The 273,289-nt window shown below is 39.8% G+C and overlaps 6 protein-coding genes and 1 long non-coding RNA gene across 15 annotated transcripts; all 7 read right to left on the reverse strand.

The window, feature by feature from the left end:
• Positions 1-64,558: 64,558 nt before the first annotated feature.
• On the reverse strand, positions 64,559-68,480 carry LOC119120958 (glycine-N-acyltransferase-like protein 3). 2 transcript variants are annotated; one of them, XM_037248247.1, is made up of 5 exons: positions 68,389-68,480; positions 68,136-68,243; positions 67,929-68,049; positions 66,365-66,485; positions 64,559-66,293 (listed from the first exon to the last, which is right to left on the reverse strand). In XM_037248247.1, the coding sequence occupies exons 1-5, from the start codon at positions 68,464-68,466 to the stop codon at positions 65,894-65,896; spliced, it is 828 nt and encodes a 275-aa protein (XP_037104142.1). In that variant the 5' UTR covers positions 68,467-68,480; the 3' UTR covers positions 64,559-65,893. The 2 variants fall into 2 exon arrangements, with proteins under 2 accessions (XP_037104142.1, XP_037104143.1); XM_037248248.1 differs by having other exon boundaries at positions 68,384-68,466.
• A 384-nt stretch (positions 68,481-68,864) lies between these two features.
• Positions 68,865-72,639, reverse strand: LOC119120957 (glycine N-acyltransferase-like). Of its 2 annotated transcripts, none has more exons than XM_037248246.1 (5): positions 72,532-72,639; positions 72,279-72,386; positions 72,066-72,192; positions 71,462-71,582; positions 68,865-69,298 (listed from the first exon to the last, which is right to left on the reverse strand). In XM_037248246.1, exons 1-5 carry the CDS (start codon positions 72,607-72,609, stop codon positions 68,896-68,898), a joined length of 837 nt encoding a protein of 278 aa, XP_037104141.1. In that variant the 5' UTR covers positions 72,610-72,639; the 3' UTR covers positions 68,865-68,895. The 2 variants fall into 2 exon arrangements, with proteins under 2 accessions (XP_037104141.1, XP_037104140.1); XM_037248245.1 differs by lacking the exon at positions 68,865-69,298 and adding an exon at positions 70,909-71,390.
• A 373-nt stretch (positions 72,640-73,012) lies between these two features.
• LOC119120818 (glycine N-acyltransferase-like) lies at positions 73,013-74,375 on the reverse strand. Its single transcript, XM_037248034.1, has 3 exons — positions 74,234-74,375; positions 73,523-73,643; positions 73,013-73,451 (listed from the first exon to the last, which is right to left on the reverse strand). Exons 1-3 carry the CDS (start codon positions 74,373-74,375, stop codon positions 73,046-73,048), a joined length of 669 nt encoding a protein of 222 aa, XP_037103929.1. The 3' UTR covers positions 73,013-73,045.
• Positions 74,376-77,685: 3,310 nt separating this feature from the next.
• On the reverse strand, positions 77,686-81,293 carry LOC119120821 (glycine N-acyltransferase-like). Its single transcript, XM_037248037.1, has 5 exons — positions 81,252-81,293; positions 80,973-81,080; positions 79,026-79,152; positions 78,250-78,370; positions 77,686-78,178 (listed from the first exon to the last, which is right to left on the reverse strand). The coding sequence occupies exons 1-5, from the start codon at positions 81,291-81,293 to the stop codon at positions 77,773-77,775; spliced, it is 804 nt and encodes a 267-aa protein (XP_037103932.1). The 3' UTR covers positions 77,686-77,772.
• A 3,790-nt stretch (positions 81,294-85,083) lies between these two features.
• LOC119120956 (glycine-N-acyltransferase-like protein 3) lies at positions 85,084-86,562 on the reverse strand. The gene is made up of 5 exons (XM_037248244.1): positions 86,373-86,562; positions 86,098-86,205; positions 85,886-86,018; positions 85,591-85,711; positions 85,084-85,522 (listed from the first exon to the last, which is right to left on the reverse strand). Exons 1-5 carry the CDS (start codon positions 86,448-86,450, stop codon positions 85,117-85,119), a joined length of 846 nt encoding a protein of 281 aa, XP_037104139.1. The 5' UTR covers positions 86,451-86,562; the 3' UTR covers positions 85,084-85,116.
• A 14,865-nt stretch (positions 86,563-101,427) lies between these two features.
• Positions 101,428-207,617, reverse strand: LOC119121061 (protocadherin-9). 7 transcript variants are annotated; one of them, XM_037248439.1, is made up of 5 exons: positions 207,156-207,616; positions 203,232-206,349; positions 170,553-170,654; positions 125,803-125,878; positions 101,428-103,311 (listed from the first exon to the last, which is right to left on the reverse strand). In XM_037248439.1, exons 2-5 carry the CDS (start codon positions 206,265-206,267, stop codon positions 102,944-102,946), a joined length of 3,582 nt encoding a protein of 1,193 aa, XP_037104334.1. In that variant the 5' UTR covers positions 206,268-206,349; positions 207,156-207,616; the 3' UTR covers positions 101,428-102,943. The 7 variants fall into 7 exon arrangements, with proteins under 7 accessions (XP_037104334.1, XP_037104331.1, XP_037104335.1 ...); XM_037248436.1 differs by having other exon boundaries at positions 125,803-126,004; XM_037248440.1 differs by lacking the exon at positions 170,553-170,654.
• A 41,622-nt stretch (positions 207,618-249,239) lies between these two features.
• Positions 249,240-251,428, reverse strand: LOC119120742. The gene is made up of 2 exons (XR_005097571.1): positions 251,164-251,428; positions 249,240-249,359 (listed from the first exon to the last, which is right to left on the reverse strand). It is a non-coding gene; the product is annotated as an uncharacterized LOC119120742 (long non-coding RNA).
• Between the last annotated feature and the right edge of the window lie 21,861 nt (positions 251,429-273,289).

Here is a 273,289-nt window from a genome sequence, read left to right on the forward strand (position 1 = left end):
CTATATAACAGTCAATAATTTTTTGCACGAATAATTTCTTTGTTCAAACTTACTTTGACATGTTTTACTAATTAAATATAATATAATATAATTAATATAATATAATATAACATAATAATGATAAATAATAATATATAAATATATATAATATATGTTGATTCGTGTGCTGCAAGTGCAAGTTGTTTTACTGGATTCTCTTTTTCACAGCTAAAGTTGGTATATGGTGTCACATTTAAGGTTACACACCGTGAGCTCAAGTCCGAAAAAGCACACAGCTGGAAACTTCTCTGACTGTGCACATTCTCCCGCCCACTCAAATGTGTCACAACTACACATCAGATCTGCCAGTTGTCAAAATATGAGAGCGACTCGTCCGGTGTGTGGCACCACAGCTGCAGAGACAGCTCTTCTTCAAAATGTTTTGGAGCTGAGCATGCTCACATCCCAAATTGGAATGACACAAATGCTGCTTATTTCATAATTAAAGTGCGCTACATTTTTCAAACAGATTTGACGGCATTCACAAGTGTCAGGAAAACCCCATGCTCCAAGATTTGCAGCCAGTCCGTCAGACTTCAATGGAACAAGCCTCTTTGGTGGTTGGCACAATTCTAGACTGTGCCTCGATAAAAATCACATTTGTCAGCTGATATTTTTGTCAAAACAAAGTGCATAAACATTTCACTGGAGTACCAGAAGTATGAGGACTTAAGCCTTTCGTTTAGACAAACTTAGCACCAGAAATGTAAATTATATAGTTCTTCCGATGTGATGAGCATTATTTGCAAGGGGAAAATAGTTTCTTCATGAATGATGTATTCAACTTGTCCTTGGATATCTGGTCAATGTTGATACTTGACAATGGAGACTTAATAGATGTAATGAAAGTGATACTTTTTTATTGGACAACACCAATGAAATTTTGTGAGACGATTCAACGATGTATTTTACATTCTCCCAACGAGAAATCAATGATTAGGGGTCTCTAGATTCTTGGTGTAACAACTTCAGGGTCTCCACTGAGACTGTGTTATTGTTGTTTTCACACTCGGGGGGTGTCAGAGACATTGAACTATTGTTTTTTTCAATCTTGCTTTATGCCCTATCAAAATGCCCAAAGCCTGATTTGGTACAGTTCACCATCAAGAAAGAGAATCCTCAAGCTGTCTGTCAGATAACGAAACCAAGAAACCAGTGGTTGAAGAGAGTGCGAGGGTCAGGTTCTCCCTCAGGAACTCTGCATCCTCCCCCACCCCCTGATCAACGTTGTGGGTTTTCTTGCCTGACAAAGAGTTTCATCAAGCTCCGTGTTGTCTCTCATGAAACGTCTGGTCTTGCACACTCTAATGGTTGCTCCTCAGGGTGTTATATACTACATCGTATCAAGGCCTAGTAGTTGTAAAGGCTGTCTTTGCTCTTGCAAACACAATATGGCAGACATAGTTTGTAGTTTCACTACAAGTGTAGTCTTTGACTACTATTAGTCATCAGACCAGTTTGTATGACAGTTTTAGAATACAGTCGACCCTTGCATAGTGACGATTCATTCCGTTTCAATACTTTTAAAATATTGGTGGTTAATTGGTCCGGTGGAGGTTTACTGTATTGGGAAACTCTACGATCCAGATTTCTCCAGGATTATTGCATTATTGTATGAAAACATGCATAAATCAAATAGATAATGAAGCAATTAGAATCTAAATTTGAATTAAGAGTTGATGAAGGTATCCCATCCTTTGCTTTGTTATTACAAGTACCCAACGACCTTTACTTTAAGAAGAACACAACCAGTTGTATTATTTCTCCTCTGCTTTGCTCAACATTGAACTGAAAGCACACCGGCTTTCCATTTCATAAACGCTCTTGTGTTTTTACGTTAAAATAGGAATAACCACAAGCCATAAAATAGGTAAGAGTGGCGATTTCACTCAGCGTTTGGCAGCCGGTTCCATAGATCAGCTCAAGGCATCATCAGGTCAAACTTCTCTTCTGTATAGCCCCAGTGAAAAGACTTTTCTAATGAATAACACATACAGTCCAACTGGAGGAAGTCCAGAACGCTGCCATCCAACAGAAAGCGAACTATTGACTTGCTGTGCAGGGCAACCTAAAAGAATCAACAAGGAAAGCCTGAGGGGAGTTTTGATCTACTACTTTAATCTGTGGTCCAAGTCAGCGCTCAACTAACATCTCAATTTTATGTGTAAACTTCAGTCATAGGATATTAAGATAAGATGGCATAAATATAAGATTATTAGTCCTACGATCGAGAAATTTGCATCATTTCAGCACCAGTAGCTGATACAAAAAAGAAACATGCCGGGAGGAAAAACTCTGATCTTAGTGCTGTTAGCCATGACTGCGTAAACAGCAGCAGGCCTGCCTCCTGGAAGTCCCTGTCATGCTAGGTTAGCATCGCGACTCTTATTGGGGATAGTTCTAACGTTGCCATGATAACAGATGGGAGGATGGGCTGACATCGTCTCCTCCTTGCTCGCCGCCCCATCCCGGCCCGACACTCCCGTCTCCTTCCTCCTCAGCTCAGAGGGTATATGGAGTCTCCCCCCCGGGAAGCCATCGGAGAGCTAGCATGGAGCGCCAGCAGTTGATCCCGCCTGCAAACACGGGAGACTTGGCTCCAAGCCAACACAGTGTGCATTCATGTTTAAAAAGTAAAAGCAATACACTGAGGTCCAAAAACACAAACAAAATAAACTAAAGATGAGAAAAGAAAAAGAAAGCTCAAGAGTGAGCTGGAGCTGCCAGGAACAGGCTGCTGTTCTCACAGCGCCGTTGATCAAAGACCATTTATGATATTATTATTTTAAATTATTGATCGTGCTACTGTCTTGTTTTTAACAGATGCTGAAGTTTAGCACCATAATAGTTGATATTGTGTAAAATGTGAGTGATGTTGGATTCAGTGTTTTTAAGAAGCAGGAGCAAATCACTTAATCATCAAATTTATGCACTAATCAGACAAAAAAGGCGGAGCGGGGGAAGAAAAAGAGGCTAAAAGTAATGTTCTTAGGAAACAAGCAAACAAATCAAGCTTTCATGCATTTTCACTTGACAGAGCTTCCATTTCCCCCCTTATTTAGAGTGAAGTGCTGCCAAGTGGACTGTTGCACACAGATTTTTCTCTGATAGAGAGATCTCCTGTGGAAAGACCTCCACAGCAATAAAGAAATAAGGCAACAGACGTAGGAAAATCCTGCTGGGAATTGCGGCAGAAATATGGACATAAAGTATCTAGCAATTCACACAATTCATCATAGTCCTTCATTTATTTTTAACACAGCTTCAACTTTAAAAGATGACATGATAAAGATATTCATATGAATTTGTTATGATTACAAACACTGCACTATGTAACAATAAATAATAACCATATCACTAAATATGTAGATGATTGGCAGTGTCAATCAAACTAGAGCTTTGTTGTCTATTTTTCAAAAGACATAACCTTCCACTGACTCGTAAACGAATGCCCTAGTTAGCGTAGGCAGAAGGGCCATGCAGTGTGCAAACTGCACTACTACGTTTTGCATATAATTATAGATAAGATTTGTATTTTACAGTTACTCAGGAGCAAAATCCTATCAGTGTCTAATAGAGAATTCTGCTCATGTAGAAACAATACAAAGCAATGACCAGACCATAATCAGCTCCTACTTGGTTGTTGCTGTACTTATTCATTCAACAACTCAATCCCAAATCCATTTGGGTGTCACATGACAGGGCTTAACCAATCGTGAAACAGCAAAATAAAACCACCTGTTGACTAAAACGATTAGCATCAGACCACAAAAAAATGATCATGTATGTTTTTTGATGACATGGACAATACTGCAGGCTTGAAGCCGGCTCCGATATTTAATGTGGAAATCGTATTGTTTATAAATCCCAAGTGAGGTGAAGTACCTAGCCCACAGTAATTGTTGTCAAGCATTCATACGACCTAAACAGATAATATACCCTAATGGATGCACATACAGCTGTCAAAACAATGTAGCGGTAGCCAATATAGCATTCGGAGCTTGTAGTATTTTCACCTGTGTGATCTTTATTTTAGTGCTAACATACCGGCATCAGGAATTTTTCTGCCCCGGGGCCTTCATTATTTAGGTAGATGATAATGAGGTTTTTCACAATATGCTCGTGTCTATCAAAAGTCTTCTAAGTATCGTCATGAGGCTTGCCGGGTTGTATTTTAACCATTAAAAGTGAAGCCACGGCGTATGAAGCGAGTGGATGAGGGCGGCTTCGGCTTGCCTTACTTGATCCCCAGACAATTACAATTTCATTGTGAAAAGAACACCACCTACGGCATCATTAAGACGTTGTTTATTCAGCCGATTTGTCGCTAATTCCCATGACAGCCCGAATTAATATTGCATATAGCACGTCCCCACATCATTAACTAGCTTCAGACTTTAATGGGTTGCGTGCAAAATATATGCTAACAAACACCATATAATTAATTACCGGTTATATTTGTTGCAATTTTACCAAGTGCCATACCGTAACAGTAAAACTCCACTTAAACGCAGGAATGGATTTAAATGGCGCCTGTTGTGATGAAAAAGCAACAGAGGCTGGACTGTGCCAAGCGAGGCCCATTCGGTGGTGAGTCGTGCCGTTCCCGAAACCTGTAATGTAAAAGCGGCAATAGTTGGCATTCATCTGTGAAATGCAAACCGTGAAACATGGGAAGCTTGCTTCATTTGGCCTTTTGCTGCAGAGCTCAACCTGTCCATACAATACCAATAGTGGGAAAATGAATGATGGGGGTGAGGAAGTAAGTAATAGCGGTACGGAGGCAGAGAGCAGATGTTTTGGGACGTCTTCTCAGCCAAGTGACTGTTTAGGGTCTCTGCCACTTTGTTCTACTCCACAACATCAATCTCTGTTTTGCCATCTGTGCATTACTCCTTCACAAAGCTATTAATTGTATTTTTCTTCCCCGGGTGTTTGATTTAATTCTTGCCTTTGCCTATCTAATGCCTCTTTATTTCTTAACGGCTGAGTCTATCCTTGACCACCTGTGGGGCATTACAATACGCTTTAACTAGCTTTTCTCCCTCCTCCTAGAAAATGTTAATTGTTATCAAATTCTACAACAAAGGCTCCATTTCCTAAGGTCACAGTTGGCTGAGTATTTTTTTTTTGACAATGTTGACGTGAATTAAAACCAAAGTGACTCTGTGTTTGTAGCCTTGCTTTCGGCGATTAAGAAGATTCCATAATGCGTAGGAAACCAGCTGGCAAAAAAAAAAAAAAATGCTTCTGGGTGGCTTTCTGCCGCCCTTCTCATCTTGCGTGAGGCATTAGTCTCAATATGCAGCACATACTGTCCTCTCAAGCACAACAACACAACAAGCCTCGCAGGCTGAAGGCAGCAAAACAGTGCACGAGGGCGCTAACTGTTTGTTTCACTTGGTAGATATACAGCCAAATGTATAGCATTTAGTCTTATAAATGTATTTCCCGCTTATGCCGATTCACGCTCCATCAATTTGCAATGTTTGCAGACTATTAAAAGTTGCCTCATTTTTCTTAGTTGCGGCATACAATATGAACATGTACTTTATATCCTGAACCTGAAGTATTTACTCCGAGTTTGGTTTACGACGCACTACGCTCGAGTGCCCGTTAAATGTTTCATTGAATGCTGGGACAAGATGTAAATAGTGTAAGTACGTATATTGCCGCATTTTAGCACGCAAGTCTGTTTGTTTTAGGTGTAGGTGTACAATTGATTGACAGACTTTCTGTTAAGTTATGCTCGCAATTATATATTGTTTCTATTTTATGTTTTGATTAATTGTATTCAGTATTTCTTGGTTCTCGTCTTTGGCTACATCGGCTACACAACAAACTGATGAATAACTAGTTTTGAAATCAGAGACTAGTAAAAACTATTTAATTATTTTAAAAAAAGATGAATGCTAAACATTTCTAGAATTTTTTTCTATTTTTTAAAAGTGACGACAATTTCTAATTTTACTATTGACACATGAAGTCGATGCACAATTTGTCTTCGTGGGCCACATAAAATGATTTGATGGGCCGTATCTGGCCCTCGGGCCTCGGGTTTGACACCATGGTCCAAGTGAAAACACCTGTGTTAATTAAGTGGGCGTGTTTAATAAAGACCCTTGTGCACACAGAAGTAGTAATAGTTGTTGCAATGAGTTGTGTGCTAACAAAGCTGAACTTCCTCCCTGGCTTTCTTTTTTTTCTTTTTTTTTTTATCCACCGAGTTCGATGCAATTGCAAGGTTTCACACAAGTACCTGCTGCTGCATGGCTGCTCTGGCAACACTTTACTTCCTAATATTGATCTTCCTTTGAGCGCAGTAAAATGAATAAACAGCAGAAACTATGGAATGCTAGCTCAGGTGGAGTTTTTGAAGATGGGTCATCGGCTCTTTCAGCGTTTTAAGGTCAGTTTCACCCAATCATATTATATCAGATGTAAAGACCTCATAGCAGGACACATAAAAAAGGAGACTCCTTGGGTTAGATGTTTATTATTCGTGCAAATGTCATCTGCCGTTTTCCTCGACACCCCACTTGGTACAACCAGCGTGTGTGACCATTCAATTTCTTCTAAATTCTGATTTAAAAATATCCAACATATTAAAGCAAAAAGATGCAAGATTGTATGTAAATAAAAAAAAATACTCATCGCAAAATGCGTTTTGTTATCTGCTGTAGTCTGGGAAGACTGTAACGATGAAACAGTGACAGAAGCTCACCTGGAAAACAACCCTTTGAGCTGACGCCCGGATGCTTCCTTCTTGCAAAGGCTTCAAACATTTATAAAACTAAGCTAAAGGATGTGCTGCTGCAAAATCGACTACCTAATTATTTAAGAGTTAGTAGCAAAGAGGGGAAGTGTCATACAGTAGTATACCTTCTATCTGACATAGCATCAGTATAAAACTGTGAACAGGGAAAGATGTACAGTCCATGATCAAATATGAATAATTTATGAAGAGCCATCATATTGAAAGCCTAAGAAACACACTGGTAATATTTTTGTGAACCCCGGCGACCAGTATATATATATATATATATATATAATTTGTCCCTAGATTCCTCCTGCACCCAAAAACTGAACATAGAGGTAAGCTGGCCACCATGAACACTCCACTGGTGCTGAGTGCCCAGAAAAGGAGAGTCCTGAATGTGTCGTTAATTATTAAAATGTTGAAGTACCCATCAAAGCTTTATTTCCATTCATCTGAATATACAGATTACGCATTGTCATCTAATTAGTACGGTGAATGAGCCTGTCAACTGTACAAAGGCAGAGGCAGCCCAGAGTATCTTCAGGCCTTCCTTTGTTAGACTTATCTCATTCCAAGTACGTGTGAGTGTGACTCTGCGTGCACACGTGTGTGTGTGGTCTTGTCTCATACATATCCTGCCCACTTTATTCTCACTTACCATATTTTCCGGACTATAAATCACTTCAGAGTACAAGTCGCACCAGCCATAAAATGCATAATAAAAAAGATATATATATATAGGTCGCACTGGAGTATAAGTCGCATTTTTGGGGGAAATTTATTTGATAAAATCCAACAGCAAGAGCATGAAGATTGGATGAATTGAAGGCAAAAGGGCAGTTGGACCAAAACACAGGGAATTTGTGAGATTGAGCAGGAGGGGGGCATTTATTTTCCAACAAAGGTAGCAGGATCAGAAAGCATAATTAACAGCCCAAATCCTTTGCAATCTCTAGTTACAAAATGTCCAATTACATATTCAACGCCAAAAAGTTCGCTTTCTGAATGAATACTTGAGTTTCAGTGAGCATGACATAAATTCTTAACTTTCATGTCTTATGAGAGTCAGGTGGGAGCCTCTTAACTCCTCTTGGAGGTTACTGCAGCTGAAGTCTGCCACACATTCAAACACAACGTCAGCTACAGCACTGCTGACTGTGCTTAATCAAAAGCTCCTACCACATTCAAAAAGTTCTTTCAAAAATATCACGACAGGCAGAACAAAGGCAGCTGCAGTGGTTAAAGATGTCCTTGCTCCAAAAGCAGTGGGTGATGTTCTCGAGACCCTGAAATTAGATCAAATCCAACCTGCCTTTCTGCTTACACACTGATAGCTCAAATAAAGGCAACAGAAACAGGAAGATGTTTCCCCTTTGCGGTTCCAAATGCAGACTCACAAATAAAATGTGAAGGTCAAAAGTGCTTCTTTTGAATGTTTTGCGATGATGATGATAAACACAAATAAAAATGAACAGAGTAGACATTATATGAAAAAAGAGTCGACATATGAAAAAAGTGTTTTATGCATCATTGTCGACAGGGAAATTTCCATCCTGACTTTTAACATTCCAATTACTATTTTTAAAAAGTACTGTATTTTCCGCAGTATAAGGCACGCCTAAAAACCTCCAATTTTCTCAAAAGCCGACAGTGCACCTTATAACCAGGTGCGCCTTATATATGGACCAATATTGAGCCACTACAGCAGGCGTGTCCAAAGTTCGGCCCGCGGGCCAAATGTATATATCTTGTATATGGACAAAGTTTTAAAATGGGCCATTCATTGAAGGTGCGCCTTATAATCCGGTGCGCCTTATATATGGACAAAGTTTTAAATGGGCCATTCATTGAAGGTGCGCCTTATAATCCGGTGCGCCTTATAGTGCGGAAAATACGGTAGCCTTCTTTTTAATTATGTGCCCTGTATTTTGTTCGACAGGCTTAATTGGCTCCCACCTAGGCTCCCATGTTTTCTGCTTTACTAAAAACAGACTCCTGTGAAATTCATCCCGCAGCCAAAACCGGCTAATAGACGCTCAAACAAAACTGAGAGCATCACAGTCTGCTGCACTGATTGATTGGTGAACATTAAAAGTCACCTGCCTTTTATCCTTATGCGACTATTCCATCAAAGCGAGGTCGATGTGCCCGGCTGACATCGGTGATCGTGGAAACGGCCCGTCACTACTTTTCACTGCTCTCGTGTGAAGTGACGCAGCCTGTCTGTTTCTCTTTGTGTGTCAAGGTACTTTCCATCTGGCCACATGCACGCTGCAACAGCGCTGTGGGGTTTTCATCAATCTGAAAACAGAACCTGTCAACAAAGATTGAACTAAAAAAATGGTAAGCTTTTTATTGTACGTTTTACATCTATAGCATTTATGCTTTCTTCAATGCCCTGGCAAAGCTAGAGGGGGGCTGCAGGGGGCATTGGTCTCCCTAAAATATGCTTGCACCCCTCAGGAATCAGGCCAAATAATTGACTTTTGAGTATTTTCCAAGAATTATTTGCAACATTATCCACCTTTTCCTATTATCGGAACCTATAATGAATCTTTCTCAGGTTTTTCCAAACAATTTTTTGAGTTTAAAAAATACTTGTAAAAAAAGTCCTGGCTCTGCCAGTGCTTATGAATATTGTAAGAACTTACAAATTTGTTGTATATGCAAATGTGAATGTGTGAGTCATCAGTTGAACTCTGTGGTATCACAAACGAGTAGGTCTTTTTACTTTGGAATAAATAGATACATTTATGAGAATTTTGTTAGATGAATAAGGAAGGAACAAGGCAAGGGTTAGTGGATGAAACACAAAATCAGTACGGTTGGAATGCAACTGCAGCTGAAAAGGGATATTCATAGTTCTTCAAATGACTTAGAAAACACGACAGAAAGGCTTCAAGACTCAGGAAAGGATGAAATAACATCGATTGCGACTTTTCTTATAAATATTCAAAGTTCTGTATGATTTGTAGTCTTCACATATTGAACGGTTGGTATTGAAGGCCATTCAAACAGTTTTTCGCACATGAAATGAGGCTCAGTATTGTGAATACTGCATAGGCCTTGAATACACCATCTATGTGCGTGAAGGTTATGAGAGCTGAAGTAGAACTATGTATCCCTGAGGATGTGTTTGGCTCTTTGCCTAATACCACACAACTGTTTTGAACAATCGTTTTTACAGCACGGACCAGAGCAACGCATTAACCTCTGCTCTTCGTGGGCTGCTGATGCTCTAATACATATAATTATGTCAATGTTTTCCTCTTTCTAACTAAGAAGCATTGACTTTCTCTTTCCAAGGGGGGTTTAGGTTGGTAATACATGATGTACCCAAAAAACAACAACAAAAACAAAAAGGCGGTGCTCTGTTTTTCTTTTGTGTTAATGACAGCCCTGGAATGAATACAAGGCTACAGTGGGAGTCTGAAATTATGATGGATGTATGCATGGTGTTGTGTGGCAGGCGTGCAATCCAATGCCATCACGTCTTGTAACAATATTGTGTAAACTTCACCACCAGGAGTCATATTTTATCATATCATGGTGCCATTATTACTTGTCAATGGAGAAGCACAAATGAGGTGAGTAGCCTATTTATTTATTTGTGTATTTATTTATTTTGTGTATTTATTTATTTTTATTTATTTGGTTATTTTTATTTATTTATTTATTTACTTTTACTGGTAGTAGTCGTAGTATTTATTTAGTTTACAAAAAGTTGGGCCTTGTTTCTTTCAATATACACCTGAGGACAGAAAAAATATACCTTGCAACCTGGTATTTGTTTTCTATGATTTGTCCAACTGCATCCATTTCAGTGTATTTATAGAAAAACAATTAGCCGAACATAAAGACCACGTGCAACAGGTTTGACGAGAGGAGAGCACGGTGAGTAGAGACGAAGGCCAGCTCGAGCAGTGGGATTCATGTATTCATGAAGTGCCTGTATGCATGTCCCGCAGGGCGCCTTGTGTAGTCTGCTCTCTTTAAAGACAACAGAATATTCTATTGAAAGGATATCAATTTTTAATCCTAAATGGCATTCCCTGCCTGTTTCCTATTGTTTTTTCAAGTGAGTGAGTTGATATGGCTTTATTGTTCCCATGTAGCTTTTATTATCTGGGGGCATGGTGTTATGATGCCTCCCGTGTGCCGACTTTGCCTTTTCTGCCTCTCTTCTCCGCTCCTTTCCTTCTCTACGCTTTGCCGCCTTCTGACTTGTTCTTTTCAGGCACTTGCTCGTGTTATTCATACATTCGCAGTTTGAATATAACCAGATTATACTCAGGAGATTTTGAAGTTGATTCAAAGGAAATACAACAGTTGGTTACTGAAGAAAATGCCAAATGTCAGTAATTCATTTTTTGGGGGCGAATTGGCTTGCCTCGCTGAATCACACAATTGCCAGTTTATTTTTGAAAGACGACGCGCTGCGGCACCTCTGCGGCACGAAGCTTTTTTTTTTTCCCCCACACTGTGATGAGAAAATCATCCTTTTTCTCCTTGGCCCAGGATGATGTTAATTCATTGACTTAATGAGATATGATTCCAGCAGTCGCAGGTGTGGGCAAAAAGCAGGTGCTGCTGTGCGATACTGTCAGAAAATGCATGTCCCTCATCTGTCCGCAAGAACCTTGTCTACCTGCTGCTTGCGAAGTAAGAACTCTGATGTTTTAATTAGGAGTGAGTGTGTCATTAATTACATATATCGTTTACACTCGTATCAATGTCTTACTGAGATTAGCCTGTCCTTTTTTGGCTCCTCCCCTTCTCCTTCCTCTTCAGGTCAGTGCAGTTTTAAAATACCAGATAATTTAAGTCTATTGCCTTCTGGGGGGGAAGAAAAGGAATCAAATTTGTTAATTTAATGGATCATGTTAAGTTCCATTCATGGAAGTATATATCGCTGCAGGAAGCATTACGCGGTCCAATGAGGAGGTACGCTTGAAAAGGGAGACCCCTGAGAGCTCATCCAAACGGACATCATTTAAGTGAAAGCGGGATTGCATGCAGCGCCGATGAGTCTCTTCAGTGACTTGGGGAACAATGAAGAGAGCGATTTCATATGAAATGCATCTTGCTTCATTACGCCACCTAATTTAATTTGTCCCTTTTGTACACGTGAGATGATGAGGTCAGAAGGCTGTGCAGAAACCTGAGACGGAGGTTGTTGCTGCCAAGAAAATGATGAAGCTGTACCATGAGAAGAGGTGTATTCTTTGGAATATATCTTGATATTTCAGACCGGGAGCCGAGAGTTGTACGGTCGGACTCGAAACTGCGAGGCGGAACTGTCGACTACTCTGCTGCTCATATTCTAATCAGATTTTATGATCAAAACAGAGTAGCATATTTTCCATTAAATTAGCTGCCAAACTTAAAAAATATATCTATTATTATTTTAGGCATTGCGATTTAAAAGGCTAGCTGTTAAATTCTAAGTGTTGCTCAAAGAAATGTATTTTCATTCAGGCCTGCACCAAAATACCCTGTTCACAATTTTATTATAATGGTCAATTACTGTTGTGCCCTCGGTGAGAATAAAAAACTACAATACAATAACTAGATAGCTTTTGTTGGCAGTATTTTCAAACGTGTGTTCTTGATATGTTTTTAAGCGTACACCTGCTGACTTTTTGAATTGCAAAACAGGCTGAGTAAACGTGGGCGCAGCAGTCGGTGATGACGGCGCCAGTGTTATTTCTGATGAGATCACTTAAATAATGGAATGTCTGTGTGCATCAGCTCTTACACTGCCACTGCTGTCTACTTCCAAATAGCTTTATGATTACTGCACCACACGCCACAGTTAGTTAGACTGTAATGGTAGTCAATTTGTTTGAAGAATAGGCCATAACCGCAACAATTCTTGCTTTATGGTTCTCATTTGTGTGCGCACCGTATCAGATTTCTTTTCTCCAGAATCATTCAAATTGAGAGGCAGGTCGAGATTGTATTTTGTTTTTGTTTTTAGAGCTTAAATTGATGTAAGATAGACAAAATGTATTTTTTTTTAGTACTCATCACCTGGAATATTCTCAGTGGGCTCAATGGAAGGGACAAGATTGATGACCTCCTGCCACTATTTTCTGTGTCTCTTCTAGTCATTGTTTTTTTTTTTGACAACCTGCTCATGACACTCTGACACGCGTCTCAGTGCTGTCGAGCAAACGTCAAGTGTCTTGATGTCAAAATATGAAGAGGACTGTTTAGATAACCATTCTAATTGGCTTTGACGATTAGCTAGGTTTTCTGAATTGGGAGATACTGAAGAACAACGACCAGGTTTTGATTTCCACAAATCATACATCTAGGATATTTCACAGTCCATTCTATCACCATGTAGATTCCAACCATGGTGTTAAATATAAGGGACATCCCAATTTTGTCAGAGGACAGACAACTCATAAAAATCACTTTAGAGCATGGCCTTGTATGACAATTAGTTTGAGATAGCAGAGTAATTAAGTTAGTATGCAAAGTAAAATAGGGCCTGTCGGGCATATAATCCATATCCATTGTGCCGCAAGAACATTTTGTATTGTTAGTGATTAGAACGCAGAGTCATTAACAAGCCCGGCAATCAACTCCCTCTGCAAATAATAGAACAGAATGCGAGAGAATGTGGAGGCAAATACAGCTCGAGCATTCTCGAAGGATATATGCAGGGGACATGGGCTCAAAGGTTGCTGCCTGATACTATCACAATCTTAGATGTGCTCCTGTCCACACATAGGCGGAAAGGTCAATGTATGGAGGTGGCATCAGCAAAGAAAGTAGCACTGCCCTTGAGCTAAAGAAAAGAAAATGGAGTTTGCGTGGTAACGGTACTACTTGGTCAATACATGACTTGAGCTTCAGTACTGAAGAGGGATTAAAATCTTAAAGCTGCAACTCTTACTTTCAGCCTGGAAATATTTTAGTAGCATTCCAATCTATCAAAATCAGATATTATTAATGTTATAATGAGAAGGTTTGTTAGTCGGGGAAGTACCTGCTTTTTGACAAACGGTGACTATTTCTGCTTTTAAACTGTATTCTGGGACAAATCAATATCATTTTAATGGAAGCAAGGGGGCCTTAGGTAAAATCTCACTCCAAAATATAGAGAGGGATTCAATATTTTTTTTCGTTGAGCATAGCATCTGTATTCTTCTAGTCTTGAAGGTCAGACAGCCCGTCAGAGTGGAGATACAGATGTACAATAGTTTGGCTTCCTCATTGTGTTTTTACCTCCAAGCAAAAATCAATCAGATCTTCATAACAGTTCAATGTTTACGTTTTCAAGTCGCCAAGGGCTAGTAAAATGATGTAAAAATGAGGTCAAGTTGGTATATGTCTGTGAGCATGTTACCAACTGCAATAATTAATCAGTTTTACTGCTCAATCCCTTGGACCACCACGCCCTGGGTGCGTCTCAGGGGCTCCATGTTCGAACTGCAGCTGCGCTCCAGTGTAAAAACTGGCCCATCTTGATTGTCGAGCTGTTGCAAGCCTTGTTAATTTGGGGAATTTGGCTCTGTACCACGGTGGGCGTTCCAGTGTGCGTCCGCTGCATTGGACTATTTGATGGCTTCAAGCTGATGAAACCGTGCTCGAATCATGTGCAAATATTTGTGCTAGCGTGATTTGAGTAAATCTGAGGTGCAGGAAGGCAGATGGACGTGCTCTGAGGAAAATGTGAGGTGGATATCATAAGTATTTTGTTCATAAATATGCCAAGAGCCGTTATCGGGGTTGGAGGCGTTCTTCTTTGTGCAAGCCTGTCTCGTGTTAAAAACTGCTCCCGGGATGCAACCACTCCACAATCTCCACAATCACAACTGTATGGCTGCAAGCACAATACAAGCTAACAGGATCACAAGCCTCTGTGGATCCTGAGCTGCCATCTGCGAGGACTCAGTTAGCCCAAAAAGAGAACGGCATCTAAAAAACAAGACATGGAGTATACAATATATTGGGTCGCCAAACCAGGACTGCAGGTGGGCACGTAAATAATTGTCAGAGTTCATATTGTTTATTCACGCCGCTCACTTGCATTGCCCAGTTTCCTGCGTTCGCCCGGTGGTTCTACAAGCGACGGTGGTTCTTTCCAACATATCGTGGCCGAATTCGTACCAGGGCTGAGTCGGCTTTTTGTCAGTGCGGCCGAACATACCGTTTCCTCCAGCCTGGTTCGATATGCAAATGAACAGATTCAATTCCTGATGTCACTCGAGAGCCAACTGACAACCATGCATGATTTCTCTCTCAAATACTGATTCCTCAGGTTTTACGCCTGATCATCTGTACTCACATGCGGTTGCGTGCAGCAGATTTCCAAGCTGTCACTTACGTGAGTCATAAGGGGATTTAGTCCATTAACATCCAGGTGATTTGTGATGTGAACTGCCTGGTGACACGTGTATGCCAATTTTCCTGGATCTGCACATGATTCTTTCATTCTGGCCAGTACTGTCGGTCCCTCAAGGGAACATCTTGAATGGGTGGCTGCTAGATAACAACGGCTACCAATTATAACCGTGGCTCATGACACACTGCATTACAGCTGTGCACTTTGGAATACCCAAAACGTAGCCTAGGAAAAATATACGAGATGCCAGACAGAAATATTTGAGCTAACATTGGAAGCCAGCGCCTTTGAGGCAGATGTGCTAACTCCATGTAGGTGCGTGTTTTACACACTTTCTTTTTCTTTGTCTAATATCCTTGGGGCTGCAGGGGCCATTCTGCTGTCCTCGCAGCATATTCTAATGAAAATACCTCAGGAGGCTCTTTTCTTACTGGCACTGCCAACACTCCTATCATCAGTCCCTCGAGCGTTCGTCACTGAGCTTGTACCTGCCTTGGAAGGTGGAAGGCACTAGTTGTGCGATAATGTGATTGTTTGGTGATCCCTTTGAGAAAGTATGACTTCAACGGGGAAATTATACCTTGCGTATAAAACGGACCAGAGAAATGTGAAAATGGCAAAATACATCATATAAAAGTACTGATTATTACGATCACTGAAAAGGGAACGTAGGAACATCGATGAAAGCGCTGCTCGTTTAATATCGATGGGAAATTTGTTGTGATGCTGTTTGAGGTTCCTTCACAGCCTGGCAACAAGATATAATTTCACACACTACAATAAGTCCACACACCTAAATATCAAATTTAATTACATTGATTTTGAATTAATTTAAAAGCCACAATGAGATCAGTCAATGGAGTTGACTACGGAAGAATATTCAATTTCAATTTGTGTTAAAACAAAAGGAATGGACCTGAGTGACATATACTATATATATTCCATAACCGCATAAACCTCTTTAAACACTTTAATTACTGACTTAAATAATATTTAACAGCATGTCAATGATGGAAAGAAAAAGGCAATTAAAGCTTGTTTTTTTATTGTTTCACACCTTGGTAGATTTTCATACACAGCGTGCGTGTGCTTGGGCATAAAACCAGGCACAGCTTTTGACCACAAAGGATCCCCTTGTGTTATTTATTAATTATACTGCAGAAGAAAGAAAATCGGTGAGCCAAGGACTGATATTTGTCACCTTTGCAATAATGAACGCACAGATTGAAGTTTTTTTTTTCTTCTATTGAATTTTGTTTCATTTGGCACAATCGTAATACTCTTCTGTGCTCTGTAGTGTGTGATTTATTAGTGCAGTACAGATGTTAACTACCAATTCATATATCCGACAAGATAATAAGGCAGTGAGCCTGGGGGAGCAGACAACAAAGGACACGTAGCCAATTATTTCTCTCCCAACTCTGATTCTAGAAGAGGGAGTTTTGTTTTGTCCTGTGCAACACATTACTTCTTACATACTAAGCCGCATTTTGAGTGTGACTGGAGACAACTGGCGATCGAGTTGTAGTTAGTTTCGAATTACTGCTTGAATACCAACTTGATGCAAATAAAAAAAATCATTGTACTAAGATGGTGAGCGGTGTGCTTGTTAGAATATGATGGCAGTTGATTTCTTTCTTAAAATTCACAAGATGAATATAGCAATTGACTATCCTGTTGATCGTATTTCATTTACTATCTGACAGCCATACAGTCGTATTTTATGAAAAAGTACAACTTACAAAAGGCAATCAAGCATCAATTTGAGTTACTATCTACTAGTATTATATATACAGTACCAGTAGTGATGGGAAAATGAAGCTTCAAATTTGCTTCATGAACAAGGAGTTGTATTGTTTGACTATCGATGGCACTTTTTTCGATATTGTATTGAAAGCTACTGACTTGTCATTTCTCAAACCCCTGTATTCCAAGAAAGTGCCATCTACAAGAATCGGTTCTAAATTCGAAATAAATGTCTTTCATAAGGTATTAGTTTGCTGAAATGTTCATTAGTTAGGAGCATAAAATCAAACTAAGGCATTAATAGCTGCATTCAAAATGGTTTTCTCTCTTGTAACTGTGCTGCTTCAAAGATGATTAATGCCGCAAAAAAATGCATTTACAGCAGCATAAAAATGAACTAACGCAGTAACAGCTGTATGAGAAAAGTTTCTCTCTGTCTTGGAAATGCGATGGTTCAAAAATGCTTTAAAAAAAAAAAACTTACTTTTCTACTAATTGAGATTCACCTTCACATTCCCCTAAAATACAAGTGCATATTACCGGAATCGTATTAAACCGTTCAGAAACAAAATTGTAGGTGTGTGTGTGTGTGTGTGCATGCCCAGAAAGGCTCAAGTCTGTGCACGTCGTACGATAGGCCAATCCTGCTGCGATGGGGCTTAATGTCACTCCTGCATTTGGACAGGGGGGGGGGGAAGTCCCAGGCATGATTATGAAAAACGAGATTGGTTTTTCAGCATGTTTAGCACATTTGCAATCCCCTGGACACCAGCAAGAGATTCTTAGAGAAAGTAGTTTGTCGATCACTTTGCTAGTGTGCAGTTATACATTGTCAGGGAAATTACTTTTGGATATGTGCAGTTCACAGTCAGCTTCATGTTTGATACAATCTGACAGTGATCCTTAAACATAAAGTACAGCCCAGATTTGAAACCAGCTGAGCTGTCTTCTCAAAGTTTGAATAGCGCAGATCAGGAATGGGCAACTTTGTTGAGGGACACAATTGTTTTATTAGAGAGTGTGAACAGACAGAAAAAAGAAAATCACAGACATCAATGTTATCATGTATGGCAGAGCTAGGATTTTTTTTCCTTGGGGGGGGGGGGCTTGGTGTGGCTGAGGCTATCTCAGGGGATTGGCAAAATAAAATATTTCCCAAATAGTTCTGAAAATGCTGATAAGCATTCATTAAATGTTCCCTACTGGGGACAGGGGTAAATTTGTAAAAAGAAAAATTCCCGGAAAACTAATGCCTGCTGACGTTACTCCTGGGAAAACTCACTGAGTTGGTGAGACGGCAAACCCGTGTACAAAGAAATGTGCAAAAAAATAATTTCTGGAAAATTGTTAAATGCCTGCTGACGTTACTGCTAGCCTAAACAAGGGGAATGGACTGTACCAAAAATAAAGCAAAAGAAAACAGTTGGCTAAAACGTCTTCTCTTGACCTGGCAGTCAGTGTTTGCAATTTGTAACAGTGCCCTTAGGCTGGAAGCAAAACCTGTAGTTGTGCTTCTTGCGATTGTCGCATGCATAAATAAACAAACTCCTGATTTATATTTGAATCAACACTTCTGTTTGGCTCCGACAAAATCTTTGGGACACCGCACACTCGATAGTCTTGGGGCATTTTTGTTTGTTTGTGGGTGTGGCTCCCCTCCGGCAATCTTCATTGCTGATTCACTGCAGCGACTCAGTATGCCTGGCAGGCATCAATCAACTCTGCAGCCCGGCAGTTCCACAACCTGAGTACATGATTTGCTCTGTCCGGCTAATGCTTTGCTTCTCTCTCAACCTTTTCTTTTACCGCAGTATGCCAATCTATTTGTCCACATTTTTTTTTTCCTGTGAGGTCTCTTCACCTTCTTGTTTGTTTGCGCATCGCAATCTATCTGTTTGCTTTCCTTCAGTCTTCCACCTAACTTGTCGAAATAACTTTTGTCACACTTTTTTGCACATTTATATAGAAACCATTGGTTGATGGGATACAATGGTGTTGTTTTCACAGCTCTTGATAACGGGATATGCAAACAAATGCCATCCCGTATTGGATTGAAACCATCTGGACTGCTTTTGGGAATGAGGCTTATGATTGGATTTCCTCCCTGCATTAAGACTCTCAGTTTATGCTTTATTAAATTGTAAAATTGCCCAACATCCTGGCTCCCCTACTTCCTGTATGTCACTTGTGTTCCGGTGAGGAATACAAATTATCGGAGTGCTCAAACATGTGTCAATAAGCACACACACACACACACACACACACACACACACACACACACACACACACACACACACACACACACATGACAGAGCCACAGCTGTTTCACCAGAGTTATTGGTACAATCATCTGACATTTAAGCAATTGGCCATCTCCCAAATTCACTGGGCAAACCAATCACCTCATACCCTTGCACCTTTTTTTTTTTTTTTGGATCACCAGGAGCCGCAACATCCCCCCCAACGTCTTCACCCAAACTCAGGCTGTCACTCAAAGCCACACACACACAGGCCAAATAGTCACGCTGAGTTGATTCACCCTTTTCGACTGAATGCAATTCAATTATGAAAATAAAAATGTTGAATAATCACAATTTAGTGAATGGAAATGAAATGAGATGCAAATAAGCATGCTCCTATGCATTTGAGGCATTTTGTCACACATAATGGTATAATGTTGATAAGGGAAGTGAGGCCAAAATAAATGCCTAAAATAAGCTAGTGCAAGTCTGAGAAGCAGAATGAAATATAAGCATCCAGAAATGTTTGGGAATTTGAATGTTCTTAATTTAACGTCTTCTTGCTTGATGTGGTTTCAGAATTAGCTTTATTGGTGAAATATGTAAAAACATCTCTGGTAGTTTGATCCACAAGCAAAATGAAGTGACCAGTCATGCAATAATCATGATAGCCTACAAATGACATTTACGCAGATGATGCAGAGAACGGTCACACAATTTCAAGTGACCAATAGTGTCGTTATAACGATACAGAGATGATTGTGCAAATTATGCAGAGAGCTCTGTCAAGTGTCTCGTGGTGTGGCATGACGGTCAATGGTGGTTATGCAAATTTACAGAGTGGCAAAGGTACAATAATACTGTCACACAGGGGGATGTGAAACTTTGGCAAATGTGTGTCAGATGCTACGTTGCAGCTATGAATAAAAGGATATGCTAGTTTTTGGCGAGCATAGATTAATAGCACCTACCTGAGGGAAGGAGGTTAAAGAGGACAGTTTTAAAATATATGACATAAAGTTTTCATGTTGTTTTTAAATTGCAAAATAAATCATTAGAGTCGTGCTTTGCCTCCCTGCTTTGCTGCGCTTGGGTACTTCACCTTCTGTGACCTCCACCACCATGAGAATGTAAACCCTTGACACCAATTAAAAATGTGTATTTTTTTTTTGTAAATATAAAACTCAGCACATTTTAAAATGAAAGCTTTCAACATTGGAGGGAAATGTGATGTATTTAATCATTTTCCATTGCACACTTTTTTGATGCTGCAATAGGGAATTATTTTATTTCCAAATATATACGTAAATACATGTTTTGGATTGAATTTGATTTTTTTATCATATCCACCATTAAAATGTGGTGTTGTTAAATTAGGCCGTTTGACTGACATATATATATATATTTTTTTATCTAAACAAGAATATACTTTGGATAGTGTGCAAATCATCAGCATTATGCAGCATGTAAAAGCATAGCAAAAAGTGTAAAATTGCTCTCAGCTAAATTACAAGCTTTTTTTTTTCCATGACAGTGAGGCGTGTCCAAGAGCCCAAAGTAATTTTGCACACCACTAAGACGTAACACGGTGTTGCACTTTCACACAAAATTAGTGCCAGGAAAATTGGATTATATAAAATTCATTTTAATCTTATTTGTCAACAGATTGAAATAGCACGTTGAAAGAAGACAATTACATGTAGAACTCCACAAAGAAAAAGCAGATTATTAGATCACATGGATTTTACTATGCAAGAGTGTGTTACTGTTGTATGTTATATCTCGGGCACGTTCGAAAAGTACTATTGCTTGATTTCTAATTTGAACTAAAAATAATAAAAACATCTTCTGCTCGACTAATAGGCACCAACAAATTAAATCTATTTTTAAAAAGGTGTTAACTATGCCGTGTAAACTGTTGGAGATGCGATGTTCGATGACACGCTGGCTGACATTTTTTGCAACAACACACACACACCAAATAACTTTTATGGTGTCCAGTTTGTTCCATGTGTTGGAGTGTCTGTCCTCTCAAGTGGACCATCTGCTCGCTCCTGTTTATTTCCTCTATCCCCAGTTGTGCTCTATCCTTCTGGTGGTCTTCTGCCCTCATGCCAAAGAAGACGCCAATTAGAGAGCTTTGCAGGAGAGTTTTCACTTCTTCTCGCCTCTGATGATGTCATAGTCAGTTATCTTGCCTTACTTCATTTCTACTCCTCCCGGAGCTTTGATCACGCATTCGTGTCGAGTGAGTTTGAATGGGGAGTTTCAAAGTGTTTTCATTTACAATTTCAGTAATAGTTCATCTGCGTAATGAATATGGAGTTATTGCTCAATCATTCTATAATTTGATTGCAGTTTCCACTGATCACTGTGTAATAGCGATGTGATTGCAAACCTCATCCGTACTGTGATCAGATATGAGAGATGCCGTGGAGTTTTGGTTTCAGAGATGCTTTTATGATTCAGTTTAGTTTCAGGCTGAATCGTTGGCTTTTTCGGTCAAGGTTTTGCTTTTTTTGAGTTCATTCCCATAACATGACAGACTAATGATTACAGTTTGGTTGAGTTCGAAACGATGACAGGCTGACATTGATGGAAGGGTGACGCATCCGCTGACGAATGACGGAGCGGTGAAATTGGGGCCCGGTTAATTGCCGGTAATTTTATTTGGTTTGCCCGAGTAAAATTCTATCCGCTGCTCAATGTGACTGTTGAGATACATTTCTGTAAGATTTGATTAGTTTGATTTGATTGGGGACACTCGAGGGTTAACTGGTAGTTATTTGCAAGATGAGCAAGAGTCACTTGAGTAATCTACGTGAAGTTGTGACCTCTTTCCAGGAAGAAGCAGCAGCTGTCTCTCTAATATCGTAAATGCCTGTGTGCAAACAAACCATCCGGCCGTTTCCTTCTTATGAGCACATCAAGAGCTGCCATGGCTGAAAATCATCTTCCTCCCAACAATGCAATTAAAGCATTGGTGCTGCATCTAACCTTCTATTTACTATCCAAGGAGACCAATAAATTGGCCTCATATTTGTCACAATAAAAGAGCCATCATACTCACAGATGTGGCTATGTGTAGATGAATGTTAATGTCGAGCATCTGTCCAATTAAAGTTGTCGGGTGGATGTGCACCCGGGGTACAGGCATGTCACAGTCTCTTGGTGACACCCAGACCATCTAGGAGCATACATACTAATTGCCTGCGAAGCTTTTACTGTCCACTCGTGAATCGTGCTCTCCTTTAAAATCATCTTCTCCTATTCCAATAAGGTTGGTCTGGACTTTCAATTAAAATGATGAAACAAATCAATTACCAGAGTTATTTTGGCCTTCTGCTAACGGAATGAGCTAGCATAAAACTCATTTTTATATGTGATTACATTACATACGCAATGTGCCATATTTGTCTACCATATCTGACTAACCCATAAACTAAAATCCAGCTGGATGTAAATGTAAATTCATGGCAATGTAATCATTTTAATCACTGGTGAGGTGCATATTTTCTAAATTGCTTTCACTTGTGAGATTTGCAAATGTGTGATATTTATCTGTGTGGACTTCTACATAATGTATCAAAATATTTTGAATTAGGTGTGGCTCGGTGGCCAAAATTCAAGAGGGGCCCGAGGGGCAGCAAAACCCTTGCAATTCTACAAATTAAAACTTTTTTTTAAGCCGGGCATTTTGTTACAGCTCTCTTGAAGTCAAACTTATTAATTTATGGTACACGTAAGAAAGTCGGCCATCCGGGAGGAGCTCAGAGTAGAGCTGTTGCTTTTGCAGCCGTGTTGAGAGAGCTAGATGAGGTGACTGAGACATCTGCTTCGGATGCCTCTTGGACGCCTCCCTGGTGAGGTGTTGCGGGCACTTCCCGCCGGGACGAGTCTCCAGGGACGACCCAGGACACGCCAGAGATGCCGCGGGCTCTATTTTAGTGCCCTGTGTAAGCCCGGCGTGACATTCAATGTAAATCGGCGCAGGGGAGGGCTAGACTGCGTTTTGTACTTTTGCAAAGTAATGCAAGCCGGTACAGCGTGCTGGGTTTCTAAGTTGAGGAGTTCCACTCACATTGTAGCTATCCATGCGTTTCTTTTTTTTTTTTAATATTTATATATTTATATTTTATTATTTATTTATTATTTTATTTATTATGTGCAGTATTCTTATGCCATTTGTGTATTGTAGTTAAAATAATAAATAAATAAATAATAAATTTAAGCAAATTTGGAAGACATGTTTGTTGGACATACATTTTGCAAAAACAGTAACGATGGTGGCCATGTTTAGTGTTGCTGTCCGACATCCTCATTGTTATTATCGACTTTTATCTACTATCTGATCTTAATATGGAAAATGTAATCCAATTAAATAGTATTAAGTAATATAAGTCATAAAATTTACATGGAAGATTTCTTTATGCTTTTTTTCTGTTGAGCTTTTGATGACTTGTCACAATTATGTTATTTGGCTTCAAGTGAAATAAACCCAGTTGCTCAGCAAAAATACAAGTTTTTTTCTAGTTAGGTTTGTCGAAAAATGTAAAGTTTTTTTTCTAAATGAAGTTGTCTCGATGCCAATGAGCAGAATGTTCCAATCTGCTGTGAGACTGAAACAAAACTAGACCAGGTAGCCTCAGGAGGAGGATAGATTGGGGTGCTGACCTTACTGTGATGTCATGTTGACAAGCGTGATGGCATTTTGAAATAGATAATATGGAAAGGTTACACAGCTGCACTCGCAAAATTTTAAAAGGAAGTTCTGGAAAAATATGAGCGGCTATAGGTGGAGTTCTTTTCACAAGCTTTATCACTGTCAGATAAAAATGTGTGTCCACAAATTCTTCTTTATTAGCTGCTTTTAGTGAGCTTTAATCCATTTTTGTATTGCAAATCTAAATAAAAAAACTTGATGACATCACTGATTTAATTTGTATTTAAATGGCTGCCAAAAGTGTAAATCAAAACAATGCCAACTCTAATTTGAGGAAGCACTATAAAAAGCTCAAAACTGTTCATGTTGGAGTCACTTGCTCAAATTTAATTATTGCCACCAGAAACATGTTTTCACATTATTTTGTACTAATTTTCCAAGTGCCTAATTATTCTTACAGACTTACATAAGTATTAAGAATATTTTTGACCTTCCATATTTCTCTTCCATGTTCACACAGATTATTAATAGCACAGAGAGGCAGCAGTAGTGAACTATTCTCAAACAATTTTTCTACCAAAGTAGGGAAAAATATACAAAGGATCATCACTCTTGAGTACATGTAGGTTAAGGTCTAGACTTGCCCGTCAATGTGATTTATGAGAGGTTGAACATTTACACCTTGGCTTTCCCTTACTGTCTGACCAAGTCATTCATCAGGTTCCAAATAATGAATGGACTTGTTCTTTGTGCTGTGGCTAACAAGACGGTAGGGTCCTGAGAGTTCAGTAAAACGAGATTACAAGCATTGGTTAACTCAGGAAAAAGGAAACAACTCGTCCTGGCTTTGGAGCAAGGCACGCGGGTCCTCTGGGTTAAAGAACCTGATGGACATAAAGGTAACATTTGTTCTTAAATGTGACCTTACATCATTATTCACCAAGCTGTTTCATGCATAGTATATCAAAATGAATACATGACCCAATTTAAGCAGTTTGTGGATTGGCTTTAACAGCAAACAAAAAGGCTTGCAAAACGGATGGATTTGAATTTGGCACCATTGTGATGTAGGAGTCATTATCTAAGTACGTACCCGCTTCGTGGTTGCTACATGACCACCCGACTCGAAATATTGCCCTGTGGCACGATTCCGTCGACGGTCCGAAAAATGTTAATGCATCAATCCAATTTTAAGACATCCGTTATGTTAAGTAATTAGTAGGCAACTATAAAGCTCAAATACTGAAAGTACCACACGGTTGGTAATATAGCGTGAATGTTGGCTTACGGCTCAACTTGGCTTATATGTGCATTAAACGTGGTCCAGGTGTGAAGAAATTGTGGCTGCAGGCTCGATGCATATTCCTCTCAAAGTTGCAAATGCACTGCTGACCAGGCAGCCAGTACACTGTGCACTGTGTACATGGTGACATACTGTAGCTTTAATTGACAGGCTGCTGCCTCCTATATAGCTGCAAGCTGCCAATGAGAAGTGATAGCAGAACAGTATTGCTACATGGGCTGCTTGTTAAGCCCCTTGCGTGTTTATAACCATGGCAAATGTCTTCACCTGTGCATTTTGGAGCATGATACCAACCATTCGGCCACTTTTAATGAAATATACAGCAGTGATAAACATTTTGATTTCACACAAAAAAAAACAAGGCAAATCAATGGTACTGGAACACAATAGCAAACTGATCATTTTAAGTCCATACCATAACTGAGACAAGAGGAGAAGCTAATACAATATTTTCAAATATATGAAGCACAAAAAAATGAAATATGTTGTAAAGTTTTGCAGTGAATTAGTATAATTAATAATGATGGAATAAATTGCATTAACGCTGATTTTAAATTTCCTACATTCGATTAGACTACAAGGATGTCTTTCAGCTGCATTTTCCGTCATCTATTATGTGACTAATGGAATGTCTGCACTAGGGGCACTCATTTAATTTTTACATTTCCATTTTTTTCTTTCTTAACCAGACAGCGTCAGAAGACTGCGAATTTAATATTTATCTATTTCTCTCAATTTTCTCTAAAAGGAGCAGGTGCCTCAGTTGGTGCACTCTGGACTGACTCACCAGTTAATCACTCAGTGGACACTTATCAAAGGAAACAAAAATTCACAACGACCAGTTAAGTCTTCAAACAGCCTAATGCTCAGTATGTTTTTTGGACGGTCAATTTATGCCCCGATTCTTTTTTTTTTTTTTTCCAGGCTACCACGAATGCTAACAAAGTACAAATTTGTATTGGGTCTCATAGTCAAATACATTTCCGTACTTTGCTACTTTTCAGACCAAAATGATTATCTAGTCCACCTCGTTAGATAAAGTTTTTGGTTTTCTAATTTTATCAACACCCTGACAGGATTTGCTCAACTGTGCTGTTTTCTTTTTATAGTGTACGCAGGGCAACATACATACGAGTTCCTGCAAATGTAAAATGACAGACCTAGCCAAAAGGATGACCCACTGGCAGCTCGCTGTCATTTGTTTTCCCACGTGGATTAATTTGTCACCAACATTAGGGGTATCATCCTTCAAGTCAGCCAATGAAAGTCACGGGATTGGCAGATAAAGGGCACGGGGGATTTTGTGGGGGTAGACTCACAGGGCTTTGTATATATTAGAGTGTGACATCAAGCCTGAAGCTAGAGCTTAGCGCTCGGCTTCAAGGTAATGGATACCTGTCTTCTTAATCGTGTCCCCATAGAGTAGGAGCATGTTATGTACGTGGTTTAAAAGAATGCCGTGAATGGGAACAATGCATCGGTGTAATCATTTAAATGGTCTTTGTAAAGGTAGAATCTTTGATACAGCTTTTTTTGCTGCCATCTTTAATGTTTTGATCGGTCGCGTCAGCCCAACACAAAGTAGTTTGTGGTCAACCAATCAGGCAGCGGTTCGAATGCCAATGCTCTGTGGCAAATACAATTTGTACGTACCATTTTTAATTATTATTCATTGTTATTATTATTATTATTGTGGTGCACTGGGTAGCACGTCCGCCTGACAGTTAGGAGGGTGCGGGTTCGATTCCACCTCCGGCCCTCCCTGTGTGGAGTTTGCATGTTCTCCCCGGGCCCGCGTGGGTTTTCTCCGGGCACTCCGGTTTCCTCCCACATCCTAAAAACATGCTTGGTAGACCGATTGAGCACTCCAAATTGTCCCTAGGTGTGAGTGCGAGTGCAAATGGTTGTTTGTCTCTGTGTGCCCTGCGATTGGCTGGCAACCGGTTCAGGGTGTCCCCCGCCTACTGCCCGATGACGGCTGGAATAGGCTCCAGCACACCCGCGACCCCCGTGGGGACTAAGCGGTGCAGAAAATGGATGGATTATTATTATTATTACTATTATTATCATTATTATTATTATAGCTATTATATAATAATATATAATAATTAATTTTCTTTTTATATTTTATTATCTTTGGATAGGTCAAACTTTAGGAATGTCACACATTTTCTATATGTTACAATTTGTGTGACAGATGAAATTCTTTGAAATCCTGCATGCAAATCCTCCGCTAATCCAGGCACATTTAATGTGCCTATGGTTAAAATCTGGCTGCCCACTCAATGAAAAGTAACTACAAGCATAGATTGATTTTGCACTTAGCTTTCACAATTAATTATTCAGTGCATTTTTGAGGGACCTCAGACTGCTTCTCCTTTTGCAAAAATAATCGCTTTGCCAAAACGTGTTACAAGTCTATTTTTAATCGTCAAGGTTGTCGGAATACTCGAGCAGTGTTGCAAACAGTAACGGCGCAAAGGAGATAGCTGACCCGCAGATTTTTAAATAGCCAAGATCGAAATGTTAACAAACCTTCAAAAATAAATCCGGACTTGGGGACACCTCATAGAAAATATTTAAATGGGTCTTTAAAAAAAAAATGCAATTCACAACTGTTAGTGGCAGAGAGCAAGATGGCAGGTTGAAAAAGAAAAAAAGCTCTCTTCAAGGAGGTCTTTCAAAGTCTAAGAATGGCATGCATACAATAAATAACTCGCTGGCACAGCTAGCTAGATTAATATTACTTAGTGTGTTGAACATGGAAAAATAAATACTGAAGAATTAATTTAAAAAATGCTGCACTTGTGGGTATATTATAAGAGATGGTGCCACAGAATTATGCTTTCACTAAGCCTTTTTAATTCTGCCAATCCATCCATTTTCTATATGGTTTATCCTCAGCCAGGGTCATATGTGAGCTGGAGCCTATTCCAGCTGGTGTTGAGTCTAGGGCTGAGCCCCCCAGCTGAGGCCACATATCGACTGTATGTCTCTATATAACCCGAACCATTTCCACTCCGTTCCGTCTTCAATGAATCTAACTTGCATATTTCATGCTGAAGGAACACATATATTTAAGCCACCAGAGGATTTAGGCAGCTATATAAAAAAAAAAAGTGAGGCAAATTAGCATCTATGTATAAGGTCAAAGTTGAGGTATTTAATTGACGATAGTCATGTAATTTCGGCACGTCGCATTTCGGTCAAAGGTAGAATCCTGGTCGGTTATTGAGCATATTTTAGTTATATGAGACGCATTGGTTGCTATGACAACAACTACTTATTTTTCTTCTCTCATTTCTTCTTCAATTTTCCTTTGGCCATGAAGTAATTCTTGAAGACTTTCCTTATACTAGCACAGATAAATTCCTTCTTCTTATCAAGTAAATGCAAAGAAAGAAATTAGCGTTTTTAGGTTTTGAAAGCAACATTTCGAAAGCAATTATTTGATTTCAGACTAAAAGGAAAAAAGAAATAGTAAGCTTTGTGTTGGTCTTAACTACTTCTGTAGTCTCCTGATGGAAAGTCTTAAGTGTTTGCTTTCACATGTGAGAAATGCAGTGCCTTTATTATATTGGCTGACTCTGACTGCACAGATGAATCACGTAGTACTGCAACAAAACGTACCGTGGGACTCGTGTTAACGAGGAGTGCGAGGCCAACATGGAACATAAGTAACCTAACCTTATGCTTACTATTAACAATTGAATAACCATGCCATGGGGACATGCTATTGTGCCTCCTCTACAGCAGTAAGCAAAAAAGCAAAAAGAGTTTTATAAAATGGTTTTAGTATCATTGTTTGGTTCATTCAAAATAATTTTTCGGTGTCAATTATCTGAGCTCATTCAGTTTGGCTGTTTCTGGTACCTTTACAAACGTGAGGTGTTTAGATGCCATACAAGCATGGGTGTTTTTAATCTTGATTTGTTCTTACAAAATTGAAAACACTCCCATAAAAAAATAGCTTGTGAATAATCAAACGTTAAAAAAAAAAATAATAATAAATACTCAAACGTTAAAAAAAGCTATTCTGACTTTTTTAGGATCATTAACGTTGTGTCGTCAAAAAAGCCATTCTCAACACTTTTGAGTGCTCAATAATTTATAAATATTAATAAATAAACAAACGCATTTATGTGGAGCCACCAATATTTTAGATTTGTGGGAGAAAAAAATGACAGGAGGTATCTGCCTGACCTCAGCATAATGAGTTTATTTATTCAATTCTTTCATATTTGACCTACAATAGGTCAATAAAAAAACAAAACAATAATGTAATCAGTGACTATGTTTGTGGCTAATATGCTTACAAGATATTAACATGTATTTACATACTAACCCAGTCTTTTGCAACATGCACAAGGCAATCCTATTTGATGGCCAGCTTTCCTACCCCCATGTGTGTAAAACAAATGTTCCATAACCATGAATCCCTTCGTCTTGTTCCAGCATTTAGTTAACTGACATTAATAAGCGCTCTGCTTCCAACATTTAGCCACAAGGTGAATAACATTCTTCATCACCCTCCTCTGAATTCTGATACTCCCGCCCAGATGGTGTAATCTTACAACCCCCCTCCTCCACATGCTAAAGACTCCGATGGAGTGTCACCCATGGGCATGTACGGTGCATACAGAAGCCAGGAATATCTGCATTCCTATTATAATATACGCACATTTTCATGACATAAAAAAAATAGTACATGAACATCTGGCTTATCATCATCATGACAGGACACTCAAAGCACAGCTTACTTTTGGTATTACTGCCATGCCACGTTTTGCTAAATAGCATTAACCAACATGTAGTACTTGGGTTTAAATGTAATTTAGGGAGCCGTATGGCATTTGCAAAAATCTTGGCACTCTGTGAATTCACGTAATAAGTCAGGTATTTTATTTTTCTTCAAAAAACAACTCAAGGCAATTGTGTCTGAACGACAGCAGGATTTCTTTGTGTGTTCCAATTATACATGTGTTAAACACAACCAAAACAAATTTGTGTAATAATCAACTCATCTACTACATTTCTCATAATGAGACACATTGTATGGGCTATTGTGCTATTAATTGCTTTTATACAAATAGATATTTCTCTGGTGTATGTTTGGCGACCAACAATGTATGAAATGTATGTACTAAATTAGCCACTCGCATGAGTGTACGGCTCATTTGCAGACTGGACACAGAAGGTAGAACATGGCAAGTTGCTTTTTTGAGCAGTACTTTCTAGAATAGAAGGGTCGGAAATGCTGATAAATAAAACTTGGTTTGACACGTTAGCCACACCCCTGTTGAAATAATAAAGCCACTCTAAAGAATGTTGGATTTTTTTATTAACACATTGCAACTTCTATAGACATAAATCAAATACTATTTTTGATAATTACAAGAATCAGGATGCAACATTTGTAGCGTTCAATTCAAGGTCAAGTACATTTACAGTGAGACTGTTCGTAATAGGCTTTATGACATAAGACAAGCACTTTTCAACTGCAGCCAAATCTCCCACCTGCGCCCGTAAAACATGTATAAGCTATCCTTTCCTGGGTTTTGTATTAAAACTGTCTCAGTATTAAATCCCAGACACCTAATTCCAAGCCTTACCTTTGTAATATTGCTAATGAGCCTTTAAGCTGCGAGATCCCCTCTTTCCGCTGTGTTCCACGTTGCCTTTGATCCTGGCGATCCGTTTCCCAGCATCCTCACGGGCTCCGTGCATACTGTGATACTTTGTGCATGGTGCTAATGCTACAAATACTTATTCACGTCATTGTGTTTTTTCAAATTCCCCAGAGGGAAAGTTACTTGCATGCCAAGACGGTCTTTATTTAATAGACTTTTATATCTTTAAGATACTTATGTTAAGTCAGATTTTGCTGAAAATATTTCTCTTTGGTGTTGTTATCTGTTACAATTTTTTTTAAATTATTTCAACTGCGCAGTCCAACCAATAGTTGTGTAAATGTTTGTTTTTGGTAAATAACAGCAAATGAGCAATATCTATAACTGTGCTCACGCTGCAATTGTTTACATTGGTGTTTACAACTTATTTTTGTAATTTGGCAAAAAAGTTGAATGTTTATTGCATCAGTTTGATATCATACTCCAACGTGAGAGAGCTGAATAACAAGAAACAACACAACAGAGAGAAATATTTGTGAATTCTGTGCAAAGAGCCCCATGCTGAGTTAGGGACTCGTATTAATTAGCAAGTGCATGCGCTATCGTGCAACCACATATAAACATTTGAGTTGGATACAGATCAAAAGATCAGAAACAGAAATAAGAAAACCAAAATAAACTATAAATAGATTTTTCTTTCTTCATTGAACTCTCGGTGGCTTCTCAGATTTTTCTTTGTGCATTTTTCAACTTGTGTAGCTTTTTTGAAGTGACAAGATTGGATTCATAGAAAGAATTTTGACAACGGTTTGTCTTAATTGAAAACAATGCGAGTAACGCGATACACTCGTGGAACTTGCTCAATAAGCTTCTCTCCAAATGAGTTCAATATCACAGCGCCATGCGAAACGAGGCTGTGCTCGGAAAGCTGTTTTGTCTGCGCTGAACGTGCACTTGTGCAGTGTGAGGCGATTCGCTCTCCCCTGCCTCTATCCGCCACCCCTCCCCCTCCCCTTTCCTCATCGCTAACGAACTCGCTCTGCCAGGCCTTACCTCGGGCGGCCTTCTGTAATTATTCCCCAATGCCACAAGCCGGTGAGATGGGCGTCTGTTACACACTGTGTGCCGAGCTAAGAAAAAATACAACTGCGGGGCCATTATTTGTCAATCAAACCCAGGGCCAAAACAAAATGCAGTCTGCTATAAGCCGACTTGTTCGTAACATCATTGAAAACTGTCAAGGCCAAAGAACATTTGTATTGATTTCTGTACTTACTGATTTATTTTTATCTTCCCTTGATCGCTCTGCAGCAAAAGCCTTTTATTGTTCAAAGTTAAAAGCTACTTCTGTATTTATATATGATAAAGGCACAAGTGGAAGTGTAAATGACCTAACATCAGAAATCAAAACAATTTATTAGTGTGCATGATTTAGGAATTAATTAAGGAATTGTGATTGTGAAGATAACTTAATAGTCTTCAATTAAAATGCAGTAGGACCACAGGCCTTGGATTAAATAGCATTTGAAATCAATCTTGTTTAATTGCAGCCTTTACTACCACAGATTTCAAAGATGAATCAAACATCAACATATGCGGGCATCGCCATGTTTAATGTAAGGATGTTATTGATCAGGTGATAAGCTGCGCCTGGGTTTCTCCAAACATGCATTGCACTCAGGCTAAAGACTTCAATGTTTGTTTTATCAGAGCAAAGATTCTTCTTTCAGCTGCATTTTGACAAACAGAAAGGCTGCCAAGTTCCTTGTAGTAGTAAAATAAAAAATAGAAACTCTTATGTAAGCAAAACAATGGCCACTTTGAATGTATGCCACACTTACTGGTTGAAATAGATATCTGGGTTGTGTATGCAGACATGCCAGCGATCCTAAAAGCGTTTCAAGTAGATTTATATCTAGATTTGCACTCTGATGAGGCACAGACTCTCTTTTGTCATCATTTGCAAAGTTGGCAGATGTGCGGGTGATACCCACACAGCAGGGAGGGCATCCAAAGTGGCTGCCGGCAGTCTGTTCAAAGTTTGACTAATGTTAAAACCGCTGAGTGTTCTCCTTTTTCGGTTTAAGGTAGACATCTGGAGGTGATAATACAATAATTGTCTTGGATTTATCCTGGTGCCGTCTATTTTAAAGTAAAGGGGTCATACACTTCAACCTGTGTCATTTTTTTGTTCACTTCAAAAGCAGCCAAGTACTGCAAAGGCCACTGACAAAACTCCAGCTAACACCGTAATGCAAAAAAAAAAAAAAAGTAAATAATGCTAATCACATTTTTCCTCTTTAAACAAACCATACACAATGAGCTTGTTTACTAGTGTATCCTCAATCCATAACACACATTATCACATCAGAGAGATAGCTTGTGGGACACGCAACTAATTAGAGCGACCCACAAACATGATCAGCCCAGACTTAGAACTTAGAAAAGACTACACATGCTTGAAGAAGCTTTGGAAAGCAAGCAACCCAACGCTTATTAGTGGAGAAAAAAATAGAGGCCAACCCACTGAGTGTGTGAGTGCTATCTGTCTTATCTCTCATTATTTTTTTTATACATTTAAATATCCTAAAACACAGGAAGCAAATTTTCAAGGATTTTATCTAATGCCTACTCTGCATACCCCCCACCTCCCTTCATGTAGTCTCAGTATAAAACAACAAATTCACACATTAATAGAATGAAACCTTGTGTCGGAACAACCAAGCTCTTTGTTTGCGTCAGTGCTATGCAGTGCATTTTCTTTTTTTTCTTTCTGGCTGCAATCTTCCAGATTTGTTGTGTCTGGTGATTTACGCTTAGCAGCCATAACATTAGGTAAATCAGCTCAATCTCATACGTGAGGAGGGTGGCCTGACTATCATCAGAGTGGTGGAAAATGAATGCTACTCTGGACAGAAATAAATTTGAAATTGCATCCATCCATCCATCTTCTGTAGTGCTTATCTTCACTAGGGGTCACGTACTTGCAAGAGGTGGGGTTGGGGTAGGAGCCTGAGGTGAAATTAAAGGGTGCATTTGATCAATGTATGAATGAAGACAGTGGCAACTGGCATTTAAATTTGTAACTCTTGTCAAAAGAAGACTTGCATGAATAGTTGCCATGGAAACAAACAAACAAAATACAGACATCCACTTATGTATTCAGCAGCACCTTGGCTTGATTATTAAAACATGTGTATGGCAATAGTGTGCTTCTCTCACTTCGATTCAATCAGGGGAGCGTTACTCTCTGACCACCTGTAATATTTTATAACTAGAAAAAGAAATCTAACAAACTCCTACCTGATAAGAGTAAGAAAACATGAGGCCAGGTGTTGTTAGTGAGTGCTAGACTCACTTGCCAGTTGCGAGATCTTTCAATACAGTAAAACCCAGGTCAACAATGGTACCCCAACTTTCATCCCGGGTTCTTACAGGTGTATTGTAAAACAAACACAGCACATTTGAGTCTTGGGGACTTAAGTGCATTTACCGGAGAAATATAATAATAAAATGAAATAATAAAATAATAAAATAATAAAATAATAAAATAAAATAATATGTGCTTAGCAAGTGATGTAGCATAAATGGTGTGTTAGTGTCAGAATACATTAGATGAGTATGTAGCCGTGCAAATAGAGGTCTATAGGCTAATCCAATGATGAGATGGAACTGAGGTTTCAACTAATACTCCTGCATGAAGACTATTTGGTCTTGTAAAAAACGTCATTGCAATGTGTTTGTTTTCCCAATGAAAGGCAGAAATAATAATAGAATACCAAACAATAATAATAGAATATTCAAACATTTTTGAATGTCCAGAGCTAACTCGAGTCCCTGACCAGTTTGCCCAGCAGTGTGACTAGAGCACAATGTTATTGCAGGGGACTTGTTTATGATGGCTAGCGGACCAAACCATCAAATGAAACAGATCACAGAGGGGATATAGCTGCAGGCTCGCTATGTGGTAAACATTCCTTTAATTTATTGCACGTAATATTATTCTTGTCACAATCTCGGGCTTGTATTTCCCACGTCAGCGATTACTTAAAAAATAATAAGAAAAAAAAGGTTTTGAGTGTGGCATCAAAGATGATGCTGACTGAGCTGGATTTTTCTGGCAACTTATCTTTCAGAACATTTGGAAGTTATAAAGAAAAATGCTCGAAAAAAATGTCATACTATATGCACAAATAATATGCGCTAACAAAACACTATATACAAGAAGCAATAACAACCAGGAAAGTAACAATACTCTATTCACCACCAATATTAGCATAGTAAAGAATAGACTCAGGGCTGCTGTAAAATGCTGCCACATGCACGAAAGAAAGGACACACAATGCCTATTATCCTACACACTTGCTGTTTGTTTACTGTACTCCACTCCTATGGTTGTTGTTAAACTCATTGTTGTGGTTAAGAAAAGTTAGAATCTGTGCATAGCAGATTCAAGCACGGCGCGACCTACACAATCAGTGGTGGACATGGAATGTAGGAATCCATCACCAGCATTGACGCTTAAAAAATAATCTTGCAGGTAGCAATGCAAAAACACTCTTAATAATGTTTATAGAAATATAAATAATATTTATTTAGGACACACTATCTATCTATCTATCTATCTATCTATCTATCTATCTATCTATCTATCTATCTATCTATCTATCTATCTATCTATCTATCTATCTATCTATCTATCTATCTATATATATATACGTATATATTTTGTCATTCACAAAGTTTCAGTAAAACTTGCCTTTGCAAAGAAATTATTCGTGAAGTTGATTCAAACTTGTGGCATTAAAGCACTCTGTTGCAGAGCAGATGGAAATGTTGTCACTGTTGTCATTTGCAAACAGATTATAACAGAGCACAGCAAAGGACGGCCCTAATTATTCTTCACCACATAAAGCTTTTGATGTCTGCGGCTACAAACAGGATATTAAAGGAGGCATCAAGCGGGGGCATATCAGAGGCTAATAGGTGAATTCGTACACGGACTCATGGTTAGAAATGCAAAATAAGCAAAAGATCAATGGAGTGCATCTTCTAGGGCCTAGACTTTATGATCAAAAAATAAACGTACATTAAAAGAGGTCCACTGAAATAAAATACTTTCCATTGTATTGAAAAACAACAACATTGCAGCGTTTATGATGTTGCAAATTAGTGTACTAAATAGTTTTGGTTACATCTGGAAATCGTAAAATGTTGCCCAATAATGACTGTGTTCATCAAATTGTTTACTATAGCAAAGTTTTGTCAACCTTGTCAAACATCTTTTGGATGAACACTGAACTATTTATTTATTTCAGATGCACCCAATCCATGTATCTCAATACTTTTGTACATTTGAACCACAGCGTAGTTAAAAGTTTTATAGAAAATAATATGACGTATAGATGTGCATTGCTCTTCCGTGGAAGCAGCTGCTTAACTTTATGGCACATTCAATATCGTTCCTTCTTCTTCTTGTTAAAAAGAAGCGCTTAATCATGGGACATTTATTAGGTATCTTTAAAAATATAAAAGGACTGTGGTTCTCGCATAGCCCCATTATGGTGAGAGATGTTGTAAAGTATCATTGTTAAATGCATTTAAAATCATAATTAAAACAATATTAAACATGCTAACCCATAATTTGTCACTCATTGTGTGCTGTAATTATTTAAATAGAATGGGAATGTGCTCCAAAGTTCTTTTCATAATGGCAAAATCAAATATTATAAAATGGGTGCATTAGTGAGAATAGTTGTCCTTTTTAATGTTCCATCAACACATTAAGCCACATTCAATTATATTAAAAAAAAAACAAAACTAATTTACAAGGCTTTTTCTTTTACCCCCATTGGAGCTGTTTTTAGTACTATTAGTATTTGCAAAAAGCATATTTGAAGACCAGCGTGAATTACAAAAATAAACACAACGACCAAAACTACCTTTCACGATTCAAGATTCAAAGAGTTTTTATTCGCCATGTTTGAGCGTGCCAAAAAAGGAATTTGACTTCGGTAAATCACAGCCTCTGTTCAACATTTAGTTGACTAACAACACTCAGGACATGTGAAAAATGGCAAATATTCTCAAACAACCCCTGATCTTAAACTCCCAAGCTCGTCATTAAGCTCATCATTAAAGCTACCAGGACATCTTTGAAAAATTAACGCTCACACTTAAAGCGCCACACAATTCATAATTGATGATTTGATTGCGGTATTAAAAAATAAAGAAAGCCTGCTCTCATCTGATAATGTTTTGAGTTGGCTGTTAATACATTTCGTTTTATCTTCATCACAATGAATTCCTGCGTGCAATTCTAACCTAGCGAGCAACAATTGTGGTTTTAGATGGACCTATCAACCTTTCTGCTTGTTAAAGCTCACAAAATTGTCTCGTAAGTGTGTGCCAAACCGTTGTTGTCTCACACGATCTCTTTTAGCAGCAGAACATGGAAAACACAAGTACTCTGATGTCAGGTCAACGGTCGCGCCTTTCCCAACTGTTTATTTTTGTGCCATTGCAATCTTTTGAATTATTAACAGCGAGTGGTGGCCATTTTATATTCCACGTGCTACTTCCTTCAGGGCTTTGCTAGACTTGCTTAAAACATGTTTTTCATTTGTTTGTTTTTTGTCCAGTTTTGTCACGTGAGGTCAGCACTTGGTCGAATCCTCTTGAAATGTGATATTTTCGCTTACAAGCTCACCATTTGCGCCTCAACTAGAGACACCTTCTGTCTTCACAGTTGTCTAGCTCAATTACGCTGACAGGTTGGTGGCAGAAGATGCTGCTTGATTTATTAGGTGCTCAAGGTTCTAGTGGAGCATGTCTGACTGCCATCGTCTTAGAAAGACATTTAGCTCCTATCTCATCTCCCCGGGATTTCATCTGGAGGCAAATGACAGACGCTAACGCAGTAATCAATGACATTTAATACCTTTTAACAGCACAGGTTCATGCATATGTAAATGAAGAGCCATGACGCACAACAGGAAACAAAATGAAGAAAAATATTTTCAAGCAAATTGGATTTTCAACTCGCTTGTTTTCTATGACGCAATTAAACAACATCACATTTAACAGGCGTAGAGTGACTGAACTAAAATGTAATTCCTTGGTCCATGCATCTTGATTAAGAATTTTGATTTCTTCTTTTCAAAAATAAAGCAAAAATCATAAAAACATGACCTCCTTGGTAACAAAAAAATGAAGAGACAATTAATACAAAAGAGGCAAAGACTGCAAATTACTCAAGCTCATGCACTTTGTCGTTTCTCGTCAAACTTCCCTGTTTGGAACCGCGATTCAAAGTCAATTGTGTCTTTTTGGACAGAAAACTGACATTGTGGTAAGCTTTAAGTGCTGCTCTGCGTTTTTCAGTTTTCATGCAGAATAATTCCTTAGGGCCCCCGCACTAAAAGCCATTAGCGCTCCCAGCTCGGTGTAAAACTTGCATGACTCTATAAATCTTTCAAAGCAGTGGATTGAATTTGTACTTTGATAAAGGATAAGATTTGGATGAACAGTACTTCTGTCGAGTCAAAATGCCACCGTACTGACGCCGATGTTTATCCAAGCTGTAGGAGAACATGAAAACGTCCTTCTCTAAGGGCGTGTCATTGCAAAACGCCATTTTCATAAGGACAGATGGTTATCAGGGAAAGCTATATAGCCATTGTATCCTCTAAATTATTAAGGCAATCATTTCATTTGCGTGGAACAATGACATCTTTTGTTCACACAGATGCTGGATTTCAAAATGGAACAGAATAGACAGCACGGTGGGTAAAATAAAAAGAATGAAATGACTCCATAAGTAATTTCAATTCACACTGGAAAGAACATTTAGCAAGGTCTATTACTTTCCTAGGTTTCACTGTTAAGGTTACCTCTAGAGTCAAAAAGAGGAGGAGCGGGAGGGAGTATGTCATGCAATGCCAAAAAAGTGAAAGGCAGGAGGAGGGGGCAGGCAAATAGGGATGTGGGAATCCAATCGCCCCGTGCAAGGACAAATTATCTGAGCAAGGTGCTCAGAGTCGGGTGTTTTCAGCCACTAATTGATAAGAGCCTTCTATCTTTAGCAGACGGCAGCGTTGGGCTCAGGACATCAAAACCTTGGCTGTGGCTGAAAGGCGTGCCGCGCCCCCACTCCCTCCTCATCCCGGGCCATCCAGGGAGGCTAAAAGTCACAATGTTACCTTGCCAGCAGGGTCACCTCTTTACTTTCCGGCTCCCAAAAAATTCCAAGTGGGTTTCAGTCCTGTGCATCAATGTGTCTGCTGTCCCCTTCTTTCTCTTTAATTGCATTACAGATCTGTTTTGAAAAATCCATGTGCCGCGAGACAGGATTGGTCAATGTAGTATCGTATTTCTAAAAGTGTAATTTTCTGTTCGTTGCAAGTTAATGGGAAAGTTACAGTCACACACATCCACGCACACTCGAGTTCCGAATGCAAAGACGACAAGCCGACTTGTTTTGAGGTCACGGTATTGATTCGCCAAAGAAGCCCTGGAGCCCAGAAGTCAGGCATCTTGCAAACTGACCTGAATTAGACTGTTAAGTCGACATCTGAGTCCGTTTAATGAGCAAACTGTAATCCACACTGATTACTCCTTCTGGACTTGGCTTAATTACTTCCTTCTTGAATGACAAACACAAATAATTTACCATGAGCATCCCCATCTTGGAAAATGAATTCAAACTTAGTCCTTCACTTGTTGATCGGATTGACCTTTATTATGAAATAGAATACAATGCAAAACAACTTTATAGAGTGCATTCCACATCAGCTGCAGCTGTTAATAAAGTGGGTGCCGTTGAACTGGACTGCCCTTACACCTGTCTATGGACCCCGTGGAGGCTATTTTGTGTGTTTTGGGGTGTTCTCCTGTATTGAAGGGTGCTGTTTGGCCGCTGTTACTTTTTTTCCTTTGTCTTTTAGCTGTGATTTGCTTTGATGGCTTTTATCTTGTGCACTTTCTGGCTTTCTTTGTGGCGCCGTTGTGTGGCAGCCTTATGAGAGCCTATTGAGTTGCGCTCATGCCATCTGTGTGTCTTTGTATCCCCACTCTGTGGTATGGGTACTGCTGGGGCCTGAATTTCCCCACCCCTGGGGATCAATAAATATTCAATCAATCAATCAATCAATCAATATATAGGGATGCATGGAGGGAGGGAGGGACGGACGGACAGATGGATGGAAAACCCTATAGAATTGACAAATACTATGTGAGTGAGGAATTGATAATTGAAAGCAAAAATGGACCAACATTGGTGAAGAGGTTCAGTAAATATTATACTAGAGATACCATTAAAATGTATATTTATGTTGCACTATTTATCCAATTTAGAGTATCATAACAAGACAATGACTTATTTTGTGCCCTTCTGGGATAGTTTCCCATAGAACGCGAATTGCCCAGCCTTGTAAGTGGTTCTTAGACCTCCATAAATTCGCCCCCCTTGCGAAAAAAAAAAAAAAGTCTCAACAGCACATAGCAATCTCCAGAAATGACATATTTCAGTCCTGGTGCATGCGCTGCGACTCTGTGATTAATAGGTCGACATCAACATAATTCACTCCAAGTTACATATCATATGCAAAAACACTCAATGGCCTTTCTTGGGTGGGTTTGTGGGCCAGATTGAGTTAAAGACCGCCCATCACCACAAATCATCTCAGTGTCCTTCAGACTCTACAGGATGCGTTTAAATCATAGGCTTAATAGAACCACAGGCTCCAGACTCTTTAATATTCAACTATTGATGGTCCTGTTCCAAACTTTGCAATTCACAAAGACAAGTCAGAGTGCAAAAAATGTCATCCAAAAGTAAAGCTGTCCTCTAATCCTTTTTGGTTGTTTCGATCAAAACTTCACATGACACATTCACACAAATACATTGACAAAGTTGTCAAATGCTTGCATTAGTATTCTGTCGGGACACATCGCCTTGCCTTGTAATACATTAAAGTCACCAGGGGGTACCCCCCCTCCCCCTGCAAAGTAGACAGCAAAATTGGCAGGTTTCAGGATACAGTGTACTTTAGATCTGAAAAACTTTTTGGGGAGGTATAATTCGCATACCATGTGCGACGCCAGACTGCATTAAAAAAAAAAACTAGTGATAAGGTAAATATATTCCTAACACCTACCAACTCACAGCAAAATATCCCACATCAGGGTCATAGTTTTTCATCGTGGGCTGATTGTGAAATGTGGTATGAAGGAGTTTTGCAAAATGTGTGTGCGTGTATTATGTGTTTAGGGACAGGTACGTTACCACCTTGAATATTGAGCCAGGCAAAGAAGCCGGGATGCCCTTGACTCACCTTGCAGGTGCTGCTGAGCTTTTATGAGGGCTATAAATCATGCTGAAGCTTCTATATTTTTTTTTTTTATGTTTTTGTTTTGCAATGTATTGACGGATCAAGAAAGCAAATGTAGGGTACATACTGTGCGCTGTAAACAAGCTAATGAAATTGAACAAAACTCAACAGGATGAATGGCTGTTTGGTTGTCACGTGTCAGTCAGGGGAAAAACAATTGCACATTTCCATTTGAGAGATTTTAAAGATTTATGCATGACTGCTCTATTGGATGGTGAATATCAAACAGACTATTATACTGATTGTTTTTTTTTTTGCTTCCTCAAGGAAGACATTTTGATCTTTATTTCATCAAGAGACGACGTGCAATCAAGTTTTTGTTGCGAGGTTTCATCGGCACCTTCCGTAACCGACGTGCAGTTTTCTCAGTAATGTAAATACCAAAGTCCCGCTTCTCTCCACTCAAACAACACTTTAGCTTCCTGCAGGCAGCGCTCGCTCATATATTCATGTATTCATGTGTTTATCACAACTTGGCGGACTGCATCGCCATTTTCTCTGTATAATGATGAGTGAATGCACTTCTGCGCTGCAATAGAAATAATGACGAATCCCATGAAAATGCAGATATATTTGATTTTTTTTTTCTGCACCAGAAAAGAAGTAGAGGAATTGATTGAATTGCAGAAATAAACCTCCAAATTGGGGCTGTTTGCCAAAACTGTCAGCAATACCCTGCAGGCAAACGCAGACCCAAGTTTAATTAAGATGCTGAGAAAAGGTCTTCTTCCAAAAGTCTGTGAATTTTCCTTGCCATTCTTTCTGTGTCCATACGCTGAGCTCACATGTTCGAATGCGAAAATGTATGTCGACGTGACACGATTAACATTTGAGGCACGCGTTTGATGTCAATTTATCAACCCTTGTGGGCAGTCACATTTCACTACGATACCATCATGAGAATACAACGTGGAATATTTTTTCGTCTCCCACCTGCTGTGTCTTTGTGTTCTCCATCGACTCATTAGCTGCAAAGTAAAATAGCGCCGGCTCAACGCTGCCAAGCAGAGAGATAAGCACAATGGTTGAGGGGGAAAAATGTCTCGACTGAGAGTATGCGTATAAATGACTGCTTGATTTGCCTTCTATCTTAATTCTTGTTGAGAAAAAAAAAGATTCCTTAAAGTGGCATTCAAATGACGGTAAATGTCCACTCAAAGTAATCATGGCGTTATTGGATATAATGCATGACAAGGAGTAGGAATTAGAGAAATGTAAAGATGAAATGGAAGCGGAAGAGTTGAATCTGGAGATTGACGATATAGATACCGAAGATATCAACGATGCACACAAAATTACTGTGATAGCCCGAAGAAAGAATTCTTGGCCTACAAAAATCAAAGCCATTCAAGGGAAAATCTTGGAGCATTAAGCCACGATTGAAAATGTGAAAGCTGAATCACAGCCTACCTTGGCAGAAATTGGAAAGTAAACACCGCTGACCGCAGTGCAATGTTGCTATTGTTGATCACACGGCATTGGTTGGCAAGTCAGAGCAAATAATTTTAGAAGCCTTTCCATCCTTGGTTTTTCTTTTTGAACAAGATCAATACTAGTTTGGAGATTTGCAGCAAGACAAACACATTTGCAGCTTAAACCGAATTTAATGGATGCAGTGGGTTTGAGTACAGAATGGCTTTTTTCCTCAGCAACATTGTGCTACAGATGTCGCAAAAGCTAGCAACCTGGGAGTGCTTCAGGGCTGAAATGTTTGTTTGGGGAAGCATACTTTATGACCATTTGGGAGCTTATAGAAAAAATAATCAGCATGCCCCGAGAAGACCACCAGACCTTGCGCAAGATCCACTGCCGACCATTATATAATAAATGACATGATGTTTCCGGATGTGCATAAATAACATTTTGTCCATTCAGTGTTACAATACATAGGCTTGATGAACATATGTTGCCTTTGGGCCCTTTTGCCATCATTCTTTTTTTTTTTTCCTGGGATTATTGTGCTTCTGCTAATGTACTGTCACTAATGCGACAGGACCCACTCCCCCGGTGTGTTTTTTTTTTTTTTTTTTTCTCGTAGAGTTTGAGTCACCCTCTTAAGTCTGGGGTGGAGAAAAGGCAACATCATATTCTCCAGTGCAGTGAGCATTTGGCTGAAATACATTCTGAAAGGTTAGCTAAAGGGAAGTGTCAGCACGTGCGTTTGTTTGGAATGCCGTATTATTTTGTGGTACGCATCAATGCTTATTACAGTAGCTTGAATTAGGCTACATCATTTTTTTATGTTACGTGGTATCATTACTAACAAGTATCTAATAAGTAAAGTAAGTAGAACTTTTAGGTTTTTATGAACTTTTAATGTTATTTAGCTAGCAAATTTTAATATTTTATCAATTCAACGTCAAATCACATACAGTAAAATGCAGAAATTCTAAAAGAAATAACATTTTAATTGAATGTTATTATTTAGCTAGCAAATTATTATATTTTTATCAATTATAGGTCAAATTAATTGTACAGTTAAATGCAGACATTCTAAAAATATTTTTTCTTATTCTCTATATTGAAGTTTTGTTGTTCTTGCTACAAGACGAGGAAAAACAGAACAGGAGCACTACGGTCTGCCAAACAGGTCGGCCATGCCCACTTGGGAATGTAAATACAAAATTAGTTTCTACTGTTTGGGTTGCCAAAAGAACATTTTGTGAGCACATTAAAGAGAGACATTAAAGAACAGAAATGCTTTTGGGCATGAATTGGGCACAGAAGTTCATTTATCCATTGTGTAGCTAGCTGTAATACGAACATTGACTCACTCCAAATGGATGCTTTGAGATGTAAAATGGGGGAAATCAAATTATTTTATGTTGTACTTAATGGTTGGCTGGGATATTAGTCTCTTTGCTTGAACATAAACGTTAGTCTGTAAAGTTCCCCACATGTCTCTGAACATGCATGAATTCATGAAACAGCAAGTCAGATCAAAATATCACGAATAAATTGTGTGCTATTTTTTACTTTCTATAGGAAATGGTTTGGTTAGTATCGGTATCTTAAATAAGTATAACTCTTTGCCACCAGTGTTAACACAAGTAATATCTTGAGTCCCATAATCATCTCCAAATTCATTGTTTGATGTTCGGAGCCCCCAATTAATTTTCAAGTGCTCAAAAGTGAGTCCGATTTTGCTCACTGCAAAAGCATTGGCCTAATCTTCAAGTATAATATCGAAAGTGATTTGGACAGCTGAAGACTGATTAGGTTGCAAGCTGTGTGAGTGAGGACCAACCCAGCCTGTCACCAGCGATGAGTCTCAGCAACAAAGTGTGGCAACATCAAGATTTTTCCATCTTAATCAGCCCTTCATCTGTCAGCTCCTCCCTTTGGGGGAACGCTGGTGTCATTTGCAAATGCAAAAGCGGCCTCTTTAGCTAATGAATGTGTAAAAATTCTGTTTTACATGAATGTGGTTTTGTTTGTTCTTCCTGCCGCCATTCCAACAATAACAAAATCTGCTATGACAGTCGAAAACTATTCAACTTTTCTTTGCTGTGTTGCCCCTAACAACAAAGACAGTTGAAGTCAGAATTATTTTAGGGACTATTTTATGGGGAGATGATTAAGTCTTTAAAATTCTTTTCAACCAGAATTGTGTTTTCGAATTTTTGCTCTATTATTGAAACATGTTTGTTTCGTGTGTGTTTTACGAACAGTTTTCAAAGGAAAAATTAGACTCTTTTTTTTTTTTGACACAAAAAGAAGTCTGGACAATCCAAATTGTATAAAGTATCAAATTTTGCCAGCTCAGCAAAATAGCAAATGTCCACACTAAAGCACTTGATGATTCTTGATAGTCTTTGAGACAACTTGTCTTTGTAGTCTAAAACATTTGTTAACACACTATATTAACCCTAAAATTGCAATCATCTGCTTTGTAATTTCTTGTATGCAAGTAATTTAACTGCATAAAATTAGTTTAATTAATTGTCAATTTTATTTTATCGTTTAGTTGAAATGGGAATACTATCTGTTTAATGAAGTTCAGTCAATGGAGCCTAACGTATGATCGGCTCTATTACCCCCATCTTTTGGAATTTAGGGTCATAAATTGGTTTAATTTTCTTGTTCATCATTTAACAAAAAATTGCTTCATTAGTGGACACAACTAATATGACACAAAAATAAGCTCTAGTCACTGACCACTTTGGGGAGCTCAAATAAAAGTTAAACAAACAAGGAGAAATCTGACTAAGATGCATTCAGTGTTTGAAAAACACGACAGAAAAATAAATGAACCGTTGTTGTCTGCTAAATGGGTTCAAATGTGTGTCGCAGTTAACAATTACAAGGTCACTGATAAATTTAAATGCTCCAGAAAAAAAAAAGGATTGATTGAATAGATTCAATGTCCCGCTCTGCTCATTAGACTCATTTTTCAGCTGCCTGAGGTTAATTACCACACAAACACACACAGACGCACGGACACACACACACACACCTCATGCTGTTGTTCCACTTACATCATAATTACTGTGGTGAGATTGGGAACAATCTAAAGATCTTAATAGGAGGCCTTCTTCTATCAACCAGCCATATGAGAACAGACACACACGAAGACTTGCTCAAATCACCACAACATCCCCATCAATATTTTCTACCTTCTGGTGTATTCCCAAATCCCGCCCCCCCTCCTCTTTCCCAAGGTGGCAGCTGTTTTTCTGGATTGATTTCACTTATTTAATGGTAGCTGTGCTAATGACCCCTTACACAAGGCTGATGGTGTCAAAGAAACATCTCAAGAATGAGGATTGGATGGGGGGGCCATGAGATTGAGCAGGGGATGATATTGAAGAGGGCAGAAAGAAATGAGACCGGCGCACCGCTGAGGCACGAGTAAAAGGGGAGACGACACGTACGAGGGCCTGTCTTTGCCTTTCTCAACCAAACAAGGGCACTGGATACAGGATGGAAATGAATAATTATTCCATGGACTAATTCTTCCAGCGTGGCACAGAGAGCAATCTCACTCTCATTAGCGTCTGGGGGGGCGAGTTTGAATGAAGATCAAGAGGGTATTTATTTGTTTTGAGACTAAGGTTTGGTAATAATACGGAGCAGGATCAATTGCAGTTCACATTTTCAATTTTTGTTGTCGCAGATTTAAATGTATCATTTTTGGGGATGTCTAGTCGGGCTGAATGGATTAATTGACGAGACGAGTCGACTTTCCAACTACACGAGGTTAAAAGCTTGAAGTATACAAACCGCATTTAAGGTGAGGTCGTGCCAGAGGGGAGGACAGGCAACAGAAAAGGCTTAATACATTGGTGTCAAACCCAAGGCCTGGGGGCCAGATACGGCCCTCCAAATCATTTCATGTGGCCCCCGAAGACAAATTGTGCATCAACTTCATCTGTCAATACTAAAGTTAAAAATTGTTAAAAAATACTGATATTCCTAGCAATTTTTGTTACCTTTGATTTTTTTTAAATATTTGAACAGTTTTTACTAGTGTCCGGTTTCAAACTTAGTTATTCATCAGTTTGTTGACGGTCGTAATGGCCCTCCGATGGAAACTATGACTATGATGCGGCCCGCGACAAAAATTTGTTTGACACCCCTGCATACGTGGGCAACACCTGTGAGATGATGAAAAGTCAGAATGTTGGAGGAGATTCTGCCTAATGGCAGCGATTATATAAATAACATTTGATACATTCGGCCTGATGGAACGAGTCCAATAGCCATAGCCCGACTTCCTAATAACAACTGTTACACACCAAATGAGTTGAGTTAATGTCGTGACAGTCTTACAGATAATCCTGCAAACTGAAAGCAGTAGTGCATAACATGCTGTCATTGGCTTGTCGCTCTTCAACGCCTACGACAATGCGCAGCCAACCGTGCATTAGATCTCACACTGCAAATAGATGGAGCTTGTAAATCCCAGTCATGCACACATCAAGACATGAGAGCATCACTGGCTGCAAGTGGAGTACAAATAACATATTTGCGCTCAAAATAATACAGTGGCACTGATTGTTACGTTGCAATGGTAATTTTATTTTTGAAAATATGGCATGTGTTTTCAAAAATAAAACAACACAAGAATGATTTCCCACTCAAATATAAAAATAACTCGATTCACACATATTGTCTTTTTACAGTACAAAAGCAGACAGTCAGTCATCATTAAAATGTATCGAGAAGGTATAATGGCAGTAAATATAAACAGAAGCTGAAGGATATGTTGAAGTGAAAAGCAGAGAAATAACCGGGGGGGGTAAAAAAGCAACTTAATGTCAGAAAATGCCAATCATTGCCATTGCAAAATTTCTCACTTGTTTTTAAAGTTACAAAAGGAAATCTAGCTGTGTTCAGAAATGTCCATTTTGGTTATAATTTAAAGGAGGAATAAGACAATTATTAACACAGCCACTAGCATCGATTTATGAGGTTGTATTAAGGTCGTGGCATTGATGAAGATACGTGCAAATTTAATCATTCATCCCCTCGTGTATTTCATCAATATGTCCCAACACCTTTGTCTTTAACAACTGCCCATTTGTATTTACTTATTTATTTTTCCCTTGGCCCGATAGCGAGACTACTTGATGTTTTGACAGTAATTACTGGCAACTATGCAGGCTTACTCGCTGCAATAAATGCACACAGTGGCATTTTTAAGCAGCATTGTGGCCTAAAGCAACTTTCATGCCACAGGGGATTTGTCCAGTCAATACTGGGCTGACATTTTGAAGTCAACAGTCTTGCTGAACACACAGCTGACAGAAAGTATTCAGCTCAGAACCAATTATCTTATGCTCAATAATTTACATTCATCTGGTTTTAATATTCAATATACTCTAATATATATATATAATATGTTCAAAAATCTATAAAAATAATAATTAATTAGAGGAGCGAGTGAGTAAGGGTAGCTAAATTGACTTATTTCCTTAAAGGTCTTCATCATAGGCCTCAGCCCACATTCAAACTACCAAACTCAGAACTGCGACACAAATTATTTATCATTAAATCGACGAACTAATCCTAAATCTACTCAACCAAGTGTTTTGCTTAAGTGTATATACGTGCAACAACAACAACTTTGCTGACAACTCCTCTCTATGATTCATATTGTTTCCTCAGTCTAAAATAATTGCTTGGCCACAGCATGGAGTCAATGATTTTGCAGTAAGCTTCCCATTAAACTTGCATGATGGTGAGACGAGAAGCATGACAGGCACGGCGGTGTAACGGCTTCTCATCACTGACAAATATAAATTACTTTGTGATACGTCATTATACAAGCAGAGATGTCAGACTTTAGAGCCAAATCATCGTGCATCAATGCCCGGCAGACACATTAAATGCAAACGTGTCTTTACTATATTGCAAGCGTGCAGACAATATAACTCACTAAACAATTGTTAAAGTCTCAAATGAGTTGTTTTAAGTGCAGTCCAGTCCTAACAGGAACATTGAAGAGTACTAAAGACAATAACACGGCTGACTTTGTTTGGCATTTGCATATCTTTTGCGTTCCCAGGATTAATTCTTGCTTAACAATATCCTGAATGGATTAAAGAGTGAAAAGGATTTGTGACATTTACATTATGCAGAGGAGCCACTTTGAGGACGGCAAAGTCCATTTAGTAAGTTAAATTAGGAAAAACTAGCCAAAAAATGAAGCTTACATTAAAGCTGATTTAGAGTTTTCATCGTCATTCTAAGCTTTTTCTTGCTGCTTAAAGGGTGAAACTTAAAGGGGGGTCGCTATCAGTCATAATTAGATGCAACGCCTCCCATCCGTTTATTCTTGTCTTCTCTCCAAGGTGAGCTAAATCAACACGTGTGTAAGCAGTGAATTAATCGGTTAGTTGTGTGCGAGCTGGAACCCAGCTGAAGGTCACTCGTCTTGTTTGGTTTCTTTGCTTTGTGCTTTCCTCAGACAGAGGTCATCACGCCACATTGTTTTCTCAAAGGCTTCCATCAAAGTAATCTCTCCTGGCATTGATTACCTTGGCTCATTAACAAACCCTCTCAAGACACACACACACACACACACACGCATGTCTGTCTATCTATCTATCTATCTATCTATCTATCTATCTATCTATCTATCTATCTATCTATCTATCTATCTATCTATCTATCTATCTATCTATCTATCTATCTATCTATCTATCTATCTATCTATCTATCTATCCCTATCTATCCCTATCTATCTCCATCTATCCAGTCTGTCTTTCTAGTATCTATCTATCCGTCCGTCTGTCCGTCCGTCCATCACATCTTTCACGTTGCGAACATAAATGACACACGCATGTTCATCCAAATTGGTACTTCTTCTCAAATCAATAGTGCCCATGATTGCTGATTGCATTGTGTGTGAAATGCAATTGAAGGCAACTCAAATCAATTCTATTTGTCGATTCAGGAAATTACAAGTGTCATGAAAACCCACTACCGTAACAAGATAGGGACAACGTGCTACATAGGTTTGTTTAAAAGGAGATTGTTTATATTTTCACGCCCCCTGCTTTGCAAGTCGGACCTGTGCAATACATTATATGGCCAGCAGGCTACAATCCACCCGTCTGCAGTCCCGTATGAGGACACTCCAGGATATGCGACGTGTTGGGGATTGGAGTTTTTGCCAGCATTGCTCGTTTGGCTGCTACTGTCATTTATTGTAGACACGGTGTACTAGTCAAAGCCCTGTCTAATGACAAAATGTAAAAAAAAAAAAAACTATTCTATAGACTTTGATGCTTCTTCGGAAGGTGTGGGTCATAAGAGTCTTGTTAAATTCTGGAACAGCCCGATAAGCATGACATAGCTCAAGGAGAAATAAATGGAGCTGGGTGAAGATGATCCAGAAATGTAGGCCCAAATAGAACAGGTAGGAGAGGCTCAAATATGCACCAGCATTGTCTAGGGGCAGATATTTTTAGGCCTGTGAGCCACAGTTCATTGGCACTTCCAAGAAGGATTGTTGGGCCACAGGATAGGACAGTGAGACAACGGGGGAGGAAAGCAAGAGTGAAAGAAGACAAGTGAAGGGAGAGAAAGCAATAATACATTGTCATTGAGGAAACCTTCAGTGTCAGATAACCACCGGCACAGACTGGTGCATGACACAAACCCACTGGGGGTTTGACACACACTTCTTAATTCTGTAATGATGCTACCGCTCTTTTGTGCGATGGAGACCGAACCCACTTATTTCCCTTGGCCACTATCATCAAGTGTTTAACTCTTGGGACGAGCCACAGAGATATGTGTCTCAACATTTGAAACACCGTCACTGAGGAATAATTGCAAGGACCGCATTGGCCAATGCGAGCTTGATGTCTGTCTGCCTCCTTCGTATCATTGTTTGACTGTTTTACAACATTGGGCAACCCTATCTTTTTATTTCAACAACAGCATCCAGTTAAAAATACAATTTTGCTCATTCACAAAAAAAAAAAATCGATGCTACACATCTCAGGAATTTATTTAGTTATTTATTTAGTTATTTATTTATTTGTTGTTACAGGACTGACCAAGGCTGAAATAGATTCTTATAACATATCCAGTGCAAGAGCTCTATCAGAATTTGGGCAAAACTTTAAGATTATTACATTATGGAGGGATTTTATTTAAATGATCAATTTGTAAAAACTCAACTTTATGTTAGTCTTAGTCTTGATGCCACGTGGAGCAAGGAAATAGCAGCTACGTCATTTTCAGATTGGCCGTTGATTGGGGTTCCAAAGCATTGTGGAAGATTTAAGGACCTTTCCACATCCTGAATTCAATAGCAACCGTGTCGGGAAAATCAATTGCTTCCACATCTGTCATCCCAAAGTGACAGGAACAGCTATGTTAGTGTTAAGGAGGCAGCTGGCAAGGTATGAAGCCCTGCTCATTAAACTCACCCTCATGTCATAGCTACGGTGGTACCTGCCATATACCGGGATCATGTGAGACAGTCTTATTTTAACTTTCCCACTTGTTAGCTTGTTCAACATATCCTGACTATTCCCCCCCGGCTCTTGAACTGCTCATCATATTGGCAGTATAAAAATTAGCAATCCAAAGTATCAACCTGAAAAGTGAATGGAAATTCCAGAACGGTCAACTTTAGCACAACTGCAATTAAATGGAGGTAAATGCGTGGCAAACGGTATCTCCCTAGAATGTTCATTACTCTGAAATCGACAAAATGACACATCTGCTTTAATAGTTGTTAAATGTGGGTCGGCATAACACACACTTGTGGGTCAATCTATCGGTCTGGTCAGACCATCTGCTTTATTCCCACAAACTTTAAACACCCTTGTTCCACCATGTTCTCATCACAACAGACCAGGTGACAGGCAATGACGTGGGGCAATTAATCAAACAGTCATGCACCATTAGAGCGGCGCAAGTCTGGCCGTGGTCAGATCTCTGTGGGCGGCCGATCCTATTTTTGGCCTGTCGGGTGAAAAAAGGTAGTCGCCGGTGCTGTGCCAAAGCAGAACCTTCGTACGACTATCCTCATTGATAAGCCTGATCTGATGGTCTGCTTGTGAAGCGCTGGAATTTAACTCATTCAGTGCCATTGACGGCTATAGACGTCAATGATATTAAATGGGTTGGCAGTGAATGAATTAATTGCTAAAGTTGAGGGTCTTCAAAGTCAGATCACAGATTTGTTGTAATGGATGCCGAGTGAAAAGCTTGGAGATCAGGCCTCAGTGACCATCCTTGTCAATATACTGATTGTTTTTGCAAAAGTTGTCAAACAAAAGTGTTATACTGTGTGGTGACAATAAAACAAACAGTAATATTGTAAAACGTGAAAAGACTGGAAGTCAAACCGAAACAAATCTTTGTTACGATGTTTGATTGACAACAGAATGACAAAGTGGCAAACTTCAAGACGACTTCCAGGATTATGCACAAACCAACTGAAAGGCACATGGGACACCGAGAACAACATTCCGCCACTTGTGATCATCCTCGTTATGTTTCTCCAACAATGCCCGAGGGGCTCATTTTGACCGATGCTTATGAGAAACGAGGCCCCCCGAAAAAATGTGTGTGTGCAAAGTAACCCTCTCACACAGACTGTTTTGCATCGAGTTTACCATGCTAATCTCAAATGAGGATTATTCGTTCTGAGGACGGAGATTCCCAGATGTCAGTCAGGGTTTATTTTTCTATTTAAATATATTCTAGTGCCGGAGCCAGCAAGCTTGGAAAGTCGTTCATTAACATGCCACGAAAGGATTCTCTCTCGCTTTCCTCCAACAGGCAAAGCATTTATTTGTCTCAAATAGCTGCATTAAAACAGCTCAGTTTTGATTTTTCAGTCAGAATATGGATCATTTTGTTTTGTTATATTTTATGGGTGCAAAAAAACGCACGCACCGCTTTCGAATTACTTCGAGACAAATGTCTAGTTTAGTTTCTCTAAACACGCTAAAGCACAAACATTACACATTGCTGACACATCGCTATGACTGCACCGCACTGTATATTAAATAGTTGGCCAAGAATATGGATATTGGAAAACAATGCCCGGAGGTGGCAACTCTAAATTTCCTCCCTTATCAGAAATACATTCTGTTCTGTCTCACTGGTACATTTTTATAATTAACGTCTTAATTAAAACACTTGTGGGATTGGGAAGGGGTCACTTTTGTCCCAATTCAATCAAACCGTCTAATGCAATAAGAGGACTGGAAATAAGGCCTGACAATAAACACCTTGAATGGTTAATATGGTTACACGTTACATGGCCGTCAGTGTCTTATCGCCACTTTTCGGGATGTGAGGATCTTTGACAGTGCTCAAACTCAGATTAAGTGTCTTGCGACTGAGGAGAAGGCCCCCGATAGCTCATTTCTCACTGGGAAGCTGAAAGGAAAAGAAGTTTTCTTCATCTGAAGCGGGACAAGTCACTTTGTTTTTATCTGTTCAATGTCGTTCTTCCAGTCTCTCATTGGCTAATCAATGAAACCCAAGAGGGCTCATCAGGCACCAAGAAATGTCAGCCAAAAGCTTTTGATCCGCTGACCTTCATCCACTGCGCTCCAGCAAAAATACCGTTGAGAGCAATCCATGTTTGCATGCTTTTAATGGGCCTCAGAGGGCCCGCTTGAAAGTCCTTTGTTTCCACAGGGTCAGTTTTCTAACTCTTCGGCCTAGCCTCAAAAGGCTTTGGAATATTTCCTAACATCTCCCCCAAGATTCATACATCATCGTACATATGACAGTAAACTAAGAGGCTTATTAGTATTACATGATGAAGTGATTACTTGTTAATCGGTACAGTAAAATACTGATTATGCTGCAAATGGAGCATGGGTTAAATATGGAAATCATCTGACTCTAATTCCTTCAAGCGAGGCACCAAAGCGTTAAGGCATTTTGCTAACCTTTGCAGAAAGCGCGTGAGAGCACTAACGAAACGTAACTGTTGTGTTTTCAACTACTTGACAAAACGAAGAGATTAAACTCAGCCAGATGACCGCAAAAGATGCCCGTTAATGTTTATTTAAAGAGCACATGCATTTTGCGGGGGGAGGGGGTGGGGACGTCCTCACTTGTAATGACATTCTGGCCGGGAGTGAGAAACTTATTTGGCTTTCTGAGACAACCATTTATCTTAATCCGAGGTGACCTAAATCCAAGGCATCGCCGGCTCTAGCGTCTTTTCCGTTAAAACAGAATCTCACACTCCATCCTCCCCATGTAGCATCCCTCCCTTAACCGTAATTGATGACGCTAACCTTTTCATATTCTGCTGTATTCATTCATGGCCAGAAGCACCTCCGACACGCCGTCCAAGCACGAGTGCAAAAAGCCACGTTGGCCCAGCACACAAGCCAAGATGAGACAAGGACGCAGGGTGTATGTTCAAAAAGGCTAATCTGTAGTCACAGCAGAGATCTTGACAGTGTGAACGGATCTGCTGGATAAATCAGAAAAATGAGGACAGTATAAGTCACTGCTCATGCATTCATTTGAGAATTGTGAAAATGATGCAAAGAAAGAAAAAAAGGAGTCAAAGCGAATAAATGAGCCGTGTTAATTAGGAATGTCCAATTTCTTTATCTGGGGAAAAAAGATGAAGTTGTAGTTGACTATGTTCTTGCTTAAGTCAGCTCTCACAGGAAAATGAAGTACGGTATATTACACAGATGTTTAGCACGTGTTCTAATTTAAGGCTTGGAATACTAATGAGGCAACATGAGATTTTTCTGACACGTACTGTAGTTCTATTATTATTATTAATTTTAATATTTGTATTTCGTGTAATTGTGTATGCATATATGCTACACAAACATTTAAGATTAAATCGTGCAGCCAAAGCTTTACCAGTTTATGCTTTTAAATTGGATCCTTTTATAAGGCAATGTTTTATTCAGCTTGTTATGAATTTAGTCTGTGTTTCTGTGGAGGCCGTTTGGATAAAATGTTGTGAAAGTGTTTACAGCATAAATGCATATCCTTGGCAACTTGATCAAAAAAAAATTGGGAGAAAATGTGGTCAATGTAGAGAAATTTGAAGGTGGACTTGAACATTGTACAGTGGCTCAAAAATAATAAAAATGGCATTTGGTGAAAACAAACAATTAAATAAATCCCTGAGAGGCAGATTGGCCTTAGCAAAGCAATTGTCCCAACAGGCTTATCAGCCATTTAAGAAAATTAGCCATAATAATGTGTTTGTTTGTTTTGGAAATGTTGTGTTCATTCAAATTCAAAAGACTCTTTTGCTCCCTTTGTGTTTTCAATTAGAGTGATATGCCAACTGCCCCGTGATATTGCCTCTGCCAAGAAGAACGGTGCCAGTACTACCCATGAAACTCTCATGGAGAGTCCTGGAGAGGCACAGAGAAAAAAAATAAAGATAAGCAACAGAAACATCATCCATTAATGGCACAAAAAAAAAAGATAAGCAATGATCTATTAATGGCTCCCAAATTTTAAATATGACCTGTTCTGCTTTATTGGAACAAATTCATTGAGTCATTAATCACATCACATGATGTCATTGACCCACAAAAACAGTGCTAAGTTTTTTTTAGCACTATGCTTGACTTAGCATCATAGATAAATGAGTAAGCTCATAGAGATAATAATAGGAAGCTAAATTAATAAATCGCTGGATATTTAAAATATATCTTGCGAAAATAATATAATTGTAGAGCACATGAGTCATTTTGTAATTCAGTGAGGTATTTCTTCTACATACTGCTATGCATGTGTCTTTTTGAATCTCATCTCAATCTTGCTGATGGAGTGAAAAAATAAAACAATATCCTTAGGCTACTTTTACATGCTCACAATGTGCCACTGTGATTTATTGTTCATTTATTTTTATTTTATTTTTTCCCTGGCTGCTGTGTCTTCATGGCTGGTTTAAAAAATAGATTACAAAGGACCATGATAGTTGTCACGCTATGTTGTTTGTATTCCGTCTGACATGTATGTTTGTATTCTGTGTATTGCGTGTAATACAATGTCACACTTGTGCTCAATTGGAAACAAATAGGTTTTTTTTCAAGATTAAAAATAAATATTACATCCCTTAGTATTGTGCTTATTAAAAATAGTTAAACGTGCTTTAAAAAAGCAAAGCTGTCAAGACTTCAGCAAAGCTTTAGGTACAATTATCACTTTTAGTTTCGTCAAATTTCAGATTTTTTTTTCAACTGTGCTTTTTTTTTTAAGATTAAAAAAAAATATTGCATCGCAAAACTGTCGAAACTGCAGCAAAACTTTAGGTACAAGTATTACTTTTAGTTTCGTTAAATTTTTCATGTGTGCTGATGAGCTGCTTAAATATCGAAATCGCCCACTTTGCATTCTCTCTTAATCGTGTAAGCACTGACTCTCTTTATTAAACAGTTCATTTGCTGTTCAAATCAAACTACAAATAAACTAATGCTCCAACTTTCTCCTTCTTAATCCCACAGGGTGTAATAACCTGTCAAGATTTTCCCCAATATATTTATTTACCCTCCTTGTGCTGTACTTTCTTGGAGCATTCCAGTATTTGTTTGTCTCTCAAAGCAGTGCAAATAATCTGGACAAAAATTAAGTAGACAACAACCCAGTGATGTTCCACTGCCACGGGCCCATAGCATGTGGGATTAGACGGGTTCTGACTAATATGGTTTGCGCTTAGATGGCGTCTTTCTTTTCCTGTTTGTAGATATTAATGCACAAAAGCTTGGAAATAGCTGTCTTCCAATAATCTGCTTTTGCTTTGCAATAGTCCATTACAGTGGCAGCGTTAAAGCAAATAGACACAATTTGGTGCTTGAAATCATGTTAATCCTTTGGGTTCATATGTCAATCATAATGTAATTCTTAAAGCCTCAAATGAATGCGCTGTGCAATCCAAAATATAAGTCTTGATTTTGGAGCTATTGTGTTTCTGAAGCCATGTTCCCCACTGAATTCACAGTGTGAAAATAAAAGTGACAGATATAAACTCATAAGAGATCCGATATATTTTCTTTTACTTTTTACGATTCAATAAGCGTGGAATGCTTGGTCAGCAAATTATCTTTGCTTTTGTCCAGAGATTTTTATGTTGTCTCACCTATGGGAGTATTACATGGAAGTAATTGTTTGGATGTCAATACTGGATGTCTATTTTGCAATATATTGTACAAAAGCCACACTACACAGAAGCAATTAACGCTACGAAATGCAACTCTCAGCTTTCTGTCAAGGTCTTTTTTTTTTTCCTCGAAGTGTCAACGCTTCAACTCAAAGCTCCTATGCAGTGCCCTTGAAGAAAAATAAATTATCATCATATAGTAATTATATCAAAACAAACTTTCTTTTTTAAAGTTGTTTTATAGGGAACAAAACAACCGCTATGGTCATCCTTGGTAGCTCTTTGACCTATTTTACCAAATGAAGTTTGTTGCGTGTAATTTCTATTATCCAGTAAAAGAAAAATGTGGTTATTGAAAATCCTGAATGGCTGGTCACGCTGGGAAATGACAAAAAAAGTTCATAGCCTTGGCCCAATCCCTCAAGAGCCAATTTCACTGCCAAGAGTTCCCGTTTGCTGATACAGTAATTGTGCTTTTCTGGGAAGACTCTACTGTAAGAAAAAAAAAAAGTAGCATCTACGGGCAGCCTTTGGGATAGAGCAGCACTCACTCCCACCTCAGAAGTGCCCACCACCACAATGATCTGACAAAAGGGATAGAGAGAAACGAGAGCAGGAGCAAATGGAAATTGACTCTTGAGGTTGCTGAAAGCAAAGTCTGCATCATCAACATCAACCGACGGAATGGGATGCTGGTGGATGTGAGACCAAAGGCGTCAGTAGGTTTAGGCCACTCAGAAAAAATTTGGTTTTAGAGACGTCTCAGACTCTGGAGCAGGAGTGGCTCATGCTCTTTGCATTCAGAGGACAACTGCAAAATCAACACGTTGTCAAGTTAGACAAACACAAATTTGTTAGTCTTGTCCCAAAGGACATTAATACATGATTGTGAGCTTTTGTTAACCCAAACAGCCTGATGAGGTATTCATAGTGGCTTAATGGAGATATTGAATGCTGTCTTCCAATCTTCTTCTCTAATTCAAACGAGGCGGCAAGCATTGTCCAGGACGAGCTTGGAATTAACTGGCACCGTGGAGAAGGACGAATGCTGAATCAATCGATAGAAGGGGATATTTGTTCTCGATGGGGAGTTTATTGATTTTATTAGTCTATGCAAGGTCTTAAAGCCGCATCCTTCTTCCCCCTTTCACCCACTATGGAGGACGATGATAGAATAATACCTGCAAGCAGATATTCGGAGATATTTTTTCATAGTCTCTCTTACCAGTCACAAGATGTTATAGAGTCATCTACTAGGGAGAGTGGCTCCAGCCTGGAGATCGATGGCACAATCATAAGGGCTGTGGAAGGGGTAGGGAGGGCCGCAGCATGATCCTAGCTGAAAACTTCACCAAGGTCATGGTAGCACTCCGTGACAATGTGTAAGAACATGCGGCTCTGGTTCCGTGACACTATTGGTACGAGGGCTGATTGCAAATGGTGATTATGACTAGAACCAAAATGGGATCAGGTGGGCAGCAAATGAGGAAAACCAGGTGAGGGTACAGGTGCAAAAACTCTGAGCAAAAGCACTGATTCTGTTAGATGAGGCATAAACAGCATCTTAAGGCGGCTCACTTGGTAGCCGAGTGAGTCAAACTGGTGACGAGCGGGGTTCAGGACTAGCTTCGGAATGCATCTGACAAGGATTGAGTGCATCTAGCTCTAATCCTGCGTACACACACGTACTTGCACACACACAGAGGGAAAAAAGGGGGCAGGGCCCAAGAAGGAGAGGCAGGAGACCTGACAAATAATTCGCTAATCCATCTCTTGAACTAAAATGTGCAAAAGAGCCCATTAATCACGCACACACTTGTCCCTCTCTCTCTCTCTCTCTCTCTCTCTCTCTCTCTCTCTCTCTCTCTCTCTCTCTCTCTCTCTCTCTCTCTCTGCAGACAAAAATACATTGCACATATTTGCTCTGTTCTGTAGGAACAACTTTTACAGTTGAGCTTATTTCTTGGGGACCTTCACTGCCTCTTCATCATCAATGCAACACAACCTGACACTGAGGGCAGCAAATAACACCTATAATGATTTAAAAAAAAATATATAACTCTATAAATAATTTTAACATGTTGCTGCTACTATGCCAACAGGCAATGGCAATGTAGAGCTCGCCTGAATTTGCCACCAGCCGGTGCCAGTGGCACATCTTTTAGTATGAAAGTAATGTAGCTTGGAAAATATTCTCGGCGGCTTTTGTAAGCAGTTTGGCTTCAACACACTGGGGTGCCCTTAAACAAGGAACTGAAGGCTAAGTGCACAAAAAGTGTTGTGCCGATGATCGTAATATCCGAAGGAACGTGTTACGCATGATTTTTTCAGTATGTCGCATACCTCCACGAAGGTGTTTCCACGTCTCTCGGCACTCCCTTGTTATCACACTTATGCAATGTTTCGTTCGCATGTCACTGAAGAAATGCAAACACCACTGGAGCACTAAATTATTCACAATCCTTGTGAGCTGAATTGCAATCATACGCTTGAATGTCCAATTATGATTTAACTCAAATGCAGCATAAAATAAAATGGAAAAAAAAGCAATTTAACCGCCGTAAACAGTGAACCATTGTGCAATTGTTAATGGATTTGTAAAAAAGGAAAACCACTTTTGCAGTGATATTCAGCACACACACTGTCATCTGTGCCTTTTGTATAGAGAATCTGTTTATTTTCCATCACGCTTATATAGCATTAGAAAAGCACCGTATTTAATGTCAATTTATGTCATTACCCGTGAATGAGTGTCTCTTTAAATCCATACAAATACACACACCACTGTTATGTAGAGCCAATTAATACTTTTACTCATTGTGTACATTTGCAATTGTGTGTGACTGTGAATGCGTATGATTGTCTGATCGTGGTTTCATCGGCCTTTTGCCTGAATTGAACTGCTTTAGCTCTCCGTGACCCTGAACAGGACGAGTATAGAAATGGACGCGTGTTATGGTTTACTCATTGAAAGGCCTAATACTCAAAAGACGGTGGACAATAAATACATTCTAAAGTAAAGACAAGTATAGAAAATGAAATCATGTTATGATATGCCTCCATATTATATTGCAAAACTTCGAAAACTCAATGCTTTGATACACATTTTCGGTGTTAAAAATACTCATTAGTTTGACAGATTTTTTTTTTTTAATATACTAGTAATCACTCACCTCGATTACATGAACCACCAAAGTCTCATTTCAAGTCTCATTTGAGGCTACGTTATCAAAGTTAATGTCACTAGAGGCAGGATAATGCATGCTTTGATGAATGAGAAGACATGCATTCAAAGCCACAATGCAAAGACCAACGTTGACCGAATAAAGATCTTCAAACGGGGCTACGCTTATGCACCCTTTCAGTGTTATCCAGTCTGATGATCTAGATAGCATATTTTGCTCTTCCTCATTTGTCTTCTTTTTGACTCTACCGAATAATCTATTTCACCCAATTTCAGGTCGGCAAGCCTGCAACGCAGGACCGCTGGATCAATATTTGCCAAGTTTAAACCACAGGATTATCCATCTGTCAGCCTCCCCAACAGAAGCTCTCAACTGTGACATAAATCTTTGACTGTCCTCCACCATTTGAGAAGGTCACACCTACAGTCTTTGTTATGTTGTACACCTTAAGGATGGATTAAATCGTCGATATCACTCTGACACTCAGTTGCGCGTTGCACAATGGTCTGTCCATTAAATTGTAGGTTTTGTTAAAATTGATCAATGTTACAATTCAGCCATTTTTACTTCATTGTTGACTACCTGCGGCACAAAAATTGACCATTAAATACATAAGTAGCGTTTTGAATAGCAGGCTATGCCTTCCCGCCTTGTGAGAACATTTTGATTTTGTTTTGAACCAACGTCGGTTGACGTTAAAAAGACATAATTATCGTATGATTTTTCTCTGCTACTAAAATGCAAAGTAGTTAGCCTTTTTCAGGTATATATTTTAATTTGGTTTATTCCAATTATTCCAAACAACTCAATCATACATTCCAAGGTTCAACTGAATATACAGTAATATTTCCAAACGTAGGCCCGTGCTGTCCTTCTACAGTCGAGAAGGTGACCTATGTATAAGCCTGGCATTAATCTTCCAAAGTGCAATGATAGCTGTTTTGCCCTTGGAAAGCCTGATGCTTTTAGGGTCATAAGTGTAAAATGTACGCTGTCTCGATTAATGCATAATAAAACATGCATCACCGCTTCGTGTTGGTTTTAGTCCAAAAATAGAAGTCATTGGAGGACATCATCTAAGGTCATGTTGAAAACATTTTGGTTTTCTCAGTTCGAATCTGATAAGGTAAAAAGAAATTGTATTGGTAAATTATTATTAATTCATGATAAACTCCCATTTATGACATTACAAATTGTGTAAGAAAACTGGAGAGCTATGCAAAACACATTTTTGTAGCTTTACAGTATTGCTAACTGCTGTTAAAGTCTGTGTTTACATCATCTTTTACAACTTCCGCAGAGTCGTTGATATTTCCTCTTATCCACACGGGACTTTACGTTCATCAAATATTCATGATGTATCAACAGAAAATGGTAAGTCCAAAAAAGGCATGACCTACTTCCCACTTATTTCCCTAAAGGGAAAAAGTACAAGACAGAAATGTTTTGCCAACGACTGTAGAAAAATGTTTTATGGATTAGCTGAACAAGGTTTTAAGCAAACTTTAGTTATTTAATTTTATTTTAGTTATTTATTTTATTTTTAGATTGGTACCAAATCTTAAAACTGATCAAATGTTTACAATTATTACAATAATATTTGCATAGTAATTCAATTTGTTTTGTTTTTCTTCTGTTTTTACTTTACTTTTTATTTTTATTTTGGTATCAAATCTTAGAACTGATCAAATATTTACAATTATTACAATATTATTTGCATAGTAATACATTTTTGGGGTTTTCTTTTTTTTTACTTTATTTTTTTGTTGCAGCATTGTAAGGACGTACAAATGCAAATAATTATTTTCTATTTATTCTCTTGTTCACACACCAAGATTTCAATGCCCCAAAGCCGGAATAAGTTATTGGAACTCTTCATGCAGTCACCCTGTCTCCTATATTTTAGCTTTGTGCAAAAAAAAAAAAAAAAAAACTACTTTCATTCCTTCTGGCGTATATCATATTGCAGCTTTACTTGTCAGGCACCCCCTTGAGCAGATCCAGCATCAAGGCTGTCACGACACACACTTCCATACACAGTACACTGAGGACTGCGTTGTCCTCTTAGTCTATTCAAAGAACTCCGGTAACTAGTATCACAAAGGCCGTAACAATATGTCACGCTCAATCTATAAATCATACCGTTGGCAGTCAATCGCAATCAGCATAAATGCGGGAACAGCAATTTGGAATTGCTTGTGTGCCACAGTGCAGCTACAAAATGCTGCATCGGAGCTGCAACAGTAGAATTGACATTTATCCGCCTTTGCCTTTTACACATAAGCCATGAGTGAGGTTTGTGCAGCTGTGCACACTGACAGGGACGGCATCCCGCAATCAAATAATTAGACGTGTGGGAACATCATTGAGGGTGACATAGTATTCTTGGCAGACAGCGGCAATTTTGAACATACGTAACGACGAAGGAAGAGAGTCTTGGGTGTCAAACGTCACACCTTGGTTCTGCCTTTCTTGCATTCGTTAAAGCTCCCATTTTACAACATTGCTGCCCTAGACGTACAAAATGCAAAAAAAATATTTTTAGAATCGCAAGACATGCTGGCCAGTTAAAATATAATGCAAACTACTTTGCACAAGTTTGAGTTTTCAATACGGACTGAACATTTTTCTTTTTTAATATGAAGAATGTCCAATTATTTTTCTTGGATTACAAACTGGTCATTCCTTTTACTCTCCTTTTGGTGTGCACACACACACACATGCGCACGCATGCACACACACGTGCACCGTTTTCATTAAAGGGCCTAACTGAAAGCTCATATTTTATGGCAAAAATCTAATCCGGGTTTAATACAAAACAAAGCCATGCAGGCTGTCTAGGGGACATTTTCTTGGCTGAGTGGAAGCTTAGATGCAAATGTCTAGCTAATTCAAACATGGCTTCATTAGGCTATTAGCAATTGTTAACTTTTAGACATGCAGCATATTGCTTTTGTTCCTCGACATTTATGTTTTTAAAGCACATTAACACAATGTGTTAATAACCAATGTTGCGCACAACGATTTTAGTGTGTTTCTCAAAGAATATTCAAATAAGAATGATGTTACAGATGTAGGTCAGTGGCTATGGAATTGGACCCATAACCTTTTTGACATACTGCCGCCATATCTACGTCATCATAACCCGATGACATCTTATTTTTTCAGGTATCTAAGATTTATTTGCAATGTTTGTCAGGAACACGGACGTTTGGATTTTTACTGATTAATCTTTCTATGCAGCAGAGCAGAAACTTGAAAGATTTCCAGAGCTTCTGTAAAGGGGAATGGGCCAAATTCCCTTTTGAGCTGTGAGTCAACATAAGTCAGATTTATTTATATAGCCCTTAATCACAGAAATGTCTCAAAGGTAAATATGTTCACCAACTTCAAGAAACTGTCCTTGCCAATGAATTTTTTTTCCACAGAGTATTAACTTCTTTTACTCTGGATTAATTTGTTATTTAAGCTGATCAAATGTACAATATTTTACGACTTTTAGACAGTATTGTGTACACTGCCCAGTGTCTGTCAAGAAACACGTGGGTTGCTGCAGAAAGAGAATGTGGTTAAAAAAATGAATAAATTTAGCATCCTTGTAGCGCACAGGTGTCAAAGTCAAGGCCCGGGGGCCAGATACGGCCCACCACATCATTTGATGTGGCCGGCTAAGACAAATTGTGCACCAAATTCATATGTCAATACTAAAATAACAAATTGTTTTCACTTTTAAAAAAATAGAGATATTGCTAGCAATTTTTATTACATTCATATTTTTTAAATTTTTTCGAACAGTGTCTGTTTTGAAAACTAGTTAGTCATCAGTTTGTTGTGTAGCCGATACAATAAATAATATGACGTTCATAGATTTACTTGGGTTGACAATTTTAATGGCCCTCCGAAGAAAACCATGACTATAAACACACAGCCAAGTTTTTGTATGTATTTATACTTTAACAAAGTTTGTGTATGATTTAATATTCTTGACTTGCTAAATAAAAGCACAAAGCCTAATGTTTATTTTTCGGTTTTGTTTTGTTTATATAAAAGGGCTTGCGAACAAAGATAGCGACTTCAGTAGCTGAGATTCTCAAATGAGGGTCTTGGTTCCAACAAATGCTTGTAGATCAATAAAGTGTGTTCCATGTCACCAGATAAATGGCGTTCACATTTTGCCACTCAAAATTGCACATCTCATCCTTGAGCTGACAGCGGCTAATCTCTGAGCTTTGTTTTTCACACTGATCCACTGCTTATTTGAGGCAGATGTGTATTGAATCCATCAACCTTTAAAAGTTAACAAGTTGTCTGGGGAAATGCCATTTGTACCAGCTCAATAAGAAATGTCAGTCGGACTTGTGCATCTGCAGAGAATTGCAAGTGAATTGGAAGCCTCTGTCACATAAATTCTTCAAGGGCACTTGCCTTTTTTGCTGAAGGAGTTCAGAAAATTACTAAACTGATGCCTTGAATGTCAACCACAATGCGTTCCGCCACGCTTCGACCTTAGACTCGTTACAATTTTATCATCATTTAGTTTCAGAATCCAAACTGTTGCCACCTGAGACCTTCAAGTGTATATTCATGTTTTATATCAAATCCGAATATTATAATTATAATAGTACTGGACTGGAATCAAACTGGAAACATCACTTAACAGAACCAACATTTGTGCTCAGTTGGACAGATTTCTTTAATATCAAGGTTATGCTTCTTTTCTTCCCGCACATCTTTTTCTCTCTTCAGTCTTCAAAAAGCCAAAGAAAAAAGAAGCGAGCCGCATAAGCAGTTATTTCTTTGATGTTAACTGAAATGATGTCTACTGAGGTGGGCTGACAGAATGCATTTTTTGTTTTTTTCGTCCAATAGCGTCAACGTGTTTTGCACATATCATTTTACAAGCTTTTTGTGGTAATCTACTGTATTAAGAAAATAACATATACATAGAAAGTAGACATCCTCTCCATTCTCATCATACCCACATTCATTCAAAGATGTCACATCTCCGATAACTAGAAACATATTACTGTGAGAGATATTCTGTCTTAAAAAGAGAGAAACCTTTTGTAAATATAGTATTATATATTTTCACAGGACATCTTGTTCTCATGTAATCTTCCTGGTATAAAACGAATGTTGAAACCACTGATAACAAAAGTAACTGCACCAAAATTGCATTTAGTGAGAATGTAGTCCAAATTCAGTTAGCATATTTTATTTGACATTGTGTCAAAAACATTAAAAGAGCCTCTGCAACTTTCATCACAAGATGCCCAATGAATCTATGTTTACAATTCTGATTAACATTTTGCTCTGTTGTGAAAATTACCATTTTAAAAGAAATAGTAGGCACTAAATGCTAATATACAGTACAAGCAGGACTTCAGTCCACCCACATTGGGTTATATTTAAAGATTACAACTTTGAAGTTGCAGGTGAATGGTTAGACAAACACTAATTGGAACTGATAGTTTGTTATTATGGGTTGAAACAAACAGGACATTTGTTTCACACTGTTCAAACTGCAGGGAATAGCTGCTCCACTTAGGCCAATTTATCTCTTCCACCTTAACTTGATTGTAAAACCATATTTGGTCGCTGAGATGAATGTTGAACTGACATTTTTGCTCTGCCTTTAATTTTTCAGGAGTGCATTACATCCAGTGTTTAACTGCAAAGTACCATTTTATTGAATTTATCACTAAGAACTATATTTGAATCGGGGGGAGTCAGTCCTGACTTGGAAAATATATTGGCTTTAATTGACGAATTACAACACCTAAATTTGTCTTCTCCAGATTTTCTCTCTGTAGCTTTGGAAAGATAAATCTTCTTGTGCTATTTTCAACACTGCTGCTCTTTCTCATTAGAAGAATGTTTTAATATTCATGATGAGGCCCAAAAATGTAGACCTAGTATCAAGGTCATCTATTGATGTTGTTATAAATATATATTAATTCAAGGTATATGGTTTCAAAGCAAATAGTTTTATTTGCAAGTTTACCCCTCAGCCTTCACCATCAGATAGGTCGTCTCCACACCACGGGTGAAGCCAGCCTTACTCATCATACTAATAGAGGCCGCGTTGTCTTTATGGATTTGGCAGAAGACGGGCAAACCTTCAGATATTTTTTGTTGGACCAAAGTAAACCGCAAATGGCCAACGTGACCTTTCCGTCTGTACTTTGGTTGAGTGTAAGCCATTCTGAGGCAATGGAACTCATCAGTCAGCACCCAAGACACGGGATGTCCCTTCTCATCCACCACACAGCGGTTTGGCAGATGTCGGATATATGCTTTCACTCGATTGATCTCGTCGCTTCCTCCATAAGGCAACTGTTGGACCACAAGCTCTGCATGGGACTCATTCAAAGTAGATGTTGCTAGCGTGGACGTCTTTCTGCCAATGAGGGAATAAGTGCATATGAACAAAGATGACAAAGATAATCCAATGACTTGTCTTCTACTTACTCCGACATGATCAACTTCTCTGGGCTGTAGTTGATGTAGGAATAGTAACCTCCATCTTCCTCAACATGGAATCCTCTGAGAGAAGCAATTTCACGGACGATTTGAGAGTGATGATTTGCAACTTAAATAGACAAAAGAACACAATACGTTTTTTGCGTCCCCTCAATTGTATACGTCACATTAAATCGCATTCCATACATTACTTTAAAATAACGGAGACTAACTAACAGATATACATGCTCAGAGGAAAGTGCGCAACTTTAACAGTCGTGTGCTTACAGATTAAATGCCAAATTAAAAGGACAAAGGATGGCAATGAAAAATGGACTTCTCTCATGTGGATCTGTTCATGTGTGCATATTTTACCCTGTCTCCTCATTCACACACTACACATCATCGAAGAATAACGGCTCATTCACACACTGATGCAGCACCAGGAGCAACTTGAGGTTGCTCGGCAATATTAATGCATGATCTCAACAGAGAACCTTCACATGCCACTAAAGCCACGTCGCCCATACTTAAGGATGAGGACTTGCACTCTGCTACAAAACAAATGGAACAGTAAGATCATTTGTTTGTTTGTTGTTGACTGAAAATCTTTGCATTTAATATCAAAATAAAAACGTGAGTGAAATGATCAATTCTAGAGCTTTTATTTCTATGTACTATTTACGTATCATAACTTAGTAAGACACAACTTAGAAGAGCCCAACCCAAGTGCTCTCAGGCGTTCTCGACAATATGAAGATCTAAAACATTAAGATAATCTTGACGTTAAACATCTATTTGTTTTTTTTTTTTTGCCTACAGCAAAACTAACTGTTTCAATAATAATGAAGGCAAATTCAAATCAGTATATAGGAAAATTTTCCTTCTTCAAATATTAACATTGGAGTCAAACTGTTTGCCTCAATTGCTGCACCATCATCATCATCGGTTTAAAGTCCGCTTTCCAGGCGCCGCTGGGTTGGACTGGATTCTCAATATGGCTTTCTTCCACCAGGGACGGTCCATGGCCATCTCGTGGTTGAGAGTCCTATACTGAGAAAATTTTTGGAGCAAAACGTTTTACAGCCGGATGCCCTTCCTGACACCAACCCAAGGGGAAATTGATTTTCTGTAGGGGTTGACTCCCTTAGCCCATTCCTCTCCCGAGGAGCCCACTGGGCAGTGGTACTATTTAACCCATAGTTGGGGATGGTTCGTGGGCACCAGGGCGTGTCCACACACCGGTGGGCCTGCGTGCCGCACGTCTAGGGGCCAAACCTCCTCCGAGTCCCTTGTAGTTTAGCCTGGGTCCGTGTTGTACCCAGTTACCATGTGTCGCCGCGTGGAGGCACTACATAGGGCTTGCTGTTAGAGAGGCTATGTACTGGCAGGGAGAGACTTACGCACTCGGCTCTCCCGTTCGCATACTGCTAGCCAGCGGTGAGGGTTGACAGTGAGAAGTGACATGCACTGGGCACTCCACCAACACTCCACCAACACATTAGACGCATCATAACAACCCGACTTGGTCTTATGAAGTCCGACACATTTTATGAAGTCAGACACATCCCACCTTCAAATTCAAGTCCGTCTCTCCACTTGAGTTTGTCATCAGTCAGCAGACTTCTTAAAGAGTTTTGGTTTTTGGAGAAGATGCTGTATTTCTCATTGATTTCCTTGAAATTACTCCCAATCTGCAAATCATTCATGACAAGATCATGTTGACCTCAACAAAACAAGCAATCTAATTACTCCAATCAATCCATGTTGTTTTCCCGACCTGATTTTGATGGTAGCAGATGGCCGTGCTGAACGTAGGCCAGGAGTCGACGCACATCTTTAGTTGAAACACATTGTTTTGCAGAATATGATGCAATCCACCAAGAACCTGAAGCACAATCGAGCACAGCAAAATTACAGTGCACTCATCGAGTTGCCCAATGATCAACTCGAAACTTTAAAATAAACTAGTTCAATTAAAGCAGCATCATAGTAGCAACAAAAAGCAAATACAAAGAAACCCAATACATTACACTAATGGAGTGGGGTAACTCTTGATAAAGAATATTTTTCATTCGCGTCAGGTCCTTGAATGCCTTCAAGATGATCATTTTGTCAGCCACAAATCGACTGTCCGTATCAAACTGTTGGGTAGGTGCAGTTATATACGTTTCCTAATGTGACCACACCTTAGAAATTTCTTTTTAACCCTTAGATGCATGACCTAGCACACCTGCTGCTGTCTTGTCAACCATCCCTGTCCCAAGTATGTATGACAGAATAAAAAAACACATCAGTTTTCCCAATGACAAAATAGTGTTTTTGTTGAACTAAAAGCCCAAATGGTCGTCAACCTTTGGAACGGGCACAGAATCCTCTTTGGCCTTGTAAAGGACAAAAAGTGGATGGAAAATGAAAGAATGCAATCTTATTACTGAAAAGGACTGTAAAAGACTACACAGGCATTCGCAATGAGCGTTTATTTATTTTTATTTCAAGGTCTGTGGTTTCCAAACAGAGACAGATTTTTGGGTGATAATTTACTTCTCAGATTTACTCATGAACATGAAGGTTGTCTCCTCACCACGGGTGAAGCCAGCCTTGATCACGAATCCAATAGCGGCCGCGTTGTCTTTATGGATATGGCAGTAGACAGGCAAACCTTCTGATATTCTTTGCCGGATCAGAGTATGCATCATATCTTGAAAGTGACCTTTCCGTCTGTACTTTGGTTGAGAGTAAGCCATTCTCATCTCATTTAACTCATCTGTCAGTAGCCAAGACACGGGATGTCCCTTCTCATCCACCACACAGCAGTTTGGCAGATGTTGGATGTATGCTTTCACTCGATTGATCTCCTCGCTTCCTCCATAAGGCAACTGTTGGGCCACAAGCTCCGCATGGGACACCTTCAAAGTAGACATTGCAAGCATGGATGTCTTTCTGTAAATGAGAGAATAAGTGCATATGAACAAAGATGACAAAGATAATTTAATGACTTGTCTTCTTCTTACTCTGGCATGTTCAACTTCTCTGGGCTGTAGTTGATGTAGGAATGATAAACTCCGACGTCCTCAACATGGAATCCATTGAGAGAAGCAATTTCGCAGACGATTTGAGAGTGATGATTTGAAAATTAAAAGACAAAAGAACAACATTAGTAACAAAATCGTCCTTAAACACAATCAGTATTTTTAACATAGACAACCACAATAAAAATAGTTAGCAATAGAAAATAAATTAAAAAAACAAACAATACTTTACACGCATGGACTGTGGTAGCTCTTCATAAAGGATCTTTTTCATCAAAGTCTGATCCTTAAATGTCTTCAAGATGATCACTTTGTATGCTCCGTATTAAGTGTCAAGCATGCAGAAGCTCTTCAACATTCATAATGTGACCACGCCTTGGAATACTATTGGCACTCCCAGAACAATTATCTATTTTGGATTAGTCAAATCATATTTATTCATATTGGTGTGTAATGTCCTTAATTAAACATTAATTCAACTATAACCCTGAATTTCAGATAAATATAATAAAATGAATTTTCTGAAAAAAATGTCTTAAGCAAATTTTTAAGGATGGTGACAAACAAATACTAACAAGCGCAGTCAGTTAAGTACTGGCCTTTCTCCTGAGATCAGTTTTCCCAATGACAAAACTGAGTTTTATGTGAAACAAGAAAGGTCTAATAGCCATAGTATTCGTTTGTTCAGACAAGTTGTAGGGTCTTACCTTGGTAGCTGACAGTTTCGGCAGTAACTTCCGCCTTCATCAGAACACCATGTGACACTCTGATGAAGGCGGAAGTTACTGCCGAAACTGTCAGCTACCAAGGTAAGACCCTACAACTTGTCTGAACAAACGAATACTATGGCTATCACAAATGAAGACATAACAAACACAATCCAACTAAGAATGGTCTAATATGCTGGGGAAAAGAACTTTTTTTTATCGTGTTTTCATTGAAACATTTTTGCCTTATCTTGCTCGATAACTTTATCTTCCATTCTTGTGAACAAGTAACATCTGTTAGTTAATTTGATTTTTGACCTTGCTAGGGCCCCCCCCTTTTTTTTTTGGCACTCAGATGTTTGCGTAACATTGTGTCAATAGTTTGCTTTAGCTAATTGCAAATATCCATTTTTTTAACAGTTGAAATAATTACAAACAGTTATACAAACCACAGAATACATTTACTAGAAGACCTTTTTTATAATTCGCTTAAAGATTTAATTATATGAAATATAATAAGAATAATTTTAATTAAAAGCTAATCCTTGTGTGTTCTATTTGGAAATCATATGCACTTTGCATAAAATTCAAGGTTAATCATGACAGAATAAAAAAAACAGAGCAGTTTTCCCAATGACAAAATTGTGTTCTAGATGAATTAAAAGCCCAAATGGTCGTCAACCCTTGGAACGGGCACTGAATCCTCTTTGGCTTTGTAAAGGACAAACAGTGTATGGGAAATGAAAGAATGCAATCTGATTTCTGAAAAGGACAACACATTTAGACATGTAAGAGACTGCACAGCCATTTGCAATGATCATTTATTTCTCTTTTATTCCAAAGTCTGTGGTTTCCAAACAAAGACAGAGTTTTAGGGAGTAATTTACTACTCAGTTGTGCTCATCAGATATGATCATGAAGGTTGTCTCGTCACCACGGATGAAGCCAGCCTTATTCGCGAGTCCAATAGGGGCCGCGTTTTTTTTATGGATATGGGTGAAGGCGGGCAAACCTTCCGATATTCTTTGCCCGATCAGAGTAAGCATCATATGCTGTAAATGACCGTTCCTTCTGTACTTTGGTTGTGTGTAAGACATTCTGAGGCAATTGAACTCATCAGTCAGCAGCCAAGACACGGGATGTCCCTTCTCATCCACCACACAGCAGTTTGGTAGATGTTTGATATAGGCTTCTACTAGATTGAAGTTCTCTTTCCTTCCTCCAAAAGGCAACTGTTGGACCACAAGCTCCACATGGGACTCATTCAAAGTAGATGTTGCTAGCGTGGATGTCTTTCTGTAAATGAGGGGATGAGTGCATATGAAGAAGGATAACAAAGATAATTCAATGACTTGTCTTCTACTTACTCTGACATGTTCAACTTATCTGGGCTGTAGTTGATGTAGGAATGGTAGCCTCCATTTTCCTCAACATGGAATCCTCTGAGAGATGCAATTTCACAGATGATTTGAGAGTGATGATTTGCAACTTAAAAAGACAAAAGAGCAAAATCATTTTTTGGCTTCCCCTCAATTGTATACATCACATCAAACTAAATCACATTCCATAGATTATTTTTAAACAGTGGAGACTAACTAGCAGATATACATGCTCAGAGCAAAGTCAACAGCTTTGTCCTTACATAAAGGCTAACAGTGATCTATTTTCCCTCTTTTGACGTCACTGTTCCAATAATTTTGGAGGCAAGTGTAAATCAACAGAATATAAACACACTCACTTGAATACCACTTCATTTTAGTGGAGCAGTCAAATACCAAGCTCAAATTTAGAGTGTTTCGAAACCAACCAAGCTTGAACAAAGAAAGCAGTTCATGAAAAAGACGCACCAAACAATAAATAACTTGCAGTATTCATGATTTTCACACCCAGATTGAGTGGGAACGGATGCTAAGCTGCCTGCTCGGGAATTACAGTGGGTAAAAGGTTTTTGTTTCAAACTGCTTCAACTACCTTCAAATTCAAGTCCGTTCCTCCACTTGATTTGAAGTTTGTCATCAGTCAGCAGACGCCTTAAAGTGTTTTGGTTTTTGGAGAAGATGCTGTACTTCTCATGACTCTCCTTGAAATTGCCCCCATTCTGCAAATTATTCATTCCAAGATCATGTAGACCTCAACCAAACAAGCAATCCAATTCCTCCAATCGATCCATGTCGTTTTCCCTACCTGGTTTTGACGGTAGCAGATGGCCGTGCTGAACGTAGGCCAGGAGTCGACGCACATCTTTAGTTGAAACACATTGTTTTGCAGCATATGATGCAATCCACCAAGAACCTAAAGCACAATCGAGCACAGCAAAATTACAGCGCACTCATTGAGTTGCCAAATGATCAACTGGAAACTTTAAAATAAACTAGTGCAATACAAGTAGCACAATTGTAGCAATAAAAAGCAAATACAAAGAAACCCAATACATTACATTGATGGACTGTGGTAGCTCTCGATGAAGGATATTTTTCATCAACGTCAGGTCCTTGAATGCCTTCAAGATGATCATTTTGTCGGCCACAAATCGACTGTCCGTATCAAACTGTTGGGCAGGTGCAGTTATACACGTTTCCTAATATGACCACACCTTAGAAATTTCTTTTTAACCCTTAGATGCATGACCTAGCACACCTGCTGCTGTCTTGTCAACCATCCCTGTCCTAAGTATGTATGACAGAATAAAAAATCACATCAGTTTTCCCAATGACAAAATTGTGTTTCAGTTGAACTAAAAGCCCAAATGGTCGTCAACTTTTGGAACGGGCACAGAATCCTCTTTGGCCTTGTAAAGGACAAACAGTGGATAGATATTGAAAGAATGCAATCTGAAAAGGACAACACATTGAGACATGTAAAAGACTACACAGGCATTCGCAATGAGCGTTTATTTATTTTTATTCCAAGATCTGTGGTTTCCAAACAGAGACAGATTTTTGGGTGATAATTTACTTCTCAGATGTACTCATGAACATGAAGGTTGTCTCCTCACCACGGGTGAAGCCAGCCTTATTCGCGAATCCAATAGCGGCCGCGTTGTCTTTATGGAGATGGCAGTAGACGGGAAAACTTTCCGATATTCTTTGCCGGATCAGAGTATGCATCATATCTTGAAAGTGACCTTTCCGTCTGTACTTTGGTTGAGTGTAAGCCATTCTGAGGCCATTCAACTCATCAGTCAGCAGCCAAGACACGGGATGTCCCTTCTCATCCACCACACAGCAGTTTGGCAGATGTTTGATATAGGCTTCTATTCGATTGAAGTTCTCTTTCTTTCCTCCAAAAGATAACTGTTGGACCACAAGCTCCACATGGGACTCATTCAAAGTAGATGTTGCTAGCGTGGATGTCTTTCTGTAAATGAGTGGATGAGTGTAAATGAACAAAGATGACAAAGATAATTCAATGTCTTGTCTTCTACTCACTCCGATATGTTCAACTTCTCTGGGTTGTAGTTGATGTAGGAATGGTGACCTCCATGTTCCTTAACATGGAATCCTCTGAGAGATGCAATTTCACGGATGATTTGAGAGTGATGATTGGCAACTTAAACAGACAAAAGAACAAAATAGGTTTTTTATTTCCCTTCAATTGTATACATCACATTAAACTAAGTCACATTCCATAGATTATTTTTAAACAGTGGAGACTAACTAGCAGATATATACATACATGCTCAGAGCAAAGTGAACGGCTTCATCACTTGTGTCCTTTCAGAACAAATGCCAAATTAAATGGACAAACGATGGCAATGAAAAATGATCTCGCAGGCCTTGTCCTTTCATAAAGGCTAAAATTCCCTCTTTTTGACCTCACTGTTCCAATATTTTTTAGGCAAGTGTAAAGCAACAACATAGAAACACACTCACTCGAATACCACTTCATTTGAATCGACCAATCAAATAACAAGCCCAAATTTAAAAAGTGTTTCGAAATCAACTAAGCTTGAACAAGAAAAGCAGTTTACGAAAAAGACTGCTGGTTACAAGCAGTTGCACCAAACAATAAATATCTTGGAGTGTTCATCATGTTTACACACAAACATTCACACCCACACTGAGTGAGAACGGATGCTAAAATGCCTGCTAGGGAATTACAGTGGGTAAAAGTTTCTTGTTTCAAACTGCTTCAACTACCTTCAAATTCAAGTCCGTTCCTCCACTTGATTTGAAGTTTGTCATCAGTCAGCAGACGTCTTAAAGAGTTTTGGCTTTTGGAGAAAATGCTGTACTTCTCGTGACTCTCCTTGAAATTGCCCCCATTCTGCAAATTATTCATTCCAAGATCATGTAGACCTCAACCAAACAAGCAATCCAATTCTTCCAGTCGATCCATGTCGTTTTCACTACCTGGTTTTGACGGTAGCAGATGGCCGTACTGAACGTAGGCCAGGAGTCGACGTACATCTTTAGTTGAAACACATTGTTTTGCAGCATATGATGCAATCCACCAAGAACCTAAAGCACAATCGAGCGCAGCAAAATTACAGTGCACTCATCGAGTTGCCCAATGATCAACTCGAAACTTCAAAATAAACTAGTTCAATAAAAGCAGCATCATAGTAGCAATAAAAAGCAAATACAAAGAAACCCAATACATTACACTAATGGACTGGGGTAGCTCTCGATGAAGGATATTTTTCATCAACGTCAGGTCCTTGAATGCCTTCAAGATGATCATTTTGTCGGCCACAAATCGACTGTCCGTATCAAACTGTTCAGCTCCGGTGTGCAGGTGCAGTTATACACATTTTCTTATGTAACGACACCTTGGAAAATTCTTTTTAACCCTTAGATGCATGCCCTAGCACACCTGTCGCTGTCTTGTCAATCATCCATGTCCTGATCAAGTGTGACCATTGTTTTAAAAAGATGACAGAATAAAAAAAAAACACAAGTTTTCCCAAAGACAAAATTGTGTTTCTTAGACTTAGACAGAACTTTATTGTCATTTTGTCGACACTAGGTGAGTACAAAACGAAATTTCGTTGCATACGGCTTTCAACAATGTAGAGGTATTTCGGCTGGTTAAAAAAGTGACATTCTATATAAAAATATGAAATAAGATAATTATAAAGTACAAAGTGCAGCAGTGATAAAGTATGTAAACAGTGCAGGAGACAAAAGCAGTATTTACAAGTGTGCAGAGGAATGCTACGTTTGAATGTTCAACAGCCTGACGACAGCAGGGAAAAAACTATTGCAGAACCTGGTGGACCTGTTTCAGTTGAATTAAAAGCCCAAATGGTCGTCAACCTTTGGAACGGGCACAGAATCCTCTTTGGCCTTGTAAAGGACAAACAGTGGATGGAAATTGAAAGAATGCAATCTGAAAAGGACAACACATTGAAACATGTAAAAGACTACACAGGCATTCACAATGAGCGTTTATTTATTTTTATTCCAAGGTCTGTGGTTTCCAAACAGAGACAGATTTTTGGGTGATAATTTACTTCTCAGATGTACATGAAGGTTGTCTCCTCACCACGGGTGAAGCCAGCCTTATTCGCGAGTCCAATAGAGGCCACGTTGTCTTTATGGATATGGCAGTAGACAGGCAAACCTTCTGATATTCTTTGCCGGATCAGAGTATGCATCATATCTTGAAAGTGACCTTTCCGTCTGTACTTTGGTTGAGAGTAAGCCATTCTCATCTCATTTAACTCATCTGTCAGTAGCCAAGACACGGGATGTCCCTTCTCATCCACCACACAGCAGTTTGGCAGATGTTGGATGTATGCTTTCACTCGATTGATCTCCTCGCTTCCTCCATAAGGCAACTGTTGGGCCACAAGCTCCGCATGGGACACCTTCAAAGTAGACATTGCAAGCATGGATGTCTTTCTGTAAATGAGAGAATAAGTGCATATGAACAAAGATGACAAAGATAATTTAATGACTTGTCTTCTTCTTACTCTGGCATGTTCAACTTCTCTGGGCTGTAGTTGATGTAGGAATGATAAACTCCGACGTCCTCAACATGGAATCCATTGAGAGAAGCAATTTCGCAGACGATTTGAGAGTGATGATTTGAAACTTAAAAGACAAAAGAACAACATTAGTAACAAAATCGTCCTTAAACACAATCAGTATTTTTAACATAGACAACCACAATAAAAATAGTTAGCAATAGAAAATAAATTAAAAAAACAAACAATACTTTACACGCATGGACTGTGGTAGCTCTTCATAAAGGATCTTTTTCATCAAAGTCTGATCCTTAAATGTCTTCAAGATGATCACTTTGTATGCTCCGTATTAAGTGTCAAGCATGCAGAAGCTCTTCAACATTCATAATGTGACCACGCCTTGGAATACTATTGGCACTCCCAGAACAATTATTTATTATTTATTTATTATTATTTATTTATTTATTATTTAGTCAAATCATATTTATTCATATTGGTGTGTAATGTCCTTAATTAAACATTAATTCAACTATAACCCTGAATTTCAGATAAATATAATAAAATGAATTTTCTGAAAAAAATGTCTTAAGCAAATTTTTAAGGATGGTGACAAACAAATACTAACAAGCGCAGTCAGTTAAGTACTGGCCTTTCTCCTGAGATCAGTTTTCCCAATGACAAAACTGAGTTTTATGTGAAACAAGAAAGGTCTAATAGCCATAGTATTCGTTTGTTCAGACAAGTTGTAGGGTCTTACCTTGGTAGCTGACAGTTTCGGCAGTAACTTCCGCCTTCATCAGAACACCATGTGACACTCTGATGAAGGCGGAAGTTACTGCCGAAACTGTCAGCTACCAAGGTAAGACCCTACAACTTGTCTGAACAAACGAATACTATGGCTATCACAAATGAAGACATAACAAACACAATCCAACTAAGAATGGTCTAATATGCTTAGTCAAGTCAAGTCAAGTTTATTTGTATAGCCCTAAATCACAAGCAGTCTCAAAGGGCTTCACATAGACAAAAATTGACAATTATTCTCAAAGCATCCCCTGATCTTAAGCTCCCAAATTAGGAAAAGGACTTTTTTTTATCGTGTTTTCATTGAAACATTTTTGCCTTATCTTGCTCGATAACTTTATCTTCCATTCTTGTGAACAAGTAACATCTGTTAGTTAATTTGATTTTTGACCTTGCTAGGGCCCCCCCCTTTTTTTTTTGGCACTCAGATGTTTGCGTAACATTGTGTCAATAGTTTGCTTTAGCTAATTGCAAATATCCATTTTTTTAACAGTTGAAATAATTACAAACAGTTATACAAACCACAGAATACATTTACTAGAAGACCTTTTTTATAATTCGCTTAAAGATTTAATTATATGAAATATAATAAGAATAATTTTAATTAAAAGCTAATCCTTGTGTGTTCTATTTGGAAATCATATGCACTTTGCATAAAATTCAAGGTTAATCATGACAGAATAAAAAAAACAGAGCAGTTTTCCCAATGACAAAATTGTGTTCTAGATGAATTAAAAGCCCAAATGGTCGTCAACCCTTGGAACGGGCACTGAATCCTCTTTGGCTTTGTAAAGGACAAACAGTGTATGGGAAATGAAAGAATGCAATCTGATTTCTGAAAAGGACAACACATTTAGACATGTAAGAGACTGCACAGGCATTTGCAATGATCATTTATTTCTCTTTTATTCCAAAGTCTGTGGTTTCCAAACAGAGACAGAGTTTTAGGGAGTAATTTACTACTCAGATGTGCTCATCAGATATGATCATGAAGGTTGTCTCGTCACCACGGGTGAAGCCAACCTTATTCAGGAGTCCAATAGGGGCCGCGTTGTTTTTATGGAGATGGCTGAAGACGGGCAAACGTTCCGATATTCTTTGCCGGATCAGAGTAAGCATCATATGCTGTAAATGACCGTTCCTTCTGTACTTTGGTTGCGTGTAAGCCATTCTGAGGCAATTGAACTCATCAGTCAGCAGCCAAGACACGGGATGTCCCTTCTCATCCACCACACAGCAGTTTGGTAGATGTTTGATATAGGCTTCTACTAGATTGAAGTTCTCTTTCCTTCCTCCAAAAGGCAACTGTTGGACCACAAGCTCCACATGGGACTCATTCAAAGTAGATGTTGCTAGCGTGGATGTCTTTCTGTAAATGAGGGGATGAGTGCATATGAAGAAGGATAACAAAGATAATTCAATGACTTGTCTTCTACTTACTCTGACATGTTCAACTTATCTGGGCTGTAGTTGATGTAGGAATGGTAACCCCCATTTTCCTCAACATGGAATCCTCTGAGAGATGCAATTTCACCGATGATTTGAGAGTGATGATTTGCAACTTAAAAAGACAAAAGAGCAAAATCATTTTTTGGCTTCCCCTGAATTGTATACATCACATCAAACTACCGTAATTTTCGGACTATAAGTCGCACCGGAGTATAAGTCGCACCAGCCATAAAATGCCCAAAAAAGTGAAAAAACCCCATATATATGTATGTAAGTCGCTCCTGAGTATAAGTCGCCCCCCCACCCAAACTATGAAAAAAAACCGCGACTTATAGTCCGAAAATTACGGTAAATCACATTCCATAGATTATTTTTAAACAGTGGAGACTAACTAGCAGATATACATGCTCAGAGCAAAGTCAACAGCTTTGTCCTTACATAAAGGCTAACAGTGATCTATTTTCCCTCTTTTGACGTCACTGTTCCAATAATTTTGGAGGCAAGTGTAAATCAACAGAATATAAACACACTCACTTGAATACCACTTCATTTTAGTGGAGCAGTCAAATACCAAGCTCAAATTTAGAGTGTTTCGAAACCAACCAAGCTTGAACAAAGAAAGCAGTTCATGAAAAAGACGCACCAAACAATAAATAACTTGCAGTATTCATGATTTTCACACCCAGATTGAGTGGGAACGGATGCTAAGCTGCCTGCTCGGGAATTACAGTGGGTAAAAGGTTTTTGTTTCAAACTGCTTCAACTACCTTCAAATTCAAGTCCGTTCCTCCACTTGATTTGAAGTTTGTCATCAGTCAGCAGACGCCTTAAAGTGTTTTGGTTTTTGGAGAAGATGCTGTACTTCTCGTGACTCTCCTTGAAATTGCCCCCATTCTGCAAATTATTCATTCCAAGATCATGTAGACCTCAACCAAACAAGCAATCCAATTCCTCCAATCGATCCATGTCGTTTTCCCTACCTGGTTTTGACGGTAGCAGATGGCCGTGCTGAACGTAGGCCAGGAGTCGACGCACATCTTTAGTTGAAACACATTGTTTTGCAGCATATGATGCAATCCACCAAGAACCTAAAGCACAATCGAGCACAGCAAAATTACAGCGCACTCATTGAGTTGCCAAATGATCAACTGGAAACTTTAAAATAAACTAGTGCAATACAAGTAGCACAATTGTAGCAATAAAAAGCAAATACAAAGAAACCCAATACATTACATTGATGGACTGTGGTAGCTCCCGATGAAGGATATTTTTCATCAACGTCAGGTCCTTGAATGCCTTCAAGATGATCATTTTGTCGGCCACAAATCGACTGTCCGTATCAAACTGTTGGGCAGGTGCAGTTATACACGTTTCCTAATATGACCACACCTTAGAAATTTCTTTTTAACCCTTAGATGCATGACCTAGCACACCTGCTGCTGTCTTGTCAACCATCCCTGTCCTAAGTATGTATGACAGAATAAAAAATCACATCAGTTTTCCCAATGACCAAATTGTGTTTCAGTTGAACTAAAAGCCCAAATGGTCTTTGGAACGGGCACAGAATCGTCTTTGGCCTTGTAAAGGACAAACAGTGGATGGAAAATGAAAGAATGCAATCTTATTACTGAAAAGGACTGTAAAAGACTACACAGGCATTCGCAATGAGCGTTTATTTATTTTTATTTCAAGGTCTGTGGTTTCCAAACAGAGACAGATTTTTGGGTGATAATTTACTTCTCAGATTTACTCATGAACATGAAGGTTGTCTCCTCACCACGGGTGAAGCCAGCCTTGATCACGAATCCAATAGCGGCCGCGTTGTCTTTATGGATATGGCAGTAGACAGGCAAACCTTCTGATATTCTTTGCCGGATCAGAGTATGCATCATATCTTGAAAGTGACCTTTCCGTCTGTACTTTGGTTGAGAGTAAGCCATTCTCATCTCATTTAACTCATCTGTCAGTAGCCAAGACACGGGATGTCCCTTCTCATCCACCACACAGCAGTTTGGCAGATGTTGGATGTATGCTTTCACTCGATTGATCTCCTCGCTTCCTCCATAAGGCAACTGTTGGGCCACAAGCTCCGCATGGGACACCTTCAAAGTAGACATTGCAAGCATGGATGTCTTTCTGTAAATGAGAGAATAAGTGCATATGAACAAAGATGACAAAGATAATTCAATGACTTGTCTTCTTACTCTGGCATGTTCAACTTCTCTGGGCTGTAGTTGATGTAGGAATGATAAACTCCAACGTCCTCAACATGGAATCCATCGAGAGAAGCAATTTCGCGGACGATTTGAGAGTGATGATTTGAACTTAAAAGACAAAAGAACAAAATTAGTAACGAGTTAATGTAAAACTGAACAGCTCACAATGATCACAATTAAATGTTTTGGATGAAGTTTGACTTTATCTTGCCAATCGCTGGCATACGAAGATGAACGAAAACAATCCATTGAGGATTACTTTTGGTCAAATGTGTCTGTTTCACACCTCTAAATTTAATTCCATTCCTCCACCTGATAAGTTTGTCATCACTCAGCAGACTTCTTAAAGTGTCTTGGTTTCTGGAGAAGACTCTGTACATGGAGGGAAGCTCCACAAAACTGCTCCTAATCTGCATATTCTTCATAGGAGGATCATGTCAATATGTCAACCAGAAAAGCAAATCAATTCCTCCAACTGGACCGTATCCCGTTCTCTACCTGGTTTTGATGGTAGCAGATGGCCGTGCTGAACGTAGGCCAGGAGTCGACGCACATCTTTAGTTGAAACACGTTGTTTCGCAGGATATGATGCAATCCACCAAGAACCTGAAGCACAACCAAGCACAGCAAAATTACAGCGCACTCATCGAGTTGCCCAACAATCCATGTATCAAGCGGAATCCTCGTCCTTAAACACAATCAGTATTTTTAACATAGACAACCACAATAAAAATAGTTAGCAATAGAAAATAAATAAAAAGAACCCCAATACTTTACACGCATGGACTGTGGTAGCTCTTCATAAAGGATCTTTTTCATCAAAGTCTGATCCTTAAATGTCTTCAAGATGATCACTTTGTATGCTCCGTATTAAGTGTCAAGCATGCAGGAGCTCTTCAACATTCATAATGTGACCACGCCTTGGAATACTATTGGCACTCCCAGAACAATTATTTATTTTGGATTAGTCAAATTATATTTATTCATATTGGTGTGTAATGTCCTTAATTAAACATTAATTCAACTATAACCCTGAATTTCAGATAAATATAATAAAATTAATTTTCTGAAAAAAATGTCTTCAGCAAATTTTTAAGGATGGTGACAAACTAATACTAACAAGCGCAGTCAGTTAAGTACTGGCCTTTCTCCTGAGATCAGTTTTCCCAATGACAAAACTGAGTTTTATGTGAAACAAGAAAGGTCTAATAGCCATAGTATTCGTTTGTTCAGACAAGTTGTAGGGTCTTACTTTGGTAGCTGACAGTTTCGGCAGTAACTTCCGCCTTCATCAGAACACCATGTGACACTCTGATGAAGGCGGAAGTTACTGCCGAAACTGTCAGCTACCAAGGTAAGACCCTACAACTTGTCTGAACAAACGAATACTATGGCTATCACAAATGAAGACATAACAAACACAATCCAACTAAGAATGGTCTAATATGCTTAGGAAAAGAACTTTTTTTTATCGTGTTTTCATTGAAACATTTTTGCCTTATCTTGCTCGATAACTTTATCTTCCATTCTTGTGAACAAGTAACATCTGTTAGTTAATTTGATTTTTGACCTTACTAGGGCCCCCCCCCTTTTTTTTTGCACTCAGATGTTTGCATAACATTGTGTCAATGGTTTGCTTTAGCTAATTGCAAATATCCATTTTTTTAACAGTTGAAATAATTACAAACAGTTATACAAACCACAGAACACATTTACTAGAAGACCTTTTTATAATTAGCTTAAAGATTTAATTATATGAAATATAATAAGAATAATTTTAATTAAAAGCTAATCCTTGTGTGTGTTCTATTTGGAAATCATATGCACTTTGCATAAAATTCAAGGTTAATCATGACAGAATAAAAAAAACAGAGCAGTTTTCCCAATGACAAGATTGTGTTCTAGTTGAATTAAAAGCCCAAATGGTCGTCAACCCTTGGAACGGGCACTGAATCCTCTTTGGCTTTGTAAAGGACAAACAGTGTATGGGAAATGAAAGAATGCAATCTGATTTCTGAAAAGGACAACACATTTAGACATGTAAGAGACTGCACAGGCAGGTCCTTGAATGCCTTCAAGATGATCATTTTAGTCAAATGCAAATCGACTGTTTGTCTCAAACTGTTCAGCTCCGGTGTGCAGGTGCAGTTATACACATTTCAAGATTCAAGAGTTTTTTATTTGCCATGTTTGAGCGTGCCAAACAAGGAATTTGACTTCGGTAAATCACACCCTCTGTTCAACATTTAGGTGACTAACAACACTCAGGACGTGAAAAATGGCAAATAAACATCCCCTGATCTTAAACTCCCAAAAGGGCATGGAAAAACTCAAAACTCCAGCTAGGGGAAATGAGAAACCTTGAGAAGAGACCACAGATGGGAAGGTCCCTTATCCAGGATGACCAGGCTGCAATGGATGCAGAGAGGACACATAGTACAAACAGTGTAGACAAATTCAAGAAAGGTGTGGAGAGCAGGATGTTATTGCACAGTAATGACTCTGAGACTCTAAGAGTTGTGTGAGTTCATCAGAGCAACAGCCTGGGGGAAGAAGCTGTCTCTGTGTCTGCTGGTTTTGGCGTACCGAGCTCTATAACGCCGTCCGGAGGGGAGTAGTTCAAACAGACTGCAACCTGTGTGAGAAGGGTCTGTAGAGATGTTCCTTGCACGTTTCCTGGTCCTGGACAGGTACAAGTCTTGGATAGATGGGAGGTTGATTCCAATTATCTTTTCTGCAGTCTGATTGTCCGTTGCAGTCTGTGCTTGTCTTGTTTGGAGGCCGATCCAAACCAGACAGTGATGGCGGTGCAGAGGACAGACTGGATGATGGCAGTGTAGAAGGTCTTCAGAAGCTCTCGCGGCAGGTTGAACTTCTTGAGCTGTCTCAGGAAGTACAGCCTCTGCTGGGCCTTCTTCCGGACAGAGTCTATGTGGCCGGTCCATTTCAGGTCCCGAGAGATTGTGGTTCCCAGGAACTTGAAGGTGTCTGTGGAGAGAATAGTATTACTGCGGATAGTGAGGGGTAAAAGTGGGGAAGGGTCACGCCTGAAGTCCACTGTCATCTCCACGGTCTTGAGCGGGTTCAGCTCCAGGTGGTTTTGGCTGCACCAGTGGACCAGCCGCTCCACCTCCTGTCTGTACGCAGTCTCATCACCGTCCTGGATCAGTCCGATGAGAGTGGTGTCGTCTGCATACTTCAGGAGCTTCACAGGAGAGTCACCTGAGGAGAAATCGTTGGTGTAGAGAGAGAAGAGCAGTGGGGAGAGGACGCACCCCTGAGGGGCTCCAGTATTGGTGGTCCGGGTGTCAAATGTGATGCCCCCCAGCCTCACACGCTGTCTCCTGTTGGTCAGGAAGCTGGTGATCCACTGACAGGTGGAGGCAGGCACCGCAAGCTGGATGAGCTTCTGTTGGAGGTTGTCAGGAGCGATGGTGTTGAACGCCGAGCTGAAGTCCACGAACAAGATCCTGGCGTACGTTCCTGGGGTGTCCAGGTGGGGCAGGATGTAGTGCAGTCCCATGTTGACCGCATCATCCACTGACCTGTTTGCCCGGTAGGCAAACTGGAGGGGGTCAAGCAGGGGGCCCGTGACATCCTTCAGGTGGTTCAGCACTAACCTCTCGAAATATTTCATGACCACAGATGTCAGTGCGACAGGTCTATAGTCATTCAAACCTGTGATGGCGGGCTTCTTGGCCACTGGAACGATGGTGGAGGTCTTGAAGCACGAGGGCACCTCACACAGATCCAGAGAACGGTTGAAGATCCGTGCAAAGGTGGGCGCCAGCTGCTCAGCGCAGACTTTCAAGCAGGAAGGTGACACGCCGTCTGGGCCCGGTGCCTTCCTGGTCTTTTGTCTCCGGAACATCTGGCGCACTTCCTCCTCGCGGATCTGGAGTGTGGGCGCGGCCTCTGCAAGAGAGAGAGTGGGTGACAACGTTGAAAGAGATGTGGACAGAGCAGTTGTGGGCAGAGGTGAGTATGTAGATTGTGCTGCAGGAAGCCCCGTTGTGTGGGAGGACCGATCAAACCTGCAGTAGAACCTGTTTAGCTGGTTAGCAAGCCTTGGTCTCTCCACGTTTCTTGAAGCCCGTGATGCTCTGCAGACCTTTCCACACTGTTGAGGGATCAGGATTGGCAGAGAGGTGTCTCTTCAGGCTCTCCCCGTAACACCTCCTGGCTTTCCTGACCTCTCGGTTCAGTGTGTTTCTGGTCTGCTTGAACAGGTCGCGGTCGCCGCTCCTGTAGGCCTCCTCCTTGACTTTGTTATGTAACCACACCTTGGAAAATTCTTTTTAACCCTTAGATGCATGCCCTAGCACACCTGTCGCTGTCTTGTCAATCATCCATGTCCTGATCAAGTGTGACCATTGTTTTAAAAAGATGACAGAATAAAAAAAAAAAAAAAAAGTTTTCCCAAAGACAAAATTGTGTTTCCGTTGAACTAAAAGCCCAAATGGTCGTCAACCTTTGGAACGGGCACAGAATCCTCTTTGGCTGGAAATTGAAAGAATGCAATCTGAAAAGGACAACACATTGAAACATGTAAAAGACTACACAGGCATTCACAATGAGCGTTTATTTATTTTTATTCCAAGGTCTGTGGTTTCCAAACAGAGACAGATTTTTGGGTGATAATTTACTTCTCAGATGTACTCATGTACATGAAGGTTGACTCCTCACCACGGGTGAAGCCAGCCTTATTCGCGAGTCCAATAGAGGCCACGTTGTCTTTATGGAGATAGCAGTAGACGGGAAAACCTTCCGATATTCTTTGCCGGACCAGAGTAAGCGTCATATCTTGAAAGTGACTTTTCCGTCTGTACTTTGGTTGAGTGTAAGCCATTCTGAGGCAATGGAACTCATCAGTCAGCAGCCAAGACACGGGATGTCCCTTCTCATCTACCACACAGCAGTTTGGTAGATGTTTGATGTATGCTTTCACTATATTGATCTTGTTGCTTCCTCCATAAGGCAACTGTTGGACCACAAGCTCTGCATGGGACTCATTCAAAGTAGATGTTGCTAGCGTGGACGTCTTTCTGCTAATGAGGGAATAAGTGCATACGAACAAAGATGACAAAGATAATTCAATGACTTGTCTTCTTCTTACTCTGGCATGTCCAACTTCTCTGGGCTGTAGTTGATGTAGGAATGGTAACCTCCATTATCCTCAACATGGAGTCCTCTGAGAGAAGCAATTTCGCGGACGATTTCAGAGTGATGATTTGAAACTTAAAAGACAAAAGAACAAAATTAGTAACAAGTTAATGTAAAACTGAACAGCTCGCAATGATCACAAATGTTTTGGATGAAGTTTGACTTTATCTTGCCAATCGCTGGCATACGAAGACGAACGAAAACAATCAATTGAGGATTACTTTTGGTCAAATGTGACTGTTTCATACCTCCAAATTCAATTTTGTTCTTCCACTTGACAAGTTTGTCATCGCTCAGCAGACTTCTTAAAGTGTCTTGGTTTTTGGAGAAGATGCTGAAATTGTAGGGAAGCTCCACAAAACTGCTCCCAATCTGCATATTCTTCATAGGAGGATCATGTCAATATGTCAACCAAACAAGCAAATCTAGTCCTCCAACCGGTCCGTATCCTGTTCTCTACCTGCTTTTGATGGTAGCAGATGGCCGTGCTGAACGTAGGCCAGGAGTCGACGCAGATCTTTAGTTGAAACACGTTGTTTCGCAGGATATGATGCAATCCACCAAGTACCTGAAGCACAATCGAGCATAAAATGTGCTGCACTTGTAAAGTTACCCAACAATCCACGTATCAAGTGGAATCCTCGTCCTTAAAGACAATCAATATTTTTAACATTGACAACCACAATAAAAATAGTTAGCAATAAAAAACAAATAAAAAGAACCCCAATACTTTACACGAATAGACTGTGGTAGCTCTTCATAAAGGATCTTTTTCATCAAAGTCAGGTCCTTAAATGCTTTCAAGATGATCATTAAGTGTCAAGCATGCAGTTGCTCTTGTCATGGCTCGTCCCCGATCATGTTTGTGTGCTCGCCCCTCCCCTCCTGTGTGCACGTGTCTGTGGTTTCTGTCTGTGGTTTCTGTCTGTGTCTGCGTGCTCGCCCCTCCCCTCCTGTGTGCCCATGATTAGTGTGATCATTCTCACCTGCCTCTTGTTACCTGTCATGTATTTAAGTCCTGTCTGTGTGTCACTCCGTCGGATCATTGTGTTGTGTGTTAGTGTCACAATGTTTTTTTGGTTGCTGTTGTCATGTCCTGCTGTCTTCTTGGTTCACGTCCCGGTCAGTCACTCAAGTTAGTGTTTCGTTAAGTCGTGTCAGTTTGCCTTTTGAGTTCTCCAATAAACCCTGGTCCAAGCTGCACTTGGTCGCCCTGCTCCATTTGCCATCCCGTTCCGTGACAGAATGATCCGACCACTACAGCGACCAGCGCTTGGACCTTCCTCCACCACCAGCTCCCGTCAGCGACGCCCGATCCACGTCCGTCGTCCGAGCATGTTCCAGCGCCATGGGCTTGCAGCCGCCATCGGATCTTGCTCCAGCGACGCCGGACTCACGGCCGCCATCGGAGTGCTTCGGGCGCCAGCGGCTTCGCGGCCGCGATCGGACTTCACTGCCGCGACGCGGGACCCGCGGCCGCCATTGGAATGCCTCCCGGCGCCATCAGACTCGCGGCCGCCAACGGGCTCCACCCCAGTGTCACCGGACCGGCGGCATTGCCGGGCCTCGTGCCAACAATGCCGGACCCGCGATCATCACAGACCCTGCTCCCACTGCTGAAACACTGACTCCTGCTGCTGCGTGCAGCTCTGGCTTCCGAATGCCGCTGATCGCGGTCCGGACTTTCAAATGCTGCTGATTGCGGCGATGACTTTTAGTAGCCGCCAGAGTGCGGTTCTGTGTGAGTTGCCGCCCGAGTGCGGTTCTGTGCGAGTTGCCGCCCGAGTGCGGTTCTGTGCCCCAAGTTGCCGCCTGAGTGCGGTTCTGTGCCCCAAGTTGCCGCCTGAGTGCGGTTTAGGCTGTATCACAGACCAGTGGGGTCGTCTGGACTGGTGCGCTGCCCCCCTGTGGGGGGTTGGGTTTTTGGGCCGTTGGGAGCCGTCCCTTGATCATGTTTGTGTGCTCGCCCCTCCCCTCCTGTGTGCTCATGTCCGTGGTTTCTGTCCGTGTGTCTGCGTGCTCGCCCCTCCCCTCCTGTGTGCCCATGATTAGTGTGATCATTCTCACCTGCCTCTTGTTACCTGTCTTGTATTTAAGTCCTGTCTGTGTGTCACTCCCTGTCGGATCGTTGTGTGTTAGTGTCACGATGTCTTTTTGGTTCCTGTCGCTGTCTTCTTGTTTCACGTCCCGGTCAGTCACTCAAGTTATTGTTTCGTTAAGTCGTGTCAGTTTGCCTTTTGAGTTCTCCAATAAACCCTGGTCCAAGCTGCACTTGGTCGCCCTGCTCCATTTGCCATCCCGATCCGTGACAGCTCTTTCACATTTCTAATGTGACCACACCTTGGAATAATATTGTCACTCCCAGAACAATTATTTACGGTTTTTTCCATGTATAATGCGCAAAATGTAACTAATTTATTGTCCTAAAATCTGGGGTGCGCATTATACATGGGTACAATTATTATTTTATTTTTTTTTTTTATCCGGATATCATACGGAGGCCGCCATTACAGATGCGCTTTCTTCTCTGCTGTTCACTTCAAACACGCTCCATACGAACACAATGCTCTCGTATCAGACGCTTGCTCGATCACCTGCTCATTTGCTGTCACAATGTACCAGACACCAATCCGAAACATTTCTTCGCTATTGAGTTTGCTAGCGCATGTGCAGTGATACTGACCGGCAGAATAACACCTGGTTGTTCCCAAAGATGATCTTCTTTCTGAAATAATTTTACGTTTACGGACTTAAGTAGGAGTCAAAATTTGGGTGCGTATTATACATGGGTACAGGCTTTTTTCCAGCATCAACATGCCATTTTTAGGGTGCGTATTATACATGGGGGCGCATTATACATGGAAAGAAACGGTATAAAATAAATTTTCTGGAAAAAATGTCTTAAGCATATTTTTTAGGATGGTGACAAACTAATACTAACAAAAGCAGTCAGTCAAGTGCAGGCCTTTCTCCTGAGATCAGTTTTCCCAATGACAAAACTGAGTTTTATGTGAAACAAGAAAAGGTATAATATGCTAAGGAAAACGATTTTTTTTTTATCATGTTTTTAGTGAAACATTTTTGCCTTATCTTGCTCGATCACTTGATCTTCCATTCTTGAGAACAAGTAATGTTTGTTAATTTGATTTTTGACCTTGTTAGGGTCTCCCCCTCTTTTTGCACTCGGATGTTTGCATAACATTGTGTCAATGGTTGGCTTTAGCTAATTGCAAATCTCCAATTTTTTTTAACAGTTGAAATGATTACAAACAATTATACAAACCACAGAATACATTTACTAGAAGACCTGTTTTATAATTAGCTTAAAGCTTTAATTATATGATATATAGTAATAATAATTTTAATTAACAGCTAATCCTTGTGTGTGTTCTATTTGGAAATCATATGCACTTTGCATAAAATTCAAGGTTAATCACCTTGAACAACACTGAAGGTGGGAGCGCTTGCATTTATGTTAGGGATAATGAGGGTTAGCTTGTTAGATTGTACAATTTAGCAAAGGAGAAGCTTGAGATGAGCACCAGCTGACAGCATTGTTCGCCAAAATGATGGGCAACAGTCCGGAATATATTCTAATGTCTTTGTCTTGGCCCTTTGCATTGACATGATGACATCCACTTTGCCAACCTGTTGACGGATGAACCGCTTGGCGAGCAAAAAAACCAAGGTACTTTGATTCTTGTTTAGCAAGTGTAAATTTTTTATGGACAGAAATTCGGGGTTGCATCCTTCATTCTACTTATTTGCCCTATATGAGGAAAGTGATGTTGCTGTAAAAGACCACATCATCCAAATAGTCTGCAGCATCAGCTGCTGTGCTACTCAAAAGCTTGTCCTTCATTTTCTGAAACGTTGCAGTGGCTCTATGAAGGCCAAATGGAATAGCGTTAACTGGAAATGTCCAAAAGGTGCCCGAAATGCAATTACCTCCCTACTTTCCGGTGTCAGTGAAATTGGCCAAAAGCCGAAGACACTCCCTAAGATAGTTGTCCAACAGAAGACATATTGAGCAAGGTTTGGTGTGAATTGTTTAAATGGTTCAGTTTACAGTTTTTTTTTTAATACATAAAATCTCTCTCTCGCTCTCTCTCTCTCTCTCTCTCCACATCCTTATTTTTGTTATTTATTTTTACAATGCAGTGAAGGTGTAGTCATACAGTGATTCCCAAAGATTGTTTGGAGTCTACTGAAAATATTGTTAGGGAGAAAATGCTTCTTTTCAATGGAAGTAGCTGCAGAGTATTAACGACACATATATTTCTCATTTGATTTAATTAACCAGTGCTTAAAATAGATTTCAAGCTACATCACATTTGAGGCTTGCAGCGTTTTACTAGCCCGCAGCATGTGCTGATAATATTTAATCGGGTCGGCATAGGGCCTGCGTATGCCTGCAAGGCAGGAGTAAATCATTCAAGAGTAAAATCAAAACAAACAGGTAAAAAATAAAATAAAAATAAATAAGTGCATTCTTTCAAAAAATTACAGAATTTTTGGTATGATATTGTTTGATTTATTTTTTTCAACTTATGACTTTTTTTGGACAAAGCAATTAAAATATACCGCATTTATATGCCCATATGACCCACCCGCGAGTCATGGTACCACTGTACAACTGAACAAGGGCACCACCATAAAGAATATATTTCTTTTTTTTTTCTTTTTTCGTTTTTCAGTGTGGTCCCATCATCACTTGATCTTTCTGTTTGCGAATTCTTACTCCCTGGTGTAATTTCCTGTCATGTCTTGATACTCTACTTATTGTGTGCCACTCTATCACAGAGCTTGTTGCTGTACATTTCTTGATTGCAATAGCTATATCCCACACGTATTGTAGTAAACAATTGGCAACTTCTAATTTTCTCCTTCACTCCAGTTCCTAAAAGTCCGAAACCTACCAGTCACCTTTCCACCTCTCTATTTTATCCAAATTCACTCACCGTTTTTTTTTCTTGCCTTACTTCGGTAGTTGCAGGACGGTGAAGTAGAAAGACAAACAAAAGAGTTTTACAAAGCGTCATCACACAAGGATTTGTCTCGTCTGACTGAGGACAATACTCATGTTCCTTCATTCAGCATTAGCATAATCCCCTGGGATATCGCTGACCCCGTGCTCTACCCTCTCATCGCAACCGTACTTGGAAGAAATCACATTACACTTTGAAGATCCAGATTATTGAGCATGTCAATTGCTATTTCCCTCGTTAATACGTATGGTAGAGACGATGCCGAAAATAAATAATGGAGGCATTGACACCGAACCCACCTCCCTCCCACACACACATATACAAACACATGCACAAACCTCCCCTCCAACTCGCTCTGTTAACGTGAAACAAATATGTCAAAATGATAATGTTTGACCTCATTTGCATAGGGTGTACCTTACGAGACGCAGAGCATCTTTTCTGCATTACATTTTTTTTTTAAGTCTACTTTGCGGCACCAGACCTTAGCAAGCTGCTTTGTCATTGCCACCATATGGTATCTTGACAGTGTTTTTTCACACTAATTAGTCTTTAACAGATATGCCAAATCCAAATGACTGTAATGTCAAGGCTGGGCTCCTTTGCTGCATCTTAAATAAGGTTGCAAACAAAAGAAGGCCGTCTTCAGGTGCCTGGAAAAAGACGAAGGAATTCTATTTATTTTTACAGCGGGATTCTGTGGATTAATGAGGAATGAATGGACGGAATCAAAATCAGTCTTTTGTGGTGTTTATTTTCTTTTTTCTTCGTGTATTTCTATTTTAAAAATAATGACTAAGAACATGACATTTTTCAAGAAAATTCTATTTATTTTTACGGCGGGATTTGGTAGATAAATGATGAATGAATGGACAAAATAAAAATCAATGTTTTGTGGTGTTTATTTTCTTTTTTCTTTTTCTTTGTATATTTCCATTTTGAGATGAATTAACGAGAACAAGAATTTTCATTCTTATCTCTCCATTATGTAACATCCTGCAAAATTTGTTGTGAGAATTTGCTCTTGAGGAACACTCCGGCAGGCGAGGAGTTAATAAATGAGAGGAAATGACAATTGAAAAGCGTGTCACCTGCAGACAATTCTATCTCGCTCCTCAAATGGTACTTACGAAACTGGGCTCCGATTGCTTCCTTACGTGTCTCATTTCCTCTTGCCCACATTTTCTATCTTTGTCCTATTTCTATCTGGGTTTCACTTTCCAGCACTTGAAACATGTCTTTAGCACTCAATTGCATAGATGCAAATTGTAGAAATTGAAATCTTCTCTCTGTCAAATAGACCAAACCTGTTGAAAGCAAATTTACATAATAGCCATATGAGAGACTACAGACTTGCCAGAAATGTGTCAAAGTGGCAAAATATCCAGCGTTAAATCATTACTGCTGCTTGTTCATAGTGTCGTTATCACAGCCAGGAACATGTTGTAAAAGCAATTATCCTTCATTTTGAACTTTCTGAAGAAAGGCTGCAACCTCCATACTTAATCATCTAAATAAAATATTCAGAAATTACATTGTATTCATATGAATAAGGGTGCACAGGTGCAAGCATGTGACTAATTATGGCATAAAATAACATTTGAAAAAGACAGAATTGAGCAGTGGCCGTCAATAATAGGGCTGTTAGGGCCTTTTCACACTGCACTTAACATCGCGCACCTGCTTTTCCTTACCTATATTTAAAGACGAAAAATCAACCATCGCGATGTGGTAAATGACATTTTATGTGCTAAATTAATCTATTTACATCCTGCGGAAGAAGCGCAGCAATTTTTCTCATTTGGCAGACGTAATCCTTAATGTGTCCAGTCAACCGATCATTTGTTTGCTTGAATATTTGATATCAAAAGATAATTACATTATTTGCTCTGAGGAATCACTGGCTTCTACTACTTTAACTTTTAAAATTTGCATCCTTGCCCTAGAGCTACACATACTACTCTGTCGCATATGATCTTGTATACGCGAGATGTCAGCGATCTGTATCCTGGCAACATGTGTTGCAGAAATAATCACTCAGGGTTTGAGAGTAAACTTTATGGTATGATACTCAAGTTGCCTACATGAGAGAAGAACCTTGAGGATGCGGCATTGTCAAAATTGTAATTTGTCCCCTAACACCTCTGGCAAGGTTGCGTCCATGTGTTCGGGTGTGGGGGGTGCTTGACCTGCCGATGTTGAGCTTCCTCGCTCACTAAGGAGTCTGGCACTCAGGTCACAGGTAATGGCTGCGGCCAGATGGCACCTATCGCCTCGGGACAAAGGGCGGATGCTAGTCATTGTTAAACTTTGGAGCTTTGCATATTCTAGCATTATTTAATGCTTGATTACATGCATCATTTATCACAATTATGTCTTGATAAAAATTTGATGCAAAACACAGGCGAGGCCCGCTGAATATTCACACTTTGACCTCTCCCGCTGAATCAACCCCGGAGGAAAGGAAAGCCAATTATTTTGCACAAAATATGTTAAACTATCATGATGAGACACAAAAGCAATATGAAACCAATCATTTGGTTACGGTAAATAATTGGTCATGATTACAGTCATAGACTACAAACCAGAATATGATTGCCATCTATCAATTATTCGGTTAGATGATACAAATAGCTTGCTTGTTTATTTATTTATTTATAATAAAAAAATGTTCCAAAGGAAAAAAATCATAAATGATCAGTGTCATGATCCTTTCTCTTCCCCAGTATTTTTCCAAGGCCTGATCCAGGTGATGGGCGGAGTCTCAGGCACACACCTGTGCAGTGTCCCAGTTAGCTGACTACTTTGTGCTGGGGAGAAGAAAACCAGTGACAAACAAAACAGTGCAGGTACTCCCCACAGTCGACTGTTGCCAGATGAATTATGTGGTAGGTAACAACAGATCATTATATTAATAAATGAATGGATTGAATGAGGTTAAAATTTGCATTGACAGCGCATTACATTATAAGCATGTTTGCTGCTTACCTGTGTGCCTCTCTAAATGACATGCTAAATAAACCACAGCCAGACCCAGAAAAAAAATATATGTAATGGTTGTTAGGCTACTCAAATCAACACATGCTTAGAGAGAAATGCAACAAGAGAGCACTGTAGGTGTATATGAAGTCTCTATGTGAGAAAAGTCCAGGTACGCTAGAGGTTAAAACTGAGTGCTGGTATTTTGTACTGGCCCATTTCAAGCGTTGATAATGACCTTTTGCGGCCATTGGTGGAAGATTACGAGGCTATTGATACCTCGGAGCCTTCAAGTTACCAAGCCAAATTCTTCAAAGCGTTTCAGGCTTCTGAATAAGGCTGGTTCATCTCAGTGACAACACAGAGCTTCCTGCTACTTTTTAAATTCTTCAGCACTGCCTTTAGGCATGTGCCAGTGCCACAGACTCTAAAAACATGTATGGGCGGGGTACCTGCTTTATAAGTTGCCATTTGGGTGCTACAATAATGATGAGTTTGTCTTTTGAACAAGCAAGGAACCATTGGAAGTGAGTTTGTTGAACTGGATTTTCTACTGTTATAAAAGTAAATACTCTAGGGTTGAAGTTATGTCTTAACACTGTTGACAGTTTGCTAAGATGTACATACTTCCTTCCAGGTTACTTTCCCAGTGGCCTTAAAATGTCTGTGGATTTGACAGCTGCTTTATTGTACTCTGTCAAATACAACTGACAGCTTCTATGAGCTCGGCCTGAACTCGATGCTGGCAGAAAGTTATTGATATGTCAGTGTCACCACCCTGAGTATTCCGCTTCCCGGCCACAATACAAGAACTGGAGGATGGGTGTTTAGCCCGTGACTGCGTGTGCTCTTGTGGTAATCGGTCCGAGCGTGGGTCGGCAACTTGTGGCCACAGCTGTATCTGGCCACCTCCACTGTGGCTTTAGAAAAGAAATCATGAGTATTTTTTTTATATATATTGTCAATTAACATTGTTTTTCTTTCATTGATGAGGGATGGAGTTATTGTAGCACAAATTAGCGACAATTCTCTAGTTGAAGCCTCACATGCAGATGTGATGCACAGCTGACTGATTAAAATGCACATTTGCAAATTCTTTTTTTTCCCATCCATCAATTTTCTACTACAATTGCAAGAAGCAACAGCCAACGTCAACAACAGCTTGGAAATATGAGCATCAAAACGCAAACGTGCACCTGCTGCCAATGCTGACTTGAATGATAAAGTACATGAACAAGATCTTCCGGTTAGTCACATGTTGGCAGGTTTCAGAGGCAACAGCTTGTCTCTAATCAGACACAGTTTCTTTTGGTTCAATTGTTTGCGTTGGGTTGCTTTTCTGACTCAAGGAAAAGAGAATACCTCAAACATGTTAACAAAAACACATTCGACCCATTGGAAAAAACCTAACCAACGATTCCTAAAAGTAAAATATCAAAACATGATGTAGTACATGGCTTGTAGAAATTATACTGAGCATACAAGAAAGAAAGAGTTTGTCTTTTTTTATATAATGCCGCTACTGCATTTTTTATTGGATTATGTAAAGTCAAAATTGAATTCTAAATCCATTTGACTGAGTATCTGCGAAGGCTGTCCAGGGACGGAGACATCATTATGAATGTTAATTGTTAATAATTATCCTTCTCCTAAGGGTAACCCGGATTTCAGGACAGTGGGAGCTGATTTGGGGAGAAAAAAGGAAAATAGAGGACATGGAGACTAAGTGAGAGAATAAATAAAGGAGAGAAGCATCCAAGTATTTTGTAAAAACTCAATGTTGTATGCAACGTTTTAGTGACTGGAGGACACAAGAGCCAGCTTAACGTCAGACCGTCTGCTTTTCAACATTTGTATCAGCTCAGAGGATTTCATTTAATACCAACATTAAATGGAAGTGTCAGGATTTTTTCGTCACATTTTGGTTGTGCTGCACATGTATGAATGTCAAGAAAATTTCACATTCATTCTTCAAGATGGTATCACAACAGTGTGTGTGTGTCCCACAAGCCTCAAACTAGTGCTCAGTGCTACAAGACCTCCAAATTATTATTCCACTTAATTCTGAAAATTTGGGTTCAGCTTTTTACGCACAAATAATCACCACTGTTACATTCACTGGACAAAATATAAATATAACACTTTTATTTGTGCTCCCATTCCTAATGAGCTGAACTCATAATTGGACTTTTGTACACTAAAGGCCTTAATGAGCACTTCTCTTTTTCCAAAATGATCCAAGTCACAAATGGAACATGTGACAATGCTGTTTAGACAGCAAAATTATTTGCACAGGTTATCCATGATAAATACATTACAGAAGACTGATTTTCCAGTCCCTTAACTCTGCAAATTGTAAAAAAAATCACCATTTAATGGCTATAATTGACACCAAAATTTGAACCTGCCTCACAGTAGGTATGAATGGGTCAGTCTGACTGTTTTGACATGTCCACCACCTTCCTCACCTTAACAATCGGAGGGTTCCCACAATAAAAGTCCTATTGAAAATATGCAGTTTGACTGCATTGCTGGCTTGGGTTGGAGGCTATGCACACCAAAGTGGCGTGATTTACTGACAGCTGAGACTGGCTTCAAATTATGGACACATGAATCTTTAATGACTGAAAATGTCAACTTGGATCCAGGGAAAGGAACACTTGAAAATTGAGAGCTACCTTATGTAGCCATTGTGAAGTCGGCCAGTGGGGCACATTGAGAAGATATTTCTTCATAATATATTTCTGTGTTAAATGGAAGCTTCACTCTTGTGGTGAAGTGTAAATGGAAACTCTACCAAACTTGGTTGGCAGTATCATTCCAAGTCAAGTTTTAACAAGTTAAGAACAGTTTTTTTTTTTTTTGACTTTGTCCTCTGAATGTGTGTCAGGGGAGGAGGGGACACAAAAAAAGACAAACCTTGAGAGAATTACAGAGTAGAATAATTAGAGCATGTTATCATTTGTATAATCTTCACCACCAACGCATCTCACCTCTACCGCAACCTTGAACTGAGAAAAGTCTTTACCAAAGAAGCTCTCTTGCACATTCTACTTTTGGAGTGCTAGTTTGAATCTGGTCGCGAGAGTTGAAGGAAATGCTGCAATTCCAACGTTAACCTTGCCTGTTGGATGTCGGCCAATCCTAAACTTCCATGACGTGGAACGGCTACTTGTCTTTCCAAATAAGAAAGGGAAACAAAAAGGGAAGTGAACAATTTGCAAAAAAATAAATAAATAAATCCAGTGCCAACTTGGATATTAAATGCAGTAAATAAATAGCAGCCAGATGGTTTTCACTTATTGTTGAAGCATATCGACAGATTTTCTTTTGCATTTCACTCTCCGTGCCTGAAGTAGGTACCGGATAGTATAAAGTGTCATTAGAATTTCAATGCATACTAATTGTGCTTGCAGGGAAATTTGGTGTGGCCAAGTAGGAGGCATTTGATCAGTTCTGCAAAGCCAGCCAGGCGGGAACCTTTGCTTTCCACCTCGCTGACTTTTGCTGCTTTGAAGTTGAGGTGCAAAATCAATTGAACACATGGTGGCAAGTAAATTAAGATGTTTGGAGCTTATTGTTGAATGACTGAAAGGTTTGGAAGGAAATATGCAAGCTGCTTTATTTTTTTCCCCCTATAATTATCTCAATGCTGTTGGATTTATTTTATAAACAGTACAGTTTTAAGAAAAACAATATTTTTCTCCCGGCAAGCTGTTTTATACGTTGGCAAATTTCATTTAAAGTCAGCATCCAAATTTGAGTGCAAATGGCTCTCTCTTAGCATTTTTGCTGCCAATTCTCAACTGTTGGATTTTTCTCCATCAAACGGAGGCAAAAGGCTGTCTGTGTCGGAATAAGATTATCATGGGGATAATCGCCATCATTTTTGGAGTAAAGTACAGCTTTGACTTATCCCCAGAGGAAAGACAGAAGATAATATATAATAATAAAAGTGTGAATATTTTTGAAGATCAACTTATATCTCCATGTGCGCAATATCCTCCGGGTGACCTTTTTACACAGCCCCGCCGCATTTCATTAGCTCGGGAGCAGAATTAGAAGTAGAACCTTGGCCATAACTAATTTAATGGCTAAGTTCTCTGGAACCAAATCAGCCACAAAAGTTAGTTATGGGTGTCATTATTATGATGAAATTATTTTTGTTCTTGACGGAAGCATTCGGCATGTGACAGCAATGAGGATGAGCGAGGAAAAAAAAGCAACTTCGTCAGTGCAAAAAAAATAATCACTAAGACGGAAGAAAGTGTAAGCTCTTTACCCAATGCGCCTTTGCATATAAATGAGAGATTAGGCAGAAACTATATCTTACCGTCCAATAGAATACATATGCCTAATTACAATATATTCATAAAGTGAGAGTGTAATTTCCACAAAGGAGATTACAAACGAAGGTCAGAAAAGGCCCTTACTGTTCTCGGCATACCTATTAGGATGCTGATGCTGCTTCTCCTTCCAGATGAGATGATGCCTCATCCTGAGGAGGAGACTAATTAGGGAAAGAATACGTGTTGAGGAACATACTTGAATCATGAACATGGGACAGCAGAAAACAAAGTAATCTGATCAGGCTACTTTTTAACATCTTGTGACAATAATTATTAAATATCCTCTGATGTAATATTACAACGATTTTGTTTAAATCAGTAAGTACTCAGAAGAAAAAGTTTCAAGAATATATTAAGATTTAAGGATTTATAGATTCACTACAACAGTCTTTATCTCGTCACAAAGCCGCAATGCTTTTTTTGTTGAACATGTTAACACATATATGTGCTCACATGATATATTAATCTTAATTGCTGCAATGACACATGCACATAAGCATGGCCATGAATGAAAATGCCGCAGTTGATAACATGAACCGGCAGGACTTGTGAGAGAAATCTTAATTTGTCAATCTTCTCCAAATCAAATGTCATGATGGAGGTCACTGAAATTCCTTGTCCTGTCATTTGCATGTGAATAAGCAAAAGCTCTTGTTTCTGTTAATGTTGCCGCTGTCTTTTGGTGAAATTATTTTGGTGAAAATCGATTAGATTTTTTCAATTCTCGCAGGTGCTATAAAAATCTCACATTAAGTGTAACAATCTGAAAAGGCAGGAAAGATTTTGACGGTTTTAATTCAGTCAAATGGCAGTAAATGTTTAAAACACTTCCGAACTCAATTGGGAGATCTCTGTAAGGCCATGACAAAAATCTTTTTTTTTTTAATTATTACCTTCCATTTGATAATACTGAATGAAATTGAACATTCATCTAATGTATCAAAAAAGCGAGCTTTTAAATAAAGTTCAGAGAGCCTGATTATTTTTTTTGTACCAGACCTCCATAATATTATTTTATACTGTTCTCATGGGCAGTTTTATATTTTAAAAGTGAATGGGACAATGTGACTAGATATATTTCAATTTAGTTTGAGGACATGACCATGAGGTCACAAAAAGGAAATCGTCAATTGTCGACCTTCAAAATCATTCGATGCCAGGATCTAATTGGACATGAGATTCTTTTTATTTTTTTAATCTCTTTCCACTCTACTTTGAGCGGGCGAGACAAACCTTTCTATTTCTGCTTTGTGATAAAGTCGTAATCATGACAACCTGGAGCACACAAACTGAAAAAACACCACAAACAAACTAGAGCATAACCGCTTCCAACACGGTCGTATTTAAAGGTAGTTGTTGTTGACAAGATTCCTTTAGTGATTGGCTCAGTGGAGAGATACGAGTCATGTACTGGAGCCTGGTTCTTCTCCTGTCTTGTGTACTACAGACTACAGAGGTTAATCAACAATCCGTCTCCTCTGTCCCTCTTTCATCTGACCTCTCTCCTCTGCGTGTCTCATCTGGAGGGAATATCGGCATGGTATTTGCTCCTTGATTGGCTGTGGTGGAACAATCCATATATATGTCTGTTGTGACCACGTGGATCCGATTTCTGGAAGCCCCAAGACAGACACAAGCCATCAGATCTCCCTCCAAACGACCTTTGCTTCCAGGGAATGGATCTACCGGAGAGTACGGTGATAATTGATCCTTAGCAAGGCATTCACTATTGATGAAACAGTCGAGGCTTTCAATTACCTTTTTTATGATCTCGTTTGATATATGCATAGAGTATTCACAATATTTTAGATTTGTATTTGTCAGGGATTTCAAATGAGCGAGCATTGCTCATGTTGTTTACCAAATGCTTTTCTGAAGATACTTCTCAGTATTCGTACCAGGAATGTGACCTACAATATATGAGTGGCCTGTGGCAGTGTAATAGCTCAGATGATTCAGAAGTGTGACATAAGGTCATCGTGGAAGAGGGCGCAATGTTTTGTGACACACTCTTAATCTGTCACGGTTATTACTGTGGCTTTTGCATGGAACTATCTGTCCTCTCATCATTTTCCTTGTGACCTTCATGTTGCATTTAGGGAGCCTCTGCTTCTGGAGGGCATATTTGTCATAAATACTTAGCGCTGTACTTTGTCTAACTGAAGACAATTGTGTTGAATTTTCAAAACAATATATTATCTTCTACTTTGTCTCTGACAATGTCTGGGTGTTAGGTTTAATTTGTCTACGCTCAGTAGTGAAAAGGTTGTGCTGTCAGCTCGGCACAAAAATGTGTCACATATTGCATATTTATTCAATGTTAAAGGCCAACATAAAGGACAGATATGTTTTTGAATGTGAGACAGCCCATTGGCCACAAGAACGCAAAACCCTATGCCTCATTCATAGAAACGCTACCATTGTCCAAAGACCTTTCTAAGTAATGGTACTTGATGAAATAAAATGGCTTTAATCTAGTCATAGAAAACTCATTCCAAGCAAAGAACTTCCCCGCAAACACGATAATTCATGCCCGCTAATATTTTTTTGAAATTTGTTTGCAATAATTGCATACAATGTGAAGGTTAAAGGAAAATGCTTGCAAATGTTCAAGGGAAGTTGACTGTCGCTGCAAAATGCGGCATCGCCATTATACTACATAGCGTGCTGAACATCCACTCACTTCCACATTGTGCATGGAGGTTTTTCAAGCCATATGAAAAGAGAAAAGCAATATGGAGCCTTTTTTTCTTAGATTTGGCATAACATTAATTCGCCACCCTCCCACTTCCAAGGCAATTAGCTTTGATGCATTTCAGTGACAACTCTTGCCCAAATCAGTATAGCTAGCTAGCATGGCAATAAACAATTTCAGCAAGTCCATTGGGCGACAGTAGATAAGCAAATCAATGAGGTTACAGGGTAAAAAAATATACACAAAGAATCCATCATTACTTTTGTAGTTATTCTAATTTGTCTTTGCTTACTGGTCTTCTAATGACACCGATGCAACTAAATAGGAAAAATACTAAATCCTTAAAGGAGACAGGAAAGAAATTTTGAATTTATGCAATTTTATTTGGGTGGTTGCACAAAAACAAAATCATTTCGACCAATATATTTCTTTTTTTATGTACAGTAGATATATATTCAACTAAAAAAAGAATCTAGATCCTGTTGTTTTTATTCAAAGCAAGCACTTGATAACATAAAATGGTGTAAATTCACTTTTTTTTTCCAATGTACTATATTACGGAAAAGTTACTTTTTTTTTTAGTGTTGATTGACTGAGATGTGTTGCAGCAACAAAACCAAAAACTACAATATCAAGCAAACACTGAGAGAAAAAAAGGAGGAAACATTTTTTTAAATTTGTTTTCAAGGTATGTTAAGGACTGTGTGCAAATGCAATTGTACCGAAAAAAAGATTTGAATGTCTAAAATTGTGAAAAGCAGTAGAAAATGACACAAGTATGAAGACACATAATTAAAACATTTATTGCAGTAGCTGTATAGAAGTAACAAGGATTAACTGTTTCATTATCTGTGATGTCAAACACCCTCACAAGTGGCACATACCGCGATAAGCAAATCACTCCATCCTACTTTATATTGTGACATAAACATGAAAGTGCTTCACAAACCAAATATTATATGCACAAATAAATTCTACAAAAATAAACACACACGCACACAAAATGAAGTTAATTTCAAAAAGCTATATCTCGTTAAGCATGCTGTTCCATTGTGTATTTTGCCATCCATGCTGTGGAAGAAAAACAAACCTTTTCAGACAGCGTTCTCTGCACATGCCTTTTTAAATACCTGTACTGTTATTTTTCATTTTAATACCTGTGCAGTTATGACTCAAAATTTGGCAAACAGCCAATGCATAAGGCATTTAATTGTGGACAATTATACTGGCCAAAAAATTGTCAGTGTTGATTAAGAACAGTTTTTAAAATAAAGTCATGAAGGCACAGTGATTAAAATATGATTGTTACCTGTTTTTTTTTTTTTTTGTGGTGTGCAAAGAAATAATGGTCCCTGCGGAAATAATATACATATATATATACGTATACTTAGATATATACATATGTCACCAAATTCCAAATACTACTGCAGGATTGTACTGAATTGAATCACAGTCTGACTCAAATCTATACAGCAATAAGATCAACATCAGATAAAACATTTACAAATATATTGCAACCCAATTGTTCTGAACACTTTCAAATTCAGTTTATAGAGTTTTCATAGCGTTTTGCTTTTATAATGCACATATTGAGCACTGACATCCTTCATACATTTTTCTTGTTTGTTTAAAAACAGATTATCTATGATTTTATAGTCACATGTACCATATGGGAAAAAATTCGTGACAACAGCATTGTTTCAAAAGCAAATGCAAAAAGCGGTGGATTGAAAGAAAAAGAAAATGGCAGACATGTTACAGGTGACTGTCCAGCCCTGATGACTAAAGCAGTGATTATAGCAGCGACCTCTCCAAATCACTGTGGTTATTACAGATACGTGACAGTGGTTAATAAGTCTTATTTACAAACACAATGACATGAATGAACAAGCGTCTGCATACAGTGTTTTGAGAACATTGTTTTCTGAAATGTAAATCCATTTTCTTTGCTCGTGTCGAATAATATATACTAGCCGGGAACACCTCAATAACAACCACGTTACATATTTGTATACATTTCAGTCTCCCATGATAGTTTTTTCTTAATGATGTCTTTTCATCCCACCCTCCCCATTTCAATCCATGAAGGTTAAAAAAAAAATACATCCTCAGCATTGTTGACTTGGAGGGAACACTGCAGAAGCACTTTAGTTTTATGCTGTACATTGTACATGTGGCTACCACTATGCGGAAGCAGACGTGGTAAGAGATGATGAGAAGAAGAAATAATAAAAAAAAAGAATAGCGCCTTCTTTTGTCAGTTTGTGTTGTCACAACACACGGGCAAAGTCCATTTTAAAGCTGCTGGTCCTTGGGGCTATCTGGGCAGGAAGCTGTCTGGCAGGACTTCAAACTTACCAAAGGAATATCAGCCATGCCACTGCTTGTGAAGTGTCCCTCTTCGCTCCCAAATTGCTTCCTGTCACCAAAGTCCGACTGCCCGTTCTCTTTTTTCCAGGTTCGAGTCAAGGTATGTCCATTGAGAAATTTATCCTTGGGACCCCACTCCCTCTGCGACCCAAAACTGGACACGGGGGATTTGTGCTGCTGGTAGGACGCCAACGTCGGGGGCATCCAGCAGTTGTCCGAATGTCCGAGGACCAGGCATTCCTGTGTGCACATCTCAGAGGCCTCCATCAGGCCACGAGGTCCCAGGGGCCCATCTGAGGAGATGGAAAAAGGAAATCAGGTGAGTACATGTCAATGACACTAAGTTGTGGGCTTCATTCAAAATATCTTGTTTTTCTACATGTTGCAAAACATTTTTCATAGAGTGAGTGGCCTTCAAACCGCTCATGAGAACAGACCGGGGTGAACTATACTAAAAAATTGTATTGACTCGATTGAACGGGATTCATTATTATTGCTGCTCATTCATGTGTACAATATCAGAATGAATGTATTTTCAGTCTTTGACAAGAACGTCTCCATCTGACAAAACAAATCTAAGGCCTAAGCGTGGAATTGTAGCTTTGCTTCAATCTTATGACACGTGAGGCTAACAAATGTGATGCCTGATGACGACTGTAAGGGAACATGGAGCTCATCACAATAACAGGAAGTCATAATTGGTACACAAAAATTCCAAGCAAGGCAAAAACAATCATGGTTGTGTGCATAACCTCAGAATGCAATAATCAATGGCACCCATGAGATAGCAAGATGAATTTCTTAAATGAGATGGTCGACAAGTGAATAGACCTCAGGGGAGATATTAGGGAAGAGATCTGAAAGGGGAACTGAGTGTGTGTGTGTGTGTGTATGGACATGGTGCTCATGGTCGAGAACGCTGATTGTGCGTGAGCGTCATAATGATGTCTTTGCGGTTTGTGCACTTTAACCTGAGGAAAGACGATCAATCAAATTGTTTGTAGAACTGGATGTGCTCAGATCACTGTATGTATTGATTATGATCATCTTGTGTATTGATTTTAAAATGCAAATATTCAGTCATGTTTGTGTCAGAAAGAAATAACGAGATAGGGTCCTCGTGTATATCCTTCATATATAAAAATTCACATGTGGTGGGCAGAAGATTGATTTTTCTCAGAAGGTTTCATCTGTTCATGCACAACAACTTTGTCAACAGGCTTATGTTACATAAATGATTGGCTAGTATGAACGAATTGCTCAGTCAGTCAAAATATCATGTCAAATATACCAGAGGATTGTTTTAAACCTACGATGTGGCATCGATCACCAATGCTCCAGCTAGCCCCCGAGGACTACACGAGCAGCCCGCGGGCCTGTTTAAAAATAGCACACCAGTGAAGTGTCCACTTGAAAATCGTCATATTTGCAGAGAGGAATCAAAGTAAAGGCTCACACTGCAGGCAAATGCAAACCAGATGGATTTTTTTTTTTTTTTTTTTTTTTTTTTTTTATATATACGACCTGTAGCCCTCCATTCCAAAAAGGTTAATGGAAGGCCCTCCCTTGGTGTAGCATATTCAGATTAAATTGATCTGATACCTCTTCCGCTAAATAATTATACAACTAATTATCGTAGAGTGTCACTTTACTGGATACTCCATGCCTACATTCCAACTTTTATTCCTTTGTGGCCTCGGGCTTTTAACGCCATAAAATCAATGCACACCTACGTGTAAAACAAAACAAACCCTCCTCTTGTTTGGTCTTTGGAAATGACCTTATTTAAGAATCAGTGACCTCCAAGGCTTATCACTGCCAGGCGTTTTTGATTATCTCGGGGCACGAGAATATTGCCTTCACTTGTGCCTCACAATTCGTCTGACCTCTGTAATCACAACCAACGTGTTATCTATCCGTCACTCTTGTATTTTAGCTAGATAGACCAAAAGACTGATATTTCTTTTTTTTGCTAACAAGCAGGAATAGAATTACATGCCAAAAGCAAATAGCCGGTGGCTTCGTTTGGGTGCAAAGCCCTCGAGTGCTTTAAATAACACGGAGGCACAGGTGTTGAGGAATACAAGGAAATGTGTCTGAAGGCGCTGACTATTACAGCACTGCGCAAATTCTGCAGATGTCCACACAGATGGATCTCATGAAGACAAAGAAAAGCATTAGATTTCTTCCCGATACAACATTGAGAAGATGCACTCAGGGTTGCTCTGATAAATTCTGTAGAAACAGTTGAATAAATGTTATCCAAGAGCACTACAATTGTTGAGAGATGGACAATTGCTCAGAGCAGCATTCACATATTCTCTCATGGCCCTCCCACTCAGCACCATGGAGGTTAGAAAAGAGGAGAAGGTTGTTTAAAAGTGAATTTGTGTTTTCTTTTTTGTCTGTTGGCTATAGCTAATGAGAGAGTGTTTGGCTAATTAATTGGATGCACTCTATCAGTACTGATGTGCCTGGCGTATAGCAACAACCTACAGCTTCCACAAAGGCGGCAAGAACGGGCAGGGAGAGAGTAAACGTGATTGAGCACGGGGGATCTCGTGTCCATGGGGCTTGTTTATTTTTCCATGCTGTTAAGCATGCCCAGATGTTGCTATTTGGGAAAGAATGGAACTCTGTTTTGCCGGCAGATTGCTATCTCCAGCTTCTGTTCAAATAACCACATGGTAGGAGAACGGCAACTCTCAATCTTATTTGGGACCTTCTGCCTCAATGAGTTCCAACTTGGATATTAGTGTTGGGAAAATGAAATTTAAATTTAGTTTCATGAAATAATTGTATTTCTTTTTGACTCCTCTAGATGGCACTCTGTTGAGTTGTGATTACTGAAACCACTTTAAAAAACAAAAATCAAAAAAATGATTCATGAAGCAAATTTGAAGCTTCATATTCCCACCACTAAACCACAGATACGCAACATGATAAAGCCTGCCTCAATTCATTGATGTACTTCACACAGCTAAAAAAAAAAAAAAAATGCTGTAAGATATTTGGCAAAATGTACGAGTCATGCGGCTTCATGCAGCTTTGCAGCAAATTTTGTGATCTACAGAAAAGGCTATCTCAGGTTGGTTAAATACGATAGCGAACATATCATAGCAACGTAAAAAAACCCGACATCCTCTGGAGAATACTAGTCCGGTTGATGGATCCTTTTTTGTGTTTCCTTTGAGGCCAGGAAGCGGCTTCTTGTGAGAAGAGATGAAAACCTAGCGGGAATAACATCGAAAAAACAACTTGAGAATGGAACTGAGAGGTGATCAGAGAGATATATAAGAGCAGCGTCAAAGTTGGAAGGGGAGCAGAAAAAGGCTATGTGAGTTGAAGAAAACAACACAAAGCCTATTATTAACCCAACAACGGTTACATGTTTGTCAGATCGTCCCTGAAAATCACATTTCCACTTCACTGTACTTTATGTTAAAACGCATATAGAAGATGGGGAGACGACAAAATAAACTGTCATTTATTTATGTTCTGCATGCATGAAATCTTTGTGAATCTTTAATACAGTAACCACATAGTACATGCATAGTGTGGTTGACCTATATAGTCTAAACAATTACTAACTATAACATTGAGAGCTTGTTTCCAAACTCCATCCCATTTATTTTTGTGGTTGGGGTTTCTGTATTAAAGTATAATGATGTTTGCAATTGTTTTTGGTACTTGGACTTCAGTTCAAATCCCCATCTTCGTTTTTGGACAGAAACTTTCTTGGATCAGATCCTAACGACTTTGGAATGTGCAATGTTATGTCAAATTTGCTGCAGGACAACACTGAGAGTGTTCCACGAGCCTAAAACTTTGCTAATGTACAGACATTTTGAAGAAAATAATTAAATTTACAAGTGAGGGTGATCCTCCGGGTGATGCTACTGCGAGCTGTTTTGTAAACCGTTATTCGTATGGTTACAGAATTTCCATTCAGTTCATAACTGTTTCTGTTCAAAATTCTCTTCAGGCTTAACTCTACTATACAGTATTTTAGCTAATTCTTAAATTGTAATTCGTCACTCCTGGGAGAAATATACAGCAAGCGGTTTACTGTATGGATGCCGTGTTTTACATTCTGTATATTATAGCATTGATATCTAACTGGAACAAAGTTTGTTCTTGCTTCGGCTCAGAAAAGATGCAGAAGGAAGACACCGTGATCATGTGCTGTCGTTCCTGGAGGGATCAGTGACGAGAATTAAACCATAAGTCCCTAGTAAAGGGCATCTTCCATCCCACTGTTTGTTCATCCACCGCCTACGCATTCATTTTCAGTCTGTGCCGTGCACTATTACCAACAACTCAAATCCTGGGGTGAAAATATTTCCCATATTACCCACCAAAATGTTTAACAAGCCACTATCCTTTCACTTTGATGATTTGGCAAATGATCTGCGTGACTTGAATTGTTTTTTTCTTTGTGTTGTTTTATTCAGCCCCTGTGACAACATTAGCCATAGAAAGCAAATGTATTCTCACTGAGTAAATTTGGCAAATGGCCTCGTCTTTAAAGTCAATTTAAATACATTAAAATATGATTAGTCAGTGAGAGCAGTGGATAAAACACAGATGTAAAATCCTGGCCAAGTAAGTCAGGTAAAAAAATAAAACAAAATCATCTCACGTTGAAGCCAGTCAGCGGTCTTCGAGTCGACATTTTATATTAAGACAGTTTTATACTTTGGTATGAAGCAGAAACGGTGGTGTTCATTCCATTCCTAAGATTTAAATCACACAAACCCTCACCCAAAATGAATCCAGGCGAATGAGATGAGGGTCATAAAGTGTTCATAGCCGGGCAGCTGCATGCAAGACTAAGCGTACATTCCCAAGCACAATGCCAAGCCTTTAGATAGATTTGTGTAAATCCTTCCGCCTATGGAATCGGAAACCGAAGAATGGGTTCTATGATCTGGAAACATGATTGACTTAGGTTTTGTGCAAGAACTCCTAGCCATGCCTCGTTTAACATTTCAAACGTTACAACACCAAGTAGGAAAAGCAAACCACGAAGAACTGCTGTACCTCTCGGGCCTGTGTCTTGTTTGTTCCGGTATGGTGAAAGGTCGATAGAAAAATAAGACTGAGGAATGAGCAAAGCAGACAACGTTAAGGCTTGCGGAGTGAAGTAGTGACAGACATGCTGTGCTGAGCCTGAGGGAATTTGGTAATAAAAGAGAACCTTGTCCATCTCTTGAGAGCTCTGTAATTGCAATTTGGTGGCAGGTATACTCTCTCATCTTAATTGTCATCTCTGAGTATGATCTGCACACATTAAAAGTGCACTAAATTAAACTGGTATAAGGCATTCTTGGAAATTAAGGGTGCTGATGCTGATAAATGGAATGTGGGAAATGGATGTTATGGACTGTTGTGTGATGATTTTGTTATTTTTCTACCACTTCCTGTTCAGAGTCACGGGTGAGTTGGAAACATGGGAATGAAGCAGTGCCTAGACTGGTTGCCAGTTAACCACAAGGGATGTGCAGACAAACAGCCATTATCACTCGTATGCATATTCATGGGTGACTTAAATTAACCTACATTGTGCACACGTGCGATGATATGCAGACTAAGAAGGTAACCGTATAGCCATTAGCTTCATGTTAGTGTTCTACTGACAGCAAATGTATAGTGAATAATTTTTGTCTCATGCAGCTAAGCACAAGCTCACGAGTCATCTCAAGGTAATTGCATCGCGTCGTTCACAAGCGTGACACCCCGCAAGACGGCAACTGTGTCAAAATTTGCAAGTTGGTCGGGCATTAAATTAGCTGTCATGGAAGAGGTTTGCGTGAACGAGCCTCAACGGAAAGGAGTGGAAGATGAGTGTTGGAAATAATGAATGTTAATACAATCAATTGTATCGCTCATAATCATGGGCTTTTTTTTTTTTTGTAACTTGTTTATAAGGACAATTGTTCAATTATGGTTGGTGAGTTTGAATGAGGGCACAGTGACTCAAACAGTAAACTTTAGAAACTTAACTTTAAAAATTCATACCAGAAAAATTATGGGAGCTAAAATCAATGTTAGTGCTCACTGGTTTAAATTTGGAACATCGCCAGGCAACAGGAGGACCAAAAAAATTGGCCTCACACCAATGCAGCCCTTAAACTGGTGTACCCAATAGACTGCGTTTTATCCTGCCTAAGGATACAGTCAAATAAAAGGAATTAGGTCCTAAGGACTTGTTCCTATTAAGGACCAATTTCTTTTCATTTGATTGCATGGAGATGCCAGTTCACTTGCTGAGCTCTACAAAATTGCCCTTGAGCATTAATGCTGTCTCAAATGACCACAAGGCACATTCAAAATGGTAATAAAAACAAAATTGAAACACTATCTTTATATTTATTATATTATAATTACAAACCACAAACTTTGGCCTGAGGGACCGAGAAATGGAAATTTACTCGTCTATATTTTAAACATTATAACAGTTGTGGAAAAAATAGTAAATATTTTAATAAATCAAGAATCATAAAAAAACGGAAAAGGGAATTGAGGTTCGAAGGTGGTTTCAATAGGCATAATAATCTGTAATTTCTCTTTATCTACAGTATCTTTTTGATTTTATGAATTAAAAAATACTGCTTTGTGTTTCTCTAAATGGGAACGTGCAATCATTGTTTACGTTGTAAGGATTTCCGATAGCCTTGGTGTTTACTACGTAATTAAACAATGAGACTCCTGAGCCATAAACTGACACAAGTGCAGATGAGAAATGAGGAGTGACACTTAAGACCAAGCATGTAAAGTAAAAAAGTGGCAGTTACCTTTTACATTGATTGGAACAGAGTCATAAATAGACAGCCAGTGGAAATTTGAGATTAACAGCCATCATGATCACATTTTGGAGCACAGGAAATAAAAGGCGTTACCAATTGTAAACATGGATTTCATTTGACATTTAAATGACTTCCTGGGTGCAACAATACTGGAAAGTAATTTTGTTTAATTTCGACACAAATTGCAGACTTGTTAAAATGAACTTGCATGAAAAACATGACCGTTTTACGGGGTTTAACACTTTCTGTGATTGATTGGGAAAGGGCACCTCGGTGATAGCTTCATCTGCAATGGAGCTTTTTTTTTTTAATCCCCTATCACCGTGTTGTATTGATGTGTGCGCTTGTGCTCACATTTAATGTCAGGACGTGTGTAACTAATTTGTTGTTTTTGAAGATGGCAGCAATTAATCTTTCAAATGACCTGGCAAGATTAAATGTGAAAAAGAGAGCATGCTAGGAAAATAAATGCCAACATTAGGCAAGAAATTACAAGATGACCTTAGTGAAGAATGATTTATAGATTCCTGAGTCAGGCAATTACAGCAGGTAATACCTTTGAAATTTCAAACCAAGAAAATCAAATGCGCTTCCCCCATATGAGCTGTGCATTCGTCGAGGTTGTTTCTGTCGTCTTTTTTGAGGGTGTTCCAAATAACGGAAACATCTGCTGAAAGGTAAATATTAAACTCAAGGACACGGGGGGTAAGAACTTGTTAATTGACCTGCATTTTATGAGTCCCGACATAAAAAAATATCACCTTGGAAGGATATTCCTTCATTTTTTTTTTCTTGCCCTTTATCTCGCTGGGTCTCACGGGCGAGCCGCCGTCTGTTCCGACTGACTCGCCCGGCGCTGCTCGGCAGTCAGTCACGGGGAAGATTGTAACTATCTTGCTATTTTAAATCCTGTTTGGAGGAAACAATCAATCACACTAATCTGGAGGATTATGTGCTTTGGTTGTGTCTCTGAGGGCCCAATATGAGAATATTTTTATGATGCCGCCTTGTGTAAATGCCAGCATTGAGCACTCCTAAATCCTTACATCTGTGCCTACAATCAGGACTCTTCCCTGTTGGACTGACTCGTTCCAGTATGCACGCTCACTGCTAAGCGGCGAACATGAGGATGAAAGCGGTTCGGTTCCTTCCATTTGGAACGCTCCCCTCACCATCAGCCAAAACTCATGAAATGACATGGCGTGTGAACACGGCTTTTAATTACCAAGAAGACTATAATCGAGCAGAGACGGTGGAAGCAATCTAGTTTACGGCATTTTACTGTCCTTAATGAGATTGGTCCGCTGACCATAGAAGCCATATTTATCCAAGGCAGCTGACCAGAATACAAAAAGCAAAACTTTTGCGCCTCTTTTAAATAAATATTTGATAATTAGAATGTTTTTTTTTTTTTAGAATTATGCAAAGATGACTTGGATGTTTATTCATGCGAATATAATATATCAAATCTTCATTTTGTAATGCTGAAAATATTTCAAAATATTTTGGAAAAAAATATACGTATATTTATTTAATTTAAAATGATTTTTTTAAGTCAATCATCTACTCTTAAAAGGTATCCAGATACAGATGATTTTATTTTGTGCAACCACTTGATGAAATAAAATGGAGTAAATTCAACACAGCATTTCTTTCTTGAAAGAAAATGTGGCCTTTTGCAAGAATATTTCGTTTTCCTAATGTCGGAGGAAAAAAAATGGCTTTCAATGTTAATCTTTAAACACGAGATACAAATACAGATCCATACCAGGAGCTGTTCAAAATGTTTTCTCTACCATAAAAAAAAATTGTTTCCATTGTTCGATGTTGTCAATAACTATCATCGTCTCTATTTCTGAGTCTGACACAGCAAGGCCAGCATGTAAATTGGAAGCGTCCCTCAGTCCAAAAGCATTCCTCCTCCAATCCCCTCAATCATCCCATGTTTGATGAGTAGCTTTGTCTGTGCCCCTCTCAATGTCAAAAAATCAGCAGGCACTCTGACTTACTGATTGGGTCAAAGACCTCTGCCGCTGTGAGAAGGGAACCAACCGTGCGGCGGCGAGGACACACTCTGCTATCACCCCGAGACACGCCGAGCAGTATTTCCGGAAGCACAAGTGGGAAAACAACAGTGACAGTCACTATAAACAAAAAGTACAAATCAATAGAAACGAGTCCCCAAGACAGTAATATTTATTAAACAGTCAGATGAAAGGTGTCATCGTTGGCTTTGTCTTAAGTTTGTTATTTTTATCCGACGTTCAATCCTGTGACACGTGAAGAAATGTGATTTTAGATGCACTTACAAAGGAATGATAATAAAAGGCAAGCCACGTATGGGCCACGAGCGGAAACAGCCATCGGCCTTATTATCCTTTCATTTCCCTCTTCTATAAATGGCGTGCATTTGAATTATTTTAATTACGGCTCCTTGCTACAATTACCTCAAATTAAATTACTTTGCAAACCTCCGTAGAATACATAGCTAGTCAAGAATGGGATCATACTGCCGGGGATTTAACCTCAACTTCTCTTGAACACATTGTGCTATTGCCCCCACGACCTAAATCCAACTCCATATGGGACTGAAATATTGAAAATGCCTAAAAGCCCATTTTGTATCCATTCTAGAACCCAATCAGCCTTGAAACTCTTGCAAATCCCTTCTTCCCCGAGTCCTACTCTATTCACCAGATTACAGAGAACAACGCTGCCTAGCAGGCATGCCACACTTAAATAATCTCTGGGTGGAATCCCAGTGTTAATGGGGTTTCTGGATCATGCCACCGCTTTGTGTGATGATGCTCGACGGCATACATTAAGCTCCGGGAGGCAAAGCGAGGGGCGATGGGGATTAAAGGGGGGAAAAAAAAGCACAACGAGTGGCCTTTGGAGAAGGTGGAAAATGGAGGGAGGGAAAAGAACAGCAAGGCTGCCAAGGAGTGGAGGAAAACAAGAGGCAGAGGGCGGCGAGAATTGAGAAGAGAAAGAGACGTTGCGGAGGCGAGAAAGTCCCTTGAGTGGGCCACAAGAAGCTTGCCAAGGTCTAAATGACATTACTCTGGATGTTATATCCTTGGTGGCCTAGGGTGGGCGTCCTGTGTGTGCCAAGAGATGCATAAAATCTTCACTGCTATTCATACCCTTCACTTCACATGACCCATAAACACATCCAGATGACACTTGAACTGTCGCATCAGAGCAGCCAGTGAATTCATTAGTGGATTTAATTGCAGTGCAATAATTGCTTTCATCCTTGGGATGTGGTGACGTGAGAAGAGCGGCAGACGATTGATGCCCACAGGTGATTGTTTTTTGAACATGCGCATGTTGCGGATTGGCTGCTGCGTTTGCAGTGCGCATTTGATTAGTTTGCAAAATAGACCAATCTGTTTAATCAGTTTCATGATCTCAAATCGTTTTAACCCCAAATGAACGTAAACGCCATTAATTCGTTCAATCGCTACGTTGGGCGCCATCTTGGCCACCGGGGGTGACGAAATTAAAATTGTAGATCTGTATGTGTTGCTGCACAATTTGTGTTCAGATATCCGTTGCTTAAAGAGTTTTAACTGCTGCAGCAATAATACTAGTTTCATAAACTAGTTGAATTATCTTTAATTATGCAGCCCAATATTTCAGAACCAAGAATCCCACTCGTTGCTAAAAGGCAATGTGGTTTGTTTAAAAACTCAACAGAAAATCAATGCACAACCATTTTGTTGGACATTATGACATTCCTGCATCCTTCCAAGTGTTTGGCTGCAGCGGACTGCGGTTCAAACAGCATTTTGTGTCAGGCTACAAGTCGCTAGGGCAAATTGTCCTTAGAAGAGACCCGCATAGCAGTAATTAAGAGTACAAAGAGTAACACGAGGTTGTGTGTAAGGCCTTTGACATTACTAATTGCATTTATTTTAAGACTCGACCTCGTAGCTCCAGCGCAATTCATTAGAATCAAAAGCAGCCTGAATATCCGGAACAATGGATGTCAAGTAGGTGTAAATAACGCAAGGTTTGGAGGGTTTGTATAGAATAGCAAGCTGTGGGGGAAGATAGACCAGGTAATTAGCATAAAAGGGCATCAGGACTGACCTATATAATCCCCACCTTTCATCATATGCCAACACAACAAGGATTGATGGATTACTCTTTGAGCATCATATGCAGCCAATATGCAAAAGTAGATCAAACTGATGATGAATATGAGAGCGTTTCGATATTTTGGGTTTAGGAAGTTTAGTGTGGCTTTTTGTCTTGATCATCTTTGGGAGTTGGGAAAGAGGGCAACACCTTCCGTGTGATCTGCAATGAATGAATAACGTTGTTGGCTGTGTGATGAATTATTTTCTTTTGATAATTAGTGACATCCATGCCACTAAAATATTAACTGCTACGGTATATAATGTTTGTCTTAAAGAATTAAATGGCATTTTTTTTTCTGCTTTTTTTGCGGTGCATTAAAATGCAATTCCAATGACGACACTCTTGGCCTCAGAGAGAACATCTGCGAGGTGTGTGTGAACTTGGCTGTCATTGATCCCATTTCCGCTTTGAACACGCATAAAACAGTCATTTTCAGACTAAACGATTTATTGTGGCGCCAAGTGTCGGTTCTAGTCCGAGCCGGCAGGTAAGCGGAGTCATGATCAAATGTTTGATCTCTCTCATGATATTTCTAGCCCGCTGCCTTTCCTCCAAGAAGCTCCCTTTAGAGGCATACATCACGCTGTGAGACGACTCCACTTTTTTCAATAAAAGATAAAGACCGTCTTATTACCTAGCCATTAAGAACGTAACATTTTGTTAAATGAACTACTATTTAAACCACTCCTTTGAGCTCTGAGCCAGATTCAATGAATCTCTGCCGCACTTTAATCAACTCTGGCTCTGCTGTTCCCCCACACATCCTTTTCATGATTAAGAAGAATAAAAATTCATAGTATTTGATTATTCCAAGTCTTAATTTAAAGGGGAGCTAAAGTCCCCCAAGGGCAATCAGACATACATCAACATCCACCCTATGAAATATCAATATAATTTCTATTTCAGGCCAAGTGGAAATGACACGAGACTGTGAAAAGACATAAACTAGCTGTCGCTTTCGCTTTCTTTTACCGCAGTCTTCAGCTTCCATAATTTCCATTTATGAGCATCTTGACCCCATTTATTTGAGCCGATAAAGTGTTTTATGAACGTTTTCATGTTCTAAAAGAGAAACAAAGATTACCGCCGGGCGCAATCAGGACAACACGAGAGGTTACTTTGCATTAATGTCGCCATTGCTTAACCTGTCAGCCCTGATCCTCAGAAAAATAGTGACTCACAGAGCTTTTGGCACTAAACCGTCATGAATGCTGAATACGCGGCGCAAATGACATAATGGCCACAACGCAAACAGCCACGTCCTCTCTTCGCTTCCAAACAGCTCTCGTACCCAAGGGAAAGGTCACAACGACCCATTTTTAAAAGCCTCAACGCCAACTGAGTCATATCGTGGGGGCATCGTGGCTGATCGTGTGACATCGTGGGCCTTTCCTCGGATCTGTCAACAAATGTGAGGGCTTGTCACTTAACTCATTCACTGCCAACCCAGTTCATATCTTTAACGTCTATAACTGTCAATGGTACTAAATGTCACTTCATTTCAAACATTCTCACAAAGTTATGAAGTATGAATCTTTTAATTACTCATCATATTGAAGTCACATTAAAAACAATGATATGAGTTTTGTTTTGGAGCCAGCTATTCTATGACTTTTTTTTTTTTCCTTTCAACTTTGAAGTTTCTGTTGCGGTTTTGGAGTGCAGCAATCGTCAAGCAAACATCTGCTTTATTTACGCACCACGGATTGGGATGCTATCCAAGTCGCATATGGGCCCGCTGATACAATAGGTTTACTCTCTTTCTCTTCTGCAAACCCATCTGCTGCTCTTCTTACATCATGCCTCGCTGTGCATTTTGCTCGTTTTCCTCGGCAAGAAGTCATTTACAAAAAAAAGTTGGTTCTAATGTGCAGTTGGAGGCTCCATTAAATTTAGCTAACAATCTTTACCTTAGTGTCAATGTGCAGTTGTTTAAGTTAAGCCGCCATAGGCACATTGCACTGAAGACTCTTTTATTAAATATGAAAGGATTTCAAACTTCTCTGTTGTTCACGCATTCACACTTGTTGCTCTGCAGTACCAGAAATTTGGTCCATCCATGCAGATTGCTTTTTTCTTGCACTTGACTGTGAGAAGACTTAAATACAGAATGTGTATAATGAGAAGATGTTGTTTTTCAAAAACTGGTCCATAAAGAGCTCAAAAAGCCTGAATGTATTATAAAATAAACAAAGCCACTTTTTGGTTGCGTAATGTAACAGTTGAAAGTATTTTCAATGATAGGATGAGTTTAGTCCAAAATAGTTTTCTCTTTCCAGCATTCTACACCAAATTCTCGTCCCCTCACATATAAGTTACTATTTCTAATAGTTAACTCCAATCTACATTCCAAAAGATATCATAATGTATATTTAAAAAAAAAGAAACATGTTAAAAAAAAAAGTTTTTTATTCTAGTGGTGAAAAAAAATCGTATTTTTATCCAAAACCTCTCCATTTGTGTATTCTGTTTTTTAAGCAGCCTATTTGATGGGCCTATTTATGAAATGGCAACAAAGAGACACACAAGAAAATGCTGCTTGTTCCCCTGAGCATAAAATAAGGAAATTCAATCTTGCCTTAGAATTCAAGCACTGAGGTGAGTGTTTAAGCAAAGTTCCAGTTTGAACGCAGGTAAAAAGCTGCTTTCTGTTCAAATGTGACTTTGAAATACATCATCTGCTGTGAGCTGTATACAGCAGGTCTGCTGAAAATATTTTCTCGACTTAGCATGGATGACTTGACTTCTTATTCACTTGAGAAAGCTGAAGCGTGAGCCTCTCATTCTAAAAACCATGAAATTTGCATCTCATCACTTTGAGCTCGGTGTCAAAGGGAGAACAAACACAGAGCAAACAAATATCATTATGCAGATCGGCATCGAGTCTGTTCGCTCGCTATCTTCGATCTCGAGTCTGCCTGCATGCAAATGTCATCCCATTCTTGACGATTTTTGAAAATCAATTCAAATTAGCGCAACGTGACAAAAGCCCTCGATTGCTGCGACGACCCATTCGCATTATGGCGCGCTATGAAAATACATCTGCAGGTATAACAGGGCTCAAGTTAACTCGGAAACAATGTCACGTCATCTTATCGGATTTGTTCCTTGGTGGCGGGGTAATTCAGCCTGGACAATTAGCTTCAGCTTTTTGCTTCAGGCTCTCGAGAGCAGGGGACACGGCGCTGACAGACAGGACTTTTATTCCGGCACCAGACAAGGGCTGTGGAAAGGGGCTCCTTTTTGGCATTTAAAACACCTCCACTCACTCCCGTGTCATGGGAGAAGTGACAGACCTGACAGGCTCGGTCCCTCGGGAGCCAGCAGGCGTCTTTCCAATCTCCCCGGGTCAGTGCGGGGGTGAGACGCCAGTGAGGAGCTTCTGGCTAGGAACACTAATTATCATAGCTGCCTTGCATTTAGCAACACTGTGTAGAGCACAAGGTATTGTGCACCTCCTGGTCACGCTGTCAGATAGCTCATAGGATGGCCTCTAATTGTGCAGAATGTAATGCTTAGGGTGCAAAGGTTTGGGGCTGCCAAAGGCAACTTTCCACATCACTGGCGAATGCAAAATAAAGGGTGGGCAAAGCATTTTTTCCTAACACCCTTCCCCCAATTTGTTGGTATTGTTTGTGTTATGTCATTAAAAAAAATGTTTGGGGTGGGGTTGGATTTGAGGATGCCATGGTGTAACATGTTTGTGTAAGAGAACAGCACGGCACTACACTACACAGAAAAGCCCGACCGGGCCCCTAACTTATGATAATTTAATGAAAGCTTGAAGGCAAAGTTTGAGGCATTGGACAAATATAAATATTAATTAAGACACTTGGGACTTGTGTGAAAGCTCCTTTTGCTGTAAGCTGTTGCCATATTAAAGGAAATTGGTCTGATTTTTTTTGATGTAGCTTGGAATATGCATTGGAGCTTCAAACATGAACTTCTTATGAACATCCGCTCATTGATATGGGAAGGTTGAAGATGGAGTTGGTTGAACTTACAAAGGGTGCAGCCAACCAACTTGCGATGGTTCTCTTTAATGAAGCCACAGCTTTGCTTTGGACTTGACATGTCACAGATCTTTAATTAATGCATCAGAATAGCACAAACGCTCACCATTTGACTGATCAATCACCTGATCACACAATACCAGTCTTCTATATTAAAGCTCCTTAATGGGATACAGAATATCAATGAAACATCAGGGTTTAGGGCCCTTTCAAGCGCGTTACTCCCACACACTCCGTCTTACATCATCCATCCATCTTCTTTTCAAAACCGCTTTTCCTCATTAGGGTTGTAATATTCCGTGTATTGAAATGAATCACTTTGATGGTAGAATTCAGATGAAAATGCAAACACAAAAACTCTTTTTTGTCGCGGGCCGCATCATCGTCATAGTTTCCTTCGGAGGGCCAAAACGGTTAAAATATTTAAAAAATGAATGTAAATAAAAATTGCTAGCAATAACTCTATTTTTTAAAAGTTTTTAATTTAGGATTGACACATGAAGTCGATGATGACATAAAATGATGTGGCCCCCGGGCCTTGAGTTTGACACCTATGATGTACATGAAATGTGTGCTATCACAGTGCTAACCAGCCCTGTTTTTTTTCTTTTCTGAATTAATTTCAGAATTGGGATGAACATGATTTGTCACTGACAGAGTAAGCTTTGGACTTCAAACTTTGATAAATGTTTCAATTTATAAACAATTTCAGTCTCATTCAAATTCCACCCAAATGGCACAGCCCAACACATCCGTTTCAATGTTTCCACCTGTAATTGATTGTGTAAAATTTCATTGTCATATCACTGAAATGTGAAGGTTAGGGCACTTGAGACACCTGTCAATCATGACATTTAAGTCTAAAGATCGAGGGACTTTATCTGAGACATTCCAGGTGTCTCATGTCCAGAGGAACGTCTACTACCACCTGTTATGCAAATCGGAATCCGCCCTCTGTTTACTACTAGAGTAGTTTTATATCATAAGACAAAAAAAAAGTTGACTTTTTAAACTAAAAGAAAATGTTGTATTCAGCTTTTCGGGGATTGCCCTCTGCCAAGTATGTGCCGCACACTTGATCTGGTTAAGTCTGTCTAGCATGCAAAATGGGGAGGTTGTAATGGAAGAAGATTAAAGGCTATCTCTCTCACCTAGTGGCAAATTCCACACCAGTAAGCAACGGGTGACTTGTCAAGCTTTGGATGGCATTTTCAGGGATTAGCTCATGCTTTTAAGGTTCAAGCAGGACACAGCAGGGAGGCACGGTGGATGGCTAGTAACACGAGATGGCAAGCGCAAGACAATTCATAGTTGAGCAGAACTCTCACACCCACACATGCATTAACTCGTTCACTGCCAACCCAGTTCATATCTTTGACGTCTATAACTGTCATTGAATGAGTTAAGGTTGCGTGTTCTTGGCAATAGTTGCTCAGCTCCATGTGTAATGTTCTCTCAACATCCTCCCTGAACTTTTGTTTCTTTATAATCCTCACACAACATCGCACGTTTAACACATGTTTGTACTCAGTCGATAGCTGTCACTTCAGGCGAACTTCACAACATGACTTCTTTTCTCAGGTTCTCAACAGCTTCAACCGAGATAATGTTATATTTCTACATCAATTCTAAATTCTCCATATAGCCTGTAATCGGCACATTTTTGTTATCACGGCATTTGATCTCAGCGCCAAGACGGGTTAAGTGATAATCAACGAAGGGCCGCGATACGGTAATAACTCAATTTCAAGACCTGTTTCCCGTGTTTCAAATACACACCGTCGCTACACTAAACAAAGTGTGAAAAACGTCATTGAAATTCACGCTGAAAGCTTTTACAAGCTTTTCTCCTCTGAAATGCGCTCTGCTCTGCGACTGACCTTTTGCCTTCCATCACTTACAAGATCAGAATGCATTTGACTCCCTGAGTGATTACTTCATGCCCTGTCGGCTCACCTTGAATTCAGCTGTGATCTCGTATTTTCAATGCGATATTATCTTTCTCGCCATTTTTAGGGGTGCCTCCATGTGCATGGCTTCCAAAAATAAAGTTTCACCGTCCTTGCGAGACCACGCCCTTGTCAAACTAAATCACTTCTCACTCATCCTATGCTATCACCAGGATATCTAAATCATCTAAATTCTCCTCGTTAAAATTTGTATTTTAAATTAACTTGCAGAGAAGAGTTACTACGGCAATTTTGTTTTTCGAAAGGTTTCTTTGCATGCACTTTTACCGCATCAACATCAGTTGAAAAATGTTTGTGTCTGTCTGTCTGTGTGTGTGTGTGTGTGTGTGTGTGTGTGTGTGTGTCTGTCTGTGTCTGTGTGTGTATAGAATTATTCATCAATCAGAATAAATGAATTTTAATGAAAATCCAACAAGTTCGAGCAATGTGACCGCAAAGCATTAATAGTTAATAGCATTGTTGTTTTTTTATTGTATTATTTCTGAACAATAGCAGATAAGTCACGACAAAAAAATGACAAGTAACCTGTCATTCTTGGCAAACGATAATCTCCTAAATAATAAGGGCGCGTATTTTAGTTTTGAGCAGACTTTGCAAGTGTCTATTTAATGCAATCAACTTCAGTCTTTGCATTCAAAGATTATGTTTAACATTTATAGGGTTCTTCACAGGCAAGCAAAACAACAGCAGATGAGCATCAGCATCAGAATTTAGTTCATGTTCCTTCATCAGCACTTCTGAAATGGTCTGCCTTGTGCCACCCAATAGCAAAGGATTAATTTCTACCACCGAGTCTGCCACACTGAGATAAATTCATCGGCGTAAAGGATAATATAGGAAGCACAATAAAGTTCTTTGTAAGAATAACAACATAAAAATATTGAGGAGCCCAGTCTGAGTGAAACTTTGGTGACCCGAATACAATGTTGTCTTACCATACATACCCAAAGGATTAATTTCTTTCTTACAACAAGAAAATGTTAAATATTAGCTATGGCTGGGTGGTTAGTAATTCTGTAAAAATTACATTTGATGGACAAAATCATCCAAGCGTACGCAGTTAAATTAGCACGTTTTTAAAATGGAGTCCATTATTGGATTTTTCTGGCATCACATTAATTGATCATTTTAACTTTTATAATAAACAGCATCGTCCTTTGCACACAATGGCAAATACATTAGCATCAAGAGAAGCTGATCACGTAACAACAATCCACTAGAGAATACAGATTATAATGACAATGATTGCAAGATTTAGAGAAAATCATTTCCTATTTTACAATCTACCCATTTCTGATGTAAAGTTGACAAAGAAACAATCTTCCATTCATCTTCGACAAACAAACGATACTACCTTAATCAGTCTTTAATCTAGTCAATTGGATTGACTTGATTTGGAGTCAACAGTTTGTCTTAATTGCAAGTTATTAAACAGCTACTTGCCAATTGCTATGTTTTGCCACTCTCCCGGGGACCAAGAGTCGACTATAATCCCACATTCCTAGGAATCTTCTTCTTCTCCTTACTGTGACTAATCATCTTAGAGGATGCTCTTCATCAGGCCCCCGTCTGCTCACCCAAGCTGTTGGCACTGACTAGGGCGATAATGACTGAGGCGAGTTTGAGACGATGTTTACTGGTTGACAGCAGCACCCCGCTTCCGCCTGTATGCTCCAGCAAGCATTTCCATTTAGTTGGCTTCTCAAGCACCTGTCTAATTTCTCTTTGGAGACAGAAATCCTTTAAAGCCCATTGTATACGAGGGCAACATATTTACAGAGGCCAATAGAGAGGAGAGATTAACACCGCTTCCTGATATATGATCTAAAGCTGTATGGAAAATTATACAAGTAGAAAAAAAAGTTTGCTTTTTTGGAAGAAGAAGAATAATCTAAAGCTCTTGCATTGTCTTTCCAAACTGAAATGAATCACACGAAAACGAATCAGTGGCACTTGTGAGTAGCAATTGTGCTGCATGGGGTCGTACGCCTGCCAAACTGACAGCCTGTTATTGTTCCTCCTAAATTGTTGAAAGACGTGTGAACTACAATAACAACATGGCTGCCGGGAAAGAGTTCAGCATTTCAGACATGTCTCCACTCTTGTCGCAACCACTATCCAAAATCAGTATGATCCCATTGACTGAAAAGCACATTCTTAAAAGTGTTTCCAAGACAACATTTCCTATTTACACTGAAGTCTATTTCAAGTTGTAAGGGGGAGATTTTTTTTTTCTTTCTTCAAGCACAGATCTCCCACAGAATTCCATTGCAGCTTTCACATTTCCAACTGTAAATCAACAATTAGGTTTTAAATCTAACTTGTAGTGTACTGTGTGGTTACAATGACAATAAAGGTAATTTATTTTTATTTATTTCATTATAAATTATTTACATTTTTTATAAAAAAATCTTAAATAAATTTCATATATTTATTGTATTATCTGCGGCATAGTACCAAGTTGTAGCCGAACATATTTTGCATCTCATAATATAACTTTTTTTTTTTCCTGGCTAACCTGCCAAATGTAGTTAGTGTTCGGATGTTCCGGTGTTTTCTGCCATAGAGACACATCAGGTGCATGTTTTCCTCCTGTATGATGATACATGACTGTGAGGGATTAATCTGAAATATTCATGTGAGTAATGGCCATAATGGTTGCATTTTCAACAAACGTGTCCCTTTTCTAGCAAGCACAGTGACAGCTTCTCAAGGCGGAGTTGTAATATACGATTTTAAATAACAACCTGACCACTTATCCACTCTGCCTCTGCATCGTTTCAGTCACCTAGTTGTCTCTGTGCATATATCATACAACTGCTTGGATGAAATATTCACATCGCTCATTCTCAAGAGGTTTGACGTCTTTGCAGTTCGCTGCAACATCAATAATATGGAGGTTGTAATCATCAGTGGAAGAACTGGGAGAACGTCAATAGAGGCCAGTTGAGTACATTCAACTTCTCGTTGCCCCACCACACCCCAAAAGTAACTTCATACATTTGAGTTATAAAAGAAATTTGCTTTCTGATTATTGGCAAGCATTTTATTTTTTTAAATAATTTGAAATTGTAATTGTTACTTGGGTTTCTCTTGCATCTATACTGTCAAAGATTCAACTACAGTCGTGTCAAACTCAAGGCACGGGGGCCAGATACGGCCCGCAAAGACAAAGTCGAATTTATATGCCAATTCCAAAATTTCATTTTTAAAAAAGATATTGTTAGCAATTTTTATTACCATTAATTTTTATTGTTAAATATTTTATTTGATTTCAATATTTCATTTTTAAATATTTGAACAGTTTTTACTAGTCTCTGTTTTGAAAACTAGTTATCAGTTTGTTGTGTAGCCTATACAATATATGCAATATGAGACGTTCATACATTTACTTGGGTTGACAATTTTAATGGCCCTTTGAAGCAAACTATGACTATAATGCGGCCCGTGACAAAAAAAAGTTTGACGCCCCTGAACTACAGTATATCAGTCATCCGAATATTCATACCACAGTGTGGATGTTACTGGTTCTAACTTTATGCAGATAAAAGACTAATTACCACACATGAGAGCAGACATCACACTTGAAAAGCAGCCGGCGTGTGCAAGGAAGTAGTGCAGCACAACACATCTTCCCCCTGTTGTGTCTTAACGAAAGGAAGTGTCGAGATGCGGCGTGCTGACTCATCTCTAGGTTCACTGTAAATATGATTCATTATAGATGAGTAGATGCAGTCTTTTGCTCAGATCACTATGAATTTTGTATTTGTTGAAATGCAAATATGCTGACGAAGATTTTTTATTGCCTCTATACGCCTTTCGTTATGTAAGTACCTAAAGAAAAAAAGTTTCCTCTGTCACATTTCTTACAGGACTGAGTTGACATTATAACTGTCTTAAATAATGTCCTTGTCATATTTTGTGGACTCATTTGTAAATTTGATATACCCTGAAGAAGAAAGCGTAGGAGTTTGGAAATGTCGGTTGAGTCTAGCCATCAAATGCCGTAAGGTGGCAGGTTAACTCAAATTCAACATTCACTCATTTGATTGGCTGGCATCCAAGCGTCATTAAAATGACTTTTCAGATCCAACAGTGGACAGAGTAAAAATGCTTAAAGATGTTTTATAGATCATCAAGCACGCCTATATCTTCTTGGCAACGGGGTATTTGATTCACGATTGTTGTAATAAACTCATGTCCGTTGCGGATTTTATCATTTGTTTATGTATACATCAATATTATGGCGCTGCATGATAAATGCTTATAATTCAAATCCGTGAAGGAACTACATTTCTTGCTCAGGTCTGTCATTAAAAAAAAAAAAGCTTACTCCCTGGATTGTGTTAACTAAGAGATCGAAATGCTTTAAAGCATGACAATGGCGAGCCGTTGCGTCAGTGCTTCAGCTTTTTACCTGCACTTGTGTTCTTATCTGAATAATTAACCAGTGTGTATTTAGTTTCCTGGCTCACTTCATTGGCTCCTTCAACACCCAAGTGTCCCTCTTGTTCGCATGATGCTGTTGGTGTCCTTGTCGCGGGAGGGCGCCCACATACTTTAGTACCTCTTGAGAGGTCAGCTTTGGAAAATGTCAGCTTGCTTTTCTGTCTTAACTCTTTTGATTTTCTTTACTTGGATTGTGCCTGCTTGAACCATTCAAACGTTGTTTCTTTGATTGAGAAATATTTGAGGGGAACTTTTTCATTTAGTTTCCACCTGTATTATTTACTTAATAGAGATGTTTTTGTTAGTCTAGTAATTTCCAAAACAATGTCCGCTTTTTATTTGCTGTATTAAAGTGCCTGTGAATTGTTGTTGTGCATACCGAAAGTTAGTTGCCATGTTCACCGTTGCTTTTTCTTCATATTTTCTTAAGAAGATGAAGAAGCAACTCCCGCCAGACGTACATAAGAACGCCACATTCAGAATTTTTGAATAGCCTGCGTGAAGGGATGCGCTTAAAGCCTATTTTGTTGCCGACGACCTCTAATGTTTATGCTTTTCGGATTTTTTTTTTTTTGTAAAACCAATTCCTCGAAAAAGTTTACTTTTTTAAATGGTCTGACTTAGAAGGAAGAAAAATATCTGGTGAAGTGAGGTCAAAAATGAAACAAACAATCGAGGGAAACGCTAACAAGAGGAACGCTGTACATATGATTTATCCTGCTTATCTATAAATACAGAGCGAAACGTGCCATGTATGGATTATTCATTATTCAAATCATCAGATGCTATTTAAAAACACCCTGAGTCAAAGAGGCCAGCATATTACTCACTTTAGTTCACGTGTCAACTACAACTCGATCCGCTACAATTGTGTCAAAGAGCACCTTTGCTACTCATGCTACTCGTTTTTCCGTCGCGCCGACTCCTCCGCCCTCGCAACACAACCTGCCACCGACCTTGGGGCGATGCGCTTGATCTCTACGCACGCCTTGCCACTTAATGATAAAATGAAAAAAGTGGGTCAGAGATGTACATCCCCAGCAGAAAGTTAACATCTTCAGAGCACCTCGACTTCCTACTGGGAAATCATCTCTAAATAAATCCAATGAGTTTCACAAATAGGTGAAGAGCCTTCGGGAGACCCAGGTTGGCTCTTGGGAAGCACCAACATGTCTGGATGATTAACTGAGAAATGAATGACCTGCTCATGTATACACTGGAAACCCACTTGAGCAGTTCCAAATGAAATCATACTTGAGAACTTGTGTTCTTAACCACGTCTTGTATTCTTCAAGTCCCTTTTTATTTTCTCACACTTTTATCACAAGCTGGAGCTCTCTTGTTGAATATGCTAAGATCAAAAATCTGTTTGGACACCAAATGCTGAAACTCACCAGAGTTGGGATCAGAGTTGCCGTCTGCTTCGGTTCTCTTGTCGGGGGAGGCCTGCTCGTAGAAGTCGTCTTGCGCCTGCACCAGAGGGAGAGGTTGTGTGAGGAGGGAGCCACTGCCAACGGGCTCGTGCTCCCCCAGACCGCTGTCACTGCAGCTCTCCTGGGAGCCGTCCGGCAGGTGAAACGTGACGCGTCGCTGCGACTAGAACCAAGAGCACACAACAGAGCCTTCCATGTTAGTGCTCTGCCTTTTTTTTTATTTTTAGTTTTTTTTTAGATAATTATCATAAAATTATTTTAATTATTATTTAATTATAGATTTCTATTTGTGCATTTTTTCTGCTTTTTTTTGGGTTTTATTTTTATTTTTTTTAGATAACTATCATAAAATGAATATCTATTTGTGCATGCTTTCAGTGCTGCAGTTGGTAATACGTCGCCTTGGATAATTTAGACTCAGTAAGAAGAGGGGTTGAAAATTGGTTAATAATTAAACATTGATAAAACGATGCAGTTTCAGATTTATGGCTGATTTTAGACTTGGTGTTGTAGTTGTGGGGCCCGTGGGGGGGGGGTTAACAAATGCAAAACAGTCACGTTTCACTGCACAGTGAGACAACCCATATTAGCAAGAAAATTACTCATCACAACAAAAAAAAAGTGAAAAAATGTGCGATTGTATGTAACAGCAGACATGATTAACAAAGAGTACAACACAAAGCTATTCGTGGCAAAGTGTTAGCATGTCATAAAATGGTTTACTCAGTGCTGTCGGTTTGATTTGGGTTTGCAAAGTCAAAGTGGAGTTAACAAAATTATTTGACGGAGAAAGGAACTGGTAATTATTGGTATGCGGGCACTCACACACTCAGCATGCGCACACAATCTTTAAAGCCGACTTGATTGAATTTCCAACGACTAATTTTGATTGTCTTTTCCCTCCAGCTCTAATGACATTTTCCTGCGGCTTTTTCATAAGTCCAGACCCAAGCCTCCAGCTAACCTTTTGTGGGCAGAGCGAGGTGTTCGTGCCATATCATTGTTGATGACAGACAGGCATGGCAGCTTTTACAGTAATTATTGGCAAAAAGCAAAGGTCAGCCAATCTGCAGTCTAATGTAAATGACCTCATTATATATTTAAAATTGCTCCGAGAACATGCGGCATTCAATCCAACTAAAAAAGATGTCTAATAATAGAAATAAGAATGAGGAAAAGGCTGCCTGGTTGAGGGAGGTGCGAGGGGGGTGGTCTTGCAAAGAGAAATATGCTTCCTTCAGATTAAAATACTTTCATAGTGATGGATGTAAATAATGGATGGGTGCATTTATGGGTACAGGAACAACAGAATGGAAAACCGAGGGTGGATGGAAACTACTCCCTTGATAGATCATGACTTGACATATCACAAGGCAGGACTGGACCTGACTTGCCCAAATCCAAATGACTTGGGACTTAGCTCAGACTCGAATGTAACTACTTGAGACTTATGTGAGACTTGCAAATGTGTGAATTGATTCCATCTCTGAGACGTGGCCGATTGTACGTTTGAAGATATTTTCCGCGTTCTGGCTTGCCGACTGTCGGTTGTAATAATATTAGCATAAACCAGCTTTAACTGTCCCTGCTGCCAGTTTACAAGCTATTATGGCTTATCACGCCTGCTAACCCTTATTATCTGCTTGTTTTTTTTTTTTGAATAATTTCCCTGCACAAACACACACAAACACTGTCAAAAAAAATAAATAGAAGCAGGTTATTACTGCAAGGTGACATGTAAAGCAAGCTTGCATACGATGAGGAAGAGCTGGAATAACATTTGCCCTTGCTATGCAAACTGTACAAACATTTAGCCGGCATGATCAGAAGCCAGTTTTGCACACGTCATCCAAATGTCATCCAAGTCAACATAAATCATCAAAGAGGAAAATGTCTGAGCCCTCTACAGACTAGTTGTAGCTGTAAATCTTAGCTAGGCCTATAAAAGTAGATGGTTGCATTCCAAATGAATTTAAACTGCGCCGGCTTCATTGATTCAGAGCTCGGCTTTTCATATTAAAATCAAGAACAAACAAGTAGCCCTTTAAACCAAAATGGAATATTGACTTTTAAACCTGCAATCTGTGTTTAAAACAGACTGAAAATGCAATGCATTTTCCAGCATCTCGTCCTTTTAAAAATGAAAAACGTTTTGCCAGGCCTGTCAAAATAAAGACCCACGCCGTGTGACAGTAAAGACACGTCTAACAATGTTTCTTTGTACACTTTCCTTCCTCCATCTTTTCGCTTCTGACCACATGGAGCGCAGTGTTAAAATCCAAAACAACTTGTGTGTGTGGTATTATTTCAAGAAAACACTGTATAACATTGCAATCTTAAAGGGAGATGCTCGTACACACACACACTGAGCAGAATGTTAATGCTCAGACGCACACAATTGCACAGCCAGAATGCAACCTCCTCACCCCCCGCCCCACAAATAATCTTATCTTGCAGCAGTCTGACACCTGCAGTGAGAGAACACATCCTACGAGTGTGTTCTCACAATCGCACCGCTAAGGGAGATCAGTCATGCGGGAGAGTAGAACTCACAAGATCTCTTTCCATTCCTCCCCTCTATTTCCTTGGAAGAACAAAGGTGCGCTGCCATCTGCTGGTCACCTTTGTAAATACATCTAAAAAAAACAATGAAATAATCTTGATGCTTTGCTTCAGCCATCTTTGTTTATGAGGAAGATTAATATTAAGTGACAGTTGAATCACAGTCTTGCCTATTTTGGATTTTTACGCAAATGACTCGGCTCGCTCTGACTCAGTCTGTCCTGTGGCCAGGTTCGCAGGCTTCCACATTTAGTTGTTCATTTAAGAAAGCGATGCTGTAAACTCAGCATATGTTTTAGTCACATTTCGATGAGTACTCCTTATCTCTGCATGCATTCGCATTAGACCGTCTTGCTTCAAGAACTGATTCTGCCAACATGAATGCTCGTCCAATATTCTCACTGAGCTGGGCTTGCTTATCTGATTCATGTGCCAAAGTTGGGAAATGAGGGTGATGAGCACAGTCCAAAAGAGTAATGTGAGTTATAAAAGCAAAGCACTGGGATGAAATGCACTAAATTATTGACTTCTTTTCCCAAGATGTGTCAAATTCTAGTCCTTTATTGGCTTAAGGATTATTTCCTTGTTTTTTTTTAATGTAAAAATAAAATGGTGGAAAGTGTCGGAATTCAGACCAGGAAAAGGTACATGTAATCATTTGACTAGATTGAAGCATTTTCGATTCAGATTGATAATTGTTCATATTTTTAGCAACCTCCGCAACTTGTGCCTCCATCTAAAACACAGTGCTTTCACACTTGCTGTCTCGGGTGAAGCTAACATCTCACTACCGCTCGCTCTCCACCTTCACTCTAAATTTGGGCTGTCGTTAAATAAAGCTGACTTCAGGTTACTGAGAACTGCGAGATTGGAGTAGTGCAACCTGCTCTGTGCGCCTGAAGCAGGGCTGGAAAAATCTGTTGAACTGCCACAGAGAATCAGCAACATGTTAACCTCTTCTGATTCATTCATTGGCACTACTCTCTGCTGGCATCTCCAGCCGTAAAGCGCGAGAGACAGCACAGCACTTCTTCTCTCTGTGACTTTCACAGTGAGAAGAGAATTTGCCAGTCTGGCGACTGTTGAGTACTGAGCAGAAGTGCCGAGGATCATGAGCACTGAACATGGGCCTTGACATCTCAAATTATAATAATATTAATAATAATAATAATAATAATAACATAGTAATAATAATAATGTACTACTGATAATTATAATATTAATAATAATAACAATAACACAATACTAGTACTACTGATAATAATAATTAATAATAAATAACCACAGCACAATTTCATACTACAAACACAAAACACCTTAATAACCTTAATTATAAGTAAATGGTTATTTTTCATCATTCCATTTGTTATTCAGTCATATTTGGTGGATTGCTACCAAGTTTAATGGACACGATTTTTTTTCTGGTGGCCTGAAAATACTAATGGCAACACGTTTTTGTCTGGCATCTCCTCTGCATTTTACAACCTGTAGTTTTTTTAAGCAACATTACGAAGCAGCAGATGTCCGCTTGACTTTTAACAACTTTTGACGCTCAAGCGCCATGGAAAATTGTTGACATTGGCACCAGATCTTGCATTGACACCCTGCTCTGAGCGTATGTGCCAGCAGCTATGGTGCGGTGTCACACTCATAGCAGTTCTGTGATGACTGTGAAATGTTGAGCTCAAGCAAGTGAAAAGAAAAAAATAGCATTTTCATGTGGAATAGTTTTTTATTACTGACTGACTTTGCCCTATTGCAGCTGAAATAGCTGACCAAGTCACTTTATACACCTGAGTTATAAGAAGTAACTGTACTCTGTGGAGGTATAATCACATTGCATCCTGGCAAAGCAAAAAAAGCCAAGTTAAAGGAAACTATATAATTGCTACAATTGTATAACGAAAAAAAGAATTGTGTAAAGATGTTAAATAGTATGATTAGATGGCTGCAAGAACGTGACATTCGTCTTTAGTAACAAATGCCACTAACGTGCTGCTTATGTCACGGAAATCACTGGAAACAATGTTTGTTATTCAAGGATACCCCGAGGCAAAACTTACACCTTATTAAATATTTTGAACATATATATTTTTTTGATAAACAAACCATGGTATAAAAATTTGCATTTTTGCAACAATGTGTTGTCTTATAAATAAGAGCACAGACTCAAAAGTAGTTGGTGTGTAAATTTGCATGTGCTCACTTGGGAGTCTTTCAAACTGCCTAAAAATCCAAGCGAGACAAAGTACACCTTTCAATACTACTCTACTGTATATTGTTTTTTATTTGTTTGTTTTTTACTGTTCCCATCCCCTGCTAGCCTCAGAACAACATTAGCATTATTGAAGTGGGGAAGAACAGAGAGGGCAGGCTATCTTTGGGGGCTTGGGTGTTGGGGGGAAAATGCAGAATGATTATTAGTTTAAAGAGATGAGAGCAATATTCCAGCAATCACTCACGTGCGCTAACTCTACTCCACTGGCAGTGTGTAAACAAACTTAATGTCTACAGTCTGTACCCCCATGAATCTCATAACCCGACTTGCCCCTCTTAGCATCCTAAATCCAGTGGCTAATCACAGAAACAATCAGTGACTGATTTGAAAGTCATCAATAGCATGAGAGCAGTTTTCCATTTGCTAAGCCCTGCAAGTCAATCTTTGGATGCCAGTGAAGGCTCAACAATGAGAAGCCCTAAAATTACACAGTTCAACAGTGTAAAAGAAAATGGAGCTTGTGTGTGAGCTGGATTCCTTTTGGATATTTGAAAATGTTCATGCATTTGGAAAGCAGATACAGGAGCAGCATTCTAGCCATCAAATGCACCTGCAACATGTCTATTTGATGGTGCAATATATTGATATCTGAAATGGCGCCTCAGGTCTTGCTGTTGAGCCAGAACAACTTAATAGATTAATTGGGAGCCGGCAGAGATAATTAGGCCTTTGGGGTTGTATGATTCTTCTGCTTTTCGCCTGTTGCCTCAGCATTGCAGCGTTCCTGCTGTGTAATTTAGTTAATGAACGAGAATCTTGTGCCACGTACTGTCCACAGGTTAGCAGAGGGTACAGAGAAAAACAAACACACGACTGTTTCCCATCAATTCCTTGATACGTTTACCTTTTTTAAATTGGCTGCAATAAAGCTTCTGTTTTCCATGTTATTAAACTCATGTAATTTAACTAGAAATCACACGAGAATGTCGTGATAAGCTGAAATATTTGTTACATAACTGTGCTTCAACCATTCAGACAGGCGAAACTTATTTTCTGTTCATCTGACAAGAGCCGTGCAGTAATTCACCTTCCCGAACGAGACAGACAATTTGTTCGTTAATTAGCCGACTGCTGTAATCGGCTTCAGTTTGAATGCAGATGCTATTAGGTGCAATTCGGAAACGTGAAAACAACGAGCAGTTGATTCCTACTTGAGAGGATGCAAACGTTGTCTCTCAGTATTCACACAGTACTAGATGGACGACTCGGTGAAAGGGATCGCTCCAACCTTTTAACTTGACAGCTCGTATCAACACAAATATAGCTCATATAGCAGACTACAGTTATATTGCTGTATTGCCCCTAAGGAGAAATTACAGATATGTAGCTTGATGTTAGCTGAGAGTAAGTGAGCCAGGACTTGGGTTGTTTGCTGTGCTCTTATTATTGGATGCCAAGGTGTCCTTCTGTGAGCCTGACAGGCACTGAGTAGTAGGCCAAATTGATTGGTCTGCTCTTGCCCGCCAAAATGACCTGAACTCAATTTGCTTGCGATGGCTTCAATTTCCTGGCTGGACACAATCCCCCAACCTCGCCTACTTCACACTCTCTTTCTCAGTCTGGCTAGCTCTCACAGCATCCCTTCTTGCTCAAGAGCTGTCATTTAATTTCATTAGTCAACGGGGGTGACTTCTTGCTCTGTCACATGTATCTGTCTTCTGTCCCTCATGTGTGTGCATTACCAAAGTGGAAGCGCTTGGTGAAGTGAAAACCATTTGACAGTATGAACATGTTCCTTTGGAAGTCCTACTTTTGGAGGTGAAAAAAAAATTAGTGAATTTTCATTTTTAAGATGCCTGATTGTAATCTGAAGATATCCAGTGATGTGTTTCTAGTGATGGGAAAATGAAGCTTCATAATTGCTTCATGAACTAATCATTGTATTTTTGACTCCTCCAGATGGCACTGTTGGTTTAAGAAGAGGTTTAAGAAATGGCAGGTCAGTGTACTTTAAGTGCTTCATTTTTCAGTCAAATGTCACGACATCCATGTTGACTAAATCTGTTTGGGAAAATGAAGTTTCATAATTGCTTTATGAACTAATTATTGTATTTTTTGACTCCTCCAGATGGCACTGTTGGTTTAAGAAGAGGTTTAAGAAATGGCAGGTCAGTGTGCTTTAAGTGCCTCATTTTTCAGTCAAATGTCACGACATCCATGTTGACTAAATCTGTTTTCACACACACCCATAAATGAAAAATAGACTTTTCTGCAAATGTTTTATAAGGGATTACAAATGTATTTGAGATTGTTTGAAAATAGTGACATTTACAGTTTTTTCTGGTAACATTTGAAATGCGATCCAAAGAGATGGCTGTTGGCTTTATCTTTATTCGCACCCAAATTGGGTAAAAAAAATATTTAAAATAAATATAAAATATTTTTCCAGGCTCATATTTTACCAGGCTCACGATGAAAACACATGCAACAAACTTAAAAGTATTCTACACAAACATTTTGCTCCTTCCAATGTGGTTGAGGTGCAGAAAATTGTCACCCTGTGGTGGACAGAGCCGTACTTTGCAAATATCTTCTGTTTACTGCATTTTCTACATGCGTAAGAGTTTTCCAAGTTTTCCTAAAAAACTTGAGCATCAAAGCTTTAGATAATTAAAGCTCTGGCTTTAAAAAGAATGGCTACTGTGTATTCCTCCATAACAGCCTTAACTGGAAAACACACAATTTGCATCACCCGACTTGGAGTCGGAACATCTTGTGAACTCATTTCCAGTGCACATAATACCCGCACGGTCAGCGGCTGATTAGAAGGAAAGCAGCCTCTAACGCTGGAGTCGAGCATAGAGGTCTTTGAAGTGATTACCTTCCATGCTTTGGCCTTGCTTTTGTTGCACAAAAGATAAACATGTGGAGCCACTCAGCATATGCCAGCTTATGTCAAGATGAAAGATCGTAGCAGCCAATATCAGAAATGCGCAGATTGTACAGAGGGTATTAACTGGCCTCAGAAATACACTGCTAGCGCAAGATCTTATTCTGATTTCAGACGCTACCTTTCAGCACTTTTAGCTGGTCGCTACGACGGGCCAGAGACGATAGGCTACAACAACAAAATAACCTTGACTGTCACCCTCCTCCACTTTGTTAAGCTTTCATAATCTTCCCTTCCTTTAATAAAATCCCACAACCAAGCATACATCTACAAACATGCAGGGCGTTTTGTCAGATAAAGCCGAAAGCAACATAGAACAAGCAAGCCTTTTTATTTTTTTCACCCCCTCACTTTTGCTAATATTTGTCTCGGAGGACATGCTCTCTTCTGGGTGTATTTACAAGTGGACTTACAAGCTTTTACCTCCAGGAAACAAGCGGCAGATCTGACTCATATTTTACGATGATTAATCTCGTCGAGTATCAACCAGGAGGCATAAATATGATACAACCAAATTAAGGCAGCTCAGCAAGCCAAACAGGCTGGGGAATTCCAAACCAATGCACTTTTTTTTTTTTAATTTAGCTTGGTGAGCTACTGCAGTTGTATTGCTATTATGTGTTTACTGTAAGGTGTTGATATTGTTTTCTTTTTCTGCTTCCTAGTTTAAATGGCAAGCCCAGACTAAAATACATACTGTCAAAACTCGACATGTTATGTCTTGATAAAAAAAAAATACTTATTAAAACACAGTTTTTCTTCTAGCAACAAAATGAAGTGAGAGTTTTGTTGTTTTGATTTATTTCTGTTTTTGAAATCTGTGTAGCCCCGCTTAAGACCCTCCAATGTTTTGATTAATATTCTAGTATATAATTTTATTTTAATATTCATGATTTTAATATTTATTATTTTAATATTTATATGTTATCATGAAATATTTTGATAAATATTTTCTCAGCTCCCAAAGTCTCTTTCTTAGCTTTACTGGTCTGTTGTTTCAACGCAACAATAGTTCACTTATACCAAAGGTTATTCAAAAACAAGAATACAAATCGCTAGAAAATACATGAAAATATGAGTGAATTGCTACCGCTCAAGCATGATCACGGTGTTTTCTTGGCGAACGCAACAACTGATCCATAAGGTGAAGGCTTCTTTGTCCGTATGCAGTCTTACATCGTTGAGCTGTTTGATCGCGTAAAGCAAGCTGACTTTTGCAGAGAATGTGTTTAGTCTACAAAGACCTGCTGTGCCCTGCCACTGGAGTCTCTTCTCGCTCTCTTCAAAAAGCCCAAGAGGGACAAAGCCAGAAGCTTATCCTTTGTGTATAGGGAACAAGGGATAATGCAGGCCGCTAGTGCAATGACAGTCGGGTTGCAAGCCGGTTACCGATGGGTCTCCTTAGCTCCAGGGAAATTACGCAGAGATATAAATGAAATGCTCTGAAACATTGAATGATTGTTTTTGCTCCTCCATATCCATCTTTCTTGACATGTTGAAATAGCTTTATAGATTCCATCATCACAGACAGAACGCCAGGTGTCGGGGCGAAACGTAGCTTGAATTTTCATAAATGGGATTGTTATTGTCTTTGTAATAACATGCATGATAAAGGATATGCCTTGATTTGATACGCGATTGGGCAAGGACAAGTCTACAACACCAACTTTCAATTTTGTAGCCACAGAATCAAGTGAGATTAAAAGTTAGTGTTCCTATTGAGTTTTGCCATTCTTTAGCTTCACAGTTGACATATATGACATTGGAAGAGACATGTCAACTGTGCTGTGATGATTCATACACCCATGAATCAACTGCATCAAAAATCTGTCATTTGTACTGGAAATGACAGATCAGTAATAGCTGAAATGAAAAAGTCGAGATGACACTCTCTGTTCAACATCGGGCTGAAAGCAACTTGACATTCCTTTAAACCATAGGTGTCAAACTCAAGGCCCAGGAGCCAGATTCGGCCCGTCACATTATTTTATGTGGCCCGTAAAGACAAATTGTGCATCAACACTAAAATGACAAATAACACTTTATACAATAGAGATAATGCTAGCTTTTTTTAATCACAATGTGTCTTTTTAAAACAGAACAGTTTTACTAGTCCCTGAGTTCAAAACTAGTTATTATCAGGAGCCTAAAATGTATATAATACAAGGCATTGACAGTCATGATGGCCCTCCAAAGGAAACTATGACTATGATGCAGCTCGCGACAAAAAGTAGTTTGACACCCCTGCTTTAAACGCACAGTGCCATCTAGAGGAGTCAAACAATACAAGAACTGGTCCATGAAGTAAATTTGAAGCTTCAGTTTCCCATAATTAAATGACACTTTTGTTGCAACACCAAATGCCATGGAATGTCCTTAAAAACACCCTTAGGCCAGTTTTGTGACAATCTCAGAGAAAACTACTGACTGTTTTTCTACTTGCAATAATTAGTCAACATTCCTCTTCTTACAAAGCTTACAGACTCGTATTCCTTATATTCATGGAAAACATTGGCATCCAGCTACCCCATCTGACGGGATCAAACTAAAGACAACTCTTCTCCGCCATGGGGAACAAGGTATCTTCCCCAACGTAATAAAACCGGTGAAAGCAACTGACAAGATGCTTCCAACAAAGACAATCTTCCAGCCAACAGTTTACTTACTTTCCCATAACTAGAAAACAAAACAAACAACGGACAAGGAACAAGATAGATAACAGTAAGGTAGAAGATGAGAGCAAGCGAGAGACGGAGAGAAGGCAACAAAGATAAGTTAGTGGAGATCCCATAGCATATGTGCTTTCAGTCTCGTGCCGTAGTAGCAGGCTCGGGAAATATGCCTGGGAACACGCTCTCTGTTTTCCAAGGAGCTCAGTGCTTACCTACCATGATCTTTTTTCACTGGAGCTGACAGCCCATGGAGTTTACCAATCAGTGAGAGAGAGTAACACACAGTCTATCAATCTATCCATCAATATCATGCTATCTCTCTGTCTCGTTTGATCTCAATCCAGTTGAGTCTGAATGTACTTTACTCCAACAACACCGTACGCAGCTTTGTACACAAACTTCAGAGCTGAGTTTGGAACACAAAGTAAGCAAGAGTAAGAATGATGTAGCAACCACATGACCCACTGAACTGCCCAGTAACAAATATCTTCATCAAGGAAAAATCATTTGGAAGCGGTTGTGAGAGCAGACTAACACAGGGCAAAGCAATAGAATACCTTTTAACAAAACAGTATTTTTCTTTAGAATCTTCCCTTTTTACAGCTGCTCTGTCTGCTAAACTCATTTTCCTTTATTTCTTTGATTGACATGCAAACTAAATTTAACAGCGCCAGTTTAGAAATGTTGTGTTTTGACATTTCGAAAACGACAATGAGATCAAGATAAATATATTTACATCTCATTACCTGAAATAGACTCTTTTTGAATAAACCAATAATCATAAGCATGCTGTAACTTTTCTCTGCTGCACTTGCTCTGAAATTTGTTAATCCCGGTTGAAATTGAACCAACTAACAGGGCAACATGTCAGTTTTAACTAATCTCTTTTCACATCAGCGAGATGTTATGGCTAAAATTGTTGCCGTGTCACACACACGCGCAGCATGCTGAACAATCATCTCAAGAGCTTCGGTGCTTTCTCTGAAGGGCTGTAAAATGTTTTGACATGTTACTATCTCTGCTCTGACCTTCAGAAATATCTGTCAACCTTCAGGTCGATTTGTCTCCTCATCCGTTCGCCTCTCCATCCGTCTCTATTCTCTTTGTCCACGCACTCGCGTAACCTGCCGAGCACTTAGCCCGTTGATCCGCTAATGTGAGGCAAGCTCTTGTGCTCCAATTATTCTCCTGTAGTTGTTCTCGAATTGGTTCTTTCCTCTCTGTTTGCTAAAGGATACCGTGCCCCCCGGTGATTCCCGATGGCCTTTTCGTGTTCATCACCTCACTCCTGTCTATCTGCTAATGAACATTTGTGGACTATGTGACCTGAAATTGATTCAACACAAATAGTTTGAGCTGGAGTTGATCTTGCAGTTAAACCTCGCTGAATAAAATGTGTCTGTGTAGCTCAGCTACTGTACAGCTACTCTAAATGGTATCACAAGCTGAATATTCATATATATATATATATATATATATATACGTATATATATATATGTCAGTCCCTAAACACACATAGCAAAATAGAATTAATCCCATTCCTCGTGTTACTGAAGCGCTTATATTCAGGGTACAAATAGCCCCGTATTTTTAACGCTGTACTTTTTTTGTTGACATGAGCTGCGTTGTCACTGCAGTTTTTTAATTTTTTTTTATGCAATTCCATTTAGCAAGCCAGCGGGGAAAAACAAGTGCCATATTCTGATATCATGAATAAATCAAAGCTTTGAGCTGCATGTAGCCAACTATCAGCGCTGCTAAGGAAATAGAGAGCAATGCTACTCTGTTATTGTTGAGGAGAGATCTCTGCACAGAGATAATCTGCCCCATCTCTCTTGCACAATTGAGGAATAATCTTCATCTTTCATGCTACAGTGTCATCAAGAGCTTAAAACCGCCAGCGTAATGGTTGAGACGGGCGAGGCCATCAATCGCGGGATGACTGTCGCACACAGTGTAAGCTCTTTGGGCTGCACGGCATTAATGGCATCTATACAGCCACAGGGTGACCATATGCTCGGACATTTGGTTGACGACGCACACATACACGTTGACGGACACAAACGCACACTCGATCTGCAACTGTTGACTGCCAAGTGACAGAAAAAGAGGCTTGCAATGTGGCTACCTTCTGTCCAGTTCCAATGATTCACACAAGGCGATGGCGCAAGATTGTGTGTGAATCACAAGCGTCATAAGATTGGGATACTGGTAAATGATTTTCTTTTCCATGAAAAGACGCTTTGGAACGACATTGTGGGAGAACTCTCAGCTGTTTTCTTCCCGTGATAAATATCAAGCTTTGGGATAAACAACAATTTCCGTTCTGTAACAGCATTAGCAGCTGTGTCCCGCTTCATATTATACTTTGTCTCTTCTCGAAGTGGTCAGTGTTATGGGCCGACCTCTGTTGCCCGCGAGAGGAAGGGCGATCCAGATGAGGCGCCGTAAAAGGGGAATCGGCCCGGATATGGCGGCTTTCACCGCACAATCAAGTCTAATCTTATTAGTCGGTGGCGGCAGTCGGCTGTGAAAACTGAAAGCTTAAAAGCAAGGAAGAGGCATGTAGGTTAAGGTTAAAAAGCTATTTTCTCCTTTGCTGTGTAATGTGCAACATCTGCGGTGATAGCAGATTTCCCAGATTGGTTGACTTGGATGGATAATTCAATATTCAAAATATGCCTTTGTGAAAGCAATCAATGTACAATAAATGTGTTTGTTCAAAAATCAGTATCAGTTTCAGAAGGTGAATATGCCTGAAAAAACCTGAGCGGAGGCTCTCATGATTATCAATGAAGTCACAATAGTGACAGCGCCGTTTACCTCAAGGAAGATGATTGGAGCTTTGTTGGAGGCTGAAAAGCAGGAATATGGTGAAAGCGCAGTACAAGGCGGCCAAAATAAGATTGAAATTTAACATGGATTCAATTTTCTTAGCCTTCTTTAAAAAAAAAAAAAAAAAACATTATTCAGCCAGCGAAAACCGTGTGAGCTTTCAGCAATCTTAGCTGTTCAATTTGGATTTGAGGCAGACCACAAATACAGGTCAAATCCTACCTGCTTGCCAGCACCACAAGGGGGAAACATTGTCCAACTACACATCAGCCACAGTGGAATTATTTTTCCTTTTTTTCCTCCCTTTTGTAATTTGTATGACTGTATGTTTGTCTTTCAGCCATTTCCTCTCTTGCGCTGTGTAACATAATCAATATGGTCCATCAATGCCAATCTAAAACTTAAAAACTCACTTAAGCCAAAAGACCTTCATCCATCATACATCTCAAGGTCATGGAAAGAGCAAGGATGAAGGACAGAGATAAATGTGTGTATGGGTGTGTATGGGGGTGTGTGTGTGTGAGCGACGAAATGGAGACACAAGATTGCATGTGTATCTAAAGACTCCCTGGGAGAGCGACAGAGAGTGAAGCCGAGACAATGGCCGGGGTGGTGGGGGGGCATTTAGGAGCTCCCTCCCCCCCTCCTAAAAGCTTTTGCGAGTCAGACTAAGTTGTGGTTTGAAATTAGCTGATTTTTCACTGTGAATGCTGCGTATTATCTGGGCAGGCAACTGGGGAGCGGAGCAGAGCGAGAGCGAGGAGGTGGGGGTCGGCGTTTAACTTAACAAGATTAATGTTTGCCTCATCTCTTTGCGTTTTATTTCCTTCTCCTTGCAGGGCCCTTGTCAAATCTCTTTGGACAAGCTCGAACACATATGGCACCGCATGCAAGGAGACTGGAAGGGCATTTCGGATAGTGTCAGGGAAAGGGAAGTGACATTTTTTGGAATGTACTTTGATTAGCTTGTGACTATCGTTCTTGAAATAAAGACGAGATTTTCGTTGAGTTGGTTGAATTTTGGCTTTGGAGAGGGAAACGCATTTTTTAACGGATCAAAATAGAAATATTATGTCTGTCATGATGTCAAACTCGACGCCCGGGGGCCAGATAAGGCCCGCCACATCATTTTATGTGGCCCGCAAAGACAAATTTGTTTTATTTTTACAATTACAATTACAAATTGTCTTTACCTTTTCTGAGTCTCCGATTCAAAACTAATTATTCATCAGTTTGTTGTGTAGCCGAGACTGTATGTATATAGAAGACGTTGACAGTCATAATGGCCCTCTGAGGGAAACTATGACTACTATGCGGCCCATGACAAAAATGAGTTTGACACCCCTGTATGTGAAAACAGCCGAACGGGGTCGTAGGTGTCATGGCTCAAAGGCTACAGACACGGAACCAAATTAGTGCACAATATCGAAAACAAACGTTTGACCTAAAACAAAACATAGTATAGATTTGGATCTTATACAGTATCTATTCCAATTACTTTGAGTCAAACCTCCGTATATATCTCGACAGACCATTTCTCTGAGGAGATTAAAAGAACAGGTATGATGAGATTAAGGGGAGGGATGACGCGATTAAGACTGACTACTTTGAAATGATTATGAAAGGCTTAGATGGCTGGGTCGTGCATAGCGTTTTAAAAGACAAGGAGGGAGGCAGGACAGGGAGCAATCTTTCAGTTTTTCATCCATGGAAACAACAAAGAGAAGCTCACTGTGCATGTTACGGGCTCATGTCAACAACATTTTCGGCACGAGCGCTTGATTTGACTGCGGAGAAATGGAGAACAGAGGAAGGACAAGAAAAAAAAGAATTAAAATGTGCGCTCCCATATGACCTCCGAGAAACAACGACAATCAAATGGCCTGCAGCGGGGTCCCCTCCTTCCTCTCCTTTCTCCTTTTTTGTGTACTTTGATGTACAAAATAGCCCCGATCCATAAACAGAAGCATTACTTTCCCCGCCTCGCCACCTTGCTTTCCTCACCTCGCTCTTCGCCTAGGTTTTGCCATCGCCCTGTCCTCCTTTCCGTCTACCACACACACATTTGCCAGTCCCTCCCGAGCTACTTTCAAGGTATATTTTGCCAGAGGCTTTTTGGTGGTCATGGGTAATATAAAAAAAGGAGCAGAAAATGGCGGGTCATCTACTGCATTCATGCTTGTTGCATGGCGCCGACTGACGACTGGCGCAAGGAGTACGTGTGATTGACAGTGATTTATGGGGGCTTTTCACACCTCCATTTTATCAGTCGCGCTACCTTTTGTTGTTCAATCATTCTGTCAGTCTGTTTAACAATGTAACAGAGAACAATCGGGACATGGGTTTTAAAATCGAATGGCGACAGAATGGTTCGGAAAACAGTTTACATTAAAAAGCCATGTTTGGGTTATTACCATCCACCAAAAAGATGAGAATGCCGTTCACAGCCCACTGTTTATTTAGTTATTTAGTTGTTTACTTATTTTATTCATCTATATTTTTATTTTTTCATTTTGTCTACTCATACATTCCAGTACACAGTTATTGTTGATGCCATCATGACTGTTTAATTTATTTAATTTGATCATACTGATTCTGATCTCCCAAAGAGAGATTAAGGGTATACTCTGTATCTTGTTGTTAGAGATTAGGAAAACTATTACTAAAAGAAATAAAATGCACAGGTTGATCTTGCGGCAGATAAATGCCATTTCCAGATGCAATCTCGTAATGGAAGAGAAGGAAGGATAACAAGATTCTACATAATAAACGCAGTGCTGTAAACTTTAAACTGCTCTGCTGAGATTTGACAGACATTGTATAAATGTATCCAAATGGGATTAGAAACAAATAAAACAATGAGAGCAAATGCACAATCTGGACAAGATCTAGCTATAACTTGGATTGACGTTAAATATGTTGACCCTGCTTAAAGAGGGTAAATTGATAGGATTTCTTTGCCCTTAGTGCTCGAGAGCAAACTTTTGAGTGTCACGATTACGCCCCCCGACAGAGCAGCAGACAATAAAGTCTTGCGATGTCAATTCTCAGTATGACAACGGTCTCAGAACCAAACAGTCATACTCGTTTTATTGTGTCATTGTAGAGAAAAGGCGGCATGACATGAAGAATTTTGATAAGTAGAAGCTTTGTAGAAGCTAGCACAGGTCTGTCATGTGTAATAATGTCACGTTGCTCCTTAAAGGCACACAGGTAGCATGTAGGCATTGCTATAAATAACTTGTATCTATCTAGCTGTCTATTCTTCTTCATCCATCCATCCATCCATCTGTAGCTTTTTCTGCAGTGGATGTGAAAGGTCTAACGTCTGCAGTGTTCCTATTCAAATTCCATTTTTAAATAAATTAGACCAAAATGAATAATTTTAAAACATTTAACATCAAACTCATGCTTCTGTCAGCTCCATACCGAATGTTCCCTGAAAAAGAAAAGAATATAATTGTATTTTTTGTTGTAATATAAAACACAAGGCACACACTTGACCGGTTCTGCAAACAAGCTTTTAACTAATTCATTATTTCCATCCATATTCATTTATTCCATTAATAATCTTGAGCTATAATCCGCCTCTACAATGCATTAGACTGATTCCTGGAAACGAAATGCTTGTAAGATATTATGTTAAAAAAATCGTATATAATAGACCGCTGTGATGAGTGTCAATCATTTTTAATGGTTCTCCATTTACAGCAGTGCAATGTCTTTTAGCCATCAATCGTCTTGGAAACTCTGTTTTCCTCCGAGTGCACAAAGGGGCATCAAACGGCAAATTTAGGTCAGGCAGTAAGGTAGGAAAGCTACCTGACATTTCTTTGGTGGTGATTTACAAAGAACAAAGCCTTTGTTTTGATGGACATGTGTGTGCGTGTGTGAAATAAACTCAAGTAAATCACATAGTTGTACTTAACTTTAAAAATTGGATGAGATGAATAAATTAATGTGATTTCCACTAAAATTGATGCCGTCCACAGTGGCAAGTTGTAGCTTACTGTCTGTCGACATAAATAAGTCACCAGCGAGTTTCACGTCACTCTTTGGCCTTCATGTCACATATGTAAGGTCACCGACGGCAGCTTGGCAAATTGATATGGATGAGTAATGGGATGCCGCCCGCATCCGGTCACAGTGGGAAGGTGAGGGGCTGTTGCCAAGCCCCACTCCCCATTGACCTCCCCGTTCCCGTGCTCTCAGCATTTTTCTCTGTCACCCAATGGGTCAAAGAAATGAGTTCAGTTGGATTCTTTCTCAATGCGGTTGAATAGCAATTGGTGATAACTAGGACTATGAATTGTGCAAGAAATTATCGCATTAAAACAGGGGTGTCAAACTTGTTTGTTTTTTTGTTGCGGGCTGCATCGTAATCATGGTTTCCCTCGGAAGGTCGTTATGGTTGTCAACGTCTTCTATATACGCTATAGGCTACAAAAAAATTAATGAATAAAGAGTTTTGAAATCAAAAGACAAATGGTATAATAGAATTGCAAGCAATATCTCAATTTATTTTTAAAGTGAAGACAATGACACAAAATCGCTGCAAAATATTTCTTCGCGGGCCACATAACATGATGTGGCGGGCCGTATCTGGCCCCCGGGCCTTGAGTTTGACACCTATGCATTAAAAGCTCACAATGTCACCAAATACAGTCGTTTCAAAACCCAAGTCATCTCACATTCCAGAAGTGCTAGCTTAGCTTTTTCCTTTTCTCCCCCTCTTGCCTTTCATATTTGAATCTCACTTTGGGGCAGGCAGACACAAAAAAGGGCATTGTAACACACTGCTGATTCAAGGTTTTAGCCCAGCAAATCTTGGGCAAGGAACTGAGAGCAAAGAGCCGGCTATTTTGCAGTTTTGCTCTCATCTGCCAATTTCTTCCCGGGGCTTTCAGAGTCAATCAAAGAGCTACCAGAATGCTCACACCAGTCTTTTAATTATTCATGGTAATTCTATGCCACTACTCACTCCCTCTGTGGGAGTGTCGCCTCCCCCAAGCGTGGTCTGCTGTGATGTATTTATGTGTATTGAATATATGAGGAATTCTTTAGAAAAACAGGCTCAGGTAGCCGGGTCACGCAGATTTTCTAGGGTCATCTGGCTTGCGATTTTTTTCATTTGCCCTTTTAATCGTTTCACTCAACACGTCACATACTTGCATCCTGCTTTTACAAGCTTAAGCATTTGCAATATCATCCGCCCGCCCTATTTTTAGCATTCCATTATAATCTCATAATGTATTTTCCCGAGAATAACAGACTTGTATACTATACGGCTCAAAAATCGCCTTTCCAAAGCTGCCTTTGTAATCATGCAATATGCTAATGTCCATGCTCAAAAATGTTTTATCTTCATAATAGTTTGATAGATTTGATAGATGTTTTTGTGTAAAGAGAAGCTCTCTTACAATGGTAATATTTTTGGCTAAGTATAAGGTGCACTGTCCATTTTTGAGAAAATTAAAAATGATTTTAAGTGTGCCTTATATTCTGAAAATGAGGGAGAACTTTTAGGGCAAAAATAAAGGCTGACATATGATATAATATAATATAATATAATAATATATTGTATTCTTAGAATTCACCAATCTGGTGTTGAACAGCTTGTCAGTCATCATACCTTTGGATTTAATAAAAAGAGGTTGGTTTTCAGAAAGTATATTTATTTTATCGTATGAACTAAGTAGCCAGAGAGGGGCCAAGCTTTTGTCTTCCTTAGGCTTTCTGTCAGCCTGCCAACAACCACTGACAGCGCAAGGTAGAGTACATGTCAAGTTCAGCCTTTGTGTGTGTAAGAAAAGCTCATTACTAAAGCGTGTGGACAGGAGGATGGAAGCTGCTAAGTGGAAACCAAATGAGCTCAGCAGCACTAAAAGCTTAAAATATAATGACCGGGAAAGTGAACAAAAATGAAGCAGGGTTGTCGAGAGAAGTGGCGGCACGACACCAGAATCTCAAGAAAGGCGGCACTGTGATTAAGGTCCTTGCTGTGGATCTGATGTCTCTGATGGAAGGAAATGGTTTCATTTTATTGGTTAGCAAGTGAAGAAAAATGGGACATTTTTCCGCCACTGCTCTTCACAAGCCTTGTTGAAGTTTTTTTTTTTTCCCTCAAAAACACCTGTTTTTTTCCACCCATTAGAAGCCCTGAAAGCAGTGGAAATAAAAGTGGGATGGAAGTAGTGACTTTCTCAGAGAGGATAAAGAAATAACCAACCCCCACTTTCAAAAGATGTTGCTGAGAATTCATACAGTAAATTAGCCCGATGATTTATTCCCATCCAAGTTATTCCGAATTGATGAATAAAAGCTGCAACTGCGTTTGTTGTTGTTGACGTTGAAAGAAGAAAAAATTGCGCTTAGAAGTTCTGACCACTCACACTACATAATACAATAATCATCTGCATTAAATAATAAATCAAATGCTGACATTAAGGCTTCTACTTATACATGAATCTGCTCCGAACGTATTTAGCAGATAAGTATTTTCATCTCTAAAGATATTTTTAATTACCGTAGCTCTTAGGAGACATCAGATTCCAGTTTATTAAAAAAAAAAAAGTTCTTTTCCACATTAAATTCCGAATGTGTTTCTGGGATATCGAGGAACTGAACCAAGTCCAGAGTTCCCCTCGCTCAGTTTAACTGGCGGCTTGTATCATGCTTTACCTTGCAATCAGTATTTTAGTGCAGCATCGGTGAACATTGTGCACAACCTTTTCTGGCAGCATTAAGACTTATGATGGCAGCCTCTTTTCGACTTTGCTGCACTCTGCAACTCGCTGGCTAACATGGTGAAAGATGCGGCATAATGATGCATGATTCATCTTGCCTTACGATTTTGTCTTACACATATTTAACAGCTGCAGAATCCATCGAGATTCACTCCAAGATCAGATCGAAAAAAAAGATTTAAGTGACGTGCACAGCGGCGGTAAACAACCCGCATAAATAAACAACGCTGTCAATCAAAACTAAGCAATCAAGGCTTCATAATGATATATCTCATTACATTTCATATGTTGTTTTCATAAACAATATATGTCCGTTCATCAAGCTCCTGAAAAACACGTTTGCATACATAATATTTACAAATAAGCTTAGTAAGGCCCCAGGGAGGGTATTTTCCGATTTAGAGTCCTTTAAATAACAGTGGAAGACACACTTGGCCTCCGGTGTAATGTTTATCACCGGCAAGATCAAGAGACTGGCATCCCGTAATACTGCTCTGCATTCACAGCGTGTCTCGTCTATCCTCGCTGAGGCGGTCGGTGATAAATGGGCAACGCTAGAGCCGTGCTCACCTCTGAGAACCCTTGCCTTACCCTTGCGAGTGTCCTGCTAAGCATTCGGGATGATGGCAAACTGGCTGATACTTCAAGTGAGATAAAAACAAGTAAATAAATAAAAAATCACTATATTTATAAGTACATGAGGGAGTAATAAGATCAATGGGAAGGAGAGTTTTAATGTGTCTGGGAAGTCAGTGGTTTTGCTGGTTTTGGGTGGAGTTTTTTTGCCACACAGGCTTCCAGGAAACATCAGTAATGTGTGTGACCACTGCATCGTTGGTAAACTCTGCATTAAGCTGCTTTTGAAAATTAACCAGACTCTCAAAAACGCTCATACTATTTTTACTTTGGCTTGCTTCTGTACAAGTATTTTGAAAAAGATTACTCAGAATCTGCTCTTGACTAATTGCACACATTCTGTTTTAATTTGAAAAATGTATTAGATGGGTTATGATTTTGACAAATTCCTGTCAGCTCTGTAATGTCAAAATTTCCCCCCCTCACGTTTATTTTGAACTGTGTTTACCGTGGTAGGAAATAAACACTCTAAAGTAGCAAGTAATCCCTGAATGGCTATTTTGATATTGGGGGGAGGGGGGTCTTGAGGATGCACATAGCCTTCAGAGAATAACAACAAAGGTAGAAGCAGCAGCCAGGGAAATAAAATGAATTCTGTGATGTCTGTCGGATCGCCAATTTCCACTGCTCTTTATAAAAAAAAAAAAAAATAGCTCGCTTGCCAAGTATTGGCTTCACAATTTTTTTGACTCACTGTGATGTAGCTGTCATCATTTCAAAGAAAGTGGATGCAAGGAGAAATTGGTGCATGTACAATGTATTTCACTGAAGACCAAAAGATGGATGTGAGACCTTTATTTCAATCTACACAGAAAGAATGCAGCACTGGTTCTAAATTCAGCACGACAATTCCAAAGCAGTTTGTTGTTTTTTTCATGTTAGCTAAAATGACTATAGTCAGACAATCTCAGCGCTTATGTAGGTGCGAATGTATAACGTCAATATAGTGTCATGCCCAAAATGATCTCTAATATTTGCCATCCATCTTTAACAATACAATGCAATAAAAATCAAAGCATTCATTTTCTCCCTCGCAAGACATTGCCAATTGACAGTGGTTAAAGCTACGTGGTGGCCAGGGGGTCCACGGCCACCCCAATCTACCAGAATATTTGGACAGGTGCTTTGGTGTCGGTGGTAGGAAAATATAGTCACGCCAACAGTTTTTGTCCAAAGTTGTTTAGTCAGGTTGGAGAATATGTCCATTCATGCTGTTTTGTGGAGGAGTCTATTAAATACGGAATGATATGCAATTTCTGCAAGTCAGTAAGTGAACACGTACTGACAAGCTGTCAGCCCGAAAGGCTTTTATTGCCACGTTCAGCCTCTGGGCAGAACATCAGCCATATTCCGTGCAGCCCGCGCAGGCACAGGGGTGCTGTACTTACAGGTCTCTAGATTGCTACATCATCTAGTCTGTATTGAAAACACGCATAACTGGCAAAAAAAAAAAATGCTACAAAGAATCCAACTACTTCCCTAAGAGCCCGTGACATCACTGTGATTGTCTGTTGCCCGATGGCATAAAAAAAATCACAGTGCTTTGCTTGAAGCTATTGTGAAGGGTTTTGAATATTGATTGAATAGAGATTATCAAAGCTCTCTTCCTTTTATTTTTGTGATTAATATCGGGTTGGGCCATTTTACGGCACTAGTGCCCTGAAAATAAAATATGTACACACATGATAAAAAAAATAACTATTATTTCTTATCTATTTAAACACAGGCTGTGATTTGGTGGCTATTTGATGTGTAGCAAAGACCGAATTGAGAAAGGGAAGTCTGCAACATTCGATATCTGCCGTCGGAAGGCTTCACAAGCAAAAACAGAGGAAGATGATCGAATTCAGAGCATCGCAAAGGCTTCCCCTACATCACTCACACTAATGTATGTCTTAAGTGTCAAATGCTATTAGACTATTCGAACCCAGGCACCTTGTAAAGCCACGGCGGGTAGTCATGTATGAGGCATTACAATTGAAAGCACATGAACTTATCAAGCCTTCTCAAATTGAATATACTTGCAGGGTCATCCTGAAAACTTGATTTAGGAAAATCAATAGGATGTTTTTTTAAATGCATTGCTCACAGCTAAAAGTGGAACACACACACACACAAGTCTGTCAGCATTTCCTGGCAAATACACTCTCTCTGCCCGCTCCAGCTTTATCTCTTGGATCAGAACTAGCGATTTCCTCTATATGACTGAAAGCCTTTGAACTGCTTCTCTATACAAGTTTTTTTTTTTTTTCCTCCCCAACCTCCTTTCTTTCTCAAGTCCTTGTTTATTTATTTATTTATTTCGCTAGCAGGGAGCAGGATTAGTCAGAAGCAGCAGCCCCACTATCAGCCCAAGATGTGCTCTTCCATTCTGCTGCTTGGCTCTGATAAAGGGGTCTGCTCAGCGAGCGACTCAGGTGCACGGGGAGCCTCGTAAAATACAGATTTTTTTTTTTTGCTGGAGCATAGTCTATCGTGCCAATTCCCATCAATGGTCACACAGACCAACTCTAGCTATTTGAGTTGTGTATCTCAGAAATTACAGCAGGGTGTCTCAAAACAATTTAGTTGTTTTACTGGCATCCGTACTGCTAAAAGCCTTAAGAATTACTTAGAGGAACCACTTTGATTTGGTGGCAAATGGAGTCCACTGTTTTCATGCCCACAACTGTCAAACTTCCCTTTTTGTTAAATGTGTTGGTTTGCAAGTGTCCATAAAATTACCAAGACTCGGTCTAACCCATCTCTATGCAGATTTAAATAGCTTGGCGCAACAGACCTATTGCCAGTCACAAATACAAAGCCCTAGACCTTCTTCAATTTAAAAAAAAAAAATCTATATTATTTTGCTTGTCAAGGTTTTATATTCAGTGTCACGTACAGCACCTTGATACAGCTGTGCTTGTTTTTGAAAGTGCTCTATAAAAAAAATTGAAGTGAGTCACAACAGGGTCCCCGCCGTGTTGGAGAGAACGCCAAGACAAGCCTCCTATGGAGCTGGCTAACCCCACTGGACGGCCGGCGTCTCTTACGATCCAAAAATGCACTTTACCAAGCTCTATTTTGTGTACCAGCAATGAACTGCATTTTCATGGCCGTATGAACCCAACTACTGCAAAGCATAGCGTCTACTGCAGACAAAAAAAAGAATTAAAAAAAAAACTTGGCAGCACATGCCCAGCGGCAAAAGCTCACAAGACGACACTGCGTGGAACCAAAACACTATCCAGGGCTTCTTAATAAAACAATCATTTGCACTTTTCATTTTCTTGCGAGCCTTACTGAGGACTGATTTAGAACAAAATACATACGTGACACATGGAACAGATGTGGCTTAAATTATAGATAGCAAAACAATCATTGCTGCATACAAAGAGTTGTATACTAAAAGTCTAAACTAAAATCTAACAAAACAGATACTAAAAAGGCATGATAAAATAACAAATAATAATACAGTAAATTAAGTAGACTGATATGTTTCAAAGATGTTATGATATTTCAAGTATAATCCTTATACTGCATTTACAAAGCCTTCTGATTTGTTATCATGTGAGGGTGCAATCCATCCCAAACTGACTTTTTGATACACAAAAAAGAAATGAGTAGTAAAAATAAGTAGATTTTTCCTCAATTCAGGAGATTTATTTGATTGGTGTATATAAATATACCACAAGCTGCCCACGCAAACTGTCAAAATTCTGGTAGCAAATAAAAGCTTTTAGAAAATCATCAACATCTTATGCAAGGCTCGGCCGCCTTTCTTAGTCACTGCCATGAAATGTCACATGCCGTATGTCTGAGGTGAAGCATTGGTAAATAATGAAAAAAGCAAAAGGGGGAAGAGATGTCCAACTGAGAGGTTTGAAAAGTTAACATGAAATGAGGAAACACGCAATGACACGAGCATGGTAAACAGTCCATCTGTGTTTTCCCAAAGGAAACTCTGAAATGCACTTACAGCAGAAGCCTGGCAATTCCGTATCAATCTAAAAGCCTTCTAATAGCTCTGCAGAGTCAGTTAGACAGTTAGTTGGGCTGCTGAAAACAGATAAAACACATCTAAAGAATTGAAAAGAAATGACAATGGGACTTTGCAGTCGTTCAACATGAACTAACAAACTGTACCGGATAATTAATACGGATGATGATCATTTTCAAAATGATTTTTCTAATTGTGGGATGATGACCAGCGCAGATTCCAACGGTTTATAACACATAAGATTAGTGGAGCAGCCAAGAAGTTTATTTATGACCAACAAGCACAATTACTTTTTAGAGTTATGTACAATGCAGCTTCACTGTGGTTCATTTGTATTCACCACAGTGGATAAAGGGTTTTAAATTACACTAAATTACACAAACTGTCCTTCTTGGAGAGTTAGGAAACTAAACACAAAACAGAAACAATCATTCATGAAAATAAATACGTATAGAGTATGAAGTACAGCATGCAGTTCATCTTGCTGTGACGACTCGAAAATGACACTATGTCAGTATGGATCTACTTTTAGTGAGGTGGAGCTTGTCAGATTAAATTCATTTGGTGCATCTGGTGATGAATTAACATTTGAGAAGTGCGTGTGCCAAAAAATCAGCAGGAGGGGCGTGGGGGCACCCGATCATTACTTATCCTGGGACTATCCAAGTAATTAATGACTTGTGCAAACCACTGCGAGTGGGGAAACATTTAACAAATAATTTCCAATATATAATCAAGTCATTAGGAAATTAACTCCAAAATAAATCCAGGACGTACGGTAATGAGCACTGCCGATTGTCAATTTCAAGCAATCTCCCGTGTGCCCCCGGGAGACATGTGCTAGTTTGAGACTGTGTATGTGCGGGGGCGGGAGGGGGGGGGGGTGCAGTTGTGCACTGGCACTGGCACCAAGTCCCTTCGCCTGTGCCACTCACAGATCAAGAGACACACAGCTGTGGATTTTTTTTTTTTACTTTTAAAATTTGTTCTGTCTCAAGCACTAACATTAGCGCTCCGCTCAAGTTCATTATTTTTACATTGCATCATCTTCATTTGTACACAGGTTATTCCCACACCAATAATAAATGTGTTAAAATGGTGGCAATTATTTATAACGGGCTCTTATTCTGTGATCTAAAGACATCTTCAAGTGTCTCATAAAGATGGATTTTCATGGCATGTCATGAATGGGCTACACAAAGCTATAGTCCATTTCTTATTTAAATAGCCAACACTCTCATTTGGTAATTGATCTTCATGGACTTTATGTCCATCCTTTATTACGATCTTCACCATGATGAATGGAAGAAAATGCAGAACTAGCAATAAAGATTCTGATTACAAAATGCAAAAAGACATTTTAAAATCATTTCAAATGATGATCATTAATGCATGTGACTTTGACTAAATGTGATTAATTGTGTCTTGAAATTGGAGCAATATGTGCTCATGCACAAAAATAAAAACATCCACATACGATACGTATTACCGCAAGACATTGTCATTGCTGCACCAATTCATCTTCTGAAACCCACACTGGCAAAATTGAATTAAAACTGCCCCACTGTGTCTTGTTTTGGAAAATCTATTCTACTCTGCGGGTGACATTCAGTTTAAAAAAAAAAAGAAGAGTGAGTTTTCTTGCTTTCTGTGATATTGCATTGGCCATTCAACACTTTTCAGAAATAAGACATTTATTAGTGGATGAGCAAGAGATTTACGCCATCAGCCACGTGTACTCTAAAATGGTTTCTGTGTTTTTGTTTCCGCTTCTTCCACATTGTTATAGATTTTTAATTGAATTTGTGTCGGCATTGTGAAGGAAGACAAGTTATTGATTTCTGTGTAAGGGGGAGCTTACGGGAGGCGAGATAGGCTTGTCTTCTTCAGGCTTCGCAGCAGGTTGTGACAACACGCAGGATATCGTCTTAAATCTTTCAGCAAATCGGCTGCCAAAATCAGACGAGTCTGGAGCGGCAGCTAATGGCGCCGTTCCGATCACCTCGGTTGGCCAATCGCACACTGTACACAGTTATTTTTATAGATGGGGGATGGACACACCACATACTCCGACTCATCATTACGCAAAAGTAAGATTGTTGGATCTGACCGAGTGTGACAGTCGTAGGAGTTATCATGTCCGCCAACACTGAGATGCGCGCATGGGTCAAGATGCTGACAGGCTCAAGTTGTTTTGTTGTTTCCAGAGTGGCACACATCTCATGAACGGCCTCTGGGGTCAAGTTAGCTCTTCAATTCTTTGCTCAGGAACACATTTCCAGCTTGATGAGGGAGGAGGAGTTTGGACGGAACACAAGTGGAAGTTAAAAGTAGGAAAATGCTCCCAAGTTGAGCAGATTATGCAAAGTAGCTAAACATTGATCGAGTTCTTCAAGTAGATGTTCAGGAAGAAGGTGGACTGCCTCTGTTCATACTTGTAACACAATGAAATAGGAGGAATAATTGTAAATAATTAGACATTAGTTTCTTCCATACAGTAGTGGGTTTATTTTGCATTCTTAATACAACACACAAATCTGCATGACAGAGTATTTTACTGCTGTACATGTCATTATTAGAATTTGGAAAAAAAAAACATGCTCACAGTTCTCTTTCGTTCGAAAGACGGAGAGGACAGATACATAAACGTATCATGACAAGTGGCAAGCTGGTGTTTGAAAATATCAGGAGCAAATTTGAAAGCAGTCCTACTTGGTCAATTGGGCCAACCATCTCAGATTAAATAGTGCCAGGGGTTTACGAAAGAAAGCAGGAGGTCATGTAGTGGAAGGAAGGATAAAGCAAACTGTGATGCAAGCCAGAACACGTGAAAGGCAATCTAAACCGGAAAAGGTAACGAGGGAGAATTATTGGAGAATGGAGACTGACTTCCTCTGTGTTGGATGATAGGGATTGGGAAGCGCCTGGTTGATCCTGACTACAATTTCAAACTACACAGCACACCCACACGGGGCAAGCATGCGTGCATATGAAATGATCCACAGTGATAATGGGAAAAGCACACGCTGGTGCGATCATAATAACGCTAGCAGCATTTATATTCACCACTTTGGTTTGATTTGTCGAGTCTTTCACTCATTGTATTTCTCTATCACTTACCTACCATCCATACATTCAGAAAAAATACTGCTCAGAGTCCAAATTGCCTCTTTTGAACTGAAACGTCGCTACAAGGTTTGCGTGGGACTACTCAAGCCCTTTCAATCATTTTTCTTGGCTTTATTTCGTCCTACACTTTAGTGCAAAAATAATTGAGCAGAAGTTGCAAGAGTAAAATCATCCATCCAGGTATGACAGTCGGGCTTGGTGTCATGCGGTAAGACTGATATCTTGCCCCGCATCAAGTGACATGTACACTATTCATTTTATAAGCAAGGTCAAAGCCTGGCTTGTGTCTGTGCATGTTTTGTAATAGCACTACCTCAGATACACATCTCGGACGCAGCACAGCGTTGCTTTGGCAGTCAAGTGCTGCAACAGCAGTGGTGACCTGAATCGCCTTTTGCGACCATTTATCATACCACTGCTCCTCATATGTAAAATGCGTCTCTGCGCGTGTGTGTGTTTGTGTGTGTGTCTGTGTGTGTTTCCCTCAGCCAGCACTTTCAGCTATTGATCCCCACTGTGGCACCGCTCTCTTAGTGTCAACACCAAACAGAGGATCATAAGCCTCTCAGGTTTCTCTGCTGTTTACAAACACACCTCCACTGCAAGCAAATACGCACACATAGTACGTGCATAGTACACACAAAGAAACGCACACCAGAGTCCATCCTTGGCCTAATCCCACTTGAGTTTGAACTTTTATTGGCTTTCACACCTTTTCTTCTCCCGGGGGACAAGGTCAAACCTCATCAAATTTAACCTCAACTACAGCCTTGGATTAAAGGTCACATCTTCATCCTTCACATCTTTCATGACCTATGACATTACCATGTCATAATACATCAGGATTAATATGGTACTTTACCTCTGGACTGTCTTATCTTACACCGCATGAGCCCTCTTTTATTTATAGGAGCCTTGTTCCCTTTTTTGCCCGTGTGTGCGAGTGCGTGCGTGCGTATGTGTGGAATGCCCAGTATTCCTCGACTCACCCTGTGCTTGGCGGCCAGCTCAATCTCAATATCACGTTATCGGACTCAAGGGCCAAGGGTATAAATACCTTGCATCATAACTCTCTCCTGTTCAATAGCCATTATGCTCTACTTTATACATTAGAAGCATCTGATGGGGCAGTAAATTCTCCGCTGTAGCACGGCCATCTCCGAGTGCATCCCGAGGAAAAAGGAATGCTGAAGCTGAGTAAGACTGGCACGGAAAAATGAACAATGGAAACAGTACTAAGTGATTAGAGCAGTCTAATATTTTGGGAAAAAGTTGCATGTAATTTTAATTACAGTAGTTAACCACAAAATTTTATTCAGCTTTGTGTCTAAATGTATTTTTAATGCTGTTTTCAAAATTCAACTTTTTTCTTTTTTGGGGGTTTTGAGAATTTTTTGTTGTTAGCTTTGACATTTTCATTTTTCGCTAAGACGTTTCAGTGGAAAAAAGAATCCCACCAATTGCCGAACCTAAGTCTTAATTTATAAATATTAATAAATAAACTACTATAATACAGTACATGCCTTTGATAAAAAAAAAAAATGTTTGCTGACCAGTGAAATGTTACTTATCAATCTATCCATGCCGCTTGTGCCTATTAAGTTTATCCCAATTGACTTCTAGCGAGGGTCAATTACAGGGCACATCTACATAAACACTAATTCACTCTCACATTGGCAATGAACCTATCATGAATATTTTGGGGGGATAAGAGGAAGCCGGCAATACCAGGGGAAAACCTACGCCAGCATGGTAAGAACATGCAAACCCCGCACAGGAAGCCCTGAGCCAAGTTTCAATCCCAGAATCTCTCGCCTGTAAGACAGAAGTATTAACCACAACCCCACTGCATCTAAACTAAATATACTAAATGTCTGAAATAAGATTTGTTGATCTTTTGACTAAGGCCCTACATTTGATAAATATTCCCTTCGCTGCATATTCATGCAGTTTTAGTGCCCAGTCTGAGTTGATGTTTCTCCTCCGAAAAATATTTTTCTGCAACATCACCGCCAGCATATGTTCACTTTCCAAGGACAGTAATCAACAACAACACATTTCCAGCCAGTTCTTCATATGAATCAAAGCCCACTCGGAGGAGTCCATCTTCCGAACTGGAATCCGCTAGCACACTCGCACACACATGCGAGCAGGCGCTATTGTTTACCGCATAAGCATGACTGGATGCAGCACAGCGTTTACGCATCGATGCACTTTTTCATTTGGGAAGCCAGGGTGGTTACACACAGAGTGAGAGCTGATTAAGAAAACAGTCCCATTTAATTCCTTTCTCCTCAACGGCCAGCAAGAGAAATGTAATTAAAGCCAGTAAATCTCCCGTGGGACCCGCTACCTGCGACGCCACCAACGTGACATGTCGTGTAATTTGCCCCGACCTACAAAAGCGGCTCCGTCAGTTTGCCTCGCCATTATTGCCGAACCAGTACAGCACAGCCAAAAAATGTGAGAGGCGGGAAAAAAAAAGTGAGACAAACGTATGAGAGCTAGGATGCCCAAGGACACTGAATAGCATTCACATGAATCTGAAGTTTGTTATTGTTTATAGGGTGATAAAAAAAAATGCAGTCATGAATTTACTTGCTTTTTTTTCCCATCAACAGCGTAATTGAAACCATTATAGCTTTAAAGACTGGCTTCGATAAACAATGGGGATGTTTTACAATGTGCTCAACGATTTCCTATGTTATTAGATCAAGAGAGAAATTATACAGCCTGCCTCAAATAGCATATTAATTGTCTTATTGGTTTTATGAAGCGTTTGACTGTGCATGTCTGAGAGTCACTGGCCACTTAATAACCGCACATGCAGCAGAGTGCCATTGTTGTTTTATATTTGTTTTGGAGAATATTATTGGTAACACACTCACAGATAAATTGTCACTACTTATGTTTAAATTATTGGGAAAAAAGATACAAACTAACTATTTTTCTGCAGCAGTGTTGTTTTTCCCTTCAATTCCTGAATAATGATTTTACGATTTGAATATTTTATATCCACCAGGAAAATGAACACACAAATGCTTTTAATGGAAGCATTGTTGGATTGGAACGGACGACAGGTGGTATCATTCAATATGCAAAGAAAAACAACAGAGAATCAAATGTCAAATAATGCAGTGTGGATATAGTAAAAGTAACATCTTGGCACGGGGAAACATGAACATTTAAAATGAATTTCTTCTCCAGTTTCTCAAGTCTTGTTACAATGCATTTGAGGATAGCTCATATGGGAGTCTATATTCTCAAACAACAATGTGGGTAGAAAGCCAAAGATGTGGCTCATTTCTTTGGTAGACAGCAGGGGCGGACGTAGGGGGTGGCCTGGGGTGGTTTTTGCAAAGAGAGTCAAGATTTGTTCAGGTGAAAATGTGTGATTTAATTTTTTCCAGTGTTAGTCCGAGTAACCTTGTTTTGACTGGGAGTCTGTCTGCCAACTTTCCTTTTCTTCGCTACAGTCTCTATTTTAAAAATGTTCTGGAAAGGCTTACGCATGGGTCACGCAGCAAGGGGTGGATTCGGAAATTTACTCTAACCCCAAACACAACTGAGAGAGTAATGTGTTTTTTGAGAGGTAGAACGTGCTCGGAGCATATTTCCGAAATCGCCCGTGGGTACAGGTTTGCTACCATCTACTGATGAAATAACAAATAGGTTTATTTTCATGTGTATTTTCTACTGTGGTCAATAGTGCTGAAGGACTGCTGAATATTAATAATTAATTTTTGGGATATTTGGACAATTGGCCCCCAACTGGACTTGCCTGCCTTATTTGATGAATGCCTATTTTATACAAGATAAGCTTTGTTCCACCAAAGCGTCGTCTGATCTCACCATTTTCCGCCTCGCTATACAGCTCCTCTGGTATTGTTAGTAAGCAAAAATGAAAAAGACTGCAGTGCCTTGACGTCTTTTAAAGTAAAGTAGCCTCCTCAGAGATAAAAGTTGATTTAGTTTCAAATGAAAAGTCAGTAAAAGAGCAATCAGTGTTTTTGTGTTGATGGCAAACTATAAGAAGCAGTCGGAACGATCACGTAACACAGCGGTTAGAAAGATGTTGCCGATATATAAATGAATGCTGCTCCCTTAGCCATTTAGAGAAGCAGCTACGTGATGTGACAATCTCTCGGTGCGCAGTGGCAAAGTTGTGAAGGCAGCATGAAATATCTCTGGCAAGTACTGCTTTGTTTGCTAGTCTCATTAATTCTTCAGGAGGGTATGTCTAAAAAGTGCCAGCAAATACAGTGGAAAAAAACATGTGCTCTGGCACCAATCCACACTCCTAATTGGGAACCATGGGCTTCAGAAGTGCATGATGCACCTTCGCTCTGAAAGTCTCTTCCATTATTCATTGAAATGTAAGAATTACAGCGCAAGAACCTAAAGCCTTCTGACTAGGCTCCAAGAAAAAGGCTGCTGGTAAACAAATACAATGCTCAATACAATACAACACAATACAAGACAATACAATGCAACTTTATTTAAATAGCGCATTTCACAACAGCTGAAGCTGTAACAAAACCCTTTACATATGACAATGGGACAATCACAAAGACAGTAGACTGTAAAACAGTATAACAGTAGATTCAACCACAATCGACTAATATACCATAGAAGAACAATAAGAACAACAAAAGTCAGTCGAAAGCCAAAGAATAAAATTGGTCTTCAAACAAGTTTTTAAATTAGACGGAGGAGGCTTCCCTAAGATTTAAGGGGAAGTCGTTACAGTGGGAAGGACCGACAGCAGACTCTGCTTAGTCCTCAGCACTTCCGGCAGTTGCGTAGGGGTGGAAGAGCTGGAGGCGAGACTATTTAGCGATTTGAAAACAAATACAAGTATCTTAAAATGAACTCTAAAATGTATTGGGAGCCAGAGGACGAAGGCCAACATTGGGGTTATAAAACTTTTGGTATCCATTGTTTCTCCACTATATTGCTAAGACGCACATAATGTCAAATATCTTTCAATAAAAAAAAGTGGACTGGATGCAAAGCTTGCATAGTGTAACGACAAGCAGCGCTATCAGAACAGAATAGAAAAGAAAGTATCTGTGGAACATGTTTACATGACTTTGAAAGACTTAGAAGCGATCACATGAGACCGCCAACAACAAAAGGATAATGTACTGCACTGTGTATTTTCAACTAGCCAGTGTTCAAACGACAGTGGGTATCTCGTTACATGTTGATGCCACTGTCATTTAAAATCTTTGTTTTCTCTGTACAGTAATCCATGCACATTGCGGTTTGAAGGCAAACAAGAGTAATACAAAACTGTGACGAGCTTCAAAGTCCTGAGTGGTTCGTGAGGAATACAACCAATTTATCACAACCCCTTTTCCCTACGCACGGTTCCCTCTCACTGAAGATGCTAGGAACTACAAACTCTCGAAGAATACTTTATTGCATTTGATCCTCACTTGGTAGCCCTTACAGCTCCCAGAGGTATATATAAGTCAACGGGAAGATAAAAAAGATGAGAGCATCCTTCTGTGGTTATTAGAGCTGCATCCATCAGGCATGGAGCAAGTGCACAGAGAGAAGCAAGGAAGACGAACTCAGAAACAAACAAGGAAACAAAGTTTTGGGACATAAAGAGAAGACAAACACTCCAATAGAGCTAAGAACACGAGCCGGATACACAGAAAATGATAAGGAGTAGATTGTTTTCGCCTTGAAGACGATCTGAACTGGCTGTTATGATTATAGTTACAAAATGTTTAAAGACAAAAAGAAGACAATAAAAAGACATTCTACAGAGAAAACAAAAAAGGTAACTTCATAACAAGGGCCTCATTAAAATAAATCTAGTGATCAATATAGGTACGACTGTGGAGGAAAATGTAATTTATGGGAATTGAAACCACAATCAAAGAACATGATTATTCACTGATTTAAAACTTAATATTTATTCACCAAGAACAACAAGCAATTAAATTAGCAAGTCCAATAAAATTCCGTATTTTCCGAACTGTAAGCCACCACTTTTTGCACAAACTTTGAACCGTGCGGCGGCTTATAGTCCAGTGCGGCTTATCTAAGGATTTTCATGTTATTGTATGATTTGTGCATATTGTCTTATATATGGAAATTAAACATTACAACACCCGCGGTTTATATTCAGGTGCGGCTTATAGTCCAGAAATTAGGGTAAATAAAAAATGCATGCCTGCTGTTCCTACCTCGGCCTTTTGGGGGCAGTGTGGCACGACAGAGGTACACATTGGCATAAAATGTGTGTGGGAGAGAAAAGTCATGCTTGAACTTAATATTTTTTTTTAATACTACTGAATTTTGGGTGGAACTAAATGCACACTGAGGAGCAGCCATGTTCTGTAAAATTGCGAATGACAGCACTTGTGCCAAATAATGTAAAGATGACAGTCTTGGAAAAGGTCAACAGTGCCTGAAAGCATCAAACATTCACTTTCAAGTAGTTGTCAGGAAGTACTGAAAGCTGCCAATAAAATGGCAACGTTAGCTGCTATTTTAGTGTTTCCTATTCTTTTTTTGAGCAAAGGTCCTGCCTGCCTTTGATTCTGTAATTTCCAGTCGCAGCTCAATAGAGGAAACAAGCAACCAAATGTTCGACACAAAAAGACACGCACTGGAACAACATCTGCTAGTTTGTCCTAGACTGACTTTTCAGAATTGGATTCTCAATTTCCCACAATCTTCAATACAGCATGCACGTGCAAGTCATGCTTGGCCCATCGAGCCCTAGTGACTCATGGAAAATCCGTCGGGTGGAAATTGTAATGATTTAACGCAGACCACCTCCGTTTGGTGACAGCCAAGTCTATAAATCGATCAAATTCAATCTGAAAAATCCAGTTTACGAGAACATAATCCAGGCAGTGATTATGTGGCTCAATTCAGTGTACAGTAATTGGGGAAACAGTAGTATATAAAATATTCTAGCTGTGGCAGGTCATTTAGTTTCTTGACTGAGGAGTAAAGTGAAAACATTTAACTCGGATAATTTGATAAATTGCTCCAGCACAAAGTCGAGGCACTTTTTTTGTCTAATTGCAGTCATTTGATCACTGTAATTTGTAATCAAGCTTCTTACACTTGAAAGTTTGTTTTGAGTTGATCCTCCCTTGCCTACCTGCATTTGGTTCCAACCTTTTGGCTTGCATCCAGTTTATCATTTTGATCAAGTATTGATTTGTTGGACTACATTATATTACACACTGTAGTTATTAATCACTTATGGGCCTCGAATGATATATAGCGTAGCCACCTTTGCTGTGAAATGACCTTTTTTGTGGTCCTATAGCAAATACCTTCAAGCTATGGTGGAGGATTTTGAGAGCTTTGAAATAACTTGTCTGTCTTAGACAAAGTCATTCAGCCATGAAAGCCATTCACATAATCACGAAAAAAAAGGAATGCAAGGGAGGAGGCTGCGGCAGAGTGCTTCACCTTGAATAAAGATAAGGCAAGCAAGCCTCGAAAAAGCTGCTGCAAAGCTTCTAATGTTTTTTGTTTGTCCCTTCCGAGTCTTTAGGAATTCAAACTAGAAAGAAATGACACAGTGACTGCATTTGAAATGTTGGACTTACATTCAGAGGACAACAATGTCTAATATTACAAAGCTTTTTCAATTGGTTTCCCCCCCCCCCCTTCCGCTCAGACGGGATTTATGTATATAGTAACCCTTTGAAATGGTCATACATATGCAGCAGCCAAAGTCAAACATATTGCTTCTACTGTCTCCATTCTGTTTTAAGTATTTCTTTTCAAGACGTATTAATGAGAGGCAATCAAATAGGTTATTCACTTGCATACAGAGATACTTCAAAAATATATTGGCAGAACTAATCAAACCCTTCCATTATACTTGTTATCTTTGCCTTCAATATGGAAAAAAATCCTTCCATTATACTTGCTTTATCTGTTTTTTTCCTCCCGCTTCCCTTTTTTACACAGAAAGTAAAGCTGTGAGTTACTGTCAGAGACAAGCCCTAATAGGTGCCATATCTCAGATCAAAACGTTTATTTTTAAAAAGTTTCCTAATTGAGTGCTAAAGAACAGCTCCGATAGGTGTCAAAACTGTCGCGGAGACGAAGGTGGGGGAGGAAAATGGGAGAATCATCTGTTAGAGCAATCAGATATATCAGCACATGCAGGGTGTTTAAGATCAGGGGATGTTTGAGAATATTTGCCATTTTTCACATGTCCTGAGTATTGTTAGTCACCTAAATGTTGAACAGTCAAATTCCTTGTTTGGCACGCTCAAACATGGCAAAGAAAAACTCTTGAATCTTGAATTTTAGGACTCAACGTCTTTTTTCTTAGCTTTAACTTTTCACACATTATTCATGTCAGTTTATTGAATGTTCTTTAATTGGGTTTTTAGAACATTAAAAAAGGTAAATTTTTTGGTTGTTGCATAATCTATTCAAATAATATTGTGTCTCTATTCCCAATGCAACAAGGATTTTCCTTATAGCATTTTGAAATGTGCACAATACTTGTGCTGCCCTGGAAGTATTGCAGATTAAATTCTTAATCCAATCAGAATACAATCTGTGGGGATTTAAGTGTTTGGACCCGCTCAAGGTTACAACAGCTATTATGAAATGATCCAGGGGTTGCTAGAAAACACATTTGATATTCAGCCCCCTGAAAATTCTACAGAATAGTACACGAACCAAAGAATTCTACGAGATGACATTTTACCAACAAACAAAAGCATTTACAGATTATCTTGATCACAATAACAAGAATTCATAAAATTCCAGATTTTTTTTTACCTTTATTGAAGCTTAATAAATATTATCAGTGACTTCAGTGACTACTATTTATGCACCAGCAAAATGTTTCTGAGTAGGATTATTCTAAAACTGCTATTGTGTTTGCTACTGCATATTTGCTTCAGCATACACCATGTGGCTGATAGCATGGCTTAGCAGATGAATTCAAAATAAAAGGCTTTTTCCTCCACTTGAAATATAGGTCAATCATGCCGAACGGGTTATTTCATAACTAAAGTTGGTTATGACAATATATATTGGGATAAGGACAATCCATATGATTTCTTTTTTATTCATCCATTGGTAAATATTACCATTTTAGGTATTTGCAGAACCAATTTTTGGAACAATTACACAAATCATAGAAACAATGGTAGGCTTTGCTTGTATTCTTGAACATGGCAAGAAAAAAAATCGTATTGTTTACAGGCACCATGTTTATGATATTTCAATTATAAGTAGCTAGTGTTAACATTTTCCAGTCCAAATATATAACTTTTGTCTTGACAATGTCTTTGATAGTCTGATACTGTGATGTGCAGTTCAGCATTGCAGTAAATATCAGTTGGAAAACTAAAAAGTAACAACATAAACATTTTTACAATCGATTCAGTAACTCTAACTCTACCCACACAAGTGCAGAGCCTCAAAGACAAAAACGGCCATGACTCCAAATCCCAGAAGTATCATTCAAATGGAAAATCCGCTTCAAAGTCTTATTTCATCCAACCAAGACTCGTACGCTTCTGCCTGAACTACTCGAGTCAAGCCCCACAGGTACCGGGTTTAAAGTCAATATGTTGATAAAGCCACTTAATGATGCCTTCATAGACCAAGAGGTCTAACAGAGGCTGACCACAGGAGACTTCCCTTTTTTATTTCAACATTTTCACCAGTCCATTTATTTATGAAATTTCCCATTTGCCTCATGTTATTTTTTTTTAGCCTCCATTTTTCATTTTGTTTGGATGCTCGCTAATGAGTGTTATTCAACTGTGAGCTTGTTTGCCGATGCAAATTTCATTTAATCCAATAACACGTGTATACAGGCCAAAAGGGCAACAAAAAATGCTAATCTGTGTTGAAATAATGATAATGAGTCAAAATCTCCCAAAATAAATAATGAACAACTTCACATAATCGCATTCATTGACTCTTGCATGCTTTTACTGTGTTCTTGCAAAACAATTAGATTTCTCCATATGCTTTTAATCTCCCCAAAATTAAAACATTATTCCACCCAAAAAAAAAGACACATAAATTGACTGCACCACTGGCTGCATGTCTTTTTTTTTTAAGCATCCAGATTTGAGCTCTGTTAGTTTTTCAGCACCGGGCAACACATCAAAAGCTGTCCTAACATCTGTTGCCCGGGCACACAGATTTTGTCTCGGGATAGTGTTTGATGATGGTCACACACTTGGTACTTGCATTTCCCAGGGTTCATAGCATGAGGATTTTGCTCAGCAGCAGGAAGTTGGTGGCTCTTTGCTAATCTCACCTAAAAAAAATAATAATAATAATGTGGGTGGCCACGAAAGACCTTTAGAGATCTGCTTCCTCGAAATATTATCTTGAGAGAAGATATATTAATTGCTTACTTGACTATTTGTTCAATCTGGCGGTTTTAGAAGGGGACTTGGTTTTGTTAGCTGTGACATAACTGCATATCTCACAATACAATTTGCAGGCATCTGTATTTATATCACTATGACGCCAATATCTATATTTTTTCAAATTAAGATGATGGTGATGTTTTGAACAATCAAAGTTGATGCATACATCGCATTGAAACTAACAACACTTCCAATGAGGCACTTTGACAGCCAATGAGTACTTTTGCTTTACTTAGGGCCAGTATATTTGTTTTCTATCATGTATTTCTCTGCGGGGTATTTTGTTATGACAATAAAGTTATGTCTTCACTGCCAGTAAATGGAACAAAAACAAACAATGTGTAAAGGTAGAAAATTAGGTTGAACAAACATATTTCCCTGGAGTGTATCTTGAGATACTCCATTTCTTTCTTTCCACTGTCCCAATTAACAGCTTGGGTACCAATTAGCCAAATCAAGTCTTCTCTTACAGGAAGCCCAGGGGGTATGTGTGTCAAGAACCAAAGCTTGAGCTAAAAAAAATATGTCAGCAGAAACAGCGTGGGCCTTAGTATGGAATAATTGGGAAAATGAGGATAAATGCTGTTTGCTTTCTGTGCTTGACTCTTGCTCATCAGCCACTCACACATCTGCTTGTGCAAACAAGAGAAGGGGAAAAAAAATCCATAATGTCCGGATACATTTGAGTGGTCCTTTTTTTTCCACAGTAAACTAGCCGGGGCAAAATTAATTGAGCCCCGGCTGGATCTAGCAGCTGCCATGTCGTGAAATTCATTACAGTCTAACGTGATTACGTTTCTAAGGGCGGCGATTTCCAGCCAGTATGCTGCAGCGGCCGGTTTGTTGCAAGAGATTAGCAAAGGTGCCATGGGACATTCCTTTTATTTTATCCCAAAAATATCGCATAATATATACCATATTGTCATCTATTTATATACCTATGCCAGTAAAATACAACTTTATTTATTTATTTATTTATTTGGCTTCCGAATTTGACTCTGACATTATTATTATTATTTCTTATTTATTACTTCTCTGTGCCAAATTTACAAGATATATTTTCACTTGAGAGATCCAGTAAGTGAGATACAAAATACAGAGTGAGAAAAGCAACCATACGCTTTAGCTCACAATTGTACTAATAATAAAGGCAGCGTCAGAACTTCATGACTCCAATTTGGCGTAGTATGTCTAATGAGGAGCGTTGCAGAAAATTTGAAAAAAGCTTTTTTTTAGTTAGCAAACAAAGCCTTGCTTACTGTGCCAGCCAGGTGCCTTTAGGATAACGAGGTGTGCAGATCGGGTTATGTCAGACGTAGCAAACCGAACTGCACGGACAACCTGTAGGCTGTTCTGAAAGCCAACAAGTTTATTGCAACAAATGACTGAACACGCTTGCCTCTTTATTAAAATTGCAAACGAGTTGACACGAAGATGCCAGACAAAGTGGTCCGTGATTCAAATGAGATTCATGGATGACTTTTATTAGTCCTTGCGGTCCCAATAAACTTCTGACTTGAACATTTGTGAGATGGAGTTTTTAAATATACATTCTTCTGAGAGGAATATTTATTGAGAACCAGCTCAAAGGTGGAAATCTTTTGTTTAAATGCTCCGGACAAGATCATATTTTAATTATGACTGGTTAAATTATTGACTTTGAATGTTGCCTATTCAAATGTGCACCTCTAGACGTGAACTTGAATTTGATCTTCTCCACTGCTACTGACAAAATGTATTCGTAGTTTGAGGACATCATTAAAATGATTTATTCAAATTATTCTCATCCTTTTCTGATCAGGAATTATTTAACAATAATAGTGTAGCTTTATCCTTATTCCAGAACTATTTAGAACCTCTTAAGAAGCTTAATGGACTCATGTGTTTGCTTTTAAATGCTTAAATAAGTGATAGGATGAAGCAGAAATAGTTCCAAGTCACCAGACTGACGATTGGTGAGGCCAAGTCACTAAGTGAGGCCATTGTGTCACATTACAGTGGCTCTCTCTTCTCTATATAAACGTTCTTGAGTGCACATGGCAAGTATTTTAGAATAGAGGGATTGCTCACGTGGTCATCAAATTCAAATTAATAAAGTTAGATAAGCCTGTCAGTAAAAGGTTGGATTTAATTGAATTAACCCGGAAGGTGTTTTGATGTTTCCTCCGGTGTTTGAAAATCTATTTGTGAAAGGCCCTTGCCCCCTTAACGATAATTCAAGTTTCCATGTGAGCAGCAAACAACTGAGAAGTGTCAACGTGAGGATTGACATCAGCGTAATACAGAATCGCTTCGGTCTCTTGGTCACGTTTGCGTTTGTGTCGCCGGGTGTTGCTCATCCTATTTTATATTCAGATTGCAATTTTTAGAAGTAAGAATCAGAAATGCTTTGGAGTGTATGTGTGAGACAAATTACAAACTTTCTGCTTACCAAAATGTTTGCCTCCAATTACTGGACTGTATCACTTTTCTGGCTCGTAATAACACGTATTTTCTAAGATCCCGGGGTATAAACAGGACACATCCAGAAAATACGGCAGGCCAGGAAAGGCACGCCAACTTTAACCCTGCTTACTTCACTGGTTCTTTAACAAGCCGAAACATGTCAGGTAATGCAACCTAAAATACTTTGTTTGAGATAAAAGAACCAGTGAAGTACCGTATTTTCCGCACTATAAGGCGCACTGGATTATAAGGCGCACCTTCAATGAACGGCCCATTTTAAAACTTTGTCCATATATAAGGCGCACTGGATTATAAGGCGCACTGTCGGCTTTTGAGAAAATTTGAGGTTTTTAGGTGCGCCTTATAGTGCGGAAAATACGGTAATTGAAAAGTGAAAACAAAATGAATTTAACCCTGCTTTTTATTTTGATGCTCAAGGTTAAGGTGGTCTGATACAAGAGATCACTTCTTTCAAATTGGTGGATTACTTCAAACTGAAATAATATATTTCACAACACAGTCGGGTTTAGTTCACATTTACAGCTGCGGCTCTGTTTTTTGCCACAGTGCAATGAAGAAATTCTCGACCTTAACATCCTGATGGATCATGATGCTGTAACAATTCTCCGCGGTTATTCAAGTATGAATAGTCCAGTCAAATGTGACATTCAGGGTTTCATTGATCTAAAAAAAAAAAAAAAAATGACTCTTAAGACTTTGATTTCCAATAGCGAGCTCTCACATATACATCAACCAACCTAGCACATTTAGCATTGTTTCCCGTGAAAGAGAAACGACAAAGGGCCGTAAGAGGTGCATAATAAAACCAACACGGCTGCTATTTCTTAAGACGCATACACCCCAGAGACAAACTTGATTTGTCTCCTTTTTTTCATACATATGTACCACTTTGGAAGTGTTGGGAGGGAAGGGAATTAGGGATTTAAAACAGTAGGTATCAAAGGCAATGCAGCAGTTTATTTTTCCCACAAATGCTCAAACCAAACAATCATGTGCATTTACTGGATTTCCTGACACACTTTTCTCCCCGCCTCATATTCAAAGAAGTGCATCCCTATCCAGAAACCTGGCACTGTCACTAATTTTTCTCCTTGTCAGAGACAAAGAGGGTTTTAGGGCTGTAGGAGTTCTTGCAGTGAGCTCCGCCACTTGCAGGCAATATTTCACCCCATCCATCTAGCAAGGATAATAGAGTGTCCTTGCTTTTCAACGCCTGGAGGAGTGACCAGTTATCACGAGCCAGCAGCCCTGTTGTTAATAAAACCGGGATGGGAGGATCAAGTTGAGGATAAAAAGAAGAAAGACACACGAGGGGGTAGAGGACAAACGGGTACATGTTATTTTGACAGATGTCTCCGACCGGTGAAGTTAATGTGATCAGCAATTAGTTACAGAGTTGGCATCTTACCTTTGAAGATAAATTTAGACCCACAATCACTGTGTTTAGGTCATGGCGAGGAGAAGTGAGAAGAATTGCAGTGGAGAGAAAGGGCGTGCAATAATGGGCTGATCTAGCTAATGGCCAAACTGACCTTCAGAGAAAGTCAAACATTAAGACGAGAATGTAGTGTGTCATACAAACCCATTGCATCTTATTCCAGCCTTTTGCATTTGAATTGTTGAAGGCTGTCTCAGATTTTTTATTACTCCGTGTGATGTTATTGTAAGTGTTCATTAGTTAACTATGCATTTATTTCACTGTGTAAAGGTCAGGTGTCTTTGTTTTGTTTGTCATTGAACATTCCTCAGTCTGTACCAATGTATATGATGAATGCTTGGCTGTTTTTTTGTTTTAAAAAAAAGCAAGTTGGGGCCCGCGAGTCCACTGCCGAGAGAAAAATGCTTGGATTTACCAAAATTCACCGAATTGTAATTTATGATGAATTTGGGGGGGTTTGTCAAGTCATGTCAAGTTAATTTATATCGCCCTAAATCACAAGAATCTCACATCCACAGTTGACGCTACATATCGGAATACATATTTGAGAAATGATTTGCTCCAATCTTAGAATCGGTCACAGAAATGGCGAAGTTGAGTGAAGTGTAATGATATCAATCTGGTGCCAATGTAACAGGGAATGAGCAAATTGGTTTCTGTGCGTGTTTACTGTAGCTCAAGGATCATTGCTGCACGCCTGCGGTTAAAAGAAAAAAAGCCTCTGTTGGCAATGGGAAACAACAAAATTTGTGGCAGCAAATACAATATGCTGCTTATATCATAACAAAGAAAAAAATGTTTGTATGATTTACAGAAGACAGATCACATAGTGAAAGGAGGCATATTATTTTGAAAAGAATAATTTAGAGTTGGGCACAGGCTGAAGTTTTTGAATTAAAAAATGCAAAGGAATTTTTTTGTCAAGACTACACAGGGCTTTAGAGAGGCTTCTATTCGAGTCCCTGGATGCTGTTAGTGTTTACTTTGGGGGAACTAAACTTATTTTAATGAAAATTAGATATATTAAAGAATGAAAAGAGCAATTGTATTGGAATCCACAAAATATTTAATATTTAATTTAATATTATAAAATATTCTTTTTATTATTATTTATAAATATTGATTATTATTCTTTATAAATGATTGATTTATTTTAATATTTTACAATAGAATTATATTTAATAAGTTCTAGCTATCTGTGATATGTGCTCATTACTGTGGTAGAAAAATTGTGACATCCAAGTTGCATTAAAAAAAAAACAAGAACGGCCTTTGGAGGTTTTGTTATGTGGGAAGGACCAGAAGTCTTCAATCAAAAAAGCATCATGTGCTTCACAACCACAGAGGGATAAAATATCATAGCATACTGGGAATGTTGTGCTGCTGAATTGTATATATGTGCAGGCGTTTGACCTCTTGTGCCGACTGGAGCCACAACGGTCTAATCAGTGCAGCAAAAGATGCTACCTGAGGGCTTGTAGCCAGCCTATTGGGAATTTGAGGAGGGGGGGGACTTCCATTGGCAATATTTACAGTAGATGTGTACTGCTGCCTTGCGAGCCATCCCCACGTGTTGATATTCAACCCACAAGAACACAGGTGCTAAATGTTTAATGTGTTGATGACTAATGACAATATACAGTAAGTATGCTGCAAGATAATGCTTTCTAGAGGCAGCAACACATTTGAGGTTTGGACAAGAAAAACATAACCACCTTGTTTGGACACATTTCAATTGATGTGATGCTTTTTAGGAATTTGTGTGCCTAAATGTGGATTGGTATCGCATTTTGTAATAATAATAGTTTTTGGACATTTTGCAACATTACGTTTTTTTTACATAAAAGATTTGTCCCAGCTGCTCGTCCTATCTAGCCAGTCGTTACTATGTTGGCACATGGTGAGGGTGTGTGTCCGAAGTAGACAAAATAATAATTCATATGGACCCTATAGACATCATTATGTTGTTGTCAGCCTGCACTTCCCTATTATCCTTGCGGACCTTACAAACAAGCTATTTGCGGGTGTTGTCTTCATAGAATATTCTACTATAGTACTGGGATCATAATCACAATCATTGCTCAGGTACATCAAGAAAATAAAATTTTTCAAAGACGTTCGCTGAGGCACAAATTAACTTGATGACACAGTTCATAATGTAATGCGAATGTGGTAAGACACCTTGCTCGCAAGGAAACTTCACTTTGTTTATGTGCTGTTTAGATAATGGAAGAGGAAGAGAAACTGACATCAAGATTTTTCAGTGTGTGTGTGCGTGCGTGCGTGTGCATAACAACACAAGCAATCTCCACAAACCCCCAAATGACTATCATGCTGTTTTCCAAGTATGGCGTTAATGAGTCTAATGCTTATTACTCAAGTAAAAATGGCAATATGTTTTCATCGCGTTAGGCAATGAACCTAATGATGTTGTAACTACAATGTAAGGCAATTTCTAATGAATGACAAATATACACGGTATGGGAAGAGGAAATGGGGAGCTTGTAAACAGGACTAGGCATGCTTGAATGATTAGAATGAGAAGCAAACACTTTGCTGAGTTTGGAACAAGTCAGTTCAACTTAAGAAAAATTCCCTTATGATTGGATTTAATTTATAAAATTTAATGAGATGCATGAATGTAAGGTGATTAATGGCAAATGGGACCATTTGTACTCACTAAGGGCGTGCAAGGGGTCCAATATTCAGGGTTGAGCTCAGCTCGGGGACGTAGGTCCAGATATTCAGGGTTCAGTTCAGTTCGGGCGCGTGTTAATGTTCCCTTTAATAAAGATTAGAAAATTAAAGTTAGAAAATGGTGGGTTGAATTAGCATGAGACCATATTTTTTTTAAAAAAGCATTTGTCAAAGGTGCAGATAGTAATTTGCTAAATACATTCAACAGCTGTTACATTCCACTGGGCTATGACATGAAATTACCTCAAGAGGAATGCAAAACACTTTAAAACACAGAAGTCGTCATTTAATTCAAACCTATTATAGCGTTCTCAAAGGAGCAGAATCAAGATAAATCATGAAGCGGTTTCACGACAACTTGTCACGGCGGCGCAATTAAACATGTAAATTCAGCATCGTTTAATGAGATTTCGAAAAGAAATTCCTGCTAAATTATGAGTAAATACCATCACACACCGTTTTTGTTACATTTCTTGGGCCATGTGCCCTAGATTATACGGCAAGTCAGTGGAATGGACTGAATCTTGTGGGCCCCGTGAGGTCTATGATGTATACTGTAATTATCTGCTGATTCTCAAAATGGCCGCGTGTAATGAGGCTACTCTGTATGAAACCTCAGGCATAAATCACTGTCTTTAGCCGACTTCCAGATGAACAGCATCACCACGGAGCTGAAGAAATAACGACGGATTTGTAGCAGTTAGCCGTGTTAAACTTCATCATCATCAACAAAGACAATATTGTTGCTTTAACTTCACTGGCACAATTTTCGGCCTCCATCAAAAGACTCCAAATACCTGCAGAGTTATCTCCCAAAATTTGGTAAGCAATGTATTATCTGCTAGCTGCTTTATTGCTTTGCGAAAAAGAGGTAGGATTTGTTTATTAATGCTGCATTGTATTAAATGGCAGCCTGCCAGTGTGTCTGTCTGGCTCCTGTGACCAGCATCAAAAGCTTTCTCTATAATGTGCACTGCAAATGGACATTTAACACATACCTGTATGAAGAATTATGTATTTTTTATGTTCATACACCCCGTCACCCTGATATTGAAATATGCCGATACATAATGTTGAACACTCTTTTTTGTCACGAGCCACATCATACTCATTGTTTCCCTCGGAGGGCCATTATGATTGTCTTCGATATAAAGTATACGCTACAAAACAAACTGATGAATAACTAGTTTTGAAAACTGTAATGAATGGTAATAAAAATTGCAACCAATATCAAGACAATTTGTACTTTTAGAAATGACACAAAGTCGATGCAAAATCTGTCTTGCAAAATGATATGGCGGGCCGTATCTGGCCCCCGGGGCCTTGAGTTTGACACCTACGGTATACACCGAAGAGGCTCTCCTCACAACAGCCTAAACATACTTTGAAATATGGTCTGAATAGATTCGCGGCACATTGACTATTGACGGGAAGAAAATGTGGTAAGGAGTTGACTATTGCTGATATTACCTATGAGGAAAAATATTTGATCAAGGCTAATCAAAATACATCTTTGTATTCATTGTTTGTTCACATTTTTTGCTTACATTCTGTCCCAGCTCTTTGTTGTTTTCTTGGATTTGACAAGACTGAAAATGTTTCAGGCATTCAGCAAATGTAAACAAAGTGATATGGGCCACTTGAAAGGGAATACTAAATAGGGAAAAAAAAATGCACTGTGCTTATTCCAGCCTGTTTGTTGAAATCTTGGAATAGCAAGAGATGATAACGGGACTATTAATAACACTGATATCTGAGCACAAATACATACAGAGTGTGTAGAAAAGTGTACCCTAAGCAATGAACACAGTTCGGTTTGTAAGCCCATTTTCAACCTTGTAGATGTTTTGTTTTTTTTCTTACAGGGAACATGGAAAGGTAAGAAATAGTATCATGGTGTTGAATCTCCCCATGGGGCCTTTAAAGTCATTCTGCTGAACTTGTGGGCGAGTAGATGAGTTTCATTAGGAGGATAAAACACACTTTAATTAGCTTTACAATTAGCCGAGTGTTGCCAAACCATCCCAGTCACAGCAGACCTTTAGTTCTGTTTAATTACATTGGAGATATCACAGTATGCACTCTTCCCTGACATCACAAGACTAGATCCTTCCCCCAACATTTTTTTTTTAACCGCATGTATGTCTGTCTTTGTGCGTGGTACAAAGAATGGAGCAGTGTAAGGCAACTTGTGACTCCTCATAAGACTCAGGGGCTAAAATGAATGACTTATTTGCTAGAGGTAATATTTAAGGTTATCGGGTTAAAGCTTTTTTTTTTTTTCCAATAGCTTTTTTTTTTTTTAATGGAAAAGCGAAACAGATCCGTACTTGAGGACTTTAAAATCAGCAACGTGCATGTTCCACATAGAGAAACTTTAATAAGTGGCACTTAGAGAACAGTTAAGTCAAATACGGCTTGATCTGACTGGTCTCTGGATATGGCCCAATATGGGTTCATATATTAAGACTATAATCACCCTGCCTGTGCTGGCATGGCTCTCTCCTCCTTTTCCGCCTGATGACTTACGGGCCGAAGCAGGGCTAATACAAATGAGCCTGATAAGTGCTCCTTTGTGGATAAAGTCCCCCCGGACATTAGGCTGGAATCAGCTGAGTTTGTGCTGTCTGTTATCCAACATTCTTGACCTATAAGACAAGAGTTTTGTCTCATTTTTGTCACGGACCACATCATAGTCATAGTTTCCCTCGGAGGGCCATTATGACTGTCAACGTCTTCTATATACATACAGTATACGCGACAAAAACCGATGAATAACTAGTTTGAAATCAGAGACTAGTAACAATTGTTCGAATATTTTAAAATAATCCACGGTAATAAAAATTGCTAGCAATGCCTCTTTTTTAAAAGTGAAGACATTTGTAATTTTAGTAATGACACAAAGTCGATGCAAAATTTGTCTTCGTGGGCCACATAACACGATGTGGCGGGCCATATCTGGCCCCCGGGCCTTGAGTTTGACATCAGGGTAAACCTGTCATTCAGAAACAAACATCAACCCGAATGCAATGGAACTTGTTCCTTTGCTGTTTAATAGTCAGAAAATGTTGAAAATGGACAGATGGATAGATGTCCAACATAGCCTAAACTACACATGTAGCAGAGTAAATTATATGGACAACAAGTAGTATAATAAATTCACAAACTATAAAATTACAAAGCTGTGCAGCAATTTGCCTTTCGTGTCACGGCTACATTGCACTTGTTTTAAAAATGCATATGAATGGCTCAGTTTGAATGAGCTTTAAAAAAGAAAAAAAAAAAAAAAAACGACTCTTTCCCTGCACTCTCCTAGTGCAAATGCAGCGCTTCATTTCACAATTTTGCATCAAAATATATACTAGCGGCTCAGCAGGCAGACATTGGGGAAGGCCTAACCTTCAATTATTCCGTTACGGAAACTAACGGTGCCTGTTTCACAAAGCTTTACAACCACACGTACAATACGTTCCTCTTGTACATCTCAGTCATTCTCCCTCTGTCTCCTCGTGCGTTCTGTATTCACTCGAAAGCCACAGTTTGTCTCCAAATGAAGCTCAAATAGAGATTTCTCATAAAAGCTTTCCAACGCCGATACCAATTTTAATCCAAATTGCAATTATAGAATTATAGTTTAGATGTCATATTAAATCCATATAATTTGATGTGCGAGACTAAAGAAGAGTTACAATAAAAAGACCAATATAGAGGATGAATGATATATAATTGCTAAACTCACCTCTATCTGCACCTATTACAGATGCAATCTATTCTTAGCGTGTTGGAAAAAAAAATGAGAAAGACTGAATTCAGCAGCCGCCAGGTGGGACAAAATGCAAATGTAAAGTGAATGGCAAATGACTTCATTCCGTGCCAATACTAGTACATGATAGAAACACTTGTGAAAGTGTAAGACGTTGGCAGTTAATCCAGCTGGGAGACTGAACAGCCGCTATAAAGTATGAGCAGTACAGGTTTGCAAGCTAATGGGCTTCAGCCATTTACAATACAGATGATGGAGTCATTTTTCGTGTATGGTTAAATAGCCATTTCTACCAACACGGATTACCAATTGAAGTTAGCATCTTCAATCTTATATTATGATGAAGCTTCATTGACAGGAAAATTGTCAAATTAGGTGTTGACCACAGCAGAAGCCTAAAAACGGTAGCTGATAAAATTGCAATGTGTGAAAATATCCCAAAGAGAAACCCAAGTGATGCTGTTGGACTCCCAAAGTGTTTGAGATTTGCATGGATTATTTGATAAGTATGTTAATTTATTAACTGAGATAAGAGAGTCAATTAGACGGAACCTTCACCCCAATGTCAGAAAATATATTACAGGAAATTCAAGGAGTGTACAGAGGAATTTTAATTACGGTGCAGGTTAACTAAATTTTCCTCCTCCAAAAGGTAGAAAAAGAGCAGTTACTATCATTGCTAAAAGTGTTTGAAAAGGCAATGCAGTAAATAAGAGCAACTTGTGAAATTTGTTGTTTTTGCTCCAGACACAGAAAGTAAACGTCAAAGGTTGAAATAAAATACATAATTGAGGGGATTTTTACACAATGCTTTAAATGTCAAAAATAACAAATGAAATATTTCCGTGCAACAAAGATTCATTGGCCAGTTTCATATGCAATATATTGACATTTGTCCTCATAAATGTATAACGTGCCAAGAAGAGCCTGCGATAAATCATAAAGCGATACGAATTAATATTAGCGCAGATTGAAACGAACCCACGGTGGGGCCGTGGCAGGTAATCCACAGTTAATAAAGGCATAAGATGTTATCTGCACTAGGCCAGCTATAATGCCACTAAATGAGATGAAGTCAAGTGTAGTGGGGCCAATGGTGCAGATAGACTGTCTCCGAGTTGCCCTTAATAGCAAAATCACTCAGCCAACGTTAAACCTGTAGGATTTGAAGGATTTGAGGTTACAAAGGAAGAAGGGAGGCGCTCCAGAACATAACGATCACTTAAACTGCAAGATGTTTGCTTCAAAGACTCTCTTGTACTTCAAATGTGGTCGGAATAAATGACTTTTAATGGCTCAAGTAGGCTTTGGGGAGCTTGGCGCTGGTGTTGCTAATGACAGTAAGTGACTATGGTAACAACTACATTATTGGATGTAATGATGTGTCGTAATGCGGTCTGTATGCATATCCTATCGATTGTGGAAGTTAAAGTGTCCGCCGCTTGAGAAGCTTAATGCGTTCTTAAAGCCACACGCAATGAACAGCCAGAAGAGTTGGTCAGGAAAAGTAAAGTTGGATGTAAAACAGAGGTTACGTTATAGTGCAGTATTGATTCTTTTCACTTCAAATCCATTGCTGATGGCCTAAAGGTATCAAGAAAAATAAAAGGTGAAATAAATCCCAGATCCAGGTTTTTGAGGCGTTTAGGGATTAATGAAGCTCAGAAGGACTTAAAAGGGAGCTGTTAGTTAGAATGTTGGATAGGAGTTTGCCATCAACCTTTCACTTGTTCCCCCAGCTGCTGCCGCAATGAATTTTAAAAGCTCCGGGTTTTTAGCTCGCCCGCCTTCTGTTATGTGCCATAAAGTCCGTTTCTTAATGTGATCTGGCCTCTTTCCATAAATTCCAACCCCGGGGCACGAAATGTGCACCACTGCATAAGCATATTTTAATGGCCATCCTACTCAAAATATTTTGGAACATTAACATCACGTCATTGCACAGAAAGTGAAATAATCAGTTTATCAGGTGCTGTGGGTAACTGAAGACTGCAAAGAAAAAATTATGAGTAAATTATTAAAATTATTCTTTTAATATTGATATTATCAGAATGTGGAGTTTATTATTATTCAATATGTACATAAAATAAAAAGACAAAAACAAAACAAAAATGAATCCAGTGCACTCCTGTTTTAATTCTCTGCGAGCAGTTTGTAAGTAACCATGTTATGGAAACAAATGAAGAAAAACTGCAGAATAAAACCAAACATACTCATAAGTGCCACTGAAAATATCAATTCTGTGTTTCTCTCAGGGCATACTAAAATTGATATCTTGCCTAAGCTTGGAAGCAGTTCTCACAAAGAACAAGAAACACCCAGTCAAAATGTGACATGTTTCTTTTTTTCTGTTGTTTAAAACCTATCCTTGGGGAATATTCCCTTTATGTTGACTTTTGCCGAGACCCTTTAGTGTGGAAAATTCACACAGGATTGAAATATGCAGCACTAGTTTCCTAGTTTCTCATTTCCATTCAAATATAGTACAATAAACGTGCAAAGCCCATTGGAGGGGAAAAAAGGCTACATATATTATAAGATTTGGAAATACTGAAGCCTGATACACAAGACCAAGTAAAAATAGACTCAACACATAACTAATTTTGTTTCCAGAATATTGTGATTGCTTCCAGTCTTCCATTCATCATCTATACCACTTAAAATGTTGTACTGTACACTTGCCCGGCAGCTAGTCAATTGTAAGCCATGCTCCCAATCACGATCTAATCAAATAGGATTATATGTAATTAAATAGTCTATTGATATCCCGCTAATCCCTTTGATGATAATAACGAGCAATTTAGTAAAGTGTTCAGTTCGTGTGCCCCCCACCGTTTTGAATTTCCACCAATGGCCATAAAAGCAACCACAAATCATATCGTTTTCATTGCGACGGACTTTTGCATTTCAACTCTTTCACACTGTGCCGATACGAGTTATGTGCGTGAGCATCCTGTACTGTATGAAGACAATGTAAACACTAGTTTGCAAACTACAATAATGTGCAGATAAGCTATGCTGAGCGCGAGCGTTCTCCTCAGATGCTTATTGCCTAAATCTCTTTCTAACTGGCAGGGAATCACATAATTGGCTGTGGTCCATTTGCTCATCCGTGAGTTTTTGTGTGTGCGTGTGTCCTCTCACCAACAGCAGATTTTAATGAATCGGTTTTACAGTGTTTAGCGCTGCTGGCTATAAGAGGGTCAGGGTGGGAGTGAATGACTCTGACCACTGAGAGACAGCCAAGCATGGATATCTATATAGTCTCCATGGTTTGAGCCCAATGTGACTGGCTTAATAAAAAACAATCCTGCTTTCTTTCTCCTAGTTTACTACTATCATGCCTCTCCTATTGAAATATAAATACCTGTATTGCAAATACGGGGGGGTGTAGTAGCATAAGTGTGACGCATTGCTTGACGCACAGCCGGCGCAGAAAAGTATGCATGGCTCACGGCAGTGCACTGAGAGCCAAGTCTACTGATTTACCATGTCAACTTGTCTAATTCACCATGTTCTCCGTGTTGGCCAGACAACCCATGTAGACTGCTTCAAACCAGCCACACGAGCAGAACTGGCACTTGGGGGTCTGCCCACTGTGTCGCTGGCTATGTCACACCTGCCAATCAAATGCAAATACCACCAGATAGAATGCGAAGAAGCGCTTGTGTTACGGCTCCTGCCAGAACGATGCAAGAGCTTTTGTCAGAGATGCAGCATGGATACGAAAGTCAATTGGCCGTCCACTTTTAATTCTTGGTATTCAAATATTTTTGAATTGGTCTTCCCTTCTGGTCGACTTTTTAGGGAGTATTGGTTGAAACAAACAATTTTCATATCAGTGTAATTAAATGAGAAATGGGGTGCACTTAAAATATATAGCGCTTTATTACATCACTGTTGTGGTCCAAGCAATTTTATAGAAGCTCCCATTAATTCACCAATGGGCATCTGCTGCCAGCTTCTTGCCCACAGCAGTCAGTCAAAGCCAGGAATTCAAACATCTGACCCTTTTCTGACTTGACAACCCAATGTACCAACTGAGCCACAGCTGCCAAACAATGGCGCCAGGATAGCCTTGAAGCAGATTATGCCGAAGATGTACTCGTCCCTGGATAAATCCTTAATGGGGTTATGCAGTAAACAAACATAAAAATCACTAAAAAGAACAAAACACAGTGTTCCTTTGCAAAAATATTGTTGTGAAGTTGCTTGAGGAAAACATCACTGTATTCCAAATTAGGAAACCATCTAGCTAACCATCCATACGTAGTGCTTAACCTTACTATGGTGTGCCTTCAGGTAAGAGGCGGAGTCTCTGGACAACCAGCCAATCAGGGCACTGCATTAACAAACTAGCACCATGAATGCTTTTGGGGATAGAAAACCGGATTTAAACAAAGCATTCGAGGGAAAGTAAATGTTCGTGAGTTAAGGTAGCTTTTATTATCAGTCATGAACAAAGTCATTTCAAAATGCGACACAGTTAATGAGAGATAATCGTGTTGGTCAATATACTGTGCTTATCATACAATGAAGGAAAATAAATGTGTTCGGTGTCCTTGCCAGATGATTTGCTCCTGTGCGTCTGTTCACATCCAGCACAGCATGCACTCACGTCGACCGGCTTTATAGGCGACTGAGGAGCTGAATGGACGCTGACTTTATTTACACATCCTATAAAAGTGTAATGAGCATCTGAATATGCAAAATCGTATGAAGGAAGAACAATCTGATCATTGGCGTGCATTTACGCATCGTACTTGATGTCGGCATCTGCTGGTTTAGTAATTGGATCTTGTTTTTTATGGCCAATTAGATGGAAAAACAGGATTGTGGAGGAAGCAGGGCAGGGGGAGACAGAAACAAGTAATGCAGTGTTACACAGGCAAGAAGGAAATTGTAAGGGCTGTTGAGCCTACGTAGGCACTTGTTGACCATGTTAGTTGTTGCGACAGCAAAATTGATCTAATTTTGCTGTTCTAATAAAATAAATGAGGAAAATATGCTCTCATATTAAATAGTTTACTTCCAACCCAGTTGATATCTTTGACGTCTATAACCGTCAATGGCACTGAATGAATTAATGGCTTTAACAAAACACTTGTGGAGCAATCAAATGACTTGTAGGAAATGAATGCTTTTGACTAAAAGACCAATGCTGTCTTTACATTCAGTAAATAGTCAATTAACCAAATGAGAAAGTAATTGCCCCGGGGTGATCAATGCTTCAGAAACGAATTTAATCATTTACCAAACTGTTAAATTGCAGGTTTTACATTATAAACTCTCAATTGGTCTCCTTGGGACTAAAGACACAATTACAAAAGATACTGTACTGAATTCACAGTACAATGTTGGAAAAACATCATGAAAATTCTGAATGCCACTGCCACATAATATACAATGATGGACTTCCAGCCCGCTCTTCTCCAATGCATGCATAGCCCTTAAGGTTCATTATAAGATAATTCTACCGTGTATTAATCAACAAATCTGTCTGCTGTCACCAGTTCTGTCCATGTTTGACGGTGCTCCAAATGAACGGGAGGGCTCGGCCGTAAAACCAATGACATTAAAGTTAATGCCAGAACATTACTCAGACAATGTGCAAGAAAATAACCACCATGACAGTTTAGCAGGAAAAGGTCAGAATGGAAATGACTGTTCACTCATTATGCGGCTCCTGAGGCAACTTTTTACTGTCACTCGTTAATTAGTGTCAAGGCAGTCACTGCCAACTTTTGACTGGTGTGGCAGCTCAACTGGTTTCATTTAAGGTGGGGAAATTGCAGCTTGCAAACGGTGCATGTCATTCATCATCCTATAGAGGTTTTTACAATTTGGCATAATGTCACATGGATGGGACCACACTGAAAACAAAACAGGATGTTGCAAAATCTAAAATAGACCTTTTAACCACACTTACATGCACCGAGTCTCTTAGTGTTGCATTTTTGCCCAAATGTGCGACTATTTTATAAAATATGTCTGCGCTCCGTTTCACGAGAATATACTGATGTTAGGGGGGGGGAAATGGTTTATAAAGATATTAAATTTTCACTTCACTCTTAAAATGAAACAATCTTGTAGCTCAAATCCAATAACATAATTTTATTAACCGGATAATTAATAAATGACTCAATCAAATGACTCGAGAGAAATCTGCATTTTTATCATTTGGAAGACTAAAGGGACTCACTTCTCCATCCCTCCTCCTCCTCCTCCTCGTTCTTCACTAATGTGCATTCCCTTTGCATTTGTCTCCCAACTTATGACTCACTCGTGTCTGTGCCCCACTGTGCGTGTGCGGAGACACAATTGAATTAACAGCATGGCAGAGTCACAAAATCATACTCAAATCAAGGATGACATATCAACAAAAAGCGTCAATTGCTTCAAATATTTACTTAATTGCATCTAAACTCTCCTGGGTTGTCACATTTGGACTTGTTAAAATACCAAATAAAAATAAAATATATTATAATAAAATAAAATACCACAAGCTGTGGCTGTGTATTCTTGTTGTCCCATTTAAAAAAAAAGAAAAACATTTCAACTGAGGCTCCTTAGCAGGATCTAGTCGTCACGTTTGGACTTGTTAAATACCAAATAAAAATAAAATAAATAATAATAAAATACCACAAGTGTATTCTTGTCCCATAAAAAAATAAATAAAATACATTTCTACTGAGGTTCCTTAGCCGGATTTGCATTTAGTTGTCACATTTGGACTTGTTAAATACCAAATAAAAATAAAATAAATAATAATAAAATAAAATACCACAAGCTGTGACTGTGTATTCTTGATGTCCCATAAAAAAAATAAAAAAAAATTCTACTGAGGTTCGTTAGCAGGATTTGCAGTCAGGTGAAATACGTAACTCATGTGTCACAGTTTGCTCCGGGTATTAAGACAATCAAAGAACTGTAAAATCGGCCCTGGACTGGGTAATCTCGTGTTCTGGCAAAGTCTCACTGGGACAGACTGCATTATTTATGGAAACAATAAGACTATGTAAGAGCCAACTGTTGACTGGTATTGTACCAAAAATGGCGTGGACATTTTAAACTAGGTTTGGGAATAGGTTTCAAAATAAAAGCGCTAACAAAAAGTGTTGTACACAGATGCTTATGTTCTTATACTATTTCAAATAAACACTAGTCCCAATCTTGAAAGCACGTAAATATTTTTGGAGGGAATTGTTAGATTGTGTATCTTCATGAGAACATAAACTAAAGTTAGCCGGTCTAAGCCCTAAAACTCCGGGGCTGAAAATGATTCCCCCTGTGTACAATAGGCATGAAAAATAATTTTGCCAAGAAAATACGTCACAGTCCTCTACAAAATGTATGGATTTTACACCTCATACCTTTGCCAGGTTAGTTGAGTATTGGCCGTAGTACAAAAATTGCAACTGAAGGTCAAAGGCTCAAGTGGACAGAAATCACAGCGTATACTATTTGTAAGTTGAAGGGCTGCTCTTGCAACTTGAAAGCTTTCTGTTCATCCCCGTTTGGCCTCCAGGCGGAGAGATGCATTGCTGATGGAAAGGCCCATTATCAGACTAAAATACTCCAGTCACAAGTCTCTTCAGCAAGAGTGACGTTGCTTTGGAACGTCTGATAATAAGTGTGATTTGATAAAAGCTGGAAGACGAATTAACGACAACTAGGTCAAGTTAATGCTCAGTGTGTGCGCGTGTGCATGTGACAAAAATGCCATCCATCAAAATTGTTTCTTGGAAGATGTGCTAGAAAAATGATGTCAAAATCTCCCATTTCTGGTGGAATTTTTGGAAGGCCTCAAAAGACACAAAACTTTTTCAAATGTTTTTTAAATATTTTATATAAAAAAACTTTTTTAAAAATTATACAAAAATTTACAAATCTAATCAGCCAATGAAGTGGAATAAAGACGAAAATGTAGATGCAATTATTTTCTTTAGTTTTTTTTTTCGCTGGTAGGACTTGGCATCAACATAGTGGAATTTGTTTTATGAATGAAATGTGTTGCCTGAAATCAAGTACGTATGTTGCTGTTGGATGCGGCGACTAGAGTATCAGAGGATAGCGCTTCCCAAACAAAGCATTGGCACCGCACAGTAATCATTCAGCATCAGTGTCACTGGCAAGCTTTCTTTTTTATGCACACATGATTTTATAGTTTATAACCAAAGTTATATAGCTGTCAGTTTTTCAGTTACTCCAAAGGGAGCCAAGACTGTACTCGTGATCCACTGCATGATCAACTTTGAGATAAATAAATATATAAAATCAGCATGTTTTAAAGTGAACTTAAGATGTGACTGGGCTGTATCGGCAACTAGGTCATAAGCAATGATAATAATAAAATAAGATTCGGTTGATGTGTACCAAAGTTGTCAGATGACTTTACGCATGACATTCCCGATACCCACCACATGATCACTCAATGACATGAAGTGTCTGTGCTCAGAATTTTCTTAATAAAACAGTTTGACTTTAGGACAACAACTTGTGATTAAGAATATTGCCTGTGGATCTGACAAAACTAAGCATAGAAAAACAAAACCACAAGAAGTTGCATCCCGTGATTTTTCTTGCATTCATTTTTTTTTGTCATTTTTGTTTCTCCCTGGGATTTATGTCTACTGATTGACTCGGGCAGCTCGAAAGCATCCTCTCCTTTTCCCTGATGAACTCCCTTTTTCATTTTTGGCTGTGGGTTTCGGGTCATTATCTTTCTGCATAGAGGATGAATTTCCCAATCAATTCGGATGCATGGTTTCAATCTGCCTCACTGCCAAAATACTTTTCAAAGGAGGTGTTTCACAAAGCCGGAGTTTTATGCAGCTCAGATTTTCCTAAAATTAGCTTTGGGACTACAATGCATGTTTTTCATCAGTGAAATGAAGTTAAAACCTTCCAAAATCCTGGAAATGATTCAGCAGCATATTATTATTGCAGCAACTGAAGATAGGATTTTAAAAGTACCTTTTATTAAACTGGTGCCAAAAAGTGTCTTGGAGGTTTATAGCGGCACCAATTGCAAGCTTAAATTCTGGGAAGTATCGATCACAAGCTCGTAAACAATTTCTGCGGAATCGTAACACTTGTCTCGGTGTAACGTGTAGAAAACTGGAATTCGTTAAGGCCGGTTTGATTTCTTTTTGTTATAGTAATTCCGGTAAAATTACTTGGTGTTCAATCGTACAACTTTGGTAATTGTGTTTGGTGTGTTAAAGTTGTCTATTTATTAAAGGCCACTTTAATTGGATATCATCAGTTTAATTCGATTCTAGTCACTTTCACTGCCGCACTGAAAGAGTCGTAACATCTTTTTTGTCCTCACGATTCTGAGATCATACAGCACTTTGTGGTATCTAATAAACCACAGAGAAATTAAATTTTAAAATCTCCACAATAATAAAATGCTATATAAATTCATTATTGGCATGGGGCAAAATCACATCAATAGTGCATGAATACATAAAAGAAACAATGCCAAATATTAAATCGAGAATTTTATTTATTTCATTCCATGATATCATAATTTGTTTTATACACTTGGATATGAACTTTTTTTCCCCAAATCATTTAATTATAGTCCCTCATTATTCTCAAAGTGATTAAAACATATATTTGTATGATTTCTCAATTAAATGTTCACCTCGTGTGGGCTTCTCTTCACAGCAGACACGGTGTCTTGTTAAATTACAGCAACTAGCATCCTTTGCAGTTAATTAATCCCGTATGACCGGCAAGCAACATAGATTTGAAAGGTAAACGATAAAAACAGCAGTCAATAATGGAACTCAGATAGCTCAAGTGGTAATGGAATTACAGTAATTCTTCCACGACCACTCTGATTAGGGACTGCAGTGTCATATGAGGTGCCATTTCAGTTAAATCGGTGTCTGTTTGTGATTGACAAACTCAATCCACTTTAGTGTACAATATAAGGACATCTTGGTAACGTTAGTTTTTTATTTTTTAGCAATTTTTGTTTTTGACCTTCTGTTCATCTTTGCTCTTTAGCCCCAAAGTGCTGAAAGAACACGTGTGAAACGTGTTTATGTCTTACTTGTGTGTAACGAAGTTTACTTCAAATGAGTGTAAAATGTAATCATGTCTATTTGGGGAGGGTTGAATTTAACCAGCTCAGTGGGCCTAGTGGTAGATGTCCGCCCTGAGACTGGAAGGTTATGGGTTCAAACCCTGGCCGGGTCATACCAAAGACTATAAAAATGGGACCCGTTGCCTCCCTGCTTGACACTCAGCATTAAGGGTTAGATCACCAAATGATTCCCGAGCGCGGCACCGCTGCTGCTCACTGCTCCCCTCCCCCCAGGGGATGGATCAAAATCACACGGGGATGGGTTAAATGCAGAGGACAAATTTCACCACACCCAGATGTGTGTGTGACGATCATTGGGACTTTAACTTTAACTATTGCTCTTACTGCCTAATCTAACAGCAACAATATAAGCCTGCAGAAATTACAGTAATGAGATCTATTGTGTTGTTCGAATGTTGCGTTTAAAATTTTTTTTTTTTTTTTTGTGATACCATATTGAGAGCTGCTTCGAGTGTTTTCCTTTCATTCATGCTTCATGAGTGCACCAGATGAAGTAGCTATCTATTAAGTGCACATGAGCTTTCACCATATTTGTAAAATGTCTTTTTTGTTACTGGTTTTTTGATCGATAAAACCCACAACCAAAAACAAAACCAGGAGGAGCTTTAATTAGCTCAAATTATAATTCCAACATCTGTGGATTGAGCTCTTGTTAATGTTGAATTGAACATTTCTGCCCCTGTCAGTGTGCAGCACATTTTTCAAACCAGCACAGTTGTACCGAGCCAGCGGATCCAAATGTGAGAAGCTCGTTGCCATTGTTTTACTCGAGAGGGAAAACAAATTCCAACTTGTCAGTCCGACTGCCAGAGCTGCGATTGCAGTAATACGGTGTGGTTCTTTAGCAAAGCTGCTGTCTTTGCACATTGGCAGCAGCGCGTCAAAGTCTATCAGAAGCCTCAGCACAATACAACTCCGTCAACGACGACAATCAGAAGGCGCACTGACACTCAAATTGTTAACAAGATGCCTATTTTCCCCAAACGATGGATGCAAGACGTGCGTCAACAGACGTGCATTCAAAATAACTGTATGGATGTATCCACTTTACATCTTACTTGAAAATGTTTTTGATCCACAATAAACAACACGGCCTCCAATAATATACGGTTGTTATTCCCTCGTGTAAACATGACCGGGCACACCTGCTACTCGTATTTGATTCGACTGCGTAGTCAGATCATTTATTTTTATTTTTTCTAACTACACGTGCCACAGTGCTCCCGAGAGCCAAGGTAATCGCGAAGGCAAGCCACCATCTTTCCAAAGCAACTCATGTTTACTCTTATGCGGAATGACAAGCACATGCAGAGAAAGTGAGAACGCGCAAGTGTAAATTAGGTCCCCTGTCTTCCCCACATTAATTATAAATTAAGTATAATTGCGGTGGGATTTACCAAAGTCAATTCGTTTAGACTGACTGTAATAGAAAGGTGGACCTTTCTAACAAGCTCTAAGTATTGTTTTTAAGAAGAGCTGTGTTGTTATCACCAAAAACAAGGTGCGCAGGGGTTTAAACGCGTGTTTACAATTTGCTGTGAATGAATGATATGCAGCGTGGTACGTGCTAATGCTTTTTAAGCTTTAATGTTGTTAAAAGCTTTTCTTATTGTACACAATAAAATTTTACCGTTTAAATGAATTAGTGAAATGGGTGCCGACACGGTGATTAATGACCACCTTATATTAATTTAAACACACATTAGACTGGCGGTAGTAGGAAGGAAGCTTTGTGTGAATTTGCAGGCAATGTGTAGATAGCACGTTAAGAAGGAACCGTGACTTTACAGGCTCAGGCTCGGATGCTTCAAATGGGATGTGTCGTTTACTTCTTAATGTCTCTTAGGGAACCATAGTGTCTATGAACTGAGACAATTGGAGTTAAACTATTTATTTTTTATGATGCAAAAAGCGAGGCATGAATATGTCTTAAGTGGATGGAGCACTAATTGGGGTATATTTTCTATTCGAGGCACAGACACTATTTTCACATTTTTGCCTTGGATAATTGTGTAGAATTTTAAAACTTTATGGAAAACCAGTGCGATTGGAAATAATTCCAACTGATTTAGCAGTATTATATATAAAAAAAAAAGAAAAAGACCACCACTTTGGCTGTCTTTGCTTCAGATAATTTGCTAATGATGTCACTCGTTGCTAGGGAAAGACTTTGGTGCTATTTTGGCATGACCTGTTTTGTCAACACTAACTTTGCTTGCATCATTTTCAAATGATCTCATTTACAATTAACCAGCATTCAATTAAAGACAGATTCCGATGAAATGAATATGAAGACGATAGAAATGGTTGTTTGTTTGAAATAGTCATTGATGAAAGTAAATGGGAGGCAATTGAACTGTCTGCCAACTCCTATTGATCGGAATTTGTGCAAGCGCTAAAAGAAAACCATGAACCGATGCCTTAACATGGAATTGAATTAACAAGTCATTCATGCCACATACAAATAATAACAGCTTTACAAAAATGGACCTATAGAATGAAAAATGATCTCTTGCCGAGAAGTGGACCAATTACCACGACAAAAGATATGCAAGACTATCCTGTGAAAGACGGTTTTCTATCGTGAGAGTGGAGCTAACTTTCACTCAGTGGGTTACAATGAACCTTTCATCCTCTTATATTAGCCCGTTACTATTGGTTACCGTACGCGCTTAAACATCAGAACCACTGCAGTGGTACTGCAATACAAAAACACAAAACGCAGCCGGATCATCTGTCATGCTCACCACAAGGGTGATCGTAACTTTAATCTCAGATTGATTGAGAAAATAGCAAACAATTATGATTAATAATTGGCTACTTGATTTCAGTACTTCACTTTATAGTATCCAAGATATCAGGGCATTTATTTATGTATTTATTTATCTGTTGTTGTAGTAGTAAAAGTAAATGACATGTGACATGGTTGGACAAGTAATGACTGTAAACATAAACGAAAACCTCATGTCTAATCACTATTAACAAAAATAAAATAAATCGGTTTGCATATTTTTTAAGACAAAGAACCCCAAAAAGAAAACACGTTTTAAATCATTGCAAATGCATTGGTAGTCCACGCCTGACAAACCGACTCTCCCAGTGTGGCAAAGAAAAGAATGGTTGTGCAATTGTAGAACATCTTGCAAGATTTTATTGTTCAAGTCTAAATTGCTTGGGCAGTCGCACACTTCACAGAGCAGTGCAAGCGTTGAGTTTGAAAAAAAAAAAAAAATGTAGAGAAGTGAATCAACAAGGGGATGCAGATAACACAAAAGGTGGCAAAAAATACAATCTGTAATACATGGACATAAAGTAGCAGCAGTATTCATGACTGAATACAAACAAACCGATTGCACCTGAATGACAATGAGGCCGTAAATTGGTGGAAGAAGATATGAAAGAAAAAAAAAGTCAAGGCTATGTTGCGAAAGGGTTTTCTCACCATACAGGTAGATAATGACGGCGGTTTCCAGCACACATCCATTGGCAGTGTGTTGTTGCCTGACAAACATGGAGCAGCCTCCATTCTGTGGCTGCCTTCCACTTTGCCCCTGTGTTTCAATCATCCATGAAACCACACAGATAAAGCAGAAAAATGGACAGCTGAAATGAGAATGTAGGCTTGAGAGGTTAAGGGATAATTTCCCAGCATCTTTTGCAGGAGCCTCTGACCATCTGCCTCTTTGGCACCCGCCTTACTTTCCTGAATATAAACCTGCTCTGAATTGGCATTCAGTTGAGCAGCCGCTCAAAGAGACTAGCTGTTGCTAAGTTAAATCACATGCGTACTCTACATAGTACAATAAACTTGGGCTAAGTGAAAAAGGCCACAAAGAAACAGAAGGATTCTGTGAAATTGGAGTGCTGCCACGTTTGCGTTGAAAGGAAATTGCCGGGCGGGTGGCGAATGATGGAAAGTGAAAAACAAATTAGAGAACAAAATGGGAGATGCACAGGAAAGAGAGGTCTGAAAGATAAAAGATTGGGGAGTGTGAAAGGATGGCGGTGCAGCGGGCGAGGAAATGGAGTCGAAATTGGCGGAGTGAAAACGTGAAATTAGAAGTGAGAAAATACAGGAAAGACGTAGCAAAAAAAAAACAACACAAAAGATTAAAGGAACATGGGCAGCGAGTCTCATTCTTAGTCATTAACGTCTAAAAAAAACCATTTACGGATGACCATCTTGTCACTTGTCACTCAAGTAAGAAAAAGATGGGCAGTGAAAGAGGAAACAGACATAAAAAAAGCAATAAAAAGGCAAAGCAGGTTTGAGTCCTAAGCCGACCATTCTCAAGTGCATACAAGTCAAGCCCTCCCCAGAAAATAGGAGCCATAGGAGGTCATCAGTAGCGCATGTTAATTAAAATTCTCGCCGCAGACTTTTGTTCTGCTCGACAGCGAGGTAAAGGCAAAGACGTGACGACACTGTGTTTAGTCTCATTAGCAATCCCTGTTAACAAAAGGCGGCTTTACAAGCGGACCACCACCACCCAAGGATTGGGCACCGTTCCCACATTCTCATGACCGCGCCACATTCATCTTTGGCATTCAAAAATGCCACCTCTGTCACAAATGGAATCTCAAACACAAGATCATCAGCGAATATGTCATATTTGTCCAAGAAATGTCACCTTTAACAACCCAAATGCTAATGCTCAAAATCATCTGTCACATCATGTTTAAAGCCAACACATATTTGCTTGCGTGTGCGTGTGTGCGCTTGTTGGCCCGGTAGCGCCGACTTGGTGGGGGGGAGGCTGAGAGCCGGTTACAGCGGTCCCAGTGTGTGGCCTCCCTTGGCACACAAACACAAATTAGCTGAGGGACGTCTGCTGTGGCAGAAAGCTTCTCTGCAGACAAAACCTCTTAATATTCTTTCCAAGTCCATTAAGGCTTCAAGAGATTGGCCGGAATTGATTGCTTGTGCTTGATATTAGCAGGCTTTTTAAAAGGCTCAATTCACATCAAAAAAATTAAAGCTGGCGTTCGGGGAAGCCTTAGGTAGGCTCGCAAAACTAAACACAAGCCTGCTTTTGTGCTTTCCGTCTCAGCAAAGCTTGTTGTCGTTTATTCTTTACTTGAGACTTTATTGACAATTGAATCGGCGTCCTGAGTGGGTGGCTTTCAATATTTCCTTAATGTCGTGATGGACTCCAGCAAGAGAGCTTCTCATTCAATTATTCAATAAAGGTGATGACCTCTGCACAGCCTCGACACACACGTGCATACACTTGAAGACGGAAGGATGAAACAAGTCCTTCTTGTGAGGCCCGAAGGCTGAAACCAGGTGCAGAATGTTAAGATGAGATGCTAAGAGACACACTTTAGATTTGTGTGTCGAGCAAATGTGATGAAGTGAATTAAGCATGGAGTATAGCGGTGGTCTCCAACTTTTTTTCTGCCAGGGATTGGGCCAAAGTAGCACAGACTGGGAAGCATTTTTTATTGAGTTTATTGCTTGGTTCCAACAGACTTCTCATACGTCCAATTTCGTCATTTCTCAGGAGACCCAAAAATGGCATCATTGACGGATTGGTAAATGATGACATTTTGCATAAAATGCTAAACATCAGCCGATCCGATCCAGACAATCAGATATGCATAAAGGTTACCGGCATTGCATCTCCAAAGAGCATGAACCATTTTCAACACTTTAGGTTGGGTAATAATTTGTAAAAATTAACAGTCAAACATGTGGGTTGACCAAGTATATTTTTTTTTAATATGGAATTTTCCGAAATATGATATAGGTTTTGCCTCGAGGCTACCTACAAAAATAATAAATAAAAATATATAAAAATAAATAGATAAATAATATTGAATAATAAATAATAATGCAAATAATAAATAATGTTTGGTCCCCTGGTTGGGGATTATGGTAGTATACTATTATGTGGACCCCCGTGTATTCTCAATTTCCTTTCGAGCTTCCATCAAATAATAATAATGCAAAAGGTTATGTGTAGACAGGTTAAAACAAGTTGTCTGAAAAATAAAATACCACAGTAAATGTCAGCGTTGCATGGCTTCATTATGTCCGTGTAAGACTAATAATTAGTTTCAGACTCAATGATGGCTTCCAGACACGCAGGGCACTGCATGGGTTAGCATTGCTTCTTGTTAAAATTGGAAATGAGGTCAGTCTCGGGTCAGACGAGCATTAGGAGCACATCTATATGAAGATGACACACTGGGAGAAAGCAAATTAGAAAATCCTGTTGGATAAAAGATTTAATTCTGGAGAAAAAGCTCCATGAATAATAGAACATGCTGTATGTATATGTGTGCGCTCATGTGCAAAAGCAAAAGGGACAAACTGACCCTTTGCTCGCTTAGCAAAAAAAGAAAAACACGCACCGTATTTTCCGGACTATAAGGCGCACCTAAAAACCAAACATTTTCTCAAAAGCCGACAGTGCGCCTTATAGTCCGGTGCGCCTTATATATGGACCAAATTCCTAAATTTAAACTGGCCCGAAGCATTGTGTCATGAAATCAATCATAAGTGGCCCGCTGAAGACTATGAATCATGAATCAAAAAGACTATGGATCATTATTTTGTGATTATAAAATAACTTGTTGCGTCTGAAGTTGAAATAAAAAAGATAAAATGGAGAATGATTTGATTTGGTTGAAAAATCTGACATGATGCATTAATGGTGCGCCTTAGAGTCCGGTGCGCCTTATATAAGGACACAATTTTAAAATGGGCCATTCATTGAAGGTGCGCCTTATAGTCCGGTGCGCCTCATAGTCCGGAAAATACGGTACTCCTTTACTAATTTTGGACTTAAGTGTCAACACGCCAAACATCTTCACGCTGGTCATCTTCAGCACTTTTTCTCCCACAGTTTTGTCTCCCAACTTAATTATGCTAACAAGCGTGTCTCCTCTGTGTCATACGGCACACAAAAAAAGACAGAAGAGACTCAGCAAAGCTCATGACCATCTCTACCCAATAAAGTGCGCCCTTGTCCACGGAACCACGTGCAGTCACATGGCCTCAAACAGCATGTTCCCAATCAGCGAGTCAAAACAAGATCAAAGAACATGATCCTTGGAGATGTTAATCAGTCCAGCCGCCCACTGCGTGGCATTAAATCCCCTCTGTCTTGCTCCGTTTCTGAATATCAAGCCATAGGCTGCGCTATTAATAAGTGGACAGCCACACACTTCCCTCGGTGAAGATATGGACCACAGCAAGTGATCTTTATGGAGGAAGAGCTTAGAGCAGCCTTGACTGTGTGTTGAGCGCTTAAGCTCCATCATCACTGCCCTGAGAAGCATACGTGTTAAAAACACGTGGGCTCACGCACACGCATGCTTGTATTCATGAGGGATTCCGTATGATATATGGCCCAGGGCATCCACAGTCCAGAGTCTGTGACGCTGAAGGAACCTCATTGTTCCCTGGATGGAAGCTGTGCTGTTTTCTGGGACACCCGAGCAAGCGTGTAGCCCAGTAACTCCACATGACAAATTGAGCCAGCCCCTTTTTTGAAAGATATGACATAAGGGAGGGAACTGGGTCAATCCTAGGTCACAACATTAGGTATGGGTGTAAGTGAACCATCCAAAAGTGCTAGAAGTAAAATAGGAATGAACTTGTGTGGAAGTTTGGAAGGAATTTTATTTCAAAGCTTGCTAGTGATTAAGAGTCAAGCAACATTCAGTCTGTTTGATTTTTGGTGAACAGACTGATGGTGCCGATTGTAGTTTGCTGCGCGGCATCACACTGAGAACTCGAGCGGACCTTTTAGAGGTGGCGAAATCAAAAAGAATTGTGTTACTCTTCTATTGGCTTTTATTGGAATGTGTGGGTGTACCTAATTAAGTGTCCCGTGGGAAGAGAAATTAGATTCGTGCAATGGCTTGAAATGAGATAATGACTCAGCTAGTGGCTGGGAAAGAAAAACTTTCCCTTAACAAGATTTTTTGACTTTGCTTGTAGCTATTTTAAAACTGAAAAGCATCTTCTGAATTTTGATTGTATGATATTTGCTTTAGCTATTATAAAACTGAAAATCATCTGCTGTATTTGGATTGTATGGCTTCCTGCCAGCCTTTCTTCAGTCTTTTGTCATATCACACTAGTAAAGTTCACACTTAAATGAAAGAGAAGTTTCCTGGAAAAAAAAAAAAAATCTCTGCGCATATATCCATTATCAGCATACGTTATCGTCACAGGGGAGTCTGCAGCGGGAGGAAAGCTCGCTGAGTCTCTTTGTGTGGTGGAAGATAGGGCAAAGCAATTTTTGCCTCCCTCCCCCGCCTCCCTCCAACACACCACTCCACTCAGCCCTCACTAAGTCTACACAAGCCCAACTAAATCATTTCATCGCAATAAGCCAGCCAAATGTTTTACACCTCTGCGTACTCATCTTCGATAAGGTTCAGGTTCACCAATCCGTGTAATGTTTTTCTTTTTTTTTACCTCCGTGATTCTGGAGTGTCCTGCAGAGATAGAAAGTAGCAAACTAAGAAGGTGAGGATATTTTAAAACTCCGCCGTATCGTATCCTCCTCCCCCCCGACGATGAAGCAACAGACAAGCTATATTTTATGTTTGTGTTAAATATTCCCATGCGCGGCACCTCCATGACAGTTTATTCGCCGGCAGATTTATCACGAACCTTATCGGCTCGCCTCGCCAGACAAAGGCGATGGAGCACTATGTCTAAGCCTGAGGCGCAAGACAAAGCATACTATCAATACAAATCTGCAGTCTATACATTGAACTGGAGTGGGTTGACACACATCCCTCAAGCAGCCATACATCACAACTTCTTATCTAATTAGCTCCCTGAAGAGCATTAAATGTCTACTAAATTACACATATATCTCTCCATCCACTCTCTCCTGAGGAAAATCTTGTGCCCAGAGTTGCTAAGCTACTGCGCTCTGGCTAAATGATGACAAACTATTAATGATGTACAGATTTAAAGATGTATTTTAATAATTTGATTGAACGGCGACTTAATCAAGTGTTTTATCCGCTGCGCCGAGGGAAATACTTTATGCTGAATTAAAACGGGGACGAAAGCGCTTATTCAGAGCAACGGTTAGCGTGGCAATTTACCAAATATTAATATTTGAACAGCAAACTTGTCTTACAAAAGTAAAGACATGCCATCCAAACAATATCATATAACTTTTAATTTGATTCATTCGCCACTTTAAATTATTTTTTTTGTTAGTTGAAAGCAAAGCCTTGAATATCTGCATATAAATTTCATCACGGTGGATTATCCTTTTTATTTCAACGGTGTTACTTACATTTAGCATGAATGTAAATCCTTGAGAATCCCCATAAAATCAGATTTAATGTTATTATTCAGAGTAATGAGTTTTTTCTTTTATATTCAACCAAATAAGAATTTGAAATATAATTGTATGATGTAGATAAAATGCACTCCAACTTATCCTGTCTATTCGAGGATCAACTCGTCAAACATCGACTCACCTTTCTTTTTTTTTTATTTCCACCCAAAGGAAAAAGATGAGTGACCGAATCTTGAATGAGAAAGATTACACAAATGGAAAATGTCCGTAGGACAAGACCAAGCTGTCACTAGAGAAATGTGCATCCCTGAGAGATTAAAAAAAAGAACAAAAAAAAAAATAGAAATCAAGGATAAAGTCTATGGCCTCCCGCAAGCTTCTGACTTATCCGGATTTTAATTCAGTGCAATGGCGTCAGGCATATGACTAATTTAGTGGCGCTCCCAGCTAACACTGTGTTCAAAAGGCATCTGTCAGTTCTTGAAAAGATACAGGAATTAAGCATATGTAAGCATATTTAGTGAAGTCGGCATGCTTTGTGGAAAACTCGACTCAGCTATTCAGCTTACTTTACCCCAAATCACATAAAAGGCTCCGCTTCTTGTTGTCATGGTTATTGTTGCCTTGAATCGATAAACACAACTTTCCTCAATTCCAAGCTATTGAAAAAAAAGGCTTGATCTCAATTTTGCTTGATTTACTCTTTCCGCTACATTTATTTGCTCATATTTCTTATATTGTTGCAGCATTTTGCCCACAGGAAAACTTGTTTGATAGCCAAGAATGAGATTTCCGCTGGAAGAAAAAGAATATGTACACATAGAGATATTTCTCCGTGTCACTTTGCTCCCGCAGTAGGACCCCGTCGCATTGGCAATTCAAACCTCCATTGACTTCTGTTACCGCAAAGTGAAAACATTCAGTGTGCCTCAAACACATACTGCTATTGATTAAAAAGAAAAAAAAAATCCTTCTCCACACTGACCCTCATGACTAAGCAGTGTCACACTGAAGTGCCACACAGGGAGGGAAAAGAAATACTCGCACAGGCACTTTTGATTTGGAACTAACCTCCAACATTCGACTTCTGCACTGTGCCTCAGAGGCACTCAGTAACATCTGGAACTGTGGGTGTTTTTGTCTTGCACAATTGTCGAGAATAACATTTTCTATGCAGCCCCACTATTCGAAATACGATAGACCGATTAAATCTATCTCTGTCGACCGGAAATGACATCACGGTGGCTCAATCAGATAATGACCAATCACGTCTCACCTATTTTCTGACTTTGCTCTCGTGGTGTTGATCCCTTAGGTCACTTTTAATCGACCGAAAGTGGCAAAATGGCCGCCTCCTGAGGGGGGATTATGCATCTTATATATATTCTCCAAACGCAATTCCAAATTTAGACTATCAAATTTAGATAGAACATTTTTTATTTTTTGAATTCCCTTTTAATGTATTTAACTTTATTTCCAAAACCATATGCTACAAATGATCCAAACACTATTAATAACTTTCAATTGAAAAGTTCTAACTCATCACAGCTTATTGAAATATCAAAGCTACATTATAGTGAAATGATTTCGGTTTATTCCGTTCCACATTTGAATCCAATAGTATAATCGTACTTTTATTCTAGGAAATGGGCATTTACACCTGTCTGTCGAGTACACCACTTTGGATGAAGTTACAACGATCTCAATGATCATTTTAACGCATCGTGACATAACAACTGGCTTGTACGAGTGCCCAACAATTGCACAAGTAGTGAAACTTCAGTCACGGTACAGAAAATTCCAGATTTTCAAATCCAGGACTGCCGCTATTGTTAGCTTGTGTGTAAGTTACATGTTGATAATGATTACTGTTATAGGGTGAGCAAAACGTTCAATATTTGAACAGCATGTAATAATGCGGCAACAATGATCAGAGGAATTTCCTAAACAGCCAAACGCTGCTCTCATGTCATGGCTATGCTGCTCATTGCCCCTAGGGGGGAAGTCGCTCAGTATCCGAAGAGAGCTACGTATAATATGCTGTGATGTATTAACGCCTGCTACAGTGTTCCTTTCATTTCTTTCATCTGCCAGCATTCACATGCAATTTATAGGAGAAATGCAATTTCACTACCATTTCCAAGAAAAGAAAAATCTTGCCTTGACATTTTCCCCATTTTCATGTTACATTCACATTGAGACCGGAAAATTGAGAAATGTGGCCTTATCCTTATAAAAATGGTCACTGCAGTTCTTTTTTTTTACTTTTCTCAGAGGAAAAGGCAATATGATTAGTCCTTGGGTCAGAAGTCAGGTTTCAAATTCCAGGCTGAAAGTGCACATGGCTTTCTGAAAGTGACCGTACACACCAGGTCAAAGTATAAAGCAAGCAGATATTTATTTATTTTTTTCTTTCACTCCTTCACCTCCTCCTCTTCTCTCAAATGCAGACTAAGCTCTGCTTCAGGCTTTCAAACGGAGTGAAGAGATTAAGCTGAGTTAGGCCTACTTTCCATAGATATGATGGTGTGGCACTTTGAAATACCCCCTTCCACACACACGCACGCACGCACACACAAACACACGCGCACACACACTTTTGAGAGGAAGTGATACTTTTTTTGTTTTGTTTTTTAATTGAGTGAATGACAAGTGACCATTTGTCAATATAATCAGTGCGGTTCAGAGTCTGTTTTCCATAATGTTTAAAAACAATTTATGTGTTTTACTTGTCAGGGTGGTGACAATGTTGATCGATATGATTATGTGGAAGTATGCCAAGTTTGACAAAATTCTATACCTTTTGTATTAAATTGAATATACATATTGAAACCACTACTACTACTTCTTAGGTATCCTTGTACAGTTGTGCGAAATAACATTAGCGTTTTAGCAAAGCATGTATGCTTTGTATGCTGTGGAAGGCTCCAATGGTACCAGATTTGACAAACATGGTGTAAAATAAATAAATAAACGATGCAACCTTTTCTTTCCAAATTGTCACTAAGATAAATTGAAGTGTAAATGGTTGTGAATGCAAAATATAATTATCTATTTATTTAGTAAATCTTAATAATCTCTTTTTTGTCATATGATTGGTTGAGGTGCTACAAAAATTAGCAATTGTGCGCAAAAGGCATGTTTGAATGTGACAATCAGGCAGAAAATTTTGATTGACGATTGTTCCCGCTGAGTGCGATGAGCGTTTGAATTACACCTTTTGTCAAACTGTTTGCATTGACATTCCTACTCAAATGTGACTGCATGGGCTTCTATGTTTGAGGCGTTGTCGCTATTCTTGTCTCTAGATCATATTCGGAGAGATTGGGCCTACGCATGAACGTGTATTTCTGTTGATCGGCACCAGTTGATAATTTGTTCAGTAGCAGCCTGACATGTGCCATTTTACACGATCGCACTTGGCCCATCAGAAACGGAGAACAAACTGACAGATAAGAAACAGGAAATGAGCTCTTGGAAACATTTATTATGAAATTTTTTAGGTAGAATAGCAGTGTTCAAATAAAGCTTTCAAAAACAGGAGTTGCAATGTTCTAAATAATTGGCAGTTTGTTTTTAGTTCTTTTCAGAGGTCCCAGCAATGAAAAAAACATCTATTTATAAAGAAAAAAAGCAGAGCAAATCAAACCAAAATTAAGTCCATTATTTTTTAACACAGCACATTAGGCAAAATTACCAGGAGTTCAATTTACATGAAACATATCATATATACACAATAAAGATTTACATTGATGAGGGTTACAGAGTCTTTGTGAGTGATGTGACACAGCAGTCAATGGCAGTCACATTTCACGTCAAACAACCGCCCACACCACACCGACCCTTCCGAGCCCCCCTCCCTTGCCCCCTACCGGCTAGCCTTGGGCATGTTTGTCTGGCACAGCCATTATCACAACTATTAGCTTGGACACGGGCTCAAGCTAGTGACCGAGCAGCAGCGGCCCGTGCGTCACATGTAACAACAAGTGAATGACAAAGACATTTCTCCCTCTGGGTTTGTCATGTCAAGAAATACAGAAATGCTTTGCCCGTCTTTTACACCAGCGAGGGAACACAAAGCGCTCCCATCTGTCACAAATGATCAGAACACCAAAACGGTGACCATGCCGTCGGTGATTTAACATTGCATTGACCCGCTGAAGAAAATTGGCTGAAAGGTGCGGTGGAGGAGGGCAGTTGGCGGTGGGTGAGGTGAAAAAGAAGGGATGGGGACATTCACACAATGATATACCATTATAACTGTAGATCATTTTTGTGGACAAGCAACAAGTCAAGAAACATTTTCTTCCACCCTCTACTCTTATTTTCCATACGCCGTAGAAATCTAAAAGTATTTTCTCGCCATGTTAGACGAAAACATAACGCGAGTACGTCGGCTTGATTGATTGTAGTGGAAGGTTGCGCAATGTCTTCTGGATTCGTGAAAATGTGAAGATGACTGAAGTCATGACAGTCCCACAAAAGCTAAAATAATGTTTTTTCTGGTTGTTGTTTTGTGCATGCTGAACATGAATATCCATCCTATAGTGACTCTCGGGATGATTGATCATCGGTCAATTTGCTGTGAGAATTTGCAGAGATAGACGATGTTTACTTTTAAGATGAATGGCTTGTCAGCCAAAAGTGGCAGACAAACAAACGAATGATAGACAGAGAAAAATCGCATATGCACACACACGCGTGTGGACACATACGCAGAGACACTCTTTGATTTATGAAAGCATTTGCTGTTATCAAAACTGAATTTTTATATATGATGCCAAACTCAAGGATGAGGGTGGAAAATATACTCACAGGAATACAAATATGCACAAACAAATTAAGTATAATTCCTGGTAATTTGCCATCATCTGTGTTTTGGGTAGTCTGCTTCAGGAATAAATATATCTAAGAAAAAAAAATCAACAAAGACCTCATTTGGTTTAACAGCGGAGAAGAAAAGCAAATAACTCATGGTCCAGCAGCTTTACAGACAGCGTTGATTTATTTAGTTGTTTTGTGCAGACAAAAGTAGATCCCCTCAAGGCTCTAATTTAGTCTGCTACTTGCTAACGTCCGATAGCTTAGTTGAGGCCACACGTCATTCCATTTAAGCATGTACACAGATAGGGCAGGACTATTTCTTGTAGCATGTTCTCACCAGGGACATGAATGAGGTGTCATGTTTGTGTAAAACCTTAATTTGTCTTTACGATGACGTTTTGGGGGAGAACTGAATTGTAGTATCGTCGTCACCTTTCCTTTGAGAGTATTTCAACATTATCAAAGACTATTAATCTTCCCTGCTTCCATCAACTCTAATCACTTCTCATTAATGTGGCAAATTAACCTGCACAGCAAAGTCGACCCCTCCAAGGTTACTTAATTGCAATTGCTTTTATTTTTCCGTCTATTTTGGTCATGAAACAAAAAGACACAGTTCGTGACAATACGCTTCGAATGATCGTTATCAGACTTCTTCAGAACTTGTCGATGAGCTGATCACTTAAATCAGGTGTGTTGGAGGAGGGAACTATCTAAAACAGGAAGTGCAGCAGCCCACGAGGACCCGGAGCTGATCATCTCAAGACTGTCTATGAAAGAAACAAGGCTATTAAAAGAATCCTGCGGTCAATAATCAATTATTTCTTTCTGCCATCTTGGGAGTTTAGTTGATTATTATACACAAGCGCTTATTTCCAGTCAGCTTCTTCCCCAGCTAATTACTCTTGGAATACATCACTCGCCATCAGATACGAGTACAGTCCAAGTTCCAAGCGAAACGTTTCCAAAGGCAGTTCTTATAAAATGTCCCTTTTAGCTGCAGTCTGATTTGCACATCAGAGTGAACAGTGTGTGAAAACGCAACCGTCGGTCCATGCTTCTAAGTGCAAGCGTGTTTGCTTCCATATTAAAAAAATAATAATAATAATAAGATCACCCGTGGCAAATAAATGCTTGGTTGGAGAAATGTGGTCATATCACTGTGAGTCCCATATAAAGCTGGTAATTGTGCAGTGCGCACCCACATACAGCGTATTGTCACATTACCATAACAAAGTGAGTGGGGGGGAAAGAAATGGACCCATCTCATTGTCATGGGCCTCTCACATAATAGACAGCCTTATTTTCACATTCACGATGGAAATTAGGTGACGAAGGAAGACTATTTTCAAATTTTCTCTCACTGATTTTGTCCTGGCAAATAGTGTACCTGCATAAACATTGATAAATTAAAGCAAGGATTGTAATCAGTTTAGCACCGTGCCTAACGCACCATCTCACTGACTACTTATAAGCTCGCTACACTCGCTGAAATCAAATCAACGTGTTCTCAACATGAGCCTGGGGATCTCATGTACAGTGTGCAGATGATGCATAGCCAACGGGCTCGTGTTCGGCTAGTCAGCCATACCTGCGTCTCGCCTTGAGATTCCATGTTCTCGTCCATATATCGTACAAGTGGCGCGAGATGAAACTAAAAGGAAGTGATGCTGAAAAAGCAACTTGTTTTTCTTAGAAGCTTGTGTCGCCGTGCAAAAATATGCTTTTTTACACACTGTTGTTTCCGTTTATGTTGGTCCCGACAGGATAAATAAGTGAAAAATATGAAAGACAAGGCAAGGATTGCGTCTATCGCTATCAGCACACTGGGGGTCTCTCAAAAATGATACTGCCATTTAAAATGTCTCCCATTTCCTAATGTTAAAGAAAAGGCAGACACCAGAGAAGCGGTGGATTTTTCAGGCTTTGCTGCAGCTGCTCTCGACCTTTCTCATCTGGCCGTCTACTTGTTAATCAATTTGCTTTCAATTTTCTTATTTATTGATTGATGCTGATGCTGCATAGAAGTGACTCCTGAGAGATGAAACAGAATGGCTTTTCAATTCGAAGGGGTGGAGGGGGATCAATTCAAAAGCTATTCCCCAAAGCTTTAGCCATGTCTTTGCCTTAAACATCCTTGTTCGCTTAGTTGCTTATTTCACATCAACATCATCAAACAAGAGGAGGTGATTGATGATGTTAGTTACTCAAGAGCAAACAATGTAAAGACTAAATTGTCCTATCATGCACTTTTCCACAATGGGGCTATAATGCTAATGTGACATTTTACCTTTCAAACCAAAGCACGTGTGTCTGAGAATGTAATAAGTGTCAAGCGTTCACATGTTAATGGCAAAAAAACCATTAACATTAGGATTCAAAAGGAGGCATTGAAAATGTGGCCCTCCACGGGTCTGTCTAAACATTTTACCACGATCAATAACTGCCATTTAACCTCAAATATGAATACCTCAGTGAGAGGACGTGGAATTGATACGACGGTAAAATGACTCGCTCTTTGGAGGTCGTTCAAGCCTCAGAAATAGCAGGAAAAAGGAGTGCAAAAATCTAATAATTTTCCACTCAGAAAAGCTTGGAAAAAAAACAAAGATGAAGCATCCAACAGTTTGGCAATAATTAGAAAAAAATAAAACATTCCATGTGATACTGCCACTTATTATGTCAAGTTAAAATGAATAGATGAGAGACCAGATGAGACGATCAGCCTGGCCAAAAAGAGCGTGCCGCAATCTGAGGGCAGTTTTGACTCTCTTTGTCAAACACATTTTTGTCACGGGCCATATCGTAGCCATAGTTTTCTTCGGAGGGCCAATATGACTGTAATCGCCTTATCTTATACACAGTATAGACTACACAACAAACTGAATAACTAGTTTTGAAATCTGACACTAATAAAACTTCTTCAAATATTTTAAAAAGATTACTAGCAATATCGCTATTCTTGAAGTGAAGACAATTTGTAGTCGATGCACGATTTGTCTTCGTGGGCCATATAAAACGATGTGGTGGGCCGTATCTGGCCCCCGGGCCTTGACTTTAACACCTATGCTGTAGATGATTGGAGAACCGATGCACTACAGTTATTTGCACCAGAAATGGCACAGTATAAAATACAGTCGACAATGTTTTTGTGCTTCATTGGGTCATGTATCAGACTTATTGATCCCAATGAGTCTTTCAATGAAGATGCGTTCACTGTAGAGTGTCATATCACATGTGCTATCCTGTTTGTCACAGCCCACAGTCACCCATGTCATCACCTTGCCTCATCCCCCACACCTCCCGCAAGCGGCCACACACTCAAGCTAACTCGAGGGAAAGATGACAAACCAAGCTCCTTTTTTTTTTTGACTGCTAGCTCTCACACAAAAAGGCACAAAATACTCGTCCGGATGCAGTGACCCGGAGGTACGCATCGACATCAGGTCCCGCGTGGCATCACCCTAGGTGATTCCTCTTCCTCTCCTGGCGAGAGCTTATCATTCCCATCTCTACCTGCCGTTATCAATCTTCTCCGTGCAGCCTCAGCATCATTAGAAGAGAGTATTTCACTAAGAACGCCAACATAGATTTCACTCCTTTCTTATCCTGCCTTGCATGGAGCACTGCAGGCTGGCGGCGCGCCAGGATCCGCCGTACAGCTCAACACTGCCACCTAAGGGTTCAGTACCACCACCAGTCAAGCCTGAGTCAGTAACAACTCCCTCCTCACTTGGCCCTCCCTCTGTCCTCTTTCTCATCCCCACCTCTGCTGCTCCCTGTATTTGTCCATGTGCGTTATATTAGATTAGAACTGTTTGTTGTGTAGTGGGGGCTTTATTAGCAGAAAAATTAATAAGGCTTTGATACGCAAAAAAAAAAAAAGCAGCATGGATTATGTTTAAATTTGAGGCTCATTATTGGCTAATCCTTTTTGAATTGGATGTGTATCAAATCCCAGACAAGGCTCACTCAGTTTGTTAGTGTGCTTTGAGAGGAAGAATTGAATTCCGGCTTTGATGATGTGGCAAAGCCGTCTGTGACATTCACATTTGACACTGCGAGGGACTAATTGTTACGACTCGTTATTGCTTACAGGTATTGAGAACCTTCTCTGGCTTTGTGTGATATCACAGTACACACCAGAACACTGAAACACACAAACAAAATAAACATGAACGTTCGCTCGGGTTTTATGAAAGGTGAGACGTCTTGTATCTTTTTAGCGATTGTGAACCCGTTGTCAGGTTTGAGTAGATAGGCAAGAAAAAAATGTTTCTTTCACAAAGAGCAGTGGGTCACAAGAGATAAATGTACAGTTTGGATCTGTCCTGGGTGTAGAATACACAAAATAAGGCAGCCACTCACCCATTTTCATTCGGATCATTGTAACTAACAAAGGTTTATGACACACAAGCATCAGTCTTTGATTGGACCACCAAGTTATGTGTGTGACAGAAGAGTCCATCAAATCCATAATTGGTGGATGTTTAATTGCTGTGTTGTTTTTGTTTCATCTTTAAGTTTGATCATTAGGAAAATCAGTGTGCTTCCTTGACTTTGTTGTTGCATCGATAATCTAAGTGTGAGAATCAAATGTGAACTGACACTTTAGCACTGAGGAACAGGGCAGTTATAGGCAGTACTTATAGACCAGTAAAAGTGCTCTTTTACCTGCTGTCTGGTGTGCATGGGCGCCTTGGTCTTGAACCCTCCTTGGGAGCTGCACTCCGAGGCACTGAAGTGGTCTGAGCTTGTGGAGGACCTCTTGGAAAGGGTGTCGCAGCCCCCAACAAAGGTGTTATCCAGCGGCAGCTCCTGAATCACGTGATGCTTCTTGACGGAGACCGGCGTGTCAGCCTTGAGGTGGAAGGCCGATTGCGGTGAGGCAGATTTGTAGTGTCGGGCCAGGTCAGGGCTGCCGGGTTTGAAGGTGGTGGTCGGTGTGGCATTCCAATCAAAGCGTCCTATCCCTTGCTCCTCCAATTCGGTGGGCAGGCTGATGGTTCCGTTGATTGGTTCGTGGGCGGGATCGTTGGGTTTGTTTCCCTCGATGGTAACAAAGTTGAGTAAGGAGCTCTTTGGAGATTTCCTTTTCTTGCGCTTTTTCTTCTTGTTTTGCTTGTTCTCTGTGTTTGGGGACATCCATTCTGTTCCCTGTTTTTTTCTCTGCGCAGCTTTGAACCTGGACGTGTGCCGGCAGCGCAGCAGGACGGTCACAAAGATCACAATGATCACCACTAAGGCGCCAGTCACAAAAGCGATCATGATGGTTAAATAGTCCCCACTTTGATAAGTTTCACTGCTTTCGCTGATGTTGCGCTCAATCGGGGTTTCCATCCGTCGCCGGATGAGATCGGTGATTAGGCTGTAGTTGCCCACAGTATCGTTGACATAAAGGAATACCAGCACCAGGGTATGGAGGGATTTGGGGTATCCTAAATCACTGATGTTGACCACTAATCTGTGTAATCCTATATCGCTCACTAAGGGCTTCTCCTCCAGCGTGATGTTCCCGGTGACAGGGTCAATCCTGAACAGGCCCTTGTTGTTGCCGTGCACGATCGTGTATTTCAGTTCGGCGTTCATCCCCGTATCGCCGTCCACCGCAAACACCTCGGCAACCACCGATCCCGGGATGGAGGAAAGCGGGACGAGCTTAAAAGACGTGTTGGAGGGCGGGTAGATGACGACGGGGGTGTTGTCGTTGACGTCGATGACGTTGATGGTCACCTTGGCGGCCGAGGAGCAAGGAGGCCTGCCGCTGTCCACGGCCCTCACGTCAAAGGTGTAGGAACTCTGTTGCTCCCGATCAAACGACACGTTGGACTTGATAACGCCGGAGAAAGGATCCAAGATGAAGTTTTCGTTGTCGTTCAGAATGGAAAGTGAAACGGCAGCATTTTCCCCGGCGTCAGAATCCGTCACGGTTATCACGCCAACTGTGCTGTATTTTGGGAGATTCTCCGAGACAAAAAACTGGAAGTGGTTATGTGTGAACTTGGGGTTGTTGTCATTTTCATCCAGCACGGTTACAATGACGGCCGCTTGGGTCTGCAGAGGCGGGGTGCCGTTATCTCGTGCCGTTATCGTGAACAGAAACTTGTCCTGATCCTCACGGTCAAAAACTCTGGATGCAGTCAGAACCCCCGTTTTCCGATCAAGATCAAAGAACGAGGCGTTCGGTCCAAGCTGATACACAATCTCTGCGTTTTTACCGCTGTCCTCATCCGTGGCACTTAGAGTGGTGAGGAACAGGTCCCGTTTGTTGTTCTCCATGACAGCCAGTTCAATGACTGGTTGAGTGAAAATAGGGGGGTTGTCATTCTCGTCCTCCAGCCTCACTCTCACCAAGGCGGTCTGATTCAAGCTCGGCTTTCCAGAATCAGAAGCCACAATTTTGAAGTTATATTCCTTGCTGCCTTCGTAGTCGAGCAGGGCAGATGTCTCCAAAAGATACTGGTTGTCGTACACGGCTTTGAGATGGAAGGGCACATCCTTTTCGATGAAACAAATGACCTTGCCGTTGATGTCGGTGTCTTTGTCTGACACTGTGATGAGGGCTATCTTGGTATTAATGGGGTCCTTCTCGGAGAGGAAAACAGTGCCATTAATGGGACTGATTATATATCTCAAGTCTATATTGGGGGGATTGTCATTGACGTCGGTCACATTTATTGAAATGATAGCTCTGGCCGGGCTCGGGCTGCCGTCACTAGCCACGACAGAGAGTTTATGTATTGCCGTTTCCTCCCTGTCCAGAGGCCTCTGCACAGTGATGAGGCCGGATGTGCTATTTAGTGCAAACAGCCTCTTTGTAGCAGGTGACACCTGAGTCCCAAATACATATCGAATGTCCGCGTTGGCCCCTACGTCCGCGTCGGTGGCCTGAAGCTGCACGACAGACGTGCCGATAGGAGAGTTCTCCGGAATATGCACCTCTACCTGGCTCTCCTTAAAGACGGGTCGGTTATCGTTGACGTCTGTCACGGTGACTTGGAGAATGGCGGTGCTGGATTTCTGCGGGCTGCCGCCATCCTCCACTTTAATTTTCATCACATAGGTATCCTTCTGCTCTCTGTCCAGATTCTGCTGCACAATGAGCTGGGGCCACTTCTCGCCCTCTGGCGTTTCCACTATGTCTAAGCCGAAGGCACTTTGCCCATTGATCAGCTCATATTTGTGCACACTGTTTGGACCGGTGTCTGGGTCAGTGGCTGAAGGAATAGCAAAGCGATTATTAATGAGCGTGTTCTCCGGGATGGAGATGTTGATCACTGGGGATGGGAACATGGGCGCATTATCATTTGTGTCTCTGACGATTATTTTGATTTTAATCAGCCTGAAATAATCATTAGGCAGGATGACCACTTCGATTTCAAAGGAGCACTCGCTGTCCTCAAAGGAGGGACCGGGGCAGAGCTTCTCCCTATCTATTCGGTTTGATGTTGTGAATATCTCACCGGTGCTGCTCAGAACGCGGACCAGAGGGTTGTCTCCCGCTTTGGAGACCAACCGGTACACAAGATTCGCACTTGCTCCAGTGGCAGCGTTTGTGTGGGAGATATTAAGGTCTCTGGGTATATTTCCAATGAGGACATTTTCTTGCAGCTCCTCCCTGATGGGGTAGATGAGTTCTTGGGCTATTGAAGGGTCTAACCATATGCAGGCAAGCAAAGCACCCAACAGGTAATAGTCTTTTAGATCCATGACAGAGAAAGCGAGGCAAAAATACTTCTTTCTAAGAAAGGGCAGTAGCAGACCTCTCACTGATGACAGCAATCGTCCAAGCCTAAAAATACATAGAGAATGTGTTGAGTCAATACCTTAAAAGGCAAAGTGATCAAATCAAAAATGACATCCCAACCATTTAAATTCCATACCTAAAAAGATTGATCCTCATTCATGAATCGTTCTCAATTGTTCCACCTTTTCCATTGACTGGTGATTGTTTTTGAACGACATTCTATAGAATACTCATGATTCAGCAATATGACTGTTTAATGCAACGGATGTGATTCTACATTTATAAGGCTGAAAATGCTGTTAGATTGTACTCATTATAATGACCTTGTTGAGGTTTAACTGCTTGTCGATCCCACTTGGACTTTAGAGGATAATAAAGGGTGAAGAAAAAAGGTTATAAAGGACATAAAGGAAAAATATAAGAAAATCATCTCTAGACATATGAGGCCCTTTCTGGTTTATTTGCCAGAATATCTGAAGAAAAAAGTCAGAAAATCTACTTAACACTGCATCAGTCATTTCAGTGTGAATTGCTCCATTCTGACACCCAATGTTAAAAAATACAAAGTACATTACAAAACACTTGTGACTTTGATAACCTTACGTAAGCATTGCACACTTACAAATCAAATTGAAATGAATGGCTACAGCCTTCTAATATATTAAGTGTACACACACTATCGCAACAGAAATTTTGGAGTATGCCAGCCCATGGTCCTCTCATCTTACGTTGGCAACGGGAAAACAAACCCAAAAAATGAACATTTGAGTTGCACAAACAACGTGAGTGCCTCTTGCATTTCCTCCCCAGTTTAACTTCACTAATGGAAAGGATTTAAGCGCGTGACCTACCTGCGGCTGTTGCGGTGATCAGCGTCTCATCTTCCAGCAGCCAGGTGGTCAGTGGTTTGCGGTGTCTTCCATTAAAGCGTCTCCCAAAATCAATGCTCGGCTCCCGGTCTACGTCCCGTGGAAGGGGGGAAAAAATGCACTTTAAACCTGCGAAGCAGCGCCGGCGGGGTGAACGCAAGACCAACCACTCTATTCCCTCATGTTTCAAGTCCAAGGGGCTTCATTGTCACTCAAACCTGGCATGAAGCCCATGAGTCGAAAAAGACGTAACAAAGGCAAAAAGAGGTGTAAAATGTCCGATTGTGTTGTCCTCGTTGCTGCAAAAATTCAAACAAGAGGCGTTCAATGTCACACCAATGCGCAACCTTTACGCGCCTGCACTCATCCTTGCGCTCTCGCTCTCCGGGCTGGATGTCTTGCTCCAACCCTCTCTCTCCTCGGTCGAGCCACGGGAGGGGTGGTGAAATACACAGACGCCCACTCATTCGGCCGAACCAGCTTCATTGGTCAAGCCGTCTCTTTTTCAGCTGCGTCGTCACGCGTAATACGAACAAGATTGGCCCGGTGAAACGTCACTTATTGCGGATCCGAGGGTTGCGCGGTGGGATGCTCCGCGAAGATGCTGCAGGCTGCGGAGACATTTCACCATAACCCCCCAAAAAGCGAGAGTGGGGTGGTCATGACGACGATGACGACAAAGGAGCCGTTGTGCTTATTATTGCTCAAATAAAACAGCGATCGTTCTCGCACTGTATATATACGCTGCGGGTCTTCACAAAACGCGCGTCAAAGTCAAAAAGAAAAGTCAACCTGTTAAGCTGCTGCGGTCGTCGGGTAGGAAACTCTAATTGGAATGAATGTGCTGCAAAGCCACCAATCTGAATCACTTTGCCCAAAAATGTGCTATGCAACCGTGATCCATGACTTGCTAAAGCATGAAAGCTGCAGTTGATAGTCACGATTAATTAAAGTCAAAAAGGGAAAGATGTTGTCTAAGCATGTTTACACAAGCTGCATATTTGCTTTGTGTCCTTCTGCACTTGGCAGCCTGCAGGCCCTCATCAGCAATGTCTCCAAGTCATAACCTTGACAGTCATTCCACTCGTCAAAGTCCGACAGTTGTGCGTCTGTGTGGAGGGACACCGTCTCCTTTGCGGGACATAACCTATATTTTTTTTCCATTAAATTTATGACATGTTCTCCAATAATTGATGACCGCGATCATGTGATTTAATTGGGTTTGCACGCAAATGCAATTCATTGATAAGTTTTATTTCAGCAAAGGGCGGCTAATATGAAAGAACCCCCAAATTGCACGTCAGAAATGACACGAGGTAACGACAGATAATTATCAGAACAGGTCCCTATTTCATTGTCAATAATGACTTAATTCCAATGCAGTAGCCTCCAAATCATCCACGGCTCTCTCTCTCTGTTGCTTCTGGAGAAAGCAAGCGTGCGGTGAGCTTGCATGGTGAACACTGCCATCTTCAGGCGAGTTTTCCCCAAATATTTGGACTGGGCAGCCAGCTTGGATCTCAAAGCAACAAGCACCTCGTCTCATTTCAAAGCAAAGCAAGGCATGATTGGACAAAAAATACCACAATGAACCACGTTCATTCTCATAACAGGCCAGCAGTTCAAACCTAATGGCGAGGAACCTTTTTTTTGCCTCCATCAATGTTCAATCAGGGAGCACCCGAGGGGAACCATCATTTCATTTCGAGTCTTACTCAACGAAATACGCAGGCCAATGAATGTAAATTTGTTGAGAAGCTCGTTTCTGACTTTGGAGATGTCATGTTGTTTCGCGTGTGCCTTAGAAGGTCCAATTTCCTTTTTGTCAAAGACTTTCTTTCCAGGGCACGCTTCAATGAATATCTGGATACAGCCATTAATGATTGCAGTAGCTTGTTTAAATTAGCCTACTTCTATTAATCGCACAAAGAAAGCGTTAAAACAGGCTCAGCAGTCTTTATCACCACAGCTTTCAAAAGAGATTATCTTTCACATGACCTGATGGTCCCGGGAGCTTCTCACGCCAAATATAGTGTTGCTCAGGTTTGTTATCTCCCTATTTAGTGGGCTGAACTGGCTACAGCTAATGTTGCTGCCAGTCAAGCGCTTGACAGGTGATGAATAATGTAGTATGCTAATATATGTTCTAGGAGGCGAGGTGCACCTCCTACAACCTCACACTCCAGACAAAGCCTAAGGGAAGCGTCCAAAGCCGAGGTCTTCAAATTCCCCGTACGCCAATACAGTCAATCACAGCGCTCACCTTCATTTGATTCTCACACTGATTTATTGACTTTCTCATGCTGTTGAATTGGCCGCATGAATAATACAGGGAAACAAACATGCTTCGCTTTCATGCTCATAAAAGCAAAAGGTCAAGGCAGTAATTAATGTATTTTCACAATAAAGGTCTTTGGAGCTGCTGCCCTAGAAAATGCTAACAGCCGGTGGCCCGACTTTCTAATTGATTGCGTGCAAACAAAGCATGTTTGTATAATCATATTTACTTATAAATTTATTTGTTGTTGTTGTCATTAGAACATATTAGATTTCAGTGCAAGAGTTGTTCAATAGTTCTTTCAAAGGTTTTGTTTCCCTGACAGGAATGAAATGACGTGATTTACTTTGAAACGATTACGTCGATTTTCTGTGAATCCTCCGTTTTAACACAACAATTGTAGCAGACCCGAGTCTTCTGTGCCAAAGTAGCAAAGAGTCGCCGCAGCTGCTGATGAAAATCTCGGCCTTTTGCCTTTAAGCCCTCTCACAAGAGCGGTAATGACCCAGTGGATAATTGGCATCGCACATGGGGTAGATCCTGAATACCAATCAGGCATTGCACTGATTTGAAAGTTTACTTTACACTGTAGTAGCCTAAATCCACTTAGTTGATGCTTGAATTATAATTACAGTTTGTTACTTCATTTTCAAAGACTTCCAAGTCTGACAGTGATTTTCTTTTTTTGTCATTGGTTGCTACGATGCATTTGGATTATTGGCATGGCCTAAAAATGTGTAATTTGTCTAAGAGAACCTGGAGAGTAAATTAACACTATAGGTGAACATTTGAATTTGATACTCTTCGTCCCATATTGGTGTAATCTTGGAAAAATAATAATTCAGCAGGCTCGCCTTGCCATATCTTTGAATTCGACATGATGTTCCAGACTATGCGCTGAAAAAGGTCAAGCATTTCTTTTCATTCGCCTTGCTTAGTGAAATGCAAGCAAGGAGCCACATGTTTAGATAGAAAACTCAAAGACTGCTGGAGCGGCTGAAAGAAAATTCTGCTACATGAACAGTCTGCTCTGCAGTCTGACCTTGTGCATATCTTGTAAAAGTTAAAGATACGCATCTTGCTTCTTTTCTTTTCTTTTTTTTTAGTCTGCATAATGCTCAGGGACTGATTGATAAATAGCTACAACTCTGAAGAGTTTTCAAGATGATGCAAAAAAGTATATATATATATATATTATATGTATTAAGATTATTGATATATTTATTAATTACTTTATTAATTAAATAACTATTATTATTATTATTATTATTATTATTATTATTATTATTATTATTATTATTATACGTAAGGCAGACGGTACCCAGCCTTAGTCACCAGTCAATCACACCGCGCATGCAGATAAGACAGCCCATTCCCAACTGGCCGCAGATGGACACTAACAATGTTGTACATCCTGTCTTTAAAGAGTTGCAGCAGGTTAAGTTGTCTTAGGCCGGAAAACACGGGTGTGCAGGTCTGCATTTTATTATGCGAGAGTGCACCACAGGGATTTACAGGGACATGGAACTGTGATGCTTTCCTAATGAGAGTCTTCTCCTTGCTAATTGAGGCTCTTTTCATCAATGTTGTGTGACTTCCAGAAATAAAATCACCAACTGTTGACCAAAAAGATGTTTGGTCCCACTGTGTATGGATAGTAGCTATCCTTTAATTTTTATTTTGTCATTCAATTGTCATTTTTTTATTTTTACAATGACACATCCAGGTTGTAATTTCATACAATACCAGTGTACTACAGTGCAATTGAATCTCCCCCACAAAAAAGTAACACATTACCAAACTTTGTTATTATTCTTGTCAGCTCACTTTAGAAAGTCACAATCTTTGGCATTGCAATAATAGCTAAAAAAAAAAAAAAAAAAAAAGTTCAGTGCCAGGAGAGCTTTACAGTATACCTGCAGGCTGCCAGAAGCAATCAATATTTTCCTGTTTGTGTTGCCTGACAATGATGGGGTCTTTTGTGCAATAGGCAAATTACTATTTTCTGTTATCCAGTAATATTACAAGGTATTTTAAATAGATAGACAGCCCGAGTTATTACATTTTCTTTCGCAAAGTCACGTACTGCACCTTTGTCTGTGTCTGTGTGATAAAAGTTGCAAGTGCGTATGTTATGCAAAAGTCCATCAAGCATTGCTGGCACATTGAGGTCCTGTCATGTTGTCTAATGATCAATTCTGATCATGACAGGTGCATTGAGGCATTGATATGGCTTCCTTCCTTTTGCCGTTGTATCTGCCAACACTGTCACGGCTAAATGATCAACGGTAAATAACACAAGGGTTCCTGACAGGACCGTTGAAATTATTCACTCACCTTGATAAGAAGCTGATTACTGCTGCTTGTTCAGCTGTATCATGTCTCATCCGAGACAGTTATTGTAAGTAAAACACGCATCCTCAACCTGAGCAGGTGGGCAGGCGTGTTTGTTTTTGTAGTTTCTGATGATCTGACTTCATGATCTTACGCTAGCTTGAGTCATTTCTAAGCTAACGTGATATAAATAGTAGATCATTATCGTCACGATAAAAATAAAAAATGGAAGTAAACAATCACATTTGTTGACACGGTAGTATATATCCTTTAAGAATGTGAGTTTGTTAACGAATGCAAAGTTGTCTGTATTATAATATAGACATCATTATCCTTCATGTGGAAGAAAATTCAGGCACTTCACTGGATACAATAAGAAAAATACTCTCTAGGAGCAGCACATGAAATATGTTCTAGAGAGGCTCCATTTCTTGGGGAGAGCTTTTGAAGCCGATGGCACATTGGCGGGGTGAAGAGAGAAGAGACCATCTTCAGTAGGCCACCCTCTAATTATATTGCAACGTTAGCGCCATGCCATGGGCAGAAGCCACTTAAGACGACTCATCCCAGTGCTTTCCTTCAAATTTCTTTTTGCATGGGAAACAATTGTACCTTAAAACCAGGATTTTCTTGTGTTGGGAGTTAATGTGACGGTCTGACTCCCTTTCAGCAGGTTGCATCACGGGGATTACTGCAGGCCGAGCTTGCTCCGGATGTTGAGATTGAATCCAATGTGGTGACTCATCAGTACATGGATAGCACGGGCCATCATTTATTGAAAGATCCACTGAACGTGATTGAGACAAACAAACACCTTAGCCGATGGATAACCAGAGTCCCTTTGGCACAGTTCTGCTGTCTCCTGTTTGGCCTCCCTGTGGTTGTTGGCTGTCTCTTTGTGTCTCTCTCCAGCTGTCAGCAATGTAAGCATCTCGCAATGGTAGCCATTCATATGTTTTTTGCTTGCCACCGGTTGTCACTATTATCAGATTTTTTTTTTTTTGCTGCACTCTGCATTTTTTTCGACCCCGATCTCAACCCCATGCAGCAAAAGCCAAATGCATTCAATTCCAGATGTGTGATAATATTGCAGGTACAACTGAAAATGTGACAAGAAAGGATAAAATGGATGCTAGTATATTTTCTTTGTTGCATTTGCATGAAATGTGAGTGCAGAGTGTAACTATGGGACTCGGCGGCGTAATTAAACACACTCGCGTGAGGGTAGGAGCCGCACCATTGTTTGTGTTTGAGTGGAGATCAGCATAAAGCCCCTTAACCATACACGGCTTTTCCAACAAATCACACTCCTGTGCCCCAGCTGTGATTTTCCATCTATCGAAGGCTTAACTCTGTGACTCTATGTGTGGTGTTTTGGATCGCTCAGCCACAAATTAAATTTGAATTTTTTTCCATAACAGGTCAAACATGTTGCGAGGCTAAACACAACACACCATGAAATTAGATTGTTGTTGGAATTGCTCGGGCTTTATTTTGATAGCAATTTTGAGCGAGAGAAGTGTTTGCTCTCAGATCCTTGTTGTAGCTGTGGTGCACTATAATACTGAGCAGAAAAATATCCTCCCTCCTTGTCTGTAGGACATTGCAGGTTGACGCAGAGAGTGAAATCAATCCTTGCGGAGGTAAATGTATTTGTTGAAGATGATCAAATGCCGCTTGTGGGATCATTGTTACGTTATAAACAAACAACCAAACCTTGACAGGTTGGACCGCGGAAGAACCTCGGCTGGCATATTATGCGACGACAATATGTCTGCATTCCTGCAACACACTGTAGCTGATATGAAATGATTTTACTATAGACGCCATTTCCAACATAGTACTATCCTTCCATAATGAATAACTCAGCATATTTCTATCACCATCGGATATGACTAACAGTTCAACTGATGTTTCAGTTAGTTGAACTGACGTTGCTGTGGTGTTGAAACTCTTTTTTTGGTTCATTCCTTGATTGTTACAAACCCATGGGGTATATTTGAACGGGATCTAGCGATTGCCGTGATGATTTTGCCACCGTTCTTATCCGTAATTACGTATTCAGCAGCAGGAATGCATTGCCTAGGCACTTAGTCTGTGGAAGGAGCTTGAAAATTGGCCAAAATGTCGGATGCGTCACGCTCCAAAACGTATTCATCGGGGGTGGGGGGTCAGGGGGTTTGACGAGGTCATTTAAGGTCGTTAAACAGCAATGAGGCGCTAGGACGTCGAGGGGCCGAGAGCAATTACGCAGATTACCGATGCAGACCTGACGTTCGGGGAAAATACAGAAAATTTCCTTAGTCGTCAAAATGTTTGAAATTGCTAAAGCTTTAACAAATATGTTCAAAATCTCAAACATTTAAGATCATTTGTGCATGTCGATGCATGGCTTCTTCAACGACAAGCTCATTAATTATCATTCAGGTAACACACGACGGCAGCAACGGCAACATTAACTCAAAAGTCTACAGGAACATTTGATCTGTTATCAAGTGGCAACAGGCTAGCAAAACACTAAGGGAGTTCACTTACAGAAAGAAACGGAGGATTTCACACTCGTTGAGTTAATCTCCAGACCTGGCTGAGAGGAGACTGACAGGAGTAACCTCCCAAAATAAACGGTCAATGAAAGAGACTGCCTGGGAATGTTCACAAAAGCAAAATGTTTGGGGATGTCAGTGGTTCACAGTTGTTGCCAGTTGAGGATTTGTCACTGAATTCTTACTCACTCCAGTATTTGTCAATCTGTGTTATTCTTACACTAGCGCTAAGCTAAAAACTCATTTATTGCAAAATACATGCTGTCCTGTTGACTATTAGATGCAGATGTCAGTTATGTTGATCTCTTGTGTCTTATTTATCTTTTTATATCAAACCAGTGTCTACAGCAAAAATAAAGAAATACAATTTAATTATTTTGGATGTGTGGTGTGAAAGCGGTTATGGTTTTGAGGTTAAGGTTTAAACGCTGGAATGAAGAAAAGAGTTAATGAACAGCATGCGTAGCAACACAAAAAGTAGCAAGGCCCTTAACTGGCAGCCCACCAGTTGCCACACAAACAACAAACGCCCCTTGTGCTTAAATCACACGCATTAGAATTGGCAGCCTCATTCACAGGCAGGATGCTGCCAGAATGACTGCAAGCTTTCTTTCTTGCAAAATGTTCCTACTCTTTTCAAATGCATTTTCCACAAGTCATTTCATACATGTACAAATTGAGCTTCACACTGACTAAACTACAGTGAAACGCTTCCGGTCATTTTTATAAATGTTGTTAAGTTTGTATTTCCGCAGTTTGAGGGAATTTTACAGCATTAAATTTCATCCCCGGGAGTTACGAAAAAAAATATCTGTATGTTCTGATTCGGCCAATGAGAGCGTTGCTATCATTTTACCATCAGCCACTGATTGGCTGTTGTGTTCTGCCAGCTGACTCACAGCGTGCAACTCGCCTTGTTGATAACTTGAAACACATTAGAGAGGTGCCATCCCTGCGAGAAAATAAACAGTTTGGAAATACGGGAATGCAGTGATCAACATCTGTTGGCAGTCAGTGATCTAGGAATAACTCACACAAATACAACATTAATCTAAAATTCATTGCAACAGCAATTTTATCATAAAAAATACAGACTATGTGCCTGAGTAAACGTGGCATTATTGCAGGGTTGGAATAAAAATGGAAATGGTGTCTCACTTTTCGCCCAAGTGTGTTTGTTATGCCAATCCATGACCTGCCCATCTGAAGGCCCGCTAAGCTCTTAAAGCCGCTATCACCTGTCGCTGCGCTGTTTGCCTCATTGCTGTGCACATAAACACACCTGGCTGGAGATTCCGCAGATACTCATTATATCCCTCTATCATTTCTCTGAGACTTATTTACCACCCTTTCCTGACACAATGTTAATAGGGCTGACAGGGGGGAGGGTGTTTGGCCTTGTACTTTTAATAGCTGTCAATTTCCCGTGTTTCACCGCAGCTTCCACTCTTGTGTCGATTTAGATCGGCAATCTATAAATATATAAAAAAATATATCGAGTCCACAAGCTCATTCTCTTTTGTCTCACTCAGAGCTGACAGAAGGAAGCCATCGATCTTCATGAGGTTTTGATACACATCGTTTCACCTTCTGCGGTACCTGCTCTATCAGGAGATTGGAGGGGAACGGATGACTGATCAGACTGATAGAGCTTCTCTCACATTTCAGCGTCTTGCAGCCCCCCGTCTTCATTCGCTTTCCGCATTCCGCTTCATCCACTGCTTCTCGCACCCCCAACAGAGTGATTAAACTTTGAACAGCTTTAGGACTGTGTACAATGCGTCTTGATGGCTAGTTGCTAAGTGAAGCCGGTGCATGTCATTGTATTGATCACAAATCACATGCAATTGGATTGAGATTCTGTATATTCTATTTTTTATACTGTATATATTATTTACATTTCCACTCAAAAACAACTGAAATTCAAATACAATCTACTACAGCAGGGGTGCCAAACTAATTTTTGCCACGAGCCGCATCATAGTCATAGTTTTCTTAGGAGGACCATTATGTCAAAGCCTTTTATTGTATACAGTATAGGCTACACAACAAACTTATGAATAATTACCCTTAAAATCAGAGAGTAGTAAAAACTTAAAATATTTTTAAAAATAAATGCAATTTTTCTATTTTTTAAAAGTGAAGACAATTTGTAATTTTAGTATTGACACATGAAGTCGATGCACAATTTGTGTTCGCGGGCCACATAAATTGATGCGGCGGGCCGTGTCTGGCCCCCGGGCCTTGACTTTGACACCTATATAAGTGAAAGCAACGTGAAAAAAAATCACATACTGCTCAGGAAATATTTTAGCTGAAATGTAAACATTCTCAGTGATTTACAGGGAAGAAGAAGCAATCGTCGTAAAATAAGACAACCCTGAAAATACTCAGCCATTGCAGCAGTCCATAAAGAATTTTTCTTTCCATGTAAAAACCAGTCAGCTTGCCCAAAAAAAATTTATAGGTTAGTTTTGACTTCCTAAAAGGGTTAAAAGCTTTTCTGCAGCTTGTATCAGTCATCGCATGTGGCAATGGAGCAAGTTGTATATTTGAGCGGAATAAGATGCTGCGAAAAGGTCGGAGAGCATCTGAACTTGTCATGAATCCAAAACAGGAGGTAACCTTGTCAGTAACCATAAAACATGCCGGTTCGTGCCATTGACAAACAGGATATATATACAACATGCAAGTTTCTCGGCCAGCCCGCCATAAGATAATCAACAGCGCTGCAATGTGTTAAGATTTAATCTTACTGTCGCTAAGTGTCTGTTCCACTGCTGATGATACCGAGATGAGATGATTCATTTCAGATATTGGCCAATTTTCTGCAAGACCAGGCAATAAGAGCTAAAATGACGATCGAACAACACGATTTGTCTCTCTCTTCCCTGGAGACTAAAAAGCTATATTGTTTGTTTTTGTCAACATTTGTCATTAAGACAATAACAAGTATATTAAGTATATGCGTGTCCTATTGTCAGATACTTCTGAAATATTCTCGCCGGAACAACGCAAAGTAATTTCAAATTCAAAAGTCTTGAAATTCTGCAAGAACAAAGAAAAAATTCATAATGTTAAACTCTATTCTTTATTAAATGTTACAAAATATTTGATTGCATGTATGGTTGGATAGAACTTCTTCCACGGAATCATCTTGAACTGTAGTTGCAGTTGTTACTGCTGTGTTTGCATAATCTTGCGAATGCAGCTCATGCAGCGCAGAACAGAAAACATCACACGGCAATCAAACGAGTGTGAATGTACACTCTCAGCATTTGTTAAGGAATGCAAACATTCCTGCCGCTCTATCAGTAAAACAAGCCTGCTTTAGTTGTTCTTTATGATCTTGATGTCATTCTCCAAACCCATTCAATCCAACCTTCTTATTTTTTCTTTTTTTTTTACATTTACTGACAATCTCCCTGCACCATCTTCCTACACCACAAGTGTGGATTGCCTGAAGATATTTTAATATTACATGGCATCCTTTTGGCTTTAATAATTAAAAGCTGAACCATTGATGTTGATTTTTAAGCTCCCATCTTGCTTATGAGCAACAACATAATATGCATTGGGGGGTAAAAAAAAAAATCATTTATGTCTTGCTTCTTTCTTTAAGACTTCTGCTCACAGAACACCTGAATGAGCCTGGCGATAATTTAGTATATACCTGGCTGGCTCAAATCCAATTTAACTCTTGTCGTAAAGTCACACGGAGCGTTCCTCAACACAATGAGGCGCTTTACAGCCATTTGAATTAAGTAAGGAATGCAAAGTAGGGTGATAATAACAACAACAAATATTCTGGGAAAACAATTTTCTGCTTGAATTAGCCAACATTAATTTTAACCATTTAGAGCAGCGGGGTTTAGCTTTTACCGGCATAAATGAGAAGCAGAGTGAAATTAGGAGCATGCTAAATGAAGAGTAAGCTTAAGAAAGCAAAGTGTTGGCAACAGTTAAAAGGCTTGGGAAGGAACGGGAACATGGCGAGGTGGGGAAGCCAAGCCCTTGCAGGTGGCCCCATCACCGCACAAACCTGCTGCTAATAGCTGCCATTCATTATCGATGCGCTCGTGTCTTGTGTAGGACCGAGAGCCCCATCCATCCCTGTCAGCTAGTGGCATGTCAATGACAAAACTTTAATTGCACCATTAATTAATAGAATGATTTTTTTTTTCCAGCATGGGCTCCGTGCCTGATGTTCACTAAGCCTCCTCCTGAGCGATTGCTCATGCCACAATACTGTTTAGTTGACACTAGTACACAGAGGGGAGAATAAAAAAAAGTCTAAGTGGCATCCCAAGGAAGGCATGCTCAGAAAAGCCCAGCAGAGGGCTATTGATTGACAAGATACTGAGAGTGCTTCATCAAAGCCTGCCAAACAGATTGCATGTCGTTTTAGCATTTGTAGTGACACCTGCATGCTGAGCCCAAAAGAAAAAGATAGATTATGTTATAGGGATCTTCATAATTCTATAATTGTAAGACAAACTTTACGATCCTTAAAATATGATATACCGAAACATTTGAGGGATATATTCATTTCAAGTGAGAGAAAAATGACATACCAGAGACTTGTTTGCATTGATATTTATTCCGAAAACAGAAGCAACCAGCACAATCGCCCGGAGCTGACATGCAATCTGTGGCAAAAAGACAGACACAAAAATAATAAAGAACACATACATCCAAATATTTATTCATGCATTTGTCTGATTGGTCCTAATATAATTTTCATTTTCAAAAATGCAAATAGGTGGTTTTTGATTAGTACGTCAACATTTAGCCAATAATGTGATAAAATCATTACAAAAAAAACATCATTATCTTCATTGGGTTCAAAAATCCCCAGCCAACTTCTTTTCCTCACCTTCAAATCCGTCCACCCCCGTCGCCCTGAGTACCTTTTAGACCTTTCTTAACAAAATGCTCCATCTCACAGCCTGTGCTACTCGAGCATAAGTGGGCTCACCATTCCCCCTTTTGTGTGTCCCCATGTCTTCCATCTCGCCTGTTTTTCTTCCAGAACTGTCTGCCGTGTACTGCGTTTGGGTTTCACTCTTAGCAGGGACATTCCGAATCAATGAATGATGGTTTGTTTCTCAAAAAAACGTGGGTTGGTCACATCTAGGCAGCCATTGTAATGTGTAAATTGTCACCAATTTCATACTAAGTACAATTCACACTGCACGTAGTTAATGTTCCATTTATAATGTTTATAGTACAGCTGAACTGAAGTTCATGACTTTGTTATGATACAGACTGCTCCAAGGAGGAAAACTAACTGGAGGTTGTGGTGTAAAATGATTCCCTACCTTTTATATTTCAGTCAAGAGAATATTTCCACTAATATATTTTTGAATTAATAAATTCTCTCAATTTAAGTCTAAATTCAGACACTTAACTTGCACTGGTAAGCTCTCCACCTGAAGACCTTTGTTAAGTGCTGCTTTTTACTGTCAAAATGTAATCAAGATAAAATTGCCGTTAAGCTATTCATGTTCTTGAAGAAATGAGCAGAAATGTGAAGGATATGAAACCCGCCATGCCATGAGCCAAGCAAGAGGGTGCATCACGAATGAAATGGCTTGAAATTCATGATGGAACGTCAAGAGGCTCGCTGGTTACGGAGCTGTGACCAGTGTCAAGTCCTCATCAGTCACAAAGGAACGGTGGGCCCAAAGCTGAATAAAGCATCAAATCACAGTGGCAGCCAAAGCCGTAACATTTCTGTCACCGGGCCAGATAAAAAAAAGAAGAAAAATACAGCTGCTAGACCATTCCAGTCGGTGGTCAAAGAGGTCAATGAGGAATTGTTGACCATTACAATCAATGTAAATTTTAAACATAGCCTACGGCTGCTCATTTCTGTTTCTTTTCATAAGAGGTCACATTGTGTTAAGGAAATAACAAAAATAGAAAACAGCACAACGGATCACTTCAATGCATCCTTGAACTCATTCATGCCAGCCCAATGGACATTTGGCAGTGAATGAGTAAACATTCTAAGAAGATTCCATTTACCATTGAATGGATGGACGACAGTAGTACATTACCAAAAAAGCAATGCTATACCTACTATAGAAAAGCAGGACTTGAGTGGACCTATGGAATCGAATAGTTATCGAATTGAAATTAATTTAATAAGCGAGTACTGTTAAGATTACAAACATTGCCAAATATGATAATGATTCTTAGTGAAGGCATATTTTACAGATTTTGTATAGGACACAGATGTCAAACTGAAGGCCCGGGGGCCAGATACGGCCCGTCACATCATTTTTTTGTGGCCCGCAAAGACAAATTGTGCATCAACTTCATGTGTCAATACTAAAATTGCAAATTGTCCAGTGAGTCTATGAAGACAAAGAGGCATGCAAAGCTCTCATGCATCGCACGTTTACTTTTCTTTGACGCACTGCCCGATCCGAACAGCTGCAATGCCGTTGCTGTCTGGTTTATGTTTGCTGCAGAGATACACTTCATCATTATCATAAAATGTGCAAAGTTGGGGTTAGCCAAGCTCCGGCGGGTGCTATTTTGTTGTGAGATTTTCCTCTCCGCTGCAACTGATTTACAGCGCAACGGAAGCAGCGAATGCTCACAGGTACTGTAATTGTTCAAGCTAGTGCCACTGTGCCTGGAAAGCAAGCCGAGCCTCATCTCTCTCTCTCTCTCTCTGAGAGCCGCCTCTTTATTATTGTGTGATTCTCATCATTATTGCAGCAAGTACACATGATCATCACGCCTCATTACTTAGATTTGATATTAATGGGGACAATCTAAATAAATCAGCCCAGTGTTTCAAATGTCTAAGCACATAGAAAACACATTGGCCCCTTATCTTGCTAGCTAATTCAGTCTGAGTAAATGATGCGGCTTTGTGCTGCTAGAACCTAAAAAGAGTGAATATGTAAACATGCCTTATTGATCCTCGGAGTGATTCTGCGCTGGCTCTGCTTTTGTCCGTGACCCAATAATGACACACAAATCCCAGCGTATACACAGGCTGAATGCTCGGGATGTTTTATTGAAAAAGACAAGATGTAGCATCTGTTTGTCCACAAGCTTGTGTGAGAAGAAGTGAAGAGCAGCCTAGCCGAGGATAGGACGGTCCTGAAGTTCCACAAGCAGCAATCCACGACGTCTGGCTGTGATGCTGAAATCTGTCTCATCTCTCCCTGCCCTGCCTCACCCTCTGTGTGTCCTGCTTGAAATTTCTGTTTGATTCTTTGCCGGCGAGAAGAGGCAGTCATTAATACGCCGCAGTATCTTCCATGTCCTTTGGTGCTAAGGGAATCCTTTACCGCAGCCCTCCTCCGATGTTATGTAAATCCAAATGTGCATCAAAAGCCATTTGCCACATTAAGCGCAGCCCGCAAATATGCGATGTGCGCATGCAAGCAACCTTGACAAGCGTAACGCTAACCGTTGCATCTGAAATTCCCTAACCTCATTTGAAAATCAACCACGCTTAAAAAATGAAGACATAATCAAGCAGCTTGCTTTGAAAATCAATAGATTGGGCTTGTTTACTTATGAATAAGAGAAATATGCTATTTGTGTCTGTCACATGCATGTGAGATATCCAGAGGAATTACACGCTTTGTAATGTACAACCTTTCCGCATTACTGATTTTGTTCAGTGACAATTTAACAAATTAGGTGTATTTGGATCGCATGTCTTAAAATCACAAAAGCCTTCGGTGGCGTCTTTTTAATCGGCCTGTTTGATAAATGCCAGCGTTGTGACACAAGGAGGCCATTTCTAAGATTATCTCCAGAGAATAAAGAGTCATTGTCTGTAATTTGGAACTAAACAAAAAAAGTAAAGAAAACAAAAAATAAACTAAATAAAATAAATATAACGTTCAATCGTTGCAGCAGTTGTTGCTGGGATGAAGCCTTTGCTATCATGATGTCCTTCCTGGCGCTTTCACTGTTTGAACTAATGCACCATTCTAAATATAGCTAGATAAAAATTGCTAGCATAACTAACAGTATTTCAAAGATCATGACATCTACACATGAACATGTTTTGCTTCTCTTGCAAATGTTCTAGCAGCTGCTTGCACTTGCAGCCCAAACTTGCGCTGAGGAGCACAGATTGTTCTGGTCCAATTTGCTTTGATTGGAAAAGTGTTCTGATTCTTCACCGCGTAAAAACAGCTTGACTATGACAAGTTCAGGTTTACCTGATTAAAGTCAGGTAGGTGAGGAAATCAATGTTGCCTCTTGTGAATCCAAGTATAACTTTGTGACTATTTTTTGCAACAATCAGTCCAGTCAAATAGATTTACATTGCGTCCTCCACATACTAGCAATTCCCCGGTGCCATTTTTTATATTTATCTGCCTCAAACGCGGTGCTTCTGTGTAAAAAGTTAATGTCATGGACTCTTTAGAAGCGGCTTCTTGTGGTGCCCCGTCCCACTCACGCTTGCATCTGTTCAGTCAGTCTGCATCTGTCAGCCTCCTCCCACCTTCACACCTGCCACACCCACTTATATGGACCTGCTGCACTCGCACACCTGCTGCCTCGATGTGGCTCACTGAAGTCCTTTTGTTCCATTCTGCATTTTGTCCTTGTGCTTGGATGATTTTGGGCCCTTCTGTCCAACGTGGATTGGTTGAAACTTTAACATTACTGTGCTTTGCTCTTTCTTTTTGTTTACTTGTATTACCTTGCGCACCTTTTTAAACCACTTAAGTTTTAAATTTTTGGAACTGGATGGTCATAGTTTTGTGACCTGGAGCAAAAAGAAAAACATCAAATCTGAGTCATTGTCTGCATCCTGACTTTTGTTAAGGTGCCCTTACAAGCAAACCAGAACTTGGCCCATCATATTCTCACATCTGTCCTTGCACGGAACACAGAATACACAGCAGAATGACAATTTAATTCCCCTTCAATAAAAAAAAAATAATCATGACTTCTTGTATTAGAGCGAATTTAAAAACAAACACTTAACCAGAAGTATTCATTTAGACAAAATCTAGGTTGGTCTTTTCATGGCTAGATTGATTGCAGGCGTATTGTATTGCTCAGGGGTGATTAATCAATTTTTGCACCACCCCAGTTGCTTAGATGTTGTAGACTTGCCAGCAACGGCATCAAGCACAATTGTGTGTCGATTTTCCTTTCTTTCCATTATTTTTTCTTTCTTCTTTTAACTCCTACTTAAATACCTCACTAATGTGTGTATAAAAAATGCGAGCAGTTGAATACACATCTGCGAAGCCGTGAGAAAATAGCAGGGTGGCCAAGTCATTAACCTTGCATTGTTTACTAAGCCTGCGTGAAACTTAACAAAGACAAAAACTGAAATAATGCCCAAAGAAATGAAACGTGTAAAGAGTGCACACTGTTGAAATTTGTTAAATTAATGAGATGGAAAAAAAAAAATACCAAAGGGCTGCAGCAGGTAGACCAGATGACGAGGTCAATGGGAGGCCCCGCAAAATTGATTATGATAAATGATGACAGATCAGAACATTTGCGCAGGCAGCGAGAGCCATTAATAGGAAAATTAGCAACCGTGGTCAAATCATCTGCAGTCTTCAAACGGTATGCGCCTCTTTTCATGGAAGCTTTAATATTGTCTCTGGAAAACTGAGTAATATCAACAACAGAGTACATTTAATATTTTATGAGCACGGTGTTTTTTTTTTCTCTTCCTTTTCCATAAAAAAAAAAAGCAGCAAAGCACTGTCGACATAGAGCGCACATTATACACTATGTAATTACATCCACTCATACCCCGGAGTTGTGCATCGTGTGTTCGACAGACGAAATGTGTGCTGTCAATTGTATTTTCTCATAAGATGCCTTCCAATCATCTGCAACGCGGTACATATTTTCAGAAATAACTAACTCAAAATATGGTGAAAGCTAAGAGTTCTATTGCAATTTCCTTCCTAATATTGTCAAATAATTGAACATTCAGGCAGCCATATAACTTCATCACTTTGACTCGGAAAATGTGTCACATCGCTATTTCTGGGGAATACATCAAAAAGTGTTAACTGGGTAGTTCAAAACAGTACAAAACAATTTCATCATAGATTAGGGTATAGACAACTCTTTAAATGATAATAAATTAGCCTGCCAGTAAATAAATTGGAATAAAAACAAAGAAATCAAGCAAAAGAATCATCTTAATTAACATGAGAATAAAAACGTTGAGATCCAACTTTGATCATTTCAAGTTTTAACAAATGTGTAATGGACTCAGAATGTGAAGACACACGTCTAAGAATAGACTTCACATGATGAAGTTCTTTCTTCAAGCACGCAGCCACAAAGTCATTAACAGACTTGGCTTGATTTCAAGGTGATTTATCTTTTGCCATATGCAAGAATCACCTCCTCTTCCTTATTTCTGGTCATATATGTCGCACTCACAGATGGAGAGAGGGAAACAATCAAAATGTTTAATTTGAACATATCCCCTAGAAATAAGCTTGTGTCAAAAATGGGACAAAAAAAAATAAAAAATAAACACCAACAAAAAATGTTGGTCTGCCACAAGAGTTCTGATACACGACAGTTTAGCTTTCATGGGCTGTTGGGGACATTTGTCACTTTTTGTCAGTGACTGCATGTCCACCCCCCTCCATCCATTAGCTGTAGCAGTTATCCTTTGGAGGACTGCAGTCAATCCTGGATGACATTGACACGTCGCCACTCAATCATAGGCCCGGCGCATGATGAAAGACAAATATTTATAGACTAAAGTTGTTTTTGTCCATAGGAGGAAAGTATACACCAAGAAAACATGGCAAGACATCCGTCGACAGACTTTTCCGATGGCACTCTATTCAATTGACTGCATTTGGCACAAATCAACATTCTGAAAGGCTGCTAGATGCTTTTGGACGCCTCTATCGATGCTTTGTTTTTATATAACACACAAACACAAATCAAGAACTTACATACGTTGTCTTGGAATGTGACCACAGGGGCAAAATGGGCCCAAATTCTCCTAGCGAGTGACTTGCTTAAGGAACTGAAGCATTAAATGAAAAAGTGGAATTTACTGCAACATTCATCAACTCCATCCCAACGAGTTTCACTCACACACACACACACACACACACACACACACACACACCAAAACACTTTGTGCATTAAAATAAAAAGCAATCTCGGTAAACTTTGTTAAGCCGGGTGATTAAAGGTAGTATTTATATTTTTTAATTATATTGCAAAAAAACATTTTTTCAATTACTTTATATATTTATGAGCTAATTCCAAATGGGAAGCCGGTACCAAAAATGTGTATGGTATACCATCAGCATAAATGTGGGGAAGGACAGTGAGTCTGTCTACCTTCACACCTCTATTTCCCTTATTGCAATGAATTTGAGCTTTCTGATAGCATTTGTCAGCATTGTCCATTTCTGAAGAAATCGCAAATTCTATTCCCCATCCTATCACCCACAGCGGAAATAATACAAACGCATTTTATTCTTTTTAAATATGTTTTTGCAAACTTTCTCCTGTGAGGCGACGATTCTGCTTTGAATGCATTTTTTCGTGCTAAAAAATGCTTCAATGTCAAAGTGGGCATGATGCTGCGAAGACTTGACCACATGCATCGGCTGGAATCTGCCAATCCTGCACTTTTCTCCTTGTTCCGTATCCCTGACCTGCTTTTAAAAAATATAGTCAGCAGCAATGCACCATCTCTAATGATGTGTTATCGCACTGGATGCCTGCATAATATCCTCAACGTTGGAAGCCGGCATCAAGCGCCGGCAAGACAGCAAGGGACACTTTAGGCAGATGGTGATACTTCAGTTGACAGAGAAAACAACCACCCAAAAAAAATTGCAGCTCAATAAATTATTGGATAGAAAACATCAATCAAAATCCTGTATTTCTTGATTATTTCTACATATGAATGTGTTCAACATTTGAATGGCGTTGATAGATGTTTATCCTCACTGGCGGTATGTATTTCCTGGAAAGAAAGACGCACTCGTCATATTCATGCCAGCGTGTGAGAGAAGCCTTGTGAGCAAGGCTGTTTAAAGACTCATCTGTGTTTGCATTTACTCACTGCCTTTATTTCAAAGCCTCTAAAGAGAAAGACGCAATCAAATGCAAAAAAAGGCTGTGAGGAAAATTTCACGACAGCATTGAGACATTTCTGCACTATACACGTCATTAACGCAGCGTCTCACTATAACCTAGAAGTGCTTCAGAATTTATTTTTTTTAAATGTGCTGAAAAGGGTAATTAAAACTAATCTGTCATTTGATGCTACTTTCCTTTCAGAGTGATTACATATCTGTGTCACAAGTGCTTTTTGCTGAGACAAAATACGGATATTGCAGATTTTCCAGAAATGTTTTACTATTATAAATGGAAACGCCCTCCAATTATATGGTCGGGTGCTGGATGACAAAATGTGATGACTCGGGTGAGTGGCGCATTCATTTAAATCAGGCAGCCATTGTGTATTGCCAGCAGCTGTTGGGGGGCCAACAAGTGCTAGCTGCAATGAGGTGCACCGCGGCGACTTTTAATTTCCCTCTCTCTATTTGCAGCCCACCCAAGAAGGAAGGAGAGGAAATAGATTCCCAGATTATTTCCATCTATAATTTCTTATCTGCCGCTTCTGCCTCCCCTCCATTGCCCCCGTGCAGGCGCTGCCTTTGACTCTGTACACTAATCTAGAAATTGATTTTGAGGAGAGGAAATTAGAAAGGAGAGCAATTCCATTTCAATTTTGACTTTCATTGCAACATATTTGATGGCGGCCGGCTTCCACTCACGCCATGCCACCCTTGTAACCTTTTGCAACCTGATGCCACCATTTTAACCCTTCCCCCAGTAGCCTCTCAGTGTCGCTTTTTACCCAGCCCACATCTTTAAAGAAAAAAAAGAAAAAACAGTTTCCCATCCAAAGTGTGCCACCTGCTTTTGGCAGCTGCAAACCCTGGCAAATGTAGATAAATGAACAGAGTCACCTGAGGGACTTTATGAATCTGCTGCTGCTGCTTGGCAGATTTATTTGCTGGCCGCCATCGAGAGCTGCACTGCAAACAGAGATTAGAGCCTCTAGCAGCCTCGCTCTCGTTCCCGCTTCTTCTCCTTGTCCTTTGCTCCCTGTGACCACCACGACAAGGGCCCAGAGGTTGCTGACCTGTAATTCATCAGTATTGCAAATTGCAAAGTACAACCTGGTGTTTTTTTTGCCCCTCCCCCACCCGCTCTGTACAGACTACTTTGTGCCCTTGGGATGCCAGCAATGTTTGTTTAGTGCCTGATCTAATCTGGCATCATTATGCAGAGGCATCTTCACTAAATCTTACATAAATTATCTCTTGTTATTTTTATTATTATAAATATTAAGAAGACTACAGATGGTGTGCTGCACCATGTATGAGCAGCGTAGCTATGATATATTGTTTTCTTTTGCACATCTCTTTTACTTTCAGTCATCTGAATTATAACGTGAAAACAAAATACTTTAATCAGCTTTTATGTTAACTCATTAGACAGAGCTTTTGCTTTTTATCGCTCATGTCAGCCATGACACGTTTGCAAGGCATGCTCCAGTTTACAAATCACAGACGAGTTGAAATGAAACAAGGTTGGAAATTGTTTTTCCATGACCATGTCAATTTAGATAATCATGGAAAAAAGCAAATAATAAAAATGGGTAAAAAAAAAAAATTCTGGTTGAGTTTTGATTGTCACTGAGCATTTTCTTTAATGATTTCATTCATCATAACGCCGATGTTTTCCAAAATTGTATGACTGGAAATGTGTTGAATGTGATATGAGGCATTTCCACGATCAGTTTACTGTCCCTAAAATTCGGATTTCTTTTACATGAGTGTCTCACAGCAAAATTCTTTCTATTGGATATTTCAAACTGAAGAAGCTCACATTTCTCTCTTCCACTCTCTTGTTGCAAATCAGTGGAAGAGCAAGTTGAGTCGCAGATTTGCTGAGCGCACACATGGGATATCATTTAATACGCTCATTAATTAATTCTTGGCGGGATGCGGTTAAATTAATATTGAAGCAGACAAGCACACAATTGTGTAGTTAGTTACAAAATGCAAGAATGCCTTTCATACTTGAAAACTCGGCAGAAGTGTTAACCGCAAAATAAAATGTTGAAAAAAGAACAAAATGGATCTAATGATTACTATTTAATAAGCTTAGCTTTCCATTAACCTTCAGATTGTTTTTTGGATCTTTTTTATCTTGACTGAATGAGAGGTTCCAAATATTTTTCAGCTACAAAATGATTCCCAAATTCACTTTGACAGAATGGATTGCTTTAGAGCTGTTAATCGCATGCAGGTGACTCATTTACGACTGGAACACAAAAAGCCCCACAGCGCTACATTCAGTTGAATTCCTCTTTGTGTGTTTGTGAAAATGTTTCCTTGCCAAAATGTTCTGCAGCTCTGCTCTGAAGTGCGAGCTGAGCATCCCCCCCCCCCCAGAAAAGTAATTGGCTCTGTGGCAAACAAGAAAACAAAAGACCGCGACCTTTTTGCTTTGCGATGAGTATTTGTCAATGTTTAACAGTGTTTGTGTATGTTTATCACTCCCCTAATCAAAACACAGACGAAATATCTATACTAATATATATATTATTTGTTTGTGGGTGGACTGCTTTTATTTCAGCCATGGCTGCCGAGAAAAGAAAATGTCGATTTTCACCCTCTCTGCCTATTCACCACCTCATGAATTACATAATTGTGGTGCTATTGTAGTAACACGAGGACAAATGCAATATTGTAGATCATTTATCACGGAAGATAGTGTAATGTAAATTATTTCTTTGCCATTATCGGACAATTTCCTGTAAATGTATCACGTAGTGGACATTAATCCAATAAACACAAAGACCATCATTCAAGTATATTGCTAAGGCTATTCTTAAATCTTAACAGGTGTGTGTGTGTGTGTGTGTGTGTGTGTGTGTGTGTGTGTGTGTGTGTGTGTGTGTGTGTGTGTGTGTGTGTGTGTGTGTGTGTGTGTGTGTGTGTGTGTGTGTGTGTGTGTGTGTGCGTACATGTGTGTGTGAGAGGAAGTGAGTCTGCTATTTTTCTATCTATCTATCTATCTATCTATCTATCTATCTATCTATCTATCTAGCCATTCATCCATTCATTCATCCATCCATTCATCCATCCATTCAGCCGAGATTCTATATTTTTAAATGGTTTAAGTGAAGCAATGCACACTTTGGTGTCTTTTTCCAAATGCAGGTAGGCAACTGAGATTGTTCTTGGTCTCGGTCTTGCAAAATAAATTTACCAAAGTGACATACTCTGGAAAAAATATGGTTGTTTTTTTTCTTGTAAATGATGCATTTGCGATAGGTATAGTGGAGTGACATTTTCAGAAAAGTACATCCAATCATTTTATACAATGTGTTGAAAGCCACTCATTCATGCATTTTCTGTACTTAAGGGCAACCTAATGTCTACAATTAACCTCCATGTTCTTTCTGGACCACCTATACAGAAGCGGCAAAGGCACATGAAGGACAAGCAGAGTACAGAAAGGCTCAAGGCTGGATGGAGAACCTTCGTGCTGTGAGGTGGCAGTCCTAACAACGGCACCGCTGTTCCGCCATGCTGTTAAGAGATTGTTGCCCAGGCAAGCATTCTGACTTTACAATGGTCACTTTAAATGTGTAGGTGGCCTAAAAATAGTTTTTAAGAGTAATTCTTTTCTTTCCCTTTTGTAAATGCCATGCAAACATCCATTCACAAGGTTAGACGTCTCTGCCATATTCTGTATTTTAAATCCAACCAGTCCTCTTTGCCTCAACATTTAAATAACCTTTATCTGATTTCATGACATAATCACCACCTTCATCCAAAAGTGTTATGCTTCCCTTTCATACGTAAATGAGGGAATGTAATTGCTGTGGAATGGAGCTTGCCTAGGCGAGAGCTCAGCAGCTCTAAACCTCTGATCCGAGAACCGCACCCGATCACCACCTTGCACATCTATTGATACGCACTTTGGCCAGCTCCCCAATTACAGCTTCAACATTTCAGCAGCAATGAAAGGATATTGCAAGAACAATTCAAAGTTTTACAATGGCAAAGTTCAGCCAGCCACACATTTGCTGCAAATGAGAGCCAATAAGAGGAGTCCAAATTGTTACTGTTAGTCATACCATAGTCAACAATAGACTTCAACCTGAGGTGATAGCCACATCGGGCTAGTTTTTTTTTTTTTTTCTCACACTCAGAGCTGTTGCTTTTTGTAAAATGCTCCCGTGAGCCAATACATTGGAAAGTGCTGCTCTTGCTGGTCTTCCATGAGGTTGCTTTGCCAATTAGCAGTGCGCTACTGACACCTACTCCAACACTCCTGCTGCCACTACAGATGAAGTAATTGTCAACCACACCAAAGATGGTGCTAAATTTCCAAACCCAACGAGTCAACACAAAACAATAAAAATAGATCAAAAACTGTGGTAAACTTTTTTTTTTTTTTTTTATCTACCAGGCTTGTCTTCCTACACATGTACAGTGAAAATAGTAAAGTTGAGCACAATGTACTGATTGTGGTCTAAAACTAAATATCACCTTAAAACACAGCTCTTCTCACAAGCTGTTTGTTTGTTTATTATATTTTTTAATATGCATTTTAACTGTACTGCCATCTTGTTTCTTATCCTGAAGCACACGGAGTTAATGCATGCTACAAAACTGACAGACAATTGACATTAAAAATGTGTTAGAGCTACGAGTTTGGATTTTGAAACACATCCCCCTCATTTAAAATGCAATTAATCGGTTTCGGGGTCAAAATGTCACCAGTCTAAAACAAACCTTGAAGGTATTTTTTCCAAATTCACTTTCACTTGTCAGACAAGGGCTCTAAAGACAGTGCAGCAATTATTTTTATGCTTGCTTATTCTACAAGGTGCACCAAAGTGTAGCGTGAGGTGTTGCAGTCTTACATCAGGTCAAACATGTCGAAGTCTTTTAATGTTTCAGAAGTTTGGATGAAAATTCTGAGGTCTTTTTGAATTGTGTAGCTGGCGCATTCATTTGACTTTAGAAAATCTAGTGTGAAATCTCTGACGCTCAACCAATTGATAAACCTTGTGGGACAAATTTAACGTGATGTGAATCATTAATTCCTACCGTCAATCAGAGTCTCCCTGAGGTACGAGAGTGAGTGCTGTTAGGCTGTGAGTGAGCAAGTGACTCACATAAAGTGAGTGATTCATTGATGAGTTGCATTTTTTTACTTGTATTTTTACTTACATTTTGTCTGGGATGACTAAGTGAATGAGTCAACTGAGACAAGAATACAAATGAGGTTTGTCATTAGGATTAATTGGCAGTGTTGGTTCCATCCAATAGGCCACAGCCTCACTCCATGTGCTCGATCTTTGTGCCCAGTCTAAATCTGGCGCAGGGAGTGGCAATATCCGCATTGGCAGCTTCGATCAGATGTGTGCGAATGGAAATGGTGGTTTGCGCCGTAGTGGGCGTGGGCACAGCTGACTTGCCTCGCTGCCACTCGATGCAGTTCCTCTGATTTACTTGAAAATTTGCAGAACTGATTTGCTCGAGTCCATGCAGGAGAGCAAAGTTCAGAAGGAACTGCAAGCAGACCTCCAGGGGCAGATTATGTAAAATGGGCCAGGGTGAGTCCAGATCACTGCTGCCAAGTGGGCACTTGCAATCCATTTTAAAAATGCCAGCAGCTTCACCGGTACTTGAATAATCATTTTTTTTCACAACATCCTCTATTGCACTTACGGCCATTAGGTCATTACCGTTTATTTATTTTGACTTTTAAAATGCATTCTGTCTTGTCTATATTCCTCTCACAATGTACGATTCAAACGGTTCAATGCTACACAAGGTGCTATATAGCCTTGAGAATCACAAACGTTGTCAGAAGGCAAAACATGGCCCTGAAAATTTTAAAGCACAAAATCTAACTTGGTAATTAGATGCTAAATTAGTCTATGTGGACCAATTAGGCAGCACAAGACGCAGCGGCTCTGTAATGCTTTGTCAACAGAAAGGAAAGCAGTACAAGGAGACAGACGGGTTGAAGAAGAACAAGTTGGAATGAGAGACCGAAAAGGCAGGAGGCCATGAGTGCATGCACCCAGATTAAAGAAGGGGAAGACGATCAAAGATGTGCGTGTGATGATTAAACAAACCTTTAGAGAAAAAAGGCTCCCACCGTTTCCTGTATTAGGTTTGAATTAAACTTTAATGCCGAGACATTGCTTGATCTCGTCTCTACAAATGACGCCGCCTTGATTTGGATGCTGGAAATGTAAACGAATCCCTTAGCTCCATAATGACTCGCTCGAAATTCTTCAAACTTTACTTCCTTCTCGTTTAATCTCAAAACATGACTGTTGCTTCAGATGCATTTCATTAAAATAATACAAAAAGGCATCACAGGTATCTTGGTTTAAACACAAAATGTTGTTTTATTCTCAAGTTTGATACTGTCTATTTGGAATTTTTCCCTCCAATGTTTTGGCTCTGCATTTTCTATGGCATTGTTTTCACTTGGGGTGTATTCCAGAATGCACTATATAACTCCCAGTAAACTAACCCTAAAATAAAGGAGACCGTCTCAAAAGACTGGTAAGAGAAATACTGAGTCAGGTATAATCAGGGCCAGACTGGCACGAAATGTTCTGTAACTGAGAAGTCATTGACATGTTTGTCACCAAGATGGGCCCACTTTTCATTTTGTTGAGGTCTGTTATGGCGACACAACTAGTCTAAAATTTAAGATTTCCATGGCTCAGATGATCATTGGATTTTCAGTGCGTACCCAATCTGCTTTGACTCATAAATTCTTTCTTGGGAAAAAAAATGCTTCCTGTTGCTCATCAAAGATTTATTTTGATTACTGTGAAACCCTTGCATAAGTTTCTTGAGAATAAGATTTTCAACCTCATTATAGAGCACATGCATATTTTGCTCGTATAGAAGTGTAATAATACTGCGCTAGAAAGATGAACCAATTGTTCAATGCTTATTTTATTTCGCTCTCACTATTAAAGTGCTAAAGCTAAGCTGACCAAAGGCATTACTGTAAATGTGCATCTTGTTTTTTCAGCAATTCTTTGAACAAACACTGAAAAAAAAAATGCTGAATTTTGCTATTTGGCTCTTTCCCCGTGTCGTACAATGATCTGTTGATAAGAGTAACTGTATATTGGGGGGCTTTAATTGGCCATGAAATCAAGTGCAGGTCGTCTTTGTTGTGCTTGTGCACCTGCAAGTGAAAGATAAGGGCCCCCATGATAACAGCTGTCGACCTTCTGACATTTCTTGGGACAGTCAGCAATGAGCTTGCTGGTCACAGCCCTGTGAAAAGAAGGAATCCGGCTTGTTGAAGGATTAAAACAAAACAGAAAAGATCTTTAAAAGCTTCTTTTTGGTTCCCATGAATAATTCATCAATTGGACAGCGCGGCCTAATTTTGAAAGGTTAAGCAAATATCGTCTACTAAATATAAAATATCAAACAAAGACAACCTGCGGTATGTTCAATAATAAATCATTGTGATTAATATTCCAGTTGAAAACGGCAAGACTTCATCGTCTAACTTTGATGTTACTGTGCAACAGTTATTTCAGTAGATATGAGAGAATCCAAAATAAAACTGAATTGATATCTGCCATGCAAGAAAAGAATGTCATTTTGTGACATGATGGATAGATGGAATTTGTCAGCTCTTTTGCTTCTGTCTGTTTATTCGGAAAGGAGAAATTGTGCAATAAATATTCCGCCTCCAAAAGAATACCATTATTTTTGCTGCAGACTATTGGGTTTGACCTAGAAAAAAATCAGTTAACTTTTTTTTGTGGGTTTTCTGAACAAGTGACAACTCACGTTTGTAACACTGTTGAATAACGTGTGACCCGGTGACATCGCCGAACGTTTGCATTCTTTTTGTAATGCTTTCCTCGCCTTTCGCAAATCTCAAAATCCTTTTTGGAATATTGCAGATTTATTTTTTACTTTCAGTGTGGCGCCTCACTTGGCCTTTCTAAAACTTCTTTGACCCGATGTCCTCCTTTGTTGGCAACATGTTTTCGGCATTACTATCTTCTCCATTTGCTTGAAATTGGCAGAGCAAATATTTCTGTAGACGTCTGAGTTCATTTTGCTGATACCATCACATGTTCCATCAATGAAGATTAATGAGCCTGTCTGAGAAGAAGCCATGCAAGCCCAAACCAGGACATCAACTCCTTTCCAGAATGAGCTTGTATGCTTGCGATTGTGAGCAGATCCATTCTTTTTTTCAAGCTTTAGCCTCCCTGTCACTTGGTAAAGGTTAATCTTTGCCTCATCACTTTAGAAAACCTTCTCACCAGATATTTTGAGGCTCGCCTCTGTTCATTTATTCATGAAGTGCAAACAGGCGATTGTGATATCTTGAGTCTGTTGCTTGGTACGCGTCAGAAGATTCCAGACGATTCTATTGGCTATGCACTGTTTATGTAATTTGCTCGGATTTTCTCTAAACTGTACAATTGGCCTTTTTTTTTTCCACCATCAAGTTTGCATTTAGTACAATTTATGACCGAAGCAATAATACAAAATGAAGGTGGAAACATTGCACAGCATAAACAGAACTGCTTCAGAGTTGTGACGTATGAACAGCTGGACCGCCTTAGGGCAGGCATGGAGAATTCTGATTTATGCTAGCTGGTCGATGACTGAGCACCGAAAACCTGAGCACAATAAGGTCTCAAACATGAGACAAAAGAGTGGTGGTCATGAAGGATCCCCACGAGGATATGATGGTCTCCCACTCTATATTATAGACAAGCTGTCAGGCATCACTTGATTTACCAAGCCTACAAATCAATGTCCCCAACACTTAGCTTGTCATTAGAATAAGTCACAACTGGAGCTGACTTGGTTATAAACTGGAGATCAACTGTCAAGAAGAAGATAGACAACTATTCACAAAAACACCTTCGAACAAATGATGGTCTGATCAAGCTAAGTTCTTTCAATGAAAGAAATGCTGTGCTGAAATTACTCCATTTTATTTCATCAAATGGTTTCACAAAATAAGAAATCATCTTTCAGACAGGTTTCAAAATGGATTCTGACCGAGACGAATTTATTCTGTGCAACTACTTGATGAAATAAAATGGAGTAAATTCAAACAGCTTTTTTGTTGTAAGAACCTCAGTGGAGCCAACAAAAAAAACACCTTGGACATAGAAAGCAACATATTGGCCAACTCAGACTCAGTCATGTGACAACAAACTGGATGCCAGTGTTGTTCTCTTCTCTTGACTGCACTGGCATGAATCCTCCCACCTCCCATAGGCAAAATGATACCAGATGTGTTTTATGAAAAATACTACCAGCCTTCATGCGTGGGGTTTGCATGTTTTCCTTGGCATGTTTTTTCCCCGGGTACCTCCCACTTTCCAAAAATGTGTTTTTTAAGTCAATCAAAGGCGAGAAATTTTCTTTATCTGTGAGTGTGATCGTTAATAGAAATGTTAATAACCTTCCCCCATACTTGTTTGGTTTTACATGAGCAATCAAATCATTTTTATTTTATTATTTATTATTTATTTTTATTATTTGGGGGGGGTCGGGCTTTTATTTTTAACTTGACCGTAGCAATGAAATATAGTTAAAGAAAACCTTGATCCATTCAAGTGGCTTATGTTTTTCCAACTTTGAAAATATTTTTTGGCACTGATTACCTTCCGGCGTATTGCCATTGAATCACTTTGATGTGATTTACGTTTCTGTTTTAGAGAGACTGTTGCAGTCCCTCATCATGACTTGAGCAACATACTGAGAGAGCAGCTGTCTTTTGTGTTTCTGCAGCTACCGCAGGGGCTGAAGGCGTTTATTAGATACAAGACATTCATTGCATCATCCTAAAGCATACTTTCATAGAATGTATTCTGTCACAAGGCCAGGAAGTATAATTCCTTATATTTTGTATCTCTCTACCGTCTTATTGTTGGAAATGCGCATTGTCCTTGAAAATGCCTGTCTCTATTACTTGCTCGCTCTCGTGTAGCCTACACCTGCAGGCATGGAGAATTCTGAAGGTCTTGGGGAGAAAATCGCATAAGACACTGGCTATATAACAGAAAGTGAAATACAATATTAATGTACAATTATTTCATGCTAAATACCTGCATGCTGTTTCAAAGCGTAGTTTTTTTTACGGATCAAATTGGCTCAGTTGTAGTCTATTATCTTCCGCAGCATGAATTATTTTTTCTTCTTCATTTTTGTTCAAATATCAGTGAAGGTGACCTTCCAATTTAGCTGCTGTGGCCTCCAGCTTGCATAATACGACTTCAGTAATCTTCCAGAAGTGGAATGTCGGGCACCAAAATGAGCACAGGGGGTCGTAATAACGTGTTCAATCCCATGGGACAGAGACAAACATGGCTAAGCCCCGAGAAATAAATAAAGAAATCGGCTCTGGAATTTTCGGCTTAGGCCGAACTCTCCTAATTAGAGCAGAATAAGCTAAGACTAATTTATGTATATCATCCTGGAATTAATGGATATTACCTTTATCCCAAACCCGACTCTAAATTTGTAAACTTTTATGAATACACTCACTGAATATTCTGGTAGTAATTATATGGACTGTGGTCTCATTTAAGCATCATGACGTGTGTTGGTGTAGTCTTGATTTTTTATTTTTTCTCATGCATTGTCTACTTTTGGTCTCCACTCATTATGTAGCCAAGCCATAGACTTCATGGAAGCAAGTTAGCAAGCTAGTTCAGAAGTGTGGGTGGTAAATTGGTAGCCCTTCACATTAATCAAGAAGTAGCTCTCAATTTCAAAAAGGTTGATAACCTCAGGACTTAATTATAAGGTTTTCATAAGACGGCTGAAAAGTATATTATTACCACATGGGGGGAAAAAGGTTTCCGTTGTACGCTGCTCGTAAAAATGAAAGAAAAGAAAGACAATTATTCTTCATCTTAATGTTTTCTCCACCTGCATTGTCACCGGGACAAGTAGTCAACATTTAAAAACGAGCCCAACGCAATTATTTCATTGTGGTTATTGTTTGGAGGGAAACAAAATCACAACCAAACAATCACAAAATCATTTGTATCTTTATTGTTGCAAATGTAACAGTGGCAGATGATTGCTCCCCAAATGGAAAGAATGCTATGACCGGTGGGTGCACTTCATTTGGAGGGATGCACTTCACTCTGAGTGCATCCCCCTTCTATGTGCACAATATATTTCATTAAGGGATAGAAACCAAGCTGGCCTGAGTTGCATTTGTATCCCTGACGACTAACAACCACATATGGCTCACTTGGAAAATGCGCTTCAGTGCCCACCCACGCTGAGAGAACGAGGAATTAGAGAGCTATTAATGCAATGCACAGGTGCACTCCGTGAAACAACTTTGCTTCACTCTTTGATTTCACTTTTAATTCTGATTGAATGGCCGCGGCATACTCGATGCGTATGTTCGAGAGGTCTACTATACATTTGTGAATGAATAGCCTTGGAGTAAAACGCTATCAAAATACATTTCTACAACAAAAACATTTCCCAGAAGGCCACGTGGCTATAAAATTTGACTTGGTTGCTGAAGCATAGTAGTAAAACAAAGATAGCTAGCTAGCATGTTGGGGTCAACTCATGTGTCGTTGTTGGTCCCCATTTTACCCACGGTCATAATAAACGGGCAAAATGTAAGGGTGGAAAAAGTATTATCTATTATAGTATTATGTATTTATATTAATTCGGTTTCTGAGAAATGTTTAGTAAATGGTGGCATCCCCGGGGCCATAGGCATATAGTTAGCTTGTTAACTGCACAAGAAATTACATAGTGGGCGGCGTGGGACTCATGCCAGTCTCCCAACTACGTGACCGGGCAGCTCAAGTTCCTATTTAGTAGTTTTGGAGGAGCAATTTATGTCTGGTGCTTTTTCAACCCTGTCCCCAAAAAGTCCAGAAATCTGTAATGATGAAAAAGTCTTCAACGCTATATCGTAACAATTCAGCACAAAACAGTTCTTAGTCGGTGGGGTCTTTAAACTTGTGGACGACCCAAAGTAGGCCATCAGCAAAACTATGCTCATTTAAAGCAATTTTGTTGCTCTATCAAGGAAAAAATGCACTCGAGGAAATGACCAGTCGCTTTCAAGAAGCATGCATTAGGTTTGACGTACATTTGTACTGATTTTTAAAGTAGTCTTACATCATGTCGATTGATGTGTTGTTGCGGTCCTTGCAAGCGCACACTAAGCCCAATAATGCTCCTTGCTCCTTGATCCTTTCAGTTACGTCTTCCAGAGCTCCGAACTTCACCGCAAGCACCGCCCCTAATGTAACTCTAAAGCAATTACTGGGTGATCGGTGGACTAATGAAAATAACTCACTGTATGGATTCTCTTTTTTTATTCCTCTTGAGTTCAGAGCAGCCGTCCAACTCAGCTGTCATACTGTTTTAGACTTGCATGACTTTGATCCTGAACTGTTTCATGCCTGGCAGCAGTACATTACTCGCAATGGAAGAAAATAATACAATAAGCATCCATTGTCATAATGCTTTGCAAGCGTAGTTCAATCTCATTTTCAAAGTTAATTGGAACAATAATTACTACAACAGACATGTTGCGATAGCTGATAGATTTAGGTCAAATGTTTTCAGTACTTGCACATTTTCTCAGTCATAATGCCTCAAGTGTGATTTTAATGCTGACAGGGGGACAAGCCAAAGAGTCCTCGTAGGGAGAAAGACTCCCGGGTCATGTATTTTAACAAAGCGTGACGGGAAAACAGTGCTGATATTACTACAGCTATGACAGCCAAGTAATAATATAATGTCTATATTCCAAGGCGGGTGGCGTCATAAGCGTTCCATCGATGTTGCATGTGTTGAAAAATCTCACGAAATGAATCTAACTGAATTAGCTTCCCATTTTCCTGACTCAGTCAGCGCATGTACAGTGGCAAAAGCCATTACACAATCCTGGATGACCTCCATTTTTAAGATGTGAAATTTCTCCTAAAATCATAAACGCGTTTCGTCTTTAACTCATTCAGTGCCATTGACGATTACAGACGTCAAAGATAATAACTGGGTTGGCAGTGAATGAGTTAACAGCAAATTCCAGCGCAGTAGACAATTTCACAGAACATGCAAGTATATGATGATTCAGTGTAGTCTCGTTGTTCCATGACACAAGGTCAGAAGAGCAAAGACAAAAGAATGAATCACAGACGCGACGCCAGACCGCTTTCAGCGATGCGTCGAGACAACAAGACTCATAAACGCCTGTCAAGTCCTATACATTTTCTCTGTGTAATATAAATAATCCATATAGTGAAAACAAATACTCGCAAATTGTGTTCCCTCGACCATCAGCAGAGCAGTAAAATGTAATTTGAGGGAAACAACTCAACCGGTGAATTCTATTCACCAGCACCAATTGGCGGGAGTGTATACGATGGTGTTTTTATTTTTTATGCGTACATCCATCCTCGATTGCCAACATGTTTTGCAACATATTGTGCCAGTTGAGTGGACATTTCAGTATTTGAACGCTGTACTATGTGTGTTTCTTTATATGCATTGAAATATGAATAGAAAATAATTCGCAGCCTTGGGATTTTATTTCTTAGTAAAATGTTTAACCTTCATATGAAAATTCTGTATGCTACGTTATATTGTGTATGATAACCTTGATTCTTTCATACGTGAAGCAGGAATTTGTGATAATAAAAAGTCATGAACAAGTTTTTTGTAGGCTTTAGAACAGGGGTCACCAACTCCGGTCCTCAAGGGCGCCAATCCAGCCTGTTTTAGGTGCAGCCCTACAACAACACACCTGATTCAAATAATCAGGATCGCTATCAGCCTTAATAGAGCTTGCTGATGAGCTGATCATTTGAATCAGGTGTGGTGTTGTAGGGCTGCACCTAAAACAGGCTGGATTGGCGCCCTTGAGGACCGGAGTTGGTGACCCCTGCTTTAGAATGAATCACAAGTATGTAAGGAATACTTTTCTTTATTGATGTTTGTTTCTGTATTTTGAAATTGTCAGTTGTGCCAGAGTCCATGGATTTCACAAAAGCAAAAATGTTAGAAGAAAAGATATTTCCTTCCACCCAGATATTCTAGTCCTACTACTTTTTGCAAATAGAGGAGATATACTATTTATGATATATGACCTATATGTTTGTACTATGTGTCCTCTCTGCATACATTGCAGCCTGGTCATCCTGGAAGAGGGACCTTCCCATCTGTGGTCTCTTCTCAAGGTTTCTCATTTCCCCTAGCTGGAGTTTTGAGTTTTTCCTTGCCCTCTTGGGAGTTTAAGATCAGGGGATGTTTGAGAATATTTGCCATTTTGCACATGTCCTGAGTGTTGTTAGTCACCTAAATGTTGAACAGAGGCTGTGATTTACCGAAGTCAAATTCCTTGTTTGGCACGCTCAAACATGGCGAATAAAAAACTCTTGAATCTCTTGAATCTTGAATATATGTAACTCTGGTTTCAGTAGGGAGAGAAAAAAAAAATTGGTAGTCTGTTTTTTTAAAAATAATTTTGGCTTGTTATTTATATGTAGGAAGATATTTTCTTATATTTGTGTCTGCTTGTAAATCTTATTTATGATGGATTGAAGGTGTCACAATGTTCTCCATTAAGGTGTGTATCATTGCGTAGTCAATATTAATTTCAGAAAGCTATCAGAAGTATTTTTCCCGCCACTGACTCGCTCAAGAATAGAAAATCTACAATAAAGGAAGATGATTGCAGTTTCAAGTTTTTATTAAGGTTGTTATACTGTGCATGCTCTTAACTCGGAAAAACAGTAGTCGCCATGGTTATGTACGGTAATCTGCATCGACTTCTCGCCGAGCATGTGCACTGTCAACCCTGTGGACGCCACTTCTTCCTCCAGTGCAGTTAAATTAAGCGCGGCACTGGTAGCCCACCACCAATAACTTGAGCCTGATTGTGGTACATAAACATTTTGTTTTCACTCCATTTGGGTTTCAGAAAAGTGGCATCAGGTGTACACACCAAATGTGTACTCTCAGTGACTCGGTTTGTAAGAACTTTGAAGAGTTGGGTCGCAAATGCAGTCCAGTGTGTTTCAGGTACGAGCATAAAATGCTATAAAGTGTCTAGCGAGGAGATTTTCAAGCCCGAAAACAATCTTTCATTAAATATTTTCTACTCAAAAAAGCTGTTTTTCTAACTTCCTCCTTTGGCTGTGATGCCATTGTGAGCAGAGTCAAGGCAGGATAACAGCCCTGAGCAGCACATTTGACAGGAGACATTTACTTTGGAACTAAAGCTACAAAAATGACAGGAAAGGACATTTTATGTTTACCGAGGGACTCGTTCAAGTGCTCAATACGGTAATCTCTCGGCCAAATAAGTACTGTAGCTTTCTTTACAAGTCAAGCCCTTCTCTAACAGCCCAGAAGTGTTTATTTATGGCTAACTTTACTGTTTGTGTTTATTGACTATTTATATGAAGCATTATTGTGTCTACACTCCAAGTCCTCAGGTCCTGCACTGGCTTTTCAAACGATCAGACAACATTCGTTTTTATCGTTGCCATTCTGTTGCTTTACTGCTTCTGGAGCACTTGACAGTGGCGACATTAAATTTAAACAGAGACGCAAGTGTAAACCACCATTTCCTTGACTGTCTCAAATGCGACACATGAACATAGGATACTCAGGGTTGATGCAATGAATGTCTAATTTCATTCAACGATCGTCATCGTCACACTTTATCTTCCTCCCTGTTGTCGTTGACTATATTTAGACTTTTATATAATGTGTGTTATCATGTGGGGGGAAAATCTTTTGTTTCATCATAATTCAGAAACTGTTGGCTGTTCTGCTAACTAAAACAACAGCAACGACAACAAGAATCTAATCTCTCTTTTAAACCTTGGTAATAAAATTTGACACAAGCACTAATATACAAACTTATCTGTAGAAATGATTCTATCACAGAGCACAAATAGACAAACAGAAATTCACACTTCCTAATGGCTGAGACTTGCGAGAATTAAATTAGACTGGCATGTGTGAGAACATGCCAACTCCACAGAAAGGCCTGACCCCAGGTTCGAACCCTGAAGCTCTTGACTGTGAGGTGCTAACCACCACCACAGTTTTTTCGGATGCAAATTAAATAGTAAAAAAAACAAAAACGGATACATTTTTAAGTTGTGCAATTCAACAAATCATTTTTATGTCCCTTATATTGTCCCCTAACCTAAAGATATAAGTTTTAAAAAAATAATAATAATAATTTTGGAGCCAACAACTTGCTTGCTTGCTTTGTTGTGCTAACTAATATTGTTGCCATAAATGTTAATAAAATACGTATACTATCTCTCAAAGTTGTTCCATCTTAAATTACTCTTTAAATACCCCGAAAAATACAAGTTGTGTTTTTTTACAGGGTCGTGTATCTATTATATTTTCTGGACTTGTAAATTTGCTAGAGGTCATTCAATCGCCCAGTACCAGATGAAAGATTCCTAACTTTGCAAATAATTCTGTGTGATACGATACAAGATGTGAAAGGCCAACATTCTTTGAGGTAAATTCACGAAAAGTGTATGCTGAATTTGAGCCTGCCTCAAAGCGGATATATGCTTGAACAAACACAAAGACCTTCTCAGATTCAAAGGTTGCAACTATGGAGGAGGAGAACTGCCGCTTTGACTTTGCGTCACCTCAAAGAATCACAGAAATATTCGTAAAAAAAAAAAGAAATATGTTCCAGCTTTTTCCCTCTGTGATACCAGAAAAAAAAGATGTCTTCTATGTTACAGGTTGTAGGGGTTTATTTTACCGTGGTCGTCGGCATCATTCTGTCCAAAATCAAATTTAGATTTTTAGTGTCCATTTGATGCTTGAACTTTAGGATAAACTCATGCAGGAAGGATAAAAAGAAGGACGTTGTCTCTCAAGGCAAATATTGTACTGCCATGGAATTATTTATTCCAGACTTAGCCTATGAATCAGACCCATATGTCTTCTGCCGTCATATTATCTCTCTCTCGCTCTCTCTCCCTCTCTCTCTCTCTCTCTCTCTCTCTCTGTATGTATGTACGTTAACCCACGTATAGAACGCATCGCTTTTTAAATTACATTGCAGCCTATTTTTCTGTCAAGAAATATGTGTTTTCCTAATCTAACACTTGCACCAGGCAATCATGCGGGTGTATGGAGAGTGCAAGAAGAGGAAAGGAAAAGCTTCATAAAATGCAGAAGCATCAGCTCCACTGTCAAAGCAGGAGCAGCTAATCGAAATTGATCCTCACGTAGCAGAAGCACTCAGGAAATCCATCCATTGATAAACACTTTCTTGAGAAAGTCACGCTGCGGCACCAGCCGCGGTTTTTCATTTCCATTTGTGAAAATGAGCCGGCAATTTATTTCTAATTCTAAAATGGTTGCAATGGGCCAAACACAATAGCGTTTGCATTGCTCCCTCAATATGATTTATGGGACAGAATCTCTGTATATTTCTTTGGCGATAATAACAAAATACAGCAATAAATCTGGAAATGTCAGGCAATTTTGTTATCACCTTGTTGGAATACGTGAATTCATGAAGAGAGGGGGAGAGGGGGAGGAAGGGGGGAGGGGGACGGGGAGAGGGGAAGAAGGTTTTGGCTTGCTAAAAGCCATCAGAAAATAAGTCATGGATCTGATTGACACTACAAGAAAACAATTTTGCCATCATAACATTATTCTGTTTTTCAGTAATTTATGTTTGTCTTATTGCCCTTTATGTTTTTTTTTGCACAACACTTTGTTACAACTGTGGTATTTGTTCAAGTGTTCAAGTATAAATAAAATTGAGAGCATAATCAGATCTTGATTTGGATAGCCAGATTATTTTGGTCAGGATTAAAAATTGTGTGCACTTGTCAATTGTGCAGTATCCCACTTTGCAATCAGCCATTACGTATGATTAGTGTAATTGTGCAATTATTGTCCCCCTCTGCTGTTAGCCAGAACTTCTTGAAGGGTCACGGCTATTCATCAGATCCAGCGCATGCTGTCATCAGTAATCACTTGGGATGAATGTAGCCCACATACGGAGTCTTGTACTGGACATGCTTGTCATCCTTGCAAAGGTCAGTAGAGCCACGCAACAACCCCAACGCACTCTGTGCACACACACACACACACGTACACACACATTTGATGGCGGCTCACGAGGTAGGAGGCTGCTATGGAGATCACTAGCTCATTTGTCTCTTTATCAGACTGCGCCTCTTCTCTCCAGAGGAGGTGTCTGTTTGAAGAATGTGCCACGGTTGGGAGGATGAATTTGCATGATGAACTGAGGCCTTTATTTATTTATTTATTTTCCATCCGGCGGCACCCCACTATCATCACCATTTCTCAGATTGATTCCCATTATACGCAGGGGCAGCCGTAGAGTCGCTGCCTGTTAAAGACAACGTCTTAGATAATGATTGCGCCTCTTAAGTTGTCGCTTGAGAAAAAACGAAAGATTTGTTACACTTTGACAAAGATGCAAACATAAATTGGCCACGTAGCGACATAAAGCACCCCGGCTTAAGATGCGATGCGCATTAGCTCGACTATTCATAGGCAATCTCCATAAAATGCCGAGCAAGAACTGAAGAATATGATACAAGAGGACTAAGTGAGCGAGAGGCAATCTGATTATGGCGATCAGACTTCTTTACACTTTGTCATACGGTGAATGCATGGATCAGTTTCCCTCTCTGGTAATCATTTCCCGATTGGTCCATTGGAAATGCTTAAGCGAGCGACGCACGCTGTCATTTTGGTCGATGACAGCGCCTCGGCATTTTCAACCTCCCCTCAGCCGCTTTCAAATCTAAGATGAAAGCGTCGGAGCTATGAGATAATCTGAAGACAAAGAATGACTTTGTCATCAGCACGGCAACAATACGTTGGGAGCAGCGGGATAACTACAGCCTCATTTGGAGGCGCCGTACGCTGGTTGCTTGCTGCAGTAAATATTACAAGCACTCCAAAGGCATTTACTTGACAGTGGTGCTGTACATGTGTTGCCTGCTGAGGGATGAAAGAGGCACCGAGCCCATTACGGCCATCTGACGAGAGCATTGATTTGGACCAAACTGCGCAGACGTGGTCGAAGATGTAAACACGTCCCGACACATTTTGCAGGGAGTGTTCTTCCATCAATCGAAAGTTTGCTGGTTCAAGTTGGTTTAACAACTCTTTGGCTTAGTTGTCAAAGTATCCTTAAGAGTATGATTGGGAACGTCCCCACAAAACAGGATTACTGTGGTTAATTCACAGTGTTGAGGCAATTTGATGGAAAATCTTTGTGATGAACCAGGAGAGCTAGCCTAGCACGGCCATTTTGCAAGACTGCAAACTAAAGCCATTTGGTTTCCTTGACCACATTTTGAAAGAGATGTGGAGACGCCGTTGAAGCAAAGTGCGACCTCTCAAAAAAAAATGTCTTAATACATTTGTTCCATTTGAATGTAGAAATATTATGGACAATGTGTTCCCTGAGCAGAGTGACAGATCCAATCTGACTCCCACTGTTAACGCCACATCAATGTGAGGACTTCAGTACCCCCTTTAAGTATCAGTGCAATTCTTCCCAAGATTTCTATTGGACCAACACATTTGGACATTCAAATGCACCTCTGCTTCTGCAGATTGAAGACGAGATTCCCCTCTCACCATCACGTCGTCCTTCTACCGTGCCACCATTATGAGTGTCATCACTGGCTGTGTGTTACGGACGCTGCACTGCCTCCCGCTGAAAAGCTCGGAATGAATACAGCCCCAACCATCATCTCGCGGCCCTTCTGCCCTCCCTCGCGGCCATTTTCAACACCAGCCTCATCATCAACTATCAGTATTGCCGGTTACATTTTCCACTCCCGATTCACCGTTCTGCCTTCGGGGAGAAGATACCGGAGCCTCGGGGCCAACTCCACAAGACTCGGGAACATCTTCATACGTCAGACTGTCAGGATGTTGAACTCTGTCTACACCCTCCTGCCTCTGCTGCCCTCACCCCGACCTGTAACTAATCCATGTACACAAAAAGACTGCCTCTGCTGTTTTGCCATAGCCTCATTAAATCCACCGTCCATTACAGTGTTTCCCTGTGTCTAATGAGCCAAGCCACGTTGACTATTTTACATTTGACAAATTTTATGACAGAACCCCCATCAAAAATGGCTTGCATGACTTTTATTTATATTAATATATTTATATTTATTTTATTATATTTATATATATTATATATATATTTATATACATTATATTATATACAGCATATATATTTATTTTATTTTTTTAATTCATTAATTTATTTATTTTGATATTTCAGAAGAACAACATTATTTGTACAGCACCGTCACAAAGATGTGGGCTTATTTACACTGTACACTGTCACCAATTTTGAGTGTTTTAATGAACAAAAACACATTAATTGAGCAAAATATTTACTTTTAGGAGCAATTAAAATGAAATAATACCTATCGCCTGCACCCGGTGAGCTTTCGCAGCTGTGCTTCTGTGCAGCGGTTTCAAGTCAATGCTCTATTAAATCCCAAATTTTCTCTTGACAGTCTTTTTGCACTTTTTTTTTCCCAGCCGTAAACACCTGCACCACTGTCTGCAACTGCCGTGTATCTCTTAATGAGGAGTCCAACTTGATGCTTTCATCATGAGCACTGAAAACAGTATCAAGGTGCTTTGTCCCCAGAGTTAGTTTCTTTGTCCAGCGGTTTGCTCGGCTTTAGTGCTTATATGAGAATTCTAAGCTATTATGTGGCACAGGGTGGGATCAAAATGCTTTGGTGATCTGATCAGAAAAGACAAACACAAGCCAAACAAAAGCAGCTTCACCTCACAGGGAGATGTGTTTGATTTTCTTTTGGTTCTGATCTTGTCACAAAGTATTTTTGCCCATCACATTCTGGTTTTCCTTTCATTAAAACAAATAGATGCTCATATTTTTATTTTTTTCCTGAAGTTGGCAGCTTTCTGTTCTCATAGAATAGTTTTCTTCTTGCCACTTTACACCAGTGGACCTGCCAAATGGCCAGTGTTGAAGAAAAACAGAGAAATTAACACAGTGGAGGCAAATGATCTAAAAAGAATAGTTCCTGCTGTTTCATTTGCACGTTTTTATTTTACAAACTACTGCCTCATTGTACCCAATTAAAATGTTCATCATAGCACTGGCACATTATGTGCCTGCATTACAGAAATATCCCAATGAACCGACAACTGTGGGAAAGTGAAGCAAATGAGCAGACATACATTACCGCACATAAGCATTCATCGCTAGCGCAATTGTATGCAAATTTTGTCATGTATACAAATAAACTAATTGTGTTTACATCTGAAATAGTGTCACGATTTTCTGCAGCTGCAAATGACCGTCTTCCTACAGTCTCAAACATTTTTTGCATTCTTTTGCATCGATCCTCGTACAATAAAGCTGCGCAAGCTCTGATAGCATTTTTTTCATTTGCCATCCCCGCTTTTCAAACAACGCTATCATTTTATTGACACTGCAGCAGAGCCATAGATAACTATTGCCTTTCCCCTTTTGCAATGCAGCTGTACCTTTTCTGAACGTCTCATTGTGTGAACCCACCTCAAGCTGACGTTAACTAAGACATTAATTGTACTCACACTTTGCCCAGAGATGCAGCCCACACATTTCTATTATTTATGTTGCTTATATCTGAAATTCCCTTTGATGGAAGCAATCGATGTGCACGTTCTCGTGGATTAAAGACGGCGAAGAAAGAGGCTGAAAATTGGCAGTCTTAAATCGTATTTAAGGCGATTGTGTCTGAACAAAGAATCAAAGAAAATAATCTGTGGTGTGTTCAGAGTGAAACGAATGTGTGCTGACTATGTTCTGATGTACGTGCACGCTTTCACTCTGCTGCATTCCCAACCTACCCTGCAATCTTTTACCCAGCTGAGGTCAGTCTCATAAATCAATTTTAACCTACCGAGTAATGAGTTGTTTTTGATACTATATGCAGTACACTAAACAAACAAGATAAGAAAAAAATACATGATAGAATCAGTCAATAATCCCACCGACTACTCCTTGCTTCTAACCTGGTAGCTTCTTGGAGTTCAACAAAATGCGAAAAACAACCCCCCACTGATGTCTTTGCTCCTATTTTACTCGTGAGGGCAAAACGCGGCCAAAAGAGGATTTAAAATAATTGCAGTCACGTTCAATTTTTAAAAAAATAACATTTGGAGCCTGTAGCATTGTACAAGTGCAACTCCTCTCATATGTGGTCTGTGGTTTCTGAGGATCCAGACTAGAAGTGCAGCCATCAAAGATTATCTTTTATTTTCCCTTTGCAACTAAAATATTGTGTTCGGTTCATTTTTGAACACCTCTATCCGAGTCTCACCCTCTCTTCCATACGCTGATCATCTGATGTGGCTCGCAATTATTGATGATTCCTCTAATGCAGTCCCTCCTGTAGCCAAGATTAAATGACTTGAGAAAAAAAATAATAATTTGAAGTCAATGCAAGAGATTTGGTAGAGCTTTTCTTTCGCTGCTACTCAGACTGTGCTAATGGTACAAAGTCATAATTGAAATTATATTGATGGAAGGTAAATATTTTAAAAGTTATCGCACAGCTTGTCTGCTGGTGCTAATTATTTGTCTAATTTAAATGAGATTATCAGATAACATTACTTTAGGGAAAAAAATTCTCTCTGGCTGTTTATTTTTCACTCGCAGTTGGAAACTCAAAACCGCTCAACCAAATCATACAACTCGTTTCCACCACTCCGCTAGTTTAACGCTAAAATTTTATGGTATTGTAAACCACCGAATCACAAACACATACAATTCAATAACATCTTTTACTGGATGCAAGAGTAGAGCCTCCATCAAACAGGTCGGCTGGGATTAGCCGTGATGTCCTCAACGTTTTGCATCCGAAGCTGTAATCTCCTTTATGACATACCGCTGGAAAAAAAAAAAAAAACTCAACACATTACAGTAATACCTAGTCGAGCATTTGTAACAACCACAGATGTGCTGTTATTAGAGCACCTGAATGGCAACATTATCTGTTCAGGAGATAAGTGTGCCACGTGTTTGCCACCATTGCATCCTTTCTCCTATTTGTAGCATACCGGTCGGTATAGGCAACTTCAGGTGGCTTTGCCCTGCTAATCCACATATTAGTGACACTTCATTTGAGCTCCTCTCGCTAATCTCAGGTAGCAGTTACACTTAATGATTCTGCGCTAGCCTCATTTTGCATAAGTAAATGGGAAAAGGGAAATGAGACAAAGAGGACGCCGGGAAAGAGGAGGGAGATGTGGTGAGCAGCCAGGCCAGCTGGACATTCTTAGCAGGGAAACACTGCCATCTGTTGATGCTACTATGGGGGAGGACTATAGCAAGGTGAATATTTAATCTACTCCTTATATATTCCATATCGAACGACATTTATTCTCTTTTAAATACATTTTTTCTAAATTACATTTATCACTTCTGAGAATAAAAAGGGAAAACAAAAGACAGAAAATGAGTCACCAATGAATCTAATTGAACATTCCCATCGCCAAGCAAAGGCAGAAGGAGGGGGAGGAAAACAAACAATCCAGAAATGTTGATTTGGAAGAGACACTTCAGAGGACAGATTAGACTATCTAATTATCATCTTTGCCTTCGGACGATGCCTTTGATGTGAATGTGACTGCCAAGATTTTCCCTTCACTCTCTAAATAATGAGAATTCTAATTAAGGGATGTAATAATCAGGGGGCTAATGGCCCCGCTTTGCTTGTTATGAGATGCTTATATCTGGAGGGGGGTGCAGGGGGGGTGGACAGCGGACTTTGGGAAGGGCACGCCAAAGTCTTGTTTATTGTATTTGTTTCCCCCCCCCCCCCAAAGGAATTAGGAATGAGAAAAATTTCCTGGCAGGCTTGCTTTTAAGTTGTCACTATCTATCGAAAGGGCTGTCAGTCATTTTGGCTATCAAATAAGAAGTCGGTCACTGTAGATTTTCAATAAATAGATTACGGAGTTGTGCTTGCACTCCGACAAGCTACTAAAATGGGATAACGTCGGCGCGTTTCTCCACGACCTTGTGTCGCCAACATCATCAGCAGTCGTTGAACAAGGATTAGCAATTTTCAAAAAGAAATGTCACTTTTTTTTTTTTTAAAAAGCGCTCCTGTTAACCATAGCATTTGTTTTCTCCTTTCATAGCGGAAGTTTGTTTGTTACAGCTAACATAATTCACATGGCTTGTTGAGCCAAAGCAGGCATGCTTGGATGATAAATGGGGAAAAAAGCTATCGATGTAACTCCTGTAAGTACTGCTGTGCTTATCTAAGAGGCTTCTTCACGAGCTTGTAGTGGGGGCTACGAACCACTTGGAAGTCGAGTGAATTCATCAAGTGAACTAAATGAATTAACCTTGAATCTATTAAGCGCAAGACCTCATTGATCCTTGCGGCGCACAGTGGTGAATGCTCTGCAAAGCAATACATGGTTGGAGTTGAAGAAAAAAAATATATCTACTTGTATCACAGTTCATGTTAGTTCTGGAATCAAAGAGCAGGTTGAACATCAATACTGCATAACTCTAAAGGGGATTTAATAGAATAAAAACGATCAAATATTGTGTCGCAATGTTTCATACCAAAAGTGTGTGGCCAAGAACATCAACAGAGATTCGCTTCACCATGACAACGCTCCTGAGCATCTGTAAGTTCATGGCCAACACTGCAACACTAAACAATCTCCCTACTCACCGAACGTATATTTTTCCCCTCTTTCGAAGGCTCAAGCAAGTCCTCAAAAGGACCCGTTTAAAGACGTGGATTGAATCAAGATGACCGTGACATCAAAGTTGCGGCGAATGCTGCAAGGATACCTCTGGCGAGTTATGAAGCTCTGATGAACTTCACCCCCAAGGGCTCGAGGCAGCGCTGGAAAATATCGGTAGCTATATAAAACATTGACACTTGAGATGCGGTTTGGACATTTTTACTTGGGAGTGAAGTAGGTTAGACATTTAGGGCGGTGTGTTGAGTTATTTTGAGTGGACAGTAAATTTACACTCAGCACAAGTTGTACTCTGACTGCGTTGTTGTATTCAGCATTGCAACACGAAACAAAGTGATGCTTCAAATTTGCTTCGTGAACCAGTTGTTATATTTTTGGACTCTAGATAGCACTGTTGATTTAAATTGCAAGTCATTGTGCTTCCAGCAAAATGTTGAACATTGCCATCTAGAGGAGTCAAAAATTACAACAACTAGTTCATGAAGCATATTTGAAGCTTCATTTTCCCATCGCCCATTACTGCTTGCTTTATAACAGAATTTAATCATTTTCTTGCACCAACATGTACTTTTGGAAATATATACTGCTTGACTTTGAATGTATTCATAAAATGGTAAAAAGGATTCCAAACTGAATGACAAATAATAGCAAAAAGATATTCAGTTCCTGTCCGATGTGCAGTATGAAAACCTCATCTGGTATGCATGTGCTTGATGCAGCACGCTACAATGTATACAAGTTAGTGGCTTGACACAAACGCCCGCACACACTCGCAAGACTTTGTTTTATTCATGAACTCTTGTTGGTCATCGCTCATTACACAAGCGATCACGGCTCCCCTGTTGTTCATGTACTCCCATTTTAAACAAGTCGTCTTTTTGTGTTGGGATTCATTGCAGAGACTCGCAATGTTTTACAATCAACACCTCATAAAGAGTGAATTTAGAAACATCACAAATCTGCCTGCTTTGTATACAAAACTAAACGCAGAGTGGCGGCAGATCCTTGCTGATTTGGACTTATTTTTCTGCTTACAGGAAGCTTTAGTCTCCCATTACTTCAACTTGTACTAATGTTTTCTTCAGCAGCAGCCTCTTCATCTTGATAAAATCGTTGACTGGTAGCCACTTTCCCAAATGGACGAAAACAGGAGGGTCACAAATACTTTCTCTTGTTCCTTAAAACACAACTTACATCCATCCATTCATCCTGTTACCTCTAATGCACCATCAAAGTCTAAAAAACATCCACTTGGAAAATAAGCAGAAGTTTACCCACCACTGCGCCGTTCGTTTGTGCTGATCCCAATTTTACAGACAGCTGCCTGCAGGTTGTGACATTTTAGTGTCACAAGATGATCTTAAGCTCCCAGATGCTACTTTTCCGTGTGGCTGTGGAAAACAATGTATGAATGTGTTGCCATGGGTGTGCTGCAGGTGTTCATTTTGGGCTGAAATGGCGAGCGGAGCAGCCGTGCTGTCATTGTTACGGCGCTTAAAAATTGCAGCGACAACTCTTTCTCTCAGGCTATTGTCACCTTTTTTGAAGTCAACAACGAATGTTTCCACATGGGGTGAAGGGTGTCATTTAAAATGGCTTCACAGCTTATTAGCAAGACAGACGTCCGGCAGTGACACCTGTCAAAACACGAGGTGAGGAGGTGGACATTGTGGGATTTTTTTTTTTTTTTTTAAGTAGCCCGAGGGTCCATTTTGACAATGGGGCTGAATAAAATTAATGCAATATTTTTTAAAATAGTGTTTTGTTCTCTTGGGTCAGCTTGGAGTAAAATTTGCCTCCAGCTCCGACACTGCATGCAGTCACGTATAGACAAGTCGTATATAAGCAAGTCAGTCCGGTTCAAGTATTTTAATGTGTAATCTTTGTTTTTATTACTATGCTGTTAATTGTCTGTCAAATTAATTCCAGTGAAGTAAGGAGACTAAGAACCTAGAACAATATTTGTCTTCCGATGTGAAATTAAACAGCTGTCTGACTGAGCTTGCTACCAGGAATAAGGTTTTAATTTACATGTACTCTGCAGTTATTTCACATTTTAATCAAATATACCTAAGGTACTTTTAGGTTAATAACAGCTTAATATTAAAGTCAATTGATCTACTTGAAATGAATAATTCCCAGAGCAAATGGTGAAATTAAATTAAGCCGACTATGATACAGTCTGGCTTTGAGTACACAAGAGAGGCAAGAATATTTTTAAAGCCACCAAACGGAATTTGAGCTGGACTTTCTAATTGCATTGGAAGACGACGACTCCATCCTTGATAGGATTAACCATCAAATGCTCAAAAGAGTCATCCATTTTTCTGTCCTGCTCCTGCAGGGCCATGATTGGATAAAAGGCTAAAAAAAAAAAAAAAAGTTTCCCGCCCTGTTGTCATTACCAGTCCAGCATGGACGGATCTATTTTTAATTCCTATAATGAACACGGATCAAATTAAAGTTGGTTAATTCTGCCTTGATCCCACTTGAAAGCTGCACAGAGGTTTTCCTCCAGTGTAAAGAGGGAGAGGAGCATCTAATTTGTGTGTGTTTTTTTAATGTACTTTAATTATAGCACAGAGACCTTTGAAGAGAGTGTGGAATGAAGCGGAGAGTACAGTAATATCATAGTTTCCTTTTTTTGTCGCATTGATTGTACTGTCCGAATTATTGTGCTGTAGAGAAATTACAACAACAGTTAGCCAAATGACAACATTTTGATCTTTACTGAGAGCAGATGAAAATGAAAGAAAGTGAACTCCGCTAAAGCTCCCACTCAACGCCAACGTGCGGGAGTGCAGAGACTCGACACTTTGCCCTCAGTGAAGTTAGTTCTCCAAGGCGGCGAACTAAAAGAATAAAGAAGAAGCTCAGGCTCACAAAGCAGACAAGAAAAAAGGAGGCAGGAATTGGGGTAAATCGGGGAGGGGCGCTGATGTGAAAGCTCACGCTGATACCCCAAATAATCAGCCGAAACCAGCCTGTGATGCTTAGGAGGGGGGCTCGCGCATACAAGAAAATGCGAGACAAGGATTGCACGGGTTGGGGACTCTCCACCACCATGTGAATTTGAAAAAAGAGAAAGACGAGGACACGGTCAGGAAGTTGAAAGAAGGACATCATATTGGGCTGAGGCTATTTCATAGATGGAAGTGGTCATCTTGGACCGATGTGGTACACTCGGGACTAGTTGCCAGTCAATCTCGGCACTGATATACAGACAAGCCGTTCAAATTCACACTTGCAGACATAAAAAGACAACTTTGGGGCATGTTGCAGTCAAGGGCGCAGTTAGAAAGGGGCGTTTGCGCCGTTGTGGGGCTACCTTCATTCCCTATCATTTCAATGGGGATAAGGTACATGGTCCACATGGCGGAAGCAAAATGGACTCCCTGGAGTCTGTGTAAGAGGTCAAGGTCCACAAAGTTCCATAAGAGTACTGTATTTTCCGGACTATAAGTCGCAGTTTTTTCCATAGTTTAGCCGGGGGTGCGATTTATACTCGGGCAATTGTGCCGCACACAGGAAAGCAAGAGTATTGATTCCAACTCAAACTTTAGAAATGTGAATACTGCTTGAAGTTAATCCAACCCTGCAATTTTCTCCATTTCCCTCACGTCCGTCTTGCTCTTTCTTCATTGTATTGTGTCGGTGTGTTTACACCTTGTTCCTGTCTTGCATTGCTCCATTCATGAGCTTGTTACCGTTTGACGAATGGCACCGCTATCATATTCAAAGAAGAAATTGACTTTTACCTGTGAGCATATTTTACGAAATAGATTTTAATAAGGTCAGATTACCTATAAAGGCACAAAAGACAACAATCGTAAAGGTCACAGACATGGGTAGCGAGGTCTCAGCATGCAGCTCAGTAGGAAACAAGCAGAATAATATGACATTGGCCACAATGAGGAACAAGAACACTGAGTCACCGAAAGTCTGTGCAATTATTTTGAATGAATTGAAAGACTGTGAGTCAGCGCTAAAAGGGGTACACGCTGTTGCTTTGGGGTTTTTTTTTCCCCAAGAACTTTTTACTTATCATTTTTCAAAATTGAGGAATATCTGTTGTCTGTACTTGTGTTTTGGATTTAGGGCCTTGAAGAAAATAATGCGATATTTATTTACTCAGCCCTTTTAAATCCCTTGATGGATTTTTTTATTTGTCATTTATTCTAGAATATTTTTTATTTATTTTTATATATTGTATATACATATAATATATTTAGAATTATTTTTTTCGGGGGGGGGGGGGGTCATTGACTAAAGCTGCTTAAAAATAAAATTTAGCTGCAGAAGCAGTCAAGAGGACTGGCATAAGTATTTTCCTCAAGACTGAAATTTGTCCTGAATAAATTCTCACTGATGAGCTTTCATCAAAGAGAAATTTCAAGCTTATTAAAAAACACTGCGAGACCGCTCGGCTCAAGACGTGGAGACTATGATGAGGCTTTGCATACTTACTACAAGGTTGAAGTGTCGGGGTGGAAATGTAAACACGCTAAAATACTTCCTAGTTTATTGCTTCTCTCCGGAGATCATGCTACCTAACAAAAGCGAGCAGTCAGTTGAAAGGCAGTACAGTGCTGTCGCCAAAGAGGCCCTGACAGCCTGCACCGAATCCAACGCGTTATCGTGAGCTCCAGCGGCATCCGCTGGCTGGCATAACCATTGCACAGTCCCAACATGGCTGGTTGAAGAGGAGAGATAGGCTGCTCTGATAGAGCCCCGGGCGAAAGACGTGTTGCATGCTGTTGTCTTAGTTCTGCATCAGAGAACTGAAAGCACCCCCCCTCCCAATTACCTCGCTGTCTCTCACGTCCTGCCAGTTCGTTTATCCAGTCAAACATGCAAAGTATGTTCACTGGGTTAAAAAGTGCAGTCTGGCAGATGCCGTCCTGCATCCATATGTTATGGGGTTTTTTTTTTTTTGCATCTGGTGGACTGCGATAATGGACAATTGGGATTGAAGTGTAGAAAGTGCAAAAGTGATTGAGACAAAAGATTTGAAAGTGTGCCATAATGCAGGACTGCAACATGGAAGGATCAAAAGGGTTGCATTGATCCGAATCTCCCGGACAAGCATAAGAGGAGTCGGTGAGAAAGGAAATGGATGCGAGATCTTAGTTTAATACTTTTCTTTCTGGCATCTAATGCTTGGCAAGTGTGACATACTTTGATTTATCACCCCGTTAATTGCATCACAATTGATCACAATCTACATGCGGCATATAGTGTCCATTCATCTCTGATGGAAGTGCTTGTCTAAGGAACGTAATGGACAATTTAGGAGAAATCCTCTGTTCTGGCAACACTCGATATTTCCCCATTAGTCTGCAAGCCTCTGGGATTAGACCTTTGTCCTACTTTTAAAGCTGTCAATACTGCTAATATTGTTTTTGGAGGACCTCCACCTCCAAAGAGCTACAGCTTGTGCAACCAGATGTGTTTGACAAGATCTATTGAGCAGCTCGGAGACGGGCCGCAGAAAACTAATAAGAAGCATCCTCTGTTTGGGAGTCCAAATCAAACTATTGATTCATTAAGAATGGCAACACAATGGTCAATCACGCCTGATAATTGTTTTAGAGTCCTCAATGCGTCTATATACAGCACACGTGTGTTAGACTGGCTTACAATTGCTGCAATTAGGATTTTAAGATACACACAATTGTGTAGTGGACAGTTTACACACCACTGCACGTGCTATTTACAAAATGTGTGATATGTCTTGATATAGACTCAATAAACAGATTAATTAAACACTGTATAATTTCTATTTACAAAAGGTCCGCTTGCAATAATACCGCTTGTATAAATTTACAGGAGAATGAAATGGCAGGAGAGCAATGAGGCCTGTATACCGCAAGAGGGCGCCATTGCATTTCTGCAAAACTAAGATTCTTTTGCCGGGAGTATTCGTTCTATGCTATTATTAATCTTGAATGGTTACAGAATGTATTTTGGAGAAGTGTTTTTGGTGTACTTGGTTTTGTTGTCGGGTAGCAGTACAGTAAAATGGAAAAGTGGATCGTGTGCGCAGGAACAGTCTAAACTTTGGAAACATCTTTTAATTCAATCGGTTTCAAACACATTAAGAGGTCAAGAAATTTAAGATGTTAATTTCATATTGCTCAGATGTAAGGGGAAAGGCATTCCAGGTCATAATGCATCATGAAGTCATAAATTTAGCTGAGAAAATGGCAAAATGTGCAAAGCTGTGATCTGGGCAAGATTTGCCTATTTTGAAGAATCTAAATTAGAAAATCTATTCTGTTTGGGTTGACTTTTTTTTTTTATAATACCATCATCATTTCTCCCATGATGTTGACGACAGGTATTAATCTAAAATTCAGGATTTTTATAAATAATAAAAAAACACAATATTTCAAACGTGATTATGAAAATAACCTCAATGTGAAGTTTAAGCCGTGCAAATGGGTTGTTGAATGGCGGAATATTTATTTTCTTCAAATACTGCTTCCTCTGTAACTTCAGAACAAAGTGTAGCCCTCAAGGACAGCCCTGTGTATCATTTCAGTGATGAATGAAAACAAATACCCCGTGTGAGTGTGAGAGAAGGTCCTTTGTTTGCGGCACTGCTGAGGTCATATCCATTGGGATGGCCCGGCGCTGTGTGGACAGGATGAGGAATAGAGCCCCACTTTCTGAGTTAGATAAATACCTCCATTCTCCTTACAAGAGCATGCACAGGGGACAACACAAAGACCAAAATCAGCAATACATACGCATCAATAATTAAGCAGTCAACACACACACACAGTGGGGAGGTGGGATGTTGAACACTTGGCCTCTCAAGTCATCCTAAATGCTGTCTTGGAGGCAAAAGAGCACCAAAGACAATTTGAGTGTGTGTGTGGGGGGGGGGGATCCTTTTTTTTTTTTAAATGGCAGAGATGCGACAGCAGTTCTTTAATAGTTTTAATAAACACATTATTAGGTGTCACTCTCAACTTTGGGCCGTGGGGGGTCTGCTAGTCTTACACATGAGCTCTGCCTTGAGTGGATGTCAAATGTTTTTGGTTAGCTTCCACCCAAGTTGAAAATGAGTGTTTGCTTCCTTGTGTAATTTCTAATCACGCCACAAGGGGGAGTGTTAGAGCTGAGTGCAACATTGGAACCGGAGCATTTACACCAAACAAAACCTAGGAGTTAAAAGATTCAAGATAATTTTACAGAATGTAATCTTGAGGTGACAATCTCATATGAGAAAACGGAATCCGAACAGGAAGGAAATGTCTTTTTTGTGACCAAGTAATTCCCTCGGATCCGTGGCTTTTTTTTGTGTGTGTGTCGCTGAGCAGTGTATTCCCATTCATGGGGATTGGAGAGCACGGTGACCTAAGGGAGACCCTGTAATTATCCTCCGTGTCTGTGACAGGCCAGGATAATCAGTCTCACTGGGAATACGAGCCCAGATCTGCGACCGAATGCATCTGAAAGACTCACTGACGCACGCTCACTGCTAGTACCAGTGCTCTCTGCACAGCTCTAGTAGGTCACAGTGTGTCTAAAACCCTCACTTACATTTTCTTTTTAAGTCCAGCTCTCAGTTTAGGAGATTTGAGTTCCAATAGATTAGAATCTCTTCTAAACGTGCTCAGCAGGACGATAAAAGCTTCCACACACATCTTAAAGGAAATCCTAAATTCCTTTTTATTTTGGATTATTCATAGTGCTGTGTGTGAAACAGGCAGCAGGCACCCAAGCCAATTAGCGATTGTAGCAGGGAGTGCCATTTGATAGGAAAGTTTTCAAACATTTACCTGATTTGTGCACAATGGTAAATAAGCAGCCGGTAAACGACATGTCGCACGACATTGATTGTTTTGTGGGTAGAAAAGTAAAGGTTAGCATGCACACTTTGAAGTACACCAACACGTACACAACAGGATGTGCTCACACAAACACAATGGATCAACGCCTCATCAATTTTTCAGAGAGGCTTCAGAAAGAAGGCAGTGATTTGGCACGAGCCACAAACACACACACACACACATTCACAAAAATCAGAGATGAAAACACTTTTCAGCATGCATTAATGTCAACTCCAAAATACCCAAAAACTCTCAGAGAAGAGGAGAAGGTCCTAGCGAATGTGGCGATAACAAGAGGGATGTTTTCACTCGGAAAAATTGATGATTTTCAAGATATGTGTGAGCAACTGCCATACAAATGAGCGAAGCCGCGTTCCCTGAGGGGAGCTGGGAATCAATTAGCACACTGAGTGGCAGTGGATTGGCTAGTCGTGGATGCTAACATGCCAGACGTCGGGGCGTCTTCATTTCATTTGCACATAATCGGGCCCTAATTGCATCACGTTGGGCTGCAGGTACATGGAATTGTCAAGCCAAAGTGTATTCGCCATGGAGCTACTACGTCCCTCTGGTAAGAAAGCAGAAGGGAGAGCTTTCATGCCGTTGGTCCTCAGTGGCCTCACGCTGCTAACCATACGCACTGATGGAGGCGCTGACACTTTGATTGACAGCTGACATGAGTGAGTGTGGAGTTGCCAGTCAATCCCGACCAGAAAAGTATCCCCGGTGTGGATGTCTGCCGATCAAAGCAGAACTTCAAAGTTTTCTTTCCTCATACAGCCGGCTGCCCTCTCCGCATCCGATCGACACGGAGCGTTCCAGAGCTGCTAGTTCAACACGTGGAAATATTCTTTGCAAAGTTCGGGGAGGAAAAGAAATGGATGCTGTGCCTTCCAGTAGTCAAATTAAAAACGGTTATAATACATAGAAATCCGACTAAAACGGAAAGGAGGGCATCATCAAGTCACCTACTGACAGCTCCTCCAAAAACTCGACTTTACATTATTGCACTTTTGCTTTGCTTTATGGCTCTTCGGAACATAAAATGTACCTGAGTTAAGGTTTTGGCATTTGTGTCAGGATTTCATACAATGCGATCACCGGCAGGATCACATTTGCCATCACGATTTATGGCCGAGGATGAAGAAATAAGGACGGTAAATGTTTCATAGGCGACGCAAATGTTAAAATAATAGAGAGACTTTGCACAAGGTGGGGGTCTGTTGAAAAAGTGGTAGATGATCGGACGGATGCATGGATGCATGTCTCATATTAATGACTTAACTCTGTGTTGCTTTCAGATATGAGCTTTAATAATTCATTCTATACACACACACACACACCAGGCAACCAACCACAGCTTGGATGTTAAAGGCCAATGGAGCTACAGGTGCACCTGACTGAGATGGATCTCAGTAATATGTGTTTACTATTGCTGCACTTGTAGACCTCCAATTGTTTTCCCACTGCTTTTATATAAACACTTTAAAGAGCTGAATATGTTCCACTTTTTTTTTTCCTGTGGCTACAGAGTGATGTGCTTGTCATAGCCTAGCAAAAGCACAGACAAAAACACTGCGCCGTAAATGATTCCCTGCTCTTTTTTTTTTTTTTTACTTTTCTAACTATGCATAGTGAACGTTTTCATAAAAAGCACTGGCATTCTCAAGCGTCTCCTTGATGCAGCCTCTTTTTTATTTCAAAGTGAAGAGCAAGCAGCGCTATCAATCAGCACTTGTAGGGTCCATAGCTGAAGCTTCAGAAGGGCAAATTTACAAAGCAAGTTCTCTCTCTCGCTCTTTCTCTCTCTCGCTCGCTCTCTCTCTCCCCTTCTCCTGTGCTTTTGCAAAATAAACAAACATCATTTCGAGTGATTCCTCACAATCCACCCCTGCGCCTGTGTAGTGTGCTTGAGCCTGCGCTGGTTGAGCTTGTCAGAAGCACTTCTTTCATCGCAGCGCCGGCGCGTGGCGTTCAAGGCCTTCGCCTCCTCCCAGCCATCTCGGCTCTTCATCTGTCAATCGCAGCAGCATGGAAAAACTAAAGCCCCCCCGATGCCTTTATTTCAGGAGGTGGCTGATCAATATCATCAATCCGTCTACTTACCCCGCCTGCACCCCTCATACACTCACACACACACACACACACACACAAACATCCTCTTTCTCTTCATCCTCCTCCCTCGTTTTCTCTCTTTACTCCCACTCACCCCCTCTCTACCACCCCCCTCCCTCTCTCTCTCTCGACTGCTGCAGCTGTATCCATTTCCTCCTGGCAAAAAGGGACTTTATGAATAAATGATACTGAATTGCTGAAGGTTCAGATACTAAATAATGAATTTCACCACCAAAAACACAACAACTTCTCCAATCATAAAATAGCTCTCTCCTTCCATATTGATTGTGCTTGTGCAACCAGATGCAGAGAGCACAGTCTGCATCCGTGCAAGGTGGGAGACCATACGGGGGGAAAAATGTAGAAAATGAATGGCAGCAAGATGCTTTTTTAGCCCGAGCGCTTTGATAAGAGAAAGTAGCGGCTGGGAGCATATGGCGGTCGCTCGACTCTTAGGTCTGGTCTGAGGGAGGCGCGGGAGAGAAGAAAAAAAATGAAAACTTTCCTTCACGGGACATTTAAAGTAAGTGTGGTCATCTATTCTGTGCTACGGCAACGGGCGATTGTGCACGTGGCTATTGGGTGGAGCGGTGTGTGTGTGCGTGCGTGCGTGCGTGCGTGTGTGTGTGTGCTGCTTTGAAAGAGAATGTGTTGTGCTGCTGAGGCCATGTTTTCTTTCCTCTCAGGTCAGAGCTGGTTGAGTTGCAGCTCTGCAATGCTAAAATCAGGTTTTCATTAGTCATCTCATTTTTTTTCCAGCAATAATAATAATAATAATATTGGGTGAGCAAACAGCTCACATGGGCACCTGCATGGACGCAGGAATGTGTCTCAGGGGTCATGACATTATTGAATGAGAGCTTTCCGAATATTGTGTTCCATTCTTACTGTTGCATGCACTCTGATTCTGACGAAATGTTTGCAACGCAATTCTGTGTGTGTGTGTGTTATGTATTTATTTATTTATTTATTTATTTATTTATTCATTTTTGCTATATATATATATATATATATATATATGGGCAGATTCTGTTTTCCGCATTTTTTAGGGGGGGGGATTTCTTGGATGCGTCATTATCCCTGTTCACAGCATTACAGCATTGTTATTTCTTATTATTTGCCACTGATTTATCGGCCATATCCTATGTATTATTCAGTCAATTGCATATGCCAGTATGTTATACTGCATGGAGTCACATGGTAATGCAGCCAGTCATTGTGCTAAGGGATAAATAATTGATATCTCAATGAATATGCAAATGAGAAGGAGAGAACAAGTGCGAGTCGGTGGAGGGGAGAGCTCTGCGGCTTGCATGTAGCTCAACAAAAGGCCCGTGTGATTTCCGCCGCCCAATTATGAAATATTACAGCCGCCATGTTGAGACTGCAAGCGTTTAGAGTTGTTTTGGGTCCCGTATTCATGTAGTTTGGTGTTGTGCTTTTGGGAAAGCCTTTGAAGTAATTGTGTTATATATTTCCCTCGGTAGGATTTTTATTTGTACATGTTTAACTCAATAGACTATAATTCAATGAAGGTTGGGGATTCATTTTAATGAAGTTGGCCTCCATTAGTATGTAACAGATGGATATTGTATTCACAAATGTACAATTCATTTAAATAGCATGTGCGGTCATCAATAATATATGGGAATGTATGGTGTTAAGTTTAAATGTAGGACATTTATTTGACTTGCTCTTCTGTCTTTCTGTCACCATCTAGATTTATACTTGGCGAATTTTATACCTCATTCTCTCTCTTGCCTTTGCTTGCTAACAAACAAATTCAGCAGCGAGAGTGTAGCAACCTTTGAGTGCCCAACACGGAGAGAGAAATTAAAATTTGATGTTGATCAAGTCGGCCGAGAGCCAGAGATGACAGGTGCTTTCTACTCTACTTACCCCCGTCTCTTTGCATTTGCCATCACCGCTGAGCTTCAACACAAAGTTGCCCTGTTTTGGCCTCATCAAATGGAACTTGCCTGTCAGTCAGTTCATGTTTTAGTCGCAGTTATGGTCGGGACCGAGGGTGCATGACTGATTTGAGCCGGGTGGTGATGGGGAAAAACTGGAAGCAAATGTGGCCTGAGAGCACGCTGGGACTTTCTTGCGAAAATCAAGTTCACAAGAACTTGTGATCATACAAGATTTAGTTGGAATTTACAGAGCAGGCAACTTTATGTAATTAATATGCTGCTTGGTGACCCAGCAACATTCCATGGCGGATTGCCTCTCAGACCAAGTCCACATTCTGATGTTGATGCAGTATTTCATTATTTTTTGAAACATAACGACATCCTAAAGTTGTGCAAATGTGTATATGATTGCTAGCAAAGACTTCGACAGCGTTGAGAGAAGCTAGATAAATAATGTTTGGACTACACCATTTTTAAAAAATATTTTATCAATTTTGAAATTAATCTTTATCTCATACAACGTATTTCCTAAGAATTTCTAATTGATTCTCAAAAACTCAAAACACAAAAGTTTTTTTGTGGAAAAGAAATTACCAAAGAAATTATGCAAGGTGACTTGCCGTGGTAGGGACAAGCTGAAAGTCAAAACGATAACATAGTAATTGATGTATAAATATAATATAATATAATATAATATAATATAATATAATATAATATAATATAATATAAATATAATATAATATAATATAATATTATATAATATTATATAATATAAATAAATAAATAAATAAATAACACTAGGAAATGTTTTACTTTTTGTCTAAGATATTCAAAGGCAAGTTTGATTGCCAGTGTCATCCCTCTGCTGCATCTTGGAAGGTATATTTGCTGGCTAACCAGCATTGTAGTCCTCCAAAAAAAATAATTTCTTTTTTTTTGGCTCAACATTGGCACATGATACTTGAATGCGTATTCTTTCTATCTAGAATTTTATTGCCCACAAAAATCCTGTTTTTTTTCTGCCCAAGATTTAAAAATGACAATGGGTCCACAATCTCTATAATCCCTTCTTTATTTCTCATCATCTTCAAATTATGGGGTTAATCCCCTTACACACTTCACGCCACTCATACGCGCGCGCACAAACGCTCATCTCATCCCCAGGGAGCAAGCTCTCAGACAGGAGTCACAAGGTTGAGTTGATCATTATAGAGGTCCTTGACTGAGGCTTTACACCAACTCCCGATCCCTAACATGGCCCTCCTTCATTCCCCAGTGAGCAAAACGTGGAAACAAAACACGAGTGTGTACGCGCTTGTGCAGGGGGAAGTGACTAGCGCGTAATTACCTCAATCAAGCATCACCTCCACGTCGTTGCACCGTGCCCAATTGTAACTTTAATAACATGAGGATCAATGTCCTGCAAGGTGTTATAATCTTGGATTGTCTCTATCACTTTTCCCTTCCCTGATTGGTGCGGCATTTTTGGAAGATGGAGCCCCCGTTTCATTTTACAGCCATTTTAAATCTTTGTAGCCTTCTTCCTGGGAAAGAAGAAAATATATTCTTCCAGTCTGCCCAACGCCTGAATGACGAGGGCATTGCCACGGGCTTGCAGGCCCGATCTGCTTCCGTTATTAGTGTCAGCTCAATTATAGCTCGCACCCAACTGTTTCTCAACATTTAATAGCGCCAATCGACAGGGATGCTTGATGAGCCAGCTCCCGCGCATGCACCCACATTTGCTTGCGCGCATAATTGAAGCCGTGCGCATTCGTATAGCTCCCGCCCCTGCCGTCGCATTCCGTCATCTCGCTAATGCACACGGGCTGGGAGGAAGCGCGGGGCTCATAATGGAGGCCATGTTCTTAGTGGCGATGAGCAGCTGATGCAGCCTGGCCCATTTTCATCAAATATTAATAGCATGGAAAAATACACGCGGACTGAGCCCGCGTCCGCAGCTCAACCAAAGAGGTTGGGGGAAAGAGCAATGGGGAGAAAGTGCAGAGAGTGTGTTTAGAAGTACTGTCTGATGGCCATAATTAGAGCTCCCCAATTAAAAATTCAAAAGCCCCAGTTTATTTGAGCGCATGAATCTTCCACTGGCTGCAGCATTTATTTCCCTTTTACAAAGTATTTTATTTTACAACGTCAATTGCATCGAGCTCCCCGTGTCTTTCTGCACTCCTTCCTCTGTCTCTTGTTTTCACTCATCGCCATTAAAAGAGAAAAGAGCACGGCCATTTAGACACATCACATAATGGAGACGCAAACAATGAAGACGCATGAGGCACAAATACACTTGTCGGGTTTCTAAATGATAATAAAACCAAATTATGATGTGCAGGAAAACATTCGCACAAGCGGTTCTTCAACACGCCGATGACTTTGACAGGCCGCGAGCGCAATTATATAGGACAACAAGCTGCTCCTTTTTTTTCCCCCCCTCAAAGCATTTGGGATGACGCCGTGCAATTCCTTCCCTCTGTTTTGTCTCGGTATTCAAACGATTGCTTTGCTACCGGCGCCAACACCATTGAGGATGGAGATGAGATGAAAAGGAGGTGACCTCGCCTGCCTTCATTTTCTTTCTTTTCCACCATAAACACCTTTCAGCCAGCCGCCCAATTCGCCCATTTCCTCTCTCCTCTGTCCTTTCAAACCGATGTGAACACGACACGCCACCAAGTTGTCTCTTCTTCTTTTTGAATAACAGCTTCCTTTATTAGCTGGGGTCTTTTCTCTCTTGCCTGCTTTAAACAGAAAGGGGAGATGGGATTCTAAAGAGCTGCCAGGGGCTCAGTTTGCACAGCGCTTTGAAGTCGCTGAGATGCTCTGAGTGCAAACAACACGCACACGTCGCCAAGACACCTCCACATGCGGAACCGAGGCATCAGGACCTCATCATGCAATTTATTCGCCTACTGCCCAATCTAGCTTGGTACCATGACATCACCAATTTCCCTTTTAAACCAGCTTTTTTTTTTGTCTCCAAAGATACACGTTTATTGTCGTCTGTTATCTGGATTTTGGTTACACAGATTGTGTTTGCTTTCTCAAAGCGAGGTCAAGAACCCTGGGAAACGGAGAGAATAATCAAACGTGGCTCCATGTCTTCATTATGTCCAAATGAGGTTGGCTGAGATTGGACAAATACGACATTCAGTGCTTCATATTCATGACCCCATTAAAAGGATCTGGACTCATTTGTTGAGTAAATTTGATCAGCTCAAGCCAAGCCGATGGTGCTGATAAGTGTTATTTGTGACGGGACCAGAAACTGAAAACCGTTCGGAAATGTCTGGGAGGGGAGTCGGAGAGTGTTCAACCAACCTTGACTAACAAGCATATGTTAATTATGGAGGAGATCACAAGCGGGTCACCCAGCACTCTGCCACCAAAAAATGACTAAGATGTGACACTGGAGGGCATTTTAGGGGTTGGGGATGCCTACAACACCGCCAAACTCCATATGTGTACCCCCTCCCCCACTTTCCGGCCTCCTATCCGTCAGCAACCTTTACTAAAGTGGTTCTGCTCTTATATTTTAATTGTAATGTCCAATAAGGGAATGTAAAAATAGAAATATAACTATTGGGGGAGAATTGTGCCTTTCCTGACATCACTGTGGTCTTTTTGTTATCTGACAGAAATAAAGAGCCAAGGCCTCTCCCCTCAGGGCTCGCCCCAGACTACATTGATTCAGCTCCACACCTAATTACCGCATATAATCTATTCATTTTACCAGCAGCAGCTGTCACACACGCCACTTGGCCACTGGGAAATGGGTGGGGCTTAATGGGTGGGGAAGGTGGGACTTATGCTCCAACTGTGAAGCAAAGGATTATAACTTGGAGTCAAGATGGCCGCATCCGACAGCTAGCTAAAATTTTCAAAACATTTGAAAAATATTGCTTTGAGTGTCAAAGCAGTAACCCAAGAAATCAAATAATAATATAGAAAGCGTGTCAAGTCAGCGGGAGAAACCCACCGCGAGAAAATGCACCTTTCAGGCCACCTAGGGATCATCAGCAGTTGTTTGTTTAATCTGCTTAATCCGTTGGTGAGCACCACTGGGCGTGCCTAATTAGCAAAATTAATTTGTTAAGACATTAGCGTCATTAGACACGGCCAAGTGGAGCTGCACGCTCTCATGCAAATGGGGCAGACTATGTTACCTCAATTAGACCATTCTTTGATACTTGCCTTTTTTTTTTGTTCCTCCTGTGTCCCCTCTCTCTCCTTTCATCTTTTCTTTTCTCCTCATTATCACGCTCACATTCCGCTAATTGTGACATACTGCTTTTGTGAGATGGCAAATATGGTCATAGGGAGAAGGAGGGGCGAGTAACACTGATACTGATAATAACCACCCAAAATTAAGGTTGGGGGTTTCAATTAGGGGCTACACTGTGACATATCCAATCACGCTAACGCTGTTCTCATCAGTAGGCCTACTCGGCAAAGTGTGTGTGTGTGTTTGTGTGTGCTAGCTGTCTTATCGTGTGTTGCTCGGGTAATTAGTTTCATGGATGTTGCACCCCTCTCAAGCCTGTTTAAGGGTTAATGAGGCCCCAGCAGCTTCCCAGCATGGGCTGGGGGCAGGCTGCATGTGGGTCGGGCTACGCACGGGCCTAGCTTCAATAAGAACCCACCCATAGGACTTCACTTTGAAGTGTCAGAGGTCCCCCCCTTGTTCCGGGTGGCTCGGCTTTCATTTGTCTGAGTGGCAGCATCAAATATAGATGAGCTGCCAGACAACACAATCCAAGGCAGCTTCTCCCCTAAAAAGGGCGCATCCCGCCGCCGCCATTATTCACAGATTAACCGACGCCTCCCCATCACCCGATAATGACCTCTCTTCCTCCTCGTCTGCATTTGCGGGGTGACGGTAAAATTAGACACGCTGAGCTTAATTGGCGATGACTTCGCCTCCCAGTAACAATTAATGAGCCCGAAACCACCAGAAGGTGTGAGTTCATTCAAGTTATTACGTAAGATAATGCGGCCGTGAAGTTTACGGTGTGTATCTGCTGGTTTTGCCCCGAGGAGAGCTTTTGTAATGAGCGCTAATGCAATAGAGGTGCCAGTGATCTGAAGTGCAGCCTTGAAGATTTGTAGTCGCGTGCTCCATTGTGGCCCACACAGTATTTCATCCCGCTGGGTCCCAGTGGGATGGCCGGCGGTCCATTTAAGGGCCATCTCTTGCGGGGATTTCAGCTGTGCCCGCAAACTACAAAAGACGGTTTGCTCTTTGCTAAGTTTCAAGTGTGACAGCTGGCAAAAGAAATGACTGGCATTGAAAAGCAAGTCTTTGTTGTCATTGTTTTTGCTAAAAACGCTTGTTTGTTGTGCATTTTGGCTTTGTTTTTTTATTTTTATTAATTTTTTTATTTTTTTATTTTTTTTTATGTATTTTATTTTTTTTATTTTATCAGGTTTTTGTTTCACAGGCCTGAAGTCCTAATCTCCAGCTTGTCGAATGTATTTGATCAAAGCATCTCCATCCTCGCCACCTGATAAATCCTCAATGTCCGTAATTACTGTATTCAATCGTTCTGCTTTTGACAGTGAAAATGTCCCTCTAATGATTAATTTAAAATAATCACTGAAGTAATATAATGCCAATGTCCTCAATTGAGTACTTTGTCTTTACTGATGGTGTATTATTGAGATAATTTGTTATATACTCGCATTATTAAACTGGATAAGCCGTCTATGTTTTTGGCCGGGATCCTCATCATCTTGTTTCCAATTAACTTGGTATACATGTGTTGATGTGAACACTAGTTGGTGAGGGTGTTAACGCCCGCTTAGTATGTTCAAGGGAGTGGCACTGAGCCTCTCGTGGGGGGGCTCCGGAAACACCCCCCACCCACCTTTGACCTTTGTGGCAGGCGGGGGGGTTGGGGGCGGGGGGCTTCATGAGGAGTATGGAATGTTATTGAACATCATTTTCAAACCAAAAATATGGGTCTGCAACACTCCCCCGCCCCATATTTTACTCTGTTCGTAGCCTAGTGGTTTAGAATTTGTACTGCATCACACTGAGATCCGTTTCAAATCTTTTTATGACCTCATATTCAAAATATTAAATAATAATAATATTAATGTTATTCAGTTTATTTGCACCAGCCCTTTGTATGATGCAATACAGTTCTACATTCACAATAATAAATGTAGCGTACAATGATATTTGAAGGCAGACCTTGTATTGACTCGACCAAAATAATTATTAAATTATATTAATGAGCTCCATTTTATACACATATTTACAGTCCCATGTGACTCGGACCTTTCTGGCAAGCTGCTGACAAGTAAAGCACAAATATTCTTGAATCATATAATTTTCAAGTGTAAAATAAAAATAAGTGGCGCTATCGAGTCACTTTTAGCTGGAACCCGTCTCATAAGCAAACATCAAGTGCATGAAGTAAATCTCGCAAATGTCATTGTAGCTGCTCGCATCATATTTCATCTCTTAGTCTTAAAGTGAATGGAGCCCCCGCAGTCCCCTGATGTTAATGTTTGTGCTTGTCTCTATTTCCAAGGCGCCCATCAATCAATAGAAAGTTGGAGACGAGCATTAATACGGCCTCATGATGACAAAATGCATTTGAGTTGGGAGATGCCACGTTTCATTACACACTACAGGGACCTCTAATTTCATTCCGGTCCACTTTGTGGGAAACGACAAAATGTTATTACGTTCAGCGGGTGTATCAAACATTACATAGCCACTATTTATTTTCTCTTTATTTGCTTGGGCTGCACAGGCGCATCTGCAGGTAATTCTTTTAAGCTCGGGAGATGTCATAAATCATCGTTTTCTCTTACTATCTCCCGGGAATGCCGGAATGCGCCAACTTTAAATGCTTTCTCTTGCTGCAACCGGTTCAACTTCACTCCGCAAACTCGGTTCAACTTTCTCATCCTTCTTAGTTGCATTTATTTATTTATTTATTTATGTATTTATTTATTTATTTATATTTTTTTATTTATATATATATATATATATATATATATATATTATTTTTTAATTTTTTTATTTTTTATATTTTATTTTTTATATATTTTTTTATTTTTATTTTAATTTTTATTTTTTTTATTTATATATTAATTTTTATTTATTTATTTATTTTTTTTATTGAGCGACTGACTGTCCACTGCTCAACAAAATCAAACCCAATTTTTTTATTGCTTCTTACTAACCTTACATTTTTGGCAACTACGCAGGAAGTGCGGCCAGCATTTAAAGTCCAATTAAAAATTAAATAAGACTTGTAGGTCCTTTCTTGAACTTTAAGGATGATAGAAAAGCTGAAGTGGAAATTTTCATCTGAAACGGATTCTATCTGGACCCGAGCCTCTTCGAGGTTGATCAGATGGCTTTTCCTAATCATTGCGCCGCGCATATTTGATCTCCATGATGAACAGATGATTAGTTTTTCATGAAACCATTCAAGCAAAACGCAGTGGCGAGACACTGTTGATTTAGCTGTTTCAGACGCCATCGCCCCCCCCGTCTGCTCCACGCAAGCCTGAGCAGGAGCCCACATGGGAGTCGGGATGGGTCACCAGGGGTCAAGTCTATGGGTAATGATATATCACCTGCCATATATTTAAGGTTTTGCTAATTCTGCTGTCAATTACGACTGCTGCTTTGCCCTGTTGGCCCTGGAAGCAATGAGGCGAAAGAGACAATCTGGGAAAGGTCCAGATTTTTTGGCATGGAAGTGATACCTTGCTCATGTTAACCAATGATATCCCAGGAAAATTGACATTTGGTCATTGTTCAATGTTGCAGTAGCAGAGGATCCATTTTCCGATCTCGATATATTTAATCACATTTGCAAACACGTTGAGGAGGCTTTAACAAACGATGATGATGATCTGATCTAGGCAGTCATGCTTGAGCTTACGTCAGAAGGAATACATGTGAAAAGGGCTGACTCAGCAATTGTAGGTATTCTGTTGTTGACTATGACAGAGAGCTCGACATGGCGCCGTAATAGGACGGCAGCTCCTGTGAGCACAGACATGAAAAGCAGGTGAAACGCTTCATTTCATCACAGCGTTAAGAACCGCAGGGGGGCTCAGCTCTTCAACATTAACTTTGTTCTGCTCGGTTAAAGTCAAGGGGAGGGCGGGGGGTAGTGATATCTATGTTGAAGCGTGAGAATACTGTGCAGTCACACCTTATGAACAAGGTTTCCCTTCTGCTTTCCTGAACTGTTGAAACTAGAAAATTGCAATGGATGGATGCTCTATTAAAACCCTAACTGTTGTTTAAACCCAAGTTTGAAACCCTAACCCTAGTTTGAAACCCTAGTTTGAAACCCTAACCCCAGTTTTAATCCCTAGTTTGAAACCCTAACCGTTGTTTAAACCCTACTTTGAAATGCTAACCGTTGTTTAAACCCTAGTTTGGAACCCTAACCCTAGTTTGAAACCCTAGTTTGAAACCCTAACCCTAGGTTTAAACCCTAGTTTGAAACCTTAACCCTAATTTTAAACCCTAGTTTGAAACCCTAACCCTAGTTTGAAACCCTAGTTTGAAACCCTAACCCTAGTTTGAAACCCTAGTTTGAAACCCTAACCCTAGTTTTAATCCCTAGTTTGAAACCCTAACCGTTGTTTAAACCCTACTTTGAAATGCTAACCGTTGTTTAAACCCTAGTTTGAAACCCTAACCCTAGTTTGAAACCCTAGTTTGAAACCCTAACCCTAGCTTTAAACCCTAGTTTGAAACCTTAGCCCTAATTTTAAACCCTAGTTTGAAACCCTAACCCTAGTTTGAAACCCTAGTTTGAAACCCTAACCCTAGGTTTTAACCCAAGTTTGAAACCTTAACCCTAATTTTAAACCCTAGTTTGAAACCCTAACCCTAGTTTGAAACCCTAGTTTGAAACCCTAACCCTAGTTTTAATCCCTAGTTTGAAACCCTAACCGTTGTTTAAACCCTACTTTGAAATGCTAACTGTTGTTTAAACCCTAGTTTGAAACCCTAACCCTAGTTTGAAACCCTAGTTTGAAACCCTAACCCTAGGTTTAAACCCTAGTTTGAAACCTTAACCCTAATTTTAAACCCTAGTTTGAAACCCTAACCCTAGTTTGAAACCCTAGTTTGAAACCCTAACCCTAGTTTGAAACCCTAGTTTGAAACCCTAACCCTAGTTTTAATCCCTAGTTTGAAACCCTAACCGTTGTTTAAACCCTACTTTGAAATGCTAACCGTTGTTTAAACCCTAGTTTGAAACCCTAACCCTAGTTTGAAACCCTAGTTTGAAACCCTAACCCTAGGTTTAAACCCTAGTTTGAAACCTTAACCCTAATTTTAAACCCTAGTTTGAAACCCTAACCCTAGTTTGAAACCCTAGTTTGAAACCCTAACCCTAGGTTTAAACCCTAGTTTGAAACCTTAACCCTAATTTTAAACCCTAGTTTGAAACCCTAACCCTAGGTTTAAACCCCCCTAGTTTTAAACCGTAGTTTGAAACCCTAACCCTAGTTTTGAAGTCTAGTTTGAAAACCTAACCCTGGTTTTAAACGCTAGTTTGAAACCCTAACCCTAGTTTTAAAGCCTAGTTTGAAACCCTAACCCTAGTTTTAAACCCTAATTCTAGTTTTAAACCCTGGCCCTAGTTTTAACCTCGGTTTAGGTTTAGTTTGATTTCTCCATCCATCCATTTTGTGAACAGCTTATCCTCCTGAAGCCTTGCTTTCATTGACGCAAAATTTGCAATACCACAAACGTCTTGTTATTTGTTCAAATAGCTGCTTTATTGTCATCCTCAAACAAAAAATCTATGAATGTTCTGTTTGTATGAACAGTCTTGAGGTTTGGTGTGTTTTCTCTTTTTGTTACCTCCACATGGTAGTTTTATAGCAACTAGTGCCAAGATGAGTCTGAAAAACTAACAAGCGCTTGTCAGTGCTCAGCTGTCAGCGTCTTGACAGGCCACTGTTGTGGACTTTTCCTCTCATCTTTCCTCACTCTCACCTCGCCATCATCTGAGGGAGCATTTCTGAATGTGTGTGCATTGTGTGTGAGTGTGTTGGAAACTCAACATGAACTTGTCTCAGGTGAAGGGCTTGGATCACCCTGGCCTGCTCAGTTCGGACGTGACAGCCAAGCTCAACTAATCAATATCTCCGTGCACTCAAAGGTGGGTTGTGCCAGGAGGCCGCAGGGATGCACTAATTGATGGAAACTCACTGCC

Source organism: Syngnathus acus, chromosome 3, assembly GCF_901709675.1.
Source record: "Syngnathus acus chromosome 3, fSynAcu1.2, whole genome shotgun sequence".
Classification (NCBI taxonomy): domain Eukaryota; kingdom Metazoa; phylum Chordata; class Actinopteri; order Syngnathiformes; family Syngnathidae; genus Syngnathus; species Syngnathus acus.

Excerpts from the sequence above, each read along its gene's own strand:
- LOC119121061 (XM_037248436.1), bottom strand. The coding sequence starts at position 206,267 with ATGGATCTAAAAGACTATTACCTGTTGGGTGCTTTGCTTGCCTGCATA. Across the intron at positions 126,005-170,552 it reads GGACCCCTTGCACGCCCTTA|TCGCAGCGACGCGTCACGTT; the intron begins GTGAGTACAAAT and ends TCTTGGTTCTAG. Across the intron at positions 103,312-125,802 it reads CAACTCTGATCCCAACTCTG|ATGGGCCCCTGGGACCTCGT; the intron begins GTGAGTTTCAGC and ends CCATCTCCTCAG.
- LOC119120956 (XM_037248244.1), bottom strand. The coding sequence starts at position 86,450 with ATGATCATCTTGAAAGCATTTAAGGACCTGACTTTGATGAAAAAGATC. Across the intron at positions 86,206-86,372 it reads AGCTACCACAGTCTATTCGT|GTACTTGGTGGATTGCATCA; the intron begins GTAAAGTATTGG and ends ATTGTGCTTCAG. Across the intron at positions 85,523-85,590 it reads GAGAAGTTGGACATGCCAGA|CAGAAAGACGTCCACGCTAG; the intron begins GTAAGAAGAAGA and ends TTCCCTCATTAG.
- LOC119120958 (XM_037248247.1), bottom strand. The coding sequence starts at position 68,466 with ATGATCATCTTGAAGGCATTCAAGGACCTGACGCGAATGAAAAATATT. Across the intron at positions 68,244-68,388 it reads AGTTACCCCACTCCATTAGT|GTTCTTGGTGGATTGCATCA; the intron begins GTAATGTATTGG and ends ATTGTGCTTCAG. Across the intron at positions 66,486-67,928 it reads AGACGGACTTGAATTTGAAG|TTGCAAATCATCACTCTCAA; the intron begins GTGGGATGTGTC and ends TGTCTATTTAAG.
- LOC119120818 (XM_037248034.1), bottom strand. The coding sequence starts at position 74,375 with ATGAATAATTTGCAGAATGGGGGCAATTTCAAGGAGAGTCACGAGAAG. Across the intron at positions 73,644-74,233 it reads GAACGGACTTGAATTTGAAG|TTGCCAATCATCACTCTCAA; the intron begins GTAGTTGAAGCA and ends TGTCTGTTTAAG. Across the intron at positions 73,452-73,522 it reads GAGAAGTTGAACATATCGGA|AAAGACATCCACGCTAGCAA; the intron begins GTGAGTAGAAGA and ends ACTCATTTACAG.
- LOC119120821 (XM_037248037.1), bottom strand. The coding sequence starts at position 81,293 with ATGAAAAAGATCCTTTATGAAGAGCTACCACAGTCCATGCGT. Across the intron at positions 78,371-79,025 it reads GAACGGACTTGAATTTGAAG|TTGCAAATCATCACTCTCAA; the intron begins GTAGTTGAAGCA and ends TGTCTTTTTAAG. Across the intron at positions 78,179-78,249 it reads GATAAGTTGAACATGTCAGA|AAAGACATCCACGCTAGCAA; the intron begins GTAAGTAGAAGA and ends CCTCATTTACAG.
- LOC119120957 (XM_037248245.1), bottom strand. The coding sequence starts at position 72,609 with ATGATCATCTTGAAGGCATTCAAGGACCTGACGTTGATGAAAAATATC. Across the intron at positions 72,387-72,531 it reads AGCTACCACAGTCCATCAAT|GTTCTTGGTGGATTGCATCA; the intron begins GTAATGTATTGG and ends ATTGTGCTTTAG. Across the intron at positions 71,583-72,065 it reads GAACGGACTTGAATTTGAAG|TTGCAAATCATCACTCTCAA; the intron begins GTAGTTGAAGCA and ends TGTCTTTTTAAG.